This window comes from Anastrepha obliqua, chromosome 3 (assembly GCF_027943255.1).
Source record: "Anastrepha obliqua isolate idAnaObli1 chromosome 3, idAnaObli1_1.0, whole genome shotgun sequence".
Lineage (NCBI taxonomy): Eukaryota > Metazoa > Arthropoda > Insecta > Diptera > Tephritidae > Anastrepha > Anastrepha obliqua.
This window is the reverse complement of record NC_072894.1, coordinates 21371181-21656407: the sequence shown is the minus strand read 5'-3', so window position 1 is coordinate 21656407 and position 285227 is coordinate 21371181. Positions and strand designations below refer to the sequence as shown.

General features: G+C 36.4%; 4 protein-coding genes and 8 non-coding genes across 19 annotated transcripts; 5 read left to right on the top strand and 7 right to left on the bottom strand.

Annotated features, from left to right (window-relative positions):
* Positions 1 to 106421: 106421 nt before the first annotated feature.
* LOC129240719 (uncharacterized) lies at positions 106422 to 109136 on the bottom strand. The gene is made up of 2 exons (XM_054876689.1): positions 109049 to 109136; positions 106422 to 107949 (listed from the first exon to the last, which is right to left on the bottom strand). The coding sequence occupies exon 2, from the start codon at positions 107562 to 107564 to the stop codon at positions 106422 to 106424; it is 1143 nt and encodes a 380-aa protein (XP_054732664.1). The 5' UTR covers positions 107565 to 107949; positions 109049 to 109136.
* A 4187-nt stretch (positions 109137 to 113323) lies between these two features.
* On the bottom strand, positions 113324 to 201307 carry LOC129240718 (myb-like protein A). The gene is made up of 4 exons (XM_054876688.1): positions 201264 to 201307; positions 122395 to 123480; positions 118932 to 119050; positions 113324 to 113644 (listed from the first exon to the last, which is right to left on the bottom strand). The coding sequence occupies exons 2-4, from the start codon at positions 123218 to 123220 to the stop codon at positions 113324 to 113326; spliced, it is 1266 nt and encodes a 421-aa protein (XP_054732663.1). The 5' UTR covers positions 123221 to 123480; positions 201264 to 201307.
* On the top strand, positions 124770 to 124841 carry Trnae-cuc (transfer RNA glutamic acid (anticodon CUC)). The gene has a single exon. It is a non-coding gene; the product is annotated as a tRNA-Glu (tRNA).
* Trnal-cag (transfer RNA leucine (anticodon CAG)) lies at positions 143328 to 143410 on the top strand. Its single transcript has one exon. It is a non-coding gene; the product is annotated as a tRNA-Leu (tRNA).
* On the top strand, positions 162172 to 162254 carry Trnal-cag (transfer RNA leucine (anticodon CAG)). Its single transcript has one exon. It is a non-coding gene; the product is annotated as a tRNA-Leu (tRNA).
* An 11440-nt stretch (positions 201308 to 212747) lies between the features above and the next one.
* Positions 212748 to 212820, bottom strand: Trnar-acg (transfer RNA arginine (anticodon ACG)). The gene has a single exon. It is a non-coding gene; the product is annotated as a tRNA-Arg (tRNA).
* A 15878-nt stretch (positions 212821 to 228698) lies between these two features.
* Positions 228699 to 228771, bottom strand: Trnar-acg (transfer RNA arginine (anticodon ACG)). Its single transcript has one exon. It is a non-coding gene; the product is annotated as a tRNA-Arg (tRNA).
* A 4307-nt stretch (positions 228772 to 233078) lies between these two features.
* On the bottom strand, positions 233079 to 233151 carry Trnar-acg (transfer RNA arginine (anticodon ACG)). The gene has a single exon. It is a non-coding gene; the product is annotated as a tRNA-Arg (tRNA).
* Positions 233152 to 238013: 4862 nt separating this feature from the next.
* Trnar-acg (transfer RNA arginine (anticodon ACG)) lies at positions 238014 to 238086 on the bottom strand. Its single transcript has one exon. It is a non-coding gene; the product is annotated as a tRNA-Arg (tRNA).
* Positions 238087 to 244763: 6677 nt separating this feature from the next.
* Positions 244764 to 244836, bottom strand: Trnam-cau (transfer RNA methionine (anticodon CAU)). The gene has a single exon. It is a non-coding gene; the product is annotated as a tRNA-Met (tRNA).
* A 6822-nt stretch (positions 244837 to 251658) lies between these two features.
* LOC129240872 (protein pelota) lies at positions 251659 to 257003 on the top strand. 6 transcript variants are annotated; one of them, XM_054876920.1, is made up of 2 exons: positions 251659 to 251741; positions 255695 to 257003. In XM_054876920.1, exon 2 carries the CDS (start codon positions 255698 to 255700, stop codon positions 256865 to 256867), a length of 1170 nt encoding a protein of 389 aa, XP_054732895.1. In that variant the 5' UTR covers positions 251659 to 251741; positions 255695 to 255697; the 3' UTR covers positions 256868 to 257003. The 6 variants fall into 6 exon arrangements, with proteins under 6 accessions (XP_054732895.1, XP_054732893.1, XP_054732896.1 ...); XM_054876918.1 differs by lacking the exon at positions 251659 to 251741 and adding an exon at positions 251827 to 251886; XM_054876921.1 differs by lacking the exon at positions 251659 to 251741 and adding an exon at positions 255215 to 255318.
* On the top strand, positions 251897 to 282085 carry LOC129240871 (probable serine/threonine-protein kinase ndrD). 3 transcript variants are annotated; one of them, XM_054876916.1, is made up of 3 exons: positions 251897 to 252280; positions 275589 to 276112; positions 280580 to 282085. In XM_054876916.1, the coding sequence occupies exons 2-3, from the start codon at positions 275975 to 275977 to the stop codon at positions 282014 to 282016; spliced, it is 1575 nt and encodes a 524-aa protein (XP_054732891.1). In that variant the 5' UTR covers positions 251897 to 252280; positions 275589 to 275974; the 3' UTR covers positions 282017 to 282085. The 3 variants fall into 3 exon arrangements, with proteins under 3 accessions (XP_054732891.1, XP_054732890.1, XP_054732892.1); XM_054876915.1 differs by lacking the exon at positions 251897 to 252280 and adding an exon at positions 273003 to 273288; XM_054876917.1 differs by lacking the exon at positions 251897 to 252280 and adding an exon at positions 273394 to 273412.
* Positions 282086 to 285227: the final 3142 nt, after the last annotated feature.

Sequence of the window (285227 nt, the reverse complement as noted above, 5' to 3'; positions counted from 1 at the left end):
TGTTACTCATAAACAAATTTTTCTATAACTGCCTAATTCAGGCAGAACGTTTGGTGGTAGTGGGTAAAAATTTCATTACATGGCCATTATCGGCTGCACGACACGAAAATTAAGTGTTGGTATTTTAAGCAAAGCACGAAATAAGGCGCAAGTAAATACAAATTGTCTTATAGTTCTGCAGAAAGCATTAGATATTCCTCAGAATAGTGAAAAGGATTTCAATCAAATGTACTCGAATTTCAACTTTTCTGTATGGTGCTCCAGAAAGGTGCGTTATATTCAAAAAATTGTTAAGTGTACTTCAGATAGCGTAAAATACACTTCGGAAGATATCTTGTGTAGGTACATATTAAATATTATACTTGAAAACATCTAAAATAAATTTTTATCAAATTTGTGGTACTTGACACTGCATCGAATAATTCCGTATTATACATATTTAACACCTTTTGAATTATTGAATTTTTACCCACTCTGAGAGTAAACGCTAAAAAAGAAAATCAGTAATGGATTTCAAACGTAAAAGTGTGATTGCATTATATTTGGCTGGAAAATCACAACCAGCACTTGTTCATGAGCTCGAGCACCTTAAAGTAAATACAGTTTTTGTTTATCGCACCATTACTTGTTACAATGATACTGGTAGCTACGCGAGACGTCATGGAGATGGTCATCAACGTCACGCGAAATGGTTCAAAAAGTGAAGAAGCGACTTGAGCGAAATCCTCGACCAAATGCCAATCAAATGGCGAAAGAACTGAAAATATCTGACCGTAGCATACGCCGCATACTGAAAAATGATCTCAAAGTCAAGCCTTACAAGATCTCAAAGGCGTTTGATCTCTCACCAAAGCAGCAACAAGACAGACTTGAGAGAGCGAAGGAGTTGCTTCGCTTGGCCGAAAGTGGTCAATTTCCAAACATTGTGTTTTATGACGAGAAAATTTTTTAATTTGAGCAATTCGTAAACTCCCAAAACGATAGGGTTTATTTTACCAAGCATTCAAACAAAAATTTGAGACATCGATTGGCCACCTCGATTATCAGGCACCCGCCACAGGTAATGGTTTGAGCCGCTGTAACCGCAGATGGGCGCTCTTCAATCGTTTTCATCGAGCCTGGCGTCAAAGTAAATGCGAAATATTATCGGGAAAGTATTCTGGAGGTTGCTTTGAAGCCGTGGGCAGACAAACATTTCCGTGGCAGACGTAGTCAGACATGGACGTTTCAGCAAGACTCGGGCACCGTCTCACAAAGATCGAGTGAACCAAGAATGCCTAAAAAGCAACGTTCCGAACTTCATAACGTCCACACAATGGCACTCAAATTCACCAGACGCAAATCCGACGGATTATTCGCTTTGATCCATTTTGGAGAGCAAGGTCCGAACTAGAAGATTCACCAGTCTCGAGGCGCTGAAAAAAAGCCATTTTCCACGAGTGGGACAAAATACCTGCAAGTCATATTCGGGCATATTGCGATTCATTTCCGGCCCAGCTCAAGGCCATAGTCAAGGCAAAAGGTGGTCGGTCATAACGAGAAAAAGTGAATTCTTAATTTTGTATTATTTTCACACATTTTTTACTTTGAGTTGAACAAATGTAATTTTCCAAACTACATGTATGGTGACCTTTGTAATTGGTTACACTTCGAGTGCCGGACCCTGTATTAGCGGTCGCCCCACGGCAGGCAATGGCAAACCTCCCTGAGTCTTGAAACAGCTCCTCATAAAAAAATTAACTGCCCTTCGGAGTCGGCTTGAAACTGTAGGTCGCTCCATCTGTTGAACAAAATCAAAACGCACGCCACAAATGGGAAGACGAGTTCGGCCAAACACCCAAAAAGGTTGTAAGCGCCAATTATATCTATGTATATGTATAAATTATTTTCAAATTTTACATAGAATTATGATGAAAATATAGTAAGGTAGAACTGCTGAGAGACATTTTTGGCATTTTGACTTTTGCAAACCATTTAATCTCAAACTCTCATTTCCTTTCCTTCTTTTTGTTATGTCTTTTTTCATTGAAATATTCTTACAAATAAAATTAACTCTTATGATAAAAACTTGCTTATATTTTAATATCATGCAAATGAGTATGTAAAATTGCGCAGGTATTCCTGAATGCTTTTGCCACATCATTTTTATTACAAAGAATGGATGCTCTAATATTAGCGGAACCTACAAGGAACCTCAACACTTCCGAATTTCACAGCGCTACGAGACCAAACCGGAACTCTTTAATTGGTTAGGCAATCAAATGAAAAGATGCCCTTGTTTTCGTACGGTTATGTAACTCTAGCATTACAAACATATCCTCGATACTTCAGACCCAACCCAGACCGACCAAAAACAAATCAAATAATTTTCAAACATTAAATTAAACAAAAAAACTGAATAAATTAAAGATATGAATAACTCAATATGCATATTAATTGCCACAAGTAGGTCGCAAAATCATAAATCATTAAATTGTAGATGACAAATGTGCGCAGATAATGAAACACTGCTAATGACTTCATTTTGGTTACTGAAAACCTGCTCACACTCGCATTTAATGAAAGATTCAAAATGCTCAGGCGAGAATAATTTAGGTGTAAATATAATATAAAATACAAAATCTCTTATCGACAACAATTAATCGCCCCAAACGAACGCACGCATTACAAATGTCTGAAATTTAAAAAAATCATTGTAGCTTTAGAAAATGACAACCGAATTGGTGGTGCCGTTGGTAGAGTTTGAAGTCTCAATTTTTCAACCAACTTAAGCCATTAGAATAGTTAATTTCATATATAAAAATTTGCTATAGCGCTAATAAATTTTCAATTGTGGATGAGTTACTTCGCATTTGTCAGCTATAAAAACTTTAATACCTGTACTATTGTGTACATATGTATGTATGTAAACAATGTACGAGTATAAAAATGTTCATATGCAAATGAGTGAATTGTGTATTGTAACAAAAAGAGTTACATTTCATACAAATAAAAGCACAATGCAACACCGACGATGATGACTAGTTACAAGCCAAGTTAATAGCTTGAACGGTGCATATTCACTTACATATAAGTATAATATATTTCGATGGATAAACTTTGCATGTTTAATTACGTGAAAAAAGCAACGCCGCATAAATCTGAAATGCAAATCGTGTTGTCAAAGGAAATCCCACGTTTTGCACTTTTGTATGCATAGAAAATGAATTGTGAAAACACAAATGTACATAAACGTATGTGAATTTAAATCACATATGAGCTAGTAAGTGCCGAGTATGTAGCACCTTTCCTGTAGGAAAAAACTCCAGGAGTGAAATAAGTTTTTGGTATTGGAACTTAAAATGCCTACATAGCCAGTTTGTCTTTAAAAACCATAGTCAAAAGACTTTTTAGAAAACGTAAAATATATTTCAGAATAGTCAATTTTAATTTGGAAAACGTTAAGCATAGTCAATTGGAATTTAGAAAATATAAAACATATTTCAGAATAGTCAATTGTGATTTAGAAAACGTAAAATTTACTTGAGAATAGTCAAAGAAATTTAGAAAATGCAAAATATGTTTCAGAATAGTCAATTGGATTTAAGAATTTAAATATATTTCAGAATAGCCAATCGGAATTAAGAAAACGTTAAGCATATTTCAGAATAGTCGATTGAAATTTAGAAAACACAAAATATATTTCAGAATAGTCAATTGGAATTTAGAAAATGTACAACAAATTTTAGAATAGTCAATTGAAAACGTAAAATTTATTTCAGAATAGTCAATTGTGATTTAGAAACCGTAAAATTTACTTGAGAATAGTCAAAGAAATTTAGAAAATGCGAAATATATTTCAGAATAGTCAATCGGAATTAAGAAAACGTTAAGCATATTTCAGAATAGTCAATTGTAATTTAGAAAACGTGAAACATATTTCAGAATAGTCGATTGAAATTTAGAAAACACAAAATATATTTCAGAATAGTCAATTGTAACTTAAAAAACGTAAAATGTATTTCAGAATAGTCAATCGTAATTAAGAAAGCGTTAAATATATTTTAGAACAGTCAATTGTAATTTAGAAAAGGTAAAATTTACTTCAGAATACCCAATTGAAATTTTCAAAAAGTAAAATATATTTCAGAATAGTCCAATGTGCTTTAGAAAACGTATAATATAACTCGGAACAGTCGTTTGACTTCAAAAAGCGTAGAATATTTTTCATATAAATCAATTATATGAAAATAAGTCAATGTTGAATATATGTATTTACTTTAGAATAGTCAATTGCTCCATTCGATACATTCTAGAGAGTGTTAACTCTACTCCAGAAGGTAATTAAAGTACAAATCGCTCATTTGTGCAAGAAATGTCATAATCCAAGCAAAATTTGTTTAAATAAATATCCAGAAATTATCGCCAGCCCTTTTTTATGCTGTGATAAGAAATTCATGGCGATGTCCATTAACTGACATCTCACATAAAAATTTGACTTAGGAAGGCATAGGAAATTGAAACTCTGTAGCCAATTTGGTTCCTTGTTTTTGGGTTATGATACTGATTATTGAACCAAATTAAACATTTTGTAGAAAGCAAACTATTAACTTAACAAATCTAAGCGCAATTATTTACGAAGAAATTTATACTGATTATTGAACCAAATTAAACATTTTGTAGAAAGCAAACTATTAACTTAACAAATCTAAGCGCAATTATTTACGAAGAAATTGATACTGATTATTGAACCAAATTAAACATTTTGTAGAAAGCAAACTATTAACTTAACAAATCTAAGCGCAATTATTTACGAAGAAATTAAATAAAAAATGAACATTTTGTTTACCCAATCGTTGAATTGAGCATAGGACTTAATGAGTATTTCGCCAATATACGCCACCATGCAAATTATTACGCCATCTGCAGCAGCGCCAGCCAGTCGACAGTTATATTTCCTATAGATATAAAATGAGGAGGATAAAATGGTTTCGAAACTATCGAAAAAGGGCTGCAGAGTGTAGTAGATTTCAACTGTCGACTTTAGTACTACTTCCAAAGTTTCGAAAAAGATGCAACAGTGGACAATTAACACTTCAAAAAAGAAAAAAAAAACAAACAAACAAAAAAAACGGAGTTGATTAATTAATTAATTTAATTAATTATGGTTCTAAAATCACTAGAATGAAACCAGTTTGGTAAAAGTGGATTTCCCTTCAGGGCTACTCTGCTTACACCTATCTGTATGCAAGTATGTGTGCATATGTACACTTCGTGTATTTGTCGCTGTTTGTTACAGTTGTTGATTTTATATCTTTTTGAAATTATCTGTATACATAATTTTTTTTTTAATATTTTTCTATAATCGATAAATGCATTGCTAATAATTATATTCAAATATAAGCAGAATATATTTAGATGCGATTAAAATATTGGCCTCAATCAGATGCATGCATAAAAGTAAGTACATATTAATGTCTACAAAATATTTATTTGCCTTTGTGCGGCCAGACAACTAAAAGGAGAAAATGTCACAGGTTAGCTTATCCTAAAATTACTAATGCCCCAGCTGGAAAAAATAATCAGCCTAATCTTAAGCGTAAGATATAATGCACACAAAAATAAATGTGATAAAAAGCACCCAAATTTGTTTTTGCATTCAGCCCAGTTGCAATTATTCGCCAGAATTTGTATTCTTGCGGATTTATGTTTTCACTCTAAAAAAATCCTCCGATTCTTAACTCTTGTGGAAAAGATTTTCCCCCAAATTTTGGGAGTAAGAAATTTGAGTTTCGAAACAGCTGAATTCTGCATTATTGACATTTCCAAGTGGTGTAAAATGTGTGTAAGTTTAAGTTATTTTAAATAAAGTTAACAAAAAAGTGGGAAAAAGTGCATAAAATTATTAAAAAATGCATAAAACAGATGAGCTTTCTGAAAGAGGTTGATCTGCTCAGACGAATATGGCACAATCGCTTAAAGCAAAACTAAGAACTGAGGATAATATCTAAACCATATTCAAGAGTAAGCTTTACAATTTAGGCGCGATTTTTCAAATTTTTCCTACAACCCACACCGTATTTTTTTTTTTTATATGTATTTTACTTATGTATTTATTTACATACATAAATACAAACACAAGGTGGCACAAAATTAATCAGCCTGTCGGAAGATTTTTAATTTTTGCAAATAGCTTCGTAAGTCGATCATATGCGACACTTCTGAACTAGACAGCTGTGCTATGCTAACAGAGAAGCGAAAATGGAGCGCGAAAAAGTCAAAATAGAGATTTTCGTCACTTATTACTTTCTTTTTTTAATTTAATAAAAAAGTTGTGCAAAAACCAAATTGGATGATTCGTTTTGCGCCACCTTGTATATACATATGTACACATGTATGAAATCAAACAACTGTTTTGTAATCGAAAGTAACTTGCAATATCCATTAATATTCTCGTACACTTGTCCACTTCTACACGTACGAGTGCACGAATGTTGCAGAACTTTGAACTTTTTTAATAAGGAATTCATTTTCAACGCCGTTTCTCTGTTTCGCTTTACTTACTTCTAACTTAATTGATTACGCTTCATTGTCTATTATGAAAGACAGGAAATGGTTTGTGCGCTTTGATGTTGATTTCATTTATGGCTGCCGGCGCTGAGAAGGTGTAATCTTAGAAATTCTAAAATAGAATAGTTAATACTCTCATTTGCGTGCGTGTGTGAATATGAACGTACGTATATGGGTAGAAGTAGGTTAGTTTGAGATGTCAATTCATGGATAGCGCTGTGGAGTTACTACATGAGTGTGTATTTATACAATTCTGATATAAATCGGTGTGGGCTTTATGATACTAATAACTGGTTAATTGCACCTTAATGCCCGTACACGTATATTGAATTCAAAACATTATTGATAGGACAACCATAAAGTAGTAGCAAGTTTTTTTACTATCACAGCTATCAGACAACCCTTAATACGGGTAGTTTTTATAAATTTTTATTTTTTTTTTTATTTTTTTTACAAACATTTCTTAGTTCATAATAAATACCAATTTATGAAATTTTATAATTGAAAATAAAAACATGAAAAACATATTCCTTAATATTATTGCTGATTATTAATGTGCTGATTTATCAATCACTTCTCAACCTTCCTTCAGCTCGATAACTGGATTATGAAATAAGTACACACCTTGCAGTTTCAACACAACTTTATTGCACGTCCAAACTCTTATACGGGGGTCACTTGCGTGTGATGAGCTGTAATTCGATATTTTCATCGAAAACTTTGCTATTCTTTACTTTACTTTGACTTACGAGGTTTATTAGTTTTTTTTTCAGTGAGTTGAAAAATTCAACTCGAGAATTAGCTCGTGAAAATTTTCATGCGATGATTAGCTACGATAGAGCAATGCATTGATCAACTTACAAGTACTTCGACTTGTAGCGGTGCGGCACCACCTTTAGCTACTGTGAAATACCAGCATAAGTTGATTTCCAACGTGGCCGTCGATCCTTGCTAGATGAATTTCGTGAAAGCCAAAAACGGTTACCGCCTAATTTGACAATTGCCCAAAAATGGACTCGAGTTGATTGGTGGAAAGAAATGTTGAACAACTTTCATCGGGGTGGTTCAAAACACACCGATGACATCATAACAGGTGACGTGTCTTGGATTTATGCATATGAGCAGTAAACAAAACAGGATTCGTCAGCATGGGTGTTCCAAGACCACCTTAATCCAACAAAAGTTGTGCACGGAAGAAGTAACTCAAAGTAAATAGTCGTCTGTTTTTTCGGAAAATCTTGTCATGCCACAACTATTACCCCTAGAAACTTTAAGCAGTCAATTTCGAATGGTACACAACTATCTGTTTGGCAGAAATTTCCAGAGAATTGAGGGAAACCAACAGCTGAAGAAGAGCTCTCAACGCATCGACTCGCACAAGCGAGTTTTTGAGCACTCAAAAGATCGAACTAATGGGTCATCCGCCTTACATCGATAATTTGGCGCGCCTAATGATTTCATTTTGTTTCCCAACTTGATGCTGAAGCCTGGAAACAGCTTGTTTTGGAGGTACCTATTTCTGAGTGGCAAAAGTGCTTAGGAAATTGGTTTAAACGAATGCAGAAGTATATTGACTTTCAAGTAGAATATTTTGAAAAACAACAAAGTAATTTTCATTATTATTTTGCTGTGTTTTCATTATTGGGCGCGAAGGTATTTCCAGACTCTTCGGTTGATTATATTTTTAAATTCTTTAATTTTTATTTTTTAAGGGGTTTGGGGTAGTCAGAGTTTTCGGAAAATTTGATTTATTTTGCATTTTCTCAAAGTATAGTATTTTAAAAATATTGTGTGAAAAATTGAAGTGAATTCGAAAAATACTTTTCGAGTTATTCAACTATTAACAAAGGGCACTCGAGCGTTCGCAAATTTCAATAAAATTTATACTGCTTTAGAAAATATAAAAAACTCGTGCCTGATCGAAGGATCTTTTTTCAAAATTTCGATTTTTTTAGACAATTAATTGTCGGTTTTATTCTCGAAAATCTAAAAATATTAGAAATTAGCTTACAATTAGAAAAACTTAGAGAATTCTTAATTAAAATATCCTTCAGCTACCTTACACTGGCAAAGTATAAAGGCAACCCTCGTATATAAGTACATATATTTCAACTACACTTCACAACTCTCTGCTTACGACGGTGCGATCTGCTATTTTGCAATTTCCGAAATACCTTCAAATATGCGCCAAATTAAAGAAACGATATTTAAACTTTTCATATTTATTAAAATATCTATTGAGCATACAACATTTTTTTTTTTATATTAAAGGGACATATACCTGTAAATGTTAATATAATCCTTTAAAAATAGTTAAAAAAATTTTAGAACGTAAATTTAAGTATTTCTTATATTATAGATCGTCAACCGTGACGACTTTATTATTTGCGTTTTACTCTGTAGACGTGGTTTTCTCTATTTTACGAGTTGGAGTACACGATAACTCGAAAGGTTATTGACCGATCTCCCTGAAATTTTGCACTCATCTTTTTTATGATATTACTTTCTATGTGAATTTACAATTTCCAAAATTTTTCGAAAAAATAATTTTTCGGATCAAAAATAGTAGGAAAATTCGCCCCAAAATTCATTTTTTTTTAAGCATTTTATTCCGCGATTTTTTTTCCTTTTTTTTTAATTCATATAGAATTATGACATTAATAAACAAAGAAAATTTTGAGTTTTTTTATTCAGGTCACTGACACCGATGCTACAATGCACGCCGATTGAGAAGCCCTTCCTAGAAGAATTGAGCGTACATCCGCCATTTTAAATGATTAAAATATAAAAAAAAAAATTGGTATTATTTTAATCTATAAGTAAACTGTATGCCAATTTTGAAAAATATATATTGACTTCTTCATTTTAAATAATTTTAATGAAAATCAAGGAAAATATGGCCCTTTACAGATATCTGCCCCCTTAAAAACAATATTTATTGTTATAAAAACGCCGCTGAAGATGACACTCTCGGTAAATCGGACCCGGACGGCGAAGGTGATTTCAAGACTTCTACTCATCTAAAAATACAAAATTCAATAAAATTCTTAATCATAAAGAATGCAGTTATGGAAGGAACTAGAACAAATCGAAAAAATTAAAAATTGACAAAATGCCACGCTTTTGAAAAAAAAATTCATGAAATCAGGTGTTTTTTCACTAGTTTTTTAGTGTAAAAAGTATGAAATTACTTAAATAAAATTATGATTGAAGTTCGACGATAGCCATTGATGTTGGGAGCAACAAATTCAAATGTCAAGTGATTCGGTTGAATTTTTTTCATCCCCGCCGTACCGGAAAAAGTCGAGTTTAGGTTTGAGGTCTCTACCTAGTTAATGGGCTGTAGAAACTATAATATTGGGAATTTCCGCATAAAAATTTCACAGTATATTCTGAAGATACTATATTTTCGAATTATAATATAATTAAAATTAAATTAAAATAAATAAAATATTATATCGAAAAAAATAGATTTTTTGAATTTTCTAGGGAGATTTGCTTGGTACTAAAGCCGAAAAAAAGTTTCGACACCTGGCGCCAATCACCATTTTTAAGTGGTTGTGACCGAGGTAATAGAATTTATATTATTTATTAAGGTAATCACGTTTTCTAATCAATAGGTGTAAAGTTTCTAAAAATACACTAACGTCAAAAGACCAACACCAGTAGCAAGCATAGCTGGTGGCTTGATATCGCTCCGATTAATTCACTTGTAAATTTTATAAGTTTACACATTTGTCAAGCAACAACAAGCGGACGACGGTCAAGTGGCAGTCATCTCGAAAACTTATGAAATCTGTAAAAGCAGCTTTGATTTAGGCGGCTACCGATTTAAATGCTAATACTCAGAGATTGATAGATGAGATGAATGTCACAAACAACGCAAAGTAAGCAGCAAAAGCAAAAGCAATTTCGAGAACAAACAATAAATTGTAGGGGAGATCGGGGGGTCGTGAGACACGGGGGGTCATGAGACACGCTCACAGCCCTGAACTGAAGAGCGCGGCATCTGTCTGGTATCTGCGTAACTTCTTGCTAGCTTTCAATCATAATATTTACATGACAAATATTTTGTTCATGCAGGTTATTTGTGTGTCCTCATACCGCGACTCCACTTGTGTGATTGAAAGTTTTGCTGATAATCGTTTTTGTTGTTTCTTACACTTTGTTGAACAAGCTAATTATAAAAGTGCATGCATCAAAACCTTCCTTGGTGAGTAGCCTTTTGACCCACAACAAGAGTTTTGCGTAAATATTAAATGCATCCATAAAACAGTGGCCACATTGAAAATAAAGCAATTGGGGGGTCGTGAGACAGCGTATTCGGGGGGTCATGAGACATGCTATTTCCGTAATCTAGGAACATTTAATAGTATTCTACAGCCGTATCTCGCATTTCTGTGTTACGTTTAGTGTTATTTACACTGTATTGGATAAATACAGGGTTTTTGATAATTAATTATTTATTTTTCAGACATTATGGTGCGTCATAAGTATAGTCAGACTGTTAAACCTGCGATTGATGCCAATGTTTTTGTGGCTGCTATTAAGGAGGTTACAATCGCGAAAAAGTCTCTACGATCCGTTGGTAGCGCATATAAAATCGATAAGTCGAAATTGGCGCGCTACATTTCAAGTCTGATGGAAGCGAACATAGACCCCACAACCACTTCGAATGAAAAACTTGTTGATTTTGTTTCAAATTTACTCAAGAGAACTGGTGGAAAAAAGGTTTATATTTAATCGTGATATAATTGAATTTTCGTTATTTTTCAAGCAAAAGATTCTCAGAATAAAGAAAACCAGAAGAACAAGGCAGCAAAAGCATTACCATCGAAGCGCGGACGTCCTAGAAAATCTTCGGTTGTAATGACGATTCAAAATATGTCGGACTCTGAAGATGAAGACTTTTGTATTATCTGCAAAGGTGTAATGCCCAAAAAATTAAACCGAAACAATTCGATTCACTGTAATACTTGCGATAGACCTGTTCACTTGAAATGTGCAAATTTAACAGCCGGCTATTACACCTGCATCCATTGTGAATCTGATTAATCTAATATTTTCTTTTTCGGATATTCATTGACTTGATTGATTAGGTATATTATTCATATTGTTCATATCAATTATATTGTAGAAGCCAATATATGCCTTTTTAACGATTGAAATAAAAAATTTTTATAAAATCAGGCCGTTTTCTTTCTGATGAAATTTGTGTCTCACAACCCCCCGAACATGCGAAAATCCGAAAAAAATGATTTTTGAGCAGGCAGGCAAAACTTAGAGATTTTTCTATAATTTTAAGAAATTAATCTTTTGTCAAAGTGTTGTTATACTTAATCACAATTAAAAAATTTTAATGTGCAGAAAAATGGATAGGTTATATTATGTTTATGGTCAAAAAACAAAACCCGTCTCATAACCCCCCGATCTCCCCTAATAAATTTGTTGCTAAGCTTGTCTGAGAAAGTATTAGCCTTAAGCGGATTTTAAATTAGGCATTTTTGAATTTATTGATTTGCTAATAAAATTTGACGTTCGTGTTTGTTCTTGCTCTTAAGAGCGGGATGACGCGCCACGCTTGTTGCCAGCCGTTTCATATTTCATGATTTTTTTTTATTTTTTTGTTTTTGCCTAAGTTTTTGCATAAAATGTCTGAGTTAAATTGACAATGTGTATGTATGTACGAATGAGCGTAAAATAGCTGAAAGCCGAAGAATATGTATATAAATGGTTTTTGCTGTATGCTTTGATGCTTTAAATCACTATAACATTAATGCGGCACATCTGTCAAATAACTTTTGGTAAAAGAAATTTGATGATGAAGAAGTATGATGCTTAAAATTTTAAGAATTATAAGCAATTTTATTTATTTCTATTCTAAAATATTATAAAAAATTTCATTTTTCATTTTTTACAATGCACTAATTTTAGTAAATTAAAGAACAAAACACATTTCTGTCATTTAATGGAAATAAATCATTAAAAATATCTGTCTGCAAAAATATTTGCCTTTATTTAATTGTTGGCTATATGCGTTGAAAAACTGTATATAAATTGGCAGCAAGCACGCAATATGACGTGCCAAAAATGAACGAAATGTCAACAAAGTTATTTACACAAACAAATGTAGTGCCATTAAATGAACAAAAATATTTCGCACAAATTTTTTCGGCAAGCATGAAAGTGCAAAGTACGAAAAATTGTGTATGTGTGCATGCATGTATGTATGTATGTACTTATATATCATTTTTAGTAATGTTAATGGACTATTTCAACGCCACAAAAATAAATTTCCATTTTTATGCAGAAAAAGTGCAAGAACCTGTTGAGATACTTAAAAGCGGACATACTGGTGGTTCTGAAATTTTATCCTGAATTGCTTAAAAAAAAAAATAAAATAAAAAAAAACAACGGGAGAATATGTATATATCATAGCACAGGATTTATAACTTTCCAGCAAATAAAGAGAGGAGAATGTCTCTTGACGTGAAACATCTGCTGAGAGAACAATTCTCTTTGATAGTTATTGCCTATCGGCAGACAACGCCACACTTTCGACTGTATTTCGGTCATGAAAATATTTCCCATTTAAAAAAGGGCAACTGAGACAGCACAAAACTGCAAGACCCTCCCCATTTGTAGGACAACTTCAAGTTGCACGTTGGAGAAGAAATTTGACAAAGCACAAATATGTATAACGTTTTGGTGCCAAAGTTATCTTTCAATTTTGAGTTTATTTTTTATATAGGCGAATCTGCGACCTGTTCGCGTGCATACTTACAGAGGTTGATTTTGTGGGTAAATTTTCAATGGCTTTGGTAATGGCAATGGTCTACTTTGGGCTCTCTTTTGGCAATGGTCTACTTTGGGCTCTATCTCGGCCATATCGCGTCTAATTATATCCTTCATAGCTACAATGGTTTCTAGGTTATTAAAATAAACTCTATCTTTAACAAGGCTGCACAAAAAATAGTCCAAAGGTATTAAATTGGTTAATTTTTGCAGCCTAATTGCTTCAGTGTATCGTAAAATTACCGCCAAAAACCTGCTGGCATCGCGTCCACACAGGAAGAAATAAATCTCAATAAAATAGGACAAATGGTAACATTAAGTTGTACGGGTTAGGCTAAAGCCTTTATGCACTGTGACCAGATTGATCTATTGTGCGCCCTTAATTACTTAATTATAATTATTTAATATACCGAGGAATCGCACCAGCTCTTTAGGAGGAAGCAATTGAAAGTATTCCTTCTCTAGTAGGTACGAGCCCAGGATTCTGTGTCCAGTGGCCGAATGCCTCACAGTTGGTGATTAAGTCTTCCATAGACTCCTCTTCATCACAGCAGAACCTTCGTGATCTTCTACTAGGTAACCCTATTATGTTAAAGTGTTTATTACAGGCAAAGTGACCTGTAAGTGCTCCACAGAGTAATCTGAGGCCCGTTTTATCTAGGGTTAGAGCAGATTTTACTGTGTTGGCATTGAAGTTGAAAAGCTTTTTGAAGTGATTAAAGCCGCTTGTGCCGTTCCAGTGTTCCCTGATTTTAGTTTGGATCTATTTTTTGGTTCCCTCTTTTATATTATTTTTGTTAAAGCCGAAAAATGGTGTTGGTCCAATAAATAATCCTTCTGTCCCTTTTTTATGCCAAATACTAAAATTCATTAAGAAAGTTGGACTAAGATAAATACTTCGAATGCACGAAGGGGGCAAAATGGATATTTCAGGTCACAGTGCAATAGAATAGTTGTTTCGTTTACTACGTGCATGATGCAACGTTTTGTTGAAACCACATATCATCAATGCCCACAATGTCATCAAAGCTATTCAACCGTCGTTTTACTAAAGACTACAGATTGTCTACAAATTTGAGATGGTCGGGGTTTCAGAATGGCTGGCTATTGAATTATTTCGAAATGATTGTTATTTTACCAATTTTCTAATGATTTGATGAGTGCTTTGTGTCGTTATCTTGTTGAATAACTATCCTTTCTCCTCTTAACCCACAGCTAAGGAGCAACTTCTCTTTTGATAGACTTTCTTGCTCATTACTCTTCACACTACATCTGACGGGTATACCCCAAACTGGGAGAAACACAAATATGATATACAAAGCAACTTTGGCTGTGAGAGTAACTTCGGCTGCCTTGTCATAGGGGATTCGACAGCATAGTTATGCCCGCTTATTTCACAGTTATTGTTATGCTATTCCGCTCAGTGTTGTTGTTCCTTGTTCCGATGAAAGTGAAGTGACATGAGCAATGGCTGCATTGATTTTTTCGTATATCACCAACTCAATCTTGGTTTTATCGTAAACACACCACTGTCACATATCTGGTTACATCAACAAATCAGCTGATTTCTTCAAAATCGCTGAGAGCCGTTTAAAGGTTTGATGTTGACCACAGCTTGCGAATTCTCTCCACCGTAGAAGAAGCACACTCAGATTAGATAACAAGCAAATTATAAGTTTCTTTTACTTAATGACTTTGGGATGCTTTGGCAGACTTCGAACTTTATTTGATTTGCATTTATCTCACCTATCTGTACCTGTTTCCAATTATCAATAGGCCAATGCTGCTGAGCTAACTAAAGCAAAAAGTATTGGAGTCTTGTAATTTTTGGCTGAAAATGTTAACGTTTTTGGCTATTTTGCATCAAAAATGCAATCTTTTAAAGTTTTCACTTTTCATGGCATTAAAGATCGCGCAAAATACCAAATGGTGTACGGCCATTTGTCACACCTGTATTGGTACAATCTTCTGTCTGTTCTTTTTTTTTCTTTTTTTTCTGTTTTTTCTGTTTCTTGTTTTTTTATTAATTTTCAGTTCCACACCTTTCGATATCTATAATTCAGCGGCAATTTCCCTTGTTGAGTTGCCTTCTAAAAGCAATTCTTAAATTTTTGAAGCATTTTCATGGGCGGCTCTTTAATTTTACGCTTTAGCAACAAAGCCCCATGTGTGGGGAACATTGGTGAGAGGAACTATTCGGTGCGCGGGACATTGCTTACAAGTGGATGTTGTTTTTGTTTGTAAGTTTATGCTTTCTCAGGCTTCAGCTATGTACCTTAAATTAACTAACCTGTCTCCTGTCTGACTAAAGTTGCACATTAGGGTGCATCACGCCCTATACAAACAAGGAAAAAATCGGCACTGTTCTTCCATTTGAATTAAATTTTTTTAAAATTTTTACACTTCTGCTAAAATATTTCAAAAAAATATTAAAAATTACGATTCGGCAACTGATTTAAAAACATGAAAATTTTTAGTGATATTTTTAATGTCTACCAAATAATTTCAGAAAAATATTAAAAATTACGATTCTACACTAAAAAGGGAGTTTTTATAAAAATAAATAGTTTTTAAAAATAGTTTCCCAAAAAATACTCTCAGATGATAGCAAGCGTAAAAGAGAGGAATATTTATTTATTTATATATTTTTTTAAATTATATCTACAGAAACAAAATAATAATAGTTGATAGTACAGAAAAACGTGAACGGGCTAATTTTTCCACATATGAAAAGGATGAAAAAATATTCTTCAAATAATATCTTAGAAGTGTAAATCGGTAACGATTTGGTTGAATTTTTCCAGTTACTCTTCAAACTATCTTCCAAAAAGAAAGTCAGAAACAGGATAAAAAGAGCTCATTATTTTGATTCGGTTGATAAAATTTGTAAATATTTTTTCGAAGTCCTTTTAAATAACATTTTTAAAGGCCTTAAGCTTGAAATAGAGCTTTTTAATAGAAGAGTATCTAAGGAAATATTTTGAATAAAGTATTTTTAAAAACAATTTTATTAAAAAAAAAAAAGTGTCAGCCGAAAGCCTTGTTGTTGTTGTTTTAGCAGCATAAACATTTCCCATAAATGTTGGGGAGTGCTGCCAGTGTGACATTTTTGGCTGGATATGTAAGTAAATCCGGGCCATTCCGATAGCGCACAATCAACCCTCCTGTGAAGACTTCATAGTTAAGACATCATTTTGTTTTATGTGTTGTACTTTTATTTATATATTTATTTTAATATATTATTTTGATAACCTTATAAATAATCCTCTAGAAAAAACTCGATTTTTATTGGTATTTTCAAATCCGAATAGCTCATACAAGACTTAATATTTTTTCGAAATATTTCGGCGTAGGTCTTAAAATATGCTAAGTTTTATAATTTCATAAGCCCCATCTGTTTTTATGAGGCACCCTACTGCACATATGCACATATAAATGATTGTGGCTTATGAAAATTTGTATGTTCACATTTGCTCCTAAGTGTACATATTTACAGCAGTAAGCTTTATTGCTGTGTGGCGACTTGAAGTAAGTAAGTAAATTTTATTAAAACATGTCACTACTACTGCTTTCGCCATAGCGCGTGCGCCCACAATTACATAGCCGTGCATTACTTTTTTCAAGGATTGGCCGCTGAGCACACTTTAACATTGCGTGCCAAATGTCAACGCGAGACATTCATAAAAGGCGTGTGAGAAACAAGTTTTGAGAGCTGTGAAGAATACAACAAACACAAGCACAAACAACAATGTTGCACAACACACGCAGGCACCTTTTTTTTTTTGCCACGACACTTGCAACATTTTTCCAAGAACTCGTAACACAGCAAGCCAAATCCATTTACAGTTGGCATGTGAAAAAAGAATCCAAATAAAGTTGAAACAAAAATCGATTTCCAAGCTCGAAAGCACACAGAAACACAGACTACGCCAAAAAGGCGATGCCTCTTCATGAATCACTACTGAAAGTTCGAGATGCAAAGTGCAAAGCAAAATTGGTCAAAAGTAATTTGGTTTGATCTGCCAATTTTGGTAGTAGCAGTGAAGAAGGAAAAGAAACAAGAAAATTCGAGTTTTTACATATTTGAGTTTGTGTTGCGGGAAATGCTAAAAAAGCGTGTTTGTGGCGACTTTTTTGCAAAAAAAATGTGTTTTCCTTTAAAATTTTTTAATTTTATCGCATTTTTTTATTTTCATCAATTCATCATCAAAAGCAGTGAACAGAAGGCAAACTCGAACAGAATTCAAGCATTTGAATTTAAATATATAGGTACTCGTGTCTGACATATGTATATAAGTACATACATACATTTGCGTGCATAATATTATAGTCAAACTAGGGCAAACATTAGGCGCCTCTGGTTGCCAAGTGGAAGTTGGCGTGCAAAAATTGATTGCGGCGTCGAGTATACGAAAATGCTTGTACGAGTACATACAACAATGAATGAGTGATTAGTATTTCCCACTTATGAGTGAGTGGGAGCCTGCATAACTTATTACTGCTTTGATTATCATGCAGTTAGTAATTTTCCTCTGTAAATATTCGCCTTTGCTATTGCTTTCAACTAAGGCTACGTGCATAAATGCACGGCGCCCTAGTACTCCTCTTTGCATTGCACTTCAAAGCAAACGCGAAGATTAGTGGGAAAACCCGTTTTAAGATACCAGGCACCGAGCATAAGAAAAAGTTGTGAAATTATAATTTACGATAAAAAAATCAGTACTTATATAATATATATTTAACTATAGCTGATATATGAACATACGACTACATGCGGATTTACACTTACCCCTAGACTACTAACTATTTTTAAAAAGGGGTATTACTAATCATGAATCAATTTTACTCACTATACCCTTTTTGGGGAAAAAAACTATTCATTCACTGCTACTAGTATTCAATATCGAACGCAACGAATTCTATGAAGGCTAATAGAATTTTAATTTGAGCTCATGTCCATGGACCGTCTGGTCAACTACATAGTATTAGATTTGTAGCTAAGTATAATACATATAAAGAAAATCAGTTCTTTCAAAGAAAGTCTGTAACATCTCGCATGTAAACACGACGAGAATATCTCAGAAAGAAGAGTTTCAATGAGAGTTTCCCCTTATGTGAAAGTGAGTATAGAAGAGAAAAAATTGTGTTTTGATACACTGTGAAGATATATAAAGATTTTGTGATATTGCATAACCTGGCAAAAAATCATATTTTTGGTACTTCAATAGGTTCACATTTTTTCCGGGTTCTAAAGGGTTTTCCAATAAGAGGCGTTATTTTGATATTCGAAGAAAAATGTTATTTTTTAATATAAATGATCGGATGTTTATTTCATTGGAAAGAGGAAGGTATGCAGTTAATAGTGGAAAATAACATCAGGCAAATGACCACCACGACCACACTTACAGGATAATATCCTTTTCATGAAATTTTCCATAACCGAATTGCAAAGTGGCTGCCCTATGTCCTCGATAGCCTCACGATTTTTATCATTAAGGTCTGGAATCGATCTTGGGCTGTTGGCGTAGACCTTCCCTTTCACATGGCCCTAAATAAAAAAGTCACAAGGTGTTAAATCACATGATCTCGGTGGTCAATTGTGATCACCTCTTCTAGAGATAACACGGTCCGGAAACTTTTCCCGTAAAAGATCAATAGTTTCCTTGCTTGTATGGCACGTACCGCCTTCCTGTTGAAAATAAACGTTGTCCAGATCAATGGCATCCAATTCCGGCCATAAAAAATCGTTAATCATCTCTCGATAGCGATAGATAATACCTGTTATTGGAAAACCCATAAATCTGATTTCTTATTGTTCTTATGTATGTCCAATAAAAGAAAAATTTCAATAAAAAAAAAAATTGTCCCATATGTGATAAATGAGCGCTGAGAAATCGTTTTCTAAAGGGTACTTCAGAAGACTTTGATAAGGTACTGTGTTGATAAAGAGGTGAAAAAGCACCAAAAGGAGAGACCATCTTATAAATCATTTCATTCATAGACAGAAATTTAAAGAAAGTTGGAAAATTAATAAGCAAGTATTGTACAGTTTGCTATGCTGGAAAGAATACAGAAGGGAAAATCTTGAAACGAGTTAGCGAAGGATGTCTAGCATGCCGGAAAGCTTACTGCCTGAATTTTTTCGCACTCTGTTCACACGAAGTAAGCCCTTTTTTCATTGTACTAATAAATAATAATAAAAATAAAAATTCCTTCAATTCCATTCCTCACCCCCAAAAATTTAACCTTTCCATCCTTATTCCCGCATAATAGTCTGCGCATAATTTGCATTGTAGCTGCTAAAACAAGTAAAAAATAAACAAAAAACACACAGTTACACATTGCATCAGATGCGAAGGCAAGAGGCACACGAAATTTAGCGAGGTCCTCAACCATCTGTGCGATCCTTCTGCCAGAAAAATGAGAGATGCAGATGGCGTTTCCACACGTCACTGTACACAGCTAGGGAAAATGTATCCAAAGTCAGCTTGGATTTTGCATGTACAGTGGCGAGCACAACTTACAATATTTTTCGAGATGAAATTTTTGTCTAATTTTGTTTCTTTAATTCTATTCATTACTTAACCAAGATCATTGTATGTATGCATCTATGTACGAAGGCACAATTCCATGTAATGCGATAAGTGCTTAGAAGTTGCCAGAAGAGATCTGCTGTGGTAGCAGTAGTTTATTGCATATAATATTTTTTTCTTCAACTATATTTACATGTATAATAATAATTTTCATTATTGCCTTCAAGTAAACCCACATATTACCTCTAACCTCAAAACTACTAATAAACATTTATTGAATTTTTTTTTAATTGATTGATTTAATTTTGCCCCCCAGCTGCTTGTCATCATAAATTTGTATCTACATTTTTAATTAGCGGCTTGATTTCCTAAGCGCACAATTTAATTGTTTCGATTTAAATATTCAGCAAGTTTTATATTTTCATGACTGCAGGGAAATTAATTTATGAAATCCCCTACATCGACTTAAACGCCATGACATGTAACTAAGCTCTTGCTGTATAGTCCATAGTGGTGTTAAAACATTGACTAGGAAAACTAAAAAAAATTAATTTACAAAAGTAAACACTTACGCGCTTAGCGAAGGCACTAAAATGATTTTAATTCTTATTTATCGCCAGTTTCATTGAATATTTAACAATTTTCTTAAAAAGTTCACTCGAAGAAACTGAGAGTAAGCGCTTAACTGAAGCGCACATACGCGTGCATACTCGAACAGATAGCGGTGTTGTGAGCACATCCCAGACAGCCAAAAGCGGAGCGCTCCGAAGCAGGAGTGAAAAAGCAAAAATGATAGAATACGAGATTGCGCTCATCAGAAAGGTGTGCCATTACAACGATACAATTACGTGAGAGAGGAAATTGCGCAAACAACACAGGAGTAAATTGTACAAGTGTGACGTTACACGCACAGAGAATCCCTTAAATTCACTGAGAGAGTATTAGCGGTACGCCACGCTCAGATTCCGTGCTTCGCGATGAAAAGGAAATTGGGGGATATTATGTCTCTTTATTATTATTATCTTGTTGGCGTTTGTTCTTTTTTTCATTCGTTTTTACAAACAAAATTCGTGAAAAAACTAACCGAAAATATTGTAATTTCTTTGGCCGAAAGCTATGCTTTTATAAATGAAAATACGTATAAGTGACTGATATTGGAAACTTTTAGGCGCATTTAAGAGAAATTTTGTGGGTTCGACATGAAATTCAGTCGAGCGAGCGCAGAGTGGTTCCAAACTTCAAAGGCAGGTATTTCCAAAAAGAATAGAAATTAGTTTTTCTGTATCTGCGGATAATTTAAGGAGTCCTTTTCAGAAAGTGATGAGCGAATAGCGGAGCTCGCACGGAGTTTGGGTGGGTTAACTGAGAGAGCTTTATGGGACGTTGAATTCTTCCAATTAAGTGAGACACAAAGGCACACGTTTTTTTATAAACATATACATATTACGAAGGTCTTTCCCCCGGCGAATGTGCTCATGTGGAAACCTTTTCGGAGCCTTTCTTGGAAGGAGTAATAAATTGCGAACCTTTCGGACTCCACTGGTTGGCTGGGATGTATGTGTATATGAATAGGTAAATGTGTATTTGGAACGAACAAAAAAAATTAATGAATTCAACTAGCGTACAAAATTCGTTAATTGCCATTAATTATTAATTAAATAAGCTCAGTTAAGGCATAACGATTTAAAAGTCAAATCCATTTATAATTTTTTAGGAGTGTTTTAGCTTTTATGATTTCGATTGTGCGTGGCGTATAAGTAACAATTGGTTGACGCCGATTAAATTAGTTTAAGCGCCAAAGAAGCAATTTAAAACAGATTCTCATATCCATACGTACAAGTGCCTTCTGTGCATATGCATACATACATATGCAAACAGGCATTAGAAACAAAGCTAAAATCAAACTAAATCGAGTATAACATCGCTAATGGCTTTTAAAAATATATACACACATACATATGTGCATACATACGTATGTGGTACAATACTTAAGAAATTCAAACGTTCATTTTACTTAAAGCTACAATACATATCTATACGCTTCCCTGCTCATAACGACGTACACACAAAATACAACCGTCTCTGATTAATAAGGCGACAGAGCGCCGCAAGAAGGCAGACGAAAGACGGCAACCAGCAGCGAACTGGCATTTGGGAAAACAAAAATATCTTCACGTACGTATTTTTTTGGCAAACACAAAATGCATTACAAATTGTTTTAACGTATTTTATTATAACACTTATTTGTATTTTGTATTTTGCAGTAATTTTTTTCTGATTTGCTCTACTCATCGCTTGTCACTACTTTTAGCGCTTCTTTTGAATGAAATTCCTTTGCGCTCAAGGTTAAATGCATTTTAATATATCAATAAAAATTCGATTTGAATTGAAACGGCTGTCCGCACCAGCTGGGCAACTGATTGGGCTTGCGGTGCACGCAATAGACGTTTTCGGCTCATACCGGCTGATTGGCACGAAATTATTTTTCATATTTATTTTTTATTATTTTGCGCATTGACATGCGTTTTTTTGTTTTGGTTTTCTTTTCGTGCGTTTTTTGATGATGATTTTTTTTAGTTGCTTTTCGTTACTTACTCGGTCGAAAGTGCAAATGTACTCGGCTTATGGCATAAATACATGCAATGATATATAATAACTCAACACATACAGAAGTATGCAGGTATGAAATATATGCAGATACGATCTACTGTAACAAGTAAGGAAGCTTTATTATAAAAGGAAAATAACAATTTTTGCAATTTTTTGCGTCGTACGCCCGTCATATTTGACAGTTGTGAACTTCACAACTGCAGTATATAAACAGACAATCATCGGAGCACGTAAAGGTCAAAATAAGGATTTCCATCTCTCAAATCCACTTTTTCATTTAGCAAAAAAGTTATTCAAAAACCTGACTGGATGATAAATTTTGCATCTTCTTAAATATATTATAAATAGAGGATATATTATTTTTAAAGTTCCGAGACAACATACAATCGATTTTAAATTTTTTAAATGTACTGTCGAGCTCGACGACTTCCCGCTGTAAAAAGGATAAAAAAAAATCCAATCAAAATCCATTTCTAACTCTATTTGTTTCCAAAATAGAAAATACCTACGAAAAAACCGATATTCACGTCGCTGGAAGAGCTCTCGCCATAACAAAGCGTTTTGTTATAAAAGATGGTTTGAGGATTGAACAAAGTGTAATGCGCGCAGATGTAATAGACTTATACATCTGAGGGGGGACTACTTTGAATTGGAGAAAACACATATTAATGAATAAATAAATATTTTCCGAGAAAAATAAGAAGTCAACTTACTTGCTGAATAAATTTCGTAGCTGTTCAACCAACCGCCATGAAATTTTTGTGAGTTGTTGGAATACTACCAGGAAGATTCGTTTGAAAGAGCTATTTATAGTATAAAAAGTACACTTTGGTGCATACTTGGAAATATATTCACTATCTGAATAGAAATATTCACATAAACAATAAACCCGCTAGATGTTGTTGGGCTCGTTTCCACGACTGTCGATTGTACGTTAGTGGAACGACCCGGATTTATATTCGCCCAAGAAATGTCACTCCAGCAGCATTCCGCGCATATGTATGGGGAATATTTGTGATACTATTGTGCGTCTTGTTGTTGTTCCGCAAATGAAGGGACGTACAGTTTCAAGCCGATTCCGAACGGCAGATATTTTTTATGAGGAGCTTTTTTATGGCAAAAATATAGGCGGAGATTTTTCATGTCTGCCGCTTGACGGTGACCGCTTTTAGAAAAAACTCTTTCTATTTCTATTCGAACCTACGCAATTCCAAATGGTAGTCACGCACCAACCCATTCGGCCACGGTGGCTGCCGGATTTTAATATCAGTGATTCTAAAAAAAAATATATTAGATTTATATTCTCTAAAGCCAAACACCTCTTGTTTTTTTGTAGAGAAGTTAATCTCCTCTCATGAATTACCGAATTTTTTTGCAGCTTATTTAATACAAATTTTACTAAATAATATAATAAAACTTACATTCGCTGGATTCTTATACAGTTTGGTTAATTTTACGGGCCAAATTTGATGGATCTGTCGAAAACACGGAGACGTTGATTTTTTCCTAACACAGCTATTAAGTGGTAACGGATGCTTCCAAAAACATCTGCATCGCCTAGACTTGGCTGGTAGTTCTTATTGTCCAGAATACTTGGACGAAGAGGAGACGGTCGAACATGTGGCTTTTTATTGCAGCAGATTGGTAAAGGAACGCGATGACCTACCAAGAAAACTGGTGTGTTTCTGACACCCAATAGCCTAATTCCACAAATGCTTGAGTCGAGTGAAAAATGGAGGGCGGTACACGCTTTTGCAACATGAATTATCGTGGAGCTCCGCAACATTGATTGGAGCGGAAGGAATGATGCGAGACGAACGCGGCAGTAACCACAACTGTCGTATTGATAAAATGCCGCAAGAACAACAGCAGACGAATATAATTGGCGACTGAGCTTATAGCTCACGACGGCATTCAGACGTAATTACCAAAACAGTATCCCTGTAGGATGAACCGTCGGACTTGAGGTACTTTCAGTGGCGTCAAAATCCCACACTGACTAAAGCTTTCGATTGCTCTTACACCTCGTTAAAAAAAAGACACAAAATGGGCCAAAAGATTCAACAATGACTTTGACAGTTCCACGTCAATCGGGCATATGTTACCAAAACGACGCGTATTTATATGCGCCAATAGATTGTCTCCTCAGCAGCATTGCCCTTATTCTAGGAGTATGGCGCCCTACTATTACAATCGTATGTATGTATGTATAATACATACAACCATTCAGCACTTCCCATATGTGTGTATGTATGTACATATCTGCATACATTATTTGCGTCAGTGCAGTATTTGTAAATATGTATGTTTTCCCACAATGAATGCGATTGTTTGCGCATACGAGTACTAAAGCCACCGCTCTCCTCTCCAGGGACTTATATGAGAATATACAGCATAAATATTTTCTGCACATATACGCATCTACATATGTACACAGTCGAGTGTACCAAAATATGTACGTGTACATATGTATGTGAGTATTTGGCGCACAGATAAAAGTGACAAAGGCATCAAAGTATTATAGTATTCCACTTTTGCGAAAATGCACTGAATGCTTGATTGTCTATTAAATCGCCAACTTAGAGGCTTCGTTTCGGTTGAATAAAGTTTGTTTGAATGCCGACAATGTTTTTGCTGGCATTGTTGCTACAAGCAAAGTACAATAGTTATGGCTAATGCAAGGGCTTTCAGTACACTCATAAAAATTTAGTTTTTTTCTTGAATGACAATCAGATTATTTATAGAAATATACAGCAAAAAAAAAATTGTACTGGAGCTAATAAGGGGGGAGGAAGGTGCAAGACATAATTTTCATGAAATTAATTTATGGTTATTCGATTGCTCCAATGATTGATTTATTTTTTATTGCTATTTTATTTACAATACTTAAGTTAATCTGCCGGACTTGACCTTCACAGATTCAAATACAAACTACTTATAAAAACCACATAAATTATAATTTAATTGCTGAAATATTCACAAAGGAATTGTTTGAAATATTTTCTGGTTGATTTAACATCAATTTGTGCCGAAATAATATTAAACAGCGACAGAAACTTGTGAATCGATTCATTCATGCCATAAGTTGCTCTGCGATATTTTAGTTAAAATATGGATTTATCTCTTAGAGGTAAAAGGCAAATGTTAAAGGACAACAGAGATAATAGTTCAAGTGAATCCAAACTTTTATCAACAATGTCCTTTACAAAAGTACTACCAAGAATTTTTCCTTTGTTTTAAAGACTTAGTAAGTTCAACATTTGGCAACAAGGATGATGTATTGACAGGTGTGGCTGATCTGCTGTAGGGAAAAACAAAATTGTGCGGGCAACTTCAGCTGCCACGTCACCGGGAACTCGGCAGCCGAATTCTGTACGATCATTTCCCACATATCCACACACTCGTCCAATCAGTGGTTGTTCAGATGGCAACGAAGCTACATTAGCAAAGGCTGTGTGGATTTTCGTATATCACCAACACAATCTCAGGTTTTTTGTGAATACACTTCAAAAGACGTCAGACAATCAGCTGATTCTCCCGAATTCGTTGAGAGCCGGTTAACGGCCTGATCTTGGCCACACCTTCTAAATTCTTTTCACCATGACTTGATAAGAAAGATTATATGTTGGCATTGAATCATGAGAAAGCATTAGGCGAAGAGCAAATTTAGTGAATCTGTTTTTGTTTTTTTTTGTGAACACCCTCTAATGAATCAGAATGTACGATGAACCCAAGATCAGAAATAAAGCGTGCATACTGAAAAATAGATCTTACCAGGCATGAAAATATGCTTTTTAGCGTCAGCGGCACAATAAACTCTACGCTATATATTTGTTAAAAACTTTTGAGAAAAAAATTATAGTTTTCTATAAAAATTTTTGGAAAAAAACATTTTGTGTTAAATATTTTTTTTTATTTGTTAAGGTTCTTTTTATCATTTTTAAAATTTTTAAAACGAGTATTTTGCGGAAAACATCATCTTTTTTGTTAAAAATTTTTGGGAAAAAAATATTTTGAGTTGTTTTTTTTTGGATCAAACAGTTTCTTCATATTTTGTTTATTAGTTAAAATTCGGTTTTTTTAATATATTTATAAAAAATGTTTAACTTCGTAGTACAAAACAAACATACTTTTTAAAACAAATATTTGGAAAAAATTCATATATTTTAACTTTTGGGAAAAAATATTTTTATTTTTTTTTTCAATTTGTTGGTCATTTTAAAATAAAATAAACACTTTAAAACGAGTATTTTGGGGGAAAAATCATTTTTTTTTGTAAAACTTTTTGGGAAACAAATTTTTGTATTAAAATTTTTTTTTTTGCCATTTTAGAAAAGGTTTTTTCACATTTTTTTTATTTATTAAAATTCGGTTTATTTTTAATATATTTATAAAAAAAGCTTTAACTTCATAGTACCAAACATATTTTTAAAACGAATATTTGGGAAACAAATCATATTTTTTAATATACTAAAAAGTTTTGGGAAAAAATATTTATATATTTTTTCAATTTGTTGGCCATTTTAAGAAACAGTTGTTTTCATATTTTGTTTACTATTTTAAAATAGGTTATTTTCAACATTTTTAAAAATTTTTATTTTAATTTAGTAGCATAAAATAAACTTTTTAAAACGAATATTTTGGGGGAAAAACATATTTTTTGTTACAAATTTTTGTGTTGTAGTCATTTAAAAAAAACAGTCTTTTCATATATTGTTTGTAATTTTGAAGTCGTAATAAAAGTCCTTTTTAACATTTTTTTTAACTTTTTTTTAAATTAAAAATAAAAAAAATAAACTTTTTAAAACGAATATTTGGAGGAAAAACTCATGTTTTTTATTAAAAACTTTGGGGTAAAAATTTATTTTTTTTTTTGTTAACCACTTTTGCGAAAAAAAAATATTGTATTTTGTATTTTTTTTAAACTTGTTGGTCATTTTTAAAGAAAAGTTTTTTCATATTTTATCTATAAGTTTAAAGTTGGCTCTTTTTTACTATATTTTTTAACTTTTTTTAGTACAAACTACAATTTTTAAACGAATATTTGGAGGAAAAAATTATCTTTTTTATTAAAAACTTTTGAGGAAAAATACAAGATTTTGAGTTAAATTTTTTTTTTTAATTTGTTGGTCATTTTTAAAGAATAGTTTTTTTTCATATTTTGTCTATTAGTTTAAAGTTACATAATGGGGTGCGCATAACTTTTCGGGGCATACTCAAATACAAACAGCGAATTAGTGAAAAATATCATGTATTAGATAACTGGTTTTCGAAAATAATTTTTTTCCAACAATTTTTAACAAAAATTTAAGGAAAGGCTAAACAAAATTTTCAACATTAACTTAGCAAAATAATAAATTTTTTTTTTCAATTTTTCATCCCCTTCCCACATCACTCGAGTCGACTTATGACTTACTACAATCCGGCGTCAGGCCACCATCAGGCATCATATTGCTCAGCTGCTGTTAATGGCAAATACCCGAGCTCATTTCTGCTATGAAATAATTTCTCGGAAAAACCAAAGATGGCATAAAATTATAGGGTGATGCCGGCATAAAGCACAGCCATACACCAGGAAAAGTACAGCCAAGCATCTAACGAAAGATGAAGGCAATAATCATGTGTTTACTTACGTAAAAAAAAACTATTTTTTCCATTAAAAATTCACCTTTAAAAATTTACTGCAATCCCATATATTTTTTATTATAATACTACAAACTCACTCACGAGGGTTCGATTTTTGCCTTTGCCCATCAAAAAGTTTACTTCTAATTAAAAGCACAATAAAACAATTAAAATGACAATCACAAAGCGTTGCATATCAAATTGATATATGTGCATACTCGAAGTTCAAGCAACTGCTAAGCGAAAGCACGCACACGCACACACACGTACACATGTACAAATAAATCTGCGAGTATTCGAGAGGTGTACACAGAGAAGATAGAGAATATATTTTTATGGCATTATCGGCATTATTAATAAAGTAAGAACCAACTTTGATTGGTGTGCTAATATCAGAGCAGAACTGTGCGAGCGAGCATTTCGGCAACAACAGCAACTTGACGTCAAGAGTTTGAGCTCCGCTTAGTTTAACAGTCGTCTCACACCTGTTCTGCGAAAATTCGGGGCTACTTCATTATATATTTTTCTACATATTAATCGTACCTAATGCCACCTTTTCTCAGATATCGGTGTTCGAAGGTCTATAGGACCTCCTTGTTTTGAAAGCTTGATTACTTAGGATGCAACCGAAGCTATGTTGATGCGATAGATTATTCGTAGATTTTTGCATTTACATAGTATATCTTTGTATTTTTACGCTTCTTTTTAGGCCAGGCTTCAGAACCTAAATATTCGCAGTATCTCCAAGTAATAACTAATCAAATTGTCTGAATCCAATCTGTCTTATAATTCTCATAACTCACGTGCTGACTAGAAATTACTATTAATACTGTGGAGTTATAGTTTGAGTTTTATTGCCAGTCTGACTTTTAATGCACAAGTTTACACGCTTTCTTTATGAATTGCTCTCACGTATAATTTTAGCTGCCATTTCCATAGCAAACATTTCTGCTTGGAAATTATTGCAATGAGTAGCAATTCGAAGTTCAATTGATGTAGTTTTGCTATTGGCATATAGGCAGATGTTTCTTTGCAATTTTGGCTTTCAAACTCTTCAATAACGCCATATAATATTCACTGTTGATGGTATTTCCCGTCACGAGATAATCGCTGAATATTACATCACGCACATCCCAAAATACAGACGCCATAACCTTTTCAGCCGATTGTGTTGCTTTACGGCGCTATGGACGAGGTTCACCAGTTGCTGTCAACTCAAATGACAATCGGTTTGATTCCGGAGTAAAGTGAGGAACTTATGTTTCATCCATTGCCACATATCGAGACAAAAATTCCGGTTTATTGCGTTTAAACATGGCCAGACTCTGCTCAGAATCATCCACACGTTCTGCTTTTTGGTCAACAGTGAGCAAACGCGGCATCCACTTTGAACAGAGCTTCCTCATAGTCAAATGCTCATGCAATATAAAGCCAACAAGTTCTTTTGATATCTTTACGATGTGAGCTAACTCACGCAACTTCACTTTTCGATCATTCAAAACGATTTTGTGGATTTTTTTTATGTTTTCTGGTGTTACCACCTCATTTGGACGACCACTGTGTTGTGCATCATCGGTGACTCTACGACCACTTTGGAGGCAGCAAACCATCTTTTTATCGTTGGTTTGTTGTTTCTAATGGAGCGGAGACCCCATAACACTTTCCCAGCATTGATTCGCTTGAAAGGTATTTGTATTTTTTCCCATCATGAAGCAGTGTAAGATTAAAAGACGAAATTCTTTTTGATTAATTGTTTTGAAAATAACAAAAGTAGCGCCACTCTTAGCACAATAACTCACGAACTAATCAGTAGAATATCATGAAATTTTAGCAACTGCCTTTTTAAAGTTAATAATAACTGAAAAAGAGTGAATGCAATAAAACGAATGACATCTATGTGTTAGACCCGGGACTTTTCGGCCCATGCATTATAATGCCATTCAGGCAGGACCACCGAAAATTTTGATGTAAAGACAAATTTTTAAATAATTTTTTTTCTGTGCATAACTACAAAAATTATGAAGGCAACTATTATAAGCAATCTGGTTGATAGTGCCGCCCGTGGCTGTCTGGCTGGCAGACATTGACAGCGTAAACAAATTTGCATGATCGCGTTTATTTTATTCTTATTTTTATTTCTCTTCGTTTCCAGTTTAGAGCTCCACACTTTTCTAATTGAATCAAACGAGTTTTCTTTCAATAATTTATTGGTGATTTAATTAAATGCATTGATATGACCAGACGAGCCTGTACGTATGTGCATAGTGGCATAGTGGGTGTGTAGTGTGGGCCAATCTGTGACGTTCGAAAGTGCTGATCTCGTAGAGAAAGCATTTCCGGCTGCGAGATGTATGTGCTCGTGCATATGCGCTTGAATTGCTTGTACATGTGTTAGTGAAGTGTTTGTGTTTTTGTATAGTTTCCACATCAGCGTACCCCTGTGCCAATTGTTGTCGACTTAATGTGTAATTACTGTAAATTTACAGCGCTAGTCACAGGCGACAGGTAGTGGAAATAAAACAAATTAGAGAAAAGCAATGCCATTTTTCGTTGAATTCCTAATGGTTACTAATCCCCTGAACTTGACCACACGGCGGCGGCAGGTGCATTACCCAATACTCAAAACAAAGGAATACTTTTGCAATGGTGATTATGCATACACACAAGCATATATGATACATATGTATGAACAAGGTGGCGCAAAGTTAATCATTTTCTAATCAATTTTGTTCTTGAGTAATTTTTTTACTAAATAAACAAAATGATTTTGAGAAACCTTTATTTCGACATACGACGCCTTTTGCAAAAATTATATGTAAGTCTTCCGATAAAGTGATTAATTTTGCGCTACTCTATATATATATATATACAGTTGCGAACACGAAAATAGCAGTACCAAAAAAATATTCGAGTTTTACAAAAAATTTTAATTTTTATTATTCTTTTGAAATATTATTATCTTCCTTAACCGAACACAATTTATTATTTAATTCAATTCTATAAAGAAAAATAAAACTTTCCGTCGCCAACCTTCAGCAGAGAGTGAATGTGTGTTCTCAGCTGCTGCAACGGCTTGAAAATGAAAGTTTTTTGAACCGAATCGTTACTGGTGATGAAAAATTGGTCCTTTACAATAATCCTGTTCGCAAACGCCAATGGTTAGATAAAGATGAAACACCAGAACCGACCCCTAGAGATGGCCTTCACCCCAAGAAGATTCTCCTGTATATTTGGTGGCATATGGCCGGTATTGTTTATTATGAACTTCTGGAACCAAACCAGACGATAACTGCTGATTATTATTCCCAACAGCTATCAAACCTGAATGAGGCACTTAACAAAAATCGACCGTCTTTAGTGGATAGACGCAAAGTTTTGTTTCACCACGACAACGCAAGACCTCATACCGCAAAGCAAACATTAGACAACCTGAACGAGCTCGAAAGGGAGCTAATGCCGCATCCACCATACTCTCCGGATATTGCACCTTGTGATTATTACCTTTTCCGTGGACTTCAATCCCTATGAGTAACAAGAACTACTCCTCAAAAGAAGCTATAAAAAGGGATATCGAAGCGTGCTTTGGCTCCAAGGACAACAAATTTTTTGAGCAGGGAATTAAAAATTTGCCAAAACGTTAGGAAGACATTGTAAATAATGAAGGAAAATATATTATTGATTAATAAATACTTTAAACATCTTTTTTATTCATTTTAAAACCACCTTTAAAAAACGCACGAACTTATGGACTGACCTAATAATTTAGACTAATTTATTATCACACGAAGCCTTTTGTAGACTTTCTTTTGAGTCTGGCGAGGCTTTTTGGATTTGCAATTATTCCTGTGTCAAGAGGGTTTGAGTGCGATTGGCGTCGAATTTTCAGTGATGTGGTCGCGACGAATTTGTGTATTTGTGATATAATGAGGGGCGTCTGAGACCATTTTAAGAGTTTTCGACTGAAATCTTTGAAGTATTTAGCTGCAGTGCCCCAAAGTTGAGTGCCATATTTACATATCGGTTTCAAGATAGCTTAGTAAAATGAGAGCTTACCTTCGAGAGAAACATGAGAATTTCGATGTAGTAACGAATAAAGACTTCTGAGTTTGATTCCTAGCGCTGTCTGCTTGGTGAAAATATGGGGGTTCCATATAAGTTTGCTATCAAGATGCATGACGTTGTTTTGGAGGATAATTATATTATTGAGCTTAACAGGAGGGCAAGTTTTTCGATTTAGTATAAAAGTGACGTAGGAAGATTTTGACTCGTTTGGCTTAATGCGCCTGTGGTCTTTCAACCAATGGGTTATTTTATCAAATCCTTTCTGGAGTTCTTGGGAGGCGACATAGAGGTGGGAGTCAATTGTGAGTACGGCAATGTCATCCGCGAACGTTCCAACTATTGTTTCCTCAGAAGCTGGAAGATCGTATGTGTATTGTATAGGATGGGGCCTACAATACTGCCTTGGGGTACACCAGCTGAACTGTCACATAGTTCAGACTGTTCTTCGCCTTATTTGACAATAAAATATCGATTTTCGAGGTAGACTTAATAAATATGCAGTTATTTATGGGAAGGGTGGTTTTTATTTTATAAAGTAAGCCATCATGCCAAATGCGGTCAAAGGCTTGATATGTATCAAGAAAAGCCGTTGTGCAATATTTTTTTTGTTCCAATGCTTTCTGTATGCTGTTTATGCGTATATGGACTTGTTCGATGGTACTGTGTTTTTTTCTGAAACCAAATGGGTGATTTGGAATTATATTTCGGTCTTCAATTTTAGGCATCATTCTTTTGAGGAAAAGGGATACCATTACTTTAGACGCAATAGGCAAGAAGCTTAGGAGCTTCGACTTTTACAGCGCTTTTTCTTGCTTTGAGTATAATTTTTACTTGAGCTACTTTCCACTGAGGCGGCCCAAACTAGATAATGTAATAGAATTATATATGTACGTATCACTATGTGTGACCTTATAATTATGTCACTAACTTTACATACCTACATACCTGCATTTATTTAATTTGAATTATGCACATCAAACGCAAAACAAATTCAGCATTTATTTTTATAACCGCAACCAATTGATGCTGCCTGTTGTCTATTTTAATAGCTCAAACAAATAACAGAAACCGACGGTGGCTCTGCATATGGGCACATCGTCGCATTCGGTCACACACGATTTGCATTGGCGGCACGTTGAACGGACTGGCAGTGTGTCAAATGTTCCTACAACCGCTACCATCAACGTGCGCCAGTCCCAGTGCCACGGCCACTGATTGACGGCTTAGCTAATGAGCAAATCACATTCGCAGTCGCTCTGCAACAATTGAGCTTGTCTAATCACAGGTGAACGAATGCACGGCAATTTTAAACTTGACAATTGAAATTAGACATGCAATTAAACAAACACACAATTATTTGTAAAATTGAAATTGACGAAATTGAAAATATTAATTTGAGTTACGAAAATATTTTTACGTGATTGATGTAAATGTGCTGAGATGGAAATTTTTATAATAAGTACATATGTTTGGCATTGGGGTCTCGCCAGCAATCGAGAGAATTCTTAGGAACCCAAGAAAGACAGATTGGGATAAATAATTGCGAAATCCTAAGACCCTCGCCTCATTTGAAATGGCTTTTTTTTGGGTGTTTCTTTAAAAGCAGGTAAGACGGAAAGGAAAAAAAAAATTTTAATTTTTGTTTTCAGTATTTTATTTTTTGATCCATTGTTAAAAAATAAAAATTTTTTTTGCCCATACGAGGTTCGTTCAAAAAGTTGTCAGTCTTCAAAAAATAGTTCTACTGAACCACCGGTTCTACTGAACCGATTTAAATGAAGGTAGAATTGATTTCATTATCCTGGAAGCTGCGAATATTCGGAAAATAAATTGTTTAGTAATTTTTTCGGATTTTTAAATTCAAAAAACAGGGTCAAACAATATTTTTTCATCTTTGAATGTTTGCCATTTTGTAAATTTTTTTTTGTTAAAGATCGTAGTTCACATGATAACGACATTCATACTAAGAAAGAAACTTTTTGTCGTTTTGATTTCAGACATCTGTGAGTTCCGGAATCCGTGTCGGCAGCGACATACGTTTTTTGGAAGATCATTTTTTGAAGGCTGCCATCTTTTTAAACGAACCTTGTTGAGCCAAAGAAATATTTTTATTTTTTAACAATAGATCCAGAAATAAAATACTGAAAAGAAAAATTAAAAATCTTGTTTCGTTTCCGTTTTGCACATTTTTAAAGAAACACCCAGCAAACACCATTTCAAGGCAGGAGAGGTCAGGAAGCGAAACTAGTCTAAGCTGGGAGCATTAGCAGTGCAATACAGTTGGAAAGCACTGTCGGCAGTGCTAATAAAGTCATTATTAATGCATTTGAGGCAAGTAAAGTAAATACTGTCAAAGTAGCTCCTTTACTTTCCAGTTAGGTGCTGAATTCATAGAAACTTGCTGATTTATATGAAGGCTCGAATCTTATCAAATTATTGACACAAAAGTTATAAATCCGATCACTTTTTGCACATAAAAGACCAGTATAATCCACAATTGCTTAAATCAAAGTCGCTCATTTGACAACATAAATTTCACCGGAAGCCAAGTGCTCGTAGTCCTAGCAACATACCAACAACAGCCCACACACTTACACACTCCAGCCGAAGGACACGCCACAAGTGCAATGTGCCTTGAACACTGGCGCAAAAAGAATCAATTCGAGATGCAAATTTCAATGAACCTGTAGTGTTGGTGCAGAGTATAAGTGCCTACGCAGCAACCTTGGCTGTCTAGGTGTAGTTTTCTACAAAACAATAACAAAGTGCTGGGCGGACGAACAGCAGCTGTAGGCAGTTGACAGCAAACGTTGTTGTAAATCACTTAAAAGAGTCATAAATCGTAAAAAATTCGACACTTGACAAAAGCCAGCAATGAAGCGGAAAGATGAGTGTACTTATGTATATATATATATATATATGTGTGTGTGTATTTCATAAATAAGAAAACAACGCAACAAGGAGGCGTTGTTCAATTGCACTTATACAAAAAAAAAATTAAGGCAGATACGTATGAAATTGATTAAAAATTGGTGCAAAAACACAAAAAAACAGCAAAGGTGTTAACTGAATTTTTTTGCTAGAGGTAAGCGCAAGAATAAAAGCGAGGTGTGGCGCAATGACAACGCCTTGTTCTCTATCGTATCTTACTTGACTTAACAAACGAAAATAAGCAAAAAAGCACTGAGTGTAAAAATAGTTAAAGGCTTTCGCAATTATGGCAGAACTAACGGATATATGTAGGTGAAATGAGTATTTTCGAAGTTAGTGGAAGTGGAAGTGGAAGTGGTAGCGGATACAGAGGAACGACAAAGCAAGAAATGCTTTTATGTGGGTTTTACCAGAAATTCCATGGGTTTTTTTTTCTTTCAGTTTTTAAAGGTATTTTGAATCGGAAGCTCTTCCAGTCAGCATTGTGAACTCAGGTGAGACATAGATCTGGAATACACTGAAAGTGGTAGAGCCAATCCTTTCGACAATTAACAGCCGCTTTTAACAATGTTAGATCCAAAGACCAAAGACCTAAACATTTTTTAGAGTAAGCATATTAAGTCCATTACGGTTAAATTATACAGGCTGAAAGCCACTAAGTGGGTTTTGTTACAAAGCATCACCAAAAAGGATAATCTTTATAAATGGAAGAGGGAAAAAATCTGGAATAACTTTGTACTCATTGTGAGAATAATACATGGAAGGCAGTGAAGCTTAAGCGAGAAATATTTACAGCAGCTCTCTCTGAAGGAGTGAAAGTGTAGTGAGAGAGAGGTGAGTCTAGGTCAGTCAAAATATTAGCGCAATTAGACAACAATTTTTCATAGCAATAGTTTTGATGAAGCAAAAAGTTCTCAGCATTCTCCGGCAAAAGTCTTTAGCAGCCATATTTCATTCTGGCAGTTTTGTGCTTAGTGAAGTCGGTTGTGTGTTACAGTGTTGTGAAAGGAAATTAAAAAAAATATGTTAGCTATTTGGGTATCCAATAAAATATCGAAGGTGACAGTGATCATAATCTAGTAATATGGGCATCGAAATTGAGGTGGCTCTAGTAGGCCAATATGAAACAATAAACCCCACAATGTGCTAAAATTAAAAAAAGTATACCTTCGTAGGTTTTGACGATGAATTGGCTAACTGCGGATCAGCGCTTATCCCACAGTGATCATTACCAATAATCGGAATCAGCTCTACAGGAGTCATGAATTGAAGCAGCGATCATGCTTGCAATTTACATGAAATGCGATAGAACGCTACAGAAAAGCAAAGTCCTTTGTGACAAGCCCGAATAGCAAACTGCCGAACTTTCTTCTACAACTTGGAAGAAAAGACTTTCGTTTCGATTTATCTGCCATACTTAGAGGAGTCGGATAGCACTAAGCATTTTCTCTGTGAGTGTCCTGGCTTTGTTAGAGCAAGGCTATGAATTTTGGGATCCGATGTTATGGCAAAGAGTAATATTCGTTCTCTCAAACTGGAGGATATTTTCAGATTTGCCAAAATATCTGGAAAATTCTCACATTACTCCCTATCTCGCTATCTCTGTCTCTGTCTCTATTCTGTCCTATCTCTTTCCTTCTGTCACTACTCTCCTTTCCTCCTTGACCAACTACCCTTTTACTTTCCAGAACTTCGAATACAAATGGGCCTTTTAGCCTGAGTGTTTTAGTATTATATATTACCAATCTCTCAGTGCTTCTTGGCCCGCCTTTTTCAAATTTCAATTTGAAAAGACTTTGTATGATACAATAGATCTATTTTGGTCGCAGTGCGCAGTAATCTGATAATAATAATAATTTTGTAATAATAATAGTAGGCTAATAAAGATAAAATCATAGAAATTCTCGAGTTGAACATTCCAGTAACTTGAAATTAGACGAAACATCGTATGAAATCATTTGAGTGCAAAAACCACAATTTGGACCAAATTAACACCCACGATTCTTACCTGAAACTTTACAAAACTCGACTCATTTTTAGCAACGAAAAGTGGCTTAAGAGCAGAAGGAATAAATAAATATGAAAAACACACTTCTTTTAGGTGTTTGGCCGAGCTCCTCCTCGGGCGCGTCTTGATGCTGCTCCACAAATGGACGGAACTGCAGTTCTAAATCGACTCCGAACGGTAAATGGTTTTTTACGAGGAGTTGTTTCATGGCACAAATACACTCGCAGGGTTAGTCTTTGCCTGCCGAGGGGCAACCGCTATAAGTAAAAACGTTTCTTTCTTTCATTTTGCTGTTTCATGCACGTGGAATACAAGAGTGGTATCCGAAAAAGATTGTTATCAAATTATGGTGAGTCGGCGCACATGATCCACCAGCCCCGATTAACGATTAAGAAAATTTTGCTCTAAATTTGAAAAGATTGCAAGAAAATCATGCTCGCAGCACATCCAACGTTTTCAAAAATTTATTGGTAGCACAAATATAACCTCAGGAAGGGCTATGTGATCATACGGTGTTCAATAGATACAAGTGCTTCTTAAGAATCCTTCGAAATGGAGAAAACTTATCGAACAAAACTTTTCGTTTATTTAATCGACAGTGGTTACTCCGAACAATATTAATTTCTTCATCGAAGTAAAGCGAAAAAATTGTCAGAACTTTTCACTTCGTCTATTAAAGAGTCTTCTATCACAATCTTACAGGTAAGAGGTACACGATTTGTCTGCATAGAAATGTCACTTAATTCGTGTTGTTAACTGCTGGTACTGGAGTTTACTAGCATCTTTGAGGGTGAGCAAACTTTTGGATACCAAAATAAATATGTTTCAAGAAGGTTTTTCAAATTTTTTTATACAAGCGATTATTATGGAGAGACTTACAATTAAAAATATAGAAATAAAAGTAAAGTGGAAACCACGTACTAGGTAATCCAGCCTAAGCAAAATATAGCGCATTCCTTGCCATGGAGAAAACTTTGCAGGGAATAAAAAAAGGCAATTAATACCATGTGCTAGCTTCTAAATCCGTCAAGCAGTGGGAAAACCTAATACGAATACACTGAATACGCCTATAATTATAAGCCTAAATTAGCTATCGCTTTTGAGTTATGCCTAAAGTGGCGCACACTAATCACCCTATCGCGGTATTTATACCTTTTGCAAACGGCATAACACGTCAAACGGCGGCCGTCGTAGCCGAATGCGTTGTTGCGTGACTACCATTTGGACTTCAGAGGGAACGTAGGTTCGAATCTCGGTGAAACACCAAAATGAGGAAAAAGTTTTTTCTAATAGCGGGCGCCCCTCGGCAGGCAATGACAAACCACCGAGTGTATTTCTGCTATGAAAAAGCTTCTCATAAAAATATCTGCCGTTCGGAGTGGGCCTGAAACTGTAGGTCCCTCCATTTGAGGAACAACGTCAAGACGCACACCACAAATAGGAGGCGGAGCTGGACCAAACACCCAAAAAGGGTGTAAGCGGCAAGTCACATTTAACACTTTTGGACTAGACAGGTGCAGTATGCAAACAAACAACAACAAACTAAAAATATTTGAATAAATAAGCAATGAAGCGCGTAAAGATTTCCATCATTTAAAATCATTTTTAATTTCATTTAGTAAAACAAATTATTCAGAAACAAAATTGGATGATTACTTTTGCGGCACCTTATATAATTATTTTGACTGTACTAAACATATTTCTGTCAGCAGAATGGGACCAATTTTAATTAATTACAATAGAAAAATGTGCAATTGTTGTCAGCAGCAGCAGAGTATCAAAAGTCAAAGAGGTAGAATCTAATCAGCACTTCCCTAAAAAATTCCCTGCACTTCATAAACATCGAACGGAAAAATATGCACGCACATAAATTAGATCTATGTTGCAAGTTGTGTAGTGATTTTTATAGTTTTTTCCCGAAATTTCATAATTTTTCGTAATTTTTTAATTGGAAATTTAGTTTAACTTTTGGTAGATTGTGGAATGTATTAAAAAATATGTTTGACAAAGTAAAAACAAGGCTAACTGCATATTCAAATGTAGTTAAACTCATTTCTCTGAAACTGGCGCTGGTAGCTCCTCTTTCTCGTTGTCGATCTCTCTCAATTCAAATTCGAAAAACTAGTAAACCCATGACTTCTTGGGATTTTCAAGCTTAAAAATTTGAATTTCACATTTCTGGAAAACAAAAGCGAACCTAGAAAACCGGTCAGCACCATTGGACTCAACGCACTTGGATTATGTTTTTCCGCTGGGTGCCTTGCTTGACGGGCGAGCGGTGCCCCTTATTCGCGCAAAATGTAATACATAAATTTTCATACCTTTTATTTACAAACCCGTGTACACTGCGGGCATAAATTATAAGAAATTGTCGGCAAATGCTGCTGAAAACATACCTTGTTACTAGAGGCGCTCCTCACCCCGCTCGATTACCTTGGCTTTGAAATTTATTTTTATTTTCTTGCTTTTGCACGATTTAATTTTTATATCGAAATAGAAATTTTTTTCTGCTATTTAGAGACGCACTTGAAATTTTCAGTTACACTCGGCAATGTTGCAGCACATAACTCGATCCACTCGCCACTGCCTTGTTGCACGTCAAGGGCACTTGGATTCTCATTTATTTAAATTCATTTAATTAAATTTATTTATTTGTTACATTGTTTGCACCGCAAATGGGTGGCACTGAAAACCTCTGCACTAGCCACTCGGCGGGTTGGTTGGCTGGCAGGTGCTGTTACGCTATATCTGGCCGCTACTACAAAATTACTCACGACCAATTACCTGCAGTACGGACACAAATTGATTTATTTTTAAACGATTCACATGATTTTTTTAGATTTTTTAAATAAACATTTTTGTATTCTCACATAACTGCACACACACACACATGCCGATACATTTGACTGAATTTCCTACCAAAAAAAAAAAGCGCAATCGACGCGAGTCAGCTTCTGCTACAACAAAGCGCATACCAGAAACCTACAATATCCCCAAAAATTGCAAACAACGAAACAAGATTTAAAAAAAAAACAACAATAAAAATAACGAGATACAACATAATAAATCAGCAACCGCGTGCGCCCAACAAATGTTAAATGACTATGAGGAAGACAGGGTGGCGACGGTGGCGCAGTTGAGAATGCCCGTTGGCTATAATTAATAGCAAAAACAAAAACTCCATTTCGCGCACTATTTTGCCGGTTTCACCTTCGATTAGCTGCTCGTCCAACGGTTCGTGTGTCGATTTACTATTTCTTTGTTTGAAATATCCACGTGCAGATATACTCGTATGTGTGTAAATTAAGGGCCTTTCAAAAGATGCGCCTAGATCTTGTTTTAAAATAAAATTTGCACCAATTTAGATGCTCTCAGGTTTCACTATTTTTATGATTTTTATGCAAAATAACAATATGAAAAATGGCATCACTTAAATGTTCACCATTCTTTAAAAACCCGCCAAGCTGTCTATTCCCGAATGTTGAGAACGCCAAGATATTGATGTGGAAGGTTATTCAGCAACACTCTGCGCTACAGCAGCATTATTCCCAACAAAACGTTCAGTTTTTGTTCTGTCAGCCCTTTTTCTATACTCAACAAAACCAGTTTCAAGAAACTTTTTCACCAACTTTTCAATTGTCCATTCATTCGGACGCTTATTTCCACCAAAAAAAATCACGAATTTTACGATATGTTGTTTTTAAAGATCGACCATTTTCATAATAAATTTCAATAAATTTAAGTTGTAAAATTTTTCATCTCTCTACTTGACATAAAAAAGTTGCCGTCTAGGAATTATTCACTACTAACATCTAGGCGTCACTTTTGAAAGACCCTTAACGCTGGTACAGATGTATGTGAAAGGCTGAGATTACGCCGCCAGCATCTTGCGTCAATTCAATTGCAATGCGAATGATGCTCCCATTAATGACGATACCACTATTGTTGTTGTTAAATATATAATATTATAAATGCTTTTTATACCTTTTTGTTTATAGTTCATTGCTGCTGTTGTTTAGAGTAGTTTTGGCTTTGAGCCAAAAACGTAATGTTGAACAAGGCCACAAAGATAAATATAAATAATTATAATAAAAATATAAGATTAAAAATTCTAATCGGGAAAAGGCAAAGCGCGCAAAAGGCGGAAACTAAAACTAAAAGGAATGTTTAATAAAAACAACAGAAAGTGCCGATTCTATTCTATTCAATTAGACTTTAGGAATTTTACTAAGTTGTGAAATTTGAGCTCAATGCTTCGATGCGATTATTATTTTTGTTTATACTTAAAGTTTGCGATAGAAATGGATTTGTAAGCGGAACTACCTCAGATTGCTTGACGTGAAGATAGGCCGTGTACCTGAACATAACATACCAGGCAATAAGAAGACATATGAGCTTGCATGAGAGAGATCTACTAAGCCACTTTACCCGGCCTGGAAGATATTAGGCATACCGTTTGCTTTCTGAAAGCTCAGTACTGGGATTCTATTCCTCAATGAAACCTACTTATGCGGAAACACGTTAGCTGCAACGCATGTATACGCATATGACCAAAATGGAGCATGAGCAGTCGCCTAAGCGTGAGCGAAATATTCTTGGCTATGGATTGACGCGAAAAATAACTGAGAGCTGCCCACAATGACTTTTGCAAAATCTGCTATGCTAAGAATCTGAAACTGTCAGGCGGCACCTCTACGTTACTGCACTGTTTTATATTAGTATCGGCTGCCTTTTTAAGGGCCTGAGTCCTTAAAATTATAATACAAAACAGAAATACCGTTAGAATGAATTTTTTTATTACATGACAACCCCTGTTCTAAGAACGACTTGATGGTGTTAGCTATTATTCGTTCGTATGGGCCTTTGTGTAATATCTTGAGAAGGATAAATTAATATTTGCTTTCCAATGAGTCAATGTAACTGCAAATTTAAATTTCTGGAGCCGACTCCGAACGACGCTCGGAGGTTTGCCTGGCACGACCGCTATTAGAAAAACGATATTCGAACTTACGTACTCTCTGAATTACGAATCGTAGACACGCACCAACCCATTCGGCTACGGCGGCCGGAGTAAAACCCCAGAATATGACACTTTGAACAAAAAGGTCATGGAACAAGCGCAAGATGACGCTCTAAATCAATTGATTTAAATTATATTTTCCTTTTCTTGGGTTGCCATATCTATGATTAACATTCCTACCAAAGTTCAATTGCTATATCTTGACATTAGTAAAAGTTGCGCCGCCTTGAGTAAATCTACCTCTGCAAATGTTTTTGATTTTTTACAGTTCTAAAAATGAATTTGAATTTGCAACAACGAGTTGTATTAAATTTTGCATTAAAAATAGATTCAATGGTGTGAAAACCTAAGAAATGTTGAGTAATTGTTTCGGCAATGATACTTTAAAGAAACGGCCGTTTACCAGCGGCATAAGCGCTTCAGAAAAGATCGTGAGTTCATCGAGGAAGATGAACGTTATGGCATCGAAAGTATAGTGAGAGAAAAATTGATCTTCAACCACGAATTATTCACCAGAGAGCTGGTAGAGGACTTGAACATTGCTTACGAATCCCTACACGATATTGCAGTTAATGATTTGGGTTTGCGCCGTGTTGCTGTAAAGTTGGTCCCAAGGGACTTAAATTTAAAGCAAAAAAGAAACCGCGTTGATATCGCCAAATATATGATAACCAAGACTGAATCCGACCTAACATTCATCACACGCATCTTTACTTATACTAGAGTCTCGTCTCGTGGGTTTATGAGTACAAAACGCTCTCCAGTCATCAGGCGAGTGAGTGGGGAGCTCCGAAGAAACGAACGAACCAAGTCCAAAAAACACGTCGTTTTTAGTCAAAAAAGAAGGCGAAGTTTACGTTTTTTATAGATTACACGATTTCTTGCTAGACTGTCAAACAGTTAATAGCATAAGAACCATTACCTGGGCATTACGAGGCGTTTACGTGAAGCAATTCGCCAAAGAAAGAATTTGTGGGCAAACAACTCATGGATTTTACTCCATGATAACGCACAGCAATCGAGTGCACCTGATATAGAAAAATCGAAAACGGTTCTGATGGCTATACCGAAAATAGAGTCCCAGAAATATGTTGGAACGTACCGAATACGCTACAATGGTGAGTTGCTAAACTTATGCCAGAGAGAAGACATTAAATCCCAAAGGCTTCGATGTTTAGGGCACACTGTGCGCATGGAAGACAGCCGCCCCCAAAAATCTTTTTAACAACGAATTGTCTAACGACCCAAGGTTTACCTAGCTTGACTAAGGCATAGCTGACCTGGAAAAACTACGAGTTAGGAGAAGATCTATTACTATGAACCGTGATTGGAAGAGGATTGTGGATGAAACTAAAGCTCACCCCGATCTGAAATCGCTACTTGATGATGGTATACCTAAGCACTACAGTTGGTTATTTAGTTGATGTTGAAAATGGTTAAAAAAGCAAATTTATGCAGTATGATTAGTACAAAACTTAACACTCATAAGCAAATTTCATTATACCATAAAAAGCCGAAAAAACAAAGATTACAATAAAAGAATATTTTTTTAAATTGCTCAAAAGCAAGGGCTTGATTATTTTGTAACAACTAATACTTATATGGGTTCGGCCACTCACAAAATTGGAGGCTACAATATTCCTTTTTCTATCTATCATTTTTTTCTATTTTATGAAATCCATTTTGAAATTTTGCTCGGTGCACACAATTCGTTGTGGTTGACTGAGGCACCGCTGCGATTGGTATGAAGAGTATTAGTTGATGATGCTGAAGAGAATACACCTGAGCAGCTTTGACAAAACATCTTATCATGGATTAACGCAATTTCATTTTAGACCAATCACACTGAAAAAATTAAAACTTGTGTTGAGGCACTTTTAGAAAACTGAGGCACTTTAGAAAAAACGCCTAGGTTGTAGGCGCAGTAAAATTAAGAAGAATACTTTGGGAGAAATTTCCCAAACACGCCCAAAATTAGTTGCTCATAAGAATCTACACAAAACCGGTTTTTTGGTTGCTATGAAAAACAAGTTTTATTTGTGTAATAAATTCTGCTTAACACTTTCAGAAAATTTTGACCTAAATAATTATTGTCGAATATCCCCAAGGACGATAGATACCAGGTTTGCTCGTTAGTTATGATGAAAAAAACATTTGAGGGGAACTTTGGATTCTACGTCATTCGTTTTGTTTTTCACAAAATTTAGTTTTAGCTTAGTGAAACACAAAATGATTGACGTAGAATCCAAAGTTCCCTCAAAATTTGGGTCTAACACAAAACAATGCCAAATAGCAAACATGGCTAAAGTTGCATTATACGACGTAGTAGAACCCAAAGCGTGAAATAATCTAACCATTTGATATACAAAATAAATCTGCTTTAGTGACGCTTAGATGCACTAATGGACTTTTGAGGTCCAGGAATCTCAATATTAGCATTGTAAGCATTTATAGAAACCTTAAAATTTGATCAAAATGGTTACTCTTTCCATGCGCTATAAAATATTTTTGGCAAGGCTGGCATGCACAAATTTGTTTTTTATTGAAAAAGTGTGGCAAGCGAACGTACTCTGCTGTGACTACGTATATGCACGCAATTCGAGGAAAATGATTCGCACAAGATTTTTTGATAATCAATACAACTTCTGATAATCGAGCACTTGAGGATTATTTTTTTCTTTTTATAAAAAAAATAACAACCAATTTTGTTGGTACCGATTTTGTTCCATTTTTTCCGAATATTCACCTTCAATTGAAAAAAAATTGTTGTTTCATATAACGAGTACTAAAAACATTTTCTTCACCACTTTTTTAGGATTCCCACTTTTTTTTATCACTTATAATGAAACTTCTGTATACTCTTTTATGGAAATGAATTAGCACCCATTTACAAGCACTTTCCAGTATTTAGTATAAATTATTTTATTCGTTTATCATTTAAAAATCAACCGCTGCTTTTTAAAAAACGACGCGCAAAAACGCGTCGTCTATCGACTGCGTACGCGCGTTGTAAGCCCGGAACTGAATCCAACTAAAACGAAATGAAATAAACTGAAGCAAACCGAAACTAAAAGCCCCACAAACGCAACTGAATCGGCATGATGCGAAACAGCTCGCGTGATTGTATGTTTCTGGTGGCAAAGCAGTGACAATCGCAAAAACTAAAAAATTATTCAAAAGCCACTTGGCAAACCCACAGCAAACTTGAAGCACCACCAACGTTGAGTGCTGCCAAGTTGTGCCGTTAAGTGCGCACAAAGTATGTGCCCTACCAGCCACTGGCAACAATAACAAATACTAAGATTTGGCACCCACAGAACGTGAACAACAATAACACACACGCGCACACACACACAGGTATTTATGTTTGTATGTATATGCAAGTAAGTGTATGCAAGCATGTATGTATTAGTGGTCGTTGGGCGATTTTTTCACCTTTCGTATTATCTATGTACGAAATTGGCGGGCAAAACAGAAAGGCGAAAATATTCCCTTTTTATATTGTACCATACAAATTTCCCATTATTCATTTGCCCAGTTCCGCTTTCGTAAATTCTGCTTCTTCTTCGTGTTGCTTTCCATTCGTTGCCTTTACACGACTGGCTTTTGTCAACAAAAGCAGCGATTGATTATAAATGAGCGCACGTTGATATACCAATACAAAGGCTCACAGTAACACAGATACTCTACACACACACATACATGGATATCTAAGTAGAATGAGCGCGGAAATGCTTGGGTACGCAAGTTTGTTTGTTTGCGTGTGTATCGGCACATTTATCCATACACCAGGGATTTAATCACATTTTCATATTCTGCCGTTCGGGTTTCTATGCTTCGCTCTTCTATTTTTATTCACTTTTTGTGTATGTTTTTATAAGCAATAATCTTGCAATCTCTATTGAACTTTTTATTTTGGTTATTTCTGCGTTTCTATTTGCAACTTTTGAATCGTGACCAACATGTGCATGTCGCTGGCAAATTGTTTGAAAGACTGACTGCTGGAAATAAACAATTTCTCGGCAGCTGTTTTGTTAGTAAAAACCAGGGGGAGGCAATATGAGAGAGCGAATGATGTGTGTGAATGTTTGTGTGATTAGCGAGAGCGTGGCTAGGTATTACCAGCTGCAAGAAGTGTTTTTCACTTTTATTATTTTTCAAATAAATCATTGATAATACAAATAATTATGCACATACATAGACACATATCTGCATATTAGATTTTTTGGTACAATACCAGCTTTGTAAAGAGGTTTCAGCAGAATATACCACTTTGATCAAAAAGTTCCCGGAATAAGTGCCAGGTGACGCTCTAAGTCAACTGATTTGTGTTCTGTTTTTTTGTTGGTGGGTTGCCACATCTGTGGTTTGCATTCCTACCAAATTTTTTCACCATTGCTTGACATTTGTAAAAATTACACCATCTTGTGTAAATCTACCTCTGCAAGTGTTCTCGATTTTTTACAGTTTTAAAAATGGATTTCAAATTGCAACAACGAGTTTGTAGTAAATTTTGCGTTAAAAATCGCTTCAATGGTGCGAAAACCTAAGAAATGTTTAGGAACTGTTTCGGTAATGATACTTTAAAGAAAAAAGCCGTTTACGAGTGGCATAAACGCTTCAGAAGAGATCGTAAGGCCATCGAGGATGACGAACGTAGCAGCAGGCCATTGACATGGAAAATATCAAGAAAATTAAAAAATAAAAGTTGACCAATAAATGTAAATCAATGAATAATCACCAGAGAAGAGCTGGCAGCGGACTTGAACATTGTTTATGAATCCGTTGAGGATATTGGTTAATGGTTAATGATTTGTATTGGCGTCGTGTTGCTGCAAAGTTGGTTTCAAAAGAATTTGATGCAAAAAAAGGACCGCGTTGATATCGCCAAAAACATGATTTCCAAGGCTAAATCCGGCCCAACATTCATCAAACGTTTCATTTTTGAAGACGAAACGTGACTTTATGAGTAAGACACGCAATCGAGGCATGAGGCGAATAGACGAGTGAGTGGAGAGCTCCGAATGAACGAATGAACCAAGACCAAAAACACCACGACGTTTTCAGCCAAAAAAGAAAGCGGTGCTCATGGTTTTTATGGACTTATGGACTACAACCCTATCGTAAACAACGATTTTTTGTCAGAAGGTCAGACAGTTAATAAGGACTTTTATTTGGGCGTTATAAGACGTTATGTTTACGTGACGAAATTCACCAAAAAAGAAAGAATTTGTGGAAAAACAACACGTGGATTTCGTACCTGGATAAAGCACCATCGCGCTGTGTCACCATTATCCTTGAATGTCATCCCACAGCCATCGAATTCTCCTAAAATGGCTCACTGCCATTTTTTTTTTTTTGTTTGCTTGATCGAATCAAATAAAAGACTACGGGGAACTCATTTCAACAGCCGAAAGGAAGCGATGGAAATATTGAAGATGGCTCGATGGATATACCGAAAAAAATGTTCCAGAAATGTTTCGAGAGCCGGTTCAAAAGCTGGCATAAGTGCGTTAGTGCACTCCTTTGAAGGTGATAATATCACTTGGTATCTTGGAATATATTCTGGGAACTTTTTGATCAAGGTGGTATGGTATATATACATATATGTATATAATTGGCGCTTACACCCTTTATTTAGTGTTCCTCCTATTTGTGGTGTGCGTCTTGATGTTGCTCCACAATTGCAGCGACGTACATTTTTAAGCCGACTCCGAGCGGCAAATGCTTTATTATGAGGAGCTTTTTTTAATGGTTGGAATGCAATCGGACGTTTGTCATAGCCTGCCTAGCGTCGACCGCGAATAGAAAACAACTTTTTCTATCATTTCGCTTTTTGATGTACGGAGATTCGAACCTGTGTACTTCCGAATGCAAGTCACGGCGGTCATCTGTATTTATTTATTGTTTTAATTAAACGATTTTTAATATGAAACTAATGAATTAGGTGGTTCACTAAGTGCAGTTTTGACTTATATCGTTTTTGCCTTAAATAAATACTTCAAGGACTTGAAACCACAATAAAAACTCCACAACATGACTTATAGGCTACCTTGCGCACCCCTTCAATATATTTTTAGCCATTTAAAATTTACTATAATACGACTCTTACGACACACAAATGTTCATTCTAATTTGTTTACAATTTGTATGCGATTTTGACACTTCTTCTCTATTTTCCCTGCCTATTCGCTTGTTTTGGACTTCGAAGTGCAGTAACTTTTCATCTATCACTTATGCATGACTGACTACTTACTTCTTTGCAGTTTTATTTATACTAACTTAGACGAATTTGGAGCAACTTTGTTTTAAATTCAATTAATGAGCAAAAACACAAGGTTGCCCTTTGGCAGGTTTCTTTTAAAAAATGCTAAATAAAGCACAGCTCACCACTTCTGATTGATTTTTTTTAATTTGAAAATACCAGCCCATGTTTTATCTGTGACTTCATTCAAATGGATGCCGCGATTGCCTGTGCAGGCGCCCATCACATCAGCTCATTTCTAGTGGTTTTCAATTTATAAGACAGGGATATATTTATAAATTCCTGGCCATTTTTTCAGCGGAAAATAAATTAAGTAGTTCTAAAATAGTATCTTGTTTTAAAGGAACTGGCGTATGACACACCCTTTATATGGCGCGTATTTGCTCAATGGTTTTCTGTAGATAACTTATCCATTTTGTGAAGTAAATCACACAAGCAATGGAATATTTTACAAAACAACGTAAAGTAGATACTGAGCGTAAATGTTTTTATTTACTTTTTAACTTATCAGTGTAGTTTTTAGATATATATGTATGTGCATATGTATGGATACATCTATACAAGGTGGCGCTCAAAGTTGCCTCAGCCTGCCACACTGTCTCTGGTACTGCTGTCTTCGTGATCAGCGGAGAGAACCGTCGGCCTCATGGCCCGAGAACGAATGGGGGCGTGGAATTCCAAGAAGAAACGCGTCATCACTAGCATCGCAGAACGGAGATGCCAAACCATACTGCGGTGGCAAAGCCAATGGGACACTGAACCGAGTGGCAGACTGACGACGAAACTTATTCAATCATTTGCAAATGGCTGCAAAGGAACTTCGGGGAAGTTAACTATTTCATGACTCAGTTCCTCTCGGGCCACGGCTGCTTCCGGATATAGCATGAAAGCTCGCTACAAATATAGGGGGTATGTGGGTAAATGGAATTGGTCCTTTATGCATGCCGTTTTGCGCTCACATACACAACTTAGTGAAAAAAGTGCTTAACTCGTCGAGCAAAAAAAACTACCATCATCACTATAAAGAGCAAAATTCCACCGGTATGAAGCCGAATTACCCACCAGTTTGCTCTAGTCAATGCCTCAAAAAGTTCGTGCGCCTTAGAATAGGCCACATTTTAAGAATACACTCCCACCTCCTAAAAAAATCCGACAAACCAAGCTGTGCTCACTTCAATTCAGCCAACCTGTCCGCTATTCATATACTGGAAATCACATTTGGTAACATGAAGCCCACTAAGCTGCTGAAGCCACCGAACGTTGATAAAATCGGTGTTATCAACAAATTCTTAAAACTGTGTAATATCTAAGATACATAAATACATTTGGCAACGTACATACAAAATTAAACTTCTTAAAATAGAAGAGTTTGTTTGTTTTTGTTTTGAAATTTGTTTTTGTTGATTTGATTTTTTTTGTATATGGAAATTACTTCCTTAATAGTTTGCTTATGTTCAAAGTATATTCTGCCACAATTGAGGGATGTGACCAACCTTTTCAACCGAGAGGTGTCAGATCGCCTTCTTAAAATATATGGATGCAAGATAGATTTTATAGACTCTTTAAATATGTAGTAGCCAGCGCGTATCTTTATCATAATTAGTTCTCATGCAAATAATAAATAAAAAAATCCATCACACGGAAGCATTTTTTATTTATTTATTTTTTTTATTTAAGAAAAAATTAATTAAAAAACACAAAAGTCTGATTAATTTCGTGTCACCTTGTATTTCAGTAATCAACCGTTTTATAACCGTCACAACTTGCTTGACGAAAAATCAAAATTATATGTGTAAACTGTGGGCCCTTTCGTTTGTGGAACTCAATAGGACTCAAACAAACACTCAATAAAGGGTGTAAGCGCCAGTTATATATATACAATATATAAGATTATATAAGTGCATATGTCTACAGGATAGACTTTACCGGACAGTACTAGTCTAGAGGTTCTGAATTTTTTTTCACGGAAGATTAAATTTCAAAATTTTACGGCCAAAGTGCAAAAAGTTTATAGAAAATGTTATGTACAGGGTTGCCCATATTCGACGGGCCCGACGGATTTCGATGACTCTTTGGGCCCATTCCAATTGACGAGGCTTGTCCGCAGGCAACAATCTTTGCGTCAATTGAATCTTATACGGGAATAAATGCAAATCAATGCGGATAATTCGTTGTAAAGCAATGCCCAACTGCTGAGAACGGCGATTTTGGGATGCCCTTGGCGACGCCTTGGTCGGTTTTGATTTGGCCTCTTTGGATTAGAAAGAGCATCACCAGTCGAAAACCTTTCGTACAAACATTTAATGGTGTTCTTAGAAGGCGCACTTTTCACATTATTTAATTTTTCATACGCACGTTGAGTTTTCACAATTGACTTCTTTTGTTGAATGTAAATTTCAACAATTTGGGAGCGCTCGCGTGGCGTGTACTGTTCTATGGTAAAAGTTTGCTTGGACTTACGCTTCCAACGCAGTATGTCATTAAGCGATCTGACGTCTCTGTCAAAAGATAAAGTGTTGCCAGATGGGTCCGTCGAATATTGGCAACCCTGTATAAAACGACTTCAAATAGATAGTAATTTCTGTCCTCAGACGACTATAGTAGAATCCAACGATAAATATTAGTTTGTGGAAAACAAATCCATTATTTTTGCGCAAAATGTTTAAATTGTTTAAAACTGTTTGACAGTCGATCTTTAGTTTCTGGGCGATGCCGGTCAATTTCAATCATTTCTTTGATTCTATCGACATTTTTATTAACATCAAAATATCGGTGAAACCAAAATTGCACGTAATTAGCTGTTATAGTATCGGTACCAGAAACCCATTCACAATTTCAGCCAGGCCGCCTTGTATGTTCGCCTTTATCAAAGTAAAACGGTAAAATGTACCGAATTTTCTTTTTTTTACTTCCATTGTGAGCACCCCGTAACTCACAACTGAATGGAAAAAACAAAAAACTGCAAACGATTTTTCTTAGTGTGACAACAAGCATAAACTTCAAATTATTTGGTATGTAGTTACTTTACGAAATATCGATCACTACAGCCATCCAGAAAATAATGGATTTCTTTTTCCCCAAACTAATATTTCTGTGGCACATTTTAGCTCTCTACCTCCCACGCGAATGAATATTTTTGACCTTTTCTCAAAACATGTCTAGTGCAAGTTCATTAAAAAAGCAGTTCCATAGACAATTTTACTGGCGGTCACCGAAGACGAAAAAATGCGGTGGGTTAAGATGAGTGCACAAGAAAGCTTTGACTAAGGTAATGTTTGGTGTAGGTACATATAAACGCATAAAACTAATAGCTTTAGCTTTCCAGATCAGTGTTTGGCATCTAGCGTTACAGCCAGACATTTTGCAGTTTTTGTATGTAGGATCGAGACTCCATAAATGGAAATTGATTGTATGTAAGATATTTCGATTCGAACAAATTTGTTCATTTAACTCATACAAAAATCGGCAACTTCGGTTAAAAGTTTATTGAAATAAAAAAAAAATCAAAAACAACTGAACAGTTTAATAAACAGTCAATAAATATAACTGAATGATCCATGAATTTTTTCTCAAAGTATTGGCCATAAAAATGCAAACTTATGATGGCCATTCATAGATTCAGTTTCGCGAAATTTTATACTCGTTTTGTGGTGTCTACTTTATCGAGCTGAATAATTTATTTAAAACGCTTTAATTAAGAGTATCGCTGCCATTCATAAATATGTGATATCTATGCGTTTAATGTCGTCGAAGTCACAGCACGACGAATAACTCATAGTCATGCCGAACTGAAATTATGTATTAAATACAGTTGTGTATAAGAAAAGAACAACATTTCATAGGCCGGCCGGCCGGCTGGCTGGCTAGTGGCTGATTGGTTGGCTGGTTGGCTGATTGTTGGCAGCGTGCACATAACAAATTTCACACTTTATTGGGGTCAAAAGTGACAGCAGCATAATAACAGCAGGATGTATGCATATACACACAGATTCACATACATACATAATGCATGTGTGCTGTGCTCTTTTAGTGAATGTTTGCAAGCATCTGTACATATGCTGAATATAGAAGCAATCGTAAACATTGACGAGCGAAAATGCATTAAAATGAACAAAAATAAATAAGTGAAAAAAACATATTGCAACTATTTGATGCTGCAACGCTTTCGAGGATCTGCCAGTTGCTATGGTGGCCCGGAGCTATTACTCTTGGTTTACCACTGCGCTTTGGTGACTTGTGTACAAATTAATTGCAGTCAGCAGTCATGTCAGAGCTGCCAGTACAACTTTGGTGTTTGTATTTGTACGCAATTGATGTTGTTGCTTTGTTGCTGGCGAATTACAACCGACAATTTAAGCTTGAATGAATTCAACGAGTGATTGGTAAGTAGTTGGTTGTTGTTTTTGTGGCTACTTATTTTTTAATTGTTTTAATTTTTCTTTTGCTCTTTTGCCCCCATCGCTGGGTATGCTTGTATGTATTGGCATGTTTTTATATGTACTAGGAAGAGAATAATTGGGTTGTAATTTTTTTCGATTTCGGATTTTCAGGATTTCAATTTTCGGGATCTCACTATTACGATAACGCGATCCCGGGACTAGTATGGGATTTAAATATTCAATATTTTGCCACAAGTTAACTCCGAACAAAATCGCATGCATATTTTGATTTATTCAAGCAGACTGCGATAGAATGAAAAACTGCAGTGCTTATGACAAAGGAATATAACGAAGATGAGAATAACGAAAAAAACAGTTATGGGAAGTGTTGCCATATGCATATATTTCCAACAAATATACTTTTTATGTGGAGTGCATTAGTTGTTGTTGTTGTTGTTCTTGAAGTGATTGAGTTTTTCTACGGAAATAATCCTAATTAGTGACCAGCGCCGTTTTACTACCACTGTCCTCGTGCGATGATGTCTTGTTTTTTTTTTTTTTTGTTTTTGATTGCTTCTAAGTCAGATCTTTGGGAGGTCCATTTAGAGAGTATAGCAGGAAGTTCCTTATCTCGATGTCTGAGATCTTATTAATTTGCTATAATAAAGGCTTACCGAAAGAGCGAAGTCTTGCCCTAGCTAGCCCCGAACATTCACGTAAACAGTGGAAAAGATATTCCTTCACCCCTTTCGCTTGACAGATTCTAAGAGTTGCAGTGGTGCGTGAAATGTTTGGTCGAGAGCATCCTAACAGGTAGTTCGTTCCTTGGATTTTGTACGCCGTCCATGTTTTTCTTGACGTCGCACACGTAGTTAATTGCTTGCACCTTCTTTCGGCTAGATAAGTTGAGCGGCTCCGAATGGAAGCCAGCTCTCACACCACAGTTCATCTTAGAACCGCCAGTGTAGATTTCAATATCGTATCTTCCAATCAACTTCCCTTTGCCTCATTCGACTCTCGGTGGAAAACGAACCGTAAAGTATTTCTTGAAGTTAAGGCCCGGGACTTTGTAGTCTGATTTGTTTTGGAGCAGCGGGGGTCTCTGTAGGAGGATCTTGCTGTGACCGTACGACCTTGTTATCCAGCTTCCAATGTCATTGCAAGTAGCGATTGTGTTTATATGTAAACCTAATGGTAATAGGCGAGTTAGTACATTCAGCGCTTCGGTAGGACTGGTGCTAAGCGCTCCTGTAGTTAAGATACACGCTGTTCTTTGTATTTTGTTCAGCTTAGTTTTGTTGTATTACTTTTCTGTTGCGAGCCACCAGACTAGTGCCGCAGATGCTAGTATTGGTCTTATAATGGCTATGAAAGACCAATTGGATAGTTTTGGTTGGAGACCCCATTTTTTACCCAACATTCTCTTACACGGGTAAAGAGCTATATTCGCTTTCTTTACCCTCTACTCTACGTTGGACCTCCAGCTGAGTTTGGGATCTAAGATAACACCTAAGTGTGATATTTTACCTGTTGGGTTAGCATAAGACGAACGCCGTTTAATTTTGGGGGATTAAAGTTTGGTATTTCGGTTTTCCTAGTGAATAGCATCAGTTCAGTTTTGCTCGGCTTTACACTTAAACCACAGTCTGTGGCCCAATTGCTGAGTTAACCGAGAGCTCCAGCATTAGTAACAAAACAAAAGTTTATACGTATTTAATTATTCTTTATACATATCTGATATAGTAACCCAAGGTACAATCCGCGGCAAACGATAGTACATCAATATTTGGGCCATTTTTGACAATTATTCTTTTCTTTTTTGAATTTTCATAATTTTTTTATAAACGCACATCTCATTACCTAACAAACTCCCTATAAATTCAAGTCTAAAATTGTATACAAAAATTAGAAAAATTCCACATACTTTCTTCAAAATTCCGTGAATTTGAATCAGAATTTCTGAAAAAATTTTCGTACAAAATTTTAAAGCTTATTAAATTTTAGTAAAATAAAGTGCAAAAAAAGCTGGAAAATCCGGCAAAGTTTTTATAATTTCCGCCCTTTATGGCGTGATATGGTAACCAGTGTATTATGGCTAGAACTTGAAATGACCAAGTCAGAGTACAATTTTATTATTAATATTAATTACTAATATTTGTATGCGTACCTGAAGTGGTTGGCCGTTCACTCATATTACTTTATTATCATTCGATACAACATGAATATTAATATTCCAGTCAATTGAATAGTTGAACATTGAACACAAAAACAACCCACTGATTTTTACCACAAAAGTGTTGTAAACGCTAAGTTACTTTTTTGCTATACTCGGAAAGGGGATTTTTCTGTATCCATTTCAAATGCGTCTTAATATAATACAAATCACCAGCATTTCGGGATTGTTGGCAAATTATCCCTAAATTTTTAGAACTTATAAAATGCCGGCATCACTTTTGTACATATGTATGTATATTACACACGCATGGAAAAAAACTGTTGAATTTTACATAATTTGAGTGAAGAAAGAAATTCCAAGCTCCTATACAAACAAAACTGTAATCGGATGCTCAGGTTAATAACATAATAAATTTTAATTCAAATAAAGTATTATTTGGCATAGACTTGTGAACAAGTGAAAAAAGGCATTTTCACTTCCTTGCCTCTTTAAATGGAGATTTGATCTCCAACATATAATACTAAAAACGACAAAACATCAGCAAATACTTCCATGGCTGGTCATTTAACCTGCAGTGCTACTATAACTTTATTCACTGTTCTGTGGGTATTCGTACTGAGGCTCGTCATTTTATTGCCCTTTAAACTTTTGGGAGAGCATACCTCTCGATTACTCCAAGGGCAGTCTCATCCAGTACTGCTATCGCCCAAGCCTTTACAAGGCTTATAGAGAATGGGATTTATTTGTTGTAGGCAGGTAGGTGAATTGGTTGAAGTACCACTCTGGCACTTCCCAAGTATAATAGCACTACAGTGACGTTTTGATACGACTTTAAGACCTCCTATAGGAAGATATCTACAGCTAGCCATACCTGTTGATGTAATGGAGAAGATTAATGGGATTGAGGTTAGCGCTCTGCCACAGGCTATCGAAAACCAGTGACCTTAAACGTGTAGCTGCCAATCTCGGACATTTACCGAAAAAGTGCTCAACAGTCTCCTTCTGCAATGGAGGTTAAATGGTAAACCTAGCTTTTACGCGTATGTGCCGATCGCACGATGAGCGCTAAACACAGCTACGAGTTTGGAAATTGAATGGCGTAGAGTCCCTAGGACTTTATGAGTCCTCCTTCTAATGCCCTGGGGCAAAGGGTTTTCGAAATAGCACATGAAGAATTGGAGCCCCATCTCTTCTGCGCTTTACTGCGAAGTAAGCCCTTTTAACAACAGTCAGGCGGATGCTGATGGCCGGGTAGGAGACCAATTCAGTCCTCTTTTACGAAAGATGTACTGACAGGCCACTATTTGTTAGCGGCACATGCATGCAAGATAGGAATTACAAACAAGGATAGGATTTGCAGATTTTGCAATGAACTAGAAGAGAGGAAAAATCTAGACCACCTTCTATATTCTTGCCCCGCATTAGCTAAAACCCGAATGAAATTTTTAGAAGCTGCCAATATGAGATGCTAGAATGTCTCTCGGGGTTAGAGCTTCAGAGCTTACTTAGATTCGCAAAAGACATAGGCTTATTACAAGAAGCCTACTACAAATAAGTAAATGCAAGGTCAAGCTCCATCTGGTATCACTTAGGACCAATAGGTCTATGTGATGGCTGTCAGTCAGCCAGGTCAACCTAACCCAACTGCCTCGCAAGCTCATCAGCAATTTTATTTCGCTCTACGCTTCTATGCCCTAGAAACCTGAGCAGGGAAATATTACCTGAACACCTAAGATATTTGATCTCCTTCTTACAGGAGTTGACTAGTTTGGTTCTGCACCATGACATCGTCAGAGCCTTGACCACGGCTTGACTATCGGAACAAATGTTAACAACTCACACGTTTGTATGCCTGCAAAATCGCAAAAACTTCTGCCTGAAAAACACTAGCAGTATTCGGCAATTTTAAGGAAATAAATAAATTAGTTGATTTACAGAAAACCTCTACTCCGACTCCCGATTCCACCTTGGAGCCGTCAGTAAAGACAGAGGTACCTGTTGCAAATTTTTCCCTCGTTCCAATCCTGCCTACTCGGAAAGATTGCCCTGGCATGACCCTCAAACTCCGGTTTATGGATAGCGAGATCTGTATGAAGTTCAGAGAAATACGTTGTCAGCTGCCCACCCAAATGGCGAGAGATTACTTTAATGCTAAATTGCCTACTTCAATGATTGCCACTACTGCGATTACTAAAGAAATTTCCTATAAATGTGGATCTATTTTGAAGGGAAGAAAGCTATTCGTGTGTGAAGTATTAACAAAACTCCTTTTTTTATTTGAAAGACCCAAGGGTGGAATCGTACGGCCTTGGTGGTCAATTCACGTCATCTCCGTGAGAGATTAGCATAATACAAAATCGTTCATACAGAATTCCAATCATGTAGTAGACTGTGTATCATGTAGCGTCTTCCAGCTGAAACTACAGATCGTCCACGTCCAAGTCCAAATCGTTCAATTTCTGCTAAATACTATGCCGAACCAGTGATGTTGGTTAGCGTACTCGTGCCGCAATTTTACTTGTTAGCATTGCCATGGATTCGGAAATAAACTTCATCGTTAAATGCCGTAAAATCAGTACTACACTTTTCATAGAAATTTGTTATAGCCGCCACAGCCTGTCAACCTCGGTCCCTTCCTATTGGGAAACTATTCACATATTTTTGACTTTAGATCAAGAAATAAAGAATTTTTACTATCAAGAGCTTAAATATATGTATGTAAGTAGCATTAGAACTCAGCAGTTTATGATTATTATCAGGTAGACGGCGCTATTTCAATTTGAGTAGTTCTGCTAATATCCACTTGTCACATCCACTCATGTACAGGAAGACATGTATTGACTGTACCATTCTCCCAACTTATGTCTCTAATGCCAGAGAGTGTCACACTGATGGCAAATATCACACCTTTTTAGTAAAGAACCTTTTTTAACAGTTGCTCGTAGTAGATACAACAAAATATTAGTAAAAGCTTTGACAAGCTTTTAAGGGCAAGTGCATGCTGAGCTATCTTTAAATAATAAAAACTATACCGCGTAGCCGAAGGCCGTCGTAGGCAGCGTTTGTTGTTAGTGGATTATTTATTTATAATTAGTTCTCATTAGTTCTTCACTTGGTGTTTACAACTGGCGCCGGTTAGTACGAGAAAGAAACGACTGGCTAAAGCGCGACTGGCTAAACTAATAAACTCGGGCAAAATCGCGTAAGCGGTTATCGCCCTAATCAGGAAGAAGAGAGTTCTCATGTAAATATTGTAAATAAGTAAAATAATGCGTATTTCAAATTGTAATCACTAAAAATGTACCTTGTTTTTATTACTAAAACCACAAGTTATATACTGTTACCCTTGTCACATAGACCGGTAAATATTTGCTTGTACTGACTTGCAAAGCATTTTTGAAATCAACGGCGGAAATATACCCAAAAAAAGCCATTTCCATAATTTTTGTTCACTATTTTAGAAACCAGAATTATGGTAAAGAGTTACATTTTTTTAGATTTTAAATGTTTGTTACAGTCTTGCATTTATCCAAAACTAAGATTTTTCGATTTCCAATCAAAATTCGCCGCTCCATTTAGAAAATATTTCAACTACGCACTGCTGTACAATGTTTTCTTTCATACTCTTGGTATAGTTTTGCGATAATTTCACTTAAAAAAAATATACTCCATATTTTTTTATTTCTAGAGCATCCTTGTGTATAAGTTCCAGACGCTTTTAATTGAAAATCGCTGACGTCAAAAGTTGAAAAAACCAAAAGGTCTAGACGTTAAACTTTGTATGGAGGAAAATTTTTAAATGAGCTGGCAGGAAAAGTGCTTATGGACTTGAGCACTTGACTAGCCATAAAAAATGAGAAATTATAGAGAATGCGCATATAAATGCGCAAACAAATGTATTTCTATATGTATGAACGGAGCCACACATACACACAGCTAGTATGTCCGCCATACCACCCAGTAAGCAAGAAATCAGCATAGGAAATATTTTTGGTACACAGATAAGCTTCAGAATACTGCGAGTGATAAGTTTTTGTATTTTAAAGTTTTCACACAAAAAACTGCCGCGCTTATCGGGCAGTTAAATAAACCAAAAAGAGTGCATTGCATTCTCATTTCTATACATGGATCGAAAGGAAATTATTATGTGTGGGAATAAGTTTCCGTTCTCGTAAAAGAGGTGTCGCTGCTGATACTATTTTTGTGTGCGCTCTAGTAATATGCTGGTGATTTGAAGGTGTTTATGTAAGGTCTCGGTCGCAGTAGTTGACATTCCTTTTAAGCGTAAAGATCATTTTTTATCTGACGCTTTGTCTACGTTCTTCACGAAGAAATGGCATTTGCGGGAAGCCAGGCTTTATTATTACCTTTTAAAGAAAAGTGCAGCAGAAACGTTTCGTATATTGATCAAAATTTACGGTAATCACGCGCCAGCAAATACAACTTGTAAAGAGTGCTTTCCACGCTTCCAAAGTCGCAATTTCGTCGTGAGTGATAAAGATCGAACGAGTGAAGGGGCACCGAAAAAATTCGAAGATACTGAACCACAACAATTATTTGATGAAGACGCATGTCGAACCCTTGATGATATACCTAAAGAGTTGGATGTTGACAGATCAACCGTCCGTAAACGTTTGCACGCGATGGGAATGGTCCAGAAAGCAAGTAACTGGGTGCCACATCAATTAAAGGAGAGGCATATCGAGAGACGTTTGGTGACGTATGAGGTGTTTCTTAAACGGCAGAAAAGAAAAGGTTTCCTGCATTGCATCGTCACTGGCGATGAGAAAGGAATCTATTATGATAACCCTAATCGTCGAAAAAGTTGGAGCCTGCCAGGTGAAAAAATGCATGCTACAAAGGTTATGGATGAGAAGTGTGTCATCTATTATGAACTCCTTAAACCATCTGAAAACATCACTGGCAATCGTTACCGACTGCAACTAATGCGTTTAATTCGAGCTCTTTAAGAAAGCGACCGGAATGGGATGGTAGACATCACAAACTGATTTTGCTGCATAACAACGCCAGGTCACACGTTGCTAAAGCGGTTCAGAAATATTTAGAGGGCCTAAATTGAGAAATTTTAAAACACCCGCCGTATTCCCCAGACATTGCACCTTCGGATTACCAGCTGTTCCGATCAATGCAGCCAGCCCTTATAGGAGAGCGGTTATCTTCTTACGAGAGCATCGCAAACTGGCTCAATGAATGGATCAAGTCAAAAGAACTCGAATTTCTCGTCAGAAAAATCCGTAAGCTGTCTGAAAGATGGAGTACAGTCATAGCTTCCAATAGCACTTATTTCACTTATTTAATTGTTTAAATAATTCGTAACTTTGGCTAAGAAAGGATGGGACTTATTCCCGTGCAATAAATTTATTAGCTTTCTGCAAGTTTTCCTTTTGAAACTGATTGCAGAACTACTTTATGTTCACGCGGAAATATGAACACGGCTGGCAGCAACCTGTGATGAGAAACACTTTCCTTTCATTATCCGAGTGTGCCGTTATACAAAATCTGTCCGAAAAAGTTCCCAAGAAGTTCCCTGCGTATTTCAGCTGAATTGTTGCGCCTAAGGTGTAATTCTCCAAAAACACTTCCAAAAGCGAGCTAATAATCATTTGATAGGTTTCACGCCCATGCAAAACCGTTTATGCGTAGAATCCCGCTTGGAGTTGCAGACAGACATACTATCACCAAGCTATGGTAGGCGGGCTAGCAACGACCTCTCTGAAACTCCTTTTGCTAACAAATCGTCAAATTTACTGACTCGGATAAAAAAATCAAAGCAATAGGCGACGACCCTTGGCTAATTCATTAGGACTATGATGAGATTCTGGGACACCCTATGCTCTCATAGTAGATAAAGGAAAGAAGTAAATAATAATATGCGGAGATTTATAATATTTGGAAATGGCGTCGAGGGTTAATCATATTTGACACTTGAGAACATGACAGCTGCAGTATACAAATGGACAAGCGCGTGGAGATGGAGCGCAGAAAGGGCAAAATAAAGATTTCCATCACTCAAATCATGTTTTTTGTGGTATTTAGAAAAAAAGTTATTAAAAAAAAAATTTAATTCGATGATTAATTTTGCGCCATCTCGTTATAGTAAAAGAGTTCATGTGCGTACCAGCAGGGTTTTGGTTAATTGCATTTAGGTTATTACAATTCTTAAATGAATGAAAAAAGTGAAAGTGAAAGTTTTTTAAATTCAAAAAATTCAAAAAAAAAATTTTTGGTAGCCAAAAAACATGAATGAAAAATTCCTGCAGCATGACGTGAAACATAATTTTTCCAGAAATTACAACAAAAACCGAATGGATATTCTGCGTACTAACTAGTCGATATTTTCAGCATGAATATTTAGTAAAAATGAAAAAAAAACTTTAATGAAAAAAAATGTAATTAAAAAAAACTTTTAATAAAAAAAATTTTAATAAAAAAAAAGTTTACTAAAAAAATTTTGATAAAAAAACTTATTTAATCCAAAAAAAAATTGTTTTTAATAAAAAAAAAAACATTTTTAATACAAAAAAAAAATTTTAATACTTTTTTAATTTTTAATACAAAAAAAATTTTTTTTTAAGTCTTTTAAAGAATATTTGGTATATTTTATAGCAGAATAAGCAATAAAGATGAGCTTATAGCTTAACAAAAAACAAATGCCTTATGAAATAATGTTTAAACCAAGCAATAAACTAGCAGTTAATTTAAATCCCAATCATCGCCACTCGAAGCCCAGTGAACGAGTTCGTTGGGTATTCTTGGGTAGGAAAGTGCACAAATATCAAATTGGTTGGACTTTGAAATTTTCATGAGAAATGCTTATGTACCGACAGCTACTGCTGCTTGCAAGATATTTATGTTTACGCTTACATACATGGCTCCATATAAAAATACAAACATACTTATGTTTAAATATAGAAGATACATTATTTCTGCAAGTATTTCGCTTTGTTGCAAACAAAAAAATGACTGCCGCTGTGTTAGTGAAACGATGAATGACTTCAATCCGCAGATATCCACAACACTATGTTTATACAAATTTATATTTACTTATGTATGTATGTATGTATATACACAAATTATCATAAAATTCTATGTTTTTTCTTCTAGAGGTAATTCGCAGTAGTAGAGTATTACTTCATAAAAACTTTTATGAATACAATCGTCGAAATTTATGCCACATAAAAATCCTTTAGCTTGGAATTTTCGTCTGAATTTAAGTAACGCCAGCTTATCGTCTATTTTAAAAGCTTTTTGCAAACGAAATTTTTTCAAAAACGCGTGGACAACGAAACAGATTCTCCAAAACAATTTTTTATTATAAACAATTATAGCAAAATAAATGGCCATCACTGTGAAAAACGTAATCATTGAAAGGCGCGTGCGAGAGTCTATAAACAAACATACATATACTATAGGTGCAGATGTATTTATACATATATACTTTATATGTATTGTATATATGTATATTAAAAAATATTATATTACACGCCCCAACCGTTGTATCAACATGGACATGTTGGATTAACGTCATGTGTACTTAGTCTTGCCATAAATTCTGTGACAAATTTTACAATGCATACGGCGGGAAAAAAATCCCAGAAAAAAGTTCCGTTATTTTTGCTTTTGTTCGTGTGCAGTGTCTACTCATAAATGATACTCAGAGTGGGAAGCCAAGGAAAATCGCATTGCAGTGATTCCATTAAAGAAGGGAGGTAAAAGTGCAAGTGAGATTTACGAATTGCTGAAAAAACTGAATATTTTGAAAATGTTTGTTTACCGCACAATCAAACGTCTGAAGTGACAAACAGAGACAGAAGTGGTGGTCCTCGCGTGGTTCGAACCAGTGCAGCCATAAAAGCCGTTCGAGAAAGAATTCGCAGAAATCCCCTTAGAAAGCAGAAAATCATGTCAAGGGAAATGAATGTATCGATCAGGTTCATGTCCAAACTAATTAGAGATGATCTCCACATGAAAGCCTTCCGTCGCTCAACTGGTCATCTTTTGAAAGCGCGCTTAAAGAAAATCGGGCTTGACAGATGCAAGAGCCTTCTTCAGTGGCACGCGGTCAACGGCCATGAAAATATTCTTTTCGCAGATGAAAAAATGTTTACATTTGAAGAAATTTTACTATTACTATTGAAGAAATTTTTATTAAGCAAAACGGCAAAATCTCTGCTTAAACTTCTAGAGACTGAAAAGTGTTGTTTCAAAGGTTCAGTCTACGTAATGGTTTGGTGGGGAGTGTCTTGAAAAGACGTTACATTACTTCATTTCTGCGCGAAAAAGGGATTAAGACCGGGGCAAAAGTGTTCGAGGAGAATGTCTTAGAAGCCGTGATGAAGCAGTTAAACAATACTCTTTTCAATGGAGAGCGTTAGATCTTCCAGCAAGATTCCACTCTAGCCCATAAGGCAAAAACCGCCCAGTAGCGGCTAAAAAACAATATTCCTGGGTTCATAGCCACAGACGATTGGCCGTCTCTAACTCCAGATTTGAATCGATTGAACTACAGTTTGTGGTCAGAATTGGAGAACATGGGCTGTCGAAGACCTCACTGAAATTTGAAGAGTCTCAAACAATCTGTGGTTCGAGCGCAGCGACGACAATACCCATGGAAACCGTGCGTGCTACAAAAGCTGAATGGCCTAATCGTTTCCAGACTTGTGTAATTAAATTTTTTTTTAATCTTTATATGATTTAATAAAATTAACTTTATTAAAAAGGTATTTTAATTTCATATCTATAAGCGCCTTAACTTTTAACAGAACTTATGGCAGAACTAAGTACTACGATTGTATAACCGATTTCCATGTTGGTCCAACCAACTTTGTTTTTTTGCTTTAAAAAAAATTGAAATTTGAGAAGGGCTCAACCTCAAGGAGCACCAGAAGATTTTGGTAGCTCCGAAAACACTCAGACTAAAAACCACATTGTATTTAGAGCTCTGGAAAGAGGGTAGATAGTCAAGGAGAGAAAGGAGAAAAGTATCAGAGAAAGAGATAGGAAATAATAGAGACAGAGACAGAGGTAGTTAGTCCTATGAGAATTTTACAGATTCTTTGGTAAATCTGTAAATATCCTCCAGTTTTAGAGACATCGGACCCCAAAACTGGTAGCCGTGCTCTAGTAAAGGCAAGACACTCACAGAGAAAGTGTTCAGTACTATCCGCCTTTTCCAAGCAAGACAGGCACATTGGGTCCTCAATTATTCCAATGGTGGTCATATGCTGACCCCACGGGTTTTGTCCTGTAATAATACCGACCATCAACCGAACGTCTTTCCGTCCAAGTTTTAGTAAAAAGTTTGACAGTTTTCTGTTCAGACTTGTTACAAAACACTTTGCAGTTCCGCAGCGTTATAGACCGGGCCATCGCTCTCTGAACACCGGAGTGTCCGCAACCCATATATGTAAGTACAAGCCTGTTTTGTCTTGCGACAGAATTAAGCTTCTTCTTAAACAATCTTTGAGTTTTTCTTCACGTTCTCCAGGGCATTCAGTGCAGCCTGACTGTCACTGAAAACTCCAATCTGTTTCCCACTCCATCTCCTCCCGATTATCCATTTGGCAAAAACTTACGTTTGGAAAGCAGTTGTCATTTCTTTTGCTTAGTTATACAGAAAAAACATTAAATACAATACAAAAAATTAAAAAATGTAAAAGTAAATAAGAAAGAATTAAAAAGAAAATAAAATATAAATAAAATCTAAAAAAATGCATTAATTATAACTATCATTTCTTTTTACTTATTTAAACAAAACAATAAAAAATAGTTATAAAATAAAAAAAATGTTTAATCAAAAAATAAATAAAAAAATAAAAAACAAAATTAAAAGCAAATAAAAGATAATAAATAAAATAAAATTTCATCAATTATTGCTATTGAACAGAGGCCTCCTACCCCGTTATCGGCATCCCCCTGCCAGTTAAAGGAGAATTGCACAAATTATTGCTCAGGAAAACGCAGAAGAGAAGAATATCCATTTCTTCATGCGCCATTTCGAAAACCCTTTGTCCCCAGTACAATAGAAATTCTTGAGGACTCCACGCCATTCAATTTCCCAACTCTTAGCTTTGTTTACCGGTCATTGGACGATCGGCACACACGCGTAAAAGCTAGTTACCATTTAACCCCCAGAGTGGTACTTCAACCATTTCACCTACCTACCTAGTATTGAACAAATTTCACTTGACTAGCAAATTAGAATAGTAAAGGGTATACTATGCAATGGAGCGTAAAGCTGAAAATAAAAATGTCCATAACTCAAAATAATTTTTGGTTTTTTACTTAGTAACAAGGTTATTCAAAAACAAAATTGGATGATTAATTTTGCGCCACCTTTTACTAGGTTGAATCAATCAAATTTATTAGTTCCTTTTCTTCATTTCCCTAAATACGATACAGTCAATTATATTTAGCATCAATACTTTCGAAAAGAAATGTGTGCTTTTCTCAAGCGCACTTTCACCAGAATTACCTTGAACTACCCAATTCGGTAACTCACGAGATTTTGTAATCACTAACTTCACATATGAATGATAGTTTTTCCTGTTTACTTGTTTTTGTTCTCTTTTCACATTTGTTTGTTTTTTGTAATTATTTGACGAAGGTATGTGTGGAATGCTGCCTTGGTTCTATCACAAAGAAAACAATACTTAACCGGTTATTGACTTGCGCACAGTTACTTTCATAATTCTAGCTGTGTGCGTGAAGGCATTAGTAGACGTAAGTGTGTGAATGTGTGTGGCTTTTTGTTATTTTGGAATTCCAACGCATAATCTGGATCTTTTATGAGTTATACTTGCCATGTTATAAAAAAAAGGAAATATAATATTTCTAAGCACCACCTATCTATGTATTTTCTATTGATCATCGTCTGCTCTAGATGATTACCTACGGGTTTGTTGTTGTACACATATTTCTTATTATTTTTTTTTTTTTGTAACGTGGTATTTCATCTTTCTCTAAATAGAGATAATATTATGACACACACACTCTCTCTCTCTCTCACTCTTTCTCGCTCTGCATTTATCTTACACATTAACTTCTTTACCTTGGTTACCTGTGTGTGATGGTGACTTCTGGGGAAGATCAGTCTTGAGCGTATGGTTGTACCGGGCATTGCGGTTGTTGTTGCTGTTGGTGGCCCTATTGTTGGTTGCTGTTGGGTTATCAGTGGACTACGCGTCGATTTAACAGCCATTGTTTTTATTGCTGATGAATTTGTCTTGCTGCTTTTGCTTATTCCTGCTCTAATTGTAAAGCACTATTTTATACCACTTTTATGCCGCAGGTTTTGTTCACTTTTTAATTTTTTGTTGTTTAGGCTGTCTACTTCAGTGCACTTTGGAGCACATATTTGGAATTCCAGATGATTTATTTTTTTTTTTTTGTGCTGAATGATTTTCGGTATTCTCACTTATTTCGCATTTTATTTGATTTATTTCATAGATAAACACATAAATGCATTTTGGTTTTGTTTACTGAACTTTTAAGTTTTTGAACAATATTTTTGCTATACTGATATTTATAACTCTTTTGCTTGCTTACTGCACTTTGGGAAGGCGAAAAATGGTATGGTTAGTATTTCAAAAAGGGTCTAGTAGGTTGACGCAATGGAGAATCTTGCTCTGAATTTCTCACTCTCTAACTCAATTTGGGTAAAATAAGTGCGTTAATTTTAAATAATTTTGCGGCAAATTTTTAACACAAATAAATTTAAATTGTAGACATAAAAGGAACAGAAATTTCTCAGAGTTGTGCTTTTAAATTTTTTTTAGCATTTATTTTATTCAACACAACTGCAACAAGGCGAATCCTTTAAAGGCGGTGTTGGAAAATCAGCTGTTTTTTTTTTCTTTCGCCGAGTCCATGTAGCTGTCAGCTCAGACTGAAACAAGGCGAATTGATTTTTTGTTTTCTAGTTTCTCAATACTTTGCTTTGACAATCAAACGTACAAAATATTGTTGTTAGTCTAGTGCCACCACCTGTAATGAATGTGCCTTGACTGTAATATTTAGCTAGCAAATACATTTAGATATTCATTCATTTCCATTCCATTCATTTTCTAATGCATTTCTACAACACAACGGAAATTGCACCATTTGTGCAACTCTGCTCTTTATGTGCAATTTTCACTTGTAAAAATAAATGATTCCGCATCGGAAGAAAAGGTACTGCCACTGAGGTTACTTAAAACCGACTGCCGTGGGAGATTTCGTTTCTGTAAGTATTTCAACCATATTTTCTTCTTGATGGTGCGAATGTGAAGCTACTGGGCTATGCCGATGAAGTTCCACCATTAGAGAAATATCCTAAAAGGCCTGAATATTTGCAGATGATGCCTGAGGCCACCGTAGCCGAATGGGTTGGTGTGTGACTACGATTAAATGGAAATATGAAACATCAAAATGGTACAAAAAGTTGTTTCTAATAGCGGACATCACTCGGCAGGCCATGGCAAACCTGCGAGTGTATCTCTGTGAGGAAAAAATTTCTCATAAAACCGCATCAGCTGTTCGGGAACGGCGTAAAGATGTACTTCTCTGCATTTGAGGAATAACGTCAAGACGCACACCACAAACAGGAGAGAAGTTCGGCCAAACAACCAACAAAGAATGTAAGCGCCAATTATAAATAATAATAATTGAAAAGAGGCCTGAAAGATATCTAACAACATTTCTTTCGACCAACCAACACTCCCAATTGAACTTTCCTGCTCGCTTAGTCCCGATTTACACACAGAGACAAGTGGAAGGGAGGCACTGGTTATTATCTTTTGATTTTTCATTCGCGTTCATACGGGCAAAAAATGTTTTTGGCAACATTCTTTGCTGTTTACTCCTTTAAATGTGACACTAGAAAATTAGATGCGAAAAGTAGGCAAAGCGTGTCGCCAGTACGGGAAACAAAAACCCGTCTCTCTTCCCCGTCCGTCCTTCTCTCGCGCACAAAATGTTTCGCTTCCAAATATTTCCCTGTGTAAATCGAGACACACGACAATATTGCCCTCAGAAAAGTGGATTCTAGTGAAAAGGTGTTGCATGTCGGGTCTACTTTAGATATAAAAATGTGTCTTGGAAGTCACTCAATTGGCTCTCTGCCTTGCTCGCGTAGACTCTACGCTTATGAATTGTGATTTTTTCCATTGGAAAAAAGAGTCCAAGTAAAGCGCTGCTTTCAATCACTTTTCATTGCATTTATAATATTCATCAAAATTTAATATTTAGCTTTATAGTTTTTTGTGAAGAATTTAATCGCTACACGAAACCCGATTTGCTCCTTAGTTGATGTTTTTCCTCTCGATTTATTTGGTTAAGTCTGAGTCTAAGTATATGGCCGATACTCAAATATTATAAAGTCCAAAAGCCTTGCCAAAGCTAGCGAAGTGCTAAAGTATTCAATTACTATTTCACAATATTTCCTATTGCATAAAACATCTATTTCAACTATTTTCTACAAAGCAAATCGATTCCAGTAATCACACAGTGAGAATTTATTAATAGATGACCGATATGGCCTTATAAGGCAATACAAGCGGACTTACTATACAAAAGTGATTATATAATATAAATTTATATTATGGTGCTTACATAAGTATAAGTGCATTTATACGCTTGTAGATCTGTAAATGATTTCCAGTTTTTACTTCAAGCTTACGAGTTAAGACGCCAGTAAAACCGCAACCGCGTACCAAACTCAAACCAAACTGGTGCCGTGTGGCGTTTAGCATCTGCCTGCGTAGGCAGGTTATCAAGAAAGAAAAATGAATTGCACAACTTTGAATCCAAAAGAAAAGGCACAGAAAAGGGATTATAACAAGTCGTATGACGCTGACGATATTAACAAAACGACACAAGCAACGCCCATACATACTTTCATAATTTTTTTCCATTTCCAACGAAATGTCAATAAACTTGCAAAAATGAAAAATAAATAAAAAAGTAAGGAAGTGCTATGTATTTATGTAAATTTGGTCCGCACCGAACTTTGTATACCTGCGCAGATTTTAGTAAAATTTAATTGAGGCTGGCTGTTAATTTTTGAAATCAAACAAATTCATAGACGATGAGAGTAATGTTTGTAGCTTCAGATGGACGGAAAGAAATTTGGTTTTAAGAAATAAAAAGTGGGCGTGATCTTTAACCGATCTCAATAATAACTGCCTTCGAATCACCAACTAACTAGCGAATAGTGAATAGGATAAAAAGAATCTCTTGAGTCCAAAGTTGTATGTGATTTGGCAGCACTGCATTATTTTTGTTTGGGCAAGCTGTTTTGTAATAGTATTGCTTTTCAAAGCATCCCACTTGAAAGGATGAGAAATGGTTTGATTACGTCGTAGGTGGTCAAAAAACAACCAGGAAACTTTCATGTAATTCCATTGCTTTTCAAGATAGCCCGCCTGAAAGTATGCGGCGGCCGGTTACCGGCCCTTGAAACTGAACCACCCTTTAGTAAGCTTCTTGTAATAAGCCTGCGTTTTCTGCGAATCTAAGTAAGCTCTGAAGCTCTAACCCCGAGAGACATTCTAACCACTCATATTGTAGAGCTCCAAAACATTTCATTCGGGTTCTAGCTAATGCAGGACAAGAACATAGAAGGTGTTCCAGAGTTTTCCACTCTTCTAGTTCATTGCAAAATCTGCAGGTATCATTGTTTGCAATTCCCATCTTGTATGCCTGTGCCCGCCTATGCCTATGCAAAGTAAAGGGTTTTCCAACAACAGGTGTTATTTTGAATAGCCTATCGCTATCGAGAAATGGTTAACAATTTTTTATGGCCGGAATTGGATGGTATTGATCTGAACAACGTACTTTCGGCAGTATTTTCAACAAGACGACGCTACGTGCCACACAAGCAAAAGAAACCATTGATATTTTACAGGAAAAGTTTCCGCACCGTGTTATCTCTCGAAAAGACTGAGATCTTGGGATTTAATACCTTGCTACTTTTTTCTTTGAGGCTACGTGAAAGAGAAGGACTACGCCAATAGACCAGGGTCGATTCAAGACCTCAAAGATGGAATTCGTGAGGCTATCGAGAACATAGGACAGCCACTTTGTAATTCGGTTATGGAAAATTTCATGAAGGGATATTGTCTTGTAAGCGTGGTTGTGGTGGTCATTTCCACTATTAACGGCATACCTTCCTCTTTATAATGAAATAAACATCCGATCATTTATATTAAAAAATAGCACTTTTCTTTGAATATCAAAATATCACCTCTTTTTGGAAAACCCTTTACAATCAAATAAGTGTCGCTACTTAAACTTGGTAGCACTGACCTATCCCTTGTGAGCTAAGTCTACAAGCAAAGTCGCTCGAACATCGCCAAACTTTCAAATACATACAAATTTTTTGCTTAGCGAGCAGAGAAGTGGTAAATCGAAAGCATCTAATAACTGTGTCGGATCTAAATGAGCTGGGGAGTAAAATGTGCATCAAATCTGATGAGTTTTATTACGTCATGCGGTAACCCAAAAACGGATGTGCCACTGCGCACTCTTTAAAATTTTTGATTCGTCGTATTTCTTTTTTTTCACTTTTAACAAATTTGAAAGGTTTTTCTTCATTTATTAGAGGGATATCCAGATTTTTGCTTCAGCTAAACTTACAGTTACATGAGAGTTGGGTGTGGTTATTGACCAATTTCGCCATTTCAATAATAACCAACTTGCAAGAAGAGAAGCACACAAAAGTCCAGGTTTCATTGAGTTATCGTGCGCACAGACCAACAGACATAACGAAATCGACTCCCCTCATCATTCTGAACCTTTTGGCATATATACCTATACCTATCTCGATTCATCTGCGCTGTTACCTACAACCGTTATGTGAACACACAATTATAATACCCGCAAGTGCACAAGTGCGCGCATTTATAAAAAGACAAATGTGATATTTCAAAAAAGTATTAAAAATGTCTGCAAATAAAAAGCAAACATTTTTTCTTACAATCACCTTTTAAGGCCCGGCGGAAATGCAATTGGCCACTTGGCCGCAAGTCAATTGCCTATGGCGTAGTGCGTCACGCCAACCCAAATGCGAGCGGTATGTGCGCGCATGCGTCGTAGCGTCAGAGGAAATGGCTTTTGACATAGTTGGAAGTGCATCCATACATTACAGCAGAATAAAATCAAACAAAAACAAAAACAAAAAGCCGCAGATATGTCTGTATAGTTGAGTGCTAATTTTGTATAAATAATTTTTTACGCCGCAGGCGGCCTCAACTAGAAACGGAAGTTGCAATTTGCACGTGGGTCGCAGCGTTGACTTGATTGGACCAAGCTGTTTAGCCGATACGCATGCGAGTATACTCGTACTTGTTTGCCGTCTATGCGACGACAATAATGCGTAGGTTTCTTGGCGTCACCAGCTCACCTATGCATTTAACATTTTTTTATCTCTTTAACGTCACCTTTATCTAATGTTTTTGGATAGCTGGAGACTTCGTTAGTGACAAGTTGGCAGCAGGAAAGTCAAGGTTTGTAATTTATTAGGTACTTGAATTGGCTAGAGGTTAATGTGAGTCAGTCACGTTCACGCTCATTTTGAGCATGAAACGAGAAATCGAATACAAATGCTAACCTAGGCGAGTAGCAGAACGTTGGGTATAAAATGCTTGCGTACTAACCTGTTTGATAGCTTTCCGATAGAAGTGTGCTAGTTACATTTATTAAAACTCTACATGGGTCATTTTTTTATTTTTACTTTTATTTTTCAAAATATGAAGCCAAAAATTGTTTCGAATCTAGTAATCAAATACTAAGAGAATTCGATTAATGCCGTATTTAATATTGGGTTGACAACTAAGTAATTGCGGGTTTCACTCATAGATGGCTTCAGTTGAATTTTTAGGTTTGCAGACGTAGTGCAAATGTAAAACACATTTTTTTATTTGATAGTTGGCAATTCAGCTGTCAAGCAGTAAAACAAGTTTTTTTATCGGTTTTGTAGTTTTCGTTTGGCGTTCGTTGAAAATTGGAAAATCAAAAGGAACATTTTCGTCATATTTTGCTTTTTTATTTCCGCAAAGGGAAAGCCGCATCGCAAGCTTATAAAAAGTTATAGGCTGTTTATGGTGACGAAGCCTTAAAAGAACGGCAGTGTCAAAATTTGTTTGCCAAATTTCATTCAGGTGATTCTTCGCTCAAAGATGAAAAACGCACTGGTCGTCCAGTCGAAGTTGATGACGCCCTAATGAAAGCAATAATCGATTAGGATCGTCACATTACAACACGTGAGATTGCAGAGAAGCTAACAGCTGCGATTCGCTAAACAAAGACAGATAACTGACGATGAAAAATGGGTTGTTTACTACAATATCAAGCGGAAAAGATCGTAGAGCAGGCCAGGTGAACGAACTCAAACAACATCAAAAGCTGATATTCATCAAAAGAAGATTTTGTTATCAGTTTGGTGGGATTACAAAGAAATTGTCTACTTTGAACTCTTACCACCCAATCGAACGATCAATTTCGATGTCTACATTCAACAACTAAAGAAATTAAACAATGCAGTTGAAGAAAAGCGGCCCGAATTGACAAATTGAAAAGGTATTGTATTCCAGCATGGCAATGCGAGGCTACACACATCTTTGGCCACTCGGCAAAATTTATTGGAGTTTGGTTGGGATGTTTTGCCACATCCACCATATGACATCCACTCCTGACCTTGCGCCATCTGATTACTTTTAGTTTCGATCTTTACAAAACTCCTTGAATGGTAAACATTTCAATAATGATGATGATGTCAAATCGTACCTGATTCAGTTTTTTGCTAATAAAAACCAGAAGTTTTATGAACGTGGAATTATGATGATGCCAGAGAGATGGCAAAATATCATTGATCAAAATGCGCAATATATTACAGAATAAATTTATTAAGTTCCATAAAAAATGTTTTTGATTTTCATTAAAACTCCGGAATTACTAAGTTGCCAACCCAATATTTTCGGTTTTCTGTTTACATCAAAAATCTGGTATCGAGAAGTAAGCATTTAATTCCTTTTTTTTATTATTAATAAATTTTTTTTATTTTTTCACAAAAGTAGACCACAATTTTTGTATAAAAATATGAAAGCCACGATTGTGGCTTTTATGATTTACAACTACTTTGATGTCGTCTTAATATTTTCGATTTTTTAATTCTTTATCGAAGATAAAATTTTATTGCATTAAAAATTTACAATCAATCACTGTGGTAAAGCAGCTCTTAAACGCTATGAGAAAAATGATATCGTTTTTGTGCCTAGGGAAGCGAACACTTTCAATTGCCCAGAACGTTGGCCAATCGAGTAATATTAGGGCCTAGTAAAAAGAAAATTAAAGAGAGAAAAACAGATATCTAGGGAAGCCAAAGATATTGAGAGATTCAAGAAGGAGCATTGGGAGAAATATATCTTTCTAAAAGGGGGCTATGTTGAAAGCCAAAAAAAAATTTTTTTTTGAAAAAATGGTGTCTTCATTTCCAACACGGACACTTATTGAACGCCTCATACGTATGTGCGATATACTCGTGTTAGACCGTTCGCCTGGACTGCTCACGGCAGCAAAAATGTAGCGCTTCAAAAATAATTTTCACTTCTCAGCAAATTCTACGTCACACAAATCTTAAATATGCAAATATTTTATACAACTAACTGTTAATTTTTAAGTTCAATTTATGAAGTTTCATATACACACAATTCCTAGTATTCGCTGCTTTATTTGTCCAATATAAGCCAAACATTTAATTTTGTAAAATTCCATTGCATGCATTTCCGTTCTTCTTAAATAAATAAGCACCGCCTTATAACTCTTCTTCTTTGCATGTGTGGTTTCTTTTCATATCAAAACCAACCAAACCAGTTCACTGCAAAACATGTCCATTCGTTCGTTTATTCTTTTGTTAGAACGCCATTCCCCAACATTTTTGGAATAACTTCTTGGTTACTCATTTTTTCTTCATTCTTCGCATTAAAACTCATAATTTTTACTTAAATATTTTGTTGGCTGAACTTTTAATATTTCATTAACCAATAATTTTTGCGCTCTTCTCAACAATTTTTGTGAACAATTTATCTCGAGTAGGTGCGTTATTGTGCCTGCCAATCCTCCATAATTTACACATTTACGTCTGACACTTTTTGCCTCACAGCGATACACTCGCACTCCCTCCTACCTTTATTTGCACATTTGTTTATTTATTTTGTTAAATTACTTTGCTATTTGCGTAATTTCTGCCGCTCTTTTGTTTGTTTATTTTGTTTAATTGCTCTCCTTTTACCTACGGTTTTTCCCCCCATCAACAATTACGATAAACTTCTCATAAAAGGTGATTACCGTAGTGCAAAAAACAAATTAAATCTGCATACAACCATACAATTTGGTAGTGTGAGCGTCAAATCCATCAGAATGTAAATAAATAAACGAAACAACAACAAAAACATCATATCACTTTTCCATTCAAGCCATTAAACCGTACGAAAAAAAAAAAACAAATCGACTGCTCTACCGCCATCACCTTGTATGCATCCGCCTTGATCTACTGTCTTCGCAGTTGATTTCGTCGCTTCGTCGGTTTCGTTATGACGTTTTCGATATTCTCGTTCTGTTTACATATTGACTTTTCAGTGCATTGACGTCTATAGAAGTTGCCTTTTTGACTTTGTTGTTGGTTACATGAGGACTCTTTTACATACAAATGCAGATATTTACGTTAAATTATTATTAATTCTATTCACTTTGCAATAATTGATGGTTTTTTGATAAGTTTTCCTGAATTATAATCAGTAAGGCATGCATTTTTAAGCTGTATTGGATCGATAAGCGAGGCTCTATGGCTACGCATTTCCGAATGGTAGCCGCAACTCGCTTGGTCTAGCCTAAAAGTGTCACACCTACCTAACCAAAGATATTTGAGCCGATGAAAGAACCATCAGCGACTTGCCCTCATCTGACTATGAACTCCATTTCTATGTCGCTTCATAGCTCGCCTTTCAGTCGTTTAGTCGTTATCTTTTGTTCTCTCAAAAAAAAAAAGTTCATGGGTTGAGGAACTTCAAAAAGTTCTAATTTTTTTTTTAAATGCTAAACAATACATTGCACTTTTGAAAAATTCTATGGACATTTCTTAGAAAACAAAAAGTTAATAAAAATTGGTAAGCAAAACTTTTACTAAATGAGCATTCAACAGAAATATTCTTCTTGCGTGTGTTTTAATGCGTGCAAGGTACGCGCCCACACTCAAGTTCAAAAGCATAGCATTTAAAGCTTCCATGTGCACAACAAAAATAAATTTCAGCTAATTAACTAGAAACTAGTTCGCTGCTCTTGGTGGTGGGAAGACATTTCCATGTATGTAAATAAAAGTGAATGGATCTGGAAGTTTCTAGTGAGTTCTGCTGATAGCAATAAACCACTGACAACTACATACATACACGCATACATAATATATATATGTACATATATAAGTGGTAGGCAAATCGAAAATAACTATATTAAATAAAAAAAAAAAAAAGAATATATGAAGCATGTATGTACATGCATATCTACACATCTACTTATGCAGGTCAGTCCATAAGTTCGTGGGTATTTTACCCATAATTTCACTTTTGTACGATTTTTCCATACAAAAAATTATTCGCGAAAGATAACGGAACTATTTATATTTTCTTTGATATATAGTGCATTCGAAAAGTGATTTTAATCGCGGATAGAAGCACGTGTTGTTAAAAAATAAAATGGAATCTTCGAACGCGAATAAGAGACATATTTTGTATTTTTTTTTATAAAAGTGGTAAAAATGCAACAACTGCTACTGCAGAAATAAACACTATTCACGGAGAGGACTGCGCAAAAGTGGTTTCCAAAATTCGGAAGTCCTAACTGCGATGTGGAGGATGCCCCGCGCGCTGGTCATCCTGAAGTCTTTAACTCCGACGCCTTGCTCGAACTCGTGGAAGCTGAGCCAAATTTGACAGTCGACATGATAGCTCAGAGGCCAAATTCATCGCATGGAACAGTTCACAGGCACCTGGTTCAGTTGGGAAAGGTTTCAAAGCTGGGAAAATGACTTTCCGCATAGACTTTCGCCAACCTTCAGCAGAGAGTAAATGTGTGTTCCCAGCTGCTGCAACGGCTTTAAAATGAAAGTTTTTTTGAACCGTATTGTTACTAGTGATGAAAAATGGGTCTTTTACAATAATCCTGTTTGCAAACGCTAATGGTTAGATAAAGATGAAACACCAGAACCGACCCCTAGAGATGGCCTTCACCCCAAGAAGATTCTCCTGTATATTTGGTGGCATATGGCCGGTATTGTTTATTATGAACTTCTGGAACCCAACCATATAATAACTGCTGATTATTATTCCCATCAGCTATCAAACCTGAATAAAGCACTTAACAGAAATCGACCGTCTTTAGTGAATAGATGCAAAGTTTTGTTTCACCACGACAAAGCAAGACCTCATACCGCAAAGCAAACATTAGGCAAGCTGAACGAGCTCGAATGGGAGCTAATGCCGCATCCACCATACTCTCCGGATATTGCACCTTGTGATTATCACCTTTTCCGTGGACTTCAATCCCATATGAGTAACAAGAACTACTCCTCAAAAGAAGCTATAAAAAGGGATATCGAAGCGTATTTTGGCTCCAAGGACAAAAAAATTTTTCAGCAGGGAATTAAAAATTTGCCTAAACGTTGGGAAAGCATTGTAAATAATGAAGGAAAATATATTATTGATTAATAAATACTTTAAACATCTTTTTTATTCATTTTAAAACCACCTTTAAAAACGCACGAACTTATGGACTGGCCTGATATTTATTAATGTGGTAAGAGGGTATGCTGCGCATGGCGTGCGTAAAAATCCACTTGACTTATTTTGACTGATAAAAATTTTATAAAAATTAAAATTCCAAAAAAAAAGGATAATCGCACTTGAAATAAGCACTAAAAAAATATTTGAAGTTAAAAACATTTTTTTTTTTTTTTCATTTTTATAGTCGTTTAATCTTACTTCATTACTTAATTTTTTTAGAAATTTTACATATATGTACATATGTCTGTTTATATTCTTAATTTGTTATGTCAATTTGTTTGTTTGCCTCTTAGGCGTTATCAGCTGTGCTTAAGTTCGCGCAACATGGATTGCGCGGAAGAATTAAATAAATAAATATTATATTTATGTGCATATGTACGTATGTATGTGTGATGTTTCTATGCATGTCAAGAAAGTGTGCAAAAACAGAACTGAATGAAGAGGTACACATGCACACATTTGAAAAGAGAAAATCAGCCAGTGATTATTCTGTGCGTCAAAATAAGAGGCAGAACAAGTGTTTTAAAGTTCAAATAAATATCGCAGCAGCAATTTATTTTTAATTTCTAAACAACCGAAGAAAACAAATTAAAAGATCACACAATGCACATTTATTTTAACAGCTGAATTAGAGGATTACAAAACTAGACGAAAGTGAGCCAATTTAATGCCAACGCGCGCCGTTGCTGAACCTAACTTTTTATTGGGCGCACAAATAGAAACACACAGTGACAAATGAGAAACGTCACAACTAGGCATCTATTTAGCGTAGTCTTCAATATTTTTTCTTTTATGTTTGAAAATGAAATGTTGTCTATTGCCTTCAACTAAAAAAAATTGTATGGTAAATGCCTCAAGCTATTGTAAAAAGTAACTTTGCGGCTATGGAGTCAAGCTGTTGTAGATAAGCTAACGATAAACCGGATGGAGGAAATAAACTTTAAGGAGGAATAAAACTTCAGCTAAATGAAAAACTTGGAGGTAGGTTAGTTTAGGTTATACTGGCTAGCCGAAGCCACCCAGAGACCATTTTGGTCCATAGCGTTACCAGATCAGAGTCCTATTTAGCGAAACTATGCATCACTCAAGATGTGCGTACTGTTCGCGAATTGTAGGAGTCGCTCGAGCTCCAGTTGAGGGATAGATTCTAGCCTTTCAAAGCTGTTATCACCCAGGTAGCATAGTCTAGTTTTCGAGAGAGCCGGACAGTAGCATAGAAGATGCTCCAAGGTTTCTCTTGTACCCTGCTCATTATATTTCCTGCAAATGTCGCTAATGGTTAAATTGCAAATGCCAACTTTGCATTTGGTTAGGCTAAGCCCTCTGCCTTTTGCCTTTCTTAGCATGCATTCCTTTAGTTCTTTTTGAATTGTGCACAGAAGTTTAAGCATCTGATTTTTTTGATCCCCTGCAAGTTTCGCGCCTTCTTTAGCTATTCCAAATCCACTGTCTCTTTTCCCTCTATGCCTTTATGTCCAGGAACTAGGAGGTAACTAAGTAGTCCATTCCTCATGCTTCGAAATGATCCAAAAACAAGGATGTTGAATAGCGTGTGAATTGGCGCCAAGAGACGCCGCATGATGTTCCTTCACGTACCAAAAGGTTCTCCAAGAAAAAAACAGTGAAAGCTTTGCATACTACTATGGTTGGCGTTGGAAAATGGAACCACTATGGCAGGAGGAAGTGCCACAAAAATCATGGGAGACCAACGAGCATTCATCAGTCAAGACGGGCAAACAGAAAGGCATAGCTCGAAACTCATGTTGGGCATGAGCTGACAAAACCTGATGCAACAATCTGAAAAGCCTCCTACCGAACTCTGCAAATGCATTTGCAGCGAGTAATGAGGATCTGCCAGCACAGCAAAGCAATGTTTGGCATACAAATAAAATGTGATTAGTGCTTAATAAAAATGGATAACGCATTCTTAGGTAATTGATGGGGCAGAGTAAGCAATTTATACTGATGTGACATAAAAAGCGTTTTCTCTGTGTAAAAATGCTGAAATGCGAAGTCTTACCAAACCAGCCTTGTAGAGCATGTATAGCTTTTTCCACCCACTGACAGTTCCGGTGGATGACGCATAGCTGTTAGCTGAACAGCACTTTCAAAAACAAAAACATTCTGACGGACGGCCCAAAATTTGATTGGTTCGTGCATCACTCTGAAAGACGTGGAGTTTTTTCGATGCAGAGCTCTTAGGCTACCAAAAATGACAAAAAAATTGTGCTTAGCTAAGTGCATTATTTTTAAGACATTCGAGTAAATGTTACAGAAAATTTTAGGTTGCTACAACAGCAACAACATTTTCAAAAATAAGTCTCATTATTTGTCCGCAATAAAAATACAACCTTGGGCAGCGGTTTTCTATTTGTACGTCTCAAAAAGAGTAGACTTCAAGACTCCGTCACACCTTCTTCTTGAATGTGACGCTATGGCGCGAAGGAGGTTGAGACATTTCGACCGGTTGCGAAAGGAAGAAAAGTTCAGCCCAACGCAGCTCTATTGCAGGTTTATTAAGGGAACTGGGTTTGAATGCGGCATTCAGATGAGTAGAGGGCACAAAAGACCATGAGGTCGAATTGCAAATCTTATTTTCATCCATTAATTCAATAAAAAAATAAATAAAGAATTGGCGCGTGCACTTCTGTTAGGTGTTGGGCCGAGTTTCGAGCTAGGAGGTATCTGTGGCGTGCGTCTTGATATTGTTCTACTAGTGGAGGGACCTACAGTTTTAACACTAAACCTACCATGACGAGTCAAATAACCCATTTTAAACTTTTTGTCAGAAGTTCTTAGAAATAACATTATTAAATCGTTTTGGTTAAATGGTTTTTAAATGCTTTTTTTATGAGGAACTTTTTGTTGGCAGAAATATACTCAGAGGTTTGTCATTGCCTGCCTGCCATTAGAAAAAAACTTTTTCTATCTTTTTGCTGTTTCATGCATGGAGATTGGAACCTACGCACTCCGAATGGTAGTCAAGCACCAAACCTTTCGGCTACGGTGGGCGAAGGGGGACTTCAAATTTCGGCTTTTTTTTATTATTATGCCATGTATACATGGCCCTTATACTCGTATGTGATGACATTATAAGTAATTTTGCAGTCTAAATTTTTGAGAGAAAAGCACGCATGAAAAGTGCTTTGAGGATCGGAAAAAGCGCTGGCACAAGCATATTATATCCGACGGGGACTAATTTTTACTTTGAAGAAAATATTTTTGAAACAAATATTTTTCGAGAATAATAAAAATTTACATCGGGTAATACAATGCATACCCAGAAAGTGACAGTTTGATGCGGATTTTAGAGCGGTGACATCATTGACCTATTTTTCTTTGAAAAAGTTGCTGGAAACGCCGTTTCAACGGTTTTCCACTATTTTTTGGGACCAGAAATGTAAAGCATGGACTTGGAAGATCTTTGGTTGCAGCAAAATGCCGCGCCATGCCACATAGCCCCTACCACAATCGATCTTTTGCGCGCCAATGTCTAAAACTCAATTTATCAACCGTCTCGGCTATGCTACTTGGACACCTCGTAGCTACGATTTGACGCTGTTGTGCCTCTTTGTGTTGTTCTAGTAAGGACAGAGGTTATGCGAACAATCCATTAATGCTTCTGACCCTTAAAGCGAATGTCGAGCTAGAAATTCGTGAGATAGGCCTTGGAAAACTGGGCTAACAGGATACGTTACTACGAAGACAGCCGAGATAGCCACATGGACGAAATCGTATTCCATAAATGATGGGAATGTTTGCTCTGTATAATATGTTCCCACCAAAGTCAAGCCCTAGGCTTTCAGGATTTGGGCTTGAGAGAATTGTCAACTGTTTCCACTGCGGGTTTGATGGAAATGTTTTTAAACTATAATTCGTTTGTTTCATTCTTTTGATGTATATTTTTAAATTTAAGATGCCGGCAGCCAGTCAAATTGTCTGGATTTGACTAGCAGTGAAACATTGTTGCCATGTTTCGCAAAGAGCGCAATAGGAAAAGAGATCAAATAGCCTAAATGAACACTATTGCCCATATTTAGACTAGAATAGATTAGATTTGTGGGCGGTTAGACAAGTCCAAGCACTCAGTCAGGAGATCGTTGTACTACACCCGAATAGATTTCAGTAGAATAAATAGAGATAGGAAAGATAAAGTATGGGTGATAAGACGGATAAATTATTTTGAGGTCACTCTTCCACAAATCTCTTGGATTCATTGATTGATCTTAAGAGATCCGGAAGAGGAAGAGTACGAACTTTATCCATACTCAGTATATCGCTGATTCTGGAAAACTCCGGACACCTACGGAGAAAATGCTTTGCAGTGTCGTCATCCTCAAGTCAGGTTAGGCATATCGGACTGTCTACGACCCCCATGGCAGCCATATGCTAACCACAGGCGCTGTGCCCTGTGATTACACCCACCAGTACGCTCAGGTCCTTTCTGCTGAGTTTTAGGAGAAAGGTCGCTATTTTCCTGTTTGGTTCTTGCACAAAGCACTTGGCTACTCTGTACGAATTCAACCCAAACCCACGTCCTCTATGAGTAGATCTCATGAAGTCGTCAATCCATAGTTGAATCGATGAGGAATTGACACCTAGAAAGAGTTCAGTGCCTAGTGGCATACTTGCAGAGCCTTTATTAGCCACTTTATCAGCGAACTCGTTCCCTGTAATACCACAATATCCAGGCACCCCAATAAGACTAACTTTGTTGTGTTTTGCAGTAGTATTTTGGCCGGTGTTTGCGCTTAAAAACGCTAGCTAAATTTTAAATCAGTATAAATCAATAAGTAATTAGCGCGTACACTTCTGTTAGGTGTTTGGCCGAGCTCCTCCTCCTATTTGTGGTGTGCGTCTTGATGTTGTTCCACAAATGGAGGGACCTACAGTTTCAAGCCGACTCCGAACGGCAGATATTTTTATGAGGAGCTTTTTCATGGCAGAAATACACTCGGTGGTTTGTCATTGCCTGCCGAGTGGCGACCGCTATTAGAAAAATGTTTTTATTAATTTTGCTTTCACCGAGATTCGAACCAACGACCTCTCTGTGAATTCCGAATGGTAATCACGCACCAACCCATTCGACTACTGCAGTATAAATCAATATCATACCAAAAAAAAACAATAATATTTTTGTAAATGTTTTTGGAATTTTCCTAAAGAAACCATTATATGGACGCCCCTATACGAGTTTCCAAATTATTTTCATAAATTTTCTTTTTGACGTTTGCTTTTTCATTCACCTTCATTCATTGATTTTTACGTAGGCATGCTTGGCACTATTTTTGGTTCCACTATTTGATAATTTTAGATTTATTTACACAAGTGTTTGTAAATATTTATTTCTGCACACACATTTGCTGCCGCACTGTTCAACTGATAATACATTAAGTTGAGAATTTTTGATATTTCACGCATATTCACATGGCCACCATAAAATATATATGTATGTATATGCAAGTATAATACACACAAATGTCCAAACTAGTTTATTGACTCGAACAAAAACTATTGCCACCAATTGTACTCGTATGCCGCAGATACATACATACTTATGTGCATATGTAAATACATATGTTTTACATGTAATTTATCAGGCCGCGCCTACTCAACGACACACGCTTCACTACACTCTTCACTTGAGCTGCCGTCTTACACGATTTGCTTTGGATTTGATTAAAGACGGCTTTTGTTGTTTTATTTTTAAACTCTTTTACTATTTTATGAAACTTCCACACTGCTTTTTAACATTGAGAAATTCTACATTTAATAATTTTTCTTTTATTCAAAGATTCTTCCTTTAACTTTTATTATCTTCCACTTTATACTTGGCTTCTTCTTTATTATTTTTGTATTTTTTTTCTTTGGTTCCAAACTATCAGCTTTGTAGCCACTTGACTTTTTGTCGCTGCTGTATTGCACGACCAATCGATCACTTTGCTTTAAAATTGCTTCTTCTCGACCCGATGTCGCTGCTTTACACACACACACACTCGCTCGTCGGTTGCGTTGCGCTGCGTTGCGTTACGGCTCGTTTAAGCGTCTTTTACACTGAATGTTCGAAACAAGACTGAATGCATCCAAATGGATGTGGAGCGTTTTGGAGCGCGTTGTTTGCTGCCCGCTGCCTACTGTCTGCTCTGCTCTGCGTCTTCTCCTATTCTTCTTTGGCCCGTCTCCATTCTTGGCGCTCGCCCGCTTGCTGGTCTCTGGCTTGCTGGCCGATCAGCGGCAATCGTTGTGGTTTTTCGAAATTCTCTTTCTACAACCGACCAACAACGCGTTATTTATGTGTGTGTGATTTTGTGTATCTGTGTGTCTCACCCGCTCTTTCTTGTACTCGTATGTACGTGCGTATGCGTACCTCTCTAAACACATGTTTTTGTATGGCCATAGTTGTTGCTGCATATTAGATCTTCTACTTGTTCTTATATTGCTGCTGTTTTTATTCGGTTTTCGTTTCTCCTGCTCGTGTTATTTTTCATGATTGCGGTTGCTACTGTTCTTGTTAGCTGCGTAGACTGCGTAAACGCGTTTTTCGTACTAAACTTTTATGTATGGATATGTTTTTAGTTTTATTATTATTTATTCTTTCGAATCTATTTGGTGCCCCAACGCGTCCTGACCCCAACACAACACGTTGTGCGTTGTTCGCCGACTTGGATTTATTTCGTTCGAAGCGCTATGGGAATTGGGATTTCGCTGACGCAGCTACTCAGCGCATTACTATTTTCTGTGAGTATTCGTATTTGCCTTTTTTCTCTACATTACGCTGTGCAGTTTATTTTTGGACTCGGCCACAACGCCTGCAACTGAATTTATGCTTGCAATCTTCGATTTGTTTTTAGTTTCTGCTTTAGCAATCATTCGTTGCCTGCAGCCGTGTGCTCCTTTGCTTCATAATGCAGCACACCAACACTTTACTTAACGCCAACAAATCACATGCATAATTTTAGCATCACTTTGGTTGGCGCACTAACGAGCTGTCGTTGATTTGTTGTTATGTTTAAGTTTTCCCCTTCAGTTATTCATTTGGTTCCGTTTTGGAAATTCTCTTATTTCAAGGCAAGAATGCAGTGCCATTGATTATTCTTGCTCCGATACATCATTCAACATCATTAGCATTTCAAAGTAGAGTGAGAGAAAATATTTGGTGCATATGTAAATATGTATGTGTAAGTGTAAGTAACTCCAGATTGTCATAAAGCATTCGTCACAAAATTCACATCAAATAGAGGGTGACAAAAAATCTCGAATGAGACCTACTTTTCCCGAGACTCTCCATAGAAAACGATGCAATAGGCGGCCGTTGGGCATCCGGGTCTGGCCAGACTTTTTCGACTTTGTACGTAAATTTAACAAAATTCTATTATTGCTAACGACTTCAGCTTCCAGCTAGCTTCCTAAAATTTAATTTTCTATCTCTCATTAGGGAGGGTCAGTTTTTTTTTTACTTCGTTCCAGCATATTCGGAGTCTAAAAAACGTCCACTAAAGCATAGTTGCAATGTACGTGGAGATTTTTTGGTGGTAAGAATTTACCTTTGACATTTATTTTTATTTTAGGAAACCAAATTACATTCGTAACGAAGAAATTTGCCATAGCTCACAAGCAGTGACTAAAAATCATGTCAACGAGTCAACGATGCAGCTTACAGTTTACTTCACCCGAATTCTTCTCGAAGACCATTAAAACGCACAACAGTGGCAGAACTTACGAAGAGCGAATAGTAAAACAACTTAAATTATCAGAAGAAAGTTTCTGAATACAAGGTGAAGTCCAAAATAAGCAAGACTGGGGTCATAAAAATATTTTTAATGGCGCCCTAGCTGACTTCCAGTGAAAACTTTTTGACATTCGGTTCAGTGGAAACGAAGTTATTGCGCCTAAAATGTCAAAAATAAGATTCGAACAAAGAGCTAATATCATTTATCGTTTACCAATTTATCGCATTTGAACTACAATATTTGGAATATATAAACTAAAAGTTATCAGAACAAAGCTCCTGTCGGTTCTATTTTCGCTCAGTCTTGTTTATTTTGGACTTCACCTTGTTTACTAGTTGCAATTGTACAACGGATGGGAAAAAAGTCTAAGCGTCGTTAATAAAAAAATATATATTTTTATTTAAAGAACCTCCTGATATAACTACAAAGCTAATTACACTTAATACTCTTTTTACACAAATCGTTTTGTTTTAACACGATTCCCCATAGTTTACAAATAGAGTGAGATTTTTCGACGTATGTACGAAGCCTTTCAATTAGACGCAGGAAAGGTCTCAGAGACGCGGTAAATTTTGTTCTCGTCGTTTAAAAATTTATTTCTTATAATAAATTTAATTAATGAAAAAAATTAATTTCGTAAGTGAACACCAGAAAGATTTTTTTAATATTGTTTCAACCTAATTCTCTTTTCAAACGAATTTTTATTTACACGAATTTTTTGGGAACAAATCTATCGAGCAAAAAGAGAATTAGGTGTATATGTAATTTTTTAATACTGTACTAGGAAAAGTAATTGTATGTAATTTTTTTTAACCCAAAATTTTATTTTAATATGTTTTTTCTAATTATATTTTTTTTTCTAATATAATTTTTTCTTAGAATTTTTGCCTAGAATCCGAATCTGCTCGGAACTATGGCGAGAAAAACCATTCCATATAAATTCATCCACCCTAAGGTGCATGTGAATATCTATGACTGTTTTCCTATGCTGAATTTGGCCAAGATAACTGAAGCACTTCACATTGAGAAAACCAGCAGATAGCATCACGCGAATGGCACTGGACTGGAACCCGCAAGGGAACAGACGACCTCTGTCGGCCAACGACTGGTCGGCCAAAAAATACTTGGAGAAGGTCAAAGCTGCGCGAACTAGCAGATGCCGACATCTCATGGCACAGTACAAAAACAACCGCACAGAACCGCGTGCGATGGAAGAGTCTTGTCGAGACTCTATGCTCCCGAGAGGAGTGAACAAGAAAAACAAAACAAAAAACCCTCCCAAAAAAAACTGTAGCACTTAAAGCCAATTTAGGTAGAAGTAAATTCTGTGGGCAAATTTCCGTTTTGGTGTTGAAAAATGTATTACAAACATACAAAAAAAACATATAGAACTTTTGCAGGCAACAGATTGCAATATACCAAATAATTTAGTAGCGCAGTAGAGCTCATTTAACTGTGACGAATTTTCAAACTGAATTTAACTCCGCAAAATTAGGCATTTAAACTTAATTAAAAAAAAAAACTATTTAAAAATAAATAAATTAATAAAAATAATTATTTTGTTTTATTAATAGAAAAACTGAATTAATAAAACTTAATCCATGGAGAGTGGGAACAGTGGATAAAGTACCTTTGCATTTGTATGGATATGTATGTATCAAATGGCGCAAAATTAATCATCCAAAATTTTTTCTGCATAGCCCTTTTTTGGTTTTTTAATAACTTTTTTAGTAAACCAAAAAAATTATTTTGAGTGATGTTAATTTTTATTTGCTCTTTACGCACTCCATTGCCTGTATGTTTGTGTACTGCAGCAGTCAAGGCCTCAAATACATATAATATAATTGACGTGCGACGCCATTTGCAAAAATTAAAAATTTTCCGATAGGGTGATTAATTTTGCGCCTCCTTTGTATGTATGTATATAGGTAGAAGAGGAATTTCGAATTTTCGAAAATACAATTTTCCTAATGGTGAATCATATAAAATCACTACACAGTAAATTGCTTATTTCGGAAAACCGAAGCTTTGTTTACATGAAATCAATCGATTATAAATATTTTGCTTCATTTTGGCGTTTTTCTTGCAGGTAAATTTAAATTCATACAAACAGATGGTATTTACCGGCGGAATTCTGTTAAAATCTGGCGCATAAACATTAAAAATTTCCCAGAAATTTTTACATTAATCGAAATGCGAACGAAAGACCTTTGTACAATACCTTATGATCAAAAAGTACCGGGAAGGTGATGTTGACTGTTTTCTTCCATTGCCAAGGTATAGTGCATCATGAGTACCTTCCATCGGGCCAGACAGTCAATAAAAAATACGGGGTAGGCCAAATAAGGCCTACTAATGTTAAGCACAAATAACCTTTTTATTTTTTGACATATTCATTTTTCTTTTTTTGTAGGTTATAATTGAATTGTTGGAAATTTATTATGGAGCCTTACAGTACAACACAACGCGTTAAAGTTATCGAGTTTTTCTATTCTTGTCAACGATCAGTTGTTTTAACGCAGCGTAAATATCGGCAACATTTTAATTCCAGATCAGCTCCCACAGCCTTCAGTCAAAAAACAAAACTGTGGATTGTGGGGCTCTGAAAATTCAAGGCCACACACCAACATCAGAGTTATTATCGTATAGAGTTATCGGTCCATATTTCCTCGAAAATGAGGATGAAACGCCGGAATCGATTTCAGGAGTTTCTTACAGGACATTGATTGAAAACTTTTTGCGGCCAATGGCGGAGCAGTATCCTAATTTGTGGTTTCAACAAGATAGAGCAACTGCGCATACTGCTAGGCAAACTATGGACCTGCTGCGTGAAATTTTTGGCGAACGTCTGATTTCCAAAAATTCTGATTTCCCTTGGCCACCTCGTTCGCCAAATTTGACTGCGCCCGACTTCTTTTTAGGGGGATATTTAAAAGACAAAGTGTATCTTAATAAACCAGAGACTAATAGAAAGCTGAAGCAAAATATTCGAGACGAAATACTAAGCCTTCCACCAGAAACATTATGTTGTATAATGGAAAACGCGTTAAAAAGCGCCAATCTTTGTATCGAGAAAAATGGTGGACATTTGTCTGATGTAATATTGCATACATAATTTCCATAAAGTATATTCAATGTATAAAAACAATGAACCAAAATAAGTGAATATTGCAAAAATGATTTGTGTTTAACATTAGTAGGCCTTATTTGGCCCACCCTGCACTACTTATCCGTTTTGAAGCGTTTGAGAGCTGCTGCTTAAACATTCCCGGTACTTTCTGATCATAGGGTACATACGTATGTACATCCTAGCATGCATACATACATACATACATATACATTAATTGTTCATTTTTGCGCTTGACTCAACGATTCATCGTTAGTGGCGACTGTCTATGCGCGCCCATAAAATATTAGAAGAACGCAAAAAAAATTAAAATTAAAAAGAAAAAAATAAAAAATAAAAAAAAAACAAATAAAGAAAAAAAAAATAAATAAAGAAAAAATAAATAAATAAAGAAAAAAAAATAAAATAAAAATGCAAACAAAACGCGAAAGAATTGAAATAAACGTGATTGCGATGTTAGCGCGAAAATTTTCTAATTTTCTGTGTGTTTTTTTAATACATCCCGCCAAGAACGTGACTTCACAGTTGGTCAATATGCAATGAATGTGTTTATTTAAACGAATTAAATTTCATTATTTTGCAAATGTAGTAATACCTATAGAAAAATAATTCACATACATGTCCGCATATTTATGTGCTACATAAATATGCATGTATGTATGCTATATATTCAAATATAACTAACCTGAATTTTATTGAAACTTCGAAAAACTTAAATTTAAAATTTACAGTTTCAGGAAACCGACAAGGTCAACTCAAAGCGGTTATAGTAAATTGGTTGCGCCTGTACCGCCTTGAACTTCCGATCAAATGCAGCTAAACCAAACACTATTACTGATTACTATTTAATTGTTGTAATTAAAGCAAACATGCGTACAAATAAGTGTAGCGGAAAACGCCCATGCACGCCATAGGAAATGACAAAATTATTTATCATTTGAAAAATTTGTTTTTTATTTATTTTCGAAACGCTTGCCGCCAACACGAATGCACGCTGATTTTTCAATGAATGCATATTTTTTTCATCATTCAACAGGTGGTTGTGGGTTGGCTGTTTGATTAATTTACTTCAGAGTTGTTTGTTGTTTATCTTATTTACCTCAAAGGGTACCTCCACCAATGCAAATCAGTTGTTGGTCTCTTTAAACGCTCATGAACCAACAACAGAGCAGCATCATAAACTCACTATTAAATGTTTAGGTCATTGGCCAAGAAGGTCAACAAAATCCGCATTCACTATTTTGGTGTTTATTAGTATTTATTTTTATTTTTTTGTTTTGTGCAGTTGTGATGGACTGAGCAAATCGTCAATACTTCTAGAAAATCAAATTGTGTATGTTTTTGTATTTATGCAATTTTGTGCAGAGTTTAATTCACTAATTTTATAGCTGATAGTTGCTTAAGCCACTGTGATTTAAGCTAAAAAAGTTGGTTTTAGCAGAGGCTAAATTTTTATAATGGTGTATAAAATGTGCATTTTATATTCACACAATATAGCCTGCTAGTTCTGTTAGATCTCAAAGGCAGAGTTTTAACCCACATACTCGAATGTGGTAAACCATTTTCATGCACACGAATTACACATTTTATCCACAATGAAGTGAATACGGCGGAGGGAGGGTGTGGCCGATATTATACTGAAAACAGTGACCGACGTAAACGCAGTCCCCTGTCAGCTGTTAGCATCAAACTAATGAGAACCCCATGTAAATGAAAAATGACTTCCTTCCGTATCGTAGTATCGTAGATTTTATTTCACGATATTTGAAAATTCCCGTGAAAGCCTGTCAGCTGATTGCTCTCTCACCACACAGTGTTGCCAAGCAGTACATTTCGAAATCATTTACAAAATAAACTTAGAAAAATTATAATTTTTATTAAAATAACTTAAAAACACTGTTGAATAATGGTAATTATAGATAAATGAACTATTTGCATTTGTTGGTTTTTGGCTTTGGTTTATTAAACAATGAAAAATTGTAACTGATAACGCGGATGTGTGAAAAAGTGTGTAAGCAAAAATATCAATGGCAACATTGTGTCGGTACGACCAAACACAAGCACACACAAACCGATGTATTGTGTAAATATGTAACTAATAGAACGCAGTTGTTCTCTACGGGATGAGCTTTGCTCAGTTTTGTGCTCGTTAGGGGCTGCGGTAAGGGATTACGTACGTCGGTCACTGTTTTCAGCATTAGACTGTTAACCGGCTCTCACTGGTTAACCTCTCTCACTATGTCAAACCCCCTTTGACGTAATAGCCAATGTTACTCTCAGAATTTTTTTTCTGATGGCCAATTCTTTATATCTCGCATCCTTACATTTTATATACTAGGAAAATTTTATGTTTTTTAAAATAAACGGTTTTTTAATAAGAGCTGTTATTTTGATATTTAAAGAAAAATGCTATTTATTCATATAAATGATCGGATGTTTATTTCATTATAAAGAGGAAGGTATGCCGTTAATAGTGGAAAATAACATCAGGCAAATGACCACCACGACCACGCTTACAGGACCATATCCTTTTCATGAAATTTTCCATAACCGAATTGCAAAGTGGCTGCCCTTTGTCCTCGATAGCCTCACGAATTCCATCTTTGAGGTCTTGAATCGACCAAGATGTTAAATCACAAGATCTCTGTGGCCAATTGTGATCACCTCTTCGAGATATAACACGGTCCGGAAACTTTTCCCGTAAAAGATCAATGGTTTCGTTGCTTGTGTGGCACGTAGCGCCTTCTTGTTGAAAATAAACGTTGTCCAGATCAATACCATCCAATTCCGGCCATAAAAAATCGTTAGTCATCTCCCGATAGCGATAGGCTATTCAAAATAACACCTGTTATTGGAAAACCCTTTACATGAGAGCTAATATTCTCTATTCCAATTTGTTAAGGTTCCAATGTCCATACAAGTCTTAACGATCCGCCATGCATCAGTGATAGGCGCACAGATGAGGTATCTGGCATAAATAAAGTATAAAATAAAGTTGCCGAAAATTGCATTTGTTCGAAAGCACTTAATGAGTAAGACCGTGTTCATACAGGGGGGCATTTGTTAGTTCAAGGAGTATGAATACGACGGGTAACACCGAAAAAGATTTCGCCAAGTTGAAGTAGCAAAAGTCTCCCCAGATGAACACGGCCTAATGGAGCTCTCTTGAAAGAGAGTTGGCAGCATTGAAAATAGTGAATTATACCAGTTTTATGAGGTATAACCATAACCGCGAGCAGCGAATCTTGTTCGATAACTTTGTTTTTATTTCCACACTCAAATTTTTCGTCAAGTGAGCAGTGCCCAAATATAGCGAGCAGAGTAGTGGTGAAACGAAAACTAAAGTCTTTCATTGGAAATATACGGCCCCATTCATATAAAGTTAACTTTAGATAAGTGAGCTTTAGGAGTGGGTACCATAGTTAGACGCGCAATACAAGTAGATGTGTGCGTGATGGCAGCAGAGTAAGAAAAATTTAGGTTAAGTTGCCCGAAGAGAGGGCCCACTTGGATCGTCTTTTATGATGCCATTGTAGAGGAAAAGGGAGAAGAGAGAACAGTACAGAGAGGTTAGGGGGGAAGTAACAACCAAACAATAACTGGATTACGGTTGTTTTAACCACTGAATGATGAAATTCATCAGAAAGCTAATATCAAGACCTGCTATGTCCACAGGCATAGCAAAGAAGTGGGAGCCAAGATGCCAAAGTCTTAGTCCCGCGAGAGCAGAGTAGTGCTGAGGGGATTCCACCTCATCGTTTAAAAAGCTGATGGATTGTTAGCCTTACAAGCTCCATCGAGCGCCTCCGATGATGATGCCCGTGGCAAGTACGTGCACGAATTTGTTTATATGGAAGAAAGAAACTTGAACTTTGTTAAACTAAAATTAATTGGACTGCATTCCCAGAAAAATTCTAAAAATTTTGGTGAAAAAGTGGATAATTTTCAAACCCCTTTTCTTTGCCAGCGTCCATTTTATTTAGTTTTTACATTGATGTTTCTACGTCTTTCTTTAAATTCGTAAAAATAATGATCGATAACACAGGAAACACAGCGTTGAACGAAAAAAAGTATCTATAACCTAAGATTATTTTACAATCTTGGATTTCAGGAGAAAACTTTTATATGGGTAGTCTCGCTTGCTATGAGTAATCTCTCTTGACAACAAGTATTACATACCTATTTATCAAAATTTCCAGTTGTACTATGCACAAATTGGAAAAAATCTACATGCCTTTCATCCTAATTCTATGGGTTTTAAGTATAACTTAAAAAAGAAAATTGTTATGCAGCCAAACCCAGCGCACAACCAGCTATCTTGGGATGCTCCGTCTTCTTATGTTGTCTCGCTCTCAAACGGGTGTTCAGAAGCTACTCAGAGGATACTTGGGCTAATCCGGGAAGTTGTGAGCTGCCTGAACCATATGTAGAAGAATCGTCCTGGCCACTCCCAAGTGAATGGCGATCAGTAACTTTCCCCACTTGCGTGGACTTCTACATATGGAACCATGGTCCGATGATATTGACATCATCGGCCTTAACAACCGCGCCGTTAGTTCTGCCTTCTCCAAACTGTATAAAAAGGTAAAGCAAATGGGTCTGGTAGTGAACGAGGATAAAACGAACAAAGAGTCGGCGCACTCGCGTTTCGGCACCCAAGTCACTGTTGACAGTTATGATTTCGAAGTTGTAAGAAACTTCGTTTATTTATTAAATATCTTTCCAACAAGGCCTACTTTAGACTAAGTATGCAACTGAGTAGTAAAGCCCTTTCTCGACCAACAAACCTAAAACTTTATAAGGCTCTCATAATACCCCTCCTAACGGATGGCGCAGAAGCTTGGGCGATGACAACATCCGATGATGCGTCTCTTGGAGTATTTGAGAGAATGATTCTCCGGAAGATTTTTGGACTTTTGCACGTTAGCAACGGCGAGTATCGCAGACAATAGAACGATGAGCTGTATGAGCCTCACATCGACATAGACATAGTGCAGCTATGGCTGGGTCATGTCGTCAAAAAGTATATAAGCGCTCGGGCACTAAAAGTATTCGTTGTGGTACCCGCTGCTGGTAGCAGAGGAAAAGAAAAGTCTCATCTGCGTTGGAAAGGTCAGGTGGAGAAGGACTTGGCTTCACTTGGTGTGTCCAACTGACGCTGGTTAGCTCGTGAAAAAAACGAGTTGGTGTGATTTGTTAAACTCGGCCAAAATCGCTCAAGCGGGTATCGCATCAATCAAGAATAAGACAATTTCGCCCGCACAGATTGGGAGTTAAGCTTAAAAAGTAGATAATCTGCTTATACCATATGTCAACCTACTATAACGCAGTTTTTAAGAAATCCCGTGTGTGAAGCAAATACACATCCATCCTCCAGCTTATATGACCAAGCGTTGAAATTTGAAAATAATTACGGAATCTATATTTGCAACAGAAATAGGCGTTAAGTTGGCTTTTCACAAAACTTTATGCAGATATGTGTCACAATAATATTACATGGACTCACAGCGGACTATCTTCCTCAGATCAATTTTCATTCACAGCACAAAACAAAACAATAAATCGTTCGTGTGGCAAACCTCTCTTTGAAAAAATTTGAGACGATTTTATCCCTTCCCCCGTATGCCAGATTAGCATGACCAGCAGTTTTTTTTATAGATAAAATGTGAATAAATATATGCCTTTCTATTGCAACTATTCTAGTGAAGCTATTGCCAATTGAGGGCTCAAAGTTGGTTTTATTTGTTGACCGCACATTTTCTAAATATTTCGCCAACTTAGTCATTCTAAATTACAAAATACCTCGCTGTATAAATAAATAATGGCTTGCTTCCTTTAAATTTTCTCAAAACACATTTGCTGGCCTTGAGAGCTATCACGAGTATCTGCTATTCTTTTCACAACTACGCTTAGCCCTACTTTATTTTATTTTGTTTGGTTCCCAATTTCATTCATAAAAATCCACATATGCACACACGCATATACTCGTGCATATATTTGTAAACATATCAGCATTCAGCGAGTGGACAAATAAATCTGAATGATGAAAATACTTAATTGAAGCTAATAAATAGTAATAAAAAACCCACAAAGATGGTTGTGAATAGAATCTCTACAATGAATCATCAAACAATTTCCAAGAAATTAGTAAGCTGGGCTTTTCACACGCTTTAAAAAACTAGCGCCGAGCTCTTTTTTTACATTTAACACATTTAATGAAAGGTTGAGCTTGACCAACGTCACAGCGGTGGCGTGTTTCTCCGATGCAGCTATCACACGAGTCACGCGTGCTCATATGCCCAATATATTCACTCCCATGTACGTGCACACACATACGTTAGTAGCGTCATCGTTGAGCTTTCATTCATGTTTATTTTTATTTTAAGTTCCTCTCCCGTTGGCGGTTTTGTCCATGTCCACATGTCAGCAAGTGTCTCGTCTAGCTGCATGGCTAACGCATGACTCGCTCGGAATGCCACCAGCAGACAAGCTTACGCGTACGTATGTACGTAGTTAATATGTAACAGCGTATATTCTTTCATGACTTTCGCCCAAACCACCGCTGACTCATCATCAAGTGCGCAAAGCGACGATGGCAGGTCGAGTGAAGTGCGGCGTGAGACCGACCAGGCGCGAGTCACACTCTCACAGCAACAAGCCAATCAACCAAACGCCCTATTGCAACGCCACTTGATCATGCCAATTGACTGCGCCACAGCAGAAAATTAGTGGAGGCCTGGCGCAACAATTCACCGCAATACAATTTTAAATCAAAATCTTTGGCCATGAGTCACTGGAGCTGCACGAGCTGCAGGCTGGTTCCGTTTGAAGAGACCAAGCGCTCAGCTTTATTGCCGTCTTGGCCGATAATCAACCACTGAATATGAATTTTTCTCATGTATGCTGCTTTAAACACAGACGTTTGCAAATACTAACATGCACACATACATACAGAAATGCAGGAGCTTCATAGGCGGGCATGACGAATTTCTCACGTTTCTCGCACGCTCGTGATAATAACTTGGCTGAAAGGGACGACCGTGACAGCCACACCGGCGTACACGGATCAAAAGAAATTTGTGAACTGAAGCTGAGAAAACATCCGGTATTTGAATATGCGTTTTAAGGAATGTGTAAAACAGTGATGCCCAATGGAGGATGCACAATTCCCTTTAAACTTATCGAAAGTTTTAAAGGGGCAGGATTTAGAGCGCTTTTTATTCGCAAACAAGTGATTTAAAACTAAGTGAAAAAAGTGAAAGAAAAAGAAATTAATCAAATTAATCGTCTTTTGAAAAACACTAATACGAGGGCTGTCTCATATATTTTGCGCCCAATAATAAAAACAGTTAAATAATAATGAAAATGGCTTTATTGTTTTTTAAAATATTATTCTTTGAAGTTAATACACTTTTGCATTCGGATGATGGATTACTAAAACAAAATTATGAGGGAAGCTTCGGCTTTTCATCGGCAGTTCGCACACCCGTCCAATCAGTAGTTGTTTAGACGGCAACGAAGTTACATTGTGTTCATTTTTTCCGTGTATCACTAACACATTCAGGACTGTGTCCCAATACGATCAGTGGGATCATTTAAAGGGCGCTAGGCGAGCTTAACTTTCGAGCTACAGTCTGTGACCTAAGTTTAAACGCGCGTAAAACAGAACTCATGCTATTTACAACCAGATATAAGGTACCAATTTTTACTCTACCAAATATTAAGGGACAAACCCTCTCATTTTCAACTTACGGGTAATTCTGAACTCCAAACTTAGCTGGAAATTAAACATTGAAGAACGGGTCGAGAAAGTAGAAATCGCTTTATATGCCTGTTAACGTATGCTAGGAAGAAGATGGGGTCTTCAACCCAAGTATACATTATGGTTGTATAAGGCGGTTTACAACCAATTTTAACGTATGACTCGGTGGTTTGATGGAAAGCTCTAGAGAGAGAACACATCAAATTACTTGGCAGAATACAAAGATCGGCCTGTGCAATAACAGTCGGTACAGTCAGACCATGTCCTAGGGAGGCCCTGAACGCACTGACACATGTTATTTCGGTAGATCTACATATCAAGAAAATGGCAACAATGAGTGAGGAAAAAACTTATGGTCATGCCACTCTATTACTGCGACAAACCCAGTTTACCTCGAAGAGGACTGACTACATCGTCACGACGGTAACATTCAGTAGAAATTTTATCACTCTCTTTCCATCTAGGAAAGAATGGAATAAGGGATTCTCACTAAACAAATTCGACACTACAGTCTATGCAGATGGCAGTAAAATGGATTGTGGTATTGGAGCTGGTATATATTCTCATAGACTTAAAATTGGAAAATCTGTGCGCCTCCCTAATGCTTGCAGTGTCTTTCAGGCGGAAGTACTGACAATTGGGGAAGCTTGTAGGCTACTAATCGCAGATCCCTCTTTTAAGGGCAGTATCGCTATTCTTTCGGATAGCCAAGCTGCAATCCAGGCACTGGGTTCAGCTACAACAACCTCTAAAGTGGTGGAACAAAGCAGGACTAGGTGGTAAGGCTTGAGCGAAAACCATAAAGTTACCTTAATCTGGGTCTTGGGACATAGGAGCATCGAAGGTAATGAAAAAGCGGATGAACTGGCAAGAAGAGGATCTGTCATGAATAACGCTCTTGCAGAATCCACCATTAGGTACAGTCAAGAGTGCAATTTCCCTAAAATACCTCCGAATCGCGGATTGTAGATGGAGAGACTAGACGAAATGCAAAATCAGCAGAACGTTATGGCCCACCTACAACCTCAAACAATCGTCAATATTGTTAAGCATGAAACGACGGGACGCCTTTAGACTACCGGCAGTCATAACTGGCTTTTAGTCTGTGGGGGGACAAGCAGCTAAAATGGGCATCCCTCACAACACATACTGTCGCAGTTGCAAACAAACGGAGAAAAAGGAAACAATCTTCCGTTTCCTCTGCGAATGCCCTGCCCTATACGGTGCGGAAGCGCTAGTTGTATTCTGAAATAATCACCAATTAACCCTCTAGTGCATATAACCGCCTACAGGCGGGCAACACTTAAAAGCAAAAAAAAAATAAACTAAAAACAGAAAGTGGTTTTTTGTTTGTCATGCAGCTTACACGATTCATATTCTTCAGTTTACCCTTGATCGTAAAAGCTGCATGTGCTCATATTACAAAAATTTTGCAAGTGGAATTAAAAGAAGTGATCAAATAACTGAAAAAAGTATTTTTTTGAGAAGGTGTTTTTGTGAGACTTCCTAAGAAGTGCCCTATTGGAATATTGAGTTAAAAAAATATTTGGTAAGTAGATTGAGAAGTGTAGAGTGAGATAAAGTCCTCTCCAAGTTTTTTTTTATGTACATTGCGCCACTGTGTGCTTCACGCTGCAACCGTCTACAGGAGGCCGTATGCAGTGCGTTCAAAAAAAATGTTCAGTTATTTTGAACTTCCAGTTCACATATTATGCTGATTTATATTTTTTATCACTAGAAAAATGTCGCGGTGGGGACGCAAATGCAAATACGACTTGTCGAAGATGTCAGATGAGGAGTTCAACGACTTTATGGACTTTTGCGAAAACAGTGATGAGGAAATTGAAGGCGATGATTTCGATAGTGACAACGACGTGAATGACCCAGATTTTGTGGTCCCCAATCAAAATGATTCCTTTCTACAAGAAACAGCAAACAACATTTCTGTATCTGATCTTTCTCTTTCCCGCGGAATTTATTCGCTTGGAACTTTTCGAGCCAACCGTGTGAAAAACTGTAAGCTATCTGCCGATGAACAGCTAGTGGTGAAAAAAGCTCCTCGTGGATATTTGGAGGATTTCGTTGCCACCGCATTTGGAGTAGATATTTCTACTGTTGTTTGGAAGGACAGCAAACCAGTTCGTTTAGCGTCAACGTATGCAGGTGTGCAGCCATTTAACTCGAATAATCCGAGCGACCGAAACACATTGTCCCGTCGCTATAACCGCAATAGAAAACAGTATGAATATGTGAGCTGTCCAAACATTGCTAAGAATACAACCGGCACATGGGCGGAGTGGACTTGATGGACAGTCTAATTGGTCACTACAAAATTTGCATGAAGACTCGTAAATGGCCATCTCGTATATTTCACCATGTTATCGACTTGGCAATAGTGAATGCTTACGTTTTATACCATCGTATCAATCGTGAAAAACGTCAGCGTGTCGAGCTTCCACGATTTCGGGAAGAAATCGCCGAAACTCCCCTGCTCATATCGGAAACGAAAAAATTTGGTCGCCCCACTACGGCAGAAAAACAAGCCGAAGAAGTACCAAATGGAAGCAAGTTACTGTACCTACCACCACCCAATATAAGGTATGATTGTCTCAATCAATGGCCAAATTTCTGCGATAAAAGTAGTAAACGTCAATGTCGTAACAAGCCATGTAAATCGGAGACTCAAGTTTATTGCGAAAAATGCAACATACCACTTTGCATGTCTGTCAAAAAATCATGTTTTAAGGAATTTCATGCTGAATAAAGGACATTTTTGAAGATATGGTGGGAAGTTATTTCTAAGTAAATGTATATGTACATATATTCGTTCTTCTTAGACTTTGAACCAAACTTAACAATTTGTATACTATTTTATCTATTACTTTAATTTTTATAAATAAACGTTTTCTGTTTACTTGTTTAAGTGGTATTGTATTTTTAGTAATTTTTTTAAGCTACCTGCATAAGACCGTCCAGAGGCGGGGTGCTAATTTCCAGGGCCACAGAGCGAATTCGGGTCGTACAAATAAAAATAATATTATATTTATGTTTTATGGCCTCTAATTAGTACAAAACATAATTTTATTATAAAAAATATTTTCTATGCACTAGAGGGTTAAACCAACGAACCAACACATTCTTAGTTTTTTCGTAAACAAACCGATACTTAGTTCGTGCTAAGTCAGCCCAACGGCCGATTCTGTCGAATTTGCTAAGAGCCGCCTTACGGTCTGATATTGGCTACACCATAAACATTTTTTCACCACGGTTTGAATAAATTTTCAAAGCATTTTTGCCACTCGGAAGCGGGTACCTCCAAAAAGTGCTGTTTAAAGGCTTCAACAACTTCTTCAGGCATTAAAAACCGTTTAACGCGCATTTTATTTTTGATGTTCGGGAGCAAAAAAAATTAATTAGGTGACAAGTAAAGACTGTAAGGCGGATAACCCACTAATTTAATCTTGTGAATGCTGAAAAAGGCTCCCGTGTGAGCCGATACTTGTCTTGGGGAAGGATGATTCGCCTTCGGCGATTGATTTTCCTAAATTCTTTAAAACTTCTGACAAACAAATGATTTTGTACCACTCAGAATTGACTGTTTTAAGTTCCTCTAGCGGTACAATTACGATGTGAGCAGATTTTTCGAAGAAGTAGGCGACCATTTACCTTGGGGTGCTTCTTCAGCAAACAACTTAAAAAAAAGCTTTTTTGAAAACTTTCTTGAACTAAAAATATGCCCAATTTAAAGAGAATTATAAAAAATTATAAAAGAAAGAAAGTTATAAAAAAAAGAAATATTAAATTCATTTTTTTTACAATATTTTTGGTATCATTTTTTGAATTTTTCTGAAGAAAAACTAATAACGCTCGGTAAACATTTTGTACCAAATAAAAGGAAAAGAAATAATTTTTTTCGCTTTCGGATCGGGTACGACGGCCTCTTTGGCAGCTTTATTAGCCTCCTAGGCATAGAACAGCTAAAACCTCTTTTCCGCAAGACTCGGCAATCTCGTTTCCTGCACTCTCGCAGTGGCACGGTGGATAATACTATGTCACTATGTCGTTGCCAAAAACTGAAGAGTATCGTCGCATTCTCGTACTAGAACCTCCGACTGAAACACAGTACGCCGCATGCATCGTAATAAAGAGGTGAATGACATCTCCATAAGGATGATAGATTACCAGGTTCTATTTAGCTATGGTGAAAAAGAAAATTCTGAGAGGAACTGTGGCTACCACCTCACAGGGGATTCCATTTCATATGTGCTCACACACTCGCTTGATCGATCATTGTTCAGACGGCAAAGAAGTTGGTTGATTCCAGCAGCTGATTCTGTCAAATTCACTCTCAACCGAGAAACGGTCTCTTAAAGAACTCACCCTTGAAAACTTTACATCATGACAGCTCCATATAAGAGTGTACTTTGCGCTCTTTCCCTTATCCATTTTTCATCCATCTGTACACCAAAAGGGCTTTTAATATTGTAAAAAATTACTAATTTATTTCTTTCTTGGCCTGCAACTACGATTAAGAGTTGCCTGTCAAAACAGATATTTCTAAGTCATTGAGTTAGAAATCTGCCACCATCCGGCCCAGTAATGCTCCCCAAAATACCTGTTAGTTATTTACTTTCTGGTAATGTGGCATGACCGATTTCGCCGAATGGGTTGGTGCGTGACTATCAATACATGAAAAACATCAGCTAGAAATTCTTTGAAAAATGTTTGACCGCTGTGTTGTTTTCCTCTCGACTATCCCTATTATCTGCGTTTACTAGATTAGTCTAAAGTCTAAAAAAACGTAGAAAATCAGCACACGTGGCCTATGACCCCAACTAATTGAAGGACTTGGGAACTTATTTCAAAATTTTCTGATTAGGCAAAGCATTTGCTATACCAAACGAGACTCAATTTCCCATCTATACCAAATAATAATAATATTTATTATGCACTACAGGTACGAGTACATAAGTACTATGTAAATATTTACAACATCTTAAAATGTACCTGCTATGAATAGGTAAAACTAAGTTTTTAATCTACTTGTGAATGCCAAAAAATCCCCAATTGTATAATTGACGCGTGACATATTATTTATGCTGATTAACCCTTTCGCCCCCTTTGCTTTGAGCTCCAAACTTTTCTGACTTGTATTCATATTATATTTATTTTAGAATTATATACACACAATTTCAAGTCGTCGGGCCCACCTAGTTGGCCACTATAGAATATCACTTGGGAGTAAATTTGGGCAATGGTTGTATAAAATTAGCGCGAAACAGTATTTCTTTGCATGAATATTTAATTGAACGTTCGCTAAAAACGATCTCATTTACACAGTTAACATTTTTGTTATAATTATTGGAAAAAACTTGCGTATTAAAAAACTCTTGCTGAATTCTGGTAAAACTGTAGAGTGGCTTTTAAACAATGAATTTGCTAAATGTTTCACACACGAGTTACAATTTTATCGCGCTTAAGTCAGAGACCAGGGAGTACTACCCAACAATCCGGCATGCACGAGCAATGGAACAACATTTCTCGGTCTCTACGTACCGCCGTCGAAGAAGAAATCGGATTCCGGAGAGCCCGAAAGAACAATTGGCACGACGAGGAATGTCATGCTGCCGCTATAGTGCCACGCTGCAATCGGGCGCAACGCGTGGGATCGCTACTGAGAACTTAAAAAGGAAGAGAGACGTATTATAAGGTAAGGTGCATGCATCAGCTTCTATGCAAAATATGGTCAGATGAAAGCATGTCTGCCAATTGGAACTTAAGTTTGCTCTGCCCAATCCATAAGAAGGGCGATCCTGCAATCTGTGCCAATTACCGCGGGATTAGTCTTCTAAATATCGCCTATAAGGTCCTAGCGAGCGTATTGTGTGAAAGGCTGAAGCCCACCATCAACCAACTGATTGGACGTTATCAGTGTGGTTTTAGACCTGGAAAGTCCACCATCGACTAGATATTCACAATACGCCAAGTCTTGGAAAAAAACTCATAAAAGGAGAATCGACACACACCATCTTTTCGTCGACTTCAAAGCTGCATTTGACAGTACGGAAAGGAGTTACTTGTATGCCGCGATGTCTGAATTTGGTATCACCGCAAAGCTAACACGGCTATGCAAGATGACGTTGCTCAATATCAGCAGCGTCCTCAGAATTGGGAAGGACCTCTCCGAGCCGTTTGATACCAAACGAGGTTTTGGAGGGGATCGTACGAGCCGCAAAACTTAATCGCTCAGGCACAATATTTAACAATGGTTAAAGAAGCAAAGCGAATGGGTCTGGTGGTGAACGAGGAAAAAACGAAGTACCTCCTGTCATCAAACAAGTAGTCGGCGCACTTACATATCGGCACCCACGTCACGGATGGCAGTTATGATTTTGAGGTTGTAAAAGACTTCGTTTATTTAGGAACCAGCATTAACACCGATAACAATGTCGGCATTAAATCCAGCGTAGAATCTTTCTTGGAAATAAATGCTATTTTGGAGTAAGTAGGTAATTGAGTAGAAAGGTCTCCTCTCGACGAACAAAACTAACAGTATATAAGGCGCTCATCCGCCCTAACGCATGGCGCAGAAGCTTGGACGATGACAACACCCGATTAGGCGTCCACTCGAGTGTTTGAGAGTTTCAAGGTTTTTAATTATAATTTCTAGAAATGATTTTGGTATACAGTTTATATTTTATTAAATTTTAGTCCACTAAAGTGCAACTTTGTTAGCTGAGAAGTTCCATTCATTTTTTTTAAATTTCCGCATTTGTGATATTGAGGAAATGCGCAACACCGTCGGGGGAAAAAACGGATTTTTCATCAACTTAAAACTTTCACTTTGCAACTAAAATGTAAACAGCTTTGAAGCTGCATAACATTTTTTTTAAATTCTATTTTAAACTCATAGAATTGCAATGAAAAACATGTAGAGTTTTTCTCATTTGGGCATACAACAGGAAATTTTGGTATATATTTTTCAGTTTTCATTAGACAATAGGCTATACTTTTATAAGAAATAATGAACATTACAAAAACAAAAAAATGCTCGAAACTGGTCAAAATGTTAAAGAGCTACAATTTTATCGCGGGTTGTGCTTAGTGTACCATTTCAAACCATATTTACTATGTATAACAAGTACTTATATATGGTTGTATGCATGTACGTGTAAGTAATTAATAGCGCAAATAAATATCAAAACTTAGTTAGAATTAATAAAACACAACATAACCAACCAAATAATCACAAAAAACCGGCAATAGCAGTTTTATGAGAAGCGCTGACAGGAAAGCAGAGTGGCGTAAGCAACAGTTTGAAATCGGCAGTAAAATAATGACATGAATAATTCTCATCAAGTGCTAAATGTGCTAAACATACATAACTAATAAAAACGCAATGTGGTTTGCAGTCACAAAATTTAATAGTCAATTTTTATTTATTTTTGCGATTTAACTGAAAGTAGGAAATCGTGGAAATTTAAAAATAAACAGTAAAGTCACTACTTAAACCCTAATCGATATAAATGTTACTATGTATGAGTGTAAAGATGAGAATCCCGAAATTACGAGATTCCGTTACGGCAGTGATTTTAAGTTCCGAAAAAATATTGTTTTTGTATTTCATTAAGTTTGCAGTGATTTTAAGTTCCGAAAAAATATTTTTTTTATTTCAATTTATTTCATTAAGTTCCGAAAAAATATATTTTTTTTAATTTCAATTTATTTAATTAAAGTTTGGAGTGATTTTAACCCCTTAGCCTACACGATATCTACCAATTGCGCGAGCTATAATACGCAAGAAATTCGTTCGCGCGCCGTGCCATTCAACTGTTCAGCCGTGTACCCGAACTGGCGCAAAGTGTATACTTTTCGTAACATATATATTTCAATGCAACGAAAGGAATTGTGAAATAATAAACAATGTTTAGGTACAAATAGTAATTTTAAGATGTCTAGGAAGTAATCATAATCAATTGCTCACAAAGTCTTTACCACGAGTCAGACTCGTTGTTTTCGCTTATGGCACAAATTCTTTACCACGAGTCAGACTCGTGGCTATAGGCTAAAGGGTTAAGTTCCGAAAAACTATTTTTTTTTATTTCAATTTATTTCATTGAATTTGCAGTGATTTTCAGTTCCGAAAAAATGTTTTTTTTTTTAATTTCAATTTATTTCATTAAGTTTGCAGTGATTTTATGTTCCGAAAAAATATTTTTTTTAGTTTGAATTTATTTTTAAAGTTTGCAGAGATTTTAAGTCCCAAATTTTTTTTTTTTTTTAATTTCAATTTATTTTACTAAAATTTGCATAGTTACTTGTCTTTCGGTTGGCGAGATAACTTTTTAGTTTGATTTAGAATTGAATTTTATTGAAAGAAAGTTCTCATTGTCCAAAAAAACGTTCTTTTCTCCAATTTTTCAAGATCCAGATCTTTAATAGTTTCCTAGTTTTAATCACATAAATATGACTTTTCCTTTTTGACTCCTTCCGAATAATAGGAAACCAACCAGACAATCAGCCAACCAGCCAACTACCTGCCATAGCAGCCTCGCGACGGCAAACTACTCAAGCAACCTGATTTAGAAGAAAATGGACACGTGGAAAATTGCAGAAAAAAGAGCGCAAAACAAAATTTACAAAGCAAATAAAAATTAAAGCGAAACCAAGGCAAAAAAGCATTAAAAATAGTTGAGAAAATAGATAGAACAGGATGCTAACTATTTTGCTGAAGACAGAGTAGATTTAGAAGTGAGTAGCCTTAAGCATAGGTAGGTAGGGTGGCTGTCGCAACGACACACTTAGATCTTTCGCAGGTCCATTGTGATACCACTGGAGCTTATCCTTACCCTATGGGTTCCTTTTGAAACCATCCGGTAGCTTTAATATTCGAGCAAAACTTCGTTAGTTTTTTAGATGCGCTATGCCCGCTACATCAGTTACAAATGCCGTATCAAGAGTGCGCAACCACCTCATAGCTAAGCTTCCACACTCACATAAAAGGTGTCTAACTGTTTCCTCTTCTTTTGTATTAAGACAGCTTCTACAGAAATCGAAGTACGGGAGTCCTAACCTTCTAGTGTGGCTGCCTATTAAGCATCCATAGCATAATTTGTGCGCTCTAGAGAAACACCTTTCAAGTGCAGTAGTGAAAGAGGTTGCTGATGCTGTGCAAGAATTTAGGGTAAAGCTCGAGAGTTCACTTCTCACGTCACTACGCTTTGCCTTCAGTTGGTCGGTCGGTCAGCCACTATGTGTTGGGAAAAACCAGACAGAAGCAAGGAAACAAACTAAAAGTACTAAGCATGCAAAGTATTATGTATAATATATAGTCCATGCATACAATGGTGGCTTGAAAAGTTAATACTCCCGCCAGCCATTTCTTCAAATTGGGAAACTAATAGTAGTTCGAGGTTTCCGAGGAAACCAAGTCTGGTGAATAGGGAGGATGTCAAACGATTTGGAAGCCCATTAATTTTGTGACCACAACTGCTGAGGCGTGAGCTGGCGCGTTGTCGTGATGGAAAAGGAAAATCACTCAAATTTCTAGATTACAACGCATACCAAACACAAAGAAATTGACCGGCCTGGTTGAAACTTAGTGTGAGTTCCTATAAATGATGCTACTAACTAAACATAGCTTCGATATGCGCCAGTAGTGCCATCTCTCTGACTTTCCACACACATTTCAAATGACCCTCTTAAGATAGACCGAAACAAATTATGTGACAAGTACCAAAGGCTTTGCTTTCTGCAGGTTTTTCCTTACCGACTCCGAATGTAAACTCAGCCCCAGCACCTCAAAGTTTGCAGATATTCCGACTTAAAAGTGTAAAAATCATGTTTTTGCTATATTTGAGGTTATGTAGCATCAAGAGATAATACCAGCCAACCCCTCTAAGCCGATTCAATTAATTTGATGTTGAAATATCGTCTATTGAGCTTATGAAATATAATGTTAAATTACTCGCTTTGTCTGATGTTACCCATTTTTCGCACATCGACGAATTCGCCAAACTCTAAAAATTCATTCTAAGAAAAAATATTTTGTTTACGCATCAAAATAGGCTAACATAGAAGGGAGAGAAAACGACGAGAACTTGTTTTTGCTAATAAACTGAATTATTATTGAATTGGGTGAGATAGTAGTGCTCATGTACAAGGTGGCGCAAAATTAATCATCCAATTTTATTTTGAATAACTAAAAAAACAAAAAATGTTTTGAGTGATAGAATCTTCTATCAATCTTTCCATAGGGTGATTAGTTCTATGCCACCTTGTAGTAGGTGATTAAAGTTCTCAGATTTTTCCCTCCTGACGATGGGAGTAGAAGCCGTACGCCTTCAGCTTTTTGCTGGACACTATCCAATGGCGAATAAATCTTTTTCCAATGAGTTGCAAATGGTTTCCCCTTATTAGCGTTGCCGTAAGGCCAAAATAATTCGTAAAAGTGTAAACAGGAACCAGATTTCTGCAGATGAGCTACATTTCGCTGACCTGTATTTTTTCGATTGTTATTCAGATTGTTGTTGTTGGAGCGGTAAGCTAATCACCTAGCCTATCAGAAATTAAAAACAGATTAACAAAACCAGCGCAAAACTGAGTCTTGTCGAGGCCCTATGCTCCTGAGGGCAGTGAACAAGGAAAAAAAATCAGTATTGCTGGCGAAAATCTCGAAAAATGCAATCTATTCCACCGAATAATCCCGCATTATTTGTTTAAATGCGACTATTTAAATATTCGACCACATACAAGGTGACGCAGTATTAATCACCCTAAGGTTTATAATTGCTCCAAATGGCGTTGTAAGACAATCATATTAGACACGTGTAAGCTAGAAAGGCTCAGTATACAAACAGGCAAGCCATGGAGCGCGTAAAGGTCAAAATGAAGATTTCCATCACTCAAAATAAATTTTTTGGTTTAGCAAAAAAAAATTTTTTTTTATTTAGGTAAAAAGTTATTCAGAAACAAAATTGGCGATTACTTTTGCGCCACCTTGGATGCACATATAATTTATTAACTCATATTACTTTTGCATCTCACCTTAGTAAAGGGCTGCACATGACTGATTGGAAATGGACGAATTGCGTAGTTGTCGTCTGTGCTCGAGTCTGCAGCTGTAATGATGACCTTCACTGGAGATCTCAAAATCTTCGGTGGCGTTGTTGTTGTTGTCGTTGGTACTGTTTTCGTTGTTGCAACTGATGCACAGTTTACTGCTGTCCGAGGTGCTGATAAGAACAAACTTTTGCTGCTGTCACTCGTTGAACGATTCTCGCCAACTCTGTACATTTTGTCATTGTTTTCCTCGCTTAGACAGACGTTTGAATGTTTACTTTTGCATTTGTTTTTGTTATTTTTGTTATTGCAATTGCCTTCACTATTCGCTTTACTATCACGCGCTTTAATAAGTTTCGCAAATTCTTGTTCTATCGTTGAGATTGTTGGCTTTTTCGACGCGGCTGCAGTTCCTGCAATGCTCGACATGGCTGTAGCCCTGCCTGGCATTGTTCTCACTACAATGGGTGTTGTTTTTGTTGCAGTCGGTAAAATATTTGTTTTCATATTTATCGCTTGTCGACTGGTTGTTTCAGTAGCTGTTATATTTCGTATTGTTGTTGCGCTGGCTTCGTGCCGGGATGATGACAGAATCGTTTTTGTGTGTATTGGTGTGACCGGCGTGGTTGTTGCTGATACTGGTAAAGATGATGCAGGCGTAGTGATTTTTTCTATTTCTGTTCTTACTTGTGCGGATGTTGGAGCGTTTGTTGTTGTTGTAGTTGCCAATTCTGTTGATTGTTCGGTCGTTTTGCTATTGATAGCGACAGCTGGCGTTGTTGTAGTTGTTGTCGACGTGGTTATGGGTGTTGTCGATGTTGTTGTTGCTGTTGTTGTTATTATGCAATCCTCTTCAATTGATGATCTTGCCTTGTCTGCTGATGCCGTATCTGCACCGGACTTTGATTTACGTGAAACGCAATTCAATGACATTCGTCGGCTGCCAGAACTCCTGAAGAATCCACTTGGTTTTCGGTTCTGACTTTGCACCACTTCACTTTTGTCGTTTTTATTGCTACTATTCGTTTTACTGGCACTGTTGTTGTCCGCAATTTGTAAAAATGAATTTTTACACCACAAATTACTCACACGATTGCCCATGCCGAAGCGCAGTTTACACCAAGCGACCCTCGAGTGGAGCAATGGCGTAAGTTTTTAATTTTTGATTTATCAGATAAGTCTCTTTTTTGCTGGATATTAACTTTGCCATGCAGAAATTACTAAATTATATTTTTTCACACTTCTTATTTTGCGTCACATTTTTCCCACATTTTTTTCAAGTAGAAGCCACAAACTAAACTCAAAAGCGTGCCAACAAATGTGTTTTGACGTTTTTGCGCCTTAAAATATGCACTTAGTGAGGTCACCGTGTGGCGCAATTTGCGTATATTTTAAATTAAACTGTGCACATCCACACATACATCAAATAGTGTTTTTTAAATTATGTTGCTTTTGAACTGTGGGTCAGCTTTTTTCATATTTTATTCTTTCGAAAATAGATTAAATTCAAAATTTCTCTTTTTCATAAATGCTAGTGAACACTATTTTTTTGTGTATATGTCTGTGCATATGCGTACATATGTCACTTGTGGGTTTGAACGTTAAGGTTTGTGCACTTATGGGTGGCGGCGTTAAAAATAATTGACGAACCGGCGCGAATCTCAATTCAGCAAATACTGAAATGGGAATTCTTTCAAAACCGCGCCACAAGTCACTCCGCTTGTTCAGCGTGCCAAGCATTCAGACGCTAACGTTCGTTTGCTAAGCAAACAGGCACAACCACACGCACACACATGCGCGCGAATACGAAGACCAAACACAAAAAAACAAAAAAAAAAGAAAAGACAACAATATTGTTGGAATATAGCAAGCTAGCAGTCAGCCAGCCAGTTAGCCTGTTAATGATACGACCAGCATTACGGCTGTTGGCCCACTCGACCGCACGGCGCTCCCACAGCCAATCCATTCGTTGTCGCACTAACACTTTGGATTTACATACATATCTACATACATATATGCATACGCAGCACACATACATACATATTTACGCGTACCTTGTTGTTGCTTCTATATCATCGATTTAGGTTTGTTTTGCTTTTCGTTTTCAGTTTTTTTTTTTTTTGCGTTCCTCCTCTGCTTTCATTAGCGTCTTCTTCTTTTCCATAACACGCAAATACTCGAAAATTTTCAAACAATAACAAAAGCAACTCCTCAAGCAATATCGCTAACGCCCGAACTATGAAATTATAATTCTTGGGTGGCACCTAACAACAGCGTAGCGCATACAAAGTGAAAAATTAGAATAAAATCAAAAGCAAAAAATAAAATTTTAATTGTCGAATAAATGTGCCATGAAAAATTGAATTCGAAATTCCAGTGGTGCCATTTGTTATGTCGGACACTGGCATAAAATGAATGCAGCAGTGCTTAGAAACGACGAATGTTAAACTGGTTGCGGTGGCGGCAGACTGCATAGTGCGAGGCATTGCGTGCGTGTGCGCTGCGCTTTGAGGTCAAAAGATCCCAGTCGCCAACCGTTATAACTGTGGTACCACTATAAATAGTTCTACTAATTGAGTGATTACTTCCTCAAGCACTTTGCATTGCACTGCCAAATAGCACCACCGCCATTAAAGCAACAAAGTTAACACTTCACACTACTTCGACTCCGATTTGCGTCAAACGAAAATACAAACTACAAAGCGCTGGAAAGGACGTCAAGTAGTGCAGGGTGTTTCAAGTTCGCGTTACTTTTTTCCCGAGTCAAGTTACAGACATTTCATTCACATGCATTGTAGTAGAGGATCTATGATTTATGAAGAATAAATGGTATTCTCCAAATGTCCATCGCATGCACGCTTTTAATGCGTTTTCACGAAAAAGAAATTCAGGGTTTGCAGGTTCGGGGTTTGAGAGAATTATCAATTATTTCCACTGCGTTTTTGACCGAAATTGTTTTTAAACTCTAATTCCATGAAGCCATACTTAAAGGTGATGTAAAATGTCTAAATTTCAGCCTATATCAGTCATCTTCTACTGAGCTACTTAATAAAAGTGATATCCTCTCGGAAAAGCCACTTTTTATTTCAGAGCAAATTCTAAAGAAAAAGTGCTAAAAAACATAGAAATGAAAGCTTTCGCCAAAAAAGTTAACGGGCAATACTGTTCTGCTGTCTTAACCATTGTATAGAAATACAAGTGAAAACACTCTTCTTTTTCCTATTTTGTGATAGGCACCCTTAGTGTATCAAAGTAAAGTGTGTGATGGCGTAAGTGCTTGGTAATTTTGCTTGAGCCTATTGGCGGGGTTGCTATGCCAAATTAGAATTTTTGTGGTAACATTAAAAACGATATAATATCGACAAAAAAAAAAACAAAATAATATATTTTACTTGGAAAATGTACGATAACAAATATATTTAATATATTACCTAGCTATAATAATGCTTTTAATTGAGAAATCTCTGAATTTTTACGTAATTTTTTATACATTTTGATACGATTCTCTATGATATTTGATCATTATTTATGAATTCATGTTATATAAAAAAGCGTTTTGAGATCAGTTGATCTCAGCTGTGACCAATTTTTGATAACCAGCTCAGAGTAATTTTACTTATGGATCTGTAGAATGGTCTTGACTTTTGCATCTTTCAATGTGCCTTAAGGTAAATACAGCGTCCGGCACTCGAAGTTTAACCAATTAAAAAGGCCATAAATTTGGTTTGGAATATTACTTTTATTCAATTCAAAGTAAAAAATGTGTGAAAATAATAATAAATTAAGAATCAATTTACTTTTGCCCGATATGACCACCTTTTGCCTTGACTATAGCCTTGAGACGGTCAGAAACGAATCGCAAGCTGCCCGAATATGACTTCCAAGTATTATGGCCCACTCGCGAACAATGGTTTTTTCAGCGCCTCGAGACTGGTGAATCTTTTAGTTCGGACCTGACTCTCCAAAATGGTCCAAAGCGAATAATCCACCGGATTCGCGTCTGGTGAATTTGAGAGCCATTGTTATGAAGTTCGGAACGTTGTTTTTTTAACCATTCTTAGTTCACTCGTTCTTTGTGAGATGGTGCCGAGTACTGTTGAAACGTCCATGGTGTACCACCGAAATGTTTGTCTGCCCTCGGCTGCAAGGCAACCTCCAAAATACTTTCCCGATAATAGTGCGCATTTACTTTGACGCCAGGCTCGATAAAAACGATTGGAGAGCGCCCATCCGCGGTTACAGCGGCCCAAACCATTACTTTTGGCGTGGCCAATCGATGACTCAAATTCTCATATGAACGGTGGGTCAATTGAACCCTATCGTTTTGGGAGTTTACGAATTGCTCAATTTGAAAAATTTTCTCGTCAGAAAACACAATGCTCTGAAATTGGCCGCTTTCGGCCAAGCAAAGCAACTCCTTCGCTCTCTCAAGTCTGTCTTGTTGCTGCTTTTGTGAGAGATCATACGCCTTTGGCATCTTGTAAGGCTTGATTTTAAGATCATTTTTCAGTACGCGGCGGATGATATGGTCAGATATTTTCAGTTCTTTTGCCATTTGATTGGCACTTCATCGGGGATTTCGCTCAAGTCGCTTCTTCACTTTTTGAACCATTTCACGTGACTTTGCAGTCTTTTGATCACCACCTCCATGTCGTTTCGCGATGCTACTCATTGTAACGAGTAATGGTGTGATAAACAAAAACTTTAATTACTTTATGGTGCTCGAGCTCACGAACCATCGCTGGTTGTGATTTTCCAGCCAAATACAATGCGATTACACTTTTGCGTTTGAAATTCATTACTGATTTTCTTTTTTCGCCTTTACTCTAGGCAAAATATTGCCGTGCGTTTGTAAACAATACTCTGAACTGTCGTTTAGCCAACTAACAGACAGCTGAGGCCCGTGTTGTGCGAGCGGTCTAAAGTTGGTTACACTTCGAGTGCCGGAGTAGTTATATTACGCAAATCCATAAATTTTTTGAATTTTCGATGTCATTTAGACATAATTGAGGTTATGTCCAAACAATTTTGGGCCGAGTGTAATCTTTTAAAACTTCATTTGTTTCAGGTTTATTCTCAAAGCGCGGCCCCACGAAAAATAGTAAAGAGACGTTAAATCGGACCAACTTAGTGGCCAAATTGCTGCAGATTATCGGTAATACTGCCAAGAATTGCGCTTTCAATAAATTGATTACACCGTCGGCTTTGTCGTCCGCCACACCGCCTTGTTGAAAGCACACATCGTCAATATCCAAAATCAAAAAAAAAACTCCGCTAACATATCCTAATCTCGCAATCCCTTAACAGTAAGCGAATTTGCAGCTTATCCCAATGGCATCACCAGCAACTAACAGGAAAACATTTATTGGGAGGGCCACTTCATGGGTGTGGAATAAAAATTTCTCACGGAAGTTGGTAGTACCAGCAAAGCGCATGTATTAAAGGTGGCGGCATTAGACCAACAACTATGTTTTCTACGTTTGATTGTCACAGGAAAATATTAGCAAAGTAGAAAACAAAGGATGAATTCGCCTTGTTTCTTTCTGTGCTGACAGCCACATGGACACGGCGAAAAAAAAAATCAGCTGATTTACCAACACCGCCTTTAGTAGATTCACCTTTAGTACCAAGAATTATTACGCCATTAAACACATGAAAAATCCCGTCCAATAAACGAGGAAAAATTGGAAAATGTGAAGCTCGCACACCCTAGAATACTGGGTGAACAACACACGGCTGATATATAGAACAAACCTGCATCATCCCACGTTTTTCTGCAAATTGCAAAGCTTGACTTAAACATTTTTAATTTTTTTTTTTTCACAAACATACACGTATTTTTCACACGCATTTAAACGGAAAGCTAAAGAAGAAAAAGGTGCAAGCCAATAATATTTTGAATACAAGAACAAAATTGATAATAATAAATAAAGGGTATTTCAAAACACGCGCCTAAATGTTGATTTAAAATAAAACATGGAAAATTTAGATTTTTTCAGGTTTTACTATTTTTATTCAAAATATGGGTCTTGACAATTATGTTATATGTAATAAATAAAATCATTTGGACAATTGAGCTCGTCTACAGGTAAAATCCGCCAAACTGTCGCCGTCGATTCATAAAATTCCTATTTGTTGTGAACGTCGAGTTGTTCAGCAACACTTTGCCCCACAGCAGCAATATTCTTAACAGAACGTACTGCTTTTGGGATGACAGTCCTTCATATATACTCGGCAGAACCAGTTTCTTGAAATTTGTTCACCAACCTTTCATCAAACCAGTCATTAAGATGATTATTTCTACCAAATTTCACAAATTTTGCGATATGTTGATTTAAAGGTCGACTATTTTTATAATAAATTTCAATAATTTTAACACAATCTTCTAAGTGTAAATTTGTACAACTGTCTACTTGACAAATGTCAAATATGCCATACAAAAAGGCACCGTCTAGAAATTATTCAATACTGACATCTAGGCGTCACTTTTGAAATTAAATGTAAATGCCTACAAAAAAGCATCCAATGAATAAAGTCAGCATTGGTTATAAGACAGTCGAATGTCAGAAAGTGAACAGAAAAAGAGGCCTTACTACTTCACCTTTAGTATCATCAAAAACCTTAATATTTGGAATTTTTTTATTTTCAGAGATGCAATATTTTCATGATAAATTCTTTATTGCTAAACTTTTATTTGTAATTTAATTGACATCCGTTAGCTATGCAAGCAAAACAATGGTAAAAAGGAAACTCGATCTTGAAGACCCTGTGCAATAGGGCAACAAGCAGCACACCCACAAAAAAAAAAAAACAAAACAAAGCGCAAAAGAAGAAGCACAGGCACTAACCTCATAACTCGTTCACTCCATTGTGCAGGCACATACGCCCTGTAGCCCGCCCTTGCGTGGCGCCACTTGTAGGGTGCGCCACAAAATGTGTTCTTGTTTATGGTCAACCTTATCGAAATAATCATTAGCAGTTACATTCTTATGCCAACTTCTATCTTCATTATTGTTTGCACCTAAGGTGAACTTCATCATTATGGTGCCTTTCATTATCGCCGCAATGTTGTTCAGAGGTGTCAGTGAAGCGCTTTGGGCTTTGGTTGTAGTCGGGGTGGCCAAGTAGGCAACCTGTTTCAACACGCTTACTTCGCACTCGCCAACCTGATCGGCTAAATTCTAGAATCATGGTTTAATGGCATAGTTATCGGCTATTTTTACATTTATAAGTATTTACAGGCATTGGCAGACAGACAGACACACGACTTTTTCCATTGTCCAGTGTTCGTTTAATTTTTTGTTGTTTACTTGCTGGGCTTGTTCGTTTGCTATTTGCTTTTGTGCTCCTCTGATTTTTCGCTACGAGTATTTGCTTATTATTTATGATATGTCTTTGTTTTGTTTTGTTTTCATATTCTCATATTTTCATTTCACTATTTCGATTATATTTGTATTCTAACGACTTTTATGCTCCATGTGGCTGACTACTGCCGCTTTGTGTGGATTTAGTAGTCATTCGCATTAATTAAGACTTCTATTTTAATGTATGCAAAGTCATGACCTTTAATGTGTCGAAGCAGCGGTATTTGTTATTGTTGTAATAAAACGTACTTAATTTAGGAATCAACAAGAATTCTAATTCTAATCTGATGGGCTTTTGTTGTTATCTGAACGAAAAATCAACGGATGAAACCAAATTTTGTATTAAAACTCTCAAATAATATTCGATGGGCAGTAATGAATTTAAATTTATATTCTGTCAAAAAAATACCGGGAATTGTTCAATAAAAGCAAAATAATTGTGTAATCATCAACATTTATTTGGCCGCCTTCAAAATAGGCTCCATTCGAAACAATACATATATGCCAACGATTAGTCCAATCATCAAAGCACCTTTTAAACGCGTTTGAAGAGATCTTCTTCAGTTCCTTCAGCTCCTTCAGCGAATTCTCCTTAATGGCCTCTATCGACTCAAAGCGGCGTCCGCGGAATGGCAATTCAAGTTTTGGGAAAAGGAAAAAGTCCCGCTGGGCTAGATCCGGTGAATACAGTGGTTGTTCGATGATATTTGTCGAGTTTTTGGTTATCATGTTGCAAGGTCCATGAGTTTTCTTTCCACTAATTGGGCCGTTTCCTACTCACATTCTCTCTCAAACGTCCCAATAATATTCTTTCTTTACCTTACTTTGGAACGAGTTCCGAGCGCACAACACCATGATAATCAAAGAAAACGAGTAGCATGACTTTCACTTTTGACCGACTTTGACGTGGTTTTTTGGGTTTCGGCTCATGTGGATAGCGCCATTCAGCCGCCTGTTGACTGTTGACTGTTGACTGGTTTTCATGTCAAACTCATACACCCACGTGTCATGCCCTGTTATGATACGCTGGATAAACGTTGCGTCCGAATTCACTTGCTCAAGCATGTCTTCAGCCACCTCCCTCCGATGCATTTTTTGAAAGAAATTCAACTCTCTTGGAACGAGTCGAGCAGCCACGCGTCTCATGCCCATCTGATGGTGTAAAATGTTACGAATTGATTCGTGAGACACGCTATGGTCACAAGCTACGTCCCTCAAACTTAAATGATGGTTTTCCAGCACCACTTCCTTGACTTTGTCCACGTTTTCATCCGTTGAAGACCAGATCGGGACAAATCTTTCACGACTTCTCGGGCCTCTGCAAAAGTCTTATACCACTCGTATACCCGTGTTTTTGATAAAACGCACTCGCCATAGGCTTTCTGCAACATTTTCAATGATTCAGCACACAAAATTCTTTTCAAACACACAAAATGTAAGACAAATTCTTTGTTCGATATTTATATCCCCAGTGAAAATCGCAGAGTACACCGGTTGCCTGATATAATTAAATGCCAAAAAAAGGCTAATTGACAGATCTCGCTCAAACTTTGCGACACTATAAAGGACAGTGGTACCAACATTCCAGCAAAAAAAATTGAGCACTTTTTAAATGAACAATTCCCGATATTTTTTTCATCATCATTCACAGCATTACAACACGGGGCTTTTCATAAACTCCTCCAAAGTGTTCTATTTTTTTTTTATCATGACTTTTATTCGTTTTCCGTAGAATGGGGTTGTCACGCGCCTATTGCCAAGCTTGTTGCAGATAATTTTATCCGCGTGGCAACAGCATTTACTCTGCGCCAGAATGTTAGAGTTATTCCGAGTTATTAATTTTTTTAACAGAATGTAAATATTAAACATTCTGTTAAGTGGATTAATAAGTTGCCGAACAGTAGTACGAATGGCTTTAAAGCCTCAAATCCACCATCATTAAGCAGCACCGTAATTGTTTTATTGATCTGTTAAATAGTTCTATTGTAACAACCATTTCAAACAGATGCCTACGAGCGTTTCCATTAAAAAGGGAAAGAGCGAATTTCGTGTGCTCACTAAACATTATTTTTTGCGCCAAAAAAATCATCACGCAAACCCAAAAATGTGAAAAGTGTTATAGAGATTCTTCACCATCGATTGAAAATATCCACCCAGGTTCATTTATTTTTGGTGGTTTCCTTTTTTTTTATTTATTTTTTGAACTGCAGTTCAAAAGCATTTTTGCGCCAATTCATAGCCATAGACGAAACACAAATTCATTACAATAGTCCAGAGACCAGGGCGTAGTCGAGACAGTTGACTTTTAGTGGTGCATTGAAAGCAAAAAAGCCCAACAAGATAGATATGTCGGCCACTATATTTGTGTATAATTTATTTCTAAAGGTACTAGGTTGCTCAATAAGGTTTGCGGTTCGATAGGAAACAAAATTTTACGGTTTAAAATGCACTTTATTGTTCAGTATAGTCTCCTTAAACATCAAAACACTTGATCCAACGAGATTTCAATATATGACTTCAATAACTGAAGTGAGAATCTGGAAGGGATACAAAATACACTTCCACAATTGTTATGACCTCATCATTTGATGAAAAACGTTTTCCTCGCATGCATTTTTGTGGGGCTGGAAGCAGATGAAAGTCGCTAGGGGTCAAATCTGGTGGTAGCCGCGGCTCCTCCAATAGTTTGAACTGTAATTAATGGATTTTAGCGATTGTCAAAACGCTCTTGTGAGACGGGGCATTGTCCTGATGAAAAACAATTTTTTTCTTTTGAAAAAATTGGTATTTTTACACGGATTTTTTCTTCAGCTGTTCAATAATATTCAGAACTTATTGTTTTACCAGTTTGTAGTTCATCCACAATCGAAATTCCTTTCGCATCCCAAAAAACTGATTCTAACACCTTCTTGACCGATTTCTGAGCACGAACTCGTTTTGGAGCCGAAGAGCCAGTTTTACACCACTCTTTAGCCTCTTGTTTTGATTTTGGATCATGTTGACATACCCAAGTCTCCTCCATAGTGATGAATGTACAATGTACAAAATCCACTTTATCCTTTTAAAAATGCGCTAAATGTTGCTGAGAAAGACGCATTAGAATGTGTTTTTTTTTTTCATTGTTAGCGAATGCGGCACCCATTATGCACACAGTTTTCTGAAGCCCAATATTTCAGTCAAAGTATTGCTTATACTATCCAATGAGATGCCTAGGGTTTCTACTTAATCTCTTTCAGTCACTTCACAATTTTCCAACATGATTTCCTGTATTTTTTCTACAATTTCTGGAGTTCTAGCTGTTTCTGCTTTTGGACGTCCTTGACGTGGATTGTCATCAAGGCTTGTACGACCAAGTTTTAATTCAGCAACCCATTTTTCTACTCTACTAATTGATAGCGAAAAGTCCTTATACACTTTCAACATTCGTTCTTAAATCTCCTTTGCCTTTAAACCTTCCAAAAATAAGAATTCAATCACCGCATGATACTTTATTTTTTCCATTGTAGAAAATACTATGACACGTCGATACTAAACCGCTTATAAAGAAAGAATGAATTGACATATTGAAATGAAACTTCACATATATAGCTTTGGAGTATTCAAAGTATTCTGTTGGCAAACTCTCGTATTTTTTCTCAAAAACAGAACCTACTCTGCCGCCCTTTTGTCCTTCAACACAGCGGAGAAGTGAACCTGGAGCAAGTCTGCTGTAGTATCTCTCTTATTGCTTGTTGCGCAGCTATCCAGAATCTGTTCACTCGCTCCAGCAAAATAAAAACAAACAAATCTTCCTCTTTATAGATTATAACTCACTTAAGGAGTCCCGATGGTCTAGAGCTCGAAAATTTAGAGTATTTTCAGGATTTTTTTTTTGCAGTGAAAAAAATTAAAAACGATATTTAAATTTTTTTGGCTTTTTAGCTAACTTCTTTTACATACAAAAATGAACAAAAAAAAATTGGTTTAAATGATAATGAAATTAAAATTGAAAACTAATTTTTTTTTAGTTTTAATAATTTTAAAAATGGCGCTGAAGTTGACCCTCCTGAAAAATTTGACATGGACGGTGTTGTCCATTTTGGCTCTTCCATTTATCTGAAGCAAAAAACCAAAAAAAAATATATTAATCAGTATGACTGTACCTATGTCCCGCTGCTAGAATAAAAATAAAAACAAAAACAAAAACGAAATTGGCCTAAAAATCTTTTTTTTTCAGTTTTTTAATAAAAAAATACGAAATAATTGAAATAATAAAATGATTCTAGTACGGGCGATAGCCATTGATGCTGTGAGCAACATATTAAAATTTCAAACGATTCGGTTAAATAGTTATTTTTTTACAACATCAGGCCGGAAAAAGTCGTTTCGAGGTAAATGAGTTTTAAGTTTGAGGTGCGGGAGCGCGCGGACCGCTCTCTACCTATGTAGTTAATGGGCTGTAGAAGCTATAATATTGGGATTATTTCCGCATATTAATATTCTGCATAAAGATTTCACAGTATATTCTTAAGATACTATACTTTCGAAATGTCGACAAAATAAAAAGTCGATTTTTTGAAATTTCTAGACCCGGTGGGTCCCCTTAATATTTTGAATAAATATCCTTCGATACCCTGGACTCATTTCTTTCATTGCCACCTCATAAATTGAAATGACAAGTTTTGCATTTATAAGGCAAGCGTGGATTTTCGAAGAACTTTTATGGGCTATTACTATTTTCGGTTATCGGTAAATTGAATCACGAGTCTCTTCGAGAGCGTTTGGACGGGAAATAGGTAAAACATATGTAGGTTTCGTTAAATAAATACGAAGTTTTTAAAATAAATGCCTCGTGTGGTTTAGGCACCCTATACCAATATCATTTCTATCAATAGATCACTCATAAAGGCACTTATTAGGGAGAATCTAAGTAATAATCGTTTTATAACAATTGACTTGCTCATACCCACTTCAAATCTGTTTGAAGTAAGCTCTGCCTTTTAATTTTCTTTTGTATAAAAGATTTTACAAATGAGGTGAAACTGTTTAGTCAATCGTGATAAGCACAACCAGTCAATAAATGTACCTATTAAAGCAATAAAAAAGTAATAAAATGCATACTTACATTGCCGTAACTGCGCATAGTTGAGGGGCTTAAGCTGAAAAGCCGATTGATGTGGTGCGTGGGTGAGCAGCCTGAACTTGTTGAAGGCGAAATGGATGAGGCAAAAATCGGTGAATGATCTAAGAAATAAAACAAAACTTTTTTAAATAATATATAATTTTCAACAATGTTTTATACACAAACATTCAATCAAATCTCTGTCCGAACGGCGAAATTGTTTGAGATGCGAGGTATGGTGCATCATAAGCCTGTGCCGGCAGAACAAACAATCAATAGAGACCAAGGTAGGGTGGCCACATGAAAAAGCATCTACCTTGATGTCACCGATATTATAGAGATAAAATTCAAGTACTCATTAGGGCGACTATCGCATCGAGCAAACATTGTACAGGAGTTTGAAGTAAAAAACGTCCTAATTAAATATCCTCGATTAGGCAAAGTGTTCGCCAGAGCTGGTGCTGTGCGGCTTTTTCCTTTTCTACAGTTAATCCTTTAAGTTTATTGGTGCCATATAAATTGTTTTAGGGAATGGAAGAAAGCGTTGGTAAATGGGTGCGAGAGGTACTTTGAGAGATACAAACTAAATTTTAATAAATCTATTGACCATCGCTGAAACACATGTGAAGGGTGATTAGATTGGAGGTACTTTATCCAATAGGATTTTTTGAAAGATCACGCGTCATAATAATATTTTTCAGTATTCATTGACATTTCATTATGGAAACAAAGTTTACAAATCGTACAACTGCATTACGAATATCGACGCTCTGTGAAAAGAGTTCATCGCGCGCTCAGGTCAACTTATGGTGCTCAACGATGAGGCCCACTTTTAGCTTCATGTCTACGTCAATAAGCGAAATTGCCGTATTTAGGCTGCAGAGCGATTGAAAGCTATTGAAGAACAGCCATTACATCCATTGAAAATAAGCGAAGACCCAAAATCCTGTTGACAAGCCACCTATCTTTTTTTAAGACACTTACTATGGTGCCACACTACTACAAAAAAATAATATATGTAAAAAAAAATTGTTTTTGTATACTATTTGATGTCAATAATAACATACTATAAAATCAAAACGATCGCATTTTATTTTCTTAAAAAAAAAATTTTACCAGACTACTACCATAAACGTATTTTTGAACTACAACATTTGGTTCCAACAAGACGGTGCTACTTGCCACACATCCTGTGAAACTATCGATTTACCGCGTCGTCCTTTCGGTGACCAATTTATCTCCCCTCTCGGACCAGTGGATCGGCCACCAAAATCGTGTGATATCACACCTTTGGACTTTTATTTGCGGGGGCGTCTTAATGCTTTGTGAGTAATACCAGCTTCGATTGAGGCATTAAAAGCCAACATTATTAAAGTTATTCATAAGAATTTGAATTTTCGTTGTTTTAGCAGAAGTATCGGATACTTCTAAATTGATCACCCTTTAGAAGCTTGACTGAATGAAGGACCGACTTTGTGAAGGATTTTTCTATAGTATAAAGTATAATTTGTCAAGTTCACTCGGAAAGGTTTTTAGCGCTTCAAATGATTAAGTAGATACACTTCTTAAGTTAATTTGGATTTGTAAAGGGCTAAGCTGACGCTTTGTTTGCAGAAAGGAGGTTGTCATTACATCCTCTAAAAACTAAGCTGAAAACTTGGAAAATATTATATTTACTGCCAGGAAAAGCAATGTTGAATTCACTCATTCTGGAGTTAGGGATGTCCCTATAAAGATATTCTGTGAAGTTAAGTATCCAAACTTTCTTCTCAGAAAATATCCAATTTTGTGTGGGAAACTCTTGCTAAAACGTGAAGTCTTCCACCTAAAAGAGTCTTATGGGTAAAATAAAATAAATTGCGTGGGGTAAGCACGCGTGGTTTGGCACCATGAATCAGTGAACTCCTTTGCTGAGCTGCCTACAACACAAATACACCATATACCAATTGTTAATTTATTCCTTGCAGGAAAGGCTTAAAACCCTCTACAGGCTGCGACGATGCCATAAATAATCTCTCTTGCAAACAAGTGCTACTTTGGAGTAAGTAGGCAATTGAGTAGTAAAGTCCAAATGAGTAGTAAATTACAACGGCATAGAAGTATCGCAGCGAATAAAGATCCAGCGGCTACGTTGGCTGAGTCATAACGTCCGAATGAAACCAAACACTCCGGCTCTGAGAGTATTCGTTGCGGTACCAGCTGGTGGTATCAGAGGAAGAGGAAGGCCTTCTTTGCGTTGGAAAGATCAGGTGGAGAAGGACTTGGCTTTACTTGGTGTTTCCACCTGGCATCGGTCGGTACGGGAAAGAAATTGTGTAAGCAGTTATCGCGCCAATTAAGATTAAGAAGAAGACAGGAGTATTTTAACTGGCTCACAGAAAAAAACTCGCTTATTAGAAAAGCCTTCTGATTCTAGCTTACCGGGGGTTAAGTATTTTACAATATTTAGTGCCGTACAATGCCAACTGGCTTGTTTCAGCGAAACCAGATCTTTGGTACTCCATAATCTTTACGAATGAATGTAAGTCGGAGCTTGGATCTGAAGTTACCATATCCGTTGAGCGGAATAAGGTGTTTATTAGATGACCAACTGGCTAGGCAGGGCTTTGAAGCGCCACCAATAGTATCCACACCTTTTCATGGTTTGTCTGCAGCGTCTGTCTGTGAACTCATTTGTACATATGAGTCTGTACTCAGCATGGGAACTGATAGAAGGAGCTCCTAGTTGCCGACTCTCCATGGTAATCTTAACTAATATTGCAATCGGTCTTCAGTATTCATCCCTTCTCCTAGTAGTTTTCCCGTTCTCTTTAAGCTCAGATTACAGACTATGTACATTGATTTGCTAGAAATTAGTACTGTTAGCTTTCTGCCACTTTCTGGAACCCTTCACTTTGCCCAGAAAGAGTCTTAAGTCTTTGAGCTTGTCACCCACAACAAAAAGGAAAAAAAAAAACAAGAAAGAAAGGCTAAATTTGTCCTGTACCGAACTTTATATACCCGCACATATTTTAACAAAATTTAGTTTGGCCTGGCGTTTACCTTTTCAGTCAAACAAACTCTCAGCCATCAGACGGACAGATGAAAACTTAGTACTAACACTTAAAAATATGGGAGTGATTTCAGCAAACCTCAATAATATTTATTTATATCGGATCTAAATGAGGTGAGGAGCGAATATTTTTGGGCGAGTTTACCAAAAAGTGATACTGCGCATTTTTCTTGTATTTTGTCTTCTGAGTTCATAATTTGCACGAAATTGAAGTAATTTTTCTCTATGCCATTTTTCTCTAGATAATTTTTCTCATTTGTAGAATTGAACAAAGAATTTTCTCGTTAGGTTACACTTATTTTAGAATCGAACATGAAAAGAGTAAAGGACAATGAAAATGCAACATTTTTTGGGAGAAAAAAATCGCCATAAGTTGTCCGGCTGACTCAAAATTAAAAGATACGTAAGACTCACCGCTCATATCCATCGATGGTGACAATTCCTTAGCGAAACCAAATAAATCACTGCCACAACTTCCAATACTACTGCCACTAGTACCGTTATTGTTGCGCACATCCGCCGAATTCAAGGTGATGCTCGGTTTACGTAAATTTAGAAATTTATTTGCACTGCTGGTGGGTGTGGCAGTGGCTGTTTGGATCGACAACCCACCACTGCTGCCATTGTAGTGTAGCGCAGATGCTGAGGATAATTGCGAAGAAGGTGAAGCGCTACTACAAACAACATTCGGCAACTTATGTGACTCCAACGGCGAAGCTGATTTCGGCAAGGAGTTCTTTGTGTGATATGCCGTTGTTGGTGTCGGTGTATTGCGCTTTAATATCGGCGCAGGCGGCAGTTGTGATGGTGAATACTTGTAATAATTAGAAGAAGCAGCATTCACACCAGCATTGCAGGCATTTTGAAAACCATACGTGTCACCCTGTTGTTTGGGTATTTGCAGACGTAACGTCTGACGAGCGGCAAGCCTACGTGCAGGCGCAAATTTGTGTTGTGGCGGCGTAGATGGTGTACCGCTGTTTATATTGGTAGGGTTTGTTGTGGTGGCGGAAGCATAGAGATGGTGTGTTGGATTTGAGTTGGTGAAATTGGTGGTGGATTGATCGTGAGGTATATAATTTGGATTGTTGTTATTAATACTGCTGCTGCTGCTGCTGCTATGATACTGTGGGCTGTTGTAATGGTAATTGTGGTTTTGGTAACCATGGTGTGGGTGTTGGTGTTGGTGAGTATTCGGCGTTTCAGCCGCTGTTGGAGTGGCCAGATGTGACGTATGCATCTTCTTACACAAAACGTTTGAAGAGCTGCGGTCGACAACAGAGAGCTCTTTGCAAATGAGCGCAGAGCGGCGGAGAGTGAGTTTATAGCGCGCGCGAATTAGAAGAGCGCGACGTTGATTGGATATTATGAATGAATTTTCGGTGCTCGTTTTGCTTTCCACTTCTACGCACACAAATATTTGTGTGTAAAATTTCTATAACCACAACTATGCACAAATATAAATTTATGTTTATTTCACAGTTTATTTGTTTTTTATCGCTGCTGGAGAGACTTTTTTTTTAATAAATTAATCGCACGTCTTTTTCGCGTTTTCGCGCCGATTTGTATGGCACTTTACCCGTTCCGTCACGTTCGCTTCACAAACAATTTTAATAGTAGCTCATTGTGAAATTAATTGATTTTTTTTTTTTCTCTACTTTGGCATAGCAAAGCTCTTAGCCCAAATAAGGATTTTTAACATAAATTAGCACTTACGAATCTATATAAAAATTTTTTCACTTGCTTTTATTGCTATTGCGCTTGTAATCTTTGTTTTTTTTGTTTTTTGTGGCCAACGTAAAACATTGGTGCGAAATTCCTTTTTTAATTTGGCTTTTGTCTTTGCCAAACAACGCACGTCGCCGCCTTCCACCAGCTCACCACCAAATGTGACCCACTTTTGAAACCACACACAAAATGGCAACGCCTCACAGAGGTGCGAGGTGCGAAAAATCTGTCATAGCACGAAATGGCACACTTGGCACCTTGTAAAAGTGTAATACTGCCGGCCGCCAATACGGCGCGTCCAATGCAGTCAATCAGCACTGCAACAAACGAGCCGCTATCGGACAGTTGCCATAAATACTATATGTTTGTGTGTAGAATAAAAGTATAGGCCAAAGGTCACCGACTGCGCTGCAAATAGTTTTGCAATTCTCGTTTTTTTTTATTGCTTTACTGGCGCTTTTGATGCCGCACACTAAGAGAAAATTGTATTATTCATGAAGCGCAACAGATGCACTGATGCAAAAGACATGTTCATATGGCATGTATGCATGTGTGCGTGTGTGTATGTTTACAGGTTGCCAGACAACGGTGGTGCTTGGGCGTGCGGAAGGCACAGCCGACGCCGCTGATGAACTTGATTGTTTCTCCGAATATACGCCACGCATGGCTGTCACCGAATTTGGCCGCGTCACTCATCCACTGCGCAGGCGTGGGAGTCGCGAATTAATTGTGCTCATTTCACGGCACGAATAGCCTGCTTTGGTTAAATTTGTATATTTATTTGCTTTGCTACTCTTTCACAGTGCCGGTATTCGCATTTCATTTGGAGTGCAGGCAGGTAGAGCTCTTGAAATAGTGTGCGTTGATAGTGTTTATTCGCACGTATTGTTGTTACACTTTATTGCCGGTGCTAAAGTTGACTTTAGCCTGTAAATAAAGAAAATAAAAAATAATACAATTTTCAGCACGCAATTATTAATTCATTATAGGTACAGACAGAGATATGAATAAAAATTGATGGTTGTTTGCTAAAGTAGCGCATTTGGAGGCTTTAATAATTATCCCATATTGTCTAGTGGTTAGGATATCCGGCTCTCACCCGGAAGGCCCGGGTTCGATTCCCGGTATGGGAAAATTTTTTTTATAAATATTTTTTTTAGTCGTCTAATTTATTTTTATTTTAATATCACTATGATATATATACAATTTTTCAAATAGAATATGAAAATGGTTTCACATAAAATTTTATTATATTTAATCAAATCATTCATCCTCTTTAATAAGCTTAAGCAGTTATGGCGCCATTCAGGCAGAAGAAGAGTTTAGGTAGTGGAACGAACCGGGAATTGCACCTCCTTCATACACCTCCTCTTTGCGGTTCGTTTGCCAAATAAGCGCATCGTTGCTAGAGAGAGATAGCGCACATTCCACAGTAAGGCTTATTGACAATTTTGGGCAATTTATTTGTTTCTTATTTAATTTGAATAATTTTTTATGAAAATGTGTTTTATGCTCCTACCAAAACCAAATAAATCCAAATTTCAATTTTTTTGCAAATTAAAAGCAAAAAAAAAACAAATTTTCATCAAAATTTAAAATTTTTTATTTCGAATTTTCAGAAAAATTTCCGGTATGCCTTTTTGTAGCTCGTTCAATCTTAAAAAAATAGTGCAGGTTACAAATAACTCAAAAATCGCGTTGAATTTGGGCAATTTTATCCCATTTTTATTTTATTTTTTGTGATTTTGTGATGATGCTTTTGTGCATTTTTCCATAGAACGAATGTTCAAAATTTTTTTATATGGAAGAAAACAGTAAATGTTTCAGTAAAGTAAATGTTCCAAGCTTCAAATTACTTTGAAATTAAAACAAAAACTTTACAAATTAAAAAAAAAATTAAAAAATTGTCCTTAAATTAAAACATTTTTTTGTTAAGAAGTTTTAGAAATATTATAATATGCAATTCTGTGGACCATTGAATTTTGGAATATAAAGTGTAAGTTTCAAGGGACCCAAAATTTTAGTTGATTTTTAACATTTTTTTTTATATTTTTTTTTATTTTTTTTTTTTTTTGTGTAGACGGTCTTGACCATTTTTTTCGTATTGCAAATGTTCAGTAAAATTAAAAACTTAAAAAAAAAAAATCTTTGTAAATTAAAAAAAAAAATCAAAAAACTTTCATTAAATTTAAAATATTTTTATTAAGAAATTTTAGAAATATTTTAGGTATGCAATTATGTAGGCCATTGAATTTTGGAAAATAAAGTGTAAGTTTCAAGGGACCCAAAATTTTAGTTGATTTTTAACATTTTTTTTTATATTTTTTTTTATTTTTTTTTTTTTTTTGTGTAGACGGTCTTGACCATTTTTTTCGTATTGCAAATGTTCAGTAAAATTAAAAAATTAAAAAAAAAATCTTTGTAAATTAAAAAAAAAAAAATCAAAAAACTTTCATTAAATTTAAAATATTTTTATTAAGAAATTTTAGAAATATTTTAGGTATGCAATTATGTAGGACAATGAATTTTGGAAAATAAAGTGTAAGTTTCAAATTTTTGACAATTTTTTTTCTTAATTTTATGTATTTTTTTTTATTTTTATTATAAATTTTTTTTTTATTTTGATGATGGTCTTGGCCATTTTTTTCATATTGCAAATATTGGATTTTTTTCTATAAAAGAAAACAGTAAATGTTCCAGTAAAGTAAATGTTCCAAGCTTCAAATTACTTTGAAATTAAAAAAAAAAAACTTTCCAAATTAAAAACAAAAATTAAAAAATGTTCCTTGAGTTAAGAAGTTTAAGAAATATTTTAGGTATGCAATGATGTGGGACATTGAATTTTGGAAAATAAAGTGTAAGTTTGAAATTTTAGAAAATTTTTTATAATTTTATGTATTTTTTTGATGAGGATTTTGGCCATTTTTTTCATTTTGCGAATATTCGATTTTTTATATGGAAGAAAACAGTAAATAAAAAAAAAAAAATTTTTGCAAAAAAAAAAAACGGGAGCGTGTCATTATTCTGTATTACAAAATTCTGGGTGACAAAATTCTGTAAATTGCAAAAAAATTCTGCTTTTTAAAATTCTGCTTTTTTAAAATTCTGCTTTTAAAATTCTGCATGTTTAATGCGAAAAATTCTGCTTTATTCAAGTTTTGTGATACATATCATACATGTCATACAAGAAGAGAGCCAAAGTTCTCATCTCCAGGTAATATTTGATTGCAAACATATGTACATACCAATGTATAACTGTTATCAACTATAATTAATGTAGGTATGTACATATGTACGAGGGGATTCTGCTGTATCCGTGGCGCCGCAATCTTATGGCGGATTCTTATAGAACTCGACAAAAGAAAACGAAATGAGCAAGTAAAATTTTTTGATATCTCGCTTAGTTTTCGAGATATTGAATAAAAAAAAAGGCTGGAAGGCCTCAATTGTTTTAACACGGAAAGGAGTTCTACGCAAAAATACTGTGGATTGCGTAGCAGGAGTTGGACTGTTGAGGGTTATTTTTTTGAAGCGCGGCCGAAGGCCGCCCACGCGAAAAAGAGTTCTACGCAAAAATACGGTGGATTGCGTAGCCGGAGTCGGACTGATGAGGGTTATTTTTTTGAAGCGCGGCCGAAGGCCGCCACCGGAAAAGAAGTTCTACGCAAAAGTACTGTGGATTCTATCGAAACTGAAGAAAAAATTATTATTATTATTATTTTTTATTTAATATCTCGAATAATAATAAAAAATAATAATAGTAATAAATTATATAATTACATTACCTCTTTAACATTGTTAACATTATATTTTAATACAGAATTTTGTAATACAGAATTTTGAAAGCAGAATTTTAGAAAGCAGAATTTGAAAAAAGCAGAATTTTAAAAAAGCGGAATTTTAAAAAAGCAGAATTTTAAAAAGCAGAATTTTGTTTTTAGAATTTTGTACATACAGAATTTCGACACCAACCCTAAAAAAACAAAATAAAAAAATTTTCCTTAAGTTAAGAAGTTTAAGAAATATTTTAGGTATGCAATTATGTGAGCCATTGAATTTTGGAAAATATAGTTTAAGTTTCAAGTGACCCAAAATTTTAGTTGATTTTTAACAATTTTTTTTTGTATATTTTTTTTTCATTGAATTTTGGAAAATAAAGTGTAAGTTTCATGTGACTAAAAAATTTAGTTGATTTTTCACATTTTTTTTTTATTTAATTTGTTTTTTTGTGTAGACAGTCTTGTGCATTCCTTCCATACTTCGAATGTTCGAATTTTTTATATGGAAAACACAGAGAAAAGCCTTTTTTACAGCTGCCGTAAGTTAAATAACAGCCTTAGGAATATTGAAGCACCATTCAGAAATACATACAGACATATGCACGTATGCATGTGCATGCGTTTTTAATAAATATATTTTATACACAAATGTACACCTACCAACCAGCTTTGACCTTTGGTAATTAAATGGAAATTGTTGGCGTTCAACTTGACCTACAGTACACGTCCTTTTTAGGCCATTTAACACAAATTACCGGCAAGCACGATTAAGAAAACACATCGAAGGCAGCAGTGCAACACTTTTGTATTTGTTTAATATTCCACTGAGTTTAGTGTGTTTTTATTTAAAATTTTCATTATGATTAATGAATAGAATTGCAACGTTAAAACGCTAAATGAAAATATTATGGCCGCTATTCAAAGTCATGCTTTCAACAAATCAATACCAGCCGGCTCAGGCGACTCCGGTTGCAATGACTAAGTAGTGACAAGCGACTAGCTGTTGTTGCACAGCTCGCCTGATATCTTCGAACACCGATTAGGTAACTCATTCGGAGTAACTTTAATTAGTTTCTGCAGTTTCATTGCTTGATCGGGGCACTTGTGCACACACACATACGTATGTATGCACCAGTATATGTATGTAGGTGCGTACACAGCAATTGCAACTACACGAACCGGCGTAAAAGGCTTTGAATCCGTGAGTTACCGGCAGGCATTTGCATTTTAACAGCCAGCCTGCCAGCCAGCCTGCGTATTGATTTATTTGTTTATATTTAAATTTTTCCAATTATTGCATTTTTTTGTTCAGCGCTTGCTAAGTTCGTACAATTTGTTAAATTTGCATAATTGCGAATATTTTAATTATATAAGTATGGCAAGCACAGATGTGTGTGAGTATGTGTGCATACATGTGATTTAGTACAGTGCAGCAAAATAATGTGTTTGATTACTTTTTATATGAACTTTTATGATGAAGCGCATAAAATGTGTCAAGGCAAAACATTGCTCACTGGTTTATTTTAATTGCTCATTTATTTCTTTTTACACAAAAAGTGTTTAGTTTGCACTTGGCGTACATTTGAGTTGCGCAAAAGAGTAATTTGGGAAATTTATTGAAGCTCTTTAATTCTTTATTGCGCCAACCTTTCGCATTGACACTCATTAATTTGGATTCAAATGAGTTTTACACTTAGATTGGGCTTATGCCGTACAACGAATTGGAATACAACGGAACCAAAATAAAAACTATGTATATGTAAGTGTGTGCGTGTGCACATTTAAATATTCCATTGTGTCCATTGCCGTTCACCAGCTCCAAAAACAGAAGAAATGTAAACACCAGAAGATTTAAAGGGAAAATTAATGAGACAAATCTGCTTAGTGAGAACCAGCTATGCGCTTTGATTGTTAAAAAAATTGTAAAATTTCACATTTGTCACGTACACGCAAGGCAATGGGTGACATTTCGCTTCTATAATTTTTGACAACGCGCCAAAGTGACATAAAAAGAAAAAAATATAAAAATATACCAAACCAAGTTTATATATATAACAAAACAAAAAAAAAAAAAACAACAGAACAGAAGTAAAAATAAAACAAAGCACACAGTTCGTTACAAAAATACCGGGAATCGCACAATAAATTTTAAATAATAAATAAAATAAAGACACAAAATATTTATTATGCATTAAAATTTATCGTTTTACTTTCAAAGTACACTCGTTCCGAAATAATACTTTTATGGCAAGGAATAATAAATAGTAAGTATTAGTTTCCCTTGCGGGCACGGGAAAAGAATATACCCGCTGTAAGACATGCCTGTCGTAAGAAGCGACTAAAGTCCGGATGGAGAGGAAGGGGCTCAACTCAAAAGGCATCTTATACCCTGAGGATAAGAGCTTCAGCTCGGTTCAAAAAGCCTCTTCTACGCAGCGACAAGGCTGTAAAGCTCATCAGTATTCGAGACCAGTAAGATCCTGATTATGGTATACTGGAAAAATTATTCGGATTACACAGTCTAAGGGCTGGTGAAAGTAGTATTCTATAACCTCAGTACAGGAGGGTGACACCTCACCAAAATGGTAGATAGATTAATGCTACAATCGGCCATTAAGCATGCTCGACACAGCAGGCAAGCTCCTTGAAAGACTTATCAAGTCACAACTAGCCGCAACCATAGATAACTTCGGAAAACTAGCAGCACGGCTTTAGACGTGGAAAGTCTGCAATAGGGACAATTGGAACTGTCATAAACAGCGTAGGAGCAGTGCAACAGCGCAGAACACAATCCAGAAGCATAGTCCTCCTTGCCACCTTAGATGTAAGGAACGCTTTCAATAGCTTAAGATGGGTGGACAAATTGGCCGTCTTAGAGCTAAGGCTTAAAATTCCGGGATACCTACAGCGCCTAATGAGGAATTGCTTGCGGAACAAGAGTTATGACGAGATATTCAATATATAGAAACGCCCGATAGAAGATTTCTAATCGGATGCGCAGACGATATCGCCACAGTCATCACAGTTCGTAACCTTGAAGTAGCCCGTATAAAACTTATCAAATCATGACACGAACAAAACGTGGCTAGATTTATAAGACCTAAAATTAGCCACAAAGAAAACGGAGCTAATACTTCTAAGAAGCATATCCCGTTACAAACTTACTCAAATACGTTAATCACAAAAAAGGTTAAAAAGTACCTAGGTATGATCGATGGAGAGACCAGACGAAATGCAAAATCAGCAGGACGTTATGGCCCACCTACAACCTCAAGCAATCGTCGACATTAATAAACATGAAACGACGGGACACCTGTAGACTCACGGCAGTCATAACTGGCTTCTGGTCTATCGGAGAACAAGCCGCCAAAATGGGCATCCCTCACAACACATACTGTCATAGTTGTAAACAACCGGAGAAAAAGGAAACAATCTTCCACTTCCTCTGTGAATGCCCTGCCCTATGGAATGGCAGAATGTTAACCCTGGGCAAACCGCTGTTCGAGAGTTTCGAACAACTGTCTGGCTCAGAAGTCAACAACCTAATAAGGTTCTTAAATCGCACAGACTGGATATAGTCATGCCGTAAATAACTGGTAAACAAGTTGGTAACAAGGATGTGGCAATAAAATGGTGCGGAAGCGCTAGTTGCATTCTGGAAGAATCACCACTCAAACCACCCAACGTTAACCACAAAAAAGGTTAAAAAGTACCTAGGTATGAGACTGGACCCAAGACTTACCTTCTGGGCCCAAACAAAATACGCAGCAGTGAAAAAGCCCCTGAGATGGCATCCTTACTCAGTAGAGTGCCCCCTTTTTTCGAGAGGTATGCGGCAGAAAGAGAATTTTTTCACACTAAAATACGGCAGTTTTGCTTAATAAAGCCTTAAATTCAGTTTATATTTTCTACAGAACACTCATTTTGCAAATGAAATTCGTCTATTTGAGACCAATGGCTGCCGAATCTACCTGCGTCTTTCTCGTCTAGGCTCCCCAGGGCACAGAAATCATCATCTATATTTTTTTATATCTACATACATATTTATACCTTTATCTAAGTATATCAATTCCGTTAATTCCGTTATGAGAACAAACATACTGCATACAGCCTAGAGCACTCCCAGTGCATACAAATAAGTAGGGTATTTGTAAGTATTTGCATGTCAATTGTAACAGCTCATACACGATTTTTTTCTTGTTATTGTTTTGGCAATTTCTCTCAAACCTCACGTTTTCGTCTCTCTGCGAAAGCCTAATTCAATATCACTTAATATGCTTCAGTTGAGTTACTGAAATTTTTGGTCGCTAAATAAATACTTTCAATTTAGTAGCGCCATTTATTTTGTATACCCGTGAGTACTTGTGCGCAATGCTGATATCATTTGTTATAACTTTCTTCTCATAACGGTGTTATGCAACAGTATAAAGTAATCGAGTAATCGTTTCACCAGCCATCTAGCAAGTAGTGAATACAATAAAAAAAACGTTCACTTGAATCCATCCTTGCGTATGATTTGGCAGCACTGCATTATTTTTGTTTCGACAAACTGTTATATAACTCCATTGCTTCTCAAAGCATCCCGATTGAAAGTATATACAATATAATGAAAAAGTATCCCTATTTATTATTATTATTATTTTCAGCTAAGCGGTTATTAGCAAAGTCGCCTAAGGGGTCCCGGTGGTCTAGAGTTTTCAAATAATCGAATTTTAAGAATATACTGTAAAATTTTTGAAAGGATATTCCAAGTATTTTCCATTCTACAGCCGTTTTAGCAGGTAGAGTCAGATTCGTCACGCCGCCACTCTCAAGACTTTAAACTCATTTATCTCAAAACTACTTTTTTCGGCCTGGAGTTGTCAAAAAAAAAAACTATTCCACCGAATCGTTTGAAATTTTAATATGTTGTAAATGTAATATGTATCAATAGCTATCACTCGTACTATGTAGAATCATATTATTGTTCGAATTATTTCGTATTTTTTTATTACAAAACTGAAAAACCCCCAATTTTTAGAGTGTCAAATTCAAAACTGCGCCATTTCGTACAATTTGTTTTTTTATTTATTCTAGCACGGGGCACGGCTAAAGTCATACTGATTAGTAATTTTTTTTGGTTTTTGTGTTGCAGATAACTAGAAGAGCCAAAATGGGTAACACCGTCCAAGTCCACCTTTTCGGGAGAGTCAACTTCAGCGCCATTTTTAAAATTACTAAAATTAAAAATTTTGTTCATGTTTGTATGTAAAATAAGTTAAATAAAAAGCCTAAAAATTTAAAGAAAAAAACTTCCTGAATAAATTTTCGAGCTTTAGACCACCGGGACCTCTTAATCATCGCTAAATTGTTGTTCCTACCACATACAAATTTTTCGCTGGTACGCAGCTGAGGTTCTCTTGCGAGCAGCGTAATGGTGAATCGAAAGCGGTAATAGATAAATGAGAGGAGTCGATTTAGCCATGTCTGTTCATCCTCTCGGGCGCCCGATAGCACGAGGAAAAACTAGTATAAGATAATTCTATGAAAACTGGTACATATATTACGCTTCATCCAAAGTATGCTGGTATGGAAAATGGGCGAAATCGATCAATAACCAGGTCCACTTCAAGTATAGGGTTTACCAAACAGAGATGTTATTTTGATATTCAAAGAAAAATGCTATTTTTTAATATAAATGATAATATGTTTGTTTCATTATAAAGAGGAAGGTATGCCGTTAATAGTGAAAAATAAGGCAAAATCAGGCAAATGACCACCACGACCACGCTTACAGGACATATGGTCCTTTTCATGAAATTTTCCATAACCGATTCGCAAAGAGGCTGCCTTATGTCCTCGATAGCCTCACGAATTCCATCTTTGAGGTCTTGAATCGACCCTGGGCTGTTGGCGTAGGCCTTCGCTTTCACGTGACCCCAAAGAAAAAAGTCACAAGATGTTAAATCACAAGATCTCTTTGGCCAATTGTGATCACCTCTTCGAGAAATAACACGGTCCGGAAACTTTTCCCGTAAAAGATCAATGGTTTCGTTGCTTGTATGGCACGTTGAAAATAAGAAAATAAACGTTGCCCAGATAAATACCATCCAATTCCGGCCATAAAAAATCATCTCTCGATAGCGCAATCCATTCACCAATACCACCTGTTATTGGAAAACCCTATATAACGACAATTCTTGAAAAAGAAAAGAACGCAGCAAAATTACTATAATATAATTTCGTAACGTTTCGTTTCGTTATAAACCCAAAAAAGAAAAAAGTTGAAGAATTGGCGGTATGGCACCTATTTTTAAGAAAACTTATGAAACTCTCCCCACCTCATTTAGATCTGACATACTTATGTTAATATTGAAATCGGATAACACACACAAATTTATGTCTTGGAATTAAAGTTCCGTCTTTCCCTCTGATAATACAAACTATAACTCTACACACTCATTGATTCCAAAAATCCAGAGGCAGCCCAAATTCAGAGCGTATTCAGAAAATCTTCCTTAAGTGTGCCATTAGTTCCCTTCAACTTGCCTTAAATCTGTTCCCATCAACCCCTGAGGTATCTCTTCTCCTTTTAATTAACCTAAAGTCTCTCAAAAGTAAAGAGACTACCCTCTATCTCTCCCCCTCTGAGGCACCCTTCTCCTTTTAATTAACCTAAAGTCTCTCAAAAGTAGAGATACTACCCTCTCTCTCCCCCCCTCTGAGGCACCCTTCTCCTTTTAATTAACCTAAAGTCCCTCAAAAGCAGAAAAACTAAACTCTATCTCAATCTTTTGTGCAAAGTCAATATCGATTGCCATTCACTTCTGCGGGCAACTCAGTTCTTTATTTCATTTAGGGCTCGTCTTTCATATTATCATTTTTTACTATTTATCAAAAAAGCAAGAAAACTTATTTTTTATTAAAATATAGGCGAGCATAGAAAGTTCGGTCCGAACCGAATACAGCACTTCCTTACTTGTTATTCACTAAATTTTTCACATTTATCATTTAATACGAGTAAAACACAAAAATCTAATTCGCACACACCAACCGCGCGCATGCCATTTGGCGGTGAACAAACACAGTCGTTGTAGTGCGTGACCGCGCGTCACTTGATTAATTGTCATTGGCAGTGTGCAATGCTGACGTTGCGATAGTGGCAAGACACGCCCGCGAACACGAGTAATATGTTTAATACAATAGTGCGTATGTGTGTGTTAGCCATACAGTGCTACCTCCGTAATCCGAGCACTGCTACAAGCCGGACATGAAATTGAATAAATAATCGTTTTGTTCGAACTTTCTTCTAAAACTTAGAAGAAAAGATATTCGGTTAATGGTCGGTACAATTACAGGACACAACCTATGTGGTCAACATGTGACCACAATTGGAGTCATTGAGAATGACATTAACTTTTTTTGCTTAGAGTGTCCTGCCTTTGCTAGAACAAGCCTACGAATTTTGGGTTCTAATGCCATGGGAATGAGTAAAATTCGTTCTGTCAAACTGGAGGATATTTTAAAATTTACCACATAATCTGGAAAATTCTCACTTATTCGCTACCTCTGTTTCTGGCACTATTCTATTCTATCTCTTTCTTTCTGTCACTTCTCTCCTTTCCTGCTTGACCAACTACCCTTTTACTTGCCAAAACTTTGAATACAGTGTACCTTATAGCTTGAGGGTCTTAGGAGTTACCAATTTCTATAGGAAGATTTATAATTTTTACGAACAAAATCGCATGATTGATTTTGCGCCACCTTGTATATTAACCCCTTAACATACATAGTCTGTGTCAGAAAAACAAGAACCGCGTCTATTCATGAAGTATAAAAGATATATATTTAAATTTTTTTTACATGAAAGTATGGACAAAACCACGAGTCGCAATTACTCAATAAGCCGTGCAGTTTTCATCGTTGTCGAGTATAGCCAGGCATCTTCTTCATGCTTTGAACCAGCTTTTCGGCGTAGCTCGTCGACAAAGAGGACCAGAATTTGTGAACTTGACGCAGCAGTTGCTTTAAATCGGGGACTGGCTTTCGGAAAAGATGCGTTTTCATTATTCCCTACACATTTTAAATGGGGTTGGCGTCTGGGGGCTGGGAAGGCCAATCCATTACTGTGACGCCACTTTCTTGTTTCCCCAAAAATACCGCCTCGAAACACTTCGCATACTTCTCACTCATTTTTGTTTCGTTGCGTTTACGGGAAAGTTTCGAACGACGCTAACCTGAGTTAGCACTGGCGTCGTAGACCTTGAGTGGGACTATTAAGCAGCAAAAAACAGGACATATATCTTGAAGTTACAAGAAAAAAAACCGGTTATTTTCTTCTGACACAGACTGGATATTAGGTTGGGAAATAAGTTCGTAGCGTTTTTACCGAAGACGTTTATTTAAACAAAAAACATTAATTATATCCATAAGTTAATCATTTAGGTATATATTCGTCGTTACTGTTTATAATCTCTTCCCACCCCTCGACCAATTTGTTGACCCCGTTCCGCCAAACATCGCCTGGTCTGGTGTGAAAGAAGTTTTTAGCCAGTTTTTAATGACCTCTTTGTTATCGAACGCCCATCATATGGTTTGACAGGGAGCGGAAAAGATGGTAATCGGTCGGTGCAAAGTCCAGAGAATTTTACATAATAACCTAAGCATCCAAAAAATATTCTCCCAAATAAATCCGTGCGCAAAGAGTTAAAAAACCCGTAATCGAATTTATTTCACTTTTTACTTTATTTTTTGCTTTGAATTTCATGAAAGCTAAATTTTTTTAGTAAAATATAATTCTTAAAACTATTTTGCTAATCTTAATGCTGCCATTCATCATCTTTAATCCGGACATTTCCTAACGGCCTCTGGCTAATGGCTGTCTGGATTATCGAGGTGGCACTGTACTTGCAAATTAACACGTTTTTCGTACTAATGTAGGTCCCATTTTGTGTGATATCTAATTAAACTTTTTTTAAATTCTTTATTTAAATATCTTTGTTTGCGACAACATTTTAGGATTTAAGAAAATGGGCATGGTGGATTTATAAATTTTTTAATATATATTTTATTTATTAGTTTCAAGTCTGAAAGATAATTAAACAAATTACAAACTGAATATGAAAATGCATATAATTCCACAAAAAGTCAAGCAAAATAGCGCTCGAAACCTCATTTAATTTTCTAAGCGTACGGCCAATAGGAGCATTACGCGCATAATTCGTGTTAATCAATTTAAGTGAATTGGGTAAGTGTTGCGTCGAGTTGTAGTAGAGATATGACAGTGAACGCTCCGCGGCAGAGATGGGTTTCTGTTAAATTTCTCAACATACGAGGTGTGTTCAAAAAATATCGCGAATTTTGTGTTTTTTCAAAAATTATTTATTTATTCATTAATATCTAATATATTTTGTCCCCTTGAAAGTAGTCCCCATGAGATATTATGCACTTGTGCCAACGTTTTTTTCAATCTTCGAAGTACTTCAAAAAATCATTATTTTTTATCTTGTTCAGCTCCTCCTTCTATGCCGTCTTTATCTCGTCAATCGTAGCGTAGCGTCGTCCTTTCATGTGCCTCTTCAGTTTCGGGAACAACAAAAAGTCACAGGTGGCCAGATCTGGGGAATACGGTGGCTGTGGCATCATTAGTGTGTTGTTTTTGGGCAAAAAGTCGCGCACAAGCAACGATGTGTGAGCAGGGGCGTTATCGTGATGCAAGAGCCAATTTTCGTTCTTCCACAAATCCGGGCGTTTCTGGCGGATTGCTTCATCCAAATTGAGCATAGCTTGCAGGTAATATTCCTTAGTGACCGTTTTATCCTGTCGCAAGAACTCATGATGCACAACGCCCCTGCAATCGAAGAAAACGGTAAGCAAAACTTGTACGACCGAACTTGGCGCGCTTTTTTCAGTCTTAGTTCGTGCGGCAGCTTCCATTGAGATGATTGAGCTTTGGTTTCCACATCATAACCATAAACCCACGATTCATCACCAGTTATGACCCTCTGGAGCAAATTTGGGTTGTCGCGGACAGAGTCCAACATCTCATTAGCAATGTTCATGCGATGCTCCTTTTGGTCGAAATTGAGCAGTTTTGGTACGAATTTTGCGGCGACCCGTCTCATGCCCAAATCATTGAAAAAAATGAAATGGCACGAGCCAATCGATATGTCTAGGCAATTTCTCTAACGATAATTTTCTTCACTTCATCAATTTTTTCGTCTGTTGTTGAAGCGCTCGGGCGGCCAGCACGCTTTTCGTCGTTCACATCTTCTCGGCCTTCTGAGAACATTTTGTACCACCGATAAACGTTGCTTTGGTCCAAAGTAGCTTCTCCGTATGACACAGTCAACATTCGGATTGCATCCGCGCACTTAATTTCATTTTTCACACAAAATTTTACACAGGTTCTTTAATCCATCTTTTTGAATAGGTAAAAATCGAAGACGAGCCGAAACACGTGCAAGCAAAGCAGCTGCCAACAATAAGCTGAACATTCAAAATGGCCGAACTCGTCGGCATGAGTGAGAGACATGAATATTCTTATATTCGCATATTATAATCTAGAGCGAGCAAAGGAAGTTAACAGTATTTTAAGAGCTTAAAGGTCTGAGAACTTTGAGCTAAGTAATAGTAAAAATATAGAGTAAGAAGTAGATAAGACAAAGTTAATGTGACCGTTAAATGAAGATACAAATTTTTTTCGCATTTTCACGGATGGCTCCTGGACCGATCATTGGTGGTGGAATACAGCGTGGTGGTGTCTACGTGGAATACAGCGGTACAAAACCACACATTGAAATGTATGCATCTTTGTTTCAAGCGGAGGTGTATGCTGTTCCAAAAGCAATAAACTTTGTTGTGGAAAATAGATGGAGAGGCAGAATTGTATGTGTCTGCAGCGACAGCAAAGGTGCGCTCGTGACCTTAGACAGCCCTTCACTTCCACTTGAAGGGTAGTTGATTTCTGTAAATCCAGGCTGAACTATGTCGGTAGACATAATATCCTGAAGTTAACATGGGTCCCGGGAAACGTGGATATCGCGGGTAACGAGATCTCTAAATCTTTAGCTAGGAGGGGCTTTGAGGCTTTGGTCTTCTTTAGCCCGGAGGCCGTTCTGCAACTCTCTTCAACAGCCATCAAAGCCACGGTTAGCAAACGGATTACTTCAAACTACAAGCGAGTCTGGCAGGCTGAGAGAGGCAGCAAATGGACAAAACTGATGTTATCTGTCAAGCCCTACCGACTTTCGTAGATCCTTCAGTCATTAAGGGGTAGCATGGGTTTCGTCGGGTAAAAAAGGCCTATTTTCAATTTTTTTTTTTTCTATGTAAAAAATTATTTATTTAATTCAAACTTTTTTCTGCCTTATAGATAAATATTTATAGAATAATTTCTGGAATTTTCAAAAAAGAAAAAAATTAAAACTCATCTATTGTGACGTCATTTCCGGTGACCCCTCGAAAAAAAGGTGTGTCCGCGTTGTCAGCACAACTCCTGACAGGATCATCGAAAATGAAAAAACAAAAATAAGTGTTTTAGTTAACACCATAAACTCGTGTTTGAACGAAGGACAGAAAAAAAGTAAAAATTGGAATTTTGGATGACATTTTTCCAAAAAAAGGAAAATTTCGGTCAAATTTGCTTGACATTTTATTTTTTTTTAAATAGTTGTAAGTCAAAAAAAAATCCTTCGTTCAAGCACGAGTAAATTGCGTTCGAGATGTCTGTGTGAAATTTCATCAAGATCGGTTGAGTAGTTTTCGAGAACATTTGACAACCGACTTTGAAAACACGGTTCCGAGAAAAACGCGTTTAACGTTTTGAGTAACAATAAAAGTGGATTGGAGCGCACACCTTCCAAAGGCTGTATCTCCGAAACTATTATTATTCAGTTCGACTTGAAAATTGAGGATAATATTCTTGAGATCTTGTAGAAATTAATAAGCCAAAAAAGAGGTTGTCTGTAAAGTCGGTTTACTGACGATAGTTTAACGTGACAACGTCATAAGAAAATACTGATATAATGGTTGCATTTTTCAAAAGAAAATTTTAATTTTATTTGTTTGATGGATATTTTGTATGGATATAGAGAAGGAGGTAAATGGAATCGCAATGGAATTGATAAAGTTACATTTACACAAACGTGAACAATTACGAAACATTTATCAAATTCATGAAAGATCAGACGTTAATAAGTCAAGAACACTAAGAGGCAACATCATCGATTTGACTTTTTCAAGACACATTACACTCGAAATACTCCCTTTCATTCCCGACTTTTCCTATCATCGTCCTATTCTCAACAGAGAAATGGTTCATTACCATGATTGTACCTCTTTGTCGTCCGTTCCGCGCTCTCACTTGCAGTTCAAGCAAGGTAACGCCGCCTGAGCAAGATAACGACACATTTTTTCGTGCGTGCAGCCGGCTAAATCGAATTATAGGTAAGACGTTATCACGTCAAAAAATAGATTTTTTGAACCCACGAAACCCGTGCAACCCCTTAAGCAGAAGGGACTGCAGACTGCTGGTTGGACAACCAATTTCTATGGGTGCAGCACATGGAAAAGGTAGACATCTCAGACAGTGCACTCTGCCCAGCATGTGGTCCATCATCTCAGACTACTTTTTGTGGGTCTGCCCGGCCTTCGCTTGAATTAGGCTTGAGAATTTGGCAGAGATGTGTTAAGAAGCGACCATCTGGCTCCTTGGTACTGCAACATGTGCTCAGATTTCTTCGGAGGTTGGGCAGATTTAAGGAAAATTAAAAAGGGAACCCGAGTACCATGCAATGGACTTAATGTTGTCTGAGTGCTCTACTTGCTAGCAAAACTAAAAGTCGATTGAAAAACATTTTGCGTTTTGACGAAAGTAACGCGAAAACATTTCTTGATAGATTTAAAGAGATGACAGAATTACTGCACAAGCAAACGAAACAAAAAAACATTGAGCAATAAACCAATATCAAGAAATCATCAGCATATTGAAGAAAATTGGCAAACGAAAAACAAGTACTAATATCATAAATAAATAGTACTAAGAGTGGAGACCCTAAAATGTTATCTCGTGTCACCCCAATGAGAGGTCCCAAATACTCACCTTCCATCATTGCCACACATCGTCTATTGGATAAATAAGAAAAAGAAAGAAAACAGAATGGAAACCGAAATAAAGTCAACTCCTATGCGAATAACTACTCGTTGGTAGATTTATCATAACTAAATCCACACTAATAAAATTCAATTAGTTCATGGACGAGGTTCTTTACTCTTTCATACAAAAGGAGTACAATCTCGTAAATTTCGCATATTCCAGGATCACCCCTTTTATAGTTTGGGCACAAACACACTTAAGTTTCAATTGGTAGGCATGCATTTTCAGCATAGCCGCCATATTTGGATTGCTCATATTTTAATTATTGGCTCTCATAGCTTTGATGCTTTGCGGTCGTATTTCGACATAGTCAGCAACGATTAAGCGACTGGGGTCTTTATCTTCTCTGTGGCTGGTAACAGCAGCATTCGGTAGATTGGAGAAGTGTCAGCTTCATAATTTAAGAACACTCTGGATATCAGCCAAAATATTGCTGCTCCCCTACATAAAATATGAGTTTCGAATACTTTCTAACAAATTTAATATTCGTCACTAAAAAGTACACGTTAACATATGCATACCTACATGCACATTAGAGTGGGCCGAAAAAAATTTTTTTTCTAGGATGCAATTTCTCCGTGCGGAAATGTTGCACTGTTAAACTAATAAAGTGTTTGCCAAATTTCAGCCCAATCGAACGATATCTTCTGTCGCCAGCAGAGGCCTACTTTTTTTCTCTATGCATACATTCCGGAGCACATCTCATACCAAAAATAAAGACTATAAACTAATTAGACATAAATTTATCCAAGATTAAGTACCTGTACACTATAAAATAATAATAAAACGTTATAGATTGTGCAGCTTTTTGCCTACTTTCTATTGCGAAAATACGAGTACATAAATACTTTTGTAGCCCAGAACCCACCACGTGGAGATTGCTGCACTTTGGGTTCCTCTTTTTTTTAATTTAATTTAATTTATTTTTTAATTTTAATTTTTTTTTTTTTAATTTATATTGTTTTTTATTTTATTTATTTTTTTTTTTTTTTAACTGATTTTGGTCTTTTTTTCATGTTTTGTAATATTGTAAAAAAATAATAAAGTGAAAGGTACTTCAAGAAAACACTGCGGTTTTTAAACTTAAAGCAATAATTGATTTCATGTTTACCAAAGTTTCTTTCTTTTTGTCCACATTTTGTAATATTGATAAAAAATTATAAAATAAAAAGTATTTCAAGAAACTCTGCGTTTTTTAAACGTAAACCAATAGTTAATTTCATATTTATCAAATCAGAGGGAGTATTGTGCTTTATTGTCAGACTGAGACATAGTTTGACGGGATGCTAAAGTACACCGAATGAATCCATCCCGAGTGTCACTTCCGCATACTTAAAACATCATTCACTTCCGATATATTGCAGCCGAACGTAGAGCAAGAGGGACAGTTTTCTGAACCACAGAATTTTTTATTAGTAATTTGCTCTCATCGCGGCGTCGTTGTCTTTCTATAAGTTTCTTTGTTTCAGGTATGTCCACTATTCCGATGGCCTATACATGACCTCTTGGACATGAGCAAGTCATTAAATCTTAACACTTACAAGCTGAAATATCAAAAAGTCGGGAAGCATTCGCCTTAAATTCATCAGCACGTTTTTTCAACTTGGCAACTTGTCTGGCTATGATCGAAAAAGCCGGCTCTCTGTTTCCTCCTGACTCTACTCCCAGTTCCCGTCTTTGAAAAAACCCACATCTCATTACATCTTCATAACTTGGTAGTTGATGATCTGGCAAATCTTTAGGACTTCCAAACAATGGGCAATTAAACGTGTGGCGAAGATTAGGTTAATGCCCTTGTCGTCATATAAACTTTTAATAAAAGATTATAATTAAACGCTTTTATACGAAACAATATCTTTCGAATAAAGCGGAAGAAAAAATAAACAAAGTAATTGCTGTAACTTCAATTCAACTCGCAGTATAAGGACGAGCTACTGGGAGCTCCATAAACGTATCGCTTGATCAAACAAACAGAGTGGAGTGTAGTGAATTAAATTGTTTCGGTGGGCCTTCTCATATACAATTTGTATTTATATACAGGTATGATAACAAATAGTATTTTCAAAAAAGTTAAAATTGTTCAGAATTTAAACTGAAATTTCAAAATTTGAGGCCTCTGCTGGCGACAGAAGATATCGCTCGATTGAGCTGAAATTTGGCACACACTTTATTAGTCTGACAGTGCAACATTTCCGCACTATTAGAATTCGATCCTAGAAAAAAAAAAATTTCGGCCCACTCTAATACACATATGTATAACGGCGCAAAATTAAACAAAAAACATGCATCCATGGCTCGTCTGTTTGTATACTGCAGCTGTCTAGCTTACAAGTGTCAAATATAATTGACGTACCACACCATACTTTCACAATTGAAATACTTTCGATAGAGTGATTAATTTTGCATATGATGGAATATTTTCTAAGAGTTTTGAAAAATTACCGCATCTTAGTTCGAATGAAATTAAATAAGGTCTAATATCTATAATTCTTGCATTTTATTCATGTCTTCTGCAAATACAAAACTACGATGAGTTGAAAAAAGAATCTCTTTTTAAACGAAAATAATTTTTTTCGGCTGTTCAATACATTGCTGGCACATACATATGTATTTTGTTGGTGTACACAGAATAAAAAACAATTGTGACTCATATCCAGTCATCGTACGTTCGCTTTTATAGGGCATTTTGCCAACTTTTCACACATGTCAGGATGGCCGAGTGGTCTAAGGCGCTGCGTTCAGGTCGCAGTCTACTCTGTAGGCGTGGGTTCGAATCCCACTTCTGACAAATGTAATTTTTTGAATTCATTTTTTATTTATTTAAAGTTAGCGAAATTTATACAAATTTTATAATAAACTAAAAATTTGTATTTTTATGTTTCTTTTTTATCTATTTAAATTCAGTTTAATTGCTAAAAATTCTATAGTAAACTAAAAATTCGTATTTTTTTTATCTATTTAAATTCAGTATAATTTCTGAAAATTCGTAATTTTTATTTTTTTTTATTTATTTAAATTGAGAGTATTTTCTAAAAATCCTATAGTAAACCAAAAATTCGTATTTTTTTATTTTTTTATATATTTAAATTCAGTATAATTTCTGAAAACTCGTATTTTTTTATTTTTTTTATTTATTTAAATTCAGAGTAATTTCTAAAAATTCTATAAAATACTACAAATTCGTATTTTTATTTTTTTAATTTTTTTCTATTAAAATTCACTATAATTTCTGAAAATTCGTATTTTTTTATTTTTTTATTTATTTAAATTCAGAGTAATTTCTAAAAATTCTATAAAATACTTAAACTTCGTATTTTTTTATTCATTTTAAATTCAGTGTAATTTCTAAAAATTCTATAAAATACTAAAAATTCCGATTTTTTATTTTTTATTTATTTTAAATTCAGTGTAATTTCTAAAAATTCTATAAAATACTAAAACTTCGTATTTCTTATTTTTTATTTATTTTAAATTCAGTGCAGCTTCTAAAAATTCTATAAAATACTAAAAATTCGTATTTCTTATTTTCTATTTATTTTAAATTCAGCGTAATTTCTAAAAATTCTATAGTAAACTAAAAATTCGTATTTTTTGTTTATTTTTTATCTATTTAAATTCATCGTAATTTCTAAAAGGTCTATAAAATACTAAAAATTCGTATCTTTTTATCTATTTAAATTCAGTATAAAAAAAAAATTCAGTACTTATAATTTCTGAAAATCCGTATTTTTTTTTTTATTTAAATTCAGAGTAATTTCTAAAAATTCTATAAAATACTAAAACTTCGTATTTTTTTATTCATTTTAAATTCAGTGTAATTTCTAAAAATTCTATAAAATACTAAAAATTCCGATTTTTTATTTATTTTAAATTTAGTGTAATTTCTAAAAATTCTATAAAATACTAAAAATTCGTTTTTTTTATTTTTTTTTTCATTTATTTAAATTCAGTGTAATTTATGAATACATTATTCAATGTAATTTCTAAAATAATTACTAAAAGTTCGTTTATTTTTTTATTTATTTAAATTGAGTGTTTTTTCTAAAAATTCCAAAAATTCGGTTTTTTTATTATTAATTAAAATAGCAAAATTCCCAAACTAAATCTGGGACTGTTAAGTTATATTTTTTAAATTCTTATTGTATTATTAAAAAGTAACTTTTATTTAGAGCTTTGGTAGTGCTGCATTGTAATTAATTTTAGTTTTACTTTATTTGTTTGACCTTCACATTGTTTTAATTTGACAAGCGAATTTATATACAAATAAAATATTGGCTGTGTACACAGATGTACATACATACATATGTACATATATATGCACGGGCACACGCAGTGTATTAGTATTAACAGTAGATTTGCTGGCATTGCTGGATTTTATCACTTATCTAATTAAAATCTTAGTTTTATGATCTTAATTAATTAAACGAGCTGAAAATATTTAAAGGTAATGTAGGCAATAATGCATATGCACATACATACTCGTTCATATATGTATACATATATTTGAATGTATTATGTGTATATTAGAGCGGGTGGAAAATGGTGCAATAAACCACCACAATTTGAAGGCTTATGTGAAACAAAGAAAAACGTTTTTGAACCACCGTAAAAGCGGCGAAAATAATTTGGTTGTCATAACTTGGAATTTGATGCCGTGAAGTCCTATACGTATAGTTCTACCACTCTAAATCAATGGCTTTTTTTTTAATTTTCAAATTAGAGTTCCTAGTATCAGCCCTAAAAAGCTCTAAACATCAATGCAACAAGTGTTCAATTCAGTTTATAAACAAATATTATTATTATGGGTCGATTTAGCACTGAGGCCTGAAAGATCTATTATGACCTCTTCATATAATCAGAGTATTTTTTTGAACCCCACTTCTTTAAAATATCGTCACCAAGCCGTCTCTGTATCTCGCTCAGCCTATTAGCATCGAGTTCCGTAGATAGCAAAATATATTTTTTCATAAATAACAAACTCGAATAGTTTAGAAACAGTCGAAAGTTTGGAGATGGGCCTAGCTGTTCGTCAGGATTTTTTTATCATTCTTGAGATATAGTCATTTTTAGTAGCGCTAGCTTGTTAAAAGTAATTTTGAGGGACCGAATAAAGTCTGGACAGTTTTTCAATAGCTCAGCAGAGAAAACATCCACGTCGGACGGAGGAGGGATTACGGGATACGGAGGTATCAAGGGCTAATATTCCCTTGGCAATATCTACGGAAGATGGGTTTCAAGAACTGAAATAAAGCTGATAATCAATATCTGGAGAAAAACTTGGAAAATCGTCTGTATCGTCATTAACAAAGTACGACTTAAGTTATGTAGCTACATCAAGATGGATTCTCAGCAATCTATTTGTTCAAATAGACTGATGTAGGTATCCCAGTTCAATAATGAAACAATAAACAATGAAGTCCGTAAAATAAATACAGCGAGTTAGTTAACGAAATGTTGTCTTATATTTACACACTGTTCTGTATAAAATTGTACTTTAACAGTTCAAAAAAAGAAAAAAAGAAGCATCTATTTCTCGAGCACTTCGGTCATTCATTCCAACCCTATTTCATTGCAGTATACAATTCATATCAACTAGACTTTCTTTTGCCTAAATCGGGTTTTATTAAAATTCTTAATTCAATTGCTTAATTTTTTAGGTTTCATCACAAAATGTAGGGATTGGGGTTCCCTTGAAAACTTGTGCCTATGGAGAAATGGGCCACGTGTCAACTCAGCGCGCGGGGCTAATGCACAAACGTGCAAACTGGCGAGATCCTTCTGGCCACGCGCAGATCGGAGGGGATCGAGGGACAAAGTCGCAGCTCCCGAATTTGGTGGGTATCCTTACCGGACCTTGTCCGTTAGGAGTTCATGCGGTGAGACCTGGGATAGCTTGCAGCCCTTTGTGGTGAAGCTATCTGAAAGGCGAGGTGGAATTATTTCAGTACCTTCTTCTCTCGTCGGGCAAATGGTTAGACATCTGGGCTCACACTTTTTCGCTACACCTGCGGATATTGCGGTATTAAGGGGTTACATACGTCCAGAATTTTCAAAAAATCGATTACAGATTATTATTCTTTGGCGACCGCCGGAGCCGAATGGGTTGGTGCGTGACTACCATTCGGAATTCACAGAGAGAACGTCGGTTCGAATCTCGGTGAAACACCAAAATTAAGAAAAAGTTGTTTCTAATACATTTATATATATATTATTCTTTATAGTTTTAATCATATTTCTGTGGAATTCGATTTAAAAATTCCCCATAGAACCAAAGATATGGTAGAAAATGTATCATAACTGCCCGACTGCCTCGAGCAAAATGCACTTGAAACTTTAAACTCGAAATTCAAAAATTCGGCTCGACAAACTATAACTTTATTTTACAAATTTTTTTTTTACATACCGTGGAGCAACTTTTTTCATTGTACTTTGGGTCACGTGATTTTTTATATACTAATTTTTGTCAAGAAAAATTAAAATAATTTTTTTTAATATTTAAGTACTAATAAACAATGTATACATTTTTTTTATATTTATTTCTATTGTTATCCCTTCTAAAAACAGTTTTTCTTTTAACGCGTTTTTGGCCCTGCTGGACGTATGTAACCCCTTAAATATCACGCATCTGGTGAAATTTATCAGTAGCCGGAAGTGGTTAATACGAACGTAAATAGTCACTGTTGGTCGTCATCCTCTAATTTTTTTCCACCTGTCTGGTTCTTTCCTTCTACTTGAAGTTGGTTAAAAAAATGTTTTATTTTATTTTTTATTTCGAGATGCTTTCCATATAACTTTTCAAATGAAGTGTGTTTTTTTATTTTTTTTGTTTTTCCCCTTTTGCATGGTAGACCCGGCCTAATGTATTCCGTCAATGTAAATATCTGTGCGTTAACCGGCTTACGCTTTTATTTTCTTTATAAGTAGCATTGAATTTTTTATATAAATAAATGCCAAAAGCGTAAAAAATTGGATCTCATCAACGCTTAATGGGTCAAACAAAGCGCCGCCATTTGAATGCAAAATAAAATCAAAATCATCACAGCCACTGAAAGCATCCATCTTATCTATGTGGCTCACTTGGATATTTTTTGAAATGCAGAAATTGCAAATTTATATGCAATTTTTATTCATAAAACACAAATTAACTTCAAATAAAATCAAATCACTGATTGTGCTCGTTAGACAAATGCAGCCACCGACAGAGTGGCAGACAAGTGTTCGTACAAAGGTTCTTCGTTCAATGTAAATATGTAGCTCTTCGACGCTCTATCTTAATTAAATCAATACATGCAAACAACGAGCTATGGTTGCGTGCATTCCAACAACGAGAGAGCCGTGAATATGTCAAATGTGTCAAAATGCCAATTAACAAGTAGACGAATTACCGGATAGGCAGACAGCCGGTCGAATGGCGATATGAACTTATATGTTATTGTATGCGGAGACAAGTGAACAAACAGTTGGACATAGGTACGTCTACCGAAATAATTTGACAAATGAATCTGTAAATACTACTCGTATGTACGTACATATGTAGATGCAGTTTTGGCAAGCATTTGCTCAATTATTGTAATTAAAAATTGTTAACTCAATACAAAAATAAATATTTGTCAATTAACGCTTAATTATGGTTGGTTGGGGGATATGTATAATATAATTATTGGAAATACTTTTAAACATTTGAGTTCTAACTAAAGCGTTCAATACCGGACCACTTGTAAGTCCCGAAATTTCATTATTTTTCAGAATATAACATTTACGTCCTTCCAGCTATCGTAACAAATGGAGTTGGTTCGTTGTCGACGTTTGTAACAAGATAAGATTCTCTTTTTTTGGTAAAAATGTCATTATGGTTTCTTCAGTATTTTCGGGTCTTTGTTCGCTTATTTTTACTATGAATACACCTCTTGATGCCCTAAGTCCCACTAAGGATTGAGGACCGGAAAAACTATGGTTTTAATTCGCATTCAACAAATTCAAACGCTTTTTAAAATGCGTAAAAAGATGTTCAATGATGAAAAGAGTTGGGAGAAGAAGATTTAATATTCTCGCATAACCTTAAAAGGAGCAAAAAATTAAATTTGCGCTTTCAAATATCAGATTTTATAAGAATCAACATATTTTCATTAGCACTAAAATCTTCTCAGAGTGACCTTTTTTAACATTCTTTTGTTTAATAAGTTTTTTTAACTTATATCTACTTTGGGCAGCTTTAAATAAAAAAAGGAACAAACACCAAACTTAAAAAGTTTGGCATTTCGGGTATAAAAAAGCACTAAAATTATTGTGAAGAGCAAATGGTTGGCAACACTGCACAACTCAGCTAATGTGACGTCACGCGCTCTCTGATGGGCGCAATCATTTCAGAGTTTGTATAATTCTTGTAGGTATATTAAGTGTACTGCTCGCACGAGTAAGATTAGCGGCCTCTGATCTAATAACTGATTTGAAATATTCTACCGATTACTGCAACTTTTTCTAACTACGAAAGGGTTAATTTATACCTCACTTTAATTAACTTTGCTTTAGTACATAGAAAAAAATTTAATTTTTTTGCATGTTGAATTCCCATTAATGAAAGTTTTAATTCCAAAAAATCTACTTTTGCTTTAAAATACATTACCCAGGGTGCAATAAAATGTCAACAATGTCAAAAATATAATTCAACCAGCTCGAGTGGAGCAGAGCTTTATAGAATGGCTCGCTCAACCTCTTTAAGGGAATAGTGACAGGAAATTGTAGTAAAATATTCCGAACTGGGCTATGCGTCTATACTAAGATCGAAGGTTGCACAGGAATGCTGGGCAGCCCTAAATGATATTAGTGTCATATTCAAGGTCAGCCTTATTTGGGTTCCGGTGCACAGAGATATTGAGGGAAACTGTAAAGCTGATGAGCTAGCCAGAAAAGGTACTGCTCTTCAACTGCTGGGTGATAAAAGTACCATTGGAATATCCATGGCCACGAGCAAACTAGTAATATAAACCACATTATCCAAGAGGCCAATAAGTCATGGAGAAATGAAGATACGTGTCTAACAGCTAGGCTACTATGGCCGCAAATAAACAAGAAAAGAACAAAGGAATTGCTTAGTCTCTCAAGAGATACTATTTCAAAGGTCGTGGCTTGTTTAATCGGTCACTGGCTATTTGGCAGGCATTCCTCGAGACTAGGAGTTTTCTCTCATGAATATTGCAGAAGTTGCAGATATGAGGAAGAGGAAGAAACAGTTGAGCACTTCCTTTGCAATTGTCTAGCCCTAGCTAAAATCAGAACAGGTTGTCTAGGTAAATACTTTTTTAATTCTCTTACAGAGCTGTCTGCCGTGAGGTTGGGATCAATACTACGTTTCATAAGAGCCGCAAAATGGTTCCACGAAGGAAGGTAATGGGTTTCCGTGTAGCAAAGTGGTATCACAACGGACCTGTAAGGTCTAAGTGAGCTGGACATGCAGACCAACCACCACCATAACCTAACTTAACCTAATAATACAATAATTAAAGAATACCAAAATATTCCACCAAAGTAATTTCTATAAAGAAAAACCTTTCACAACAGTATTGACAGCTGGTTGTCAATTTTGTAGGTAATCTGCTATATGTGAACGGGTGGATTGATTTTGTGGATTTATTGGTAATTAATGCATATGTGAACGTATTTTTAGCTTGTCTTCACAAGCAGCTGAAGTAATTTAGAAATATAATTAAACATTTAATTTTTTGAATCGGAAAACTGTTTTAGTAGTATTTCTACTGTAAATGAAATATTATTGAGTTTTTATTAAGGTGATTAATCAATATTTTCTATGACGATTAAGCCAAAAAATTAATAACTTTTCAAACTACTTTCCTTATAAATAAGTTTATTACTGTTTTTTTTTTTTACTTCCTAGATTTTATCTCTAAACACAAGATTATTATTTTTTATACCATACATAGAAATAAGTATATAGCAAGTCAGCTATTGTGTGTGCTCTTTATATGGCTTACTACGAATGTGAACCAAAAATTCGCTCCATTGGCAACTTCGCTTGTGAATCCAAACAGCTGTGCGCCATAAATATTTTGCTATATAGAAAAAACTTGGCAAAAATCATAACATAATCGCGGAAAATTATTTATCAGCGTATTTATTAGGGCAATAACATATTTATAATCTCTTATGTATATACATATTCTGTCAAAAAATAGCCAAGTATTGACGAGAGCGCCCTCGTGTACCTCACTATTGACCGTTATAATTTTGAAGTAGTAGAAGACTTCGTTTATCTAGGAACCAGCATTAACACCGATAACAATGTCAGCCTTGAAATCGAATGGAAAATCTCTCTTGCCAACAAGTGCCACTTTGGACTAAGTAGTCAATCAAAATCTAACATTCGACAAGGCACTCATCATGCCCGTCCTGGCGCAGAAGCTTGGACGATGAGAATATCCGATGAGGCGTCACTTGGCTACGGCGAATATCGCAGACGATGGAACGATGAGCTGTATGAGCTTTACGACGGGATAGACATAGCGCAGCGAATAAATATTTAGCGGTTTTGCTGGCTGGGTCATGTCGTCCGAATGGGAACAAACGCACCAGTTCTGAAAGAATGCGGTACCAGCTGATGGTTAACAGAAGAAAAGGTGGAGGCCATCCTTGCGTTAGAAAGAACAGATAGAAAAGGACTTGGCTTCACTTGGTATATCCAACTGGCGTCGGTTAGCACGAGAAAGAAACGGCTAGTGCGCTTTGTTAAACTCGGCCGAAATCGGTTAAGCGGTTACCGCGCCAATCAAGCAGAAGAAGACTGAGAATTAAAAAAAAATCACGTTTAAAGGGTTGACGAAATTCAAAAAGTAAAACAATGGCCAGACGGTAAATATAGAATATTATCTGGGTGTTATGCGTCGTCTCAAAGAGAAGATTAGACGAAAAACGAAATTCCATTGTTTTTGCAATTTGATGAATGTCTAAAATTTCAATTAGAATGTAAACAAACAAGCAAAGCAAGAAGAAAAACAGATCCGCCTGACATCCAAATAAACAAATCGCAAGAAAAACAACAAGTCAGTTGCTCTAGGAACTTCCCCTTTATCAATTCGCCCCGATTTTGCGATTTATTAGCCAAATAATGGTACTTTTTTGGCAGAAGGTATATTAGCTTATTCGCTTTGTGTGCTCAAATTACATACATACACAGGTACCCTAATTAAAAGGCGGTAAAAACATCCAAATGCGATACGAGCGCATAGAAAGAATGCCGACAACAGCTTGACAGCCGAGAAGCCGGGTGTGCGCTGTACGCAACTGAATTAGGGCACTGGGTTAGGTTGGCGATGAGCTATGAGTATTACAATTTGAGCTACATAATGCTCATAAATATGTGCAACCGACATACATGCATAAGTATGTCAAAGGTATATGTGAATGTATGTGCCTCTTATCATGTATGTATGTATGTACTCGCATGATAATTGTATGAAGAAAAAATATAAACAAGCATATCTGCATTTTATTATTATTTACCTTTTAGATACTTTCCTTGTTTACATTAATGCATTTTATGACTTGAGAAATAAATTAAATTTTATCGAAATGCAAAATTTTACAATATTTTGTGAGGTCAAGGTTTTCGCACTTGTGAGCATAAAGCGTAATTTCCTATAATCGTATACCGAAAAATATACATATATATCAGAGAACTGCACCGGCTCAGTGTAAAACATTCATATGCTTCACTTGTTCAAATAAGTTATTGTCATTGTTTATTTCAGCTCAATCAAATCATGTGCTGCGTTTTAGCTCTCCGATGTTATCACCAATCGTCTTCATAGCAGCCGTTTCGGGTATTTGCTCGTTCGGCTATACATTCATTTTTTTGAGCAAGAATAAAAGGGCTATAGAGCCAAATGAGCCGGTTTGAACACGTATGATCCCGCATGAGTTTTTGCTTGTAACTAACGATAGCAAAGTAAAAGCAAAATTTTAAAGCAAAAACACTATATTTTCATATTTGTTTTTTTTTTCTTAAAACTTATAATAAAACACGAAAGAAAATAATGTAAATAAGGAAACATTGCTGAAACTAACTAATCCTTTCAAATACGAAACGCAATTTACAGAGTACATTGTACGTCAACGCTCGTTTGCTCGAACATGTGCTATTTACAATAATGACAATTACTTCTTTGAACAAGTTTGATCGTTTGAACGCAAAGGCCGATGCTAATTTCATTCAATGCTGCTTTTTGTTCAATGATTAGATTTGAGCCGAAGACATTAGATCATACGTGTTGACTGAGCTGAACTACGCGTTCGCCTGCATGAGCTGACTGCACTTGACCAAATATTTTGGTTCAATTGACTGAATGTGAGCAAGAAATTTAGCGTATGAACAACTCAAGAAAACAGTGAGCCATGCAGGTCTCTGATATATATGTATGCATTAATTTTTGTTTGATTTTTTAAGTTCATTTACACCTATCCAAAAACCAAATTGTCAAAAAAAAAACGGCTTCAAAGTTTTCAATTTTTTAGGTGTGTCCACCTGTAGTCGAACACGCCCTTTTAAATAAAAAGTGTTATACTTCGATTATGAGTCATTTAAGAGACGTTTTGAATTGATTTATTTCAATTAATTCCGTAAAATTAATGACCAAATTTAATATTGGATTCAATTACAGCCTGTCCGAGAACTAAAAATTACAAAAGAAGGAAAGTTTTAGTAACAAGACGGATGTTTATTTGTTCTAAATAATTCGTCTTTATTTATTAATATAATTTTGCTTAAATTCTCTCAATTTTACGTAAACTCTCTAAATTTGAAGTGAAATTCACCATTAAACATCTGAAAATCCCCCCTGCGATCTCATTACAGCCAAAGTACTCAAAAAGCTCCCAGGAATAGGGGTTACTCTGTTAACGTATAATACTAATTGGAAATTTTCCAGTTCAATGGAAAGTGGCTCAAATTAAAATGGTCCTCAAACCTGGCAAAAAATCAGATTCAATGAAGCGTATCGTCCAATCTGCTTGCTACCGATCACTTCAAAGCTTATGGAATGTCTTATTCTTAAAAGTCTGTTTCTGATCATTGAAGAACACAAAATAATACGCCATTATCAGCTCGTTTTTCGAAGGGAACACAGCACTATACATCAAGTTAATTCACAATACGTTCGAACAAAAAAAAAATACTGTACAACAGCGTTTCACGACATTGCCCAAGCTTTTGACAGGGTATGGCACGACGGTTTGCTGGTTTTAATAACCACCCTCTCTGTAAACTTCTACACACTTATAAAGTCTTATCTCAATAACTGAAATTTCTTCGTCAAGGAAGAAGATCATCTCTCAGAGCTCCGCGAAAGTTCAGCGGGCACTTCCCAAGGAAGCATAATGTGAGAAATATTGTACCTACTCTGCACATAAGACTTACCCGAAACTGAAGGAGTAACTATAAGCACATTCAAAGGGGCTCGAGAAAATCAACCTATTGCTGAAAACATGGAGAATAAAGTTTAATGAAACTACAAGGTGAAGCCCAAAATAAACAAGACTGGCGTCTTAAAAATGTTTTTGATGGCGCCATCTTTTCAATGAGTTAGTGCGTTGGAAGTTACATCCCTAACTGACTTTCAGTGAAAGCTTGGTGACATTCGGTTCAGTGAAAGCGAAGTTGTTGCGCCTAAAGTATCAGTATGTTTGTGTCATCGATACAAAAATGAGTTTCGAACAAAGAGCTAATATCAAATTTTGTTTTAAAATTGGTAAAACGTTTACCGAAACATTTGAATTGATCAAAAAAGTTTATGGCAATTATTGTCTATCTCGTGCCAGAGTTCATGAGTGGTTTACACGTTTCGGCGATGGTTGTGAGGGCATAAATGACAATGAGCATACGGGCCGCCCAAAACCAGTAATAACCGAAGACTCCATCGAAATTGTCCGTAAATTTATCAAAAAAGAAATGAAATCATCGTTGAAAATCTTGGAGTCGGAGTTGAATATCTCCAAAACATCGATTTATCGCATTTTAACTGATCATTTCGACTTACGAAAGGTCTGGGCACGTTTCATTCCACACAAGTCAACTGAGGACCTAAAATTGCTCAGAATTCAACATTCGAAAGACGTCATAAGAAAGGGGGGAAAAAACGAGAACTTGCATTGCAATATTGTCACTGGTGATGATGCAACGTGTTGTTTCCACTATGAACCTGAAAGTAAGCGTCAAAGTGCCGAATGGAAGGCCCAAACAAAAGGTCGCGTTTGGAGAAGTCAAAAAACAAATCGATGTTCATTTGTTTTTACGATTCCAAGGGAATTGTTCACAAGGAGTTCATGTCATTCATCGAATTCACCCTGAATACCGCGAAGCAGGAAGCTGGCGCTGATTGCATGATAATGCACCACCTCATCGATCCGCTGTTGTGACTGATTTTTTGGCTAAAAATCACATTTTAACCACCAATCACGCATCGTGTTCACCTGATATGGCTCCCTGGGACTTCTACCTATTCGAAAAATTGCATTTTGCCATGAAAGGAAAACGTTTTGCATGCGTAGAGGCCATCCAAAAGGCTTGTACCGATATCCTGAAGAACATTTCGTTCGATTACCTGAAACACTCTGTCGAGAAGCTTGTAGATCGAACAAAACAGTATATCGAGGGCAGAGTGGACTATTTTGAATATAAAGGTTATTCCAATAACAGGTGTTATTTAAATATATAAAAGGCTATCGAGAGATGATTAACCATTTGTTATGGTCGAAATTGGATGGTATTGATCTGGACAAGGTTTATTTTCAACAAGACGGCGTTACGTGCCACACAAGCAACGAAACCATTGATCTTTTACGAAAAAAGTTTCCGGACCGTGTTATCTCTCGAATAGGTGATCACAATTGACCACCGAGATCTTGTAATTTACCACGTGAAAGAGAAGGTCTACGTCAGGAGCCCAATTTTGATTCAAGACCTCAAAGATGGAATGCGTGAGGCTATCGAGGACATAGGGCAGTCACTTTGCAATTCGGTTATGGACAATTTCATGAAAAGTATATTGTCCTGTAAGCGTGGTCGTGGTGATCATTTGCCTGATGTTATTTTCCACTATTAACGGCATACCTTCTTCTACACACATCTGGTCATTTATATAAAAAAATAGCATTTTTCTTTGAATATCAAAATAACGCCTCTTATTGGAAAACTCTTTATAAACGTGAAGCTATCGTTTCTATTTTAGCTTAGTTTTTCGTTTGTCGATCAGCGAGAATCACGTCGTGGACTTTTTGAATGATTTCCTTGGTAACCACGTCTGCCGGGTGTCCTGGTCGCTCTCATCAAAAATGGTTTGAATTCGTTGAGCCAATATCTAACTGTGGTCGTAGATGACGAAGCGTCCCCATAGACGGCACCCAACTTTATTTTTATCTCCTCGCATTTTTTTCCATCCAAAAACAGAAACCATGCTGCTCTTTTTCCATCTTAGCGAAAATCACGAAACACGCCTTACTCGAATAGCTGCCAAATCCAAACTAACCCATCAATCGGTCTGAAATTTGATAGATGGCAGCACACGATGCTAACACCAACTTCCCTCAGGAACGCCCTTTGTCATCAAACACGGGTAATTATTTAACCATCCTCGTAAATTATTTTGAGTTCATGTTGAATTTCATATCATTTTCTTCTTTACTGCTATTTTGTGATTTTCGTCTTGACTGTATTTTTCGCCTCCATGTGAATTTTTATTTTAATTATATTTATATTCATCGTGAAATTAAAAAGTGAGAACCTGTTAAAAAATGTTATTCAATTTATTTTGGAAGAAGTCCGTTTTTCCCACACATACCATTTACAGCCTCCCACACAGCTCCTCTACACTTAGGGAAATTTTAAAATTTCGCAGAATTTTTCTCAGAAATTAAAAACAAAAATACTTTATGCATCACATTCTTCTATTTACAATTAGAATTACGCAGCAACTCTTCTACTCTCAGTGGAAATGTAGATTTGTGTACTTACATACAAACATACATACGCATGTGTGTGAGCTAGATTGGAGCTGGAAATCTACTGGAGCGCGTTGCTTATCTGATTGTATTTCTAATATTCAATAAACCTTTAGACAATGACTTCATTGTTGTAGTTGCACTAATAAAATTGTATTAATTTGGTTTTCCCATATATTCGAAAATTTAACTGCATAGGAGTTTTCGTACAAAATTGTTAAGGATCCTTTAAAAGATGTTAGGTTAGGTTTGGCAGCCGCATAGAGAGGCAACGATACCACAGAAATCATGCATTTAAACACCTAATCTCCTTGCGTGATTTCCTGTGATACAATGTGCTGTGAGGACCTCGACTAAGGTCCTAATTTGAAGTCTGCTCAATTTTGTAATATTCTTGAATAGACGTACAAAGATTTAGCCTTGGCTATGTTTGCCTAGCAATTTTACAGGTATTGGCGCTAATCCATCCTTGATTTACAGAATTGATTAGTGTGTCCATAACAAGAAGCTTACAAGTTGCGAGAGGTACCCCCATAGAATTATTTATGTTTAGCATACAGGTACCTTATCTTGCAAGTTGATCAGCCCTACAGTTCCCTGGTATATCTCTGTGGCCTGGAACCTAGCATAACATAATACGATATTGTTCGGCCATCTCATTAAAAGATTGGCGACAAATGTAAGACACTCCTTGATGTTATTTAGAATGCATCCAGAGCACGAGGGCAGGTTGTCTGACTGATAGAGTGGAGATATCTGTTGATGATATTCTGTTTATCTCTAACCATCTTAAGGCTTCATGAATAGCGTTTATTTACGATTGAAAAGCACTATAGTGATCCGGTAGTTTAAAGGATTCGATGATAGAAAGCTCACCCTTTCTAAGTGTCAATTCCACATTGCTTCAATTATGAATTGACGACTTCATGAGGTCTACCCATAGAGGACGTTGGTCTGGGTTGAGTTCGTGCAGAGTAGCCAAATGCTTTGTGAAAGAACCAAAGAGGAAAATAGCGACCTTTCTCCTAAAACTCAACAGAAAGGATCTGAGAGTACTGGTGGGTGTAATCACAGGGCACACCGCTTGTAGTCAGCATAGGCTGTCATGGGGATTGTAGACAGCCCTGTCCGACTTTTTCCAGAATCAGACTTAGAATATTGGGTTGCGATATACTGAGTAGGGATAAAGTTCATACTCTTCCTCTTCCGGATCTCTTAAGATTCATCAATGAATCCAACAGATTCGCGAAAGAGTGACCTCCAACCAATTTGTCCGTCTTACCACCCATTTTTTATCTTTCCTAACTCTATTCTTTCTACTGAAGTCTATCCGGGTGTAGTACAATGGTCTCCCGACTGAGTGCTTGTACTTGTTCAACCCCCCAGAAATCTAATCTAATCTAATATAACCCTGATCCGTCACCGGTATCTATTTTAGATTCGTCCATGTAGATCTTAATGGGTGTGTTGAAGAAGAAGATCTTCAAGCCATTCCAGTCTAGAAGGGATTTTCATTGAGATACTCCTTTTGAAGCAGAGAATTGGAGGGTAATAATCACAACCACTGGGTATATCCGTATAGTAGTCTCAGATGGTTGAATGTCCATGTGTGACAGGCTTCCAGTGACCTCGCTTCCAGTGAGCTCGCTTTGAGCCTTAAAGCGGAACAGGCCGCTAAGTATTTGCAGAAGTGATCTAGGGGTGACAGATGTAACATGATATCCAAAGTCATGGATAGCGTGATTTTCATGACGCCACATATTGCTAATTCCGCTGATCTCGGCACCTTACTCAATAAATTAGAATAGGTATTTTTCTGCATAGCACACCACCAGACAGCATTTCCATATAGAAGAATAGGTCTGACAATAGCAGTATAAAGGCAATGAGCAACCTTAGGTTTAATTCCCCAGGTCTTACCTAAAGGTCTTTTACTGGCATAAAAAGCTAGGCTCACTTTCCTAACTCTTTCGAAGTTGTTTGACTTCCAAGTCAATTTGCAGTCCATGGTTAGTCCTAAGTACTTGGTTTCTTCCGAAAACACAAGAGCTTCCCCCTTGAGCATAATTAGGCTAAACTGAGAGATTCTATGTTTCCAATAGAGCGTCCAATAAGCGTCACAAAAAATACCAATTGGCTTTAAACATGCAAAATGACAGGCCATTGCTTCACAGATGTTGACAATATATGACTTAAAATATTTCGTGGCATGTATTGCCAACTTCATTCGATTGCGTGCCCAACATATAAGTACATACATAAGTCTATATGGTAATCCGTTGGCTGTAAGCCCCACAAGCACTAAATAGTAACGTTAGTTATTTTCTGAGGTCTCATTTTTTTCGCCTGCTTCGTAACTTTTATAACCATACAGATGTACATATATGAGAGCTTATGGCACTTATGAGAGCTTATATTACTCCACTTAAGTAGCCTGTAACTTTTTAATAATTTTCTGATTGAGAAATTAAATTCAAGCAACTTTTTCGCCGTAAAGTACAGTCCATAAAAATGTTATTTTCCAGGGTACTTTTGATGTTTTTCATAGGTAATTAACCAGAGATATAAGTACAATACAAACATAGTACCTATACAAACATACATATATGATGGTATGTGTAAGTGTGAATCGAAAACATCGCTAAAATTAAATTTATATTACTATTATTTTTAATGTTTTTCCGCCCATAAAACCGTCTTACCCAAGATATTCTGTTTTACTAAGCCAGCCGGTGTTTACCCATTAAGAAATATTTCCCGTCTCTTCCAATGCTGTTGCTTTGATGTTTAGCGCATCTTATTTAAGCATCCGACAGTACGAAAAAGTTTACACAGAGTAAATTTTTTCCACTAAAAAATATTAATTTTCATTTGAAACTGACCAATCGGCGAATGAATCTGACCAGGTTTAACCGGAAATGCCCAAGTTAGGCAATGCTGGTTGGCTGTTTTGTTATTTTTTTACATATTTAAATACAGTCACTCAAACAATTCAACACATTTTTTGTTACTCTGCGGTCAAATGCTTTAAACAGCAAAACTATTTCTTCGATCTACCGATCGCCTTTTTGTGCTATGTCTTCTTTAGAATGAGTGCTTTGCGAGAGATTGGTGTAAGAAACCGTTATCTTTTTTTCAATTTAGAAATTCAATAATTTACACTTCAAAATTCAAATTTCATTTCTAGAGTGAACCTTGCATTACAAGAACGACAAAAATTCGAAATGGGGTATATGCCGCCAATGGTTAGGTTAGGTTACGTTAGCCAGGTTGCTTGTCTAAGATAAGACACTCGTTGGCCCTAAAGCCCATTGTGACCGTTAACTAAGTGGCTTGGATAAGAAGCTGACTTGAAAGACACACATCTCACTGATGCTGAATCGCGCATTAATGATTTTTCAGCAATGCCGCAGAGGCTTTGGTAAAATCTGGGGACTGAAACCTGCTGTGGTCCTATGGATATACACAGCACTTATCAGACAAATCATCACTTACGCCTCTGTGGTCTGGTGGCTACGGAGCATGGTTAAGTCCACAATCCGGGAACTATACAGGCTGCAAAGAAGTGTATATTTATGCATCACGGGTGCCATGAGTACAACCGCTGGTGATGCTCTAAATGCTATGCTTGATTTGCTCCCTCCGGATCTTAAGATACAACAGGAAGTGATAAAAGCATAAATATAATTTCTGGCACGAATACTTTTATAAATATTTACAGATTTACCAAAGAATCTGGAAAATTGTCACAGGACTAGCTATCTCTACCTCTGTCTCTATTCTTTCCTATCTCTTTTTCTGATACTTTTCTCCTTCGTTCGTTGACTAGAGCTTTAAATACAATGGGCTTTTTAGCCTGATTTTTAGCCACCAAATCTCCTGGTTCTCCTTGGCTCAACTTTTTCAAATTTCAATTCAAGCTGCTTAAACCACTTAAATCTTTTTAAGAAGGTAAGTAGTCCCTCCAGTGAGATATTTTGCAAATTTTTCAGGTCTTCAAAGAAATAATCACCAGAATCCATGAAACAAGACCATGTTTTTATTAGAGCCTTGATTGATCTTTGTGAAAATAAATTTCATTCATTATTTTCATTATAATGGCTACTTATAGCTCCGGCGGCGAGTTTATGCTAGAAGATGGCTTCATACGCTAGTTCTTAGACGCCTGTTTATCATCGGATCTTTTGCGCTTTGACGATGTGCCTGCAGTTTTGCTCGCCAAAGTTGCTGCAAAAGCTAAGTTGGATGCTTTCAATGGGGACGTTTCGCCATCTATGACCACAGTTAAATATTGGTTAAACGAATTTAAGTGTGGGCGAACATCCCATTCTGATGAAGAGCGACCAGGACGCCTGGCAGACGAGGTTAAGAAGGAAATCATTCACAAAGTCCACGACATGATTCTCGCTGATCGTCAAAGGAAAGTGCGGGAAGTAACAGAGGTCATAGATGTGTCGACCGGAACGGCAATTAATATTTTACGTGATAAATTTGCGATGAATTGTCGCCCCATGGGTGCCGCAATTGCTCACGGTGGACAACAAGCGAATGCGGCTGTTAACTTGTTTGGAGCAATTTAAGCGAGATCCGAAAACATTTTTGGGGTCGACTTGTCATTGTTGATAAAACCAGGATTCATCATTACACACCAGAAACTAAGCAGCAATCAAAACAATGAATTTATACCGGTGAATCTGCTCCAAAACAGGCGAAGACAGTCCCATCGACCGGAAAGGTCATCGCGATGATTTTTTGGGATGCGAACGGCGTCCTCATCCACATGAATTTTTTAGAAAAAGGAAGAACGATCACTGGAAAATACTACAGTGAGTTACTGGACCACTTTTACAAAAATTTGAAGGAGAGACGGCCGCGTTTAACTAAAAACAAGGTGGCGTTTCACCACGACAACGCACCAGCACTTTTTCTTCTTTCCTAAAATGAAGAAATGCCTCGCGGGACAGAGGCGTATTTTGGAGAGTTTGATCAATCCTATTTTTCCCATTTTTTGAAGAGGTTAAAAAATTGTCGGAGCGTTGGGAGTAGTGTGTCTTTCAAAGAGGGGACAGTGTTGACAAAAATAAAAAAAAAATTGAAAAAATAGTGTCTTCATTTTTACCACGGGTACTTATTGAACCCCCCTCGTATGTATGCACGTTAATATCTTAAGTGTCTCGTAGTTTAAATAATTGTTTGCTAATGCTCGTTTAATAAATAAAAATACAAATAAAAGTGATACGATTTCACAAATTTTTAACGCAGTAGCTTTCTAAAAAGCAGGTATACGCAAAGCACATTGAAGAGGTGGTAGCAGCAGAGCAGCTGATTGTTTCCTATTTAATTGGTATATAAATTTTCAAATTTTGTTTAAATTACTCCAAATAATAATAAACATTGTCCTTGTTTTTACTCTACTGATTTAGTGCTCTATCTGTTTGATGTGTCTTGGGTATATCACATCTAAACACACCATAAAAAAGTGGTGAATAGCAAATTTGATATGCACAGCAGCTTAAGTGAAACAATTGGCAACAGCTGTTATGAGTCAGGATGGCCGAGTGGTCTAAGGCGCTGCGTTCAGGTCGCAGTCTACTCTGTAGGCGTGGGTTCGAATCCCACTTCTGACAACTTACAATTTTTTAATTTTCAATTACGAGAAATACATTTTCAAAATTCCTTAATTTTATAGTGAAACTATTTATTATATTATTTACAAACAGGTTGGCAAAGCTTCCATCGTTACGCAAGACATTACATGACCGTTTACAGCACCAATCGTTAAGAAAGCTTATTTTTTTCTTGAAATAAAACCACTGCTGTTTATTACAAAAAAACTTCTGATTTAGCGGCTTATAATAAAATTTATAAAGGAAAAATATCTATAAATACTAACATCATAGATGTATTTACAAAACAAGAAGTAAAGGACCTTAAATACTTCTGGCGGAACGGCCACAAAAGCAATGAAAGATACGCAAGAAAAGCCATCAATGGCTATCACGCAACCTCTACGACCCTCGTATTAGTTGGTGAAATATTTTAGCCATTGTATTGTAGGGACACGGAGTGAAAACCCAGTTTGGCAAATTTATCAAGTAATATTTTATAAAACACAAAAGTCCGCACTATCGTATGTAATCAACTAGAGATTTAGCTGAAAATAAGTCTAAGTAAGCGGTATTCACTGTGCGCTGCTAGATTGAAAACTGTGTCACGTTCGGAAGCAAAACCATGCTGATTAGCTACAATAAAACTTTTAGTAGAAAAATACATTTTCGCTTTGACTATACTTTCAAATGATTTGGAGACGGTCGACAACTTGCAGAAATCATTTTGTTTACCACATTTGAATGAAGGCAAAATAGTCGTCAATTTGCAGTTGACTATAAAGATTCGCGAACGTAATGATTTTTTAAATATCAGTAGCAACATATAAAAGTTACTAAAAATCTGTCTATAACACTGCGTTACAAAAACGAACTTTTTTTCTGTCCTATGAACCAAATATACTTTTTCGGAAAGGGGAGAAAAAATAAAAATACACGTGTATCGGCGATTTTCATGTACACGTCAGAATTTTTTTTTATGTATAAAATAAAGAGCTCGTAGTCCGCCTGTCTGAAAAACTTTGGATCAATTTTTAACCCTTTTTCCGTGATCCACTCGCGCTGAATTTCTGCAGGCAGACTCGTGGAAATGTTTTTATTATGTATTATTATGTATGGATTTCCAACCCACCAGTGCTTTTTGTGTGCATGGGAAGGTCGCAAAAGAGATCAGCAATACACTGAATTTAAGTGGAAGCCGCGAACATGCTACAAAGTAGGCGTAGAAAGTATAGAAAATCTACCATTAGTGGAGCCATCTCAAATCATTTTGCCATCACTACTCATTAAGCTCGGTGTCGTATCAAATTTTGTTAAAAAACTGGATCGTGAGGGCGAGGCGATTGGAAGTTTGCGCAATATTTTTCCGAAACTGATCGGCGCAAAGATTCCTGCAGGTATTTTTTTACGAAGGCTTTTAGTAACTTTATTTTTTTAATGATGTGTATAATTTAAGGTGTTTTCAGTGGTCCGCAGATAAAAAAAATAGTTGCAAGTTATGAATTTTCATCAAAATTGAATGCTATCGAACAACGTGCATGGAAAGGCACAGTTGCCGTTATTGAGCAGTTTCTTGGCAACAAACGAGCTAACAATTATAAAAATATTGTTGCAGAAATGATTTCGGCATATGGCGAAATGGGCATATCAATGTCGCTAAAGATCCATTTCCTTCACAATCATTTAGATTGTTTCCCTGGTGATTTAGGAGCTTGTAGCGATGAACATGGCGAAAGGTTCCATCAGGACATTGCGGCTATTGAAAAGCGCTTTAAAGGACAAGACCTTACGCATATGCTTGGCGAATACTGTTGGTCTATTTGTCGCGATACTGACACAAATGCTTACAAACGCAAAAATAAAAGGCCTAAGTTTCTTTAAAAGCATTAAAATTTTTAATGCAACAATTTTTAATTTTAATATAATAAAATTAATAAAAAAATTCGGGGTTTTATATCTCTATTGCAATGCGGAGTGAAATACCTTTCTTTTGATACCCACATCGGCATATCTCATGCAATTTTTTTTTAATTTCGAACAGGTGGCGCTGTGAAACATTGTCAGTGGCAAAACCTAGGTGAAAAGTCTAGAAATGTGATACACTATCTGTGTGCCCAATTTCATTCAAATCCGTTAAGCTAATCCTGAGATCGTGTGGCTATACAGATATGCATACAAGAATTTCTTGTTTAAAGTTATAAAATACAAAAAAAAAATGTGACGTGTACATGAAAATCGCCGATACACTGGTATTTTTATTTGTTATCCCCTTTTCGAAAAAGTATATTTGGTTCATAGGACAGAATGTGTGTAACGCGGTGTAATTATACTGCAGATCAGTTGGGTTACCATTATAATTATAACAGCTTTAGACTTAAGCTTCCATGAGAGTTAGCATCGCAAGAGAGACGTACAGTGGCCGACAGAAGTCTACATACATTCTAATCGACTTAACTAAAACAGATCCATTCTTTAACATAAAACAACACAGTTATGCTAAAAAAATGCAAAAACAGGGTTGACAAAAGTGTACATACAGGACCGGTTTCCTAGCTTGTACTCTAATATCCTATGTTGAGAAAACGGTAAAATACCGTTTGTCTATTTCTTTCCTTTTCTTATGTTTGTTGCTTTCCTAATATTGATTTTAGTTGCAATTTGAATACTTAAGCACCTACAAGGGCTCCTCGAAAAGAAATATCAGTTGACGTTAGAAATTTAGTTATTCAGCACAGAAAAGAAAAAAAATCATATGGCGAAATTTCAGAAATCTTAAACTTAAGTCGTGCAACAGTCCAGACCATTGTAAAAAACTTTAAAAATAGTGGTTCCACCGAAAATAAGCCGCGCAGTGGCCGCCCGAGCAAACTATCTCGCAGAGACGTCAGCTTGATTCTAAAAGAAGTGAACAAAAATCCAAAAGTTTCTGCTCCGAAATTGGCCGAGGATATAGCAAGCTCATCCAACAAGTGTGTTCATCCAAGAACAATTCAAAGAGCTCTGAACACCACGCAAAAAAACGCTTATTTCTGAAAAAACCGTAAACTTTGCCTGGAGTTCGCCAAAGCACACAGGGAAAAGAGGATGAATTTTTGGCAAAAAGTTTTGTTTACAGATGAGTTGAAGTTTAATATATTCGGTAGCGATGGAAGAGCAAAAGTGTGGAGGAAAAAAAAATACTTCACTGAGTCCGAAGAATTTGGTATCAACAGTGAAACATGGTGGCGGCAATGTAATGGTTTGGGGAGCTGTTGCTGCATCTGGAGTTGGAAAATTAGTATTTATTCAAGGTAATATGGATCGTTATAGGCACATTTGCTCAGTCCTACAGAGAACAGGGCAGTGACAAAGTAGGTGTTCCGAAGTAGCCCTAGTATTAGCTGCGTTGCATGTGTTACACGCATCACTCTGGACTAATCCCATTTTGGCTGCGTGATGTTGGTTGAGACAGTGTCCCATCAGTTCTTCAACCAATATTTTGCAGTCTTTCTTAGAAATTAATAAAATAAAGTTTGCAGTTTTGGTATTCCAAGTCCTTAGCATAATTTTGGCAGTTTCCAGAGCTAAATAGTTCCTCATTTAGTTCCGTTTTCAGAAAGGAGAGTACTGTAGTTAGTGATATAAGCAACCAAAAGCGTCCGTAGAGAGACAAAAGATATCACATTTTTTTCAAATAGGTTGATTAAATATACAGAAAGTTTCGGAATCATCAGGGGATACTTCATTTCGTACGAAATTGTATTTGAAAAATTCTGCAAACAAATTAGTTATTTCGGTAAGCGAAGCAAGCTGCAGATAATAACATAGGACCAGTCAGTTTTTGGACTCATCGGGCTATGCCTCAATACTTAGTTCAATTCTAATTATGTAATATATAGGTTTTTTTAAACTGAGTTTGATAATATTTATAATTTGAGGAAGAAATCAAATTTCGAATCTCACACTTTATATATTTTTTATAATATTTATTGCGTCTTGTCTTGGAAGACTTCAGTTTGTTTGTGTGCCAAGAAAACTCATAAGGCCTATTTTTAAATACCGGAATATCTCCTCGAACAATTTCCAGTATATTCCCCTTATATGGTCATCAAAAAACTTATTATCCCACTGAATATGGAATGCAAAGTTATTATGTTTAGCTAAATCGCAAACAGAATAGGTGAAAGAAAGTCGCTCCGCGAGCTTTGAAGTTGCAAATTCATAAAATTTAACCTCAGCAATTAATGAAACATGGTGGCAAAATTGGAAAGAGGCATTGAGAAATATAAACATTAATATTGTCACTGACGAAAATAAGATCAAGGATTCTGCGAAGCTCAAGACTGGTGATTTTATGATGGGCCTAGTAAGTTGAACACTCTTTTCTTAACCAAGCGAGTTTGGTTTCTATGGGTATCGGTCATATTCGTTTTGAAGGAAACGAGTTTGCTAATAAGTAAACAAAGTAAGGATCTTAGGCAATGAGATCCTGCCCCCCTAGCAAAATATGAGGTAGAAGCTTAAAGAAAATTATACTAGGACAATCTACCACTAGGGCAATCTACAGACGAAAATGCTTTAAGATGTATGAGTTTACCAACGAACAACATAAATGAAATCACTGGAATTCTGAAAGAGCTCAAAAGGCTAGGTTCAAATATAATAATTTGACTAAAGTGGGAATTTATTCGTGTGAAATCTGCAAATTCTGTGGAGTAGAGAATAAAATTGTTCGTAACATATGTATGTATGTATAAGAGCAATGCCTTCCCCCGATGCACAAACCCAAAATAATCCTGAGTGACTATCTAATGATGGGCGACATGATGAAGGGATTTAGACTCCTTTGTAAAATTTCTCTAATATTGACATCATCGGTCCTAACAACAGCGCGCTGTTAATTCTGTATTTTCCAAACTGGATAAAGAACCAAAGCGAAAGGATCTGGTAGTGAATGAGGACAAAATGAAATACCTCCTGTTATCAAACAAACAGTCGACGCACTCGCGTATCGGCACCAACGTCACTGTTGACAGTTATGATTTCGAGGTTGTAAGAGGCTTTGTTTATCTAGGAACCAGCATTAACACCTATAACAATGTCAGCCTGGAAATACAACGTAGAATCTCTCTTGCCAACAAGTGCTACCTTGGACTAAGTAGGCAAATGAGTACAAAAGTCCTCTCTCGACGTACAAAACTAACACCAGAGAAGGCTCTCATTATGCCCATCTTAACGAATGGCGCAGAATATTAGGCGATGACAATATCCGATAAGGCGTCTCTTAGAGTGTTTGAGAGAAAGATTCTACGGAAGAGTTTTGGACCTTTGAACGCGAGTATCGCAGGCGATGGAACGATGACCTGTATGAGCTTTTCGACGACATAGACATAGCGCAGCGAATAAAGATCCAGCGACTAAATTGGCTAGGTCGTGTCGTCCGAAACGATATAAACGCTCCGACTCTGAAAGTATTCGATGCGGTACCAGCTGGTGGTAGCAGAGAAAGGTGAAAACATCTTCTGCTTTGGAAAGATCAGGTGGAAAAGGACTTGAGTTCATTTTGTGTGTCCTACTGGCGCTGGTTAGGACGAAAAAGAAACGAATGGCGCGCTTTGTTAAACTCGGCCAAAATTGGTTAAGCGGTTATCACTCCAATTGAGAAGAAGAAGATGAATTCAGTTCTTGAAGGGGGTAGTTAAGGTTGCAGTCTATGTTCAAAAAAAATTAATAATAACTTCCTGAGTCATAAATTTCGGTTTAAGTCCTTAGCGATTTCAAAGTCCATACGGAATGAGTTGACGTACTAGTTCCACAAAAAATTAATGAATAGTATGAACGGAATGGCTATTTTCGGAAATAATGCATTTGCGAATTTTGACTTCGAGAAGTCAGTACGTCTTATTTTTTGACAAGTAGAATATCTTTAACAGATTTTCGCTTGTTACGTTACTTGGGTGGATTGCGTGGTTCGTAGATTGAGGTAAACGATTTTGAATAGCTTAACTTTTTAAAATGAAGTGGCTGAAAAATATGTAAATAAAAAATAAGAAAATCGATGGCTACCAATACTAAAACTCAATTGGAGCAATTCTATGCCTGTAATTGAATACTTTTTATATTTCTATTTTTCCCTTTTTTTTGTATTACGTCTTTGGTACTATTTACTAATTTGTGTCTTAATTTAGATTTTCTCGAAGGAAATCGAAATAGAATCCCCATCACTCGGCATATTTTGGCAAAAACCAGCCAGAAGCCAACAAAAATTGAAAAAATTAAAACACGTAAACAAATCAAATACAAAAAAACTTCTTTGTTTAGTTTTGCCGGCTGAACTAGCAAATAAACAACGAGCTGCAGGGCGGGCGGAAGGCACAGTCCACATCAGCCTATTCTGCAATTTGAACTGAAAAATCATATTCAGTTGAAGAAAATTGGCACGTGGAGCACATTAAATGGAAAAAAATTGTTCAATTTTCGTCAATGAGCGGGCATTACGCGTTAACATACATACTCTTACATACATACATTTATTCGATTTAATAGAATAGTGAAACTAGCATTCGAGTATAGAGAAAAGAAGCAGCCAATACTCAATAACGAATTCACAAACTATGGATAAAGAAAACAAAACATTTTGATGGACTTGTATAATCGCTCAAATATACATAAATATATTTAATTTAATACCAATATATGTATGTATGTGAATAAAACAATAAGCACGGTACAAAAATAGGACTTTATAGAAAATTTTAAGTACAAGTAAAATGTAGTAGATAAAAAAACCGAGGATGAGCTTAGAACTAAACTAAAGTGTTTATTTCTTCTGAAATTTTGTAAACAAGACACCACCGCGATTAGTCTGGATGTAAGAAGGCGTCAATACAGACAGGTCTTAACGTATTTATCCCACGGATAAGCTGTTTCCCACTTCACAAGAGGCGCTAACCTTAAGAGGTGATGCGAATGCCCGAAGGAGTGGAGTTACTCTTATATTTCTGTCACAGTAATAAGCTTATTATCTTTAAAAACTGCAACAAGGTACTGAATATTTCCCTAAATTCAGAGGGTGCGAGAGCGGTCGGTAAGAACTGTACAACACTACTTCACGGTCAATAACTCCCGGGCATGACCTCTAGATGCCGCCACTAATAGCCTATCGATTTTGTTATTTAATAGTGCTAACCTCTAAAGGTATACTGTCAAAATTTCAAGACATTCGGTTTATTATTTACCAAGTTGTAGTGCTTTAAGTGACGTTACTTTTGCTATTTTTAAAATCAATAAATTCAAAGCAATTTCGTGTGTTCATTTATCATTGTTTTCTTATGAAAAAAAAAATACCGCTGAAGCAAAACAATGGATCCATAAACGTTATCCGGACTCTGCTCCATCGGAAACAACCATCAAACAATGGTATGCTGACTTTAAACGTGGCCGTATAGACACCGATGATACTGAACGTCCTGGTTGTCCAAATGAGGCAGTTATTCCGGAAAATATTGAAATAACCCTCAAAATCATCATGGGCAATCGCAAAGTGAAGTTGCAAGGGATATCTGACATCCTGAAGATATCAAAAGGAGGCGCATTCACTGTTTTGCATGAACATTTGGGTACCAAAAAGCTGTTGTCGAAAAAGGTACCGCGTTTGCACACCGGAACAAAAACAACAACGAATTGTTGATTCAAATCGCTGTTTGGACATTATTAAACGAGATAAGTCTGAGTTTTTGCATCGATATGTAACAATGGATGAAACATGGATCCCCCACTATACACCAGAGTCGAAACAGAAGTCATCTGAGTGGACTGGACCTGGTGAAAGCCGTCCAAAGCGACCAAAGACGCAACAGTCAGCTGGAAAGGCGTCGTATTTTGAGATTCGCATGGTATAATTTTTATTAATTATTTGGAAAAAGACGAAAAAATTAATTCTGATTATTACTGTGAATTATTGGAACAATTGAAGGAGAAAATCGCAGAAAAACGGCTCCATATGAAGAAAAAAAAATTCTCTTTCACCAAGACCATGCACCGAGTCACAAATCGATGAAAACGATGGTCAAATTGAACGATTTACGTTTCGAATTGCTTCCCCACCCACCGTATAGACCAGAGATGGCCCCCAGCGACCACAGGCTGTTTTCAGACCTCAAAAAAATGCTTCAGGGAATGAAATTTCAATCAAATGAGGAAGTTATCGCTAAAACTGAAGCGTATTTTGAGGCCAAAGATAAATCGTTCCACAAATCAGGCATAGAAAAGCTACAAACTCGTTGGAATGAGTGTATCATCGACAAAGGGGACTACATTGATGAATAAAGAAGAATTTTTGAAAAAAATGTTATTTTCTTATCCGGGCGCAGGACTTATTGACCGATGTTCTCGGACAACCACAGCATGCAATTCGATTCGTCCAATAAGAAGCCTTAGAAGCCCCGACTGGCAGAATTATTGCAAGATGTTCGACGGACTGTTGCCACGCAACATTGTAACAGGCACACTAGTAAATCAAGTGGAGCTGGTGGGTCTAGATGGCCGCCTCACAGCAGTGTGCAGCAGAGCCCTATTAATGGCATGCCACAAAAAGCAGTATAGAGCCAGGAAGAAACCTCCCATTAGGGAATGCAGATATGGAAAGTGCTTACAAGCTTTGCAGAAGAACATTCAACCAGACCAAAGTCTCCGATGATATGGAATACTAGTTGACCTACAAACAAAATCTGAGGAATTTTAAGAATTTCTTTCTATATTTGAAGATCATTCTATTTAGAAACGAGAAAATTAAACACTTTTTCTTTACATCGCAGTGACCTCAAAGGCCTTGCTTAATGATATTGAAATATGTACAGAAAGAAATTCTTAAAATTCCTCAGATTTAAAATTCCTCTTTATTAGAAGATTACTGGTCGCCAATCTCATTTTCTAGTTCATCTTCAGAAGAGTTGACCAACGAGAGTTGCCACTTCAGGATTGATATTTTTTATTTTTCCATTATTTATGAAGACTTCATTACATAAATTGAGACAGTTTCGACGTCAATGTGAATTTGTCTCTGTGTTAGATTAATAAAGTTGGTGAATTGAGCAACTACCCATAATACCTGCGGTATAACCCTCCTATCGTCATTAGCGAAGTTTGTCTTCTCAAAATCAGCTTTTTCTAAACAATTTTTCACAGTCTGTTGACTCAATGAAAGCAATGAAATAAGCAATACCTAACAAATTTATAGATTTTGAACACTTCAAGGCAGAGTTTGTAAGCTACCCGCTTATGAGAAAACTAAAATGTCTCTGGTGAGGGAAACAAGTGTCGGCGTCCTGTTATGGGAGGTTGTCCGCCCGAAAGAAAAAAATTAAAAAATCGCTAAGGATTTTCGTGGTACTGAAAAAAGTGTTCGCTTATGGAAAGGGTCCGCTTAAGAGAGATGTGCGTTGGGTGAGAGAACAATGTATATAAATAATTGGCGCTTATTTGAACAAGGACTTGATGTTAACTTAATTTGGCCGAGCTCCTCCTCCCATTTGTGGTTTGTTTCTTAATGTTTTGCCGCAAATGGAGGGACATACAGTTTTATGTCGGTTTCGAACGACAGATATTTTTATGAGGAGCTTGTTCATGGCAAAAATTCACTCGAAGGTTTGCCATTGCCTGTCAATAGGCGACCGTCATTAGATAAAGTTTTCGTTTGGTGTCCGGGGTTTCGGAGGTAGGCACTACCCATCTTTAGCCGCAGTCCAGGAAAAGTCGCAAATCATGACTTCATAGCTGACATGATGATGCCGGTGAATTCAGTAGAACTTGCAATAGAAATTTGCTAGTGATGCGATCGTTCCCAAATCTTAATGAAGCTGGCATCAAAGCGAATTCATGCAAGTTGTTAGTAGCAGCACAAAAACAAAACTTATGGGTAGTTTGTTTTTGCAACTTTGTGGTTTGGAGGTCAGAAACAACAACAAAAAATCAGCTATTCTACTACTAGCATTCGCATTGGCTATCGCGCTCTGCAAAATGCCTAAAATTCGCAACAATGACGTGTGGGTTTTCCAATCCTCAAATGCGCCAATTTTCAATGGGCACGCAGTTTGGTAAGCACAGCACTCTTTTAGAATTTTGCGAAAACTAATGATATTGAATTTCCCTTTTTTTGAACGCGAATCACCAACTGATGGCCTACCCTTTATTATTATTTGTGTACTTTTGTTTTACTAATTTAATTTAAATTTAATTTAATTTTTTTTTTTTTTTATTCATTTTAGTTTATTTTGTTTTACTTTGTTTCATTTTATTTTACTTTATTTTATTTGAGTTTAATCTATCTCGGGTATTGCCGAAGATTACACATCCCGTATAAAATTTTCAAGAGATTATGTGCTGGTGGAGCATAGTCCAAGGTCATGGCTCATGCGTTTGTTATTGCTCAAATATTTAAAAATCTTCGAGCTATAGCACATGTGCCCAGCATGGTCGACTTCTGTACGTCTTCTAAAAGGTGTTGGCAGTCATTCTTCTTCAAATTTTTATTAGATGCTTAGGCACTAATCCAGTGGAAGATATAATCACTGGTATTATATTCACTTCCAAAACTGAATACTTCGATATTTTAGTTAAGTACAGGTCAGTGATGGTAAATGTAAGGAAAATTCCCTACATGCAGGGATTTTTGTCGAAAAAGAAGTACAGATTTTTTTAAATTCTGTAAATGTAGGGAATTTTCAAAAAGGACAGAAAAAATTTAAAAATAGGGGGGAAAATTAAAAAAGTTCATTTAAAATAAAAAGCCGCAGTAAGATTTCATGCCAGTATTTTTTTCCTTATGGCAGCATACTTTTAAGGCGTTAATACGGCAACATTGCCATTTTTTCTTCGTTAACGCTAACGTGATTTTTTCTTCGCGCGATAATTGTTAGTTGTCTTGCGTTTCCTGGTGCTTTTCACTTTTGAATTAAGTTTGCAATTATTTTAGTTTTAGCTTTTTTATATTTAAAATTTATATATATTTACAGAAATGAGCTCCTCCTCTTCGACTGATTCTTCGGAGGAACACCAGGAGAAAAATTCAAGTATCGTAAACAAAATTTTAATAACAAGTGGCTTGACGACAAAAATTTTAGTGGCTGGTTGAAAGCTGTGGCTAACGATCCATTCAAATGCAAATGCGCTGAGTGCGACAAAGTTTTGAACTGCAGCAATTCTCATTTGCAGAAGCACGCCGAAGCAAAAACGTACCAAAAAAATATGAAGACAATAAAAAAGACACCTAAAATAAACAGTTTTTTTTTAAGAAAAAGCCGAGTAAACCAAATGGTTTCAGAAATTTCGAAATAAGATTTAGCATGTTATCCCAATCTTAAAAGTAATCGTGCCGGATTCTGAAAAAATAGAAACTCTGTCTTGTTTTAAACAGAACTGAATGTAATGAAAAAGTGTAATTTTTAGTCTTTTTCCTGAATTTTTCTTCATATATGTGTTTATAATATAATAAATATGTGTATTTATATAAATTTTGAAATAAAATTTCTTATTAAAGTGTCTTATAAAGTGTCAAAACAGCACCAAGCCCAAAACTTAACGAAATAATTCAATTTTGACGTTGCAAGTGCCTCATTATAGTGTAAACACAGGAGAAAAATATGTGGGGAATTTTGTAGGGAAAATTGTTTGAAGCGTAGGGAAAAGTAGGGAATGTTTTTGGGCTGTGTAGGGATTTTTCAAAAAATCATTTACCATCACTGGTACAGGTATGTGCTTTGGATGTTGCGATTAAGAGGCACCGCTATATCAAACACTTCGATCTTTTATTTGCCTTATCGAAGAAGATGATGTTAGGTTTGTTGGTAGCTGCTGTTTGATCTGTGGATAGAAATTCGTCCCAATACAGTTTAAAATTTGCATTCTCCAATATTGCCTTAGATTCGTATTTAAAATACAAGACTTCTTCTTATAAACACCGTGTTTTATCGCAAGTGGTTGTTGGAGGATCTACTACATTACTACTACAGTAATTACATGGTCAATTGTTTCACTAAAAATGCCGCACCTTCGGCAGCTATCTTCTATTCCCTCGCCATGGATCGACCTTCGGGAATTTCTTGTTGGAATAACTCGGTCCTGGAGTGATTGCGACACCTTTTTAACCATAAATTGGATGATTGTGCGTCTATGTATTCTATTGCAAGATCGTGGGGATGCACACCGTGTATTGTTTTTGCCTTTCATGCTGCGATCATTTCTCCAGGGGATTTAACCCCCTCAGCTACTGGGAAGTCCTGCTCCATCAAACTGAGCGGGGTAAAGCCATTATCTGCCATAGCAATAGCCTTAAATAGGTGAGACTCGCTGCTACGAAAATATGTACGTAGCTTCGACGTTTGCGAAAAGTGTAGTCGCGCTATATTAATGATGCCATTTTTTTATATTTTTTTTTATTTCATTTCATGTTACTTTATTCCATTTTAATTTATTTCATTTTACTTTATTTCATTTTACTTTATTTAGTTTTAGTTTATTTTTTTTTTTTTGTAGTCGCTTCAAAGATTAATTATTCCAGATGTCAGCGAAGCATTTCGCTTTTATAGCGAACTTCATTAAACGTGACGTTGAGAAACTTTAATTCAAACAATCTTTTTTCCAACTTATTTCAACTTTTATTTTACCTTTCGCGCGTTGTTCTGAACTCGTTTTACCTCGAAGCTAATTCGCGTGCGTTCATTATCAAAGTTGCATACGAGTATTCTCACAACTCATTAGCTATTGTCTTTTTGCTACAGTTTTTATTTTCTGTCTATTATTTTAAATCTTCGTTTTCGCTTTGCATTTAAATTTTTGTTTTATTACTCTGTTTTTTAATTATATTTTTTTTCTTTTCAGACTGAGCTTCACTCATGAAAAAGGTGGACAAATGAGTTTAAAGCAATCTGAATGCATATGTAAATATATTTTATATTTCTATAGACAAAAATGGTTTCGCCGATATATGCGCAGACATGTTCTTGTCTTAATTTGAAATACAAGGCACTGGTTTTACACAAAAAGAAAAAAATATTCCCCGATATGATTGACGCACGATGTCATTGGCAAAAATTACACATCTTCCGGTACATTTCTCTCGAACAATAAAAGTCTTCCGACAGTACAAGAGAACCTTTGGCAAGACATGGGTCTAAGACCGGCGGTACTACACTAGTTGTACATCACACTGATTAGACCCATTATCACATACGCCTCTGTAGTCTGGTGGAATTCTACTATGGTTAACTCGTACCAAGACTACAGAGAAATATGTGCTTGGGTATCACAGGCGCAATGAATACGACATCACTTAATGCCATCCTGAACTTGCAACCTCTAGATCTTCAAATCCGAAAGGATGCAAGAACAGACTCAAGTCAAACGGAGTCTGGGGAAACGAAGAAAACACTGGCCACTGGCAGATTAGCCACCAGTTGTCGAAGCGGTGCACACTCTTCTTGATGCCAGCGGATAATCGGGTAGCTTACGTTGGCTGCGGTAGGATGTCTGACGTTTTGATCCCAGTTAAAGAACAGTGGTTAAGCTCTAAGAACCTATTAACGGGATTTCAACGTACTCTCTACACGGATGGATCCGAAACTAGCGATGGTAGCGGATCTGGATGGTACTTAAACGAAGATACTAAGTACTCCTAAGCTACTGATGACTACGGTATTCTTAACGGAAGTCTATGCCATCTTAAGTGTAGCATACTGGTTACTTGAGAAAAAGTGGCGGAGTGGGAGTATTGGAATTTGTAGTGATAGTCAAGATGCTCTGAGAGCCCTTGCTAACCCACTCTACTCTTCAAAATTGATTGCAAAACACAACAAACAGGGAACGAGTTGGCTGATAAACAGGCTAATGGAGGCTCTGTAAGCACACCACTGGGCCCTGAACCCTTCTTAAGAATCGGTTCAACTATGAATTGACGACTTCATGAGGTCTTCTCATAGAAGGCGTTGGTCTGATTAGGGCTCCTGCAGAGTAGCCAAGTGCATTGTGAAAGAACGAAACAGGAAATTAGCGACCTTTTTCCTAAAACTTAGCAGAAAGAACCTGAGAGTACTGGTAGGTTTTAATGAGTTTTTTAAACCACGTTTGGTTGTACCCTCCTAGTAAGAATTTCGTCTGACGTAGCCTTACAGTTTGGGGTCAGCAAACCTCCCTTAGCCTTAGCTCTTCACTCCTGAGCTTCTCCTTGATGATGCGTTGTCCCATGGCAAGAAAAGGCTCGGGTCCTATTAAAGGCGAGGCCGCAGTCTCTCTCGCCAATACATCAGCTATTCCGTTCCCAGTTAAACCCCTGTGTTCTGGGACCCAAACTAGCCGGATGCAATTATGCATTCCTAGTATATTAAGTTTTTCGATACACTCAAGTATCAGTGAGGCTTTGATCTCACAGGACGATAGGGCTATGAGTGCCGCCTGACTGTCACTCAGAATAGCAGTTCGCTCACTCCGGAAAATTCAGTCTAAGTTTACCTCTGCTCATATACAGATGGCATACATCTCCGCTTCGCAGATGCTTGGAAAACTGCCCATCGGCACAGACCGCCTGGTTCTGGGGGCGTACATTCTACGACCTATGCCTTCAATTCTAAACTTCTTTTCGAATTTGACCACTTTAGTGATATCATCTCTGGATAGCTGGGTGCGTGACAACTGCAGCCTTAAATATTGAGTATTAAATTCCCTGCATCACCTTCGGAAAATTTTTTAAAGAAATTTTTAATGTACAGACACGACTTTTCACTTGTTTTATTATAGTACAGAAATAAATGCAATCCACAAGATATATGCCGAATTTGCGTACAATTAATAACAAAAATAATCGGTACATTCCCATGGTAATCGATTCTACATACCTGAATGAATCGGATTTTCTCGATCAAGGGCTGCCGTTCCAGTAAGCTAGCCTTGTCTAGTACGCAGAAACTCACCCTTTGTCTATCTTCGCTAAAACAGCTCCATGCAGGGCTGCTCCTAATACTTTCTCTCTGAGCTGGCATTGAGCCTAACCCTTGGACCACAGTTTATTTCTGCTGCGTTTGTCAAATACGCCTCCACCCAAACTTTAATTCGGTTAGATGTAATCATAGCAAAGGGTGGTGACATCTTAACACCTGCTTAGATTCACTCAGTAGTCCACATGGTTTGTGGCCACATGTTGCTCTTGCCGTCAGACACACGGCTTCTACTTCGCATAATGCACGTCGGCCACCACCTAGCAACACAATCAGAACCTCTACGGCTCTTCAGAGCTAACCTGCGCAACATCTCTCCCCCCCTTTATGCGTTTTTTTACAGAATACACTGTTTCTTATTTAAATTTTTACAGGCTTAGGGCTGTGCTAGCCAAGACTTGGACACAATTTTACATAACTTAGCACAGCCTTTCATCACATGTTTCTGGTTAGTCTAGACTTCACTTAACTTAAAAAACATAGAGAGTTTCAGATTCCCAAGTTATGTGTTTTGCGTAAATTGAAAGGCGGGGCAGAATCATGCTGTCCTATCATTTTTTCATCTAGTTTTAATAATATTCCCCTAAATATATCATACAAAACAGATTTTTCGTACAAATTTAAAACATATGGCTAATAAAGCTCTTATTGATCTATTCTCGCAGTATTAAGAAACTCACAGATACAGATATTCACATCCAAATACATCAATGGTGGGTTAATGCCAATAACAAAATAAAAAAAAATAAATATTTGTATTCCGTAATCAAGATACCATTAAAGGTTTATGGCTTGCAAAAACCGGTAGTGAAATTTCTTGTTTGTTGCTTTAATAGAATCTATATTTGCTAATGAATATACGACTGCTACATACTTTTATTTACTTTTGTTTGCGTGCTTTTAGAAATGCTACGCCCACAGGCACAAATAGACATTTTTACGAGATCCCACAAAATAATTTATGCGCCATTAAAAGTATATTTTTGTTTAATTTGAAACTTTAAAATATTGCACAGTTTTTCATAACAAAAAGTTAAGAAAATTCACCTACTTTAACTGACTATTCAAAATAATCTGTAGTGTGAGCAGATAAGACGATTTAAATGAAACAACAACTTTGCGAGATATAAAATTGAATTTGGATTTTTTTGAAGTCAATGTGACTGGATGGCTGGATGGTATAACATATCACTCAAATGGACATTTCGGTTTTCCTCAGTCCAATATTTGTGGCTTTATCTCAGCAATAGAGTCTCGAACGTTTGCTTCAAGCTGGCCCATGGTAGTTGGCTTGTTAGTGTAGACTAAGGACTTCACGCAGACCAAGAGAAAATAATCACACCCCTCAAATGGCATGTTTAAGGCTGTCAACTGATAAACGCTCGCTGTGGGATGACCCAGCCGTCAAGTTGCTACTTCATTTCTATTCCTAGTCTCAAGGAATGCCTGCCCAATAGCCAACGACCTGTTGTACAAGCCCCAACCTTCGAGATATCTCTTGAAAGGCTAATATTTTTCTTATTTATTTACAGCCATAGTAACCTAGTGTCTTCATCTCTCCATGCCCTATTAGCTTGTCATCTTGTCATTGCTAACTTCGACATTTGCAGAAGCAAAATAATTGAAGAAACTATTATTGCTACCTGGTCGCCCGACACCTAAAGCATGTTTTCCTCTCAAGCCCTCTCAAATACATAGGTTTTCCTTTGACTCCTTGTGGAGCTAAGGGCTTCTTTGCGATTCGCTAGCATTTAAGATTCGAATAAGTAGTTTGCCAGCCTCTATATCCTAGCTTGGTGACAGTTAAACAAACCACCTACCCCTCCAACAGGTGTAGCCTGTTTTGGTCCGCGAGTCGTATTTTGTTTCCCATCTACCCTGCATATCTGCCGAGCGTTCCCCTATCGGCCACCTGGTACACGCGACCGATGGAAGACAGGCAACTCCACACCAAGTCCTCTCATATAGTTGGATTTATTTATTTATTATTAACAAATTAACGCTGCTGCTTCTAATATCACACACATATCGATTTTCTCGTGAAGTGTTGGAGAAGTAGGCAATAGAAGATTTTGAAACAATGTTGGCAAAGAAGCTACTTGAATGACGGAAATTAACTAATCGACGGTTTGTATGTGGTTGTGAGTTATTCGTACTTGGAGGCGCTGGCGCTGGCGAAGGTAAAACCAAATGTCAGGCGGATATCTGTTAGTAATGCGAGTACAGCAGTTGCATTAGATTCACATGGTGGCGATAGTGAAAGGTGATAACAGAAATGAAACAACATTACAAACATTGCACAATAAAGTGCAATGGAATTTTAATGCATATCCAGCAACACATTTCGTAAGTATGTCTATGCATATAGTAAGTGCTTTTATCAAAACTATTATATCAGCGGTTTTATCGCCATTAGCTACCCATTGGAGTATACCGCAACTAGTAAACTTCTATGAATTTGAGATTACAACTAGTTTTGTTTCTTTCCTTTAACCCTTTCAATACTTACGGGACACATACGTCCCAATGAGTGTTTTCGTTTTACTAAATGCCAAATATTTCTTTGCATCGCTGTGTATTTTCTTCCCATCAGTTTTTTACGAGATACACCATCAATTATGCTCCGTATGACCCGTTATACTTTGTATTTTTCTCTACACATGTTGTGCAGACGTAGTTAAATCGTAGCAGTAAGTGGAAAAACGACAATTATAGATCTACTGAGTGTTCATTACGGGTGGGACAATGTTTTCCCAGGACATTTTCTCAATTCCTAGAAATAATTTCTTTATTTATACAAGAGGACATACTATTTAGATCACTAGTAATAACTTTTCATGGTTAAATATTTTTTCCCCTTAAAAAGAAATCCGTATTGAAAGGGTTAACATGGCAATTACGGTTCTAACCTAATATAATTCTATGTAATCTGCTTCTATATAATATAATTATATTAACATAGTCGGCCTTATCCAGCATTTAAAACTTAAAATATTTTTTACTGCTTTTGCTGCTACTGAAACTTATGCTTCTGCTTCCGAAAATTTAGCAATCGCAATCAAAGTAAACGCAAAAAAATGTTGTTGAAAGTCTGCGAAGCACTGCGGCAGCCGACAGCTTCGACAGTTTTTGTTCTGACTGACTATAACTTTTGGCGAATTTTGAATTTGGATATTGTAACTGTGCCTATCCGCAGTCGTAAGCTATTTCTTTGTCTGTGATTATACTTTTTAATTGCTTTAGTTTGTGGGTGTGAATGATTATTAGTGCCTTTAATGGCAATGCCGCGAAAAAATTGAAATGGAATTTGGACGTTTTTTGTTAACAATGACGGCATGTAAAACATAACAAAATAAATCTGAAAACATGAGAATTTTAAATCTAAAAATACATTTAATTAATTCTGCAATATAAATGCTCCGTGTAACATTGAAACGTCGGAAACTTCTTCGAGAAATTAGGTTAGGTTATAGGACTTCAGGCCTTATTTACCCTAAAGGTTTTCAAACACCTTTCATTGATTATCATATCCGAGAGCACATCGAATCCAAATGATCTCCAGCGCAACATGCTTACCTGAAAGGGAAACCCACGGAATCAGCCTTACACGAGGTTGTAGGTACTGTGGAAAAATCTCTGGATTGGCATTAGACAGAGTAGAGGTGTAAAAACCTATCTGTCTCTGGATCTCGTCCCTGCTTGGGTGCAGAGAAGTTAATATGGTGGCAAGAGGGGTTAAAGTCATTAGATTCGTGCACAGGGGGACGTCGCAGGGTGGTGTCCTTTCGCTCTTACTTTGGCTAGTTGCTATTGACAAAGTTCTGAAAATATTTAATAAGGGTGTAGTTAAGCTTACGCCGATGACTTGGTGCAGATGGTATCGGGACCATTTCCCTCAGTCATGGCTGAGATTTTGGAAAGGTCACTGGCAGTACTCAGTCGCTGGGCTGCCAGTTGCGGCCTCCGAATCAACTCTGGCAAAACGGAGCTGGTGCAATTTACCAGAAAATATAAACATCCACCCTTTAGACTTCCCAAATTAAACAAGCACGTTCTCCCGTTTTCATCGGAAGTTAGGTATCTTGGAGTCATACTTGACTGGAAACTCGATTGGAAGCTACATATTGGAAATCAGGTAAAGAAGGCCAGTATAGCCTTCTATTCCTGCACATTTATGTTCAACAAACACTAGGAACTCAAGTCACAGGTCGTGCTGTGGATGTATAACGTAGGTTCTTCCAATTTTATCGTATGGATGTCTGGTTTGGTAGGAAGCTATTCGGAAGAGCTATAATATCACTAAACTGGGTAGAGTGCAAAGGACTGAATGCGTTGGCATCACCGGAGCATTTAAAACTTGGAGTTTGAGGGTCGTGCTAGGGCAATCTTTCCAAATATGCAAGATTGGATAGAGGGGAAAATCTACGCCGAAGCTTGCAGCTATGTCTTCACTGACGGCTCCAAGATGAAATCGGAAGTCGCGGGAGTTTTCTCTAAATCAGAAAATTTTTCTATCTCCTTTAAACTGCCGAATACTGCTAGTGTTTTTCAGGCAGAAGTCTTTGCAATCCTGCAGGCATGCAAAATGCTTAAGGAACGTGGGACCGAGGGAGATATTAACAATTTCTCCGATAGCAAGCCACGATCAAGGTTCTGAACATGCCATGATGCAGAACCAAACTAGTAAACTCCTGTAAAGAGGAGATCAAATCTCTTGGGTGTTCAGGTATCATTTCTCTGATCTGAGTTTCAGGACATAGGAATATAGAGCGAAATGAAATTGTTGATTGGAAGGGGACTGAATTGGCCTCAGGACCCTCATACCAGGTCATTGGCATCCCCCTGACTGTTGTTAAAGGGGAACTGCAAAAATTATTTCTCAGGAAAACGCAGAAAAGTTGGAGCTCCATTTCTTCATGTGCTATTTCGAAAATCCTTTGGTCCCAGTACAATATACGAACGACTCAGAGAGTCCTTTGGACTCCTCGCCATTCAATTTCCAAACTCGTATCTGTGCTTACCGGTCACTGGACGATCGGCACACACGCGGAAAAGCTAGTTTTACCATTTAACCCCCCTTGTAGAAGCTGTGGGGACCTATCAGAGAAGGAGACTATTGAGTACTTTCTCTCTAAATGTTCGGGTTTGGCAGCTAGACGATAAGGGTCAATGGATACTCCTTTCTTCGACAGCCTGGGGCAGTGCGTCCATTACACCAACAGCTCAGGCTGGTTGTATGGTAGATATCTGCCTATTGGAGGTCATAATGGTATCAAAACGGCGCTTTAGTGCTCCTTGGGGATTGCCTGTGTGCACTTCAACCATTTCACCTACCTACCTACCTTTAGCGAAAGTGATTCGTAAAAACAAAATTAAAATAGAAATTTACAAAAAGAAGAACCAGTTTCTTGAAATTTTTGCACAATTGAAATTTCGACCAAAAATCACGAATTGTGCGATATGTTGTGCTAAAATATTGACCAATAAGTCTCAATCTGTTTGAAAATTGTCAAAGATGACATAAGAAGCAGATACCGTCCAACAACTATTCACTTTCGCGTCACTTTTGAACGACCCTTTACTTTTTGTAAGCAACTGAAAAGTGTATCACTGCTGAACTTTCTGAAAATATTTTTTGGCTCTTTACACTGCGATATTCGGTATCTTCCTGCTGTGCTATATTTTTGAACTAAAATTGTGTCTGTGCTTTTGATTGATCAGCATTAAGACGAATGCGGTTGCGACATAAAATATTAAACGGAAGTCGCTTTAACAAGTGGTGAGCCCACATTGAATATGTGAGAGGAAATACGTTTGCAAAAAAAACAAAAGCAAAGTAAAGCACTCACTAGGTGGCGCTTGGGTTGCAATATTTAAACATGTTTTATTTATGGTACGGTCCGCTTGGCTTCATACTCAGAATATGTGTATGTATGTATGTACTTATACATTTTTGGGCAACAAGAAAGAAGGTTGCTCGCAAAAAAACGGAACTGCTAAATGGTGCTAGGTGCGAGGCGTTTAAAAAAATTGTATTTTCGATATGATTTAGAAATAAAAGTTTTGTTTTTACGTCTTGAATGCTGAATTTCCCACCTACAAGCACCAAACAATTTACAAGGCACATCACTGGAATAGAGAATTTCAGCAACAACAAAATACACGCCACTAATAATTTTGACTCGAGTTAGACATTCTAAAGGTTTTAAGCAACAACAAAATACATGCCAATAGTGTTTTTGCTCTACTGCTGCTACCTTGAGGCTGTGTCTTAGGTTAGGTTAGGTTGAAACGGTTGCCTATTATGGGACACACTTAGGCTCGTAGACTACTGGGATACCGCGTGGGGAACTTGCCCCTATCTCTCCTGTTTTTTTTTTTTTTAGAATATCACTGGTTTCTGCAGAACTGAAGTCTTCCAATTCATTAAAAAATTGTCTACCTAGAATAGTGAACCTACGTCTGGATAGAGCAGGACAATGGCACAGAAGGTACGCGAGATCGTCTCTACCTTTTCCTCATCTAGACAACTGCTGCAGAAGTCATGTGTTTGCACACCCATCCTCTGGGCGTGATTATTTATTATGCTGTGCCCCGTTATAACTGAAATCAGTGTGCTAAGACTGTGCGTATTTTGGCTAAGCATTGATGCTGTGCGTTTAGCATTGAGAGTCGGCCACATTTGTCTGGCGATTCTGCAGGTGATTTCATTGCACCATCTTTCGTTCACTGCTCTTACGATTTCCTCAAGGGTAAGTAGCTTACTTGTTTAGTAAAGGGTATGTCATTGTCTTCAATCAGTTTGGTGCTGAATCTTGCTAGTTCATCGGTTCTGCAGTCACCCTCAATGTCTCATTGGCCAGCACCAGATTAGGCAAAATACTAACAGAAAAAATAGAATACCAAACCATCAATTTGGATTTAAACGACTGGAATCAACTGTGAAGCAAGTCCACAGAGTTATAAATAAAATATTAGATGATATGGATAATAAAAGGCTCTGCGTAGCTTTCTACCTTCAATAGATATTGCAAAAGCTGTTGACAGGGTGTGGCATTAAGGACTACTGCATAAGCGCAGTAAAATATTACCACGGAATCACTTCACCGTTCTCAATAGCTACCTGGAAAACCGACATGGTTTTTATAAAGTTTGTAGACGAATGTTCAAGCAGGATGCAAATGACAGGAGGTGTACCTCAAGGTAATGTCTTCGAACCTCTTTTGTATCTTATATTCACAGCTGATGTACCGATCCCAACAACAAAAAAATGCATGATGGTCACATTCGCGGAAAAAACAGTTTCTGATATTCTTCAATAAACAATAAATTACACCTTGGTGCATGGTGATCAATTCTCTGCTCACCACCTTAAACGATTCGGGAATCTCCGCACAAGCATATGCGGACAACATTGACTGTTTGGTAACAGTACCTTCGCTTATGGGCATCTGCAGAAAATTCTGGATATGATTGACACTTGGTGCTGTGCGAATGAGCTATCAGCAAATCCCACCAAGACTGGCACTGGCCTCTTCACCAGAAGGAGGAAGCTTGATGAACTCGTTCTGCCGAAGCTAAGAGGAGTCACAATCCAGCTATCCTAGGAAATTAAATATCTTGGAGTAATCCTCGATAGTAAACTCCTTTGAAAATCACACCTTGAAACAAAGACATCCAAAGCACTGACAGCCTTCTGGTAGTGCAAGGGTGTTTTTGGAAAAAAGTGGGGTATTTCTGTGTACAATGATAATTGATACGGTCGGGCAACAGAGTAGTCATGGACTTCGATCCAATGATCCTCGCCATGCCCCTTGTCTCCATGCCATTCAGAGTCGTGCTTGACAAAAGATACAGTGGGTGCTGCCAGAGGCTCAACTGTGGTCAAACTCAGAAAATGAGCCCAGCAAACACTGTTTTCGCATTTTCACGGATGGCTCCAGGATCGAGCACGGTTCCGGCTCTGGAGTCTACGTGGAATTCAGCGGGACAAAACTGCACTTTGCTCTTGGAATGCATGCATACGTGTTTCAAGAAGCGATGAACTTTATTGTGGAAAACAGATGAAGAGGCAGACGTGTCTGGCTTCAAGAGTAGTCAAGTCCTGTAAATTCAGGATGAACTATGTCGGTAGACATAATAGCCTGATGCTAACATGATCCCGGGACACGTGGGTATCACGGTAACGAGATCTCTGATTGTTTAGCTAGAATAGGCTCTGAGGCCAACTTTCTTGACCACTCCCTTCTGCAGCCATCAAAGCCAGGGTTAGCAAACGGGTTGCTCTAACCCACAAGCGAGCTTGGCAGGGTGAGAGAGGCTGCAGATGAACAAAACTGATGTTACCTGTCATATCCGACCGACTGTCGCAGTTCCTCCTGTCACTAAGAGGAAAGGACTGTAGGAAGCTGGTTGGGCCACTTTCTATGAGCAAAGCACATGGAAAAGGTGGGCATCTCAGACCGTCCACTCTGCCCAGCATGTGGAGAGGAGGCTGAGACGGCGGACCAGTTTCTGTGCGTCTGGCCCACCTTCGCTCGAATCAGGCTTGAGGTCTTTGGCACTGATGTGTTAAGAAGCGACCACCTTGGCTCCTTGGCAACACAAGATTTACTAAGAGTTCTTTGGGGAGGCCGAGTAGATTTAAAGAAAATTAAAAAGGGAATCCGAGTGCAGTACAATGGATTTAATTGTGTCTGAGGGCTGTACTTGCTAGTCTGTCCCGACAAAACAAAAAAAAACAAAACATGGATTGAACTTAGTCTGAAGCAAAATTAAATGCTTATTCAAAATTGGCTAGAGAACAAAGAATTCCAATACTACTTTGAAAATAAGTACTTAAACAATAACTTAACAAATTGCAATTTAAAAATGGAAATAAGAAAAAATTTGCCACTGTAGTGTGTTTGAGGGCTGTGAGGAAAATTTTACACTTTTACTTTTTTAATCTGGTGCACGTTAAAATTCTTTGTGTATTACAAAAAACAAAAAAAATATACCCACATACATATAAAATAACTTTTCTCTGGCTGTGTGAATTTACACAAGAATTTGCTATCCACTTGGTTTTCACGGCTTTTGAATAACTTTGCAAATAGGCACATAATTAAATATGAAACGAATTGTCCAAACAAAAAAGTTAATTACGCCATTGTGCAGCAGTCGCTTATTGATCGCTTCTTGATTGATCCTTACACAATGAAAAGAGATAAGTTATGTTTTACGAAAACAATTGCTAGTCGCACAAGCGCATGAGGTGTTAAAAAAGTGGGTTAATCAGAATAGTAAACTAAACAGCACGAATACTCCTTTGCTAGTGTGCGTGCGTACTCGTACGCTTATGAGACTTATAAAAACAAAATATGTATGTGTGTAAGTATGTATGCCCGCGCTCAATCAACTTTTCTTTCATCGGATGGTGTTTATGTTTTTTGTTTCTTCTTTTTTCAAACGAAAAGTATTTTATTTTAATTCCAGGCTATGCCAAGGAAAGCCCCAAAGTGATACAATTCAAAATTCTTAAAATATTTGCTATAAAAATAACTACAAAAATTGTCAACTCAATTAGAAAAGCTGCCCGTCATTGTTGTCTCACGTGCTACTGCACGCTCTCTCTCACAGCTCTCGGTCAAAATACCATTTTTCTGTTTTTGTTTATTTAAAGAACTTAAGTGTCACACTTAATCATATATTTACTCATAATTTATAATATATTTATTAGGGTGTCCCTTAAATTTCAGATTCAATTACGGAGTTACAAACAAAATATTTTCCTTATCGGATTGCCTAGCTATCAAATAAATGGTGCAAAATTACCATCTAATTGACGAGTTCTCTCAATCCTATTTTACAATATTCGTCAGGTTAAACAGACTGTTAGTAAAAGTGCAAATCTTGTGCTCAGGTATAATTTGTTTGATATTGCATAAGCTGCTGCTTTTAAGAGAATGAAAACTGAAAACTGTAGAAGATTCAGACGAAGAACGGACCTTGAATTCTGAACTCAGCTTGCCGGACGTCCCATGCCATGAACAAAATTCAAAAAGAAGTAGAAAGAATCTTATAACACCTTAAGTAGTTGCAGCTTTATATCGATGCCAGTTAAGCATGAGAGACTCCGTTTACATTCTTAATGTGGGGATAGAAGCGCTTGGTCTGAGTATCGATGATTCCCCTATTAACAAATCCTTGTTTCAGCAAATTTGTACTGAAATTAGGAAATCAACGGGAGGAGCAATAAAATCTGACTTCCTAAACAATGTACTCGTAGTAGTCATATTCTATTGGGATGGAAAACTATTACCCGGGTTACATGTACGAAGTTCCAAAGAAGAGCGCCTGCCAATTATTGCTTCGTTTGACGATGGAGAACAGCTTCATGCAGAGCCAAAACTAGAGAGTTTTTCTTGAAAACCTCAAGCTAAGGTCGTCTCTACAACTCTCTTTGACTGGAACCTTAACGATGAAGTATGAATTATGTGCTGCGTCAGAACAGCTTCCAATACTGGCTGTTTCAATGGGGCTTGTGCAGTTTTAGAGCAAACTTTAGGAAGATAACTGCTGCTTTTCGCCTGTCGTCATCGTAAACTGCTGCCTTTGAAACCAAGTTTAAGCAAAATACCAAAATATTCCGTTGTTCAGAAAGTTCAGAGAAAATTGGAAAAATATTGATTCACTGAACCACTGAAACACTGAACCATTTCTTAATTTCATAAAAGATTGTGCCGCCGAGACAGACATTCAAGCGTTGTTAATATTTTACAAGACAGAATTAAACAAAGGTTTTGTAGGATATGACCGCGAATTGGTCGAACTGTGCGTAATATTTTTGGAAGTAAACACCTATCGTACTTATGTGAAGAGACAGTCATTCCTGTTTGACGATGAAGTTGGTATCTAAACTAAAAAGAAAATTACTGCCAACTTCAACAGGAACAAAAGCTCAAAATTCAGTACACTCTATAACCCGTCGAAGGAAGAGCTGACTAAAAAGTTGTTTGGTAAGTTAAATTGACTTTTTGTGATATTTTTAAATCTTTTTTTGATTTTTATATTTTGTTATTTAACTTTTTTTAATTTTTTTTCAGAGAAAATACTGGATGATTTCGTATCGGAGAAGATCGACGACAGTTTTCTAAAAGAAGATGTATCTTCTTGGGATAATTGCTTTTCTGGAAGCTAAAAGAAGAATATGTCATTTGAGAGTTCTGAAGAAAATTCTGAAAGGGCTGAAAGGGAAATTAATGCAAGATTTGAACGGACTTATCACGGCCGAAGAAGAACAAAAACAGTTCTTGCTGCGATGTGCCCAAAAACATAGAAAATTTTATCCGGACTGTAAAAAAACTACTCTAAAAAGAAGTTACCCTGATTAATTGTTATTACTTTATGTTTTTAAATAAATATTAATGTTCATCTCATTTAATTTTTACTTTTATTCACTTAATTTATTGCATTTATAGTGGTTTTATAGCAGACCGAAATATCAAGACAAAAAAAAAATTTACTAAATTTTGAAGCTCGGCCAGCGCTGGTTGCAATTATGCTAGAAAGATGAAATTCTTTATAATAGCATTAGTAAAAAATGTAGAGGGTATGCATTTCGAAATTAGAAAACCAAAAAATTTTTTTTTTTCATATAAGGCACACCCTAATACTTATATACAGACAGTAGCCAAAGTTTAAATACAGGTTTAAAGTTTATTAATTGAAAGGTAAATATTTCACTATTTAAATGTGCAGATTCACCTCATTTTATTAATGATCAAAAACAAATAAAAATATATTTATTAAAAAACAAAAAGGGAAACCGCGGAACAAAAATTGAAACAATTTTAGTAGTTAAGGCTATTACTATACTTCACAGCCATGAAATTTCGCCAGCAACATTGATTGCCAAATGGGAAGGAACGTCAAATTTAAGAGCAGCGCCCCAGAAGCAATTGACAAGTTTTCGTAATAAAAGTGTTTTTAAACAAATTAAGACACATATACCAATACTTGGTTACAAAACAAAATAAGGAAGATTTACTTACAGTCTTTGCGAAAACGTTTAGCTTAAAAATGCCATACCTGCAGAGTATTCGAGCTCAGGCACTTTGCCCGCAAACGAACGGTCAGTTTTGGCTCAGTTTTAAATGACAATTGCATTTTTAATGCGTGTGAACAAATGTTGCTGGCATCATGTGGCACGGTGTGAATTGAGTACTACTTTGCCGTCATATACTACACACGAAATTTCATGCATATTTCACGGCCATGTAGTTTATATGGATTTTGACAGCCATTTCATGTGAAACGCGAAGTTAGTCTATGTTTTACATGCAAACATTATATGTAAGTATTATGTAATAAGTGGACTGTTACAGGCAATCGTGGCTACGCTCTTATATGACGTACAGTTCGCCTGCTGTTGCGAATATTGTTTTTTTTTTGTTTTGTTGGATATACTTTTATTATATATATTTTTTTATTATATATTTTTATTTTTTATTATTATTATTATTTTATTTTTAAAATTTTTTAAAATCAAATAAAACAATTTTTTATTAATATATATGTTTTTATATTTTTTTATTATTATTATTGTTATTGTTTTTTAGTTTTATAAAATTAAATCACAACATTTTTTTATTATTACTTTTTGTTATTATTTTGTAATATTATTTTTGTTTTTTTCTGAATATTTTAAAATCAAATCACAACATTTTTTTATTATTACTTTTTTATTATATATTGTTATTTTTTATTTTCATAACTGATATTTTTTTTTAATTTTTTAAAACCAAATAACATAATTTTTTATTATTTTTTTATTATATTTTTTTTAGTTTCGTTTTATTATTATTATTGTTATTTTATTTTTTAATTTTTTTTTAATTTTTAAAGTCAAATAACATAGTTTATAATTTTTTTTCTATTATATTTAAAATTTTTTTTTATTATTATTATTATTGTTAATATATTTTCTATGTATTTTTATTTTTTTTGTTATTTTTATTTTTTTTTTGTTTTAGCTTTTAAAATCAAATAAAATTGTTTTTTATTATTCTTTATTACTTTTTATTATACTTTTTATTATATCTTTTAATTTACTTTTATAAATCAAATTTTTTCATAATAAAATTGTATTATTATTGTTAATTCTTTTTTTAACTTTATAAACCTAAATCTCATCATTTTATTATTATTTTTATTATATACTTTTATTTTTTATTATCACTATTGTCATTTGTTCTACTTTTTTAAATCAAATAACATAATTCTGTATAATTTTTCTATTATTTCTATTTTTTTTAATTTTTTTTATTATTCTTATTGTTATTTTATTATAATAATTTTTTTAATCAATTCACAAACTTTTTATTATTATTTTTTATTATGTATTTTTATTTTTCATTATTATTGTTTAATTTTGTTTTTTTTTTTATCCAATAACATAGTTTTTTATTATATTTTTTAATTAAATTTATTTTTTCTTTTATAAATCAAATTTTTTGTTATTTTTTTTAATTTAAAATTTTTTTTATTATTATTATTTTTTATTATATTTTTTATTTTTTTTTAATTATTCTTATTGTTATTTTTTTTTCATTTTATAGTATCGAATCACCAAACTTTCTGTTACTATTTTTTATTATTATTATTGTTATAATATAATTTTTAAATTTCTTTAAATCAAATAACATAATTTTTTGCTATATTTTTTTAATTTAATTTTTTTTTAATCAAAAAACATCATTTTTTATTATTATTTTTTAGTTTTTATGATCATTACTGTTTTTTTTTTCATTTTATAAAATTAAATCACAAAATTTTTTATAATTTTTTGTATTATGTATTTTTATTTTTTATTATTGTTTTTTAATTTTTTTTTCAAATCAAATTACAAATTTTTTTAATATTTTTTTATTATATTTTTTTATTTCTTTTTTAATATTTTAATTATTCTTGTTAGTGTTTTTTTAATTTCTTATTATCTACTTTCATTTTTTTATGTCTTCGCCAAAGTAAAAAATGCGTATAAATTTGTCACGAAAAACTGTCATTGCTGCATTTCGTTCGGAATCAAGAATACCGACTGCCCAAATTAGGAAATTGCGGAAGAGTTTCATAATCCGTCGGAATTGATAATAGCATTTTTTCGACATTGCCACGAATTAATAACATTCCTGATTGTCGTTAGTTCTTTATTATTTGTTATGTGAGAAGTCTCCTACTTCAACAAAATGGATGTAATTTTTTCGAGTTAAGTTGTGGCAAAATAATGAATAGCTAAATTAGGTGGCTAATAACGAGATCCCGAAAATCTCGATATCATAGAAAACGAGAATGTCATCCGTAGTGCATAGATAAATCTTTTTTATCGCTCTTAAAATGAAATAAAACTGCATATTTACAATTTAGTAAAATATTTACTTTTCTTTAAACTCCAACGTTTTTCAACCTGCAACTGAAAAGTGAATAATGACATAACTCAAAAAATGAATAATGAACTAAAAACGGATTCAAAGTTTCCAATTCATTTTGTCTCCCTAAGTAGAAGGGAAGATAGCTTTTTTGCTAATAAAATACTGTTAATAGATATCGACATGCGCTCTTTACACAGCACAACAGCTGTGGTAGTCTGATACTTATTTCTTCATACTTATACAGGGTTGGCCATATTAAACTGACCCATTGAGTAACCCTATAACTTTTTACTGTAATTTCAGATCAGCTAATGACATACCGCGTTGGAAGCGTCAGTCGAAGGAGATTTATACCATGATACAGTACACCCCAATAGAACGCGCTGAAATTGTTCAGCTGTACATTCAAAATTCCTTCTCGATTGTAAAAACGCAACGTGCGTGGAGAAAAAAAAAATAAAGTGAAAAGTGCGCCGTCAAAGAACGCAATCAAGCAAATGCACAAAAGATTTTTGTCTTCCGGCACTGTGGCTAATACCCGACGTCCAAATAAAAAGCGGCCAAGACGATCTAACGAAAATATCGCGGCCGTACGAGCCAGTATCGAGTCATTGCCGCGAACGTCAGGTAATCGTCGTTCTGCTCAGTTGGACATCCCTCGGACCACTCTACGACGTATCATTCGTTTGGATTTGGGGATATTCCCGTACAAAATACAACTAAATCAACAACTGTTGCTGGCCGACAAGCCTCGTCGCTTGGAATATGCCAATTTTGTCGTCCGAATGGCCCAAACTGATGAGGATTTTTGGCATCAAATCATTATGAGTGATGAGGCCCATTTCTCCTTGAACGGAACCGTAAATAAGCAAAATTGCCGTTTCTACGCCACTGAAAACCCTCAAATTATTGAAGAGGTACCTCTCCACGACCAAAAAGTTACAGTCTGGTGTGGCATTTGCGCTGATATGGTCATTGGGCCGTTCTTCTTTGAAAATGGTCAACACCAACCATTGACCGTCAATCAAGAGCGTTATCGGGCCATGATAACCGATTTTGTGATGCCGATTGTTCGTGAAAATGGTATGAAGCACTTCTGGTTTCAGCAAGATGGCGCACCACCACACACAGCACGAGCCACCGTCAACTTATTGAAGACTTTGTTCCCTGGCCGTTTGATATCAAAAAGCGGCGATTTTGACTGGCCGCCACGATCACCGGATTTGACGCCACCGGACGTTTTTCTTTGGGGCTATTTGAAATCTAAGGTTTACGTCAACAAGCCAAAGACACTAGGCGCACTTAAGGCCAATATCCGACGGGAAATAGCCGCCATATCGGCCGAGACGCTGGCCAAAACTATGGAAAACGCCGAAAAACGGGCACATTACGCTATACGAGCTAAGGGCGACCACTTACGCGATATCATATTCAACAAGTGATGTAAACGAATCTCCTTGAACTAAATTAAATGTTTTTCACAATGAAACACAAAAAAATGTTTCTTTTTCCATATTTTTTTAATAATCACATGGGTCAGTTTAATATGGCCAATCCTGTATATATCTAAAAATGTATTTCGAGATATGACTTTCTTCCAGCAAACCGAGCGGAGCGATAAGTACGTACGATGCATATCTCTTTTTTGTAACTAAGCAACAACTTAATCTTGCCTTTCTTTTTTGTTTGTGGACTTCGCCTAATGTATGTATGTATATATGTATATGCCTACATGCATGCGCATTTATTTACTGAGCTCGTTGAAGGAGACATTTGTTGTCAAAATTTAAATTTATCATCTATTAAACTTTTTTCTTTATGGATGCCTCGATCTGTGGGTAGCGAAATAGAAAAACAATAAAATCATATTTCACTTCCACGGCGCTGCGACTTACAGATTTCACAATTTTTCAAAATTATTTTAATAAGATGTAGCCATAATTACTTTTGTTTCAGTCACTGTTTGTGAACAATTTTGCATTTTAATACAACTGTTATTAATCCCAGTTTCTTGTTTCCGCCAAAAAAAAGCCATAATCGGTTTGGGTGACTACGCATTAATTTTCAAAATAAGCTTAATTATTTTGTTTATTTTTTCACCTCACTGAAGGTTGCTGTGTTTTTTAAATTTTTTTCTTTGTTGAAGGAAAATTGAAAATTATATAGAGATTATTAGCTGGTTCTCTATGTATGTGCACACGTGTGTATGTACATATGTAGCTGCTGCCTAATAGAATGCGCCATTAGTAGGTATGGGGTGTAGGCTTTTAAATTACGGCTTAGGCGCCAGGTTAAGCAGCGCAGGGCTTACCTATTAAATGTATGTATGCATGTAGATGTGTATGAATGCATGAACATGCGATTTGAAGCAAACAAAAAAGATCTACATTTCGTTTGCGGTTTCCATATAGGAATGTGACTGTGCTAACGTTACGCCTCAGATGTGGCGAATTATTTATAACCTAAGGGCTGATTTCGGGCAAAGGGGCAACGCCGTTGGGAGTAGATGATATATGCATGCATATATGTAAATATATATAATTTAGAAACTTATATGAATAGGAGGCTTTGAAGGTCAAATATTTGTATAAATTTACGAGCGAAACAATTCATAGAATATTCGTAGTGGATGAATGAAATCACAACTACAGATTCACAGATTCATAGATTCATTGGCCCTTTTTACTCAATTGGTTATGTAGGTATGCAGATATGTTTGTGTTAACCCTCAAGATGCTTCGTATGCGGCGCAATATAGAGTAATATTAGCATTGAAATAGTTTCGCCTAGTTTTTTGCCAAACAAAGCCAATTTTTGGACAATTTTCTTTCCATTCCATTTAATGAGCATCTAATAAGTATTCATACAAACATGCATACATGCGTATGAAGTTAAGTAAAAATAAGTTAGGCAGAGACCAGAAATCAGAGTTGAAGATATAACAGCTGTTCAGGTTCGTTAAGTCAACGGACTGGTTTAAGGCACAGTATAATTTGGTCACATTCACAAATCTCTGGAACAACTAAGCTAAGCATATTCAGCGCATGGTAAAATTAATCTTAATAAATGGCAGTGAAACGTGGCTAATGTCAATCTGCAAGTGTTCCATAACAAATGCCTAAAAATAATATGAGGAATATTCTGGTCAAACAAATTAAGAAATACAGAATTCTGGAACTCAACCAATGAGGAGCCGAAGAGAAGAAAATGGAGATGCATAGGCCGCACATTGAGAAAGCCCACAGCATAACAAGAGTGCCGCTAAGAAGCAAAAGCCGCGGCCGCCCACAAACACTTGGAGAAGATCAGCACTCCGCGAACATGCAGCAGATGGAAAAGCTTGGTCAGATGGAAAAGCCTTGTAGAGGTGCTATGCTTCGAAGAGGGGTGAAAAAGGGAGGAAGAAAAAAAAAACAAAAATGTACTTGTAAAATTTTCAAGAACCGAATAGAAGCTTGAAACTCTGACAATACGCACTGAATTAAGCTGGAAAAAACCAAGATAGATTTTATAAGAGGTTAGCACTTCGACCTCATGTACTTTTGAGCCTCGTCAATAAGTTTAGCTTTCTAAAAACTTGTTTTTGCTGCCGAGAAGCAACATCATATTTATATTATATATATTTATATATATATATATATATTAAAATTTTTTTCCAAAATAATGTTTTAGCTTATTTTGTCCTAATTAATTGAAAAAATTATAAAAATAGCGAAAAGAATATTCGGTTTTTTTAATTTGAAAAACTTTATTATTAACTAGCAAATACAGCAAAAACAGCATAATGTCATTGCAGCCATCAGACAACAACTACATACGTTCCCAAGATATTCGGTTCTACGTAACCGGGACGACCCGGATTTATATTCGGTTAAGAACTGTCACTCCAGCAGCATTCCCCGCATATGTATGGGGAATGTTTATGCTGATGCAACAACAACAACAACCGTTTGAGTGTTTTGCGTGTTCTCTGTAGGATGATAGCGAAACATATTACTTTTCCTGGCCTTCAGAAGGTAATTAATTTTCTGAACAACGAAATTTTTAATATTTTTTTTTATTAATATAATATGCAGGTTTTACTACAATAAAAACTATATAACTCAACTTTTCACACTTTGCGCAAAATTTAAAAAAAATTTTACAAATTTTAAGTTTTTCAGTTAGAATTTTTAGAAAAATTCTGGGTAGCCCATTCAATTTTAGTATTAACACATGAGTTAAAAATTCCCCGGCCTAACACATAGATGACACTAGGTTTATTACATGCACCTCTTTTTCAGTTAATATCTGCTAACTTTAAAAGGACAGCTGTTAAAACTTCCTGATATTTTAATCATTAGTTCATGAGTTAATGTGCTGCGACGCTGGTTTTGTTATTTTTAAAAGTGTGAATCAAAAAGAATTTCGTGTGTTAATTTTATACCGACAATAAAACATCGAATTGCTCCCACTTGAACTTCGAATTGCCGTATTCGCCAGATTTGGCTCCCAGCGACTGTTGGACGGCTGATCACAGGCATAAAAAAAATGCTCACCGTTAAGAAATTTCGCTCGAATGAGAAGGTTATCGCTGAAACTGAGGCCTACTTTCAGGTATCTAATTCTACAAAAATAGTATTGAAATGTTGGAGCGGCGCTGACACGATTGCATAGTTCTTGATGGAAATTACGTTGATGAACAAAGCTAATTGGGAACAAAAACAACGTGTTTTCTTTGTTAGTCCCGAGACTTGTCAGCCCATGTATTAAATTGGGAACAAGTTTAAAGTCATTCAAGATTCACCCAAATTTTTGCTATTTTCCTTGTATGTATTTTCTTCCCTCCAACGGATGCTTGTTTTGTATGAAACGTACATTGACTATCCTTTCACAAATTTCGCAATTATATTAAACCGTTTGGAACGTTTGAAGAGGATATCCGTCCCTTCTCTTTCAGCTACCTCATTTCTTAAGTACAATGGACAACTCTGACTGAGTGCTTGGGAACGTGTCTTTTTCCTCAACTCAAATTCTATTCAAACAGTGTATATTTTTAATCCATTAAAAAGAATTTACAAAATACAGTTCTGTTCAAATTTGCCGGAAATGTGCATAAATGTGAAAGTACAACTGCGGTCAAAATGGCATCTGTTTAATGTGTGTATGAAATAAAAATACATGTGTATGGGTGCACAGGAAAAATGGCAAAAACGAGCGGCCATTAATGTAAATACAAAATATGCGAATATAACGGGTGTTTCCATATGATTTGTACTGCCGCCAAAGAGTGAATGAATCTTTAAGACAGACTTTTCCATGGCAGAATTTCGTTCGAATTATTGGCTTTGCCTGCCGAGGGGTAACAACTTTTGTACCTGTGTTAATAATCCTGTCACCACAACCATTCGGCTACGTCGAGAGCAACGAGATCATATCGAGCCCGTTTCACCACCAAAACACAACACTGTTTCATGTGGCTTGCAAGTCAGTGACTTCGGGCGTCCATAACTACTTTTTCAAAACTAAGGATGTTAGCAATCTTTCGATAATGGTAATCGGCACAGCCAATTGTCTCATGACTTTTTGTATTTCTACTTCCATTCTCATCTTCTGAGTGCTAAATGGTTCTAGCAGAGCCTTGCAACAAGCTTTACAGTGCGTGAAACCATCACCATTACTGAAAGAAACTTTTGGGGGCGAAGATTTTCAGAGAGGTTTAGAGGTTTACTCTAAATAAAAGTTCTCTTCACAGATTTATTGTGGTGTGGAGGAAAAATTTCCCCAATCCTATCTTACATGTCCTTAAAAACTTTGACGGCTCTAATGTGGCTCCTCAACAAGACTATGCTTACACCCTTCAGGCTCGCAAAAAAGTAGTTATCCAGAAATCTGAACTGCCTATCTCGAAGTACAAGGCATTCGCACACAAAGTGAACTCTGCTGATACGAAATTTTTATTATCGGGCCTCATCGTAGTTGCATTTCGTTCCCACGACACTCGGTTCTACGTTACCGCACCGACCGGACTTATACCCGGCCAAGGACTGTCACTTCAGCAGCATTCCCTGTATATGTATGGGGAATGTTTATGGTGCTACAACAACAACAACGCAGTTGTACTCTAGAAATATTTTTTAAGCACATAAAAATAAAATAATTTATGTAACCGTTTTTTTTTTTTAACGTTAATCAGTTTAAACGGTTTCCGTACCTGAATGCGTTTGTATGTGACTACCATTCGGAAGTGCCCGGGTTCAAAACCCCAGGCTCGCTACACCAAGTGATATGCAAAGTTTTTTCAACTAGCGGTCGCCACTTGGCATACAAAGGAAAACCTGCGAGAGTGTTTCTGCCATTTTTCATGGCATTTCTCCTCATAAAAAGCCATCTGCCGTTCTGAGGCGGCGTAAGGTCCCTCCATTTTGTGGAAATATATCAAGGCATGTTCCACGAATAGCAGAAGGAGCCATGCCAAACAACCCATGAAGGGTGTAAACGCCAATTACCATTCTTTTATAGATGGCTGTAGTGAGCGATATCTCATAGAGTAATGGTAATGGTAATGGTTGTACGGGTTAGGGTAAAACCTTTATGCACTGCGACTGATTGATCTATTATGCGCCCCTAAGTGCTTAATTTTAATTATTTAGTATACCGAGGAATCGAACCAGCTCCTAAGGAGGGAGCAGTTGCAGGTCTTCCTGCTCTAGTAGGTACGAGCACAGGATTCTGTGTCTCTTGTGGCCGAATGCCTCACAGTTGGTGATTAAGTCTTCCATAGACTCCTCTTCATCACAGCAGAACCTGCGTGATCTTCTACTAGACAACACTATTGTGTTGAAGTGCTTATTACAGGCAAAGTGACTTGTAAGTGATCCACAGAGTAGTCTGAGGCCCTTTTTATCTAGGGTTAGAGCTTGTGCCGTTCCACTGTTCCCTGATTTTAGTTTGGATACATTTTTGGTTTCCTGTTTTATATTATTTTTGTTAAAGTCGAAAAATGGGGTTGGCCCAATAAATAGCCTTTCTACCGATTTTTTGGCATACAAGTCTGCCTTTTCGTTTCCTTCGTGCCCCTCATGTCCTGGTACCCAAATCAGTGAGACCTGATTATGAGTAGCCAGTTGGTTGAGTGCATTGTTACACTCTATTAGGACTTTTGACTTGAATGTGAAGCTATTCAAGGGCTTGAGAACCGATTGGCTGTCCGAAAGTATTTCAATTTTTACTTTCTCGAACCCTCTTTTGAATATGATTTCCACTGTTCCCATTATGGCAAAGAGCTCCGCATGAAAAATTGTGGTATCTGCACTTAGTGTTTGGGATTTGTGTTCTCTAGGCCCCACTATTCCTGCCCCTACTTCTTGGGTGTTTTGGAACCATCTGTGTACCATTTTTGTGAGTCATCATTTATCCATGTTGGGTTAGTGTTCCATTCTTCCCCAGACGGGAAGATAACCTTGTATCTCTTTACAAAATGAGTACGCGTTCCGTGTGGTCATTTGCCTGGCATACTGCATGTTGAACCCCGTTCAATTTATTGAGGTGTCCAGTAAGATCTCCTGGCTTAAGTTTTCTTTCATATGTATGAAAAGAAAGTGCTTGCTTAGTAGCTTCCTCTTGTATTTCTAAATGTAGCGGTGGTAAATTTGAAAGCGCTTCCATGCCAGCAGTGGGGATAGTTCTCATGGTCCCTGTTATGCTTAGGCACGCCAGCCTTTGTAGTTTACACAGTTTTGATATAGCAGTAGTTTGATTTGTTTTAACCAAAGCTCCATATAGTACAATAGGTCTTGCCATTTGGGTGTAGATCCAGAAGGTCATTTTAGGGTTCAGACTCCAGGATTTACTCAAAAGTTGTGGGTGGGTATATTTAGAACCCTTTTCCTGGTAAATAGGATAATAGTGGTTTTGGAAGGGTTGATTGATAATCCCTCTTCTCTCTTCACTCCCAGGTTATATTTAAGGCATCCTGCATTAAGTCCTATATGTTTCTTTTGTGGTTGCCTTTAATTATTACAGAAATGTCATCTGCATACCCTATTGTTTTATATCCTTTATTTTTAAGGGTTTGTACCAAATCGTCAGCCAGGATAGACCAGAGCAATGGCGATATGTCCCCCCTTGTGGACATCATTCGCGGCGTAAAGTAACTACCACACAGTTCAAAGTTTATGCTAGTTTTTAAGGTGACATTTCACACTAAAAAAACACCTTTGCTATTATTTGCTTGTTTCATTAAGTTCTGAGTTACAGGGTGTTAACAATGGAAGTCAACAAAGCGAAAATTCGGTACATTTACAGCCAAGTCGTTGAAATTGTTAATGGTGTTTATGGTATCGATATTGTAACAGCTAATTACGTGCAATTTTGGCTTCTTCGCTTCCGTTCAGCCATTTTTGATGTTAAAGATGCACCTCGCACAGGCAGGCCCGTCGTCGAAAATGTCGATAAAATCACAGAAATAATCGAAATTGACCGGCTCGTTAATAGTCCTAGCATTGTCCAGGAGCTAAAGACCGGCCATGAAACTGTTTTAAATCATTTGCGCAAAAATTTTACGCAAAAATAAAAAAATCTTATACCCCAAACTATATATATTTCTAAACAAAAACTTCTAAGCCGCTAAAAAAACACCTGTTATATAAAAGCAATGATGCGAAAATGCAAAAACGTTTTTGAAACTTACCAGACGTGCAAAGATAAACAAAAGTCGATGAGCTAAACGCATACGCTGAGGCACCGTTGTTTTCCTATTGGCAATTATTGCAAAAACAGCCGTTTCGAAACCACCACTTTTCGATACAGAATTTTTTTCTTGTTTTACCGGACGACAGAGAAATGGTCCTCTTGAACTTTCTGACTCTTCAAGCGCAGTCAACTAAATGAATATTTTTTACGCTCTTTAAATGGCGTGGTGGAATGTTAATAGACAGAAATGTTTGCCATATGTTGCCACAATTTGTAAACACGCGAAGCAGCCGGGTAGACCGCACACACAGATTTCGTTTTTTTTTTTAATTCTTTTTTTTTTTTGGAATTTTTTATTTTTTTTTTTTTGTAAATATCAAAAAAATTAATTTTCCAACGTTAAAAATAGTTCGTAAGCAATGTGAAATTGTACAGCGAAAAATGCGAAACGGCATTCGCTTTTACCGGCCGTTGGTTGTTGCCTGAATTATAAATAAAAAGCGAGTACACAGATTTGTTTATACGCGAGCATGTGTGCGCTTATAATACTTTTTGTGGCTTAATTTGTTTTTTAAAGCTAAATATTTTTTTTTTTTTTTTTTATTGGGCCACTAATGCTTTGTTTAGGTTTTTTGATTCTCTCGATCTTTCTTTATTTGTTGTGCTTTGTTAATTACTCATTCGCCCTGTTGGTCTTATCGCGTCGCAAAAAAATTAAGATTTTAAATTTCTTCGCATCGAAACTGAAATTTAATTGCTTTTTTTTTGTAACAAATATAAAAAACATTAACGCCAGATTTGCCGCATTTGAGACAAATCAAAACAAACAAAAAAACAAAACTTGTAGTAAAATCACAAAATTACTTTTTTTCTTCAAATTAGCTTGTCGTCGTCGCCGTCGCCATTAAAGCGCTTATAGATTTTTCAATACTTGTTTACTTATTTCTATTGCATAAAATTTATATTTCGCATCGAAAACATACTGTTCACGCAACCGAATCGAATCGCCGCGTCGTCGAACTGTTCCATTCCGCTTTTAAATGCGCACTGCTCTAGGCCATGTGGCGTCTAAGTGCTCCAACTGTGGCTGAGCGGCTATGACCGCTCGGCGTTGATGCGCACACCAGCTCTCCTCGCTCTCCATTTGCTGTCATTTCGCCAGCGCACAAGCGATTGGCACACATCGTTTCGTGAGATGCGATTGCGTGAGGATCGTCGTTCATATGTGTAAGAAGAGAGCTACTCGCTGAGAGCCGAAAGCATTGCAATAACTTGGAGCACACATGCATTCTGCACGCTCTTTTATAAAGTATTTTTCACCTAACTTTTATTTTTGTTATGCTTTTTAGCCAACTTTGCTTTGAACGCATTTCGTTGTAGACTTTTTGCTTTGGCGCTGCATGTCAACAACGCTTTGTCCGTAGAGTATTTTTGGACGTAGAATTGGAGTAAAAATTTTATTTGGCAGTAATTAGAGTTACCATTTAAAAAATGTGTGGCATTTTTTTTTTTGGCGCACAGCTCAGAAATATTTGTAGTGCAATGCTAAAATATCAAAGAACATCGCTAATTATCTGTTTGAGTGAATTCATTCGTTCGCCTATCAGGGAAACCTTCAGCATCTAAGGCATGTAATAAATTACATATTAATATTCATGCTTTAATGAATATAAAAAACTAAAAAAAAAAATGGCAGCACTACAGCTGCTTAAACGTGGCTTATTTAATTTGCGCCGTGGAATGTACAGCCTCTTGTAATCAACTGAAATGAACTAGACGAAATGCATTAGCTAGAACCCGAATGAAGTTAGAGCTTCAGAGCTTACTTAGATTCACAAAAGGCGCAGGCTTATTACAAGAAGCCTGCTACAGGGTGGGCCAAATAAGACCTACTAATGTTAAGCACAAATAACTTTTTTATTTTTTGACATATTTATTTTTCTCTTTTCGTAGGTTATAATTGAATTGTTGTAAATTTATACAGTAGGTACAACATAACGCTTTAAAATTATCGAGTTTTACTATTCTTACACAATTAGCCACACAATTTGATTTTTTAAATAATGTTTTGATGTCGGATGAAGCGCATTCCATTTAAATGGTTATGTCAACAAACAAAGCTCTAGATTGTGGGGCTCTGAAAATCCAAGGGCAACACACCAACATCAGTTGCACCCATCTAAATGGACTTTTTGGTGCGGTATTATGGCCACTAGAATTATTGGTCCATATTTTTTCGAAAATGAGTATGAAACGCCGGGATCGATTTCAGGAGCTTCTTACAGAACATTGATGGAAAACTTTATGCGGCAAATGGCGGAGCAGTATCCGAATTTGTGGTTTCAAAAAGATGGAGCAACTGCGCATACTGCTAGGCAAACTATGGATCTGCTGCGTGAAATTTTTGGCGAACGTCTGATTTCCAAAAATTCAGATTTCCCTTGGCCACCTCTTCGCCAGATTTGACTGCGCCCGACTTCTTTTTAGGGGGATATTTAAAAGACAAAGTGTATCTTAATAAACCAGAGGCTATTAGACAGTTGAAGCAAAATATTCGAGATGAAATACTAAGCCTTCCACCAGAAACATTATGTGGTGTAATGGAAAACGCGTTAAAAAGCGCCAATCTTTGTATCGAAAAAAATGATGGACATTTGTCTGATGTAATATTTCATACATAATTTCCATAAAATATATTCAATGTATAAAAACAATGAACTAAAATAAATGATTATTGCAAAAGTTATTTGTGTTTAACATTAGTAGGTCTAATTTGGCCCACCCTGTAGAACTAAAGAAATAAATTTTAAAATTTCTGAATTTTACATTTCTATACACCTTGCTTTTTTTCGCTTTGTTTTATTTTTTGTTAATCCGGCCTTGAGTTCACATAATAAAAATACGTATGTATTATTTTCAAAAAAAAAAAAACACACACAGAATTCTTAAGAATTAAAATTTATTTAAAATTTTTGCAAGCTAAAATTGATAAAAGAATTTCAAAAAAATATTGGATGTTTCTTCAAGAGCTTGATAACTTAATATGATAATATAAAACCGGAATATGGTTGGAATGCATTTTTTTATTATAATCTGGTAGATAACTTCATGGCATTTACGCGCCGCGGCTACGAGTTGAAGGATCCATTTGATTAGTCAATAAATGGTTTGTTAGGCGCTCTGTATGGCACGTTGCGCCGTCTGTTTTGAACCAAATGTCGTCTATGTTTAGCTGATTAATCTTTGGACACAAAAAATCAGTCAGCATGGCTCGATAGCACTCGCCGTTTACCGTAACCGACCGCAGCTCCTTCCTCATTTCGAAAGAAACAAGGACTGTTGAAGCTGCCAATGCGAACTTCGCGAGCAAACTTTTTTTTAAGTAAATTTTTACAATTTGGAAGCGCTGTTCTGGCATTAAACGAAATCGTTGCTGACCTGCCAAACCTTACTGAACAGAAATGTGAACACAGTTTGCGATTTTCAGCTTACAAATCATAGTTATGGATATGGATAAAAGAAGCTTAAAAAGTTCCACAAAGAATTAAAGTTTCTTCGTGTTTTGGTGTAGTGTGTTTTGTTAAAATGCCGCGCTTTAATTGAAGTAAATATTATTTTTCATTTTTTAATACTTTTTCCCGTTATACTTTTATCAATGCATAATTCACGCTTTATCTGACGGTTTGCAGAATTAACTAATTACACGTAAGTGACTTTAAAAATTCACAAAAATTTTACAAATTACATTTCTCCACAAATCTCATTATTTATAAGGCGTTTTCGAAGAAATTTATTTTTTAAGAATTTCTAATCCATTAATTTTTTGTCTTTATTTACTCTTCGCTATCGTTTGATTCCTGCACTTCAATCGCAGATCGAGAAACTGATTTGCGACTAAAGCACAAGATTTAGCTCATAATTGAAAACAACTTTTTTGGAATTTTTTGATTAAAGGCACAGCCAAAATTCTTTGCTAAAAAGATTAATTTGAAACATGAAATAAAAAAATATGTACAGTGATGTGCGCTAAAATAAAATCACTTACAAGTTGTTATTGATTTAAATTTTATATTTTTATACAGCATTAGCTGTTGCCGGCGGATTCGCTTGCGTATCAAAATTATTTATTTAATAATTTAATAAAAAATGTATGTAAAATAAAATACTTAACATTATTGAATTTTTGAAAGAAAAGAGCAAACAGTTTTTGTTTTTTAATGATTTTTTTTATTTTAATACACATTAGTAATTTATATTGAAACCCCATTACATTACACTTTTAATTACAAAATAGGTGGCAATGCCAATATTTAATTTATCTGTACTATTATTTGAAATAGTCCGAAAAGTTAGGGGGCAACGCCAAGACAATTTATTTAAATTAAAGGTTTCTTTTGAACGCATCTTGATACTCACGTCCCAAGCTCAAATTATATTTTGGTTACTAATTAGAAATTTGACTTTAAAATTAGGTGGCAACGCCATTTGAAAATATTATTGGGCTAAATCTAGTTTTTGCTTTGCATATTATGCTATGTATATTATGTATAAATTTGTTTTTGCAATTAATATATATTTTTTGATAAATAGCTTAATACCCTACAAAATAGGTGGCAACACCAATTAAAAATTCAATTAAAGCTTATTTAAACACATTTAATTTGATACATACATCTTAATATTCAACTAAAATGCGTGATAAATTATTATTTTTGCAATAAAATTCAGGTGGCAACGCTAGCAAGAAATTGGTTTTTGGAATTTCTTAAAAATATGGGCTTGAATGCCCATACCGTAATAGTTATATCCCTTTTTTTATATTTATTTTAACAAACAGGTGGCAACACCAAAACCATCTTTGAAAATTTTTAAAATTGTCTACAAAGAAGGGTTCCGCTTAAAAATTTGAACGATCACTTTATCCTGCTTTTTTGTTGTCACTCGCTTCAAGCCGCGGTCGGAAAAGTCATCAACATTTTTGTACACTTTATAGCGCTGATTCCACATCACAACACAATTTTGATTTTTTAATTACTTTTGCAGCAGCGGAGTAAGATAATTTCGGCCCATTCGCGTACACCCTTTTTGGGTGTTTGGCCGAACTCCTCCTCCTATCTGTGGTGTGCGTCTTGATTTTGTTCCACAAATGGAGGGACCTCCAGTTTTAAGCCGACTCCGAACGGCAGATATTTTTATGAGGAGCTTTTTCATGGCAGCGGCCCATTCGAACGCGTGCATAAAAATACCGCCTCAAATCGCTTCGCGTACTTCTTACTCATTTTTGTTTGGTTGCGTTTACAGGAAAATTTCGAGCGACTCTAACCTGAGCCAGCACTGGCGTCGTAGCCCTTGAGTGGGAGTATTACGCAGCAAAAAGCAGAGCGAAATATATCTTAAAGTTACAAGAAAAAACCAGTTCTTTTCTGCTGACACAGAATGTAGTTGTGACAGTATCAACACCATAAACATCATTCACAATTTGGGTCTGGATGCATTTTCGCCTTTATCGAACACTACAGCCATCTAGCGAGAAAATAATGGATTTCTTTATCCTCTACATAATATTTTACAAATTTTTACTAATACAAGGTGGCACAAAATTAATCATCCAATGTGGTTTTTGCATGCATTTTTTCTTAAATGAAAAAAAAAAAATGATTTTGAATGACGGAAATCTTTATTTTGACCTCTACGCGCTCGATGACTTGTCTGTTTGTATACTGCAGCTGTTTAGCTCACAAGTGTCACATTGATTGACGTACGATGCCTTTTAAATGGGGTGATTAATTTTGCGCCAACTTGTGCATGCAGTATATGCTTGTACTTACATATATTTAGGCTAAAGGCCATTTCTTTGCAGAAATATTCATATGGCATATGCAGCTTAGTTATTGCAGTTTCTTATTAGAATTTAATGCAATGGAAGTTATATTAAATTGAAATAAAGCACCAAAGAGTTTTAGGCTCTATTTTAATGCACATCACTGTGAAAAATATAAACAGATGCCAAATCCATCGATTGATTGAAAATATAGCTTAATTAATGGTTACCGCCTCCGCCGCTGTATTGTAGGAAAAAAAATATGCGGGGTTGGCTTGGAAACATACAAAAATATAAATAAACAATTTACAAAAAAAATTCTAAATACAAATATTCTGAACGTTGTAGGTGTCGGAAGTCTGCTAGCAGTAATCTTGCAATTATTTTTCACAGGCAAATAATCATTAATAACAAAAAAACACCCAATACTAACCAAATTTGACCAATAAAAAATGCTGGAATAATTATTAAAAAAATGTGATTTATCGAAAATTTATATTTTACACAAATCTGAAATCAAAAGTAAGAGGGAGGCGTGACTTTGAAGCGTGTTGTCGTTGTTTTATTTTTATTGGCTTTTATCGGCAATCGCCACAGGTCGTCTACCTAAATTTAGCCAATTGACTTTGAACTTGAAATATGGAGTTCATTCACATCGCTATTGTTCACCAAAAAGATAGTAGCATTTACACATACATACATACAAACGTATATAGTATGTATGTATGTGACATCCAAACATCTGTACCAACCTACGTGCATGTGTAGGTTCATTTAAAATATGTGCAGCTTCGAATAACAAAGGAGAACAGCAATTAAAAACTAAAGCGCAGAAGGGAGTGGTAAGAGAGGATTGGTAAAAATCAATTGAATTGTTATAGATTTGTCAAAAATTAAGTGGCAAAGGCCACATTAACGAGCAAAAAGGGTTACTGAGACAGTCTTGTTTGCATATAAAAATAACAACAGATCTAAAAATAGCCTAACGAAATCCATGAAAAAATATACTAATATAAATTGCGTGTATTAACGCCTTCCCAATAAATTTACTTATAAGTTTCAACTAAATCTTGCTTTGTAATCTATAAGTTTGTCAATAAATCAATTAATCAAGAAAGAGTTAGAATTCGAAGTTAGAAAAAATTGTGTTTAATGCAGGGCCATGGGAATGGATCGAAGCGCCTTTTAAAGCCGGCGAATTATGTCTTCTCGCCTATTCATATACTTAGCAGTGGCGCCAAATACAGCAAAAAATACTTAGTCGAGTGTGCAGACTTAAGCGGTTATATGCAGTTAGAGCTTTCAAAAAATCGATTTTTTTAATTTTATTTTCTTAATGTACATATGTTTAAGATACACACAGGAAATTTAATATCGTTCCAGTTAATATTTTCGAAGTTACACGCAAATTTGAAAACGCGTTTCAAAGTGCTTGAAAGTACCAGGCCGGAGCGGCAGCGCGTTTTTCTCAAAATGCTGTTTTCAAAGTCGGTGACCAACATTTCTCGAAAACGGCTAAACTGATTAGTCTCCATTTTTAACACGAGCTTCTTAAATATATTTTTTAATAATTAATCGAAGACTTTTTCTCACCGGTAAATATTTTTTTATAAAAAATTTAAGTCCGAATTTTTGGTCACAAATCGATTTTTTTTTTTTGAGAAACCGCCATTTTGTCAAAAAACTTTATTTTGCTTATTCCTTCGATTAATTAGTAGATTTAACATTACTTTAACGAAATCTGTTTGGTTTTTTAATTTCAGAGGGTCCAGTTCAGAGATATAGAAAACGAGAGAAGAGCTTCCGGAAATCAACTGTAGCTCCTTTCCAAATAAATATTTTTACTAATACTGAGTCTTAAAATGCAGCTTAAAGATAACATAATATGTGTAAAAATTTTTAGATAAAAAAATTTAAAAGTTTCCAAAGAAAAAATTCTAAATATTTAAATGTTTGGTAGTATCCTGAATAGCTAAATAGGAAGGGAGGTAGGTAGAAGTGGCATTCGGTCTTTAAACCAACTCACTTAGACCATTGCCGATCCATTGTGATACCACAGTAACAGTTTACCAGCTAGTCCTCGTTAAACTATTTGGAATTAAGCGGAAGCCCATTAATCAGGCTGACACTTATGGTATATTCTGTCAAAAACACAAAATAAATGTTTAATCATCAAAATTTATTTTGTCGCCTTCAAAATAGGCTCCATTCGAAAGCCAACTATTAGTCCAGTCATCAAAGCACCTTTTAAACGCATTTGAAGAGATCTTCTTCAGCTCCTTCAGCGAATTCTCCTTAAGGTAGATAGAGATAATCGACTCAAGATAGAGGCCATCGACTCAAAGAGGCGTCCGCGAAGTGGCAATCTAAGTTTTGGGAAAAGGAAAAAGTCACTGGGGGCTAAATCTCGGTGATATTTGTCGAGTTTATGGTCAAAAAAGTGTTCACACTATGGGTCTTGTGAGACAGTGCGTTATCATGGTGCAAGATCCATGAGTTTTCTTTCCACAAACTTCCAAATAATATTCTTTATTTACCGTAAAACCAATTGGAACGAACTGCGAGTGCTCAACACCACGATAAGCAAAGAAAACGAGTAGCCTGACTTTCACTTTTGACAGACTTTGACGTGGTTTTTTAGGGTTTCGGCTCATGTGGATAGCGCCACTCAGTCACCTGTTGACTGTTGACTGGTTTGCATGTCAAACTCATATACCCACGTCTCATCACCTGTTATGATGCGCTGGATAAACGTTTGGTTCAATTTCACTTGCTCAAGTATGTCTTCAGCCACCTTCTTCCAAAGATTTTTTTTAAAGAAATTCAGCTCTCTTGGAACGAGTCGAGCGGTCACGCGTTGTTGTTGCTTTCTGCAAAATTTTCAATTCGATTTTCGATTCGGCACACGAAATCCCGTTCAAAACACAAAATTTAAGACAAATTCTTTGTTCGATACGTTTAGCCATAGTGAAAATTGCAGCGCACACCTGCGGTTGACTGATTTAATTAAATGCCAAAAACAAGCTAATTGACAGATCACCGTCAAGCTCTCCGACACTATAGAGGAGAGTTGTACCAACATTCGAGCAAAAAAGTTTAGACATATGTGTAACGCGCTCTTTTTAATTGAACAATTCCGGGTAGTTTTTTGACAGAATGTATATCCCTAAGGTCATCAGTATCATTCAACAACGATGAGTCGAAGTATCTAAACACAGTGGCATGCCTCGCAGGACACTCACAAAGAAGATGTTTGACAGACTCTTCCTCCTCCTCATTCTGGCAGTTCTGCATTAATCGAAATGAGGTATTGAAGCTTTGAGCATATCGCCCTATGAAACCGTTGCCTATGATCAAAGACCGATTAAATAGCACCTTTCAGCACCTGGCGTCCCACTTTAGTCAAATTCTTTTCGTACCGTTACATGTCAGACTATCAACCTATTTCTTATTAGCTGAAGAGGTGGCAGTTTGTAAGTTGAGAGGGGTATATCTACAATCTCCATAGCAAGAGAGAGACGAGTGGTAGTGCCCTCTTCCGCTAATTTGGCGGTCTTACATAGCTAACATAGCTCCCAGTGTTGCTGGTTTCATGTCTATATAATCCATGGTGAAAAGAATAATGAGATGGCGCCTATCGTGGTACCGTTATTTTGTTCTCAGCGAATTTGACAATGAGTTAGGTCGTTTTAGCACCAGTATGGCCAGATTACGTAACTTACGTAACTTGGTTAAGGATTTTTTTTTTGTTATTTAGTCTCGGAGTCTTAGTTCTTTCTTCATGATATTTATCTAGTCCGTTCTAATTAAAAGTAATGTTTATAATTTTGTAAAATATACATATTTTTCAATTAGTTCAATAATTCACTCAGTTTTATTGACTTTACTTTTTTTAACATCTGGTAGCATTGCTCGTGATTGCAGTTGTTGTTGGTGTTCTTCTGCTTTCAGCAGTCAAATCTCTCTCTCGCTACTACAGTGATGCCTAGCTTTGGATATAAAAACGCACTAAAATTCCCATTTAAAGAAAATAAAACACCAAATTTTTATTGAATTATTTAAAGAATTTTGTATGCGTGACAAAATGTCTTTAAAATCTGCGTTTTTTTTAGATAAATGTGTTATGGTTAATTACAATTTAATTTATGAGTTTTTTGTTAAGAGAAACTCTTTTGTTAAGGGAACGACTTTTTTGCTGTATTTGAGGTTATGTAACAAGATAAGGTACTCTTTTTGTAAAAATGTCGGTATGGTTTCTTCAGTATTTTCTGATATTTTATTGCTTATTTTAACTATGAATACACCTTTTGATGCCCTATGTCCCACTAAGGGCTTAGGACCGGAAGAAACGATTACACCTCTTTGGTTTTAATTCGCATTCAGTAAATTCAAACGCGTTTTAAAATGCGTAAAAAGATTTTCAATGTTAAGAACAGCTGAGAGAAGAAGATTTAATATTCTTGCATAACCTTAAAATGAGCAAAAAATGATATTTACACTTTCAAAATATCAAATTTTATAAGAATCAACAAATTTTCATTAACACTAAAATCTTCTCAGAGTGACCTTTTTTAACATTCTTTTGTTTAATAATAAAGTTTTTTTTTAACTTATAGTTTCGGTAGCTTTAAATTAAAAATAAGAAACAAATACCAACTTAAAAATTTTCGCATTTTGATATATAAAAAAGCATTAAATTTATTGCGAAGAGAAAATGGTTGGCAACACTGCACAACTTAGCAAAAGTGACGTCACGCACTCTCTTATGGGCGCGAACTTGTTTCTATCATTCTTGTATATGATCAGTATTTTGTTGCGTTTCAAGCTCAATCGCTGTGATGGTGAACTACGATAATTTGGAAAAAAAAATTTAGTATTGTTTTCGGACCTTTAAATTAAAAAAAAGTCAAAAAATGGTTTTTTATCTTTGAACGTACGCCATTTTGTCAAACTTCATTTCTTTTTAAAGATCGTAGTTCACACGATAACTGCATTCATACTGAACAAGAACCGTTTTGTCATTTTGATTTCAGACACCTGTGAGTCCCGGAATCCGTGTCGCCATCGACTTACCTTTTTTTGTACCCTCAACGAACGCCGTATGGCCAAAAAAATTTTTTTATTTTATTTTTTAACAACGAATAAGAAAATACAATTCTCGAAACAAAAATAATCTTTTTTCGTTTCCGTTTTAGAGAAGAAACACCCAAAAAACAACATTTCAAATGAGGCTAGGGGTTTAAAGCATCATTATACTAGATACCTACCTCTACTATTGTGTCCAGCGACTGGATATGAGCAAATTCTCTTTTTCTGATGAAAATATACGAACTTTAGTTCAAATTAAAAAATGTTTAATCTTAACACAATTTCGTTGTATGTATGCTTTTGATTGTGTTATTAATTATAGTACCGTCAAATTAACCTCTTCAATTGTTGTGAGCACCAAGTGAGCTTTGGCGAAAAGAGCCGCCTCAATTAAACTATCTGAAAAAATATGTTAGCAAAATGATGATTAATGTTCCAAATCGCATTTTTCACTTAAATCGCAAAAACAAAAACAAAAACGACTGCATTGTTATTGTTGTCTTTCAAATCAACTGCCCAACCATTTATTGGACGTTTTATCAATTTTGTATTGAGCTCAACTATTTAATAGACACAGCAATACCTTCGGCTGCCCACTACAGTTGACCCATATTTGTTGGACAGTGGCCGCGCAAGTGTGTGCTACATTTATATGTAAATATTATATATATATATATATATATATATATATATATATGTATATACACCTATGTACGTGTATGCACACACTTGTACATATCACTTAACTATAAAGAATTAAAAATTTATTTGATTAGCTAATAAATGAATTGAAGTGCGCTTACAGATTAGACCGGCGGCTGGTGGATGGAGTTTTGCAGCCGGCTGCTGTGTTCGTAACGCACAAATATTTGAATATGCGTACATACATACATATGTATGCACATAAATTTTAACTGAGCACAATATGTGTATGTATGTTTGTATGCACGCATAGCTTAAATAAATATTTTAATACAAATGTGTGTATGTAAGTGTTTAAATTTGTTTGCTGACTTTTCTATGCTAACTCAAAATCATCAATCACAATTTTATGTGCATTGCCGTAGGCTAATTGCAACAATTGCTACTTGCAATAACAGCCAACAACAACTAATACGCAGCAATAGCAAAACCTAATTTCACAATGTAATTTATCATTAAGCTTCGAAAAGCCACTCAACGCCAGATCAACTGCTCCACTGACATTTTGTTAAAGTGTCATGTTCATATGTAAATTCTCAGTGAATGTGTGTAATTATATACATACAGACATACGTATGCACCTACACACATATGTACAAATAAAGCGTTAAAGCAAAAAAAAATTACATTAAAATATGTAATTTGAGAAAAGGAATTGTTTGAATTTAGTCAAACATACGAATAGTTGTAGGCCTGTAGCCATGCAAATCGATTAGCAGCCCTCAGTGTTAATTATCACGTGTAGATATTTTCCAGAGTTTGTCTAACTTTTGAGTAAAACTTTAAAATGCATAGAACATTGAAATAAAAAAAAGAAATAAATAAATAAAAAATTAAATAAAAAGTTTACTTCGGTCGATCCTGCCAGGAGTCGAACCTGGAATCTTCTGATCCGTAGTCAGACGCGTTATCCATTGCGCCACAGGACCGTATGGAAATAATATGCAAAATTACTCATTTCAGCATTTTCTCATGTGCTAGATAGTGTGTGTATTGTGTTCTAACTGTATTTATTTATAGATTTTGGTAAAGTGCGCGAACGGCAACCTCTTCAGATCCAAGCAACAAGCAAACTTTAAATGAATAGTTGCCGGGTGGTTTGGACGACTTTTACCTAACCGAAGTATTCGTAATTATTATTTTTTTTTATTTTTCATTAAATACCTTTATTTACAATCTATTCATTGAACAATAATCAAATTATAATATATAACATTTTTTCTAAATAACTTGTATTATTGATCTCCAGTGAGACTAATAACAATATATGTACTTATATACATGCCCCACAAAGTCTGCGTTCACCCTACAATAACTTTTTAGTGAATGAAACACACAACCTAATTTCATAATTTTTATAAATTTGTATATATTTATATGTTTATTATATGTTTAAGTTTCAAAAACAAAAATAAATTTCAAGATTTCTCACATAAGTTTTTAGATAACGGTGAATAATGGCTGTAACAAGTAAATAAAGCGACCATAAAATCTGCGTTCAGTCTTAAAGTCTAATACAAAAACATGATATGCTATATGCAAAAATTAAATCTAATATTTAGTTGGATATCCACGTTGCTTCAGGACTTCACTCAGCCTATTTGGCAGTTAATTTACTAGTTTCTCTGTTTCCTGTGCTGTTATCTTCCTCCATTCAGCCTGCATGACACTCCGCAAAACCTCTTTACTAGTAATCATTTGCTGACGAATTCTTTTTTCCAATAGATCCCACAGATGTTTGATGGAGTTAAGATCTGGGGACTGTGGCGGTGTTTTAAGCTGTTTTGCGGTGTTGTACAAGAGCCAAAGCTTAACGATCTCGGCTGTGTGCTTCGGGTCGTTATCTTGTTGAAACCAAAATGTTCTTGATAAGCCGAGATTTTCTGCACTTTGCTTTAAATTCCGTTTTAGTATGTTCAAGTATCCCCATTTATACATCGTCGAATCAATAAATTCTCACTGACCCACCCCATTTGCCGTCATGCAGCCCCAAACCATAACCCCGCCACCTCCGTGCTTAACCGTGCCAACAAGATTTTGCTTTTCAAGAGCAGTTCCAGGTTTTCGCCAAACAATTTGACGGCCTTTTATTCCGAATATACAAAATTTAGTTTCGTCTGAAAATATTACTTTTTTCCGGAACTCGGGAGGCTTATTTATGTACTCATTAGCAAACTGAATGCGTTTACGTCTGTTCACAAGAGAAATGAAAGGCTTTCTTCGGGCGACTCTACCGTGGTATCCAGTTTGACGTAGAACTTTTCTGGCAGTTCAGCGCAAATACTTTAAATACTTTAAATGATTTATGTTTTCAACTAATTTTGAGGATGTAATCCGGGGGTTAACCCTTGCCAAGTTGATTATAGAACGCTCTTCCCAGGTCGATAATTTTTTCGGATGCGCTGACCTGGGCTTAGATGTAAAAATTCCAGTTTGCCGAAAATTTGTTACAACTCGCTGAATAGAGGAATACGTTCTCCCAATAGATTTTCCAATATTTCGGAAACTTTTTCCGTCTTTCCACATTTTTATAATTATTTTCCTCTCAGAAACGCTTATTTCTTTTCCCTTTCCTTCCATGTTCTTTAATTATCTCCAGTTATAAATAAAATGTTCAACAAAGCTTTGTTAACATTCAGTCGAAGTAATGCGCAATCAAAAATTAAGATAAACAAGGAAAAATATTTTAAAATTAACGGTATCATTAAAATAAACAGGCTGAACGCAGACTTTTTGGTGCCACATTTACATGTGCTGAAATTATTTTCCCATTATCTAAAAAGTGAAGTGAGGAATCTTGTGTAGTGAATAAACAAATTGTAAAGATTTCAATTTAATCATAATTTTCTATTTTGTTTTTAATAAATTTAGGAAGGCTATTCGGGTAAACGCAGACTTTGTGGGGCATGTGTATGTAAGCTATTTACATATTCACATAATAAAGTTAAGAAAAGCATTTTTAGGGGAATATGAGTGTATGAATAATTTCGATATGGAAGGTCCAAAACATGATGTCTTTTAAGTCTACGTATTTCATTGGTCTCATCTAAAAGTATAATTGAAAGAGAATTTTCGTGGGAGCCGATCCTGCGTAAGTAGGCTGTGCTAAATCTTTTAATTTCAACTTTTACAAAGGGTATGTGTAGATCTGCATGGATGGCTTTGTTAGGGATGAACCAGAGAGCATTTGTAATAATTCTCAAAGTTTTCGACTGATATCTCTGTAAGATTTCTATATTTGAATTCGAGGCCGTGTCCCAAAGTTGAATGCCATAACTCCGTACTGGGTTTAATATAGCTTTGTACAATAGTAATTTAGTTTCGAGGTATAGTGGTGACTTATGTCCAAGTAACCAAAAAAGTTTTTTGGTTTTGGGTTTCAACTGATTAATTTTTGCTTTGATATGGTTTTTCCATGTTAACCGTTTGTCCAGATGCAAATCTAAATACTTAACAATGTCACATTTTGGAATCGTACTGCCATTATTTCGCAAGGGAGGGCAGTCATTTCGTCTTAATGTGAATAAGACATTTGCAGATTTATTTGTATTTACTTTAATTTTCCATCGGTCATGCCAAATTTCTATCTCGTTCAATTCTTTCTGTACTAAATTAGAAGCTTTGGTTGGGCACTGATTGGAAGCCAATAAAGCTGTGTCGTCAGCATTTGCAGCAATTAATACGTTTATGGTTTCAGGCATGTCTAATGTGAAAATTGTATATAGGACAGGGACCAGAACACTTCCTTGAAGTACTCCAGCTTTGATGTATGCTATACTAAAAGTATCATCATTTACCCTTACGTAAAATGATCTATCGGTAAGATATGACTTAAGGGGTTACATGGGTTTCGTCGGGTAAAAAAGGCCTATTATCAATATTTTTTTTCTATGTAAAAAATTATTTATTTAATTCAAACTTTTTTCTGTCTTATAGATACATACATATTTAAAGAATAATTTCTAAAATTTTCAAAAAAAAAATTAAAACTTCTCCATTGTGACGTCATTTCCGGTGGCCCCTCGATAAATAGGTGCGTCTGCGTTGTCAGCATAACTCCTGACAGACTCATCAAAAATGAAAAAAATAAAAATAAGTGCTTTAGTTAAGACCATAAACTCGTGCTTGAACGAAGGAAAGAAAAAAAAAGTAAAAACTGGGATCTTGGCAGACATTTTTCCAAAAATATGAAAATTTCGGTCAAATTTGCTTGACATTTTTTTTTTAATAGTTGTAATTGAAAAAAAAAAAACAAAATCCTTCGTTCAAGTCCGAGTAAATTGTATTTCGAACACCTGTGCAAAATTTCATCAAGATCGGTTTTCGAGAACATTTGACAACCGACTTTGCAAACACAGTTCCTAGAAAAACGCGTTTAAAGTTTTGAGTAACAATAAAAATGGCTTAGAGCCCACACCTTCCAAAGGCTGTATCTCCGAATTTATTATTCGGTCCGACTTGAAATTTTAGGATAATATTCCTGAGATGTTGTAGAAATTAATAAGCCAAAAAAAAATCAATTTTTTGAACCAACGAAACCCATGTAACCCCTTAAGAGGTAGGTAAATCGATGAGGGCGATTTTTTTCCAATTTGTATAAGAAACCATCATGCCAAACTTTATCAAATGCTTGTTGCATATCCAAAAAAGCAGCTGAACAGTATTCTTTTCGTTCAAAAGAATCAGTAATAAAATTTACAACTCGGTGCCATTGTTCAGGTGTGCCGTGATGTCGGCGAAATCCAAATTGATGTTCAGGTATTATATTATTTTCTTTTTCATAATTATTCATTTCCCATAAAATTTATGTTCTACTTACACACAATAAATTAAGGATTTTGAGGAAAGCGAAAAAGTTGCTGCACAGACAAGGTGGCCCAAAATAAAACATCCAATTTGGTTTTTCAATAACTTTTTTACTTTTTTTACTGCATACATTCTGCGTAAATAAGGCTTTTGGTGGCGCAAAATTAAGCATCCAAATTTGTTTTTCAATAACTTTTTTATTAATAAAGGTTAGTACTAACTGCACAGCCCCGAAATTTCGCCATTAACTTGCATTTTATTTGCCATGAAATGTTGCTGGCAACATTGATTGTCAAATGAGAAGAAACGTCAAAATGAAAATTGAAGAAATGTAAGTAAACAAAACAAATTGGCAAATTTTGATTAGAAAAGTGTTTTGAAACTTAATAATATAACTAATTGTATTTTTTTTCTTTCAAACAGGTTTTACTACATTCTGTCAAAGAAGTACCAGTTTCATAAAACGTTCCAGTTCAATAAAACGCAAAATAATTGCTTAATCGTCAAAATTTAGGCTCCATTCAAAGCAATAAAGACATGTGCCAACTATTAGCCCAGTCAGCAAAGCACCTTTTAAATGCGTTTGATGAGATCTTCTTCAGCTCCTTCAGCGAATTCTCCTTAATGGTCTCGACTCAACGCGGCATCCGCGGAGTGGCAATTTAAGTTTTGTGAACAGGAAAAAGTAACAAGGCGCTAAATCCGATGAACACGGTGGTTGTCCGATGATATTTGTCGAGTTTTTTGTTAAAAAAGTGTTCTCAATATGAGCCTTCTGAGACGGTTCGTTATCATGTTGCAAGATCCATGAGTTTTCTTTCCACAAATTGGGCCGTTTCCTACGCACATTCTCTTTCAAACGTCGTCACTTTCAACTACCTCTAGTCCAAATAATATTCTTTATTTACCGTAGAACCGTTTGGAACAAATTCCGAGTGCGCAACCTACGGCAGTTATCAGTCGGAAATAGTACTTCTGTTCGATACAGATGAAGGTCATAAGAGACATACAGTGACGGGCGCGGAGTACCGCAGAGATCTGTACTGGGCCCGATCCTATGAAATGTCCTATATGATGGGGTACTGCGACGCCCAATCCCGAGAGAAATGCAAATAATTGGATACGCAGACGACATTGCGTTGATGATAGTCGCGAAAATAATTCCTCAGATTCAGAGCATCTGCAGCGAGGCAACAACAAAGGTAAAAAAATGGTTATCGGCAGTCAAACTTCAGCCAGGAGGACAAAAAACAAAAGCAGTACTCATTACGACCAGAAAGAGTGAGAAACGATCGCATTAACACGTTCCCGCCGGCGCTGTTATTCATGGTCTTCGCCCACAGACGGCAAAGTTTACATCTTTTCGCTCTATCGGAAGCGATTGCAGGTTATATAAAACGAAATTTTTTCATAAGGGTAGTCGTTTATGGCTTCTCATCTCATAGGTACCGTCTAATAAAGTACCATTGGTGGTACACGCCGTCCCATGAAGCAATCTTGTGCGGGCCACCGGTGTTACGCGCCGCCCCATGAAGCAGATTTGTGCGAGCCACCGGTGGTACGCGCCGGCGTGAACGTGTTAAACATTGATAGGTTTAACGTCACAACATAAGCGGCACTAAGATATTTGGGTGTTATGATCGATGCTCGACTAAGCTTCAAGGAGCACATTAAAAAATCATGTGGAAAAGCAGACATGGTGACGGTGGCACTGTCAAGGAATATGGCCAACATTGGTGGTCACACTTAGAGCAGAAGAGCGCTTCTGACTAAAGTTACGGAAATAGTTTTCAGACTAAGCACCCTTAGAGTTGCCTGTGCTTTCAGGACAGCGTCGTATGAAGCGGTGTGTGTATCATGCCACCAGATAAAATGGCCTCCGAACTGGATAGAGTGAACGACAAAGCCAAAAGCCTAAACAGGCGACTAATGGCGGAAGAGCAAAATCGCTAGAACCTGACACAATTCCTCACGGGACATGGATAATACAGAGAGTATCTTCAAAGACTCGTCCACGACTACACAGCAGATTGATCGTTCTGCGCCAGCAGTAGTGACAACGCGGAACATTTTTTCTTCTCATGTCCACGATACGTATCTGAAAGAATGTCGATCGAAGAAATAATAAAAGAGAGAATAACCCCAGGCAACATTCTAAATCACATGCTGCAATCGACGTTGTTGTGAGCCTAGATGAGAGAATGGTCCACGAATACGTTACAGAAACTGCGGGGAAAAAGAGTGGCAGCGCAGACAAACAAGTAACGAATTGTAGGCAAAGAGAGAAACATATATGATAGCCATACTGGCCAGCTTGGCCCTGCGATGCAATGCTTAAACGGCGATACCGCAGGGCAAATTAAAGCTACAGAGGTCGGATTTAGGGTTTAGTACATAGCCTATGACCAGAAAGTACCGAGAATGTTTAAATAAATCAAAACAGAGTTAAATTTCAGGCAAATTTATTTTATCTCCTTCAAAATATGACCCGTCTGAACCAACACCCATGTGCCAACGTTTAACCCAGCCCTCCATGCACCCCTGGCATGACGACGAAGGGATGGCCTTCAGCTCCTTCGTCGCATTCACTTTAATTTCCTCTATCGACTGAAATCTCCTTCCACGAAGTAGTAACTTCAACTTGGGAAACAAAAAGAGGTCGCACGGGGCCATATCAGCTGAATACAGTGCTTGCACGATGGTATTTACTTGGCGTTTGATGAAATAATCCAGCACAATTTGGGCTCGGTGCGATGGCGCGTTATCATAATGCAAATTCCAAGAATTGTTTGCCCACATTTCCGGTCGGCCAGGCAGACACTAATGATCCGATGGCGCTAAAAACTGACAGGTGTGTGACTTACAGTCCTACCAACATAAGAAAAAAATATGGACCGGTTCTCTCGTGCGCGGTTCGTTTAAATCAAACATTCCCGGTACTTTTTTATAATAGGGTAGGTGTACTGTTTATCAAGTCTAGTTATCAAGTTTATCAAGTCTGACTGTGCGTGGTCCCAAATGAGATGTATCTTTAGCGAACAGTATGAATCGTGCATGCCGTCTATGTTGACGGTATCTATGCTAGATTCTCCCTTCGATGAAAAAAAGCCACAGCGTCTTCCGCATAAAAACGCAAATGAACTGCATTTGGAGGCTTTATATTAATTTGTGTTTTCACAATTTAGCACATGGCATTTCGTTTTCATTAGTTTGTTTAGTTGAAATCTCACAAATTTCAATATTACCAAGCCATTCACTGAATTTTCACAAGCATGTAATTTCTCCTCCTTTTGTTTGTTTCGTATTGGTAAGGGACCTGTCAAAAGTCAGACTTGTTAAAATCGCGAAAATTAAAGTAACTGTTTTGGCAAGGCGCCAGCTAAGGTACTCAATTCGCCTTGGTTTCATTGATTCATTCATACAGTTCATACCATTGACGTTTCACATCATTTTTTTCGTAGAATTATAGATACGTTCACAGATGTGATGATATGAGCCTAGGTTAGACAAATAAAAGGCAAAAGATAAAAAATTAGGTTGAATTTAATTTTCTGAATTAAAAATTTAGGTTTTTTTCGACGTTTCGCTAAAAAGCTGGAAAATAACAATTCGAAATTATTTTTTATCGGAAAATCGTATAACAGTTACGATCCCTAATATAATATAATAAAAAAATAAATGCATAACAAAATCCAACTGTGTCGTTTTCATAAAAAAAGTATGGAAAAAAGTATTCACATATTCCATTTAAAAATTGCTACGTTTCTGGTTGCCAAACACTGCCTATTTAAGTGTTCCGTAATGTTTAACACACCCACAAAAGGAACTTCAAACTTGACATTGAGACTTTGTTCTTCGGCTTGTCATGAAAATCTGAAGTCGGCAAACTTCTTTTCCCCGCAAATCTGAATTTATTAGTACGAGAACATTAGAACATGCGCAGTTGGCATTGGCATATTTTCCACAAACATTTGAAGTAATGTAACGCTGCTGATATCAGTATTTGAACTTAAAAAATATTACGATATTATTGTACAAATGAAAATCAGGTTAGAGTCATTTATCATTTACGGCATACGGTATAAGTACAAGTATGACAGCAGGCGGGTTAGCAGGTTTAGAAGTAGTTGCCAGTATTTGGGCACATATTGAAATTCTATGTTTTTACTACTTATAAACATTCGGTGCATATCCACTAATAATTTCATTTATTATTTTTTATCTTGAGTATTTAAAAGCTGTGAAAAATAACAATAATATTTTCAACATAAATTTATATATTTTTTCCATTGATTTAGGTTTTCAGTTTGTAAAGTTAAGGTGCCATATCACGTGACAAAATATGTGCTTTCAGAAAGTCTGTCAAGTTGCAGAATTTCGGAAAGTGATTGCAAAAGCAGTCATTCTACTAGTGTGAAATAGTTTTTGTAAAAAGTCTTTTATTTCCATCGCAGCTCAAAGTGAAATCAGGTTAATGGAGACTGTCCTCTGGAGACAATCTCTCAAGGGACATGGTAGCATTTTCGGGCTGTTAACCCCGTAATTCTCCGAACTTCGAACATATCTATCTATCCGCAAACTAGAGTTTGAGGGTCGTGCTAGGGCAATCTTTCCAAATAGGCAGGATTGGATCGAGCGGAAAATCTGAACCGAAAAATTGCACCTCTGTCTTCACTGACGGTTCCAAGATGGAATCGGGAGTCGGAGCAGGGATCTTCTCTAAATCAGCCAATTTATCATCTCCTTTAAACTGCCGAAGAAGCAGAAGTCTTTGCGATCTTCCAGTCATGCAAAATGCTTAGGGAACGCGGGAGCGAGGGAGATATTAACATTTTCTCCGATATTCAAGCCACGATTAAAGCTCTGACGACGCCATGGTGCAGAACGAAATTGGTAAACTCCTGTAAGGACAGGAGGAGGTCAAATCTCTTAGGTGTGCAGGTAACATTTCTCTGATCTGGGTTCCAGGACCTAGGAACACAGAGAGAAATGAAATTACTGATGAGCTTACCAGGAAGGGGCCAAGGAATTGTTAAAGGGAACTGCACAAATTATTTCTCAGAAAAGCGCAGAAAATATGGAGCTCCATTTCTTCATGTGCCATTTCGAAAACCCTTTGGCCCCCATACGATATACGAAGAACTCAGAAAGTTCTTTGGACTCCTCGCCATTCAATTTCCAAACACGTAGCTGTGTTTACCGGCCACTGGACGATCGGCGCAAACGCGGAAAAGCTAGGAAAGCCCTTTGCAGAATCTGTGGAGACCTTTCAGATGACGAGACTGTAGAGCACTTTCTCTGTAAATATCCGGGTTTGGCAGCTAGACGACTAAGGTTACTGGGCGCTCCTTTCTTCGACAGCCTGGGGCAGTGTGCCAACCTAAATCCAATCAATCTCCTCCATTATATCAACAGCTCAGGCTAGCTGTAGATATCTTCCTGTTGAAGCTCATAATGGTATCAAAACTGCGCTTTAGTACCACATGAGAAGTCCCAGACCGGCACTTAAACCATTTCATCTACCTACCTAAGGTTCCCCCAACCGATTGAAATCTCTTGGATTTGTTGAAGTTTTGAAATGGTTGGTCACCAGCATCGCGCGTTCTGTGCAAATATATTAATAAGCCACAATCGGTCGAGGCACTAGGCAGCTCATTTCTCAAATTCAGTTGGATCTGGGCAACCGAGTTATTGAAAATTTGACGTTTCAGATCAGTGCATTTGAACAATGAAACCTTTATTGGGTGTTTGGCTGAGCTCCTCCTCATATTTGAGGTATGCGTCTTAGTGTTTTCCACAAATAAAGGGACCTATGGTTTTAAGGCGAGTCCGAACAGCAAATTGTTTTTTATGAGAAGCTCTTTTTATGGAAGAAATGTACTCGATGGTTTGACATTGCCTGCAGAGGGGCGACTGCTATTAGAAAAAACTTCTTCACTTATCTGTTTCATGCACGGAGATTCAAACCTGTGCGCTTCCGAACGGTAGCCACGCACCCACCCTTTGGCTACGGCGTTAACAGTGCCATATTCTATATACATATGTATAATAGACTTAAAAAAAAGGAAAAAAATTTACTTTAATACTTCACACACAGCTAGGTTTCTTCCGTTTTGACACGACCCGAAAAAAAAAATTTTGATATAAATGATTTTTCAATAAATTTCCAAAAAAAACCAAATTTTTTTTTAATATGTTGCCTTAAACTCGTTTTACTCATAATAAGCTCGGCTTTCGAGTGAATAATTTAAGCTTAAGAAAAATAAATCTTTTGAAATTGATAATTGCAATTCGGCGCTGTAAGTTTTCTCTTCCAAATTGATCGATAATAATTTTCTTAAGCTACGCTTCGAGAGAGTCAAAATTTTGTGCAGCAAAATGAGTTAAGGAGACACTTTCCGTGCGGGATCTGACTGCATCGTAACTTTCGAATGTCATAAATGTTATAAGAAGAAGGGTCTTACGTGCGAAAAGAGTCTGACCGCACCTTTAGTTTGGTGATTTAATTGCTTTTGACAGTCGCAACTGTGACTTGTCGCCTGCTCCACTTGTTGCTGTTGGATTTCAATTGAACTGTGAGTATCGTTTTGTTAAAATACCACCAGCGTTGTGAATTGCATAAAACGCAAAACATGCACAAATAATAATAATTATTATTTTTTTTAACCTGGCAGTTGACAATCTCGTAAGTGGTGCTTGCGGAGTTCTTTACACGTTGGGGCGGCGCTAACAAAATTGCACTAGCAATATCAATCATGACAATTAAGCTATGATTTTTTTTATGATCTCGAAAAATATATACTTTAAATTTTGTTTAAAAAAGTTATTATCGGCTTAAATATTTAAATGACCGCACAGCGCGATTTGTCATATGAAGTGTTTTTAATTTTTTTGCTTTTTTGTTTTGTTATAAATTAAATTGAATTTACAAATTTTTTTACCACCTTAAACGCACGCTAATACCTATCACTGTAGTTCGTTTCGAACGATTCACACATTAATAATTTGAAATCAAGCGCAACTCCTGAATGCACTTGTTGTGCGAAAATTCGACTGAATGCATTTTTCATTTACTCCCTGCGATCCCACCCAGACACGCATGCCAATGTTCGTTGGTTTTGTTGTTGCTGGCATACGAGTCTAATATTTACTTGAAACAATTTGCGCTAACTCCCTCGGGTAATAATTGTCATTCAACAGCGACTGAAACAAAAACAAAGAAAAAGCAATTCATGCAATCAATTGAAGCGCAAGCATAAATACTTTTTTGTTTTTTTTTTCAATAATACATTTTTACATTTTTTTCTATACATTTGGCGCACATTTGCCATTTGCCGATCGCAGACAAGATAGCCATGTTAATTTAAATGTTTGCAAATTGTTGTTACTGCAACTCTAATCGCATGCGCATTGCAATTGTTTATGAAAATACCCACTCGCACAAATGGATTTCCATGTACTCATACATACATACATTTCTCATGGCATGCATAGAGGGCACGCATTGTTGCTGCCATTGAATGCCTCCGGTCTTCTAACTATTGTATTTACATACGTACACATATACATATTTGTTCGATCTGAGAATTGTTAGCGTTGCAATGTCGTCTCCTTCGGCATCGGCATCGTCATCGTCATCGCCATCGCCATCGCCATCGTCGCCGTCAGACATTTGAGCAATTAATCAACGGAGGCAATCAGACTGACGAATACGATTGCATGAATGAGTTGATTGGGTGGGAGTTGGTTTTGAAGTGCAATTTGTGAAGTGTGACTAGAATTCATTAATTTCAATGATAACTTAATTATTTGTTAATCTATTTTTTTATATAGTTTTCAATTGATAAATGCTGGGGGAGTTGAAATATCGGAGTAATGCGAAATGACCTTAGAGTTAGAGGTAATCACTGCAGCGCTGTGAAGTCTGACCAGCAAATGGAAATGGGAAAACTACTTCAGGTTCTAAAAGTAGAAAGAATTTTTTTTTCTCAATCGCTTAATTTACAATCGTTAGACAATAAGTAAAGTGTAATAATACAAAAGTAAGTATTAACATTATTAAATCAAACTTAAGATTTAAACGGCAAATCCAAGGGATGTAATTTTTGTAGGCGTCGAGTTTCTTCGCTGTTGTCTAACAAGTTGATGGCGTAAGCGTTAGGTTGACAGTATAATCTACGTATGTATCTTTTATTTATTTATTTTAACAATCTACAGTACAAAGTACCTTACAGACTAGACACAAATTTAAAGAAAAGCAAGCCAAATTTGGAGCCTATAATATTAGCAATCAAAATAAATACAATATTAAGTAACTAATTTTAAATTTTTTACAAAATTAGATCTGAATAATTCAAAATCAAACAGACTGAATTATAAACTCGAAGTGCGTGAGCAATGGGTGCTTTACTCGCAAATTTAGTTTTAAAGTTTCCCCCATAAAAAGGGTAAAAATTTTGGAACAATTAAGCTGGGGAACATTTAAGCTTATCCGCTCAAGATCTGGTCAGTCGACAATGCCATTAACAACACTGAAAATAAACGAAAGTGAAAGGACTGTCCTTCTCTTTTTAAGAGATTCTAGATTAATTATCTTTAGCCAAATCAGAGGGAATGTAATGCTTGCTTAAGAAAATTTTTTTAAACGCATTCTATTATATTAATCGACAGTTGGTCGTAAGGTCTCCAAATGATAACAGCGTACTCTAGGTGAGAACGAACAAGAGACGTAAACAGCAGTTTATGGGTATACGGATCAGAAAATTCATTTGTATTGCGACGGATGAAGCCTAAAATCGAATACGATTTTGAAAGAAAAAAATTAAAGTGGCCACTGAAGGAAAAATTTGTTTCGAATAATACTCCAAGATCCTTAAATTCTGTCAGACTTGGTAGTACATCGTTTGAAATGGTGTAGGATGTGCTAAAAATGCACTGACGCCTCAATAATGAAAATGAAACATTTTTTTAATATTTAAGGACAGATGCGATCTTTTGCACCTTTGAAGCTTCTGAGCATCCATTGAGTCCTTAACAGATTAGAAGATTTTTAATCATTCGCAAAGAGCAAGAAATTATAAAAAGTAAAACATTTGCTTATGTCATTGATAAAAATGACAAAAGGAAGTGCCGCTTAGATACTCTCTTGTGGGACACCTGAAGTGACAACAAAGTGGTTCGATAAAACTCCATTAATTTTTACCACAAACCGTCTGTCCGTCAAATATGACTTAAGCCATTGCAGAAAGGTGGAGTGAAAGCCCGAGCAAGCCAACTTGTCTACGAAAATCTCATGCGACACTTTGTCAAATGCGTTGGAGAAGTCAGTGTAGACGCAATCTTTAGAAAACGATGAAATACAAAATTCTCTAAAGACAGCAAGATTAGTGGCTGTAGAGCGGCCAGTTACAAAACCATGTTGGTTTGGGTTAATTAAAGACTTAACCGCAAAATAAATTTTGTGCTTTACAATGCATTCAAACAGTTTAGAGATGATTGATAGCTTGAAAATCGGCCTATAATTACGAGCATCATTTTTTCTTCCACTTTATAAAAAAGGTATAATGATTGTAAACTTCCAATCATTTAAGGGGGAAGTCTACTGTGACAAGGGGAAAAAACAGGCTTATTTTCCGGATTTTATTTCTAACAAAATATTGCTCGTACATAAAATCTATTTAAACTCTTATCTTTATTATATATTTAAGTTTTTGAAAAAAAAAATTTAAGTCAAAATATTCAAAATGGCCGCTGTGGCACTTCTGCAAGCGCAGGTCCGCTTTTCTTAGGTGCCTAAACGGTGTACATGAAATCTTACGTTTCGGTGATCTAAAACAAAAAAAACAAAATATTGTTATCATATACATAGTATTGACTCTCGTCTGACGTAGGATTATGTCGATAAAAAATTTTGGCGTTGAAAAAAAAATTCTTGAAATTTTTTTCTTTTTTTTTGCCTAAAATTGATGTTACTATTGTTTATAACAATTTAACAAATAACGATATCAAAAAAATCCTATGTCAGACGAGAGACACTATTACAGAGAATATATAATTAAATTTTTAAGCTGATTCATTTATCAGAACTCGAGATATCGTGTACACCGTATAGAAAAGCGGACCTGCGCTTGCAGAAGTGCCACAGCGACCATTTTGAATATTTTGACTTAAAATTTTTTTTTCAAAAAATTAAATATATAATAAAGATAAGAGTTTAAATAGATTTTATGTACGAGCAATATTTTGTTAGAAATAAAATCCGGAAAATAAGCCTGTTTTTTCCCTTGTCACAGTAGACTTCCCCCTTAAAAAAGTGCCCGCAGAAAAATATTTATTAAAAATAATCTCTAGGGGAACGCTGGACAATTCCTAAGCAAAATAGCTGACTGATGGTCAAGAGAAAGCATCCCCTTGTGAATGGCATGAGATGAGATGTGCAGATTGCCAAAATTTAGAAATGAGGATATCCCGGATGAAAAGTCAGTGGATACCTCATCAACTGAAACACAATTATTTCATTTATTTTATTTTATTTAATCTAATACAACATCATCGATTCAGGTATACTCGAGCTCGACTTTTGAGAGTTTACAAAATTCCAGAATGACTTGGAATTAGCTTTGATGTTCCGCTCAGTATTAAGTATACATATATGATAGTTTTTGAAAAGCAGATCATCTAAGGACTTAAATTTCTTTCTTGTGCTGCATTTTTTTTGCTATATGTAATTAAGTCTTTGTATAGGTATGTGCTTGTTTTTGACATACCAGGGAGCATTCGCTATTAGTCGGAGTGTTTTTGACTGACATCTACGTTCGATTTGCTTATAGTACCCCAGATTTGAATACCATACGGATTTGAAAACCATACCGGTTTAAAAATAGTATTGTAAAGAAGAATTTTATTCTTAGTTTAGATTTCAAACCAAGCAGCCAGTATATTTTACGAGTATTTGTTTTCTGGATTTTGGAATAATAGTGTGGTTAAGACTGGCACTAGGGCAGTATTCTTTTCTCAGTGCGAATGTGACATGAGCAGATTTTGAGGCATTTACGAAGCTATTCCATTTGCGAAGCCAAGCTTCTGATACGTTTAGCTGCGTTTGAACAATTGCAGAAGCTTCATTAGCCGACTGAGAAGAAGAGAGGATGGCTGTGTCACCTGAAACCAAATTGATGATCAGGAATGGTTGATTAATTTCCAGTGCTGGAAGTAATCTGCGAAGAAACATTATTTCGAAAATTTTCGAGAATATTGTCAGCAGACTAATCGGCCTATATGAGGACAACTCACTTTTACGCATGTTTGGCTTGGGCATCATTATTATTTCAGCACATTTTCACTGAGTTGGAAAATAGCTAGTTAAAACTGTTATTGAAAAGCAAAAGTAAAAATAACAAACATTTCTTGGGAAGTTTTTTAATTGTCCAACCATCAATATTGTCATAACCAGGGGACTTTCAGTTTTTTATCCGTGTAATTTCAGTCCGGACTTCGGATAGTTTTATCCAGGGCATCGGAGTCCACGGACAGTTAAGATATGATGCGATAGTTTGATGGTACTGGCTAATGTTGAATGGCTCGAAAGTTTCTTTTTAAATGGCCCTCACTGACCCACACGAAATTCCAGATCTAATAGATTTTGCTGTTTACACTGGTATCGACAACAATCGCCTTGAGAAATGCTGATTGAAAAATGATGAGTATAACCTCTGAAAGGTCACCAGGTACTTAGAACCGTCGTATTGGAGAGGTCATTTACAGGAAAAGTCAACGACACATGGTGTAGTTTAAATAAAAATCTGTAATAATTTTGAGTCTAGGAAAAATTATGTGCCACTTTTTTCCATTTATCGAAAAGTGCTAACTGAAACTTTTTTTGGTTTGAAATTTTTTCTTTTTCTTTTAATTTGCAATTGCATTTACATTTTCTTGGGGGAAATTTGAGAAATTTTCCAAAAGCAATCACCTTCACCGTTAAAAAACAACGACACAAGGAGGACGATCCTGCCAGGAGTCGAACCTGGAATCTTCTGATCCGTAGTCAGACGCGTTATCCATTGCGCCACAGGACCGAGTAATTGGTTTGCCACAAATAATCATACATATAGAGGTAAGAAACAAATTTAAATTTCAAAATTCAGAAAAATATAGATTTGAAATTACTTATGGGTTGGAATAAAATCAAGGTAAAATGAAGGTAGTTTTATATTCACATATTTCTAGATTTGACGATTGCAATTACAGGTATTCTTGATTCCTCAATGAAAATTTGTGTCGTTTTTTACCGTTACATAGGAGATGAACGTGGTCATTGAACGTTTTCGTATATTTAAGGCCAATTTCACTTTGGGATAAGATAGGCAAAATTAATTACAAATAAAGTATCACAAAAAACTGTCTCTCGCTTTTTCAATCGAATTTCAAATTTATTTAACACGTGCAGTATTTTTAGTCATATTTTGTGCGCTATGATTGCTTGAAATGGTAAAAATTACAAAAAGTGATGGTACCTAAATGTCATAATGCTGGCCACAGACGAGAAACAAATCGAAACAATCGGCTGAAACTCATTTCGGCACACACATGTGGATTTATGGTGCCCACACTCACCGACGTATTGGTAGTCCTTGTCTGGTGCCCGTGAAATACACATGCGGAAAAAAAATTGCAAGGGCGAGAGGAAGCTTTTTTTCTTCAATAAATTCCTCAATAAATTATTTTAATCAATTATTTATTAGAAATATAATTATGAATAATTATAATACATTACGAAATGCACTAGTAGATAAGACTACCGGCCTGGCCAATAAATGTTTTGTTAATATTGCCATTTGTCCGCTCATGTGCACACTTCAAAATTTCAAAAGAAATGAGAAAAATCGTGAACTTCGCCAAACACACGCAATCGATCGATTTGTCAACTGCGCCACACACGTGCCAAGAACCAGATCCAGGTCAAAAATAATCAGAGATGATCTCCACATGAAAACCTTCCATCGCTTAAATGGCCATCTTTTAAAAATGCGCAATGAAAATATTCTTTTCACAGATGAGAAAATTTTTACTGAAGTTTTTAATAAGCCAAACCACAAAATCGATGCTAAAATCATCTCTTCATTTCTGCGAAAAAGAGGTAAAGTCCGTGGCAAAGTATACCAGAAGTATATCTTAGATGGTGTTGAAGTAGGCAAAAACCACCCAGCAGTAGCTAAAAAGCCATATTTAACATTCCTGGGTTCATAACCGCAGAAGATTTGATGTCTGGAAGTCCAGATCTGAATCCGATGGACCACAGTTTGTGATCAGAATTGGAGAACACGACCTGTCGAAGACCTCACAGAAATTTGAAGAGTCTCAAACAATCTTTGGTTCGAGCAGCGACGTCAATACCCATGGAAACCAAAGCGAATTGAGTACCTTAGGTAGAGCCATTGAAAAATAGCTACTTTATTTTTCGCGATTTTGACAAGTCTGACGTCAGCTCTCTTACCAATACAAAGAAAATGAACGAAACAAACAGAAAGAGGAGAAATTACATATTTGTGAAAATTAAGTGAATGGCTTGGTAATATTGGGATATGTGAGACTTCACCTAAACAAACTAATGAAAACAAAATGCCATGTGTTAAATTATGAAAGCTCAAATGAGTATAAAGCCTCCAAATTCAGTTTTTGCGTTTTTATGCGGAAAATGCCGTGGTTAAAAAGTACGAGTGTGTGCGTATAATTTCTTGTGTTTGATTGTTCCCATTGCCTTCGCCTACTCTTCTTCTTCACAAACATTTTGTTTGTTTATAGATGGACTCTTACGACACAGCGAATTCGGAAGGCGTAACCTGTTTCTCTACCATTCTTGCAATTGTACGATTTGTACGAGGTCTTTCAATTTTGAAATGTCAATGAATACTGAAAAAAATTATGTACTTAGTTTAGCAGGAGTCAAGCGTATTCTGTCAAAAAACCGTATTGGAAGAAGTACCTCCAATCTGATCACCCTTTACATACTTTTTCTTAAGCGCTTTTCAGGTATCATTCCATTTACCAAATCGGAGCAAATTTTCTTCTTTCTTTTTTGTTTGAGTGAAATAAAAATCGCGGATTTTGTATTTTTGAAAATTGTCGTAACGTGAAAAGTGTACGTTATTATAATCCGATTTTGTGCATTTCCAATACAAATTATAAAAACAACATATCCCATCAAGAGTGAGCATAATAATATGACCCTAGATGACGCCCAATCGGTAATGAAAAAGCGAGATTTTCCATACAAAATGTTTCTCCTCCCGAAATCCGATATTACAAAAGATTATAGATTATAAAGTTAATGTTTCCCCGCAAATCTGTGCACTTACAGAAAAAAGAATGTGTCCATAGACGCTTCGGCCAGATATTGGTTATTATAAAATGTAATTTCGAATTTCCCATGCGTTTGCTGCTATTATTTTTTATAACCTCAGTAGACATTGTTTACGGATTTCCTTCATTTCCTCCACCTGTCTATTACTAGCAGCGAATTGCGCAATTAAATTAACTATTGCTTCTCTTTGCATTTTCTTCACATCGTTAATAATAATTAAACAAACCAAAAACACTAAAATATTCGACCAAACCAACTTCTATGAAGAAAGACCTTTCAAAACAGTCTTGACAGCTGATTGTCAATTACTTGGTTGTTCAATAAGTTTTGAGGTTCGATAACAGAGGGCGTTGCTACTAGCCTACATTTTTTTGTTAAGTTGGTACACTCTTCATATGAACGTATGTGAGGTTTCATGTCAATCTGCAAATTAAATTCTTTATTTACAAGCGATTTAGTATCGGCGTGTCACAGTATTTTCTACAATGGAAAAAATAAAGTATCGTGCAGTGATTGAATTATTATTTTTGGAAGGTTTAAAGGCAAAAGAAATGAATGTTGAAAATCTATAAGAACTTTTTGCCATCAATAAGTATAGCAGAAAGAGGGGTTGCTCAATTTAAATGTAGTCGTACAAGCCTTGAAGACGATCCACGTCAAGCACATCCAAACCAGCAACAATACCAGAAATCGTAGAAAAAATATAGGATATCGTATTGGAAAGTCGTCGAGTGACTCAAAGAGATTTAGTAGAAGCCCAGTAGTAATAGTTTGGCTGAAGTATTCGGAAACTGTGTGCACAATTGGTGCCGCATTCGCTAACAATAGAAAAAAAAGGTTGTCTGTTAAGTCGGTTTACTGACGATACTTTAACGTGACAACGTCATAAGAAAATACTGATGGAATGGTTGCATTTTCAAAACAAAATTTTAATTTTATTTGTTTGTGCCTCTCTGTCATTCGTTCCGCGCTCTCGCTTGCAGTTCGTGCAAGGTAACGACGCATGAGCAATATAACGACGAATGAGCAAGATAACGCCGCATTTTTTGGCGCGTGCAGCCGGCTACATCGAATTATATGACGTTATCACGTCAAAAAACATTCGCATGCGACTCTATCAGATACATTTAGCGCGTTTTCGAAAGGATAAAGTGGATTTTGTGCAGCGATTTATTACTATGGAGGAGACTTGGATCTATCAATATGAACCGGAAATCAAAACAGGAGGCTTAAGAGTGATGTGAACCTGGTTCTTCGGCTCCGAAACGAGTTTGTGTCCAGAAATCGGCCAAGAAGCTGTTAGCATCAGTTTTTTGGGATGCGAAAGGAATTTGTTTGTGAATTACTTGCAAACTGGTAAAACAATAAAATCTGAATATTATTGCAACCTTTTAGATCAGCTCAAAGAAAAACTACGTGAAAAATACCCAGTTTGCAAAAGAACAAAGAATTTTTTTTTTCAGGATAATGCACCGTGTCACAATAATATTTTGACAATGACTGAAATCCATGAATTAAAGTTCGAATTGTTGGGGCATCCACCAGATTATTCACCAAATTTGGCCCCTAGCGACTTCCATCTGTTGCCAGACCTAAAAAAAAATACATGCGAGGAAAGCGGTTTTCAACAAATGATGTGATCATAACAGCTGTGGAAGCGTATTTTGCAGCCCCTCAAGATTTTCACTTCGGAGATGGAGTTCATAAATTGGAATCTCGTTGGATGAAATATGTTGATGTTCAGAAGACTATGCTGAATAATAATAAATAATAATAATGAAGTATATTTCAAACCATAAAATTGTGTTTTTCTTATCGAACCGCAAAACTTATTGAACAACCTAGTAGAAATTTGTGGATTTATTGCAAGTCAGTGCACATGTGAACGTACTTTTAAGTTTCTTCTCAAGTTATGTATTTGCATTCTCTAGAATAAAAGTGATTTTGAAATATTTTAACGAAAATTAGTTTCAAAATAAATCATACACTGAAAAAAACTAAAATCGAAAAATATTAGAATTTCGATCCTGCCAGGAGTCGAACCTGGAATCTTCTGATCCGTAGTCAGACGCGTTATCCATTGCGCCACAGGACCATATAAATTCTTTCGAGCTCATTTTCACTCAAAACACAACCCGCCGTAGGACTATTTTAAAAAATTTTTTATACTTTTCTTTTTATGTAATTATTATCAATAAATCTTAACATTTATAATTATTTCCTAAACAACAACAAAATTTCATGGACGCCCACAGAAGACACAACACCACGTTGATGATTGAGCAAATAGCAACTGCCAATTGTCAGTGATCGTAAAACGTAATTGACGCGCGTGGCTGGAGTCAGAGGTAAGCGAAGTCACTAAGCATTTGACAGCAATCATTTAAGGCAGCACTTACTAGTCGGTTTGCTGCAGCTACACGCGCTTGGCAGATGGTTAATTTGAAGGTTTATTAATTAAGTGGCAAAAAATTTTGCAGCTGTCAGATCGTTAGAGTGGCCCATAAAACACCACAAATAAAAAAAAAGTTTGGATAGACGCCGATTGTTAAGTATTCTATGCTGAGCAGCTACAAACTGAAGGCGGCATATTTGAGTAGCGTTTATGGATACTAAATCAATTTAATTTTTAGTTTATTTTATGTTTGCCATTTGAATTTAATGAATAGAAAAGTGGAAACTTTAAGTACGAAATGGAAAATTTACACGAAATGGCTTGGCGTGGCGAAGATTAATGAATTAAATATTTATGTCTCAAATACAATATATATTTTTTTTTTACACTCTTTGAAATTTTCAATAATCTATTGATATAAATCTGAATTTGGTTCTGGTTTTGTTTTTTTTTCACTAATCTATAAAAATAAATCTAAATTTAGTTTTTGTTTTTGTTTGTTTTGCGAAGCCAATCTGTTATGCTCTCTTATATGGGAGGCATATATACGAAGTTGTCCAGACGTAATTTAACATAAAACACATAGAAGGCTGTTGTTGTTAGAGCAGTGGTGGTGAGACGTGCTTTGAACACCCACAAATCAGATTTTTTGTTTTAACACATACACCGACAACGTGAGAGCATTCATGCCGTGATTAACTCTTTTTCGCTTATGGGGTTAGGAGTAGTTACAGGGTGGGCCATATAGCGTTTGCTTTTTGAACCACCTATTTTTTTGAGAATGATAACACAAATGACATGTGAAATGTATTCATAATTTACTTAAAGGTTTGACATTTACGAAATGGGAAGCTATACGCTTGAACAAAATTGGGAAATATTGAAAACCTATTTCCAAAGTGGTGAGTCGTCTTCTTCTTCTCTGATTTTCACATCGGTGGCTACGTCAATAAGCAAAATTGTCGGATTTGGGGCTCAGAAAATCCACACGTTACTGTAGAGAATCAAATGCATCCACCACGAGTCACTGTTTGGTGCGGTTTTTGGTCTGGCGGCATCATCGGGCCATTTTTTTCGAAAATGAGCGAGGAGCCGCGGTCACAGTGAATAGCGAGCGTTACCGTAACATGCTCAACGAGTTTTTGTTTGCAAAAATTGAAGAGGATGACATGGAAGACATTTGGTTTGTCATACTGCTAAAGTTACACTCGAACTTTTGGCTACCGTTTCTGAAAACCGAATAATCTGCCGAAATTCCGATATCAATTGGCCGCCTCGGAGCTGGGATTTAAGCCCGTTGGACTATTTTTTGTGGGGAGCCGTTAAGGACAAATGCTATGCGAACCATATAGAGACGATTGATGCTTTAAAACACGAAATCGAAGTTGCCATTCATGAAATTGGAGTCCAAACAATCGAAAATGTGCTTAAACATTGGGTTGATCCAATGGCCTACTGTAAAGCCAGTCTTGGCAGTCATTTGAACGATATTATTTTTCATTCATAAATGACATTGTTCAATCTTCAAAATAAGAAAAAAAGTTTGAAAAAATATTTATTAGTTGTTTTTATAACCGATTCAAAAAGCAAATTTTACATGGCCCACATTATCAAAACATTGGATTTTTTTTTTTGCATTTTCTTAAAGTAAAGGGTGTTTTTTTTAGAGGTTAGGTTTTCAAGTTGGCACTACTTTTTTCGTAGATGGTTTTTTTGACAGCTGTCACTTGATTTATGCTCAGTTTGGTTTGCCATTTCATAATGAATAGACTTACACCTGAAAAACGTTTGCAAATCGTGCAAATTTATTACGAAAATAATGGTTCGGTTCGCGCGACGCATCACAAGAAAATTTTGTTCAGCGATGAAGCTCACTTTTGGTTGAATGGGTATGTCAATAAGCAAAATTGTCGCATTTGGAGTGAACATAATCCACAAGCCATTGATGAGACGCCGTTACATCCTCAAAAAGTCACTGTTTGGTGTGCTCTATGGGCAGAGGGAATCATTTGTCCATATTTCTTTAAAAATGAAGCCGGCCATAATGTTACAGTCAATGGAGAGCGCTATAGAGCCATGATTAATGACTTTTTCGTGCCTGAATTGGACGATGTTGATGTGGACGACCTTTGGTTCCAAAAAGACGGCGCTACATGCCATACAGCCAACGCAACAATCGATTTATTGAAGGAAACTTTTGGTGAGCGCATTATATCGCGCCGTGGACCTGTGGCGTGGCCTCCAAGATCGTGCGATATAACAGCGCTGGACTATTTCTTGTGGGGCTATGTGAAGTCGCTTGTCTACGCAGATAAGCCCGAGACGATTGACGTCTTGGAAGATAATATTCGGCGCGTTATTGCTGACATACGGCCCCAATTGCTGCAAAAAGTGGTCGAAAATTGGGCCTCTCGGCTGGAATTAATTCGAGCCAGCCGCGGCGTCCACTTGTCCGAAATCATTTTTAAAACATAATGGCAAACCCTTATCTTTATAATAAAGTTAAATTCTTAGCCATAACATTAAATTATATACGTTTTATTTCATCTTGAAAACCTAACCTCTAAAAGAAACACCCTTTATTATATCTGAAAAATTTTTTTTGTGTGAAAATTTGAAGTGATTCTGATGAATACTTTTCGAATTATTCAAGAATTGACAAAGGGCGCTCAGGTGCTCCGGAGCGTTCGTATGCTGAAAAAATTGATGGTCGAGATGGTAAATTGCTACGAAATTGGCTTTTATTTCACCCAATACTCGTAAAGACGATATTAGTATTATAACTACAGGCCTATTTCAAAGGTTCGCTCCACTGCAAACCTTTTTGAATACATCATCCAGGGCAAATTGTTTTTTGATGTCAAGAACATGGTGCGGCCAGAGCAGCATGGCTTCTTTCCGGGCCGCTCAACAGTGGCTAATTTAGCTGTATTTTCGGATGATTGCATCGCTGCCTTCCGATCAGGGCACCCGGTTCGCACGAGTTTTACCGATTTCGCTACGGCCTTTGATCGGTTTTCCAATATAATATTAATAAAAAAATTAGCCTACATTGGCTTCCACTCAGCCTTCTTAATTTGGACTTCATCTTACTTGCACAATCGCCGTTGCTAGGTTGTCGTCGAAAATGTTAGGTCTCTCTCTTTCGTTGCTTGCTCTGGGGTTCCACAAGGTAGTACGAGTATTCCGGGTCCGCTCCTTTTTGTTCTTGCTTCTCGTCAGCAACATTCCTGCTTTATGCAGACGACGATCACTAGCTCCCTCGATTCTGAATTGATGCAAATGGATTTAGATAATTTCAATTACTGGTGTATCAATAATCGTCTATCGCTGCACATAAATGAGTGCTTTCAAATTACCTTTTATAAGCGCGCCACTGTTATTGACTCCTTTTATTGCATATCAAGAACACCCCTGTCACGTGTAAGTGAAATTAAAGACTTGAGTGTAATATTTGATTCGAAGCTTACTTTTTCTAGGCATATTAATTTAATTATTGCCAAATCTTACGCCGAGCTTGCTTTTGTTAGGTGTCGCTGCTCCGATTTCTACGACTATTGTACGCTGAAGCTTTTGTATACGGCGTTTGTGCGTTCCAAACTGGAGTATGCATCCAGCATTTGGTCTCCGTTTTATACGAGCCATGCTGCTAGAATTGAACGAATCCGGAAAGTATTCTTACATTTCGCGTAGCATAATTTACGCTTTTTGAATGCTATCCCTACGTATGAAGCGCGGTACTTATTGATCAACTTAAAATCATCGCAGGGCAGGAAAATAATCCTATCTTTATGTATCTTTCATTTTTGGCTTAATCTGTGGTGCTGTGACTGTTGTTGGTCTTCCAAAATCTCTTTAGGCTCAAAATGCTCCTATTACTAGAGCCTTAATTGAGTTTAATAAAATTTCTAAATTTGTTGAGAGAGATTTTTCATTTTCAAAAGATCACCTATTGAAAGTTTTGAATACTTATTATGAATAGTTTAATTGTACTTCCACTTAGCCTATAAGAATCTATTATATTCATTGGCTTAATAAATAAATACATAAAATAGTTTTTTAACGAATTTATTTGATGTGGCAACACAGACTGCCAAGCAATTGAATAAGTAGCGATGTAAAAAAACGAAAACAAAGAATGCAAAAAACACTTGGCGCGGTGAATAATGGATGCTAATTTCTCGTGGTATGTTAAGTTGTATAAAAGTCCATTAAATCCAAAACATTTTCTCGGAAACCACGAACATTGGGTCTCTTCAGGCAAGGCCGTCCTCCATTTCAATGAAATAATTTACTAAATGTAAAATTTTCAGATTTACATAAACATAAGTATTTGTTATTGTAAATATGTAGTATTATCTCCCGTACATCCGTAGTAGTTCATTTGATAATTTCAAACTCTACGAGTCATGTATTTCAAACTAAATTCGCTTTTTGAGTTAGTAGTTCTCGTGCGGTTATTTTTAATATCTCCTAAATACCTTAATTTAATTTAATTTAATTTAATTTTACTTGCCTCATTAATAAAACATAAAACCGTTCTACCAAAAACATTGCAACTTCGATCCTGCCAGGAGTCGAACCTGGAATCTTCTGATCCGTAGTCAGACGCGTTATCCATTGCGCCACAGGACCCATATATATTTTTATTCTTACAAATGAAAATACTGCTCTGGCACTACTCTTTGGGTCCAACACATCACTTTGCATCAGGCTATAATTTAATATCAAACATGCAAGTAAAGGGCATCGGATTTTAAAATAAAATTAAGCAAAGAAAATTCAAATTGATTGGGCAATCTTTATTATTTTTGTGTAGAATCATGCACGACATTTACTTTTCAAAGATAATCCCTTTCAAATATTGCCCGCAACTGCGCCGTAGTTCGGTCATCCATAGACACCAATTTTGAATGACTCGCTGGAGGACTTCGGTCGGTATCTCATGAATAACTTGAGTAATGTTGACTTCCAATGCCTCAATCGAAACTGATTTACTCACAAAGCATTTAAACTTTACTCAGCGAATTTGCAGGAATCATCTGATTTGATGACGTAATCGGGGATATTATAGCGTTTTGTTTGCAATAGAGGTTGGCAAAAGCTGAGGTTGTGTTTGTGCTGTTAAGTACCCTACGACGGAGCAGCCAAAGTTACTCTCAAAATTTTGCCTCGGATGGCCACATCTTGTAATCCATCATTCTTGTGAAGAACGCGGGCTACAAATGTTGGGTTTCATGGTAGGAGTCCTCTGCTGTTTCTTAGCATGCAGCAGAGAATTCCTGCAAGCTCATCAAGATAATCGAATGGCGTTAAGTCGTACGATCTCGATGGATAGTAAGTGTCGCCGCCAAGCTATATACGAAGACCTCAAACTTCACATCCAAAAAATAAATTTTTTCTCATGCAATATAACACAAGTATGGGACGTCTGACGAACAGATAATTGATTTTCGCAATAAATTTTGAAAATATCAACGAATTGTTGAATATTTCCATGGTTAGATCTATTCCCGTCAAATTCGACAGTGTAACTTTATCATGGTGGCCGTTATACACCGCCAAATTTTCTATGGAAAACACCTACATACATATACATATGTATGTATGAAGCTCCAAATGGTCTCGCCAGTATCTATGACGGAGTTCTAACAAAAAGAGGGTTCTACATTACCAAAGCGTCACGAATTTATATTCGGCCAAAGACTGTCGCCTCAGAAGCATTTCCAAAAATGTGTGGGAAATTTGAAAGGTATTACGACAACAACGAAGCATGATGGCTCAAGACCAATTAGGCTGTGCAACACTTTGAGGGCGGAATGATTCCTACTCTGGATGAGACACCAAGACCTACAAGACCTAGTAAAACCACAAATTCTTTGCTATGGCAGTTTTAAATCTGCCTGAGTGTTTTTAGAATAAATGAAAAAAAGAGTTAAAATACTTATCGGAGAGAAATATGTTAAACATTATTTTTGAGGGGTCCCTAGTGAAATTTTATGAAGATTTTAATTCTCTAAATGTCTGGTGAAGAGAATTGGCTGAAAAAATGAACTGCGATCATGAAACGATTCTCAATCAGCTTCATTCAATGGGATTTATAAAGAAATTGGGATCCTGGCTGCCTCACGAGCTCAATGAAAATAACAAAGAAAATCGTCTTCAAATGGCTTCTCAGCATCTCGCCCGGCATCGAGCAACACGCGGTCACAAGCAGCGCTTTTTGCACCGCATAGTCACAGGAGATGAGAAATGGTGCCTATACATCAATACGAAGCAAAGAAAGAAGTGAGTGGCTACAAGAGATACGCCAAAGCCGGGTGTCAAGCCGGATCTTCATCCAAAGGAGATGATGGTATGTGTTTAGTGGGATTGGGATGGCATGGTGCTCCGGGAAATGCCCGAAAAAAATCCCACATTTAACAAGGAACACTACATTGCCCAGTTACACCGCGTGAATGTGGCTATTCGACTGAAAACACCTGATCGACATGGTCAAACCAAGGACAACGCTAGACCCCATGTTGCACCAGTCGTCAAAGCCGTACTCCAAGAGCACGAATGGAGGTCCTTCAGCATCCGCCGTATTGCGCGGACCTTGCACAGACCGATTACCATCTTTTCGGCTCCCTATAAAACCATGAAAGGGCGTTACCTTCGATAACAAAGAGGTCCTTAAAAACTGGCTCAATAACTTGTTTGACACCAGACCATGCGATTTTTGGCGGAACGACTTCAACAAATTGGTCGAGAGGTGGGAAGAGGTTATAAACAGCAACGGCGAATATATAATTGATAAACTTATTGGTACTGTTATTGTTTTTTGTTTAAATAAAGTCTTCGTTAAAATCGCTACGAACTTATTCACGAATAGTTTGGTATTGGAAACCGGCGAAATCGATCACTAACCCGCCCACCCAAAAAAAACGACGACGTAAGAAAAATTAAAAAACTGGGCTGTGTCATGCTCATTTCTGGGTAAATGTGTGTATCATCATAGCGCCTCATAACTATAAAACTCGCCAAAACACCAAGCGGCAAAACACGTATTGCTCTCCACCTCATTTAGATCCGACACAAATTTTATGCGATCGGATAAAATCACGTCCACTTTTTTATGTCTTAAGACTAATTTTCGGTTAAGTAGGACCTGAAACCTACACCACCATGCACTCTCTTGGCAACACTAGGACCAGTTCTGCCCTATGTGAAATCATTGCTCATCAGCCAAATTAACATAACTTAACTTAACTTAAAGTGGCCTACAAAATTTGTATCCAATACTATTTCACTGCTATTATTTACAAGTACAATTTCTTCTTTTTAATGTTAATAAGGTTTTATTGGGTTGTATAACTGTTCAATAAAAATGTGTGTTATTAGATGTAGCGACAATCATAAACTTGACAGCAATAAATCTCAGAGATGTTTATCTCCTCAGTTGCTTAATTAAAGGGACGAATGCTCGGCGTACGGTTTTTCGCTAGTTGCAGTAGCAAGAAGCAGTTTAATACACTTCTAAGTCGTGTTATTGATAAATGTTGCCACAATGTACATACTTACATATACATATGTACAGTGCTAACCTGGTAATTGGAGCACATCTAAAAACTGGGCTTTGCTATGAAACAGGTAGTTTTAGATGTTCCACTCTATAAACTGGGCACTAAACAAACTTTGTGAATAGTAGCCTTACTACAAAAGTAGAGGTCTAAAATTATAGGGTTGCCCATATTCGACGGACCCATGTTTTTTTTTTGGGCCCATACCAATCGACGAGGCTTGTCCGCAGGCAACAATCTTTGCGTCAATTGAATCTTATACGGAAATAAATGCAAATCAATGCAGATAATTCATTGTAAAGTGGTCCGAGCAATACCCAACTGCTGAGAACGGCGATTTTGGGATGTCCTTGGCGACGTCTCCTTGGCGTTTAATGGTGTTCTTGGAAGGCGTACTTTTCACATTATTTAATTTTTTATACGCACGTTGAGTTTTCACAATTAACTTCTTTTTTGAATGTAAATTTCAACAATTTGGGAGCGCTCGCGTGGCGTGTACTGTTCCATGGTAAAAATCTGCTTGGGCTGACACTTCCAACGCGGTATGTCATTAAGCGATCTGACGTCTCTGTCAAAAGATACAGGGTTGTCAGATGGGTCCGTCGAATATTGGCAACCCTGTATAGCCCTATGGACTTGCATCGACATCTCGGAGCTTTGTTGACAATAAATGCATAAAACCAGCATAGAAATAGGAGGAACACAGAAATCAATAATGCCCTTAGGGAAATGTGTTCTCTCCTCTTCTGTGGACCTTGATTATACACAGATGAACTCCTTCACATACAGAATGACCAAGAGTTTGATAGACAAAGTTATGCGGATAACTTGGCGATCTTCATCTCAGGGAAACATAAGGAAACAATAACGAACCTTATTCAACGAGCTCTGTGCATCAGATATGATGCGGTAACAAAGGACCTTCAATAAACCCGAAAAAAACAATTCCGGTACCATTCACCCGGAGAAGGAAACTTTCCATGGTATAACTTTATAAATGAAGGGTGATCAATTTAGAGGTATCGGGTTTTAAACTGAAATAAAACAGGGAAAATTCAAATTTATTGGGCAATCTTTATTATTTTTGAGTAGAATTATGCATGACATTTATTTTTTATAGATAATCCCTAATTTTTGTGTAGAACCATTCATGAAAATTGTGGTTCCCTTTCAAATGTTGGCCGCAACTGCGCCGTAATACGGCCATCCGTAAACGCCAATTTTGATCGACTCGCTGCAGGACTTCGGTCGGTATCTGATGAATAACTTTAGTATTATTGGCTTCCAATACCTCAATCGAAACTGGTTTTTCCACAAAGCATTTAGACTTTACATACCCGCACAAATAAAACTCCAAAGGTGTGATATCACACGATCTTGGTGGCCAATCCACTGGTCCGAGACGAGAGATGAATTGCTCACCGAAACGACAGCAAACGACGCAGTAAATCCATTGTTTAACGGGCTGTTCGGCAAGTAGCACCGTCTTGTTGGAACCAAAAGTTGTTGAGATCACGAGCTTCAATTGCCGGCATCAAAAAGTTGTTTATCACTGCGCGATAGCGTTTACTATTCACTGTTACATTGACGCCAGCTTTTTCTTTGAAGAAATATGGATTGCTCCAGCCCATAGGCTGCACCAAACGGTTGTTTTCAGCGGATGTAATGGCTGTTCGTGAATGGCTTCGGGTTCCTCTTCAGCCCAAATACGACAATTTTGCTTATAGACGTAGCCATTCGCTGAACCCCATAAGTTGGTCTGAGCGCGCGATGAACAATTTTCACAGAGCGTCGATTTTCATAATGCATCATATTGTAAAAAGTACCTCCTTTAGTATAAGGATCAGTTTTTCTAAGGAATCAGCATATATTGCGTGGTGCTTGACAGAACCCGCACATGAAATGCTCATTTACATGCTGTTACCAATAGGGGTACGAGACCCTTTTCCGCCTGCATATCGTCCCCTTAGTATAACAATAGCCTATATGCTCATAGGCTATTATTTTTTTCTTGAATTTTTGGATTCTCCATCGTCGATTTTATATGTGGTCAAAATTTTGTCAAATTCTAGTTCCACAAAGTGGGTCAAAACGTCAGTCAAAAAGTAATAACTATTAACAGACATAAGGAGATTTGAGTGAGAGCTACTTTCGACAAAAAGTTTGAAATTCATTTTCTCAAAACATCAAAAAATTTATAGGCTATTTTAATACTAAGGGGACGATATGTCTTTTTAAAAAAACGTGGGCTATATCCTCCAGAATGACTCACTGGTCATTTACTACTGTTGTCGAACCAGTAGTCAGCTATGGTGGCCTAAAACTAGGAAAAGAAATGCAAGGAAAAAATTAAGTAGATTGTTATGACTGGTCGGCGTCGGCATAATGGGGGCAATGAGAACTTGTTCCACTAACGCACTCAGTGCACTATTTGGAAATGCCTCGTTTCCTATCAAGATAGAGATGGAGGCTACCTTACGAGCACTAAGACCTAATAATATAATATTTCTGATAAAAGGATCAGAAATATCGCAGGGCGTATGGAAATCGCAAATAAATTCATAAACAATTCCGTAGTGTCATGGTGCGATGCAATAACTACTGTGCAAAAGATCTGTAGAAATTTCGAGATAACTATTTTAGATCGGGCACTCTGGGAGACAGGAACCCATACATTCTATCGGAACTCAGAAATCTGGTACACAGATAGGTCGAAACTTGTGGCTGGTAGGGCAGGTGTGAACACAAAGGCGGTTATCTCACAGAATTCTGCGGGAGCGAATGCCTCGAAAAAGCACAACTTCGAAGCGCATCTCCTATTTGTCAGACAGTCAGGCAGCCTTATGTAAACTGCAGTCTCAGAGAGAGGCGTCCAGATTATCGAGTTTTTACTGTATTTTAATGTCGTTCAATTTGTAAATGAATTATTTGTAGCATTTCGGCACTTTTGAGGAATTAAAAGCAATTCAAAAGTTTATTTGAGTAGAGAAAAAAAAATAAAATTAAGCGAATATCGCGTAATCCACAAGCTAACTTTTTTCTTAGCCCGACAACTTGTTAAAAAAAAAAAGCAACATTGTAGCGAGGTTTTCGGCATCAATAAGTTTGAAAGCTTAACAGCCCGTTTTAATCAAACTCAATGACAAACTTAAACATTTACACCAGCGCCCGTAAATTGTCGTATTTCATTTTCAAATAGAAAAAGGGAGAAAACATAAATTTTGGCTAAGCATCGGGTATGTGTAAATGCCTAAGATTTATCGCCGTAATTAACCAATTTAATGAAGTCAACTTGTCTCCGAAGCGTTAACATCGGGGGCGCTCTTCGGAGTGTAGTTATCTAATAGCAGTCATTTTAATGGCAAATCTATTTTATGTTTGCATATTAATTGGCATTTGCATTTTCGTTTTAACACACACACACACACATACGAGTGGAAGCAAACGCACGACGCACGACGCACCTGTCGATTGCCCACAAATGGTGTGTCACATTCCACATGCGACAATCCATGTATAGAGGGCAATACATATATATGCATACACTGACACACACACACACATTCCATATGCTTCAACAATTCAACAGTTGCTGTGCAATTAATTTGCGAAATTAACATTCCAACACTTTGCTCCACCGCTTACAGCTGTTGTCGTTGTAAAAAAGTAATAAACATTCTAGGCAATTAATAACATGATTTAACAAATATTGAAAACAAAGTAAAAAACAGAAAAACACAAAAAATTGAATGCCCCGGGTGAGGCTCGAACTCACGACCTTAAGATTATGAGACTTACGCGCTGCCTACTGCGCCACCGAGGCTGTATTATAATTTTGTCAGAGTACGTAATTCAACCGGATTCAGTATTAGAATGTTCTAACAAATTTCACGAAGCATTGCCACATGACAAAATAAAGCACATATCGCCTCTAGACTTTGTTGCTGGTTGCCTCATATTCCTTGTAGAGAGAAATTGAAACATAAGGGCTTGCACACGTAGTATTGCAAATTTATGTACTAACAAATCATTGATCACGAAGGGCTCTTGTTAGCCATTTTGAAACGGCTGTTGCAAATCAAATAGCTTTCACAGCGGTTTACTTGAGGAATGGATAGATGAAACTCAGAGTGTGCGCGATTTCGATAAATAAGAAGTTTTTCTGAACAGAGAAGGTCATGATGACACAGTGGACGCAGTTCTACCATAAACGAACTGCTGGAAATATTATAAGCTCAAGTGTTTTTTTTTTTGTTTAAAGGGGGCAGCTCTTCCAGACAAAGAGTTTTTCAATAATTTTTGCGAAAAACTGATAGTATTTATTATCTTGAAAAAAAAAAAAAATTGCATATTAATATTCATGTTTAAATGCATATAAAACATTTTTTTTAATGTCTTTCTGGTCAGACGTGAAAACTGAAGGTGTTTGAAAATTGAAGAAAATCAATCGGTACCAATTGAAAACGTTTTTATTCATTAAATCAATTCTTTACTTACAAAAAAAAATTTTTTTTTTTTTCAATGACAACAAAAAAAAATTGCTTCTCCTGACGTAACACATGCCACTGGCGTAACTGATTGGGCTGCTCAGGTATGTCTGAAAAAAAAAAATTCGGTCGACTATGCATTAGGAGATATGTCGCTATGGTGGGTAGCAGATTTCCAAAAAAACAATGTTTTTTATAGATTTTTTAATTATTTATTGGAAAAACAAAAAAAAAAAGGATTTTTTTCACGTTCTCGCTCTTAAAAAAAAAATAGAAACATTTATTATAAAATTATAATTCTGCTACCCGCGAGAGCCACAAGTCTACTCAATAACATGTTAAAAATTCAAATCAATCGGTTCTGTACTTTTTGAGAAATTACCAACGCCATCTCGGAAAAAATAGTTTCGAGAAAAACACGGTTAACGCTACCTGGGTGTCGTACTCCAAACCGGTCTCGTTAAAAATTTGCAAGTATATTTTTGAAAGTATAAACTATCATAACATGAAAAAAATCGATTTTGTCGAAATTCTAGACCAGAAAGGTGCCTTAAGGGGTAACACCACTGTACACGCGTAAAATAAACACGATTTTTAAAGAATTTTTTTGTATAGAAGGAAAGGGAAAACAATCACTCTGATTTGGGAAGTTATTACTTATATACTAAAATACAAAACTACAAAGTTTGATCGAAAAATTTTACAAAATGGCGGCATTGGAGACATTTTTGTAATGTGGTTTCTCTTGAAGCAGCTCCGCGGCACGCAGCACAGAGGGTGCAAATTTTAATCTGGAACAAAGAAACATTTTTTTTCTTAATCTAGATAAGAATAGCTAGAGAAACACGTAGGGGATTTAAAAAATATTAATTTTTGTGGAATAAGTAATCAAATGCTTGCTTGGAAAAAACTCTATTTTGGACTAAAAAAACGGCACTTAAATAATTATAACAATCGTTTAAATTAATCTATCGAAAATCCAATACGCTCTTCTCTTAAGAAGGTTATTATACAGACGTAGTGAAAAACCTGATTAAAAATATTTAAAATTGTTTGAGTTATGCTGCGTGCCAATTTCAGAAAACGTGTTTTGAGAAAAACGCGTTTAAAGTTTGGAAATTTGGAGAAGTCGTTAGGTAGCAGTCACTAACGCTTGGTTAAAAGCTTAAAATATTTATGAAATAAACTTCGGTAACGTATAAAACTTTTTGTTCTGTATTTTAAAAGGTTCAAAGAATCTTTTAAACTTATAAAAAAAATCTATTTTTTGAAATTTCTACAGTGGTGTTAAAAAATGGCGGCGCTGCAGCTGGTGGTTTAATTTGCGCCGTGGAATTTACCGTCTCTTGTAATCAACTAAAATCAACCAGACAAAAATGTTTCACTAAAATAAGTTATTCCGCTTTGCACTTACCTATTTTTAACAAAAAATGAAAATTTTAAGTGAAAAAAAAAATTACAAAACTAAAAAATAAATTGTTTTATAAACAAATTGACCAAAACAATATTTTTAGTGATAATTAATAAAAAAATTTAGGCGCATGCAAAGGCCAACATGTTAAAGAATATCCCTGTAAAATTTTAAGTTGATCTCTTGATTTCTTTTTGAGTTATATTCAACAACGCGGAAACCAACGTATTTCGAGAAAAACGCGATTAAATTTTTCGTTCTTACTCATCTTTGGTTCGACGCTCATCACTTCACTGACTTTATAGGGACTTTTTAGACTTCTTATTAAGCTTAAAACATTGAAAATATATTCTTTAGATTGTAAATGAATTTTTAAAGCAAAAACAAAGAAAATGGAAAAATTTAAAGTGCTGTGGGCGCTGCCCCCTTAAAGTTTAAGATCGTAAAAGGATAATACAAAACAAAAAATATTGTGGAAATTCCTTTTTTTACGATAATCTGGTAGATAAAAAGTAATCCAGAGGCTTTATATCGCACGAAAGAGTGGGCCAGTGAGCAGGATCATTTCTTGAAAGAAAGTTGATTTTGTTGCATTGCAAGTCGCGTCGTGTTGTTGGAACCAAATGACGTTGATGTTTAGCTGATTTATTTTTGAAAACAAACATTCTCCATTCCCATGCACTGTAGCGCCACCTCTTTACTCATTTCAAAAGAAATAAGGGCCAATGATTAAACAATTCATTCAATTCGAGACTTGGCAAACCTTACTGAGCAAAAGTGTCCACACAGTTTGCTATTCTTAGCTGCTCCACCATAGTTATCGATATCGATAGTCCTTATGCAGCTAAAAGTAACACAAAAACAATTTTTTTATATTTTCCTTCGCCCACTTTTGACTTGGATTATCTCGTTTCAATCGTTCTTTTCATGTTAAGTAATTTTATTTCCTCTTTTATTTGTTTATTTCAATTTTGTCTTATGCCAACTGGCAATAGAAATACCACTTTGATCAAAAAGTTCGCGGAACAACCACCGCTTTTAATGAACTGATTTGAGTTCTATTGTTTTCGCATATTTCCACATCTGTGATTAATATTCCTACCCAAAATTTTATCGCCCACGTTTGACAATTGTAAAAGTTAGGTCGTATTGAAATTTTACAGCTTAAAAATGGATTTGAATTTCCAACCACGAATTTGTATTAAATATTGCGCTAAACATTGATTTAATGGAGCGGAAACTTCACAAATGTTGGGAAGCTTTTTCGGTAATGATACTCTAAAGAAAATAGAAATTTACGAGAGGCACGAATGCTTCCGAAAAGATTGTGAGCCCATTGAGGACCACAAACGTAGGAGCAGGCTGTTGACATCGAAAACTAATGAAAGCAGCAATGAAGTGAAAGAAAAGTTGATTAATGACCGCAAATTAACCACCGGGGAGCTAACAGAGAATTTGAAAATGATGAATTGATGAATGGACCCGTTCAGGGTAGTTAATGATTTCAGTTCGCACCGTGTTGCTGCAAAGTTAGTCAAAAAGGACCTGAATTTCGCCAAAGACATGATTTCTAAGGCTGAGTTCGACTCAACACTCGTAACGCATCACTACTGGAGGCGAGACGTGGTATCTATAAGTAGGTCATGCAATCCAGACATCAGCTTTGTAGGCGAGTGTGTAAAGAGCTCCGAATGAACCAAACTAAACCAAAAAACCACGTCGTTTTCAGTCAAAAAAGAAAGCGATGTTGTATTGTACACCACCAATTTTCGTCAGATGGTCGGATAGTTAATAAGTATTATTATTTGGGCGTCATGAAATGTTTACGTGAAGAAGTTCGCCAAAGAGGAAAGGATTTGTGGAAAGGCACTAAGTGGATTTTACAACATTATATGGCACAGTCGAACCGTGCCGACAGTAAGCATGAATTTTGGACCAAGAACGAAACGAACACAAACCAACAGCTATAAAGCTCACCTGATATGGATCCATGCAATTTTTTTCTGCTTGATCTACTTTTTTCTGCTGAACCACTCTGGGAACGCGTTTTAATAGCCCACAGGAAGTAAAGGAAAAATCGAAGACGGCTCAGATGGCCATACCGAAAATAAAGTTCCGGAAATGTTTCGAGAGCTGCACCCAATGTTGGCATACGCGCGTTACAGTTGAACGAATACTTTGAAGGCGATAACATCACTTTTGAGGGCTAAACTTGTATTCTGAATATATTCCGCTAACTTTTTGATCAAGGTGGTAAATGCAATGGTCCTACAATATTATTCCCTGACAAAATAATATGAATTACTGCAAATGTTGCTGATGTTATTGTTACGACTACCAAATAATTTAACCTTAATGGTTTAACCTTAAATCGTTGCAAATTTGGAGTTCATAATTTTAATTTCGTGGTACTTTTAGCACGAGAATCATCTGATTTTGATTTATGCGTCCCAGCTTAAACGTAAGGTGAGATTATTTGAAATGCGCCAATTTCGTCAATCCGTGATATTGGAGCTCACTACGACTTTAGGAAAGGGAGTTTTCTGATTTCTATAAAGAAAAAAAAAACAATCCAATCAATCGATTTGTTGTATTTTCAATGACTTTTTCCTTTCTACAAACAATAACTTTTCGTATTAATCTCGTCTTGGAGTCGTTGGTTTGGTCATAATATACTAGAGGGCTTCTAATAGTAAGCAATATAAAAATATAGTGCCGAATAATGCCTGAATTATTTTGCTAGGCATTTCAAAGGCTTTTTCCACTCTACGGACATTCATTTTTCATATTAATTCCATCTTAGTCTCGTTGGTTTCGCTTCCAATTATAAGAGATATAAAAAAAGTAGTACAGAAAAAAACTCTTTTTCAAGAACAGTATCTCAAGTATTTTGCTCAGGAGTTATAGTGCTCAGGAGTTATATTTAACTTTTTGAAGCGAAACTTCTTAGGCGTCGATGGACGAGCGCGAATGGAGTGTAAAATTTCAAGGCCATGCAACGTTTTGGGCATTCTCGTTCCGTGAGAGAGAAAAAAGATATAACGTAGATGAAAGGGAGAGAGAGCTATACCTTATATTTATCTTAGATACACTTTAAGCTATTCACGTCTCCCTTTTGTGCGGTCCTTCGTCCTTTCGCCCACTCCTAGGCTAAGGCGCTAGTCTAATTCGTACGATGTTACTCGTATTGTAGGAGCAATAGAGAAGCACGTATACATTATATACAAGGCGTTAGAGTATAACAGAGAGAGAAAGAGAGTGACGCGTAAACGTACAGCACTAACGCCATATTACTATAGTAGAGCGAAAAAGAGCTATTGTTAGAATAGGATAGATAGTATTGCGCATGTGCGTGGCTTATCTATGCACGTTATAGTGTTAGACGCTATATGTGCGACGGCTCTAACGCCACGCTAATACATCGGAGCGAGAGAGAGAAAGCAGCGTACAGTTTTTTGCAAATTTTGTCTATTTGTTTTCTCTGCAAATGTTGTGAATTTATTTAGATATATATTCTTTCTCTCTCTATCTCTCTCATTCTCTCTCGGGTCTCTCTCTCTTTCTTTGTCTGCCTTGAAAGTTTCACTTCTGTTATATTGATTTTACGTACAATAAAATAAGATATCTTCCACTATATATAAATGGAGTGCAAGTCCCGTATCATAACACGGCTAAATACCTGGGTATGACTCTTGACACTAAACTGAGATGGAGTTCTCACGTAAAGAAGAAAAGAGAAGAACTCGATATTAAATTCAGAAACATGTATTGGCTTATGGGTAAAAGATCTGCTTTATCCATGTACAATAAAGTACTTCTCTACAAGCATATACTAAAACCAATTTGGACATATGGGATACAACTATGGGGTTGCTCAAGCTCCAGCAACATACTTCAAATCCAAAGGTTCCAGAATAAAATTTTGCGATGCGCTACTAACGCGCCCTGGTATGTACGCATCAGCGATCTCGAGCGCTATCTCGGCATAGAACCAGTGGCCGTCGTAATTTAAAAAAATGCCCTATCTCATATAAATAGGCTATCTCATCATGTCAACAGCGAAGCCTCAGCCCTCACTGACCAACATAAATGGTTTGTAAGGCTGAAGCCGCACCACGTCGTGCAGTAATCAACTCCTTTGCAAGTTTTGTGCAAAGCACCATCATATTATACAAAACCCGAAGAAAATTTTTCGTTAGTTTATTTTTGTTAACTAGTTACTATAAAAAAAAAAAAAAAAAAAAAAAAAAAAACTTCTGTTATGTGTACTATGCTACACGCACTTTTTTTGTAATAAATATATAGGTACAATGTATTTTCACTCGCTGGTTTTTTAGTTTCCTAATCTTTTGTTCCCATTTTTCCCCCTCCTCCCCCCTATACATACATATACTATTTTTAAAAAGCAATTATTAAATATATTTTTTGCGATTTTCTATAGAGCGTCTAAGAGAAATAGAACAAAATGAAAAACTTCCTAAAAATGTACGACTCATTAACTTTAACTCATTTTAATATTATGCGGTTATAAAGATTTTTCTTAAGTTAAATAAATGTTTTAGAAAATGAGAGACAAAATTATGTGAAGAAAAACTGTTTTCGCATTTTTCAATGCGTAATACAATTTCATTTTCAACATTTTTCTGTATCGCATACTTTTCGATAACTTCATCTAGCCAATTTATCGATTTTTAGTGCATACCAATTTTACATACTTGTGATATGGCAGCACTTGCCCACTTCTGCTGCTGAGTATGACATTCAGTGCAGAGCCTATCTGTCATTTCTGTTGACAAGAACATTTTGTGAAGTGATAAAACCAGCGAAAAGGTAAAAATAAAATTATATTTATATATTACTGAAACAAGCGCCATTACTTTAGAGTGAAGCTTTTGGATTACCCACAGTGGCTGGAATGTGGATTGTAAAATGTGCGAACAGAGCCGTGGATTATTTAACTGATAACATCTTAGTTGTGCGTGCGTTTTTCTATTTGCAAGTTTGTCTTTGTTGTATCTGAGCATGTGTGCATATGTGGGTGTGCATGTGTTTTGGATTTTTATTTGCTTGTGTACTTGAGTAGCATTTTGGTTTTGTTGTGCGGGTGTTTGAAAAGCCATCCATGTGCTCTGCTGCCTTTACTGCTTTTGCTGCCTCAGTCGTCTTGTATTTTTGCCGGTGTGTTGACGCATGTGAAGAGTAATTGGTTAAAATTTGTGTTTTTTTTTGTTTTTGGAAAATCAAAATATGATTGTGAGATGTAAAATATGGAAATAAGAATTTTGGCAAATAAAATCAAAATTCAGCAAAGATTAGTCCTTAGAATCGGAAGAAAATTTATAAATCGTGTAGAACGTTAGAGAAGAGACGTAAGTGCGAGTGAAATATTCTTGCGACAAGCAGGAAACTTTTGCGTTGTTGTTGCTGTGAAGCTTTTAAGCTTCTTATTTAAAAATAAACCACCTCGTATTGAGTGCGAAATAAGTGCCCCTACCAGCGTATTATTAAAAGCGCAAAAACCATAAGTAAGGTTTTATTTTTATGATATACGCAATTTCCGCAGTAATTAAGAAAGAAATAAGCTACTACAGCGGCTATGACCATGCAGGAGGTTATTGAGTTTCCCGTTTGAATTACCTACGAATACTTGGCATTCGTTTGAGGAAGTATCCAATAATTTGATGTTTTGTTAATGTAGCTAAGCCGGTATAAAGCTAATAAACTAAATTTCTCTACCCTCTTTCAACTTTAGTAGAGCTGAAGAAAGTCCTCGGACCTTTTCTATTAAACGCTGCTTTTCCAAAATGCAGGTCGAGCCAAATTTATACCCATAAACTATTGGACTAAAGAATTCAGCGTTCAGCTGGCATTGTCAAGTGATTTCTTGCAACTCGTCTTACATGCAAGAGCTACAATGTTGGAAACTTCCGATTAAATACGACATTTCTTCTAGAATGAAGATGAAGTGCATGTACACAGTTAATGAAAACTAAGAAAAAAACAAAAGAAAAGTAATAAATGTCATGTTTCTAATATGTCGGCTGTGGCTGTGTATATGTTTACATGTATGTATCATATATGTGCATATGTATATGTAATTGCAGCTTACACTCGTTTTGGGTGTTTGGCTGAGTTCCTCCTCCTATTTGTGGCGAGCGTCAAGTGGACAATTCCACAGCGTACGATTACACAATACATAAATCTTAAAAAGCTTAGGTTTCGGATTTCCTAATATTTATTTTCAGATATTATAAAGGGTGATTTTTTAAGAGCTATAGGAGAGTTTTTCAAAAAATACACGTAAAATTCAGAAAAATACATGAAATTTTTATATAAATCGACAGTACAGTCCATATAATTTAATGTTTGAAGATTATTTCATGCAAATGTTGACCGCAACTGCGCTTCAAATGGTCCATCCAATTTTGGCACACTCTTTCCAATGTTTCGGTCGGTATCTCACATATAAATGCTTGAATGTTGTCTTCCAATGCGTTAATTGAAGCAGGACTGTCTGAATAGACATGAGCTTTAACATAGCCCCACAAAAAATAATCTAAAGGCATTATATCGGTACGATCTGGGTGGCCAATTGACAGGTCCCGAACGTGAAATAAAATGTTCACCGAACTCGCCTCTCAATAAGTCCATTATTACGCGTGCTGTGTGGCATGTGTCACCGTCTTGCTGAATCCACATGTCATGCAAGTCAAGCTCTTGCATTTTGGGGGGGAAAAAAGTTGGATATTATTTCACGGTAGCGCTCACCATTCGCAGTTACGTTACGATTCGCAGCATCTTTGAAGAAGTACGGTCCAATGATACCTCCAGCCCATAAACCGCACCAAACCGTGACCTTTTCTGGATACATTGATAGCTCGCTCTTGCAATTCCTCTGGCTGATCTTCTCTCCAAAATCAACAATTCTGCTTATTTACGTACCCATTGATCCAAAAATGAGCTTCGTCGCTGAACACAATTTTTCGATAAAAAAGTGGATCTTAAACTTTCTTAACAGAGCACGCATTTTTCTAATAAAATTCAATGATTTGCAAGCGTTGTTCGTTTGTAAGCCGATTCATGGTTAAATTATAGACCAAACTGAAGATGTTTGACAGTGAAACAAAACACGAAACGTGCGTCAGCTGTTTAAACCAACTGTTTAAAAAGATAATAGCTAAAAAATCACCCGTTATATTAGTTACATATGTATGTACATATGTACATAGAGTGGTGGACAAAAGTTTACATACACCCCATGATGGAAAGGATAATGAGATGGCGCCTATCGTGGTACCGCTACTCTTCTCTCTCTCTCTTTGACAATGAGTGTCGTCGTATTAGCACCAGTATGGCCAGATTACCATTTTCGTAACTTGATTTGGCATTTTTTTGGTTATTTAGTCTCGAAGTTTTAGTTATATAGTTTCACGACATCTTTCTAGCCTGTTCTAATTAAAATGTAATGTTTATAATTTTGTATAATATACATTTTTTTTAAATTAGTTCAATAATTCACTCAGTTTTATTAACTTTACTTTTTTAAACATTTGGTCACATTGCCCGGGCTATTCGGGTCATGTTCTTCGATTTCGATGTAACTTAAATATGTTGCTCTCTGGTCAAAATAATGAGACACGTATTTTTTTGTTCACCCGAAAAAAATTTTTTTCAAGAGTTATCGGCAATTTTGTTTTTCGGCTCAAACTCGATTTTTTTTTTAATTATATAAGAAAAATTTATTTTTAAATGCCCATAACTTAGTCAAAACTGAACCGATTTTAATAATTCTGGGCTCAAAATGATCGTCATTAATTACACGAGCGATATCATGTAGAAACAGTTGCAAAAAAGTAGTTGAAAATTTTTTATAGTAATAATAATAAATACTCAAGGCGAATCTATTAAAGGTGGTATCGGTAAATCAGCTGATTTGTTTTTTGCTTTCGCCGTGTCCATGTGGCTGTCAGCACAGAATAAAACCAGGCGAATTCATTATTTGCTTTGTACTTTGCCAATACTTTGCTTTCTTGGTCTAATGCCACCACCTTTAATGAATGTGTCTTGGTAATACTTAAAATTGAAACTTTGTAATGAATTTAAATTAAAAAGTTATTCTGAACATTTTAAAATAAAATTGATTCTTTTTTTCCATTTCGCCTTCATAAATAAATCACTTCTTTGCTTTCGACTGACATTCTAATGTACAAAGTGTTGTGGTGACCTAGTTCTACCGCCTTTAAAATAATTTTTTTCTATTTCCTTCTTTGCTTTTCGCATACATATTTGTTTTCAAATTAAAAGTATTCTTTATTTTAGAAGTCAAAACAAAAAAAAATAATATTTCTATAACAAAATGAATAGTGGACTGCTGTGAAAATTGAATGCGGAAAATTCATGTGTACAGGTTCTTAAAAAGGACCCCGCATAAAATGTGCACTGACTATGATTTTTAATTTTGGCACAAAACTTTTTTATTTGGTATTCTAAAAACTATTCTCGCTGTGTTTAATTAATTTTGTCTGGGATCCATTTCGTGCGTATTTTGGCCGAGGTCATAAAAATACGAGATTTGTAGACCATTAGCAGAAAAAAATGCGCAGCTTTTCTACAGCTTTGATTTGTTTAAATTGTCAGTCGGTGATGCTCCTTTACCTAATTTTGCAAGAGATTGACTTTTGGCGTAGCCTAGAGTAATTGGCGCGAGTTTTTGATTATAAAAAGAAAACAACATATTTTTCATACTTTCTAAACGATTTCTATTTTTTCGCAACTTCACCTAGAACATGAGGCTGGTCAGCAGGAATTTTGATAAAGGCTCACAGGGTTCGGTAACCCTGATACCAGAAGAATCCGAAGATATGTGGCACACCTACAATCTGATTGCGGAAGGCGATCAAGTGCGGAGTACGACTATACGGAAGGTGCAAAATGAATCGGTGACAGGCTCATCGACGAGCAATCGTGTGCGCACTACACTCACAATAAGTGTTGAGTCCATAGATTTTGATACACAAGCTTGCATGCTACGCTTGAAGGGGCGCAATATTGAGGAGAACCAATACGTGAAGATGGGCGCCTATCACACACTTGATTTGGAGCTAAATCGAAAATTTGAGTTGCGCAAAGCCGAATGGGACACAATCGCACTGGAACGCATCGAAATGGCCTGCGACCCGGTGCAGTCCTCGGATTTAGCAGCAGTTGTAATGCAAGAGGGTCTGGCGTATTTATGTCTGATTACGGCTAGCATGACGCTGGTGCGAAGTAAAATTGAAGTCTCAATCCCGCGCAAGCGAAAAGGCTACACCCAACAGCACGAGAAGGGCTTGGTGAAATTCTACGAAAGCGTCATGCAGGGCATTTTGAGGCATGTCAATTTTGATATAGTCAAATGTGTGTTGATAGCATCGCCCGGTTTTGTGCGTGATCAATTCTTCGAATATATGTTCCAGCAAGCGGTCAAAGCTGATATCAAAATACTACTAGACAATAAAAGTAAATTCGTACTTGTGCGTTCATCTTCGGGCTTCAAACAAGCGCTGAAAGAAGTGCTGCAAGATCCCAGTGTAATGGTGAAAATATCCGATACAAAAGCGGTTAGAGAGGTGAAGGTGCTTGAACAGTTCTACACCATGCTGCATTCTGAGCCAGCGAGAGCTTTTTATGGCAAAAAACACGTGATGGAGGCGGCCAAAGCGATGGCGATAGAAACTTTGCTCATATCGGATAACCTATTCCGTTGTCAAGATGTCAATCAGCGTAAGGAATACGTAAATTTAGTTGAATCTGTGCGTGAAGCCGGTGGTGAAGTGAAAATATTCTCAAGCATGCATATCTCAGGAGAACAACTCGCCAATTTGACCGGCATAGCAGCTATGTTACGCTTTCCCATGCCTGAGCTGGACGACAGTGGGGAAGATGATGATGATGACGATTCTGCCGCTTCGGAATAAAATTTGTGTAGTGTTTGATGAGCGTTTACATATATAAATATATATGTTGAATAAATTAGTAAATAGGAAATGGATCTTTAATCAAAACATATTTAAATTATTTTAATTAGCAATAAAGCCTACTAACCAACGCCTATGAAGGTTTTTATTTTGAGATTCGCTTAAATTCATAAATATGTGCTCCATGAAGCATGGACTATCATCTCATAAAGAAAGTCTTTGACCCATTTGAAAACTCGTCTGCCGGTCGAACTTTACATACGAGTACTTACGCACATTTTGCTAGGAAATAATTCGGGCTGACTGCTGTGTTCCATTGTCTATGAGTTTTTGGCATTAAACAAACTCATAGACAATGGGAGTTTTAGCTTGTAACTTCAGATGTCTGATGTAGTTTTAACATTTAGAAAGTTTGTGTGTTTTTAATCCGATGTCAATAATAAAGGGTTTTCCAATAAGAGGTGTTATTTTGATAAAAGCTCAATGGTTGCGTTGTTTGCGTGGCACGTAACACCGCCTTGTGGAAAATAAACGTTGTCCAGATCAATACCATCCAATTGCGGTCATAAAAAATCGTTAATCATCTCTCGATAGCGCAATCCATTCACCGTAAGCTGGAGGCACCGATTCATTTTCAAAAACGTAAGGTCCAATGAGACTCCGGCGGACCATAAACCGCACTAAACAGTCACACGTTGAGGATAGAGAGGCTTTTCAACAATAACTCTGGATTTTCTGAGCCACAGATCCGACAATTTTGCTTGTTGAAGAAGCCACCGAGGTGGAAATGGGTCTCATCACTCAAGATGATTTTTCGATGGAATTCCGGAACATTTTCATGCATTTCAACGACCCAATCAGCAAAGACACGACGTTGTTGATGATTGGCCGGCTTGAGTTCTTGTGTTAACTGGACTTTATATGCCTTAAGACCCAAATCTTTATGCAAAATACGGTGTAATGACGTTTGTGGAATGGACAAACCTGGGTTTTCTCCAACACTTTCGGCTACAACAGCAATATTTTCGTCTGTTCTTGAGCGACGTGCACGAGTTTTATTCTTCACATCACTAACTTGTCCCAACAGCTCGAATTTTTTCACCAATTCCTGTATTGCGGTTCGACAAGGTGCTTCACGATTACCCAAAAATGTTCGAGTTTTACGATCCGTCTCTGCCAAATTTTTATATGGAGCTCCATTTCTTCATGGGCTATTTCGAAAACCCTCTTGCGCCAATACGATATACGAAGGACTTAGAAAGTTCTTTGGACTACTCACCATTCAATTTCCAAACTCGTAGCTGTGTTTACCGGTCACTGGACGATCGGCACACACGCGGAAAATCTAGGGTTACCATTTAACCCCCATTGCAGAAGCTGTGGGGACCTTTCAGAAGAGGAGACTGTAGAGCATTTTCTCTGTAAATGTTCGGGTTTGGCAACTACACGACTAAGGTCACTGGGAGCTTCTTTCTTCGACAGCCTGGGGCAGTGCGCCAATCTAAATCCAATCAATCATCTCCATTATATCAACAGCTCTTGCTGGCTGTATACCTGCCTATAGTGAATTTTAATAATTTCAATGCATTGTTTAAGCGTGTATCGTTCCATTTTTTATTAATGGCGTAGTTTCTATTTGTCAAATATCAAAAAAATGACAGCTTCAAAAGTGATATCTACCGAAATAATAGCCCGCTATTTCACCTGTTATTGTAAAACCCTTTATTTCTATCGGATCTAAATGAGGTGGGGGCATTACGCGCCCTATGCTCGTGCGCGGCATTTAAAATAGGTACCACCCCATTTTCCAAAATTTTATTACCGTAGTAATTTTTTTATTTTACTTCATACTTTACACCAAATTGGAGTATTTATTTATTTTATTTTTTTTTAAGTTTAAATAACAATAGAATTGCTAAGGCTATCAGCTGACAAACTGGAGTAATTTTGCTTATTTTATACTATAAAAGTATCAATTTTTTCTTCTTTTTTTGTTGCCTGAAAAACAAAAATGTGGGAGCAACTTCGGCTGCCACGTCACGGGAGATTCGGCAACCAAATTCTGCACGATCATTTCACACACTCGTCCAAACACAAATTCACACACTGATCCAATCAGTTGTTCTGAAGGCAACGAAGTGTCATTGGTTGGTTTTTTGGTATATCACCAAACAATCTCAGTCTTTTGTAAACACATCCCGAGTGGCGTCAACCCATCAGCTGGTTCTATCACATTCGTTCAGAGCCGATTAACGGTTTCTTCATCATGCGTATTCACCCACTCGTCCAATCAGTTGTTGTTCAGAGCATAGATGACTAGATGTGAAACTCTTTTTCTCGTGAGACCGCTGGAAAATGTGCATTTTTCATAACATTCGTCAGTAATGCCGCACCGGAAGAAGCATTTAGTGAGTATTTTTTAAACAAAAATTGTGAATTTTTAGTTTCCACACCGCCATTGAGGTTAGGATTTAGTGCGCCGCTGCCCAGTAACTTATATCATCCGTATACTCCTGCATATGATAAAAATAAGTACAATAAGTATGAAATATTATATATAAATAAGCAAAAAATTCAAAAATTAAGATTTAAATGAAATTATTCATAATTGAAGTAAAAAAAGTAATAAAATACTAATTCGTTAGGGTGGGCCATGTAAAATTTGCTTTTTGAATCGGCTATAAAAAAAAACTAATCAATATTTTTTTTAACTTTTTTTTTATTTTGAAGATTGAACATTGTCATTTATGAAGGAAAAATAATATCGTTCAAATGACTGCCACGACTGGTTTTACAGTAGGCCATTTGATCAACTCAATTTTTAAGCACATTTTCGATTGTTTGGGCTCCAATTTTATGAATGGCAACTTCGATTTCGTGTTTTAAAGCATCAATCGTCTCTGGATGGTTCGCATAGCATTTGTCTTTAACAGCTCCCCACAAAAAATAGTCCAACGGGCTTAAATGACAGCTCCGAGCCAATTTATATCGGCCAATTGATATCGGAATTTCGGCTGATTGTTCGGTTTTCAAAAACGGTAGCCAAAAGTTCAAGTGTAACTTGGGCAGTGTGACAAGTTGCACCGTCCTGTTGAAACCAAATGTGGTCCATGTCATCCTCTTCAATTTTTGGAAACAACTCGTTGAGCATGTAACGGTAACGCTCGCCATTTACTGTAACCGCGGAAGAAGAAGAAGACTCACCACTTTGGAAATAGTATTTCAATATTTCCCAATTTTGTTCGAGCGTATAGCGTCCCATTTCGTAAATGTCAAACCTTTAAGTAAATTATGAACACATTTGACATGTCATTTGTGTTACCATTCTCAAAAAAATAGGTGGTTCAAAAAGCAAACGCTATATGGCCCACTCTGTATAAATAAATACATAAAATATTGCAATTTTTTAATATAACATAAAAAGTCGATAACAAAAAAAAAGTGAAAAAACGAACAGAATAAGTTAAAGCAGGTAACCTTTAATTTTTTATTACTTAAAAATAGTTACAGATATACAAATTTACCGACATAAACCAACACACAGCTTTCAATAAAATACATATATGTAAAATATATTTATATACATATGTATGTACACAAGACGAATTAAAAGTAGAAGCCGAAAAGGATATAAGAAGCTTTGGAAAATTCTAAAAACTCACTTCAATTTAAATTACTACGTTTCAATCGAATTCTTTTTAAGGTAAATAATTATAAATATTTCAATCGCGGCATTTTTCCATTAAGCAAAAACGAATTGGTTTCGTCAATTTATTTTGGTGCCTTCCTTCTAGCAGCCTTCGTTTCGCCTATTAGCTGTGCATCATCTCTTGAAGCGTGAATGCTGCCATGTTTTGAAACGAGCTCACGGGCGCGCTTTCACTCAAAATGAAAGAGTTTTGCATCTTATTATCTATGATTCAGACGGTAACGCAGTAACACGAGGTAAGACTGTGTTGATTTTTTTTTTTGCATATATCACCAAACAAACCCTTTCATATACAAACCGCTGTTATGACCCCGGTGACGTCAGCCAATAAGCTGATTCTTTCAAATTCGTTGAGAGCCGGTTAGCGGTCTGATCTTGGCCACACCTTTTTAATTCCTTTCACCATCTAGCAAAATGCTGATATTGATGAAATTAGTCCTATTAGGCATGGCTGTCCGTCCGTCCGTCTGTACGTACGATAATTTGATCCAAATGTATATATTGCAATGAGATTCGTTACGCATATTAAGGCATTTGCTTAAGGGGTTACATGGGTTTCGTGGGCTCACAAAATCGATTTTTTTGGCTTATTAATTTCTACAACATTTCAAGAATATTATCCTAAATTTTCAAGTCGATCCGAATAATAGATACAGCCTTTGGAATGTGTGCGCTCCAAACCACTTTTATTGTTACGCAAAACTTTAAACGCGTTTTTCTCGGAACTGTGTTTGCAAAGTCGGTTGTCAAATGTTCTCGAAAACTACTCAACCGATCTTGATGAAATTTTACACAGATGTTCGAGATACAATTTACTCGGACTTGAACGAAGGATTTTGTTTTTTTTTTTTTTCAATTACAACTATTTATTGTAAAAAAATCAAAATGTCAAGCAAATTTGACCGAAATTTTCATTTTTTTGGAAAAATGTCTGCCAAAATTGCAATTTTTACTTTTTTTTCTTTCCTTCGTTCAAGCACGAGTTTATGGTCTTAACTAAAACACTTATTTTTGTTTTTTCATTTTTGATAATTCTGTCAGGAGTTATGCTGACAACGCGGACGCACCTTTTTTTGACGTCACAATGGAGGAGTTTTAAGTTTTTTTTTTAATTTCAGAAATTATTCTTTAAATATGTATCTATAAGACAGAAAAAAGTTTGAATTAAATAAATAATTTTTTACATAGAAAAAAAAAAAAAATTGAAAGTAGGCCTTTTTTACCCGATGTAACCCATGTAACCCCTTAAGGCTGTATGGAAAGTGGGTGAAACAGGCTAATAACCATAACGGTAACTTTTAAAAATAACAAAAACGTTTTTTCTTTGTTATAAATAAAGTAAAATTATTCACATTTAATACAAATGATGAACCTTAAAAATATATACGACACCAGTAAAATTTTGAAAAAAGGGCGGAGTCGCATTCATTTTTGGGTAAATCTGTGTATCTCGATAAAGATTTAATAAAGCCGAGCAAGCGTGTGGCTCTCCACATTATTACGATTCGCTATAAATAATATTGTTAAACTCCACGCCCACTTTTTATGTATTAAAACTAAATTAAAATAAAGCTATAATTGAAGAACAAGTTTAGAAAGCTTTTGTGAAACTCGTCACGGACACTTACCTTGTAACAAAGTAAGTTTATGCTAAAAATGGGCAAAATCAGTTGATAACCATGCCCATACCCCATAAAAAATAAATAAAATAAATAATAAAATATAAATTGACAAGCAAATGACCACGACCACAGGACAATATCCTTTTCATGAAATTTTCCATAACCGAATTGAAAAGTGGATGCCTATGTCCTCGATAGCTTCACGAATTCCATCTTTGAGGTCTTGAATCGACCCTGGGCTGTTGGCGTAGACCTTCTCTTTCACGTGACCCCAAAGAAAAAAGTTACAAGGTGTTAAATGACAAGATCTCGGTGGCCAAGATAACACGGTCCGGAAACTTTTCCCGTAAAAGATCAATGGTTTCGGTGCTTGTGTGGCATGTACCGCCGTCTGGTTGAAAATACACGTTGTCCAGATCAATACCATCCAATTCCGGCCATAAAAAATCGTTAATCATCTCTCCTGTTTAACACCTAACACCTGTTATTGGAAAACCCTTTACAATTGCATATTGTTAGCAAAAATATAAGTTTAACAAATAAATACATACATACATACATACATGTACTAAATGTTTAATATTTGGCTTCAGTTAAAAGTTCCTTAAGTTTTACACAGTACTCTATGTATGTATGTATGTATACATACATATGCGCTTTAGAACTTTTATAAAGCTTTGCTTCCAGTTTCCACTCTCACTCTCTACCTGTCTCTCGTTATTTTTTTTAGTTTCTACAACACATAGGTACTCGTATTTATTTGTTGTAATGCACTACAATATAGTGAATAATTTTCTGCACTAACGTTTGATGCTCGACACTCCTCGTTTGGTTCGAGTCGGGTGCATTGCGCATAGAACTCTCGTGATATCTTCGCTGCGCAGCGCACTCAAAGTCAAAGGTTGTTGAACTGTGCGACAACATGAAGGCGAGATTCAATGCCATGGCGGCTTTATGCACATACTATATGTATGTATATACACACATAGAAATGTACGAATAAACGCATGCAGTTTTGTGCATAGAATCGGTTTTGCCGTTACATAGGCTCTCGAGTTCCTGGTGGTGTATTGTGCTCCGGTACGCTGAACTGAAATAAAGTACCTTGTACTTGTGACTAGGCACAAAGGCGTTAATACACTCACATACTTGAATAGTACACGTGTATATGTGTATATGTTTTTACATTGCCTATAGTTAAATGGGATTGGTACGTGCAGTGCAACTTTTACATTCTCATCCATACACCTATACCGCCATAACATAATTGCATACATAATTTTTCCCATTTCAACTACTTATGTGTGTATGTTCTTATGCATTCCTTTTCGGGATGGAATTAAGTATTTTGGCAATAAGTATTCAAACGTTTGAGCGTTGACAAAAGTGGACCGAGTAAAATGAGAAAACAAAAAAAACATAATTTAATATAAATTTTCAGTTGAACCCTTTTAACTAAATTGTTGCTTAATGATTTACATGTACTTGTGTATGTATGTACATTTTGAATAATTTTTATTCATCGAGACTAAAGTTGGAATCAAATGTAATTTAAGTATCATACAACTTACAGTTAGTAACGTAAATAAGTATACAGGAGCCTGATTTATGGAATTGTTTGAGGCTAACGCTTTCCTTAATATGTAATCAAAATATTTTACACATGGTAATTGTGTACTGGGATAAGCTTTCATATGCGCCTTAATTTAGCTGCAAATTTTAGGTACCGTTATCCACGCTTTGTTTTGTCTTTGATGCTAGCGAAATTTATTTCACAAAAGTTAGTATACAGCAAACGTTTGTTCAGTTAGCATACCATTTATTTTTACGCATTGATTAAAAAAGTTAAAACTATTAAAACGAAATAATCAAAGTGAATATAAAAATTTAGGGAAGTACGTTTTGTATTATTTTTGGCGACATTTTTAGTAATGGCACCGAGAGGAAAAGAGCTTTCTGATGATTTAAAAAAACTGATACATAAATCATTGCGAGAAATCGCTCGTTTGATAGATAGGAGTTTTGCTACAGTTCAAAATATTGTGAATAAATATAAAAGGGCAGGAAGCACCACTAATAAAGAGCGTTGTGGGCGTCCGCCGTTCTTAAGCCCCAGAGAAAAAAGCTTAGTCGTACGGAAAATCAGGACAAACCCCAAAATAAGTGCCCCCTAATTGAAATCTGAAGTTGAAAATGAGACTGGAAAACAATTTAGCACCCAAACTATTCGCCGGGTTTGGCATAGAGCTGGTTATCATGGGCGCAATGTTAGGAAAAAGCCCTTCGTGAGTAGTGTCAATCGGAGTAAACGGATTTCATTAGCAAAAGATCATAAAAAATATGACCAAACGTTTTGGAACCAAGTCATATTTTCTGATGAGTGTAAGTTCAGTATCTGTGGATCTGATGGCCGTGAAAAAGTTTGGAGAAAAGTTAACGCGGAATTGTATCTAAACAATATGACCGGCACTGTGAAGCATAGAGGGGGCTTTGTGATGGTTTGGGGATGTATGGCTGCAAACAGATTCGGAAACTTGGTATTTATCGAAAATATTGTAGACCGATATGGTTATTTAAATATTTTGAAAAATAATTTAAAAGAATGCGCTACGAAATTGGGCCTTGGAGGAACGTTTATCTTCCAGCAGGATAATGACCCCAAGCACACATCCAACATTGTACGAGAGTGGCTGTTATACAATGTGCGAAAACAGCTGAAAACACCGCCACAGTCCCCGGATACCAACCCAATCGAACATTTATGGGAACATTTAAAGCGACAAATACGTAAACATCCGATTAGAAATAAGGAACAACTGAAACACGTCCTTCAAGGGGAATGGTGGTAGCTATAACTGAAAACTTGGAGAAATCAATGCAATCACGGCTTGTAAAGTCTAATGGTTATCCTACCAAATACTAGTATTTGATTTTAATTATGTTTTTGATTTTAGAAATTAATAATGTGATGAACTGTATACTTACTTTTGAGACATGAATTTTTATAAAGTTTAATATAAAAAGCTATAATTTTGTTCCTTTTTAAAATTTTGTAATTATTTGGATTAAATATAATTTTTGTATTTCATTCATGTAAATAAAACACAATTTTGTTATAACTTAGGTTGTTTGAAGGAATCGATTGGGGGAAAATTGAAAACGCGTCCGGTGTATACTTACTTCTGCTACTAACTGTATGTATGTACGGTCTGTTCAAAAAATAGGGTGAATTATCATTTTTCTCAAAATTTTGTTTTAATTCATCAATTTCTATTTTATTTCCTTCAAAGTAGTCCCCCTTGTGCCAGTGTTTTTCCCATCCTCGATGCTGTTCTGATATGCACTTTTTCGTATGTCTTTGAGTTCTCTCCGCGATTCGGTTTTTATCTCCTCAATCGTCATAAACCACCGTCTTTTCATGGGTCTTCTCAATCTTGGGAACAGGTAAACGTCGCAGGTGTAATGGTGTTGTTTTTAGCAAAAGCCATGCATTTTTTTCCCAAAATTCCGGACGTTTTTTTGTATTCCTTCATGCAAACGGCACATAACTTGAAGGTAATACAAGGAATACGCTTTAGAAGTACCATACGCTCTTGTGGTAAGAACTTCTGATGCACTACGACATGGTAATTGAAGATAGCAGTGAGCAAAACCTTGACATTTGATTGAGCTTGGCTTTTTTTGGTCTTGACTCTTCTGGAATGCTCCATTGGAACGATTGGGCTTTGGTTTCGATGTTATAACTATACGAGTATACTCACGATTCATCACCATTTATGACCCTTTTAAGCAAATCTACAGTAACTCACAGCTTATTTGATGCAGGTAATACTATTTTAGAAAACAAAATTACTCGATGTTTGTTAAATTTAATAAAAAAAAATCTAAACGATTCTTAATGCGATATGTATTTACAGTTTACCACTACAGACAGAACAATAACAAAAACAATGCTTGTTGAAAACATTTAGAAACAAATACAATCGTTTTTTCATCAAAATATGGTCACAGCTTAAATGATGCAGTGTATTTTATATTTTCTCCGAGAATGTAATAACGGTGAAATGGTTTTTTTCTGTTTAGCTTAGCGTCTTAAGTCATTCTCAAAAAAATTTTGTAAAGAAAAGTTGAAAAAATTTAAATTTTTTAAAATGGGAAAACGGACCTCATTTGAAAATAGGGCATTTTAAAGAGGGCAGAAGCCAATGAAAAATTGCAGAAATTGTTGCTATTAGTTCCTCAACTGTTCAGCACTTAATAGAAAGGTTTCGCCACGAAAACAGGATAGAAGATAAGTGCAAATCTGCGCCAAATAAAATATTTAATAATGCAGATAAGAGGTGGATTGTTCGCAAAGTTAAAGAAAACCCCGATTTAAGCGCTTCAAAATTAACGAACGAAGTCGAAAAATACTTGGGCAAGATCTGTAACACTGAAACTGTTCGTAGAGTTCTGAGCGAAGAAAATGTTCATGGAAAGACTGAACGAAATAAGCCGTTGATTAATGCTCGTACAACAACGTAAAACAAAGAATAGAGTTATGCAGACAACATTTAAACAAAGACATTTCGTTCTGGAAGTCCGTTGTTTTTGCGCATGAAACCTTTTTAGATCTGATGGGAAGTTCTGCGTTTGGAGAAAACCATGTAATTTGCGCCCTATAGTTAAACACGACGGGGGCAGTGTGATGGTATGGGGTTGCAGGCGTCAGAAATTTAACAATATGGATTCGTTTCAGTGCCAGTTTCATATAAACGTAGCGACGAACAAAATAACTTTTAGGCCAGCGCCGGCAGCATAGCGCGATAGCCGAGCGGCTAGCAATGTGGGCTTCCGATCCAAAATCCTTGGTTCGAATCACAAAAAAAAAATTTTTTTATACATTTATTTTATTTTGTTTTATGAAATGTTTATGAGGAGATTTTTTTCATGGCAGAAATACACTCGGTGTTTTGCCATTGCCTGCTGATGGGCGACCGCTATTAGAAAAATGTTTTCCTTAATTTTGGTGTTTTCACCGAGATTCGAACTGACGTTCTCTCTGTGAATTCTGAATAGTAGTCACGCACCAACCCATTCGGCTACGGCGTTTGTTTACTTTCACTGATTCAAAAATGAGGAAAAATATATGAATAAAGTTTGCTTACTGCTTACACATTTGCCAAAGGTTGACAATTTGATTCTCGGCCTACTTTGATTTTTTTGACTTATTGCTTCGACAGCCACTTGTCGTTTTTTTTGTTCTTTTTCTACTGATGCAAAAATGAGGAAAAATATATGAATAAAGTTTGCTTACTGCTTACACATTTGCCAAAGGTGACGGAGATAAAAAAAGTCGATTTTCAAACATATACGAGTGCATATGTGTTAGTAACATACAAAAAAGTGTAATTGTGTTAGAGTTTCGGTCACGCAGGTTTTGCTGGGTGGCTTATCTGGAACTACCCACACCTGCACAGAGTCCCGATCTCAACGTTATTGAGAATTTGTGGTCAGTGCTGGAAAATAAAATAAGAAACCACAATATTTCTAATGCTTATGATCTGAAACGGGCACTACAGGAAGAATGGGATAAAATTAGTTCCGATTATACACCAAAACTTGTAGAATCTATGAATGCCCGATTAAAAGCTGTTCTGAATCAAAAGGGATACCCCACTAATCATGAGAACGAAATACTAATGTGTTTATGTTTTTTGAATACTTTTAATTTAGTGCATTATTTAAGCTGTGACTTCAAAACTGTAACTGAATTATTTTATTTTGCCATATCTTTCTTATGAAGAAACATTTTTTGTTATTAAATAAAACATTTTATTTAACAATAAAAAAATATAAGATTTTTTTTCTGTAATGGAAATACCATAAAATATATTCGATATTTTAATAATTTTTTTGGCTGCATCAAATAAGCTGTGAGTCACTGTAGATCATTGTTGACGTCATTGAACAATTCCTGAGCGATGCTCATGCGACGAACGAACTTCGCTGCCACAAGCTTCATGCCCAAAATTTCCGAAAAGATTGCATGGCATAAGCCAACCGATATGCCGACATCCTCAGCAACTTCTCTGTTTTCTAATTGTGATTCGACGATTGTCAAAAACAATTTTCTTCACTTTATCAACATTTTCAACGGTTGTTGATGTGCTGGGGCGTCCAGAGCGAGCGTCGTCATTCCCATCTTCTCGACCTTCTGTGAAAAGCTTGGACCACTTGTAAACATTTCTTTCACTCACAGTACTCTCATCGTTTCAACATATCAAGTGTTTTTTAACACTTAATTCCATTTTTTACAAAAAATTCGATGCAACCTCTATGATCCATTTTTTTCGATAGCAGAAAATCGTCGAACACGCAAAATACTTGTCTTCTTTATGCCTCTCACAAATAAACTAAACACGCTTTATGGCTAAAACCGTGAACATATCTTCGAGACGAGTGCACCAACATAAAAAATAGTAATCGAAAGTCGAATGTACGTAGCCCGCGAAATGTGAAAATTTGCCTTATTTTTTGAACACACCTCGTAATAAGTAATATTATCATAAAAGGAGAAGTTAGCCTGGTTGGCATTAAGCCACGCATAGACCTTTTGGTCCCTAGCGATGCCAGATGTAGACCGACCTCTATGAATACTGAAAATACGCACAGAAGGGGTTCTAAAGTTTTCTCAACATCCTCTCTGCATTTCTTGCAATTGTCCGTGTTAGCAATCGCTATTTTGTGAGCATGTGCGGCCAATAGATTATGAACTACCAGAATACCTATAATAGCTCTGCAGTCCTTTCGTGAGAGCATAAGCACGAATTGAGTCAGTTTTTTGTACTTTGTTCTAGGCATGACTTTTGCTGGTTTGTATGTGCTCAGATGAGCCCACTTAGCTTCCAGTCGCTTTTTCATGTAGTGGTCTATTTCGTTGTATTCTGTATTTAGAGGTTTTAGTATGTCGTTCTCTTGTTTAAAAAGGTAGTCTAACAGCACTTTTTGCTATCTCATCTACTATTTCGTTTCCCATTATGCCTTTGTGACCAGGTACCCAATAGATGTGCAACCTTCTGCTTGTGACTAGCCTTTCTATGGCATCCCTGCTCCGTTGAACATTTTTGGACTTAATAACAGGTGGCGCTAAGGTAATCCTCCTATCAGAAAATGCTATAAATTTTGCGATTGGCCCCTAATGTCAGTTCTGTTTTGACATTTGTGTAGTAAACACATGCGAAATACACGTTAATAAACAATGTTACGCTACACTGCTCCAGAACGCGGAATATTGCTGACTATTTATTTGACCAATAATCGGTCGGTGACTTCGGCACAACGTGAATTTCGTCGCAGATTTCCTCGCCGTCCAACGCCTACTTGTGAAACACTGCGACGATTAGCCGCTCGCCTCGAAGAGACTGGCACAACACGAGATGCTGGCAGGCGTGGCAGACCCCGGAGTAGCCGTTCTGCATAGAATATTGCTGCTGTAGCCGAGGATGTCATGGAAGCGCCGTCGACATCGACCAGACGACGTGCCCCGCAAATGGGTATCAGTCGACGGTCTTTACAGCGAATTTTGGTATAAGATTTGAAGATGTTTCCATACAAAGTCCAGACGGTGCATCAGCTGTTAGCTGCTGACCGTCAATCGCGTCTAACATACGCTCAAGCCATCCTTAATCACCATCCAGAGGAAGATTATTTTTCATCAAAAATAATCATGAGTGATGAGGGCCATTTCCATCTTAGCGGGTACGTAAATAAGCAAAATTTACGCTTCTGGGGCACTGAAAATCCGCGTGTTACCCACGAAGAGCCATTACACCCGCTTAAAGTCACTTTATGGTGTGCTGTTTTCGCTGGAGGAGTCATCGGACCTTTTTTCTTCGAAGACGTCGCGGACCAAACGGTTACTGTGAATGGTGAGCGCTACAGAGCAATTATCAACGAGTTCTTTTTGCCGGAACTTGATGAATTGGGATTGGGAAAAAAGTGGTTCCAACAGGACGGTGCAACGGCACACACTGCACGTGCCACAACCGATATGCTGAAGGATGCATTTCCCGGGAGCCTAATCTTCCGTTTTGGCGATTTGCACTGGCCAGCAAGATCGCCTGATGTGACCGCTCCAGACATCTTTTTGTGGGGCTTTTTGAAGTCGCGGGTTTATGTCAACAAGCCTCAGACTCTTGCAGCTCTTAAAGACAATATCCGTCAAGAATGTGAGGACCTCTCGCCGGAAGTTTTGGCCAAAGTGATGGAAAATGCCATAAAAAGGGCTCAAATGGCAATCAACTGTGGCGTCGGCCATTTACATGACATCATATTCTCGACTTGATGTAAAAAAAATTAAAAGACCAAATAAAAATAATCCACAAGAAGAATCAAAGTTTTTCTTTTTTTTTTTTTAAATTATAGGCAAAAAACATCGCAAGGTTATTTTTGCGCCACCTTGTACAATATGAGCTTATTGCTTTTATTATCGTAAAAAATGTACGAACAAATTTTAGCATGAAAAATATCCTGAGCACAAGTGTAGCTTGTTTTAAAATGTGGGGCTCCATTTTCAATCGACGTTAGAGCTACTTACTAATGTAATTTTTTTCTTATAATTTGAATCTGCTAGAAACGATGTTGCCAAAAATTATTCCATATAAATTGACCTGTCCTAACATACATATTTTATATATAATCCCCTGTTGAGCTGGTGTTTTTCCGATCCTCTCCTCCAATTTGTTATGTGTGACTTTATGTTCAAAATTGAATTATGCTAGACGTGCCTTTTTGCTGATCGTGGACCAGGAAATTATTAGGAACCAACATTAATACCGATAACAATGTTAGCCTAGAAATCCAACCGTGAGTCTCTCTTGCCAACAAGTGCTACTTTGGACTAAGTAGGCAACTGAGTAGTAAACTCCTCCTCTCGACGAACAAAACTAACACTCTACAAAGCTCTCATCATGCCCGTCCTAAGCGTGCACGATGGCAACATCCGATGAAGCGACGATTGGAGTGTTTGAGAGAAAGATTCTGCGCAAGATTTTTGGACCTTTGCACGTTGGCGACGGCGAATATCGCAGACGATGGAAGGATGAGCTGTATGAGCTTTACGACGAACAGACATAGCGTAGCGAATAAAGTTCCAGCAGCTTCGTTAGCTGGATCATCTCGTTCGAAACGCTTCGGCTCTGAAAGTATTCGATGCATTCGATACGATACCAGCTGGTGGTAGCAGACGAAGATAAAGTCCTCCTTTGCGTCGGATAGATCAGGTGAAGAAGGACTTGGCTTCACTTGGTGTTTCCAACTGGCGCCGGTAAGCAGGATAAAGAAACGATTGGCGCGCTTCTTTAAACTCGGCCAAAATCACCTAAGTGGTTATTGCGCCAATTAAGAAGAAGAAGAACACAAAAACTAAGTTTTTTAGGTGCAATTTGATACATAGCCTATTTAAAAAAAAAAATTCAAATCGATCATTTTGAATTAATTATTTTGTTTTTAGATATGCCAGTAAACACAATTGAAAAATAAGTATATTATTTTCTGTATGTCTTGAAACTATCAGGGTGCTACTTTGTCTAAGAGTTTTTGGGTGTTGTTGTTGTTGGGTAGTATATATAGGGCAGCCAATGGCAAATCTCCGAGTGTATATCTGCCATGAAAAACCTCCTCATAAAAAATATTTGCCGTTTGGAGTCGGTTTAAAACTGTAGATCCCTCCATTTGAGAAACAACATCAAGATGTAGGCCACAAATAGGAGGAGAAGTTCGGCTAAACACCCAAAAAAAAGTTGAAGTTTAATGACAATATTTTTAAATTTGTTAAGTTTTTGTTTAAAACTTTTATTTATAAGGCTTTTGTTATACAATGAAGGCAAAAATCTGGTATAAGAAATGGAGCCGCCCCCTCTTTTATATAATATACATACCTACATACCTACATTAAAACCATTGATCACAAGAAAACTGGCATAACCAATATTTTTATAAGTTTTCTAAAAAAAAAATGCAATACTCATAATGACAAAGCCTTCCCTCTTTTTCTTATAAGTTACGCCAAGTGCTTAATGTTGTAAAATTTGAACTATTTTTGTGCAACAACGTCCACTTTCGATACTCAGCCAAATGCAACAATAACAAATTTGCACATTCTCGGAAGTGCAATGGGAGAGCCAAACTTCATTCTCTGCATTTCTAAATAAATATTATGGAGTACGTACACTCCAACGAAGGGGAATTATAGGAAGAGTACGTGATGATACATAAATAAATGTTTTAGTGTAAACTTGCATGGGTTTACTCGTATACATATTTATATATATTTATGAATATGTGTGAACTAAAAACAAACAATACATACAAGTGTATGTATTCGTATGTCTACATAAATAAATGCAAAAGCGCTTTCAGGCTTTACGCGTACTCACTTATCCCATGTACTCTTGCATTGCCAACGATTGAGGCATTGATAACCTGGGTATGAGGAACTTTAATGAAGTTGTAGTGTACACAGGGAACTTTTCGCGGGCAAGAACTTCCAACCGCTTTTGCGCTGCTTTCGTTCAATATTGTATGCAACGTAAAAGTTCGAGCGTAAACATAATTTCAAAAGGAAGCAGCAGAGAGGGAAAAATGTATGGAGGGGCTGGTGTATGCAGATATGTATGTACATACGTACATATGTATGTTCTCAAAAGGCTTTGGTGCAGGCAGCGGCGGTCGAGGATGTATAAAGCCTGGCAAAAAAGCATAACAGCAAGTGCAGAAAAGCGCACTTAATAGCATTGCCGAGAGGTTGGCGGTGGTGGTGGTGCTGCAATTGGGATTCTAATTTTAAAGCTGCAGCAGAAAAGCAGAAGAAATTGCACATCCAGTAAACAAAGAACTCCGGACACGATCGGTCGATCGCGGCGATGCTATAGTGATTTCGTTTGCGCTACCTTTTTGTTTTTACTACTGCTTCATACTGTGAACTGCTAGTTTAGTTGATTGTTGGTTGAACTTTCGAAGAAATGGAAGAAATATAATAAAAAGCGTCGCTAGCTAATTGGACCGTGGCACTGAGTATGCAATTTCGCACCATTGGGAAGAAAGAGAGTGTAAGAAAATTATATATAGTTTTTTTTCTGCTTGAATTGAAAAAGATAAGCTGTGATAACAGTGAACTTAGTGTGGGAGTGGTTAAGATGCATTTGAAAATTATTTTACTAAGTGGAAATTTAGGTGAGTCAGTTGGCCATTAAGCAGCAGTCTATCCAACAACTTCATTGTGGAGTACAGAGTGCTTTGCAACAAAGTGAATTGTGTATTGGCAATCGTTGTGCGCGTATGTAGCAGCATTTTAGTGAGTTTGGTTTAGTATTTAAACTTGACCTTAAACTTGTTCAGCAAGTTCTTGCACGCAATGGTAAAGGTAGGGGTACGAGTGTTGGCGTTAGCGGCCAACTCCAATTCCAACTCCAAGCATTGCTGCCGCAGCGCCTTCATATAAGACACCACATCCGGCACCAACTCGTTGGCGTGTATATACAGTGGTGGTCAAAATAATAGAAACTCGACATATTGCAAAGTTTTGAATATTTATTTTTTTATAGTTTTTATTGAAATATAACTCATACAACACTACTACAAAAATCAATTTAAAAAATTCAACAAGTTTTCAGCAAAATTTCAACTTTTTTAGTCCGGGTATGCAGTTTTGTAGCTCATTAAATTTTGGTATACATTTGCGTATGCGTTTGCACACTGCAAGTTTAAAGAGACTACAAAGCCCCGTTGATTTTTGATACTTTTTGTTGTTCAGTGTTGCGCATTTTGGGTGAATGGAAAGAATTTGGAACATTCGTTATACGAAAGGAAATGCAAAAATGCCGCCAAAAAAAATTATAAGTCGACACAAATTTTTGAGTTTCAAAACCAGTTAAAAAGTTTGATATATTTACAGGGTGGGCCATATAGCGTTTGCTTTTTGAACCACCTATTTTTTTGAGAATGGTAACACAAATGACATGTCAAATGTATTCATAATTTACTTAAAGGTTTGACATTTACGAAATGGGACGCTATACGCTTCAAAAAAATTGAGAAATATTGAAAACCTATTTCCAAAGAGGTGAGCCTTCTTCTTCTTCCGCGGTTACAGTAAATGGCGAGCGTTACCGTGACATGCTCAACGAGTTTTTGTTTCCAAAAATTGAAGAGAATGACATGGACGACATTTGGTTTCAACAGGATGGTGGAACTTGTCACACTGCCAAAGTTACACTCGAAGTTTTGTATACCGTTTTTGAATTCCGATATCAATTGGCCGCCTCGGAGCTGTGATTTAAGCCCGTTGGACTATTTTTTGTGGGGAGCCGTTAAGGACAAATGCTATGCGAACCATCCAGAGACGATTAATGCTTTAAAACACGAAATCGAAGTTGCCATTCATGAAATTGGAGCCCAAACAATCGAAAATGTGCTTAAAAATTGGGTTGATCGGATGGCCTATTGTAAAGCCAGTCGTGGTAGTCATTTGAACGATATTATTTTTCATTCATAAATGACAATGATCAATATTCAAAGTTTGAAAAAATATTGATTAGTTTTTTTTTTTTTTAGCCGATTCAAAAAGCAAATTTTACATGGCCCACCCTATATTAAAGTTCTTCGGATTTTTTTTTCAAATTTTTCATATTATTTGAAACTTTGAGTTATACGATTTTGTTGTGGTATGCAAAAAAATTAAACAAAAAGAAATAAATGGTCAAAACTTAACAAAATGTTCTCTATGCTATTATTTTCCCCGCATCTGTATTTAGAGGCCACTAAAAGTAAAACAAAAAACAATTCTTCCACGGAATTACCGTTTTTCGTTCTCTGCTGTTGATTTTCGTCTTTCGTTTTTTGTTGATTTTTTTTTTTGGAGTTGGAAGTGCTTTTTTCGCAATACTGGAAATTTCTAACCAAACCAGTGCAAAAATATCAAGTTTCTATTGGCTTCGTAACGTGTTGGATAGCAAAAATTACACTTACAGGGGTAAGAAGTTCATTGAGTTTCGCTTGCATGTTGGCTCTCAAAGCTTTAGCTGCGTGCATTGCTGCAATTACTTATTCGCCGTTGACAAGAATCTTCAAATATATTTATAAATACAATACATACATATAAGCGCCGAAGCTCTATAACGAAAGCTCTGTTAATCAATGGCAATGGTCTGTCAATAAAGCCGTAAAAGCTTTCGTATATAAACAAACATTGGTGTGCGTATACACACACCTACATATACGAGTATTTAGTGCACTCATAGGGGTCGGGGTGAGGGAAGTCTTACTATGCAGAACTCTCAAATAATTTGAAATTCTCGTTTTTTTTTCTTTCCTTTTTTCCCGTTTTGGTGCAACATTATCCTACAACCAGTTTATTTGGAGTTGCAGCTGCCTCATTGTTAAGTCGTCGCCGCCGCTCGTAGCATACGCTTATAAACTTCAAGGTGAACTATAAAACAAAAACGAAACAGCATAGCTGAAGAACAGAGGAGAAGAGTGAAGAACGTCAACGCACTCTGGTGCACCAGTCGCTCATTGGTGATGGTGTTCGGCTGCAGCACATTTTGCAAAAAAAATTACAAAACGTAAGCAGCCGAAAACGAAGAAGACGTCGATGAAAGAGCCCGGTGGCGTGGCTTTTGTATGGGTTTCAAGGGTCGCGCAACGACTAAACAAAACAGCGAACCTATTTAAAGTGTCGCATATACGAGTGCATACACACACTCGCACACCGAACAACTGTCGCAAGCATAGACGATGGCTAAAACACGAATAAAAACTACGCCGACGCGTATGCAGAAGGATGCATTAATGGCATCAACCGCCACAGTCGCTGCCATAACCAAGCCGGGAACAACGGTGTGTCGTATTGCAGCGCCACTAGACGATGTCAAGGTAAGTAGTGCTGGTATAGGAGCGGGGGTGTATATATCTAACAATTAATATTGTACGATATGATATGATATGATATGGTACGATATACAGTCACTCACTCCTTATTTGATACAGATACTATCTTTTTTTGTAAGGTATTCTATCAGGTCAGTCGATAAGCTCGTGCGTTTTTTAAAGGTGGTTTAAAAATTAATAGAAAAGATGTTTAAAGTGTTTATTAATCAATAATATATTTTCCTTCATTATTTACAATGTCTTCCCAACGTTTAGGCAAATTTTTAATTCCCTGCTCAAAAAATTTTTTGTCCTTGGAACCAAAATATGCTTCGATATCCCTTTTCATATCTTCTTTTAAGGAGTAGTTCTTGTTACTCATATGGGATTGAAGTCCACGGAAAAGGTGATAATCACAAGGTGCAATATCCGGAAAGTATGGTGGATGCGGTATTAGCTCCCATTCGAGCTCGTTCAGCTTGCCGAATGTTTGCCTTGCGGTATGAGGTCTTGCGTTGTCGTGGTGAAACAAAACTTTGCGTCTATTCACTAAAGACGGTCGATTTTTGTTAAGTGGCTCATTCAGGTTTGATAGCTGATGGGAATAATAATCAGCAGTTATCGTTTGGTTTGGTTCCAGAAGTTCATAATAAACAATACCGTCCATATGCCACCAAATAGACAGGAGAATCTTCCTGGCGGGTAGGCCATCTATAGGGGTCGGTTCTGGTGTTTCATCTTTATCTAACCATTGGCGTTTGCGAACAGGATTATTGCAGAGGATCCATTTTTCATCACCAGTAACGATACGGTTCAAAAAACGTTCATTTTCAAGCCGTTGCAGCAGCTGAGAACACACATTCACTTTCTGCTGAAGGTTGGCGACGGAAAGTCTATGCGGAACCCATTTTCCCAGCTTTAAAGCCTTTCCCAACTCAACCAGGTGTCTGTTCCATGCGATGAATTTAACCTCTGAGCTATCATATCGACTGTCAAATTTGGCTCAGCTTCCACGAGTTCGAGCAAGGCGTCGAAGTTAAAGACTTCAGTACGACCAGCGCGCGGGGCTTCCTCCACGTCGCAGTTACCACTTCGGAATTTTGAAAACCACTTTTGCGCAGTCCTTACACTCACGGTATCCTCTCCACGTCAACAGTGTTTATTTCTGCAGCAGCAGTTGTTGCATTTTTACCACTTTTATAAAAAAAAAATACGAAATATGCCTCTTATACGGGTTCGAAGATTCCATTTTATTTTTTAAGAACACGTGCTTCTATCCCCGATTAAGGGGACCTTCTAGATCATGCGCTAAAAAAAGCTATTTTTGGAATTATTTTTGAGTATGTAATGAAAGATACAGATATAGATATTGTTAGATATAATAAATAAAGTCTTAAATTGTGTAAAAAAATTTTTTTTTATTCATTTTATTCCATTTTAATGTATAAAATGGTGGCCGCGCGTAAACGCCTTAAAATCAAAGTGCAAAACGGTACCAAGCAGGTCTCGGGAACGGCTAATCTGAAACAAAAAAATCAAAATGGGTTAGATTCAGAATAACAAATACACCTATAAAAATCAATATTTATCGAAAAATACCAAAATGGCCGACAAAAATTGAAAAAAATGCACTTTTTTTCGCTGTTTTTTTTAGTAATAATGCAAAATTTTAATATTTTATAGGTGGACTACCTCGTTTACTATGTGTAGATTATGTGGTTTAAATTTCAAAAGAATCGGTCTAACTGTTTTTGTAAACTCCTAGGTACCGTTTTTAAAACGTTGTTTTGAGAAAAACGCGTTTAAAGTTTTTTTTTAATATAAAAAGCGCTTCTAGGTAGTGATGTTCAGGTAAAAAAAATATATTTACGCTGCTCCGAACTCTCTGAAATTTAAACACAATATTTCTACATACATATACTTTCGAAAAATGTAAAAAAAAAAATTGATTTTTTGAAAGTGCTAAACTAGACGGTCCCTTTAAAATCACTTGTTGAATGCACAATATATCAAAGAAAATATAAATAGTTCCGTTATATTCCGCGAATAATTTTTTGCATGCAAAAATCGTACAGAAGTGAAATTATGGGTAAAATACGCACGAACTTTTGGACTGACCTGATATATATCTTAATATTTTGCGAAAATGGAAAAACAGAATATGCAGATATTTGATTTATTTCATTTGTCTACACTAATTTCATTGTAATGCAAAAGAAAAAAAACTATCAGTCCAATTTTTGACTACTCTTTCCAATAAATCTGGCCAGAAGGCGTCAATGGTGGCTTGAATACTGCAATAAATCGAATGCTAAGCGCGCTATATGGCAAGGTGCGTCGTCTTGTTGGAACCAAATGACGTCGATGTTTAGCGCATTAATTTGTGGACAAAAGCTCAGTCAGCAGCTCCTTCCTCAAAAGGACCAATGATGCCGCCCCTGAGGTTGTTGTTGTTGTAGCAGCATAAACATTCCTCATACTTACATACGGAGAATGCTGCGTGAGTGACAGTCCTTGGCCGGATATAAATCCTGGTCGCTTCGGTAAGGTAGAACCGACTGTCGTGGAAACGCCGCCCCTGTGGTATATGAACTTGGCGAAAATTTTTTTTTCAACGTAAATTTCCAAAATTTGGTAGTGTTGTTGTTGGCGTTAAACGATTCATGATGACTTGCCAATTCTTACTAAACATAATTGTCAACATAGCTTGCCATTCTCAGCTGTCAAACCATAGTAATGGATATCGATAGTTCTGACACAGCTAAACAAAAACACCCGATATAATAATGCTTAATATAATAGTGTTTACCAGGTACTCCACTAAAAAACTGCTAAGTTTAATCGATTTCAGGGGAGCGGAACGCGATTCGCACTGTCTCAAAGTGAATAAGAAAATTCTGTGAAACGGACGCATAATCTTTTTACTTCCGCCTTCACAATCTAGATCAGGTTCTAAATATTTTATTAGTGCTACGAAGAAGTGCTCTTAAATCTTACATTCAACAATTTTTTTTTTTTTTTGAGAAAACGAGAAACTTTATTTTACTGACAAAAGTCATTCGCCATTTAGTGACTGAAGGAATGACGTACATATTTAACTTCAAGCGTAACAAGCTTCTTTAGTGAGGTTTCATAGCTTGGTTAAATACTGCGATAATTACGGTGCTACCATACATATACGAGGGGGTTCAATAAGCACCCGTGTTAGAAATGAAGGCACCATATTTAAAAAAAAAAATTGTTTTTATTTTTCAACCCTTTTTAGAAAAAGACACTTCTCCCAATGCTCTGGTAATTTTTTTAACCCCTCCAACAAATAGGATTTGTCGAACTCTCCAAAATACGTCTCTGTCTCGGCGGTGACTTCTTCGTTTGAACTAAATTGTTTTCCCCCGTGGGGCATTACTTCTTGTTAGGGAACAAGAAAAAGTCGTAGAAAACCAGATCGAATGAATACGGGAGGTACGGCAGCAATTCATAACACAATATTCATGCAGTTTGGCGGCGACTACTCCGGGTGAATGTGATGGTGCGTAATAGTGGAGAAAATGGCACCTTCGTTTTCGCCAAATGCGGCCGTGTTTCCTTCAATTTTTAGTGGTAACTTACTGTAGTGATCGTTCTTCCTTTATCTAAAAAATCTATGAGAATGACGCCGTTTGCATCCCAAAAAATCGTCGCCATGACCTTTCCGGCCGTTGGGACGGTCTTCGCGTTCTTTGGAGCAGATTCACTGGAGGAAATCCATGGTTCTGATTGTTGCTTAGTTCCTGGTGTGTAATGATAACTCCAGGTTTCATAAACGGTGACAACTCGGCGCAAAAATTTCTTCGGATCTCGCTTAACAGCCGCATCCGCTTGTTGTTTACCGTGAGCAATCGCGGCACTCCTCGGGCCGACAATTTTTTTATCGCCAACTTATCATATAAAAGATTAATTGCCGTTCCAATCGACACACCTATGGCCTCTGTTATTTCGCGCACTTTCGTTCGTCGATCAGCGAGAACCATGTCGTGGACTTTTTCAATGATTTCCTCGGTAATTTCGTCCTGTGTCCTGGACGTTCCTCATCAAAAAAGGTTTAAATTCGTTGAGCCAATATCTAACTGTGGTTATAGATGGCGAAGCGTCTTCATAGACAGCATTAAAAATTGCTTTTATCTCCTCGCATTTTTTCCCATCCAAAAACAAAAAGCGAATCACCGAACGTTGATGCTCTTTTTCCATCTTAGCAAAAATCACGAACCACGTCGTACTCGAATAGCTACCAAATCCACACTAACCTATCAATCAGTCTGAAATCTGTTTTGCCGTCGGTTGATAGATGGTAGAACACGATGCCAATACCAACTTCCCTTAGGAACGTCCTCTGTCATCAAATACGGGTACTTACTGAACCGCCCTCGTATTACATATTTATGTACATAAATATACAAGTACCTAATATATTAAATTCTCTTTCTTTCGCCACAGAAACGCCTGCGACACTCAGCTGTTCTCAGCAAACCGCCGCAAAGCGGTACGTCGACGATCATTGTTACAGCACCGAAACGTACAAACTCCATTTCATCCGTCACCTCCACTATATCGCAAATAAGCGATGCACACTCCGATACCGAATCGCCTCCACCGCAAACCATGCTATCTACGTCAGGGACAACAACAACAGCAACAAAATCAATAAAACCTTTATTCACCTCATATGCTTCCTCTCAGGCGCCGCGCACACTCAACAGTTCGCTTTGTAAACCCACAACTTCCATGCCAGCGTTGCGTAACCGCAAAGTATTTATGATTACCGAAAAATCAGATGAACCTGCAGGAACGGAAACATCCACATCAGCGGTAGCTGGCGGTGCGGCCTGTGGACAGAAAAGAAAAATGTATCTTATTATGGAGGAGAATAGCTGCCCTGAAGACGAGGATAGCAATGAAGGTGGCGTAATTGCTAAAGATGCACACAAGTATTTAAAAAGAGAGAACGGCTTAATTGTAGGAGCGAGTGGTTCAAAGAAGTTAACACTCTTTGCAGACAAAGCGGATAGCGGCGCGCTAACGGAGAAGTTCGAAAAGATATTGCCGGAGATATTGCATCGCATACAGGCCAAAGATGCTGCGAGTGTTGGCCCGGGGCTAGCGAGTGTGGCGTCGACGCCCACACCCACGGCCATGCCCACGACATCGATATCGAAGCTGCTGAACGGTGCTGCCAATCTGAATATAATTAAGACTGAGTCCATACAACCACAACAACAACAACAACAACAATATCAACAACAAGAGCAATACTTAATAAAAAAGGCGACTGAGGACACCAATGAAAGACTACCAATTACACTGCCACCGAAAAAGAATCGCACAAAAATCATTACAACGCACATCAACAACACTTCGTACAACGGCAATGGCAATGGCACTAGCCTAGTTAATAACTTCAGTGACAGCTACACTAACAACACTGAAAGCATTTGGGGCAACTTCAGCAATATCAGCAGTAGCAGCAGCAGCAGCAACCATAGTAATCATAAAATTGGCACACAATGTCAAATAAAGCAGATCTCTGCTGCTACGCCAGTCATTGTTTCAGCGGGCACTGCGGCGGCACGCAACAACAACCACAGCAGCAATAGCAGCGTGAACGACATGAAACGCTTTGCTGCTATTAATACCAACAACAACAGTGGCAACACAAATATAAGATATGCGAGTAATTGCAACGGTCAAGCCGTCACGTCCATGGCCCAAGTGGAGCTGGTGCCACACAAGAACATCAACCTGTCCACCGATTTTCACTTCCTCATCAAGATGCTGCCCAAGCTGGAAAGCATACCAGAGCCACACAAAAACAGTGTGAAGGACTGCATTGAGAAGATAATCACACAAAATGCAAACATATTTGCCAAACAGTAACGGTACATGTGTATGTACTTCGAAAGCTGGAGTTTCGAAATAGAAGTTCGAAAATAATAACAGCCGCGCGTATGTAACTGCGCTTATAGCAGAACAAACAACACACATCGACAATAAAAATATTTGGCATCACTGTTCAACAAATGTCAAATCAATATTTATTGAAGTTAATTACCTACTGAAAAATACGAGCGGTAAGAAAAGTTTGTAATTAATAGAGAAATACAATATTTATTGATACTTACATAACACATGGGCCGAAAAGTACCGGGCCTGACAAAGGAAACACTTTTTTTTTTGTTCAAAACAACGTAATTTCCATTAAGAAAAACGCAATCAACTCAGCGCCGCTCTAACATTTCAATACCACTTTTGTAGAACGATTTATCTTTTGTCCCTCAAAATAGGCCGCAGTTTCAGCGATAACCTCTTCATTCGAGCGAAATTTCTTACCGCCGAGCATTAATTTTTAGGTTTGCGAGCAGTTGGTAGTCGCTGTGAGCCAAATCTGGCGAGTACGATGGATGTGGGAGTAATTCGAAGTTCAATTCATGTAGTTTTGCCATTGTTTTGACTGACTTGTGGCCCGGTGCGTTGTCTTGGTGAAAAAAAATTGTTTTCTTTGCCATATGCAGACGTTTCTTTGCCATTTTGGCCTTCAAACGCTCCAATAACGCCAAACATTCTGTCAAAAAAGTACCGGAAATTGTTCAATAGAACGCAAAATACTATAATTACTTAATCATCAAAATTTATTTTGTCGCCTTCAAAATAGGCTCTATTCAAAGCAATACATAAATGCCAACAAATGAACCAGTCATCAGAGCACCTTTTAAACGCGTTTGAAGAGATCTTCTTCAGCTTCTTCAGCGAAATCTTCTGAATGGCCTCTATCGCCTGAATGCGGCGTCCGCGGAGTGGCAATTTAAGTTTTGGGGAAAGGAAAAAGTCACAGTGGGCTAAATCCGTTGAATACGGGTGTTGTTCGATGATATTTGTCGAGTTTTTGGTAAAAAAAGTGTTCACAATATGAGCCTTGTGAGATGGTACGTTATCATGGTGCAAGGTCCATGAGTTTTCTATCCACAAATTGGGCCGTTTCCTACGCACTTTCTCTCTCAAATGTCGCATAACTTCCAAATAATGTTCTTTATTTACCGTAGCACCATTTTGAACGAATTCCGAGAATCCGAGTGCACAACACCATGATAATTGAAGCAAACGAATGGCATGACTTTCACTTTTGATTGACTTTGACGTGGTTTTTTGGGTTTCGGCTCATGTGGATAGCGCCATTCAGCCGCCTGTTGGCTGTTGACTGGTTTGCATGTCAAACTCATATAACCACGTCTCATCGTCATCTCCTGTTATGATGCGCTGGATAAACGTTGGGTCCGGATTCACTCGCTCAAGCATGCCTTCAGCCACCTTCTGCCGATGATTTTTTTGAAAGAAATTTAACTCTCTTGGAACAAGTGGAGCAGCCACGCGTCTCGTGGCCAATTGATGTGTAAAATGTGTGTCAAACTTAAATGATGGTTTTCCAGCACCATTTCCTTGACTTTGTCGACGTTTTCATTTGTTGAAGACGTTGATGGGGAATCAGATCGTGGCAAATCTTCCACGACTTCTCGGCCCTCTGCAAAAGTCCTATACCACTCGTAGACCGGAGTTTTTGATAAAACGCACTCGCCATAGACTTTCTGCAACATTTTTAACGATTAGGCACACGAAATCCCGTTCAATACACAAGATTTAAGACAAATTCTTTGTTCGATATTTTTATCCATAGTGAAAATCGCAGAGCACACCTACGGTTGAATGATATAATTAAATGCCAGAAACAAGCTAATTGACAGATCTCGCTCAAACTCTGAGATACTATGGAGGACAGTTGTACCAACATTCCAGCAAAAAAAATTTAGTCATACAAGTACATACATATGTGTAAAGCGCGCTTTTTAAATGAACCATTCCCAATATTTTTTGACGGAATGTACCACTGTTGATGGTATTTCCCTTCTCAAAATAGTCGATGAATATTTCTCCACGCACATCCCAAAATACCGCGGCCATAACCTTTTCGGCTGATTGTTGTACTTTCGGGCGCTTTGGGCGTGGTTCATCAGTTTCAGTCCACTGAGACGACAATCGTTTTGATTCCGGAGTAAAGTGATTGATCCATGTTTCATCCATTGTCACATATCGAGGCAAAAATTCCGTTCTTATTTTGGTCAACAGTGAGCAAACGCGGCACCCACTTTGAACAGTACTAATAAGTAGAAGATCATGAAATATTAACAGCTGTCTTTTTAAGGTTAGTACTAACTGAAAAAGAGTGCATTCACCAATGCAACTAGTGCCATCTATATGTTAGACTCGGCTTTTTTCAACCCATGTGTTATCTTAATCGTTTTCAGAATTCTCACTGACATTTCGTTTACTATTTACAGTCGATAAAGCAGATTGCAGATTGAAGCCTATAAAAACTACCCAACAAAACGTGGAAGCACCAATGGAAAAATGATGAAAAATTTGCATGCAACAACAAAGTTATCGAGTAAGATTCGCCACTAGCGGGTACGTCTATAACTCAATACACTGATGTACCGCTCTGCCTTACCAACACATGTAATTTAAGGCAGCTCTCTTCTCGCGTTGCCAACATCTGTTCAGTTGTACAAGTTGCTGCAGCTATTCGCCACTTGCTAACCCTTGGAGAAAAGAAGAGGCCTATACACCTTGCGTTTATTGTGCGGCAGTCGCGTATGCGCGTAGAAAAAAACACACAGCTAATATCTGCAACTATGTGGAATTATGGAATATTATTAATATGTAAAATCGGTGGCCAGCGAACGATTGACATACAAACACATGAAAATGCTGAACAAAAAGATTCTTTACATATACAGTTATTAATTATTTTATTTTAAAACGTTGAAGGTTATTTAATTTAAGTGCACGTACTTTTTTCGAAATCTCTACACATTTTTTACAAATGATTGTAGGACATTCGCTAAAATAGTTTACGAAATATACTTACTGATAAGACATTTTCAACTTTGAAATGTTTTCTAATTTAAGTTTTGCATAATAATGCGGGCCTGCATACATATGTATGTGCATATGATTATGTACTTTTATCTATATAAATTTTATATGCATACCTGTATATGCATATATTTTTTATGCTTTTCATAAACATAGACTG

Bases quoted from the DNA above. Each gene is read 5' to 3' on its own strand.
- LOC129240872 (XM_054876918.1), top strand. From the start codon at position 251,827: ATGTGGATTGTAAAATGTGCGAACAGAGCCGTGGATTATTTAACTGAT. The intron at 251,887-255,694 runs GTGCGTGCGTTT...AACTTCACCTAG, and splicing joins TAACTGATAACATCTTAGTT to AACATGAGGCTGGTCAGCAG.
- LOC129240719 (XM_054876689.1), bottom strand. From the start codon at position 107,564: ATGGGCAATCGTGTGAGTAATTTGTGGTGTAAAAATTCATTTTTACAA.
- LOC129240718 (XM_054876688.1), bottom strand. From the start codon at position 123,220: ATGCATACGTCACATCTGGCCACTCCAACAGCGGCTGAAACGCCGAAT. The intron at 119,051-122,394 runs GTGAGTCTTACG...TTTATTTCTTAG, and splicing joins ACCATCGATGGATATGAGCG to ATCATTCACCGATTTTTGCC. The intron at 113,645-118,931 runs GTAAGTATGCAT...CCATGATTCTAG, and splicing joins CTATGCGCAGTTACGGCAAT to AATTTAGCCGATCAGGTTGG.
- LOC129240871 (XM_054876916.1), top strand. From the start codon at position 275,975: ATGGCTAAAACACGAATAAAAACTACGCCGACGCGTATGCAGAAGGAT. The intron at 276,113-280,579 runs GTAAGTAGTGCT...CTTTCGCCACAG, and splicing joins CGCCACTAGACGATGTCAAG to AAACGCCTGCGACACTCAGC.